Source organism: Haliotis rufescens, unplaced genomic scaffold, assembly GCF_023055435.1.
Source record: "Haliotis rufescens isolate VD_foot unplaced genomic scaffold, xgHalRufe1.0.p SCAF_21, whole genome shotgun sequence".
NCBI lineage: Eukaryota > Metazoa > Mollusca > Gastropoda > Lepetellida > Haliotidae > Haliotis > Haliotis rufescens.
Genome location: NW_025963902.1, coordinates 11,403,427 through 11,691,784, shown reverse-complemented (window position 1 = coordinate 11,691,784; position 288,358 = coordinate 11,403,427). Strand labels below are relative to the sequence as shown.

The 288,358-nt window shown below is 39.1% G+C and overlaps 3 protein-coding genes across 17 annotated transcripts in view; 2 read left to right on the top strand and 1 right to left on the bottom strand.

The window, feature by feature from the left end:
• The window catches only part of LOC124145761 (RIMS-binding protein 2-like), a 322,306-nt gene extending 160,399 nt beyond the window's left edge, over window positions 1-161,907 (top strand). For 4 of the 12 annotated variants that reach the window (XM_048401246.1, XM_046515675.2, XM_046515674.2 and 1 more), the window contains 28 exons: window positions 9,361-9,480; window positions 23,375-23,458; window positions 24,460-24,549; window positions 103,027-103,149; window positions 110,036-110,140; window positions 110,526-110,576; window positions 111,253-111,493; window positions 115,031-115,117; window positions 121,341-121,499; window positions 124,474-124,514; window positions 125,979-126,161; window positions 127,155-127,230; window positions 128,630-128,767; window positions 130,082-130,165; window positions 131,214-131,407; window positions 132,788-132,866; window positions 134,044-134,205; window positions 134,808-134,939; window positions 135,634-135,810; window positions 136,562-136,758; window positions 139,174-139,281; window positions 140,083-140,256; window positions 141,306-141,450; window positions 144,472-145,001; window positions 148,677-148,848; window positions 149,968-150,113; window positions 151,095-151,331; window positions 158,197-161,907. In XM_048401246.1, the coding sequence (XP_048257203.1) occupies window positions 9,361-9,480; window positions 23,375-23,458; window positions 24,460-24,549; window positions 103,027-103,149; window positions 110,036-110,140; window positions 110,526-110,576; window positions 111,253-111,493; window positions 115,031-115,117; window positions 121,341-121,499; window positions 124,474-124,514; window positions 125,979-126,161; window positions 127,155-127,230; window positions 128,630-128,767; window positions 130,082-130,165; window positions 131,214-131,407; window positions 132,788-132,866; window positions 134,044-134,205; window positions 134,808-134,939; window positions 135,634-135,810; window positions 136,562-136,758; window positions 139,174-139,281; window positions 140,083-140,256; window positions 141,306-141,450; window positions 144,472-145,001; window positions 148,677-148,848; window positions 149,968-150,113; window positions 151,095-151,331; window positions 158,197-158,373 (4,212 nt within the window). In that variant the 3' untranslated portion in view covers window positions 158,374-161,907. Of the gene's footprint in view, window positions 1-9,360; window positions 9,481-23,374; window positions 23,459-24,459; window positions 24,550-103,026; window positions 103,150-110,035; window positions 110,141-110,525; window positions 110,577-111,252; window positions 111,494-115,030; window positions 115,118-121,340; window positions 121,500-124,473; window positions 124,515-125,978; window positions 126,162-127,154; window positions 127,231-128,629; window positions 128,768-130,081; window positions 130,166-131,213; window positions 131,408-132,787; window positions 132,867-134,043; window positions 134,206-134,807; window positions 134,940-135,633; window positions 135,811-136,561; window positions 136,759-139,173; window positions 139,282-140,082; window positions 140,257-141,305; window positions 141,451-144,471; window positions 145,002-148,676; window positions 148,849-149,967; window positions 150,114-151,094; window positions 151,332-153,239; window positions 153,294-158,196 lie in introns of all 12 variants that reach the window. The other 8 variants (XM_046515667.2, XM_046515665.2, XM_046515671.2 and 5 more) reach the window with 8 other exon arrangements.
• A 5,493-nt stretch (window positions 161,908-167,400) lies between these two features.
• Window positions 167,401-203,317, bottom strand: LOC124145759 (EF-hand calcium-binding domain-containing protein 5-like). Its single transcript, XM_046515663.2, has 21 exons — window positions 203,196-203,317; window positions 201,352-202,062; window positions 196,966-197,122; window positions 195,472-195,609; window positions 194,586-194,741; window positions 192,220-192,319; window positions 191,287-191,457; window positions 189,767-190,267; window positions 188,214-188,354; window positions 185,661-185,854; window positions 184,943-185,099; window positions 184,153-184,298; window positions 182,950-183,078; window positions 182,113-182,285; window positions 179,401-179,494; window positions 178,599-178,733; window positions 177,709-177,962; window positions 172,583-172,833; window positions 171,226-171,452; window positions 169,022-169,118; window positions 167,401-168,576 (listed from the first exon to the last, which is right to left on the bottom strand). The coding sequence occupies exons 2-21, from the start codon at window positions 202,026-202,028 to the stop codon at window positions 168,413-168,415; spliced, it is 4,062 nt and encodes a 1,353-aa protein (XP_046371619.2). The 5' UTR covers window positions 202,029-202,062; window positions 203,196-203,317; the 3' UTR covers window positions 167,401-168,412.
• Window positions 203,318-203,348: 31 nt separating this feature from the next.
• On the top strand, window positions 203,349-284,888 carry LOC124145758. Of its 4 annotated transcripts, XM_048401242.1 has the most exons (18): window positions 203,349-203,537; window positions 216,008-216,063; window positions 260,433-260,507; window positions 265,511-265,602; window positions 269,456-269,520; window positions 270,232-270,416; window positions 270,928-270,999; window positions 271,564-271,701; window positions 273,423-273,482; window positions 273,977-274,064; window positions 274,464-274,639; window positions 275,335-275,481; window positions 276,618-276,678; window positions 277,336-277,475; window positions 278,796-278,971; window positions 280,462-281,677; window positions 282,578-282,945; window positions 283,498-284,888. In XM_048401242.1, exons 1-18 carry the CDS (start codon window positions 203,484-203,486, stop codon window positions 284,763-284,765), a joined length of 4,437 nt encoding a protein of 1,478 aa, XP_048257199.1. In that variant the 5' UTR covers window positions 203,349-203,483; the 3' UTR covers window positions 284,766-284,888. The 4 variants fall into 4 exon arrangements, with proteins under 4 accessions (XP_048257199.1, XP_048257200.1, XP_048257201.1 ...); XM_048401243.1 differs by lacking the exon at window positions 260,433-260,507; XM_048401244.1 differs by lacking the exons at window positions 203,349-203,537; window positions 216,008-216,063; window positions 260,433-260,507 and adding an exon at window positions 231,566-234,177.
• Window positions 284,889-288,358: the final 3,470 nt, after the last annotated feature.

The following is a 288,358-nucleotide window of genomic DNA, read 5'->3' as shown; positions in this document are numbered from 1 at the left end:
GGAAGCTTCAAGATTCTTACATGTTTCCGTGGGCCGAGCAATTTACTGTGATTGTTGTGACCAGTTGTTAGGGGAACCTACAATCATGAAAGATTTGAGAATAATCCTTAGTGGCATCTTGCCACTCTAAAGGTTGGGCTTTTGGTACTTGGTAGATATTCCCACAGTTTGGATGTCAAAGAATATGTCAAGGATTACGTTTTCTTTGAACTGGCAGTTGTTGTTTTTGGGATATTGTGTAAAATAAATAAATAAATAAATAAATAAATAAATTGTCTTTGAACTGGCAGGTGTTTTTTTAGGATATTGTGTAAAATAAATAAATAAATAAATAAATAAATAAATAAATAAATAAATAAATAAATAAATAAATAAATAAATAAATAAATAAATAAATAAATAAATAAATAAATTTTGCTTCTCTACCCACTGCCATGAAACAAAATACAAATGAATCTTTCAGATAACAATCATCACTCAGTCCCAGAACCTTTTCAGTCATTTTCAATGTAACCTCAGTGTTTCAACTATTTGTTAACAATATGAGCATTTTGGAACAAAGTTAATTGTTTGGAGTTTTATCACAATATAAGCATTATGTTTTTATTTATTATTTTGAAATAGAAACTATTGGTCTGACAGGTGATATTTGTTGTCAAGGAAGTAAAAGTATGCTTGCTGTAAGTGTGTAATTGGTTACCATGGTAACAGTTTCTGTTTGTTATTTGTTATTCATGAAAGTGTAATCAGTATCAAAGGGAGAATTATATTTTCACGATTCTGACAAAATATTTTTATTTTCTGGGATGTCAAGCTTTTGTACTACCTATATCATACAGGTTGTTTTGTATTTTCCGATGTCTGTATAAAAAAAACATGACTTAATCTTTCTTATTGTGGAGTTGGACTTTAGATTAAAGAAAAGCCACAGCAATAACAGAATAATCAATAATATCTTATATTTTGTCTGGTAAATAAAGCAGGTTTAATATTAGTTCTAATAATTTAGTTTAATAGAAGACTTATCTAAGCCTGCTTCGACTGTGTAGCTTTGTAGAAAAAAACTTTGTTGATGTGGTGGTGAAAGTAAACATCGGATGAAAAACAGGTTGTTTTCTCATATTCTAAATTTCCCAGGAAAGTGCAAGTCAGTGCTTTTCAATTTTACTTCACAGGAAAAGTCTCCTCTAAATTTAGAGTTAACTTGTTTTTTTCTAAAGCTAATCTCACATTAAACGGCAGACATGCTTTTGGAAAAAGGTGATTCAGCAAGTGAAGCGTTTAACTAAACTTTTGTGTTTTGTTCCTTTTCCTTAAGTACGATGACTTAACTTGATTGATGGCAACTGACAAGTTATATTACCTCTTCAAGGGGAATGACTGGAGTCACACCTTTTCTTTAGCCAATCGGACGATTTGGGATGGAGTTGGGAAAATCATCCAAGATGGCATTAATCATGAGGACCTTACATTCAGTGACGAAAGCACTTCAAATGCCCCTGTTCTATTGATTGGCGCAGTGTCAATATCGGAGATGTCTGTCAGGGCAATCAAAATTGAAATCGAGCACCTGTCGTAAATTTCAAGTGATCTGAAGATTTACAAATGTGGACTGTTTTATTTTATAACCAAACCATGTGACCATAGTTTATGAGGAAGACAAAGAATTTGGGGATGAAATTGACTTAAAGAGCTGCTATCAAGGATCTGTTGAAACTGTTATTTATTACCCTAGAAAAATGATATTATACTATTTAATGCCAAAATGGGAAAACGATTAACTTGAAATGACCTTGAGAAATGAAAAGGATGCTGTACTAACTGGCTAGAGAAACCTGAAGAAAATGGATTTTTTTCAGTTTAGAGTGTTGGCAAAATCATTCATTCAAAAACTTATAAATAAAAAATAACATGGCATGTTAAGGTTATTCCAGTGCTTTGAACCTAAAAGACTTTAGAAATCGGTAACATTCAAAACATTTGGTTCTTGCACTGAAGAATTACAGAGAAAAGCCTTCTTTAGTTAATTCAAACATTTGCCTGGTGCCTTGTTTGCCTTCTTTTCATGTTAAGTTACAGTTTCCCAGAACTGACAGATTATGAGTTATTAAGTCTAAACTCTTTCATTCCAGGCGTTGAACCGATATACAAAGGCAGATTACAAATTCTAATCACACCAGGTCCTGGTTTACTTGATCTGTTTCATCACGATAACGTTTTCCTTTCTTGACATGGTCGATACTGAGGACATACAACTGATTATCCTTTCAGAGTTTATAATTGGTACAAATTCTCCAATATAAATAAAATGATATCATGTAACAGAGCTAATATATATTATTGAAAACCAGATTTTAATAAGCAAATCTTTCTAAAACAGTTGATATTGAGGCAAGGATGTTTATTTGGTTGTGATATTTAGGACCAGTGTATGGAGTATAAAAACATGGAACATCAATGCCAGAAAATAACCAGTCTTGATTATCCACCGATACAAATTCCATTGGGCATAAAAGGCAAAAAAAGAGTGAAAAATATATGAATGGATCACTGAAAATCAGAAATGACACAGGTGTTAAAAAATCTAAAGTCTAAAATGAAAATATTTTTTTCATGTTCGGTAAGATGTAAATAAGTCGAAAAAGGTATTCACGACTAATATAATTAAACCAAGATATTTAAAATGCTGTCCGAGTCTGTACATAAATCTGCCATATTTTCAACGGAGGATTTATTTTTGGAATATACCTAACTAACCTGATAATACAGAGGTATAAATCGATGAACGCAAAAATCTAAATTTAGATACATGCTTTAACCTTATGTTCATGAATTTGAAGTTATGATTCAAAGTCTTGAGTAATTTGTAAGTCTAGCCATTTCTAGGACTCCATGTTAACCCCTAACTGTGGACTTGAGAAGTAGAGAGAATACTGCCCTTTGATCACAGCTAAGTTGCGAGTTGGGGAGCAATTGGAGTTTGAATTGAGATGTGAATTATTTAGTGTCAGGCTTTGCTGATTGTTGCTATAAAATCACAAAAGTGGGAGACTTATTACGGATGAAGGGGCACAATTGATGAACATCAAATTTGAAATCCCATAACGACAGCATTTACATTGGAAACCACTTTAAAGTTTGTTGAGCGTCTGAAATTTTCACCAAAATTTGTATCCTGTAATATTGTTTGTGTCCGGAATGGGGGCATTATGAGAAATAATGTCAGGAATTTTTTGAATTTTTTTGTTAAGGCCACAACAATATATTTTCCTTTTGGGGAATATTTTTGGTCGGTATACAAGCGACATAGAATTAATATGCTTGTATGCTTACTCAAATAATGATCTTACATAAATAACTTTTTATATCATCTATAACCTACGTCAAATATTTGAGTAATAATTATAATAATAAGAAATAATTTTGAGACCGGGCTTTTCAGATTCCAGAACATTGATGGTTGTTCCTTTTCATTGTGATTTTTGATTGAGGTCATGGGGTTAGGGGACAGTGAGGTAGCCTAGTGGTTAAAGGATCATGTTGAGGGCCCGGGTTTGATTCCCACATGGGTACAATGTGTGCAGCCCATTTCTGGTGCCCCCCCTCCTCCTTGATATTGAGGAATATTGCTAAAGGTGGCGTAAAACTATACTCACTCTTTGGGACATAATTAGATCCAATATGGCATCTTAACAAGGATAAAATTTTCAGGGTCGTATACTTGTTTTAAAAACATGAAATGTAAATATTAAATGTTAACTTTCCATTAATAAAACCAGTATAGGAACTCGCTCACTGATTTTAATCAATATTTGAGATGGTAATTAAAGTCTAGTTTGTAATTCAAGAACTAGCTTCGAATACCAGCCTAATCGGTGAAACTGCTGTGCTTTGATGTAGAACTGATTAAAATAAGTTTTCTTAACTCATCCTTTTGATCTCAGTGGAGACAGTGAACTCAATCAGAATAATTGTTACATTTTTGTTTCATAAGAAATATAAACCAAGTATTAATAATTAGTCATGTTCTCTTACAGTATTCTGACGAAAATTCCAAATGTGGAAACCATTTGTACAGGTCTATAAAACATGTTCAACGCGTGGCGCTGATGTCATAGCCTTTTGAAGGTGTTAATAAGCTTGGAACAACATTCATAGACCGATGGTAAGAAAATAGACCCTGTTCATTCTGCTGTGAAAGTTTACCGTGTCGTGTCGACAGACATGGAAGCCCCACTCCTTGCCAGAAGACAAGGAATCAGTGACCGTGTAAGGCACGAGACTTGAGTCTGTACTTCAGGGAGTCAGCTCGTCGATTCTCACCTTTAATACAGAAGATTGATTTCACACCAGCATGCAGGGCGGGAGACTCGCGCGGCATTGATTCGGGTTGTTGTCATATCTTGGCACGGCGATAAGGAAACGAGGGTCGTTGTCCAGAACATTTCTTCGTTGATGTGGGCTTCAAAGAAGTTTTTGCTGAGGGAGACAGCAACTCGTTAGAAATGAAGAACGTGAACTACTTTGACGTTTTACTGCACGATTCCAAGTTCAGGGATGGGAATGGATTTTGTATCGTGACTAAATTATTGTTTTGAGATCTGAAAAGTGGATTTTACGTTAACTCGCCAGGATGATGCGACTACTCCAGGTATATGGTTATTGTTATTATTTTTTACCTTCTGAATATGATGATGTTAGTGTGGACATTTAATGTGACATTTCATTGTTGTGTTGGATCACTGTATATTGTGAGAATCACAGAGCAGGTTATACATCAGGGCCCCATTCCACAAATGATCTTAGCACTAAGACAATGGAAGATGTTTTGTGGAACGGTGCCCTGGTGCTTGAGAATATCTGTGCTTATGTCACTGACCAATGCATAGTTTTGCCATCCAGTTGACATGAATTATTTCAGGGATGAACCAAGGAACCTTGACATAGATTTACAACAGTCTTAGCGCTAAGATGCTTTGTGGAATGTTTATACTGACAAGTTGTGGTTACTTCTATATATGTGATGATAATCCCACATTGTGTTTAGGCCACGCATTTTTTATGTTTCGTTTCACGCCCCCACCCCCCCACTGAAAAGCAGCTGGGAAATAAATAAATTAAACATAAAAACATTATTTTTTAACTCCGGTGGTAACATAGACCCTCAATATAAAATGTTGTACATAAATTCCATGTCTACATCACTATCAGTGATTCAAGTGGCCAGCTGCTGGTTTCACTCCTCAGCAGACCGATTACATGTAAATAAGGTAAATAAATGATTGACGTTGCTATTTATTTTTATTTCGACTGACTATGTGAGTAAAAGCTGGAATTAATCTGTGAAACACTAAATTTATAAAGTATGGCCTAATTGATAAATGTGATATTTGTTTCAATGAATTGTTTGATGTTTGAGCATGTATGGGTTACTTCCCTTCTGTAGGGGCGGTCGGATAGCCTTGTGGTTAAGGCGTTCGCTCGTCACGCCAAAGCCCCAGGTTTGATTCCCGAAATGGGTACAATGTGTGAAGCCCATTTCTGGTGTCCCCCGCCGTGATATTGCTGAAATGTTGCTAAAAGCTGAGTAAAACCAAACTCACTCACTCCCTTCTGTAATCAACATTGCACAATGATTTGTCTGTGAGTGAGTGAGTTGAGTGTAACGCCGCTTTGAACAGTATTCCAGTTACATCACAGCGTACCACCCTCAATCACGGGTATGGTACTGACAAACCTATAAACATAATGGGGGCAACTGTGATGGGGTATCATTGGTTCCTGGTGTACCCAAGGGACAATACTCTGCAAAGCAAATGACAGCTCCTTACATGACAGGGCCACCCATGCCCCCAGAATTCCACTGTCCTCTTCTTATAAGGGGTCTTGCATTCTTGATGTGATATTTCTTCATCACTACTAATGCTACTACAATATATCAGCACGTATTTTCATACTTACTTTTAGAACAGTGATAATAGTTTTTTTACATCGAATCTTGTAACCCCTCAGCAGTTCTGCGTCAGACTATGTTCCCAGTGCCATAAGCTTCTGGGGTCATATTACATGGTGAGGTCATATTGCATGGAGAGGGTCATATTACAGGGTAAAGGTCATATTACAGGAACAGGGTCATATTACATGGAGAAGGTCATATTACATTGGGAGGTCATATTGCATGGTGAGGGTCATATTACATGGAGAGGGCCGTATTAGATGAAGAGGGTCATATTGCATGGTGAGGGTCATATTACATGGAGAGGTCATATTACATGGAGAGGTCATATTACATGGAGAGGTCATATTACAGGGAGAGGTCATATTACATGGAGAGGTCATATTACAGGGAGAGGGTCATATGGCATGGTGAGGGTCATATTACATGGAGAGGTCATATTACAGGGAGAGGGTCATATTGCATGGTGAGGGTCATAAACCATGGAGAGGGTCATGGTCATGCTGCTGTTACTTATAAGTGACCTTCACCTATGGCACCCTTGTGGGAATCAAACCCCGCCTTTGTCGTGAGTGAGAACGCTTTTACCAGTCGGCTGTGCCACCATCCTTGGGTCATATTACAAAATACACCATTATATGCTGATGGTCATGAAAATAAATGGTCATGTTACGTTATGATATTGAAAATGGAAATATAATATATAACTATAAGACAAAAAAACAACTGAGGAAGGGTTAAGAACATTTAACAACTGGGAGGTTTTCCTTTTTTAGTTAAACAAAACAAACAAACCATACTCCACCAAAGCATCGTTGCCTACCCACCCTCCTCATCCCACATCCTATTGCCCTCAGTGTAATCTGAAGCGTGAATGCATAACTAAATACTATTGATCACAGACAGGTAACGGACAGATGTCTACATGCATTCGCCAATCCCTTTCTGCTGATGGCTTCAGAAAATCCTCCCGCTTGCTCACATTGATTCTTCGACAGTATGCTGTGAATATTATTTTTTCATCTCTAATGTTGCCTTGTCCAAGTCCATCATGGATGAAATGCCATTTGCGATTGATTTCTTCTCCGATATCGACATTATTTCTGAAAGGAAACTCACCTGTTAAAAGAGGCCTACAAGTGTGATTGATCATGATTTCATGCACAAAATATTCCGATTTTGTTTGATGAATGTGTCAGCTTCAGCAATTTGGAAAGCTGAAAATGATTATTTACATTTTCAGAAAGGAATCACTTTAGTAAATTACCCCATTTAAAATATTTAGTGGGGGGGCCAGACATAAAACTCCTTCTTGAATTGATGTTAATTCATCTGATGTGAATATTGTGATCTTAATTCTGTTGCACAGTGAAAGTAATATGAAAATTGTTTTGTACTTAAAGAGGGAAGTTTTAAAAGTTCAACCTATGTTACCAGGGAAACTGAAAAACATTGGAGTAGATTCTGGAAATTCCTGGTCAGAAATGCTCCCTTGTGTTAGTCATAAGATGCGGCTTAACGTACCAGTGGTCGGATTTGGTTGTTTGGTGTCGTCATTCCCGGGAGTGTTGGTTGTTGTAGTATCTTGGTCTTCAGCAGCCTATGATTGTCTATAATTCAGTTAAAAAAAGATTTGATCCAAACTCACACACTCTTCAAAATAGTGGACTTTCTTGGGTAATCTTGCTATCAAGACCCTATGAAGATCTTGGTAGGTCTTCAGGAACCCATGCTTGCAGTAAAAGGTGACTATGCTTGTTGTAAGAGGCGATTAACTGCTGACTTGGTTGATGCATGTCATTGATCCCAATTGCTTGGATCGATGCTCATGATATCAATCACTTGATTGTCTGGTCCAGACTCGATTATTTACAGACCACCACCATATAGCTGGAATATTGCTGAGTGAGGCATTAAACAACAAGCAAAAAGAACAACCCACTTATAAGTTGTCTTAAGGGGAATAGTACAAGACAGACTAAGAAAGAATTTGAAGGTCAAAGGTTATGTTAAAGGTCATGGGGATTAATATATAAATTTCACAGACACATAATACTACATAATCTCCAGCACTGTAAAGATCTGTCTTTTTCTGGACAAATCTTATGAGTTAGGTATTTATAGAGACAGAAATCATCTCTCATATTTTTATTATTGGACATATCAATCTTGTCCTGTTAACTGGTATTTTATTCTCATTATGTTCATGCTTCCTATATCACAAAAAGTGATGAATTGTCAGTACCCTGACGCAGAAGTATGTTTATTGATAACTAAAAACTAATAACGATAATTATTTGGATACGGACATTGTGGCCTTCAGACAGGCCTTCAGACATTTGTTGTTTGGTATGTAATGAGATATTAAAGAAAGTCATTCTCAAAAGTTCATCTTTTTCAACTGCTATTGAGATAGAACATCTCCAAATGGGGAAGGAAAATAACCAGATATTTCACAATATCCTGTGTAAAGAGCTCAAAAGATTGCTGGACAGAATTCAAATTTGACATTTTGTATTGGTTTGAAGCTTCGGTGAAAAAGAAGATGAAAAGCAGCAGTGTCCATGTTCATCAAAGACCAATACACTTTTTGTCTTCAAAGATAGTCTTCAGCAACCCATGCTTGTTGTTAAAGGCTGCTGTGCTTGTCGTAAGAGGCGACTAATGGGATCGGTTGGTCAGGCTCGCTGACTTGGTTGATGCATGTCATTGTATCCCAATTGCTTAGATGCCCATGAAGATCCGGGGTAGAATAGGTCTTCAGCAACCCATGCTTGCCGTAAAAGGCGACTATGCTTGTCGTAAAAGGCGACTAACGGGATCAGGAGGTCAGGCTCGCTGACATGGTTGATACATCTTATCGATCCCAATTGCGTGGATCGATACTCATGTTGTCAATCACTGGATTGTCTGGTACAGACTCGATTACTAACAGACCGCCGTCATAAAGATGGAATATTGCTGAGTGTGGCGTTAAACAACAAGAAAACAAACAAACAGATTGATGCTAATGATGTCAATCACTAGATTGTCTGGTCCAGACTCTGCTATTTACAGACCTCCATCATTTAGCTGGAATCTTGTTGAGTGTGGCTTTAAACAACAAACAAATCATATCAAACTTTGTTGTGACCTTGAAGCTTATGTTACAGCTATGATCATTGGTAGGTGCTTTGTTTGTATGGTCCTCCTAGGGGCGGTCGGGTAGCCTTGTGGTTAAAGCTTTCGCTCATCACGCCGAAGACCCGGGTTCGATTCCCGACATGGGTACAATGTGTGAAGCCCATTTCTGGTGTCCCCCGCCATGAGATTGCTGGAATATTGCTAAAAGCGGCGTAAAACCATACTCACTAACTCACTCACTCATTGTATGGTCCTCATGAGTGTCCTCGTTGATATTGCAGGTGGTGCAACAAGGTGACCCCGAGAGATCTCGCCATGTGAAGGACCTCGAGGTCAGTAATCAGGAACTTCAGCAGGAGGTCCATGAGCTAGAGAAGTCAGTCCAGAGAACCAAGCATTTGGTAAGTGTCACATTGTGTGATTGCATATATAGATAACCATTAAAAATATACATTTCAGAGAGGCAAATATTTGCATAAAGTTCAAACAACAAGATGTCATTTGCACACATGTGCAACCTCTAGGGTCAACTATCACAAGACCTGTGATGATCCAGGTTAGAATAGGCCTTCAGCAACCCATAATGAAAGGCGACAATGCTTGTCGTAAGAGGTGACTAATGGGATCGGGTGGTCAGGCTTGGTTGATGCATGCCATCATATCCCAATCAGTGCTCATGATATCAATCACTGGATTGTCTGGTCCAGACTCTAATTATTTACAAACCCCCTGGAATATTGCTGAGTGTGGTGTTAAACAACAAACAAACACCTATCACAAGAGGGTGTGGGGCTGTCAATTTTCATAATGAGCTTTAAATTGAGATGACACCGTAACTCCCCTTTATTATACCAGACTCATCGGTTCTTGCATGATTTGTCTCATGTAGGATTTGGGGCGGTCAGGTAGCCTAGTGCACATGGTTAAAGCACTCACTCACTCACTCACTCACTCACTCACTCACTCACCCACCCACCCACCCACTCACCCACCCACTCACTCACTCACTCACTCACTCACTCACGTAGGATTCATACATGTTCTTTTACTTTTGATGATGCTAGACTTCACATGATGCCGAACTTTATTTGGACATTTACTTCACCATGGACTTTTTCTCAATCTTTAAACTTTAGCATGCCACATCTTATATACACTCTACAAAGACAAATGTCTCTCCAGAACAGGGCGGTCGCCTAGTGGTTAAAGCGTTCACTCGTCACACCGAAGACCCGGGTTCTATTCCCGACATGGGTTCAATGTGTGAAGCCCATTTGTGGTGTTCCCCGCCGTGATATTGCTGGAATAGTGCTAAAAGAGGCGTAAAACCATACTCACTCACTCTCCAGAACAATGATTCATTCATACACAGATAAAATGCCAAACTCAATATAATGCCATGACAAATTTTGGCACTTTTAACAGGGGGAGGTGGGTCAGAGGTTTTTGACCCTCCCACAATGCTTGTCATACTTTTTTTACCCTCCCCGTGTCGATATATATTTCTTCTTGATCCCTCCCTCAATAGACAAAGTACACATCACCATATATATTTTATTATAAAATGTCCATAAGGATATGACCCTCCCCAAATATATGTTTCATTATCCCTGACCTCAAAGTGGTAGGGGATGTAGGAATGGATGCTGTCTGTCCTTTCTGTCCGTCCATCCGTCATGTTTCGTTTCCAGAGTAGAACTCAAAAACCATGAGAGATATCTTATTCAAACTTGGCACAAGGATAGGTCTAGTGGTGAACTGGTGCCTTTCCATAGTTTGGGATTTTTGCAAAAATTATTTTTCCAGTTTCCATAGCAACGACTTTGACTGGAAATGGTGGTAGTGCTTGTGTCTGGGGCAGATCTTTGATAACCGTACAATATTTCTTGCCTTGCACACAACCCGACATGTCATATTGGCAGGGGATATGGGGACCTTAGGGACTGACAAATTGTTTGGGTGACCCTCTCCTGTTGATTGCTGATTCCCTCTGACACCCCCCACACCGCCTCTTCCCCTTATAGAGGGCACAGGTGGCCCAGTTGAAGGTGCCGCAATTCCCTGTGCAGAGTTGCGTCCCTTGGGCACACCAGAAACCTATGATTGTGGTTTCGAATCCCGGTTTGCCCCGATTGTGTTTCTACGTTAGTCAGCACCATATCCGTGCTCGTGGGTTTCACCGAAGCGGTAAACGTCTGAGACCTGCATCACTTCGGGCTTACCTCCCACATAAAGCTGACACACCCCGTGATATAACTGTAATACTGTCCAAAGCAGCGTTAAACCCAACTCACTCACTCTTCCCCTTATAATAAGTGAACTGTCCTTAAAGAGGTTGGAGATTTTGCAACAGGAAGAAGTTAATTATAAAACATATATGGAACATACATAAGACTTGGACTTTGGAAACAAAAAACGATTCCTCAGGGACTTTGTTGTGTCTTTGACACAGAGACCAATTTCTCAGGGACTTTGTTGTGTCTTTGACACAGAGACCGATTCCTCAGGGACTTTGTTGTGTCTTAAGGAACTGCATCCATTAGGCTTAATCACCACAGCCTTAGCAAACCCATGAATGAATACCGGTGGAAACTCTCTCGCCATCAGGGTCAATACAAAGGCAGTTTGTTACACGTTATTGACTAGCAGCGACGGTTATTACATAATTAAGATATTATGCTTGACGACGTAAATTAGCTTTACGGTCACTGAGCAACAACAATGGATGCGATCAGCAGGGTTATCATTGCCTTGTTTATGGTTTATTTGGTAAAGCAACGGCCATGTTTGTCTTATGCCATACTGTATTAAATCTGGTTTAGCACAGAATGATTGCAAGTCAGTATGACGACAATTTGAGCATGTACTATTTGTCTGATGACATCTTTTCAACATGATGGTATTATCATGATGTAATATTTATACTAAGTTTTCCTATAATAATTAGATCCACATCAAGTGCTTTTATGAGTTATCATGGTGTAATATTTATACATCATTTCATATAATTATAGTTTAGCAAGTAATGCTTATCATCAGGTAAAATCCATATATAAAATATCAGTAGTTTCAGTTATAGCTTTTTAGATAGATGCTAGCCTAAGGTAACGAGAACACATCTCTTAGACACACTATTCAATAAGACAAAAGTTATGTCTACATAGTTTAATAGATTTAAAGCTTTTAGATAAATACTAGCCTAAGGTATCAAGATCCCATCTCCCAGACATAATATCCAATAAAACAAAAGATATGTCTACATTGTCTTATAGATTGCCTTGAACTAGTTTTGTTTAAGTAAATCTGTCATCACCTATATTAGAATAACATTCAGCAATTACTTCAATTTAGACTCATTAAGCATTAGGATTAGCCCCCATACATTTATTGTTTGTGTGAAGACATGTTACAAGTTTGATGGTACTTTGAGCATGTACTATTCGTCTGATAACATCTTATCAATATGAAGGTATTTCGAGCATGTACTATTTGTGTGAAGACATGTTACAAGTTTGATGGTACTTTGAGCATGTACTATTCGTCTGATGACATCTTATCAATATGAAGGTATTTCGAGCATGTACTATTTGTGTGAAGACATGTTACAAGTTTGATGGTACTTTGAGCATGTACTATTCGTCTGATGACATCTTATCAATATGAAGGTATTTCCAGCATGTACTATTTGTGTGAAGACATGTTACAAGTTTGATGGTACTTTGAGCATGTACTAATTGTCTGATGACATCTTATCAAAATGAAGGTAGTTCCAGCATGTACTATTTGTGTGAAGACATGTTATAAGTATGATGGTACTTTGAGCATGTACTAATTGTCTGATGACATCTTATCAAAATGAAGGTATTTCCAGCATGTACTATTTGTGTGAAGACATGTTATAAGTATGATGGTACTTTGAGCATGTACTAATTGTCTGATGACATCTTATCAAAATGAAGGTATTTCCAGCATGTACTATTTGTGTGAAGACATGTTATAAGTATGATGGTACTTTGAGCATGTACTAATTGTCTGATGACATCTTATCAAAATGAAGGTATTTCCAGCATGTACTATTTGTGTGAAGACATGTTATAAGTATGATGGTACTTTGAGCATGTACTAATTGTCTGATGACATCTTATCAAAATGAAGGTATTTCCAGCATGTACTATTTGTGTGAAGACATGTTATAAGTATGATGGTACTTTGAGCATGTACTAATTGTCTGATGACATCTTATCAAAATGAAGGTATTTCCAGCATGTACTATTTGTGTGAAGACATGTTATAAGTATGATGGTACTTTGAGCATGTACTAATTGTCTGATGACATCTTATCAAAATGAAGGTATTTCCAGCATGTACTATTTGTGTGAAGACATGTTATAAGTATGATGGTACTTTGAGCATGTACTAATTGTCTGATGACATCTTATCAAAATGAAGGTATTTCCAGCATGTACTATTTGTGTGAAGACATGTTATAAGTATGATGGTACTTTGAGCATGTACTAATTGTCTGATGACATCTTATCAAAATGAAGGTATTTCCAGCATGTACTATTTGTGTGAAGACATGTTATAAGTATGATGGTTACTTTGAGCATGTACTAATTGTCTGATGACATCTTATCAAAATGAAGGTATTTCGAGCATGTACTATTTGTGTGAAGACATGTTATAAGTATGATGGTACTTTGAGTATGTACTAATTGTCTGATGACATCTTATCAAAATGAAGGTATTTCCAGCATGTACTATTTGTGTGAAGACATGTTATAAGTATGATGGTACTTTGAGCATGTACTAATTGTCTGATGACATCTTATCAAAATGAAGGTATTTCCAGCATGTACTATTTGTGTGAAGACATGTTATAAGTATGATGGTACTTTGAGCATGTACTAATTGTCTGATAACATGACATCAGTGTGAAGGTGTTTCAAGTTGTGCTCTGTATGTGAAGACAGTTATCAGTTTGAAGCTACTTCACGCATGTTTGTGTGATGAAACTACATCGTTTCATGAAGTTTTCCCTGGAATCCACAGCAAGGGCGGGTAACTCTAAATCATAACTAACCTTAAGTCTTTGACATGTACGAACATGAATTATATCAGGCAATTTAAAATATTATTAAATACAATTCATATATATGTATATACGTCACGATATAAATTCTTTGAAATTTAACCAAGCAGCTTAATATTAATGAAAAACATGCTGAAAAGCGAAAATGACTGCGAAAAATATTCCATGACCTGTTAGCACCATTTTCCAAGAGGAGGGTCAATTTCATCAACGAGACAGCCTTGCATCTTCGGTCCATTTCCGAAACTAACAAGGCATGGATAAACTACGTCAATTGCCATGCAATTTCGTACAGTTACGTAAGTGGGGGATTAAGCCACAGTTAGAAGGCAATCAACCAGAAACAGGCATCAACTAGCGTGAAGTAAACAAAACCGGTTCTATTACCAATACCTTTTATTCCGTTGCTAATTGGGATGAGATAAGGGTGATTTATACATCTAATGCCTGAATTAATGAAGGATTGAAATTGATGAAAGGTAGCGATAATTGAATGGCTACAGAACAGATTACACTTGGCAACAGGACGAAGCTACAGAAGATGGAATGTGCTGGCAACCCTTACTGTTGAAGACATTCCCTTTGTTGGTTTAACCTTTGGGATTTTGTAGGATGGAAAGAGTCTGATGTGGCAGACGTTGTTGAAAAGAATGGTAACTGGTTCGGGATCACCAAGTGAATCTGTTTGATATTTAGATGGAATGTTTTCATTTGCAATAATGTCGTCTTTTGCCACAAGAAAATGACCTTTAAGATGTCTGTAACTTTTCTACTGTTTTTCTTTTGTGTGTCAAGTTTTGTCGTTTTATTTAAATGTGGTTTGTGGAAATGATTGTGTATGACTCTTGCGATATAATTTCAAAGACTGTCGGATGACTCATGCTTAATAGTTGTTCGTTTAGGTTGCAACATTCAAGGCCCTTAGTGTAGCTTTCATGGTAGGCATGTGGAGGACATTTCCAAATTTGATACATCAGTGACAAGAATGAAGTCCAAAGCAATTTCGTATTTTGAACCATGTTCCCATGTCTTTTACAGGTCAACATTTGACTTGCCTTTGCATGTGTTTGTGATGGGTACACTGGTAGGGCAGGGTAGGCTCACCTTTTCGCGAACATCTAGTATCATCACTGTTTGATAGTGATCGTACGCATGCTCATGATATGGTCGGAATTGTACAATCGGCTCTGCTTTCAGCAGAGATTTATGATGATTATGGGATTTGTTCTGTCACTTTTTTTTATTGTAAATTCAAATTAGGTTTCTCGTGAGTATTTGCATTAGTCATCAAAAACACTGTGGATGGATTAGAGCTTGACATGATGGGATTATTCTTTAATATTAATGTAATCTATAATGAAATATTTTTTGTCAAAAAGTTCAGAGTATCAGGGATGTAAGAGATTGTTTCCAAACCTTTGATTCATATGTCAATTTAATTTTCCAGTTTCTTTAAAGCAGAACAAATGGTCAAGAATCAAGAGACAAAAACATGACATTTTTTATCCCCCTGCTTACGGATCAAAGAAATGTCATGTTCGTTACCCATAACACTGACACCAGGCTTTAATCTTTAATGGCATTGAGTAGTAAACTTCAAGATCTTGTCAAGCTTCGTTTGAAAGCAATGAATAGAGAACAGATTGGTGCCTTGGTTTTGGGTTCTGTTAGTGTTTTGTGTCCTGTTCTTCAGGAGTGGTGAGGTGAAATTGGGTTTAACGTCACGTCCAAGATTATTGCACTTACATAGCGACGTGCATGCATGTGTGTTTGTGGCTGCTTGTACTAGTCCCGGCTGATGCCGATTTGTAGTGCTAGCTCACTGAGATACCATGCCGCAGTTTAACATGAATACCCCACTCAGACACAGTATACTGACTCAGAACCGACCAGTTTTAGCCCCTTAATGCCGAGTGCCAGACAGGGTAATAACAAGTACCATCTTTAACGTCTTTTGGTATGATGCGGCTGGGGATCGAACCCCGGACCTTCCGCTCTCCAGGCGGACGCTCCACCACTAGACCACGGTGGCAGTCTCTGCAGGAGTGAGTGAGTGAGTGGGTTCAATACCATGAGGGTTCTAAGTCAACTTACTCTCAAACAGTCAACTACATGGGGATGGGCAGTGGCAATAATTGACCTGGCTGAAGTGAGGCAAAATAGGTTCTATGTCACATTCAAGATTATTCCACTTACATAACGACTTGCATGTGCAATGCCTTTTGGTATGACACAGCCAAGGATTGAACCATTGACCTTGTGCAGATTAATGCTCATGCTGTCGACCTCTGGTTTCTCTGGTCCTGAGAGATGATTGTGAGAAAACTGATCAATATCATTCACTCACTTTGGGCAGTAAAATATAAGTACTGAAAAACCGTACTTCAATGAATTGTTTATTAAAAAAAGGAACTTTTATTAGGTCATTTTTTAGGTTGCTGTGAGATATGGTCTTATGAAAAATTAATAAGCAGATTTTTATTGAAAATACTGCACAGGGAACACGACCAAAAGATTTAAAGAAATTACAAGAAGCTGATTTGATTTTAGAGAGAAAAAATCTTTTTAAATCCACATGGGAAATCATGAAGACCGCATGGCGAAAGTACATCATGCTAAATTACGGCTGCAGTCATTAGGCGTATATTTCCCACCGACTGAACCAGCCATGTACTGAAGCTCCTTCCACGCTGATGTATATTTCATGCTGTAGATAACATGTTGAGTGGATATCTTGAGATGCCATGACTACCCATTACATACCGTCAGGAATTGGAGATTTGAGACCCGCTACAGGAACTGAGGCCAATTACTGGTATTGATGTTTAGTGCAGTTCACTCATGATCAAAATTAGCTGCAGTAATTTTTGCCAAATCAGCAAAAAATAGTTTGGTATGTATGTGGTGGTATTGGTGATGGTATGGGATAGGGATGTATCATTAATGATATGTTGTATCATTCAGTAATCATTGTACAATTATGATCAAGTTCTATCCCAGAATGTTTTTGCTGAATCAGCTCATGTTTGGTGTGCTGTCTGGATAAAGACCTGTTGATAGGGATGTGTCTTTTAGAAGTGAAGTTTGTCTTGTAGGCATCATTGTTGTGTACAGTTCTAATTAAATTAACTCAATTAATTTTCCTGAACAATCAGCTTAACATATTTCGTGATATTTCTGTTTTATATTATCTTATCATAACCGTGTTGGTTGGTTAGTTTTATGCCGCACTCAGCAATATTCCAGTTATATGACGGCAGTCTGTAAATAATTGAGTCTGGACCAGTTAATCCAGTGATTGATATCATGAGCATCGATCCACACAATTGGGATCAATGACATGTTTTAACCAAGTCAAGCGAGCCTGACCACCCGATCTCGTTAGTCGTCTCTTACGACAAACACAGTTGCCTTTTACGGCAAGCATGGGTTGCTGAAGACCTATTCTACCCCGGATCGTCATGGGTCCGATGATGCGGCTTAAAGCAACACTCACTCACTCACTCACTCACTCACTCACTCACTCACTTTCCTTTTACTTGTAGGGGGTGGGGTGCACAGGAGCTTGTTTGAACCAATGGCAAACTATTTGCATAAGATGCTCTCTGACATTCATGGCTAGAAAAGGAGTCAGTAAGACTGATTGTGGAATAATCCGCTTTGTAACATGGCTGGACCATGATGATATCATTGTCTTGTTGTCACAAATAGGCGTGAAAACAATATTCACTCACTCACTCACTCACTCACTCACTCACTCACTCACTCACTCACTCACTCACTCACTCACTCACTCACTCACTCACTCACTCTAGTCAACACAGACAACCCCCCTTTTTGGAAGTATGATTGTAAATGATTGAGACTCGTGGTAGCCAGTTAGGCCTAAGGATTGGAACTGTTCATATTTGTCAACTACCAACACAAACTGTTTATTAAAGGGCATGTCCCTTAGCTGCTGGCTACCACTTGTCTTGGGTTTAAAGGGGCGGTCGGGTAGCCTAGTGGTTAAAGCGTTCGCTCATCACACCAATGACCCGGGTTCGATTCCCCACATGTGTGAAGCCCATTTGAGGTGTCCCCCACCATGATATTGCTGGAATATTGCTAAAAGTGGCGTAAAACCTCACTCACTCACTCACTCACTCACTCACTCACTCACTCACTCACTCACTCACTCACTCACTCACTCACTCACTCACTCACTCACTCTTGGGTTTGAATCCCATTTTCTGCCCAATCAAGATCCTTGGTCTGTCCCCATGTGCAACAAATTGGTATGCCTACGAGTGCATCATGTAGGTTTTTCTCCCCTCACCCGAACAACACAATTTGATATTGGTAAAATGCTTCCGCAAGTGGCTATTAAACTCAAGTAACTATCTGAGACACTGTCTGTCCCGCGTAGAGGTGCCTGGCTCATATCACAACTGTCTCTATCCTTGCTGATGAACCTGATTATGTAAGGCTTTGTCTGCATGTGGAAATGTAATCAATGTAAGCTTGATTCTTGGTATCGTCGAGATCAATGATTCCTGTGAGCAGACGTGCGTCTGTAAACGAAGGGCCCACATTCACAAAGCAGTCTTAGCACAATTTTGATTACTTTCATGCTTTAACATGTGCTTCCAATAGTCTTGGCGTTATGATCGCTTTGTGCAGGTGGGCCAAGGATGGTACCGGTATTTTAGGAAAATCTGCTTTCCTGTTGTGCTCAGATTACTTCCCTCTTCAATAACCCTGTTTGTCATAAGAGGCAACTAACGGAATCGGGTGGTCAGGCTTGCTGACTTGGTTGATGCATGTCATCATATCCCAATTGTGTAGATCGATGCTCATGATGTCAATCACTGGATTATCTGGTCCAGACTTGATTATTTACAAACCGCCGTCATATAGCTGGAATATTGCTGGAGTGCGGCATTAAACAACAAACAAACAAATTTAAGCCGCATCAGCAATGGTCACTCCTTTTTGGGTTTTTTTATGGCAAAGTGTTCATTGGTAGATTAACAATTGACTTTGATGAAAGGACAGATAGATCCAGACCACCATTACAAGGTCAGAAAGGGCAGACAACTTATTGTAGTTTAATCTGGGCAAGTGTTTTTTTAAATTATTGTAAACTCACCCAGTACAAACACATAATTTGACATGAGGTCAGAATGTTTTAGTTTAATCAACCCAACACATTGATGTACATTAATCTTTTATTAGAGATGCACTTTGTGTGTTTGTCATCATAGCATGTTTTTTAGTGAATCAACATCCAAAGAATAGATGTAATGATTATTTAATACTCAAATCCACAGCCCAGATTCACAAGCTTTGCCAACAATGCCTTCAAAATCAATGTAGTAGGTGTTACAGGACATTTGACCCTTGTGAAATTTGAAACCTACATGGCCATGCAATGATGTCGTATTTGAACATTTATTTGTCAAATGAGTTTATAAAACAATAAGCAGAAGAAATAATATCTAAAACTAGTCATCAAATAATATATAAACCTCATCATCAATTATTCCAGAATGATTAAAATATTTGAACAGGTTTGAAAACGGTACATTATTTCACAGGGAACAAAAATAGGTTTGTACTCATTGTTGGCTTGATTGACACAGGCTAACTACACCAAGCTAAAATCCTGTGACAGAACAATGCATGTCAGTTGGCTATAAACAAACTTGCTGCTTGTCAGAGAAGAGGCAGGGTAGAAGATGTGTTTGGCTGACTTGATATAAACTTAAGGGTGTGCGCTCAATAGTCACGATGCTCGGGGTAATAGATTTCCGGCACACTGTTTGCAATGCACAAACAAAGGTAAAAACATAGACATTGTATATGTCAGTGTTTACACTGCTCAAGCAAATTAGAGATTGCCAAGGTTACATATACATTTCGATATTTACTGATATTGACATAGGGTCTTGAAATAGTTCTTTTGAAATTTCTCACGTCAATAATTGGGAAACATGGAGAGAAATAAATGAAATAGAAATTTAATTTGCCATAGTTAATGTGTCATATTACATCTAGCCTTCAGTCATGACAGGTGCTTCATTGTGGAATACTTGGACAAACATTCATAGCGTGATAATTGACTGTTTGTGTCACTTGTTCCCATGGAGATATTGGTAATTTTCACATTTTCATATTTTCCAAAAATTGATTATTTTTATAACCGCTTTACAAACTAGGTTTTTGAAGAACAAAAATTATAAATTTTCATGTATGAGAATTCCTAAAATTCCATCAATTCATAATTTTTTTTTTTTTGGGGGGGGGGTGATGTGATGTGTACAGGCCAGACAAAACCACATGACATGACCTCTTCTGAAAGCCCTCAAAATATACAGGAATACTGTGCAGAGGGAGGGTAATCATCAGAGGGAAGAGCAAAAAGAGGCCCAGGAGAGGTTATGTAATGTGTTCAGGACAGACAAAAGCCATTTAACATTACCTCACTTGAAGCCAGAAGTATACAGACAAGGCCCGGTAGAGGTTATGTAATGTGTCCAGGACAGACAAAAAACACATTTTGTTTGGTTATTGTGTGACAGTGGTGGTATAAAATGTTGCCCATGCTGTCAATCATTGGTTTGCCTGGTCTAGACTCAATTGACCCTTGAATATGTGGGTTAGAATAGGTCTTTTACAATCCATGCTAGTCGTAGGAGTTGACTAACGTGATCCGGTGGTCAGGCTCGCTGACTTGGATGATGCATGTCATTGTATCCCAATTGCGTAGATCGATGCTCATGATGTCATTCACAGGATTGCCTGGTCCAGACTCGATTCGATTATGGACTGAATGCCGTCATATAGATGGACTACTGTGGCATTTGAACGATGTTCACTCATACTAGTTGTGTCACTTTGCCGTAGCTCCAATAATAATAATAATAATAATCAAAATAATCAACCCACCAACTCATCCGCTAACAAGTGAAGAAGTGTTGTTGCGACCATGACCTGTGTCACCTATGCTTTGGTCCCACATTAAGCTGGTGTGAAAATCTTTTGAATGTGTTTCCAAACAGATTTTATCAACAGATTGGCCAAAAAGAAGGAATATTTGTTGACAATATTTGCCATTTTGATCAGTAAACAATCATCCGAAACAACCTCCATTCCTGATCGGTCAGTAGTGATAGCAGGGCCTCCTGGTCTGAGAGTATCCCATTCATGGCCACGCACAGACACATACAAGTCTGTGTCCGAACATAGAGGGATGTGACCGACAATATATTGATGTAGTGATTCATCAGGCTTTTGACAAGGTGACCTCCAGCCACAGGAATAGATGGTATATCATATTGTCTTCCTTAATTTTAGGACCCGTTGTTGTGTTTGATTTGTGTTTATTTGTGAGAGATTTCTTCATGTCTTGTTGGGTAAATGCCTCCATGATCGTGGGAGCTATTTGTGGTGCAGAGTTGCATCCCTTAGCCATGCCAGGACCTGCTGGTGAGAGGTTTGAATCACAAATTTTTGCCAAGTCTGTTGACCTTGGTGTGTGAGCACCATAACTCGTAGGTTTCACCCAAGTCATAACCATCTATATAATCTTGAGCTTTACCCACACGAAGCAACTGGACTTTGTATTTGTGCGTAAAAGTGATTCAAGGCCAGTGGTCGTGTTGTCATTGCCATTTATTTTTCTCCAACATTGTCTGCGTGAAGTATCTTGCAGTACCATACTTTTCTTCACCATGCATATTTGTGTGTGATAGATTTTCTCATTGTGTCGGCCTGTGCACTTAAATTTGCAACAGATCAGCTGATATTCAATGCATGTTTCGCTATAACCCTTTCTTGAGACTGCTGCGAGTACCATGTAAACTGTGGCCGGTCGGGTAGCCTCGTGGTTAAAGCGTTCGCTCGTCATGCCGAAGACCCGGGCTCGATTCCCGACATGGGTACAATGTGTGAAGCCCATTTCTGGTGTCCCCCGCCGTGATATTGCTGGAATATTGCTAAAAGCGACGTAAAACCATACTCACTCACTACTCACCATGTAAACTGTAGTTACTCTTTTTATGTGTATTGTGGTGGACACGTAAAAAATCATCATCATCATCATCATCATCATTATCATCATTTTCTTCTTTCAATGTGGATAACTGGAAACCGTTCGTGATCACCTTGATTTTTAAAAATACTATAATTTAATTGCTCAATCAGAGGTGTACACATTTATTCTGAGCAAAATCCACACCCTAAAGCATGAATAAATCACTACATTATAACCCCAAGCAATAGATCAGTGTGAACTCAAAATCAAGTTAAATTGTTGGGGGTATTTAGACATGAGATAATCAAACCAACATTTCACAAAATCACATCTTTTCTGATTTCGAGTTAAAAGTTGATTTTGCATTTTCATAGTGTCTCTACCAGTGAAGATCTGGGGTAGAATAGGTCTTCAGCAACCCATGCTTTTTGTAAGAGGCAACTAACGGGATTGGGTGGTCAGAAGGCAACTAACGGGATTGGGTGGTCAGGCTCGCTGACTTGGTTGATGCATGTCATAGTATCCCAATTGCATTGATCAATGCTCATGATGTCAATCACTGGATTGTCTGGTCCAGACTCAATTATGTACAGACCTCTGTCATAAAGCTGGAATATTGCTGAGTGCGGCGTTAAACATCGAACAAACAAACTAACAAATTATTGTGTCTCCGTGTTGTTCGACATTGACTAAATAGCGTGTTTATTAGTCGTGGGAAAATACACCGGTGCATTGCCGGACTGCAATGATTTACTTCTCGATACAAGTATCAATCACTATCGCACACTAAGTAAAAAGTATCGATATTTACCTTAAATGTATTCTATAATAATTGTTACACAAAACACTAATTACTAGTGAAAATTAGTAGTGACAACGTTAATAATTTCACTGTTTGTCATCAGTGTGCCAGGTATTTTGGCCATCCTGTCTCTGAACAAGATGGCTTATGCACCACTGATAAGAGCACATGCCAAATCGTGATTCGTATTTGATCGTGAGCAAGGTATCGTGATGAATATCGGATCGTGATACGTATCGTATCGCACAGTTGGTGTATCATCCCAGCCGTAATGTTTATCTCCTGATTGTAACAGTCAATGTTATCTTGACATGCTCAGCTATGAACACACAGCATGTGGTAAATGTGATGATATTCTTTAAAGAAAACCTTCTTTTTTTACAGGATGCTGACCTGAAACAGAAAGCGGAACAATGTGATATTTTAAAGGCTAGCATAGGAAAACAGAGAGAGCATAATCAAGAATTAGTAAGTACATCAACTTTGTTATTTTCTCACCTTCACTAACCTGAGGGGTAATCTTATTTAAAAAACAAGTTTTATTTTCTGGACTTCACTCAGATAGTTCTAGGTCATTTATAATCCGCCATTCCACCCATGTGAATGCTCATGGGACCCGTGAAGATCTGGGGTAGAATAGGTCTTTAGCAACCCATGCTTGTCGTAAAAGGTGACTATGCTTGTCGTAAGAGGCGACTGATGGGATCAGGTGGTCAGGCTAACACTGACTTGGTTGATGCATGTCATTGTATCTCAATTGCCTGGATCGATGCTCATGATGTCAATCACTGGATTGTCTGGTCCAGAGTCGATTATTTACAGGCCGCCGTCATATTGCTGGAATTTTGCTGAGTGCGGCGTTAAACAATAAACAATCAAACAAACAAATGTTTGGTGTTTATGGTGTGTAGAATCTGATCCTTCTTTTCAAAGGACACCGGGTGGTCCAGTAGGCTAAGGTGACACATTAATGATTATGTTTCTTGGTTTGTCAGCACCATACCTGTGCTCATTGGTTTGACCAAAGTCTGGGGTGGTGGGATAGCCAATTGGTTAAAGCGTTTGCTCGTCATACCCAAGACCCAGGTTCGATTCCCTTCATGGGTACAATGTGTGAAGCCCATTTCTGGTGTCCCTTGCCATGATATTTCTGGAATATTGCTAAAAGCGGCGTAAAACCATACTCACTCACTCACTCACTCACTCACTCACTCACTCACTCACTCACTCACTCACTCACTCACTCACTCACTCACCCACTCAAATCTTTTTGATGAGTCAGCAGAAAGCCATATTGGGATTTCCCGGATCACTGTCGGATATGCAATTCTTGGGATTTGTATTAATAATAGAATCCAAATAAGAAAACTAACCAAAAGATTTGCTCTTGCTCTTGAAAAAGCCGAACCTTTCTGGTTTTGTTTGAAGACAGAACAGAACAGAAACTCTTATGACATTTTAATTTGCAGGAAACAGACCTCAAGACTTCAGAGGCCAGAAATACTCAACTGACGTTTGAAGTAGCCGACCTCCACCACAGATTGAAAGACTACGACAAGGTAAGGCAAATTGTGCTGGGTGTCAGGGCATCTAGGCCTTTTTGTTAGTATTGATCACAAACCGAGAGCGGGTTTGATGTAATCATTTTATGAGGGCTTCATTGAATATGATAATACGTCCATTTACAATGTACCAGATCAGATGCCCCTAGTCAGTGTGCTCTTGAAGTACATTCTCAGCTCCCTGGGGATTATACAACCCAAGCTGCCTTTTACACACAAAATCCTACCAGGTAAAAAGAGGCATAGTTTGAACAAAGTCACTTGCCTAGGGAAATACGTGTAACATGAAGTTCCTGGGTAGAGTAGGTCTTCAGCAACCCATAGTTGCTGTAGCAGGTGTCTATGCTTGTCGTAAGAGGCGACTAATGGCATCGGGTGGTCAGGCTCGCTGACTTGGTTGATGCATGTCATCGTATCCTAATTGCAAGGATCGATGCTCATGATGTCAATCACTAGACTTTCTGGTCCTGACTCAATTATTTACATGCCGTCATCATAGGGCTGGAATATTGCTGAGTGCGACATTAAACAAACAAACAAACAAACATAGTAGCCTATGATTCAGTGTGGGGCAGGACCAACGCCCTAGAAACACTTGGGATGCTGAACATCCATCTCCATGGCAACCAATGTTGCTTCACTTCACGTGATGTTTTCCCATGTACACTGTGTATATGGGCACATGTTGCCATAATATCCATTGAATGCAAGGTCTTACGAGATTAGATTGTGTCGTGTTCCTTGCTATTTTAGTTATCTTATTACCGAAATATTTTTTCAGGATAGACACATACCGTATTTCCTCTATTAGAAAGTGGATTTCCAATACACACCGGTCACTCTTTGACACCAATCATTTGCAGTATCAAAAAAATAGAAACCTGGCCTCTATTAGACGCGGGGTCTCTGATACTGCTAAATGTTGGTGATTAATGGCGACCGTTTCCTGAAAATGTATTGTTTGTGGCACCGAAGTCTTGGGAATCGGTAAGGTAGTGAGCTGCTACAGTGCTTTTTTTAAACAGAATAGACGCCAGGCCTCAAATACACGTAGAGTCCACGCCTGTCCTTCTTATAGAGGAAATACGGTATTCCCTTTTCAAAGAATTATTTAGCAAAGAGCATTATGCACGTTTTGACCATTGGTTGGTGATTTGGGGCTTTCGTGTTAATTTGCTGATTTGGTTGCTAAGTATAAAACTGTATATTTTTTAATCGGGCACATTTACAGAATTACAAATAGGTGTCAATAGTTCAATACCAATCTTAACAGCTTTTGGCAAGTTTGTAAACGAAGGTTATTTACTTTATGTGCCTTGAGGACGTTTGTTCAATCAGATTGTAATTGAAGCTTTATCTGAAAATCTTGCAGCCTGCCTGAGTAAGGTTGGGATACGAAAACATGTTTTCTTTAGTATCAAGGCTGCTAACGGACCGAAATAGAAATGGTTTGACGTTGATTTGGTTCTGCTGCATATTTCCCAGACATGTTTGTTATGTATCAACTCTCACATTGCTCACTCAGCATTGTCCCCCACCTCAGCATTCATGAGATTTGATTTCCATTTCAAGGGGAGAGAACTCTATCTGGTAGGTTATGCACCCGGGTGAATGGGTATCAAATGTATTTCTTTATATACCAAATATTACCTATATTTTATATCTATCATAATATATGCTTCTCATATTATTCTCTTCCTGGCTTTTAACATACAATATTTCTGTGTGATTTGTATACAGATTATATACATTTTCTTTGAGCTTTTATCTCAAAGGGACTTTTTTATTTTTACTTTAATGTTCTAAATGGAATATGGATAATTTCTCTTTCAGCAAAATAACATTTTGATAAATTATTTTAGATTTTTATTTAAAATTTCAATCACACAAGGGCATGTACAAAGCAATAGATAAGGTTAAGCTGGTTTGACTGGTGCAATAATTCACAATGAATATCTGTAGTAACACTTCAGTATTTTAACCATATCATTGCATCCATTGTGTCCATGTGTGGATTCAAACCCAGTTTCAAGTGAGCCACAATCCACTGGGCTATATCATGCCACTTGAAGAAACACCATTTGAATTATCAGGATTATTTGTCTAAGGTCATACAATTTGTGGAGAGTTGCTTCCCTTAGCCATGCCAGGATCCAAGTGGCTAGAACTCAGATTCTCACTGAATATAATCTTTGCGTTGGCACTCATGTGGACACTTGAGTTTCAGTAGGTTAGGTGTGTCGTAACAGGCGATCTACTTGGACCTGGTTGTCACTGCTTTCCTATTGTTGTCTGCAGTGTTATGTGTTAATGATCGGATAATCTGTCTGTGAAATTAATATTGTTGACATATTTATTAATATAAGAAATAGCTTCAGTACTTTTTGTGATTATTGGGTAATAAATGTAAAAACTAGTGTGCCATGTGGATTTACAATGTGCAAACTGATTTTTACATTTATTCCTCCATAAATACCAATTTACTGAAGTCATATCCAAAGAACATCAGTTCGATGCCAACCCTATAAAGACTCTATCCTTACCAAACATTAAGCGCCAAAAATGTACCATGAGTGTTGCTATGTACATGGCTCCTTGTTTATATAACCATGTTTTAAACCTTCAACCCCTATTTTATCTTACGTGGTTCCACAATATTTGTGTGACATATTTAATGTGTTTCGGTTGATGGAGTAGTTTAGAAAAAGATTCCTGCAAGTCATTATGAACATGGTTATTTGCCTTAATTTTTTTTGGCAGATTTTTTGTGTTCTACGCACCTAAGCATTGAGAATGGCAGAAGATTGCGCAGCCAGGTTAACTTTCATGACAACGTGTTTTGCACACATGGCAAAAGAATTACAAAAGATCGTGCTCGCAGAACTTGCATGAGAGTAGGTTACGATATAAGTTGCAGCAGAATCACGATGGGTAGATGGGGTTTTATGCGTCCCGCGTTAGTTCTGTACCATGAGTCAGAGACGAGTGGTATAAAATTCAAGCCTCGCATAAAACCCCATGTATCCCGATTGATCCTGCTACAACGAATGTATCTAACCGACATGTTTTAATGTGACATTGTGAAAGAATTAAAACAAAAAATTAATAGAAAACAGCTGTTTGTTTGAATGGAGGTTAGCTTGTGATATGTCACATGACTTTCATTGACTCAGAAAAACATGCTGCTTTTTGCTTTGATGCTGGGTATAAAGAATTTACTCTGTCTCTCAGAAATCCACGTGCAGCCTGTCTTGCTTGTGATGGGGTATAAGGGATTTATTCACCTGCTGAGAAATTTGTTCTCCCCTCGATGGTGGGATACATTGCATTTGATCAAGATCACGTGACCAATCAGATATCATCTGACTTGGAGGTATGATAACTGGCTGTACAACATGTTTAGTACACATGGCAAAGAATTACAAAAGATTGTGCTCGCAGTGGGTAACCTTGCATGACAGTAGGTTACAGCAGCACCCATGGCATCATGTTTAGATTACTCAAGGAGAACAATCTACTGTGTGTTCCGTTTTAAATTTTATTTCCACCAACTGATCAATGAGCACAAATTCTCTTCTGGCCTGAATCTGGCCTGAGTGAGTGAGTGAGTTGGGTTTAACGCCACTTTTAACAGTATTCCAGTTATATCACAGCGTGTCAGCTAAATGTGGGAGGAAAGCCCGAAGTAATGCAGGCCTTAGACGTTTACCACTTCGGTGAAACCCACGAGCACGGGTATGGTGCTGACAAACCTAGAAACATGATCGGGGTGAAGTGGGATTCGAACCCACAATCATAGGTTTCTGGCGTGTCCAAGGGATGCACAGCGAACTGCGGCGCCTTAGAAGACTGGCCACCCGTGCCCCCGAATCTGGCCTGAAGTAGCCAGCAGGTCTTGATAGTATAGTGGTCCACTTTCCTTGATCACCTTGAACATATAACAGACAAGACAGGGGCAGTGTGTTTGTATTTTATGGTTTTATTATAGTTGATGCTTTGACGTTTCATTTGGACTCGCATACTCATACAATATTGTTGTTGTCATGTTGAATAACATATGCTACTAAAAACAAGTTAAGGAAAACATGATTCTTTCATATTGTTATAGTTAATTTCTTACACCATGTTTTCTGATAATAAATAGAATTATGAAAGATAAGTGTGATCCTCATAGCCTTTTTTATTTTTATTTATTTATGTATATAATTTACCACTGAGAAAAAAATAATAATTTCATAAAAAAGTATCTATACACATTGAAAGCCCTTAGAAGATGTATGGTTTTTTTATCACAATTAACATACATTTTGTACAGACTGATCACAGCGCCCAGCACCACTTGTTTTCCAATGATACAGGAAGCATGAAGAAATTACTGAGAGTTCATGAGGATTAAGATGAAGCGTACATAAAATCTGCAATGAGATGACTGAAGAAATAGTATTCAAAGGGTTTCAGGATATCCAGCTGTTTCAGACATGGTCGTAACTTGACTTAGCAAATGTGGTGTGTTATATTTGGTAAACCCTCAAAAGGGAGGGGTTGTAAGGGTTGGAGTGAGAGGAGCAATTAGCCAGTAATTAAGTTACCGGTTCCAAGTAATTCCATAGAAATATAATTCAATCTGGCACGGAAGTTCGGTAATGCCGTAATGCTCCCACTAAGTCTAGTCTTTTTGTCTAGACTGGATCTTTAAGCGCCCTCTTTCAGTTTTGAGAAAGCTGACCTTCATTAATGCCCACCACTTAGCTAGATGTATGCTCAGTGATGCTGTGTGGCAGTTATTTGTTTATTCATATTTTTAAAGGGTGATCAAGAAAAAAGATGGAAGGATTAAAATATTTTTCAAAAAATTCTTTTACCATGTTTGCTTAAGAAAAAACATATACTTATTTAATGCCATATGAAAGGGTTATCTGAAAAAAGGATGAAAATAATTTTGCTTTTTTTGTTTTACGATGTTTGCATAAAGAAAAAAACTAATATTTTTTTCATGCCATATGGTATTCATTCTGAATTGGGCTGTTGGGTGGTGTATTGGTAAAAGCAATCGCTAATCATGCTTAAAGCCTGGGCTTAATTCCCCACATGGGTATAAAATGTTAAGTCCATTTCTGGTGTCCCCATGATAATGCTGGAATATGGCTTAAAACAAAACTCACTCACTCACTCTGCTAGGATGCATACAAACTCTCGTGTAATTGACAAACTCCTCATCATTAAAACCCTTTCCTTTCAACAAGTACATAAGATGCTTTTAATGAGAGTTTGTTATGCTAGGAAGTGTGTGACATTAAACCAAATAGGGTTAACTATAAATCAGGTTGGACAGATACACTTTAAAGACCTCACAAAAGCCGTCAATCTAATTAAGCTGTGCATGTCTTGTCAGAAATTAGGTTTGTGTCATAAATGTGATTTGTTTAGATGTAAATTTGATTAGGATCCCTTACGGAACGAAATCTATTCGATCATCCTGGACATCGAGATCATTACAGATGTGACCTATCCTCGCTCCAGTTTTTTATTGTTTTGTATAAAAAAAATGATGTTTATAGTACCTTAATAATGTTTGGGTAGAAATGTCAAAGAAAATAATTTTTAAACTCAGAAACAGCATTATGTAATACATGGGATTTTGAAGGCAATTTGGTGTGATAAGGCCTCCGGGGGGAGCCATTTAATATGTTAGGGTTTGTTGGGGTTTTTTGTGGGGGGGGGGATTTATTTTTTTGAGAATATATTTCAACCACTGCATCAAGATATATAATGTATTGATTTTGCGCAATATATATGACGACATGCAGCATTTTCAGCAAACAACTTTTGTGCATACAACTTGATGCAAAATTATTATTTCTCAGTAGATGATATCACGAAGTTAATACATCTTTGCAAAGTCAATAGACACATGTAGTTAATATATATGTTGTTGACACATGTAGATATCAATAATTTCACATATGTAGATGATATCAACAATTTCACATGTGTAGATGATATCAACAATTTGACATATGTTCAGTAAACTTCGGTTATAACAAACTCAAAGGGACCACTAATTTTAGTTCGCAATAACTGTGGTTCGTTATAAGCATATATACAGCATATATACACCAAATTGTTGGGACTGAAAAATAATTTTGTTATATTGGTCAGTTCGTTATAAGCGTGTTCGTTATAAACATAGTTGACTGTAGATATCAATATGTTGACACATGAAGACAATATCAATATGTTGACAATCACGGTAGTTAAACAAAATGTTTTGAATGCCCTGTAAACCTAAAGTACGCTACTTCCCACAGTTTATCCCAGATATTTGAAAATATACATGTTTCTTCTTCTACGAAAGATGTTTTCTAATAATAAATAGTGCTCAGTAGCCATTTTTCCTTTGTAGTCAGTTGTAGTGTTCCTTGTAGTGCTGACAAGAACTTATCCACCCTTCATTTCTTCCTCATTAAGAGCAAGTGAGGATCGTCTCTGATGGAGAGATACCTTGAAATCCTCTTGAAAAAAGTCTTGGAGTCTTTGATGCTGATACATGGTCAACTGGCATGTATGTAGTTCTGTGATGCCATCCTTGTTGGTTAGCGGCAGAAGAAGGTATAATGAGGGACCATTTATTTAATAATTCTTGAGGTTGGGGGCTGGATTTCTATCAGAGACTGAATGGTTTTGGGTCCTGGTTTCAAGACATTCAATTTGTTTCTCTTAAAGGAAAAGCCGAACATTCAGTTATTTTTAACGCTTTTTTTTTACATCTAGGATGCCTTGCAACAAGTGTGTTTTTTTTCGGGAAAACCTCAGGCAAAATTATTTGTTTTCAAGTATTTACTGGAACAAATTAGTTTGTCAATACTACCCTAGGCCCCCCCCCCGCCCACCCACCCCTAGAATACCCAGTCCCTAGTTGGACATGGGTTGGAGGGAGTTGGAGGATGCGCCCGTGGAACATTATTAGAGTGATTGAGTATGGTTTTACGCCGCTGTTAGCAATATTCCAGCAATATCACGGCGGGGGACACCAGAAATGGGCTTCACATTGTACCCATGTCAGGAATCGAACCTGGGTCTTCGGCGAGGCGATCATTATTAGAAGAAATACAGTAATTATTCCATCACCTTCTGCAATATCTGGAAGCGAATAATTAATCTTGACCAAGAAATATGATATATTTCATGAAGAATGAGTTTTAATTTCACTAAGATGATAAAATATGTAAATGTTTTGAACAAACTAAAAACCCGTAAATATTTTTAATTAAGTATTGCAAAGTGATTAAGAAGAAGTCAAGGTGATATGTTGGTACTTAAGTATTTAAACTGATTACTTAAATATATGTGTAACGTCTCAATTATCATTTAAGACAGATTCCATTGGCCGTAAAAGGCAAAATAGTGGTGAAAATAATATGCATAGATCACTGAAAATCAGTCATGACACCAGGTGTTCATTAAAAAGTTTGGTTGGTTGGTTTGTCTTTTAATGCCGCACTCAGCAATATTACAGCTATATGACGGCGGTCTGTAAATAATCCAGTCTGGACCAGACAGTCCACTGATTGACATCATGAGCATCAATCCACGCAATTGGGATTGTAACGTGCATCAACCAAGTCAGCGAGCCTGACCACCCGATCCCGTTAGTCGCCTTTAACGACAAGCATAGTTGCCTTTTAGGGCAAGCATGGGTTGCTGAAGACCTATTCTACCCCGGATCTTCACGGGTCGTACGATGACATGCATCAACCGAGTCACTGAGCCTGACCACCTAATCCCGTTAGTCGCCTTTTATGACAAGCATAGTCGCCCTTTACGGCAAGCATTGGTTGCTGAAGACCTATTCTATCCCGGAATCTCATGAAAAAGTAAGCAATGTTTGGTATGGAACTCTGCTGTACATCTTGTTCCTTGAAACCCTTTATTTTAAGATTTTTATGAAGAAAATTAACCCTCAAATCAATCCAAGCAATGTTTTGGCTTCTTTTTTTTGATTTCCATCTCTCATCATAATGAAAGTTAAGGGCAGATCCAAGACTTTTAAAAGGGAGGGGCCATGATATAATCCTCTCTCAGTGGGAAGGGTTCTCTACAATATACTACATTTGGTCGTAAAGGGAAGGGTCGGAAATATCAAAATCCTGGTGGACATACATTGTCTACATTTGGACCACCCTGGACTCCCCTCTGGATCTGCCAATGACAGTAAAACAAATACACGCCTATCTCTGGCCTAAACATAATTGTCTGACCACAAGAAACTCATTTAGCCTCCAACCAGCAGTGCCTACCTCCCATCCCTGATTGAGTGTGTGGTATTTTCAACTTGTATTATCAATATCTGTTCAGTAATGTATTTTTAAAATATATTAAGGAACTATTTTGGTCTGTGCCAAGATTCTATTAATTTCGAAAGAAGGTTATGTCTAATACATCAACAAGATGAATCATGGCAGATTCTGTTGCAAGGACATTGGAATCAGTATTCCGATATCCACAAAATGGCATCTGCAATGGCGGTTGCAAGTCTACTTGAGGGCAAGAGCTGAAATAAGTATTTGACTTGATTTTTCTAACTGTTCTCTACATCTGGCCTGCTCTAACAAAGCGATGGTAATAAGTTGATTAGTCAGTGCTAATGACAACCTCGCTCCTTGATAAAACTCTCTCTAGCCAGGCTTTCCTTTTAACGATGGAGTTGCATGAGACACTGCCATCATGGCCTCCTCGAGGAGTTTAACTCTTCCTCAAGGGTCAAAGACCACAGGAAATGATGGAATAAATACCTCTTCAGTTTCTGTCGGTTTCATTTTCGATGTTTCAAGAGTGTTAACTGTGAAGAAGTCGTTTGGCAACCTTTGACATTTTCGGGACAGAGATTAAGAATTTCCTGCTGTGAGGTATTCGTTTGGTTCAGAAAGTCGTTTTGAGATGAATGCACAGACTTGGTTTCATGACCAATTTGATTTTAGTATTTTTGAAACATGCATGGTTAATGTTTGGTTCTGATTGTGGCCATATTTTTTTCAAGACGTAACGAGGACATTCACCACTTTCTGCTTAAGGTCATGGCATTGGAAGAAATCTAAACTCCATGTTCAACGTGATGCGTTGTTTTCATTTTGACTTTGGGCATATGGAAATTAATTTTGCTGTAAAAAATGGAGGGAAGAAATGTTCAGAGTTAATATTTGCTACTGTTAATGATTTTGAAATATTCAGATACTTGTGTAGTGCTGTTTTTGAAAATTTGTATAACAATATTCTTTTATTCTTTGCACTTTGTGGATGGTATTTTTTCTCTGAATTTTGTTTGTTTTTTCTTGTCAGTTTGTTATTCAAGGAAACACAGAGAAAAAGAGCAAGCCTTTTTTTTCCATTAAATGAAACAGGAATTTAATCAAGAACACGACCATTGATTGAAATCCAGATCAAAAGTTCAATAAACTGTAACAAGAAATTTTACATGATATGAGATTCGGGAATCTATATCAATATTCGGATGGCAGAAAAGCACCAAATTTTCATATCCACGGCAATCTGTCGATGTGTTAAAATAACAAGTTCTCAACTTCAGCCTTATTATAGAAAACATGTCAAGTTGACAGATTTCATCTCAAATATAATTGTACATCAAAATACATGGACGTCTTTTGCTTGAGATATTAGATTTTTGACACTGGAAAGTTGTTGGTTGGCCGAAACAGGCTGACATGCATTTTGCACAAAGTGTATGCACTTGAATGCGGTTGTAACCATTCTTGCTCAACATTGCATCAAGAAGGTGCTGACGGAATAAGTCATGTTTCATTAAAGAACAATGTATGATAAGAGACCTTTTTGCTCACTCAGAATTGCCAAATTTGCAAATTGAGGAACTTTTTTATTGTTTTCAAATTTATTGGAAGATTTTTCTTTTTGAAATCTTGAAAGTTTTGAATCAAACACTGTGGTGAAATGTGTTAAGTTGCTTGATCTATTTACCCTTTAACGCAAACTGTTTAAGGGATATTCTAACTGAATATATTCTTTACTTTACTTTAAATCTACTCGTTTCAATTCCCTGTGTGGATTCTGGGTTAGAATTGGTCCCCATCAATGTATGCTTGTCATATGAGGTGACTTACTGGATCAGGGTGCCATTACAAAGCGATCTTAGTGCTAAGGTGATCGTAACTTGTATATCTTAACAGAAATATGACAGGCGTAATGCTACACTGTTTTGTACAACGGCACCCGGGTGGTCAGACTGAGGGACTTTGATGACTGCGTGTCATTGTGACAGCATGGATCGATGCTCATGATGTCAATCACTAGTTGCCTGGTCCAGACTCAATTATTTACAGGCTGGCATCATATAGATGGAATATTGCTGAGTGCAGCATTAAAATACACAAAGCAATTTTTTTTAAATCAGTTTCCAAAAATGTCACAAGTTTCCATTTGCCACGACCGCCTCCGTGGTCTTGTGGTAGAGCGTCCGCCCGGAGAGAGGAAGGTCTGGGGTTCGATCCTCGGCCGCGTCATACCAAAAGACGTTAAAAGATGGTACTTGTTGTTACCCTGTCTGGCGCTCGGCATTAAGGGGCTAAAACAAGGACTGGTCGGCTCGGAGTCAGTACACTGTGTCTGAGTGGGGTATTCATGTTAAACTGCGGCATGGTATCTCAGTGAGCTAGCACTATAAATCGGTATCAGTCCGGACTAGTACAAGCAGCCACACAAACACACACACATACATGCACATTGCTATATAAGTGCAATAATCTTGGACGCGACGTTAAACCCAATTTCACCTCACCTCACCTTCCATTTTTCACATGTCTGAGCTTTTGTCTGTGTATTTGCGCTGTTTTTTTATGTCTTCTTTCTCTCTTCTGTTTATTCACACCTAAATAGAATAATATTTCTTGAAAGAAAGTCATGAATGCTCTTGTGGAAGTTCTGTGTTAAAAAGTTTGAATGAATATATTTTTGTTTTTTTTGTGATTGTCTGGTGCTGATATTTCATCATTCATTGTTCAGATTTTGGAAATCATTGAAACTAAACAGCTTTCCGTTTTTCAATCATTGACAAAACTCTTCTAATGATATTCTGTGGAGCTCACTAGCTCCTGATACCTCACAAGTTGATGTCCCTCCCAGACGGGGCAAACTATTTATAGGCCATTGCAATGATTCCAGTGATCGCAATGAGAATTTAACGGACCTTGTGCCAGTTTTATTGCATGGTAATTGCTCGTCAACCTGTGGCTGTTTAATATGTATTCCCAACAATGCCCTAATGTCTGTTTTATACATCCACCTCCTGGCCAACAAAGTAAATAGATTTGATATCATTCGAAGGACTTAATGAGTTTGAAGAGCCTTGTGGGCATGGTGTTTGCTCTTCGTGCCTTGGTCCAGGTTTGGACCCCACATTGTAGACAATGCAGGGCGTTTACTTGGTGTTCCCTGCTGGTTTGTCTGTTGTTGTTTAATGCTACACTCAGAAATATTCCAGCTGTAGGATGGCGAGTGTAAATAATCGAGTCTGGACCAGACGATCCAGTCATTGACATCATGAACATAAATCCACGCAATTTGGATGTGATGACATGCACCAACCAAGTCAGCGAGCCTGACCACCCGATCCCGTTCATCGCCTCTTATGATAAGGATAGTCGCCTATTACGTCAAGCATGGGTTGCCAAAGACCTATTCTAACCAGGGTCTTCATGGGTCCCCTGCCTGGTGTCCTCTGAAGTCTGGATGTTTGCTGAGAGTAACATTAATAAGAACTATGCCTTGGCAGGCATGTAGATCTGTATAATGTGACTGCTTCCATGGTCTAGAGGATAGATTGTCTGTTCAGAGAGAAGAAGGTCCGGGGTTTGATGGCCGCGTCATACCAAAAACATTAAAAGATAGTACTTGTTCTTACCCTGTCTGGCGCTCGGCATAAAGGAGCTAGAACAAGGACTCAGGTTGGCTCGGAGTCAGTATGCTGTGTCTGAGTGGGGTATCCATGTTAAACTGCGGCATGGTATCTCAGTGGGTTAGCACTGTGAAACATTAATCAAGACAAGCATAGTCGCCTTTTACGTCAAGCATGGGTTGCCAAAGACCTATTCTAATCAGTATCTTCATGGGTCCCCTGCCTGGTGTCCCCTGAAGTCTGGATGTTTGCTGAGAGTAGTATTGATAAGAACTATGCCTTGGCAGGCAGGTAGATCTGTATGATGTGGCTGCTGCTGAAATATTAATCTAGACTAGTACAAACACGCATGCATGCACACATGCACGCACATGTGCATTCATGTCAGTCTATTACTGCAATGACCTTGACATTAATCCCCATTTCACGTCATGGGTGATTAATCCTAATCTTTTTATACAATTTCACATGTTTTGCCATTTACAATATCCAGAGCTTCTAAGAATGACTTCAACCTTATGCCACCCTAAATCCCTTGAGTTTATGCTAAAGAATACTTCACAACAACATAATTTCATCTGTCTATGACCAAACATCGGCACTGCAGCCGGCACTGATGGTGCAGTCTCAATCCGACTTTCCGATGTCTAAATTACCGAGATTAGTCGTGAACCCGGCTTATCTCAACAATCAACAAGCGTACATTCCATTTCACAAAGGAAGTCCCTATTTATCATGCTCAAGTCCAGTCAGGCCACTCCCTCACGTGGGAGGCGTAATTGAAGCAATGGCTGCTGCTGAAACTAAGTTTGAAAGCGGCTTTACGGAAGTGATGGCTGTTCCCTGATAATTGCCAGCATGCTACATATTTTATTCCAAGATTAATGATGCTCTTGCTTTCAAACTGAAACCCAAGATGCCCTTTGTATATATGTTTCCTACCTCGCGACTAACGTGATAGACACCCTTGCTGTTTCAACTTGTCAATGTGCGTAAAAAACCATCCTTTATATAGATTGTTTTGTAGCATTGGTGTTGCTGTCGGAGAAGAGGTTGTTGTGTGGAATTAGGTTTATGGTCGTACTCAAAATGATGACAGTGTTTTATGCGATCATTCTTGAGTTGTTGTTGTTGTCTGTAAAATTCTAGTGGTTAAACCGTTGTTCGCCATGCTGAAGGGTTGGGTTTGATTCCCCACATAAGTATAGTGTGGTTAATATTGCATTTTTGTTTACACTTGCAACTTGCAACATTTTTCATTGGCTTAGGGTACCTTTAACGTAATTGAAACAGGTTTGGGTAGTGGGCTGGTGATGATTTCTGTCTCTGTCGTCATCATCATTACCATCATCGTCATCGTCGTTATCATCGCAATCATCATCATCATCATCATCACTATCACCATCACCATCATCGCAACTATCATCATCACCACCATCATCATCATCATCATCATCATCATCACCTCTATAAACAACAATAACATAATTTAATTGTAACTTTGCATTGATTTGTTCTTATAACTGCGCCCAACTTTCTACAATCCTACAAAACCTTGATCAAGGAAATGTAAAAAAGTTTCTAACTAAACTTGACACGGGTTTCAAAACTACTGTGTAATAATCCCCAAGTCTGCTTTGCACAATCCAAAAATGATATCCTGTCATATTAACACAGGTCGTCCATATCACTGTAAAATAATTAGTATTCCTCAAAAGTCCAGTTTCAGGCTTTTCATAAACACTCTTTTGATAAGGATGTGGTTTTGTCCTCGGGGCATTTAGTTTCTGTCATACTTAAATGGTTTGGTAGAACGCTCCTGGCATTTTTTTCAACAGAATGCATCCTGTTGTTGACGGCCCTGATTATACCTTCATCACAAGTCCATGCATTTTGATGATCGGAATTGAGATTTTAGGCGGTGTCCATTTTTGTAACTTGGGAGAGATAATTCAAGCAACAAGGATAAATTACTTGCTTAATAAACTCTATGGCTTGTCGATGCATAGAAGATTGTGTTAAATCCACGAAAAAAGGTTTAAAGATGAGAATAATTATTGTTCAGAAATGGAACTCTGTTGCTTAGGAGTCTCTTGGAATTCATTTTGAAGCAGGTTATTGATTCCGGATGAGATCGGGATTGTAGGCTCGGGTTAAATGGTTTGATTTGGGTTGTAGTTGATTCAGAGACCCGGCACCAATAAAGGGTTTTGGAAAACCGATATGGGCATTGAAGTGGATAATAAGGGTTTGAAATTGATCCTGTAGGATTTGTCAAATTAAATTGGTTAATGCTGCTGTGTTTTTATGCAGATTGTGCGAGTGGCAGGTGTTCCCCCTAGGACAGGATGCGCTTTCCCTTTTTGAGAACACCTGGTGTCATCACGGATTTTCAGTGACCCATTCATATCATTTTTACAGCTATTTTGCCTTTTACGCCAAATTGATTCTGTTTCGGCGGATAATCGAGAATGATTATACTCAGGCGTTGAAGTTTTATATTTAAATGGATTTGAAGCTAAATTAGGTTCAGGAAACCAACTTACGGCGGTTTTGCACATGAGTACACTTGAGACAACTATTTTGCCTTTTTTAGCCAAACGGAACCCGTTTCGGCAGATAATTAAGACTGATGGTTCTCTGGCATTGATATTTTATATATACTTGCTTGCAAAACATGATCAGTATTTTAGTATAACAATAACAAAAATCAAATCCAAATATGTTGAATTTTGTTTCATTTGCCCAATGTTCTACCTTTGACAAATTGTAAACATCAACAAAATCTAACAAAATGTAACGATAACTTTTTATTTAATGTTGACAAATGCATTGTGAAGAAAGCATATAATCTTTGGCCTCTACAAATTCCTTATTCAAAAATATAAACTTTTGAATTACTAAATCAATGTAATATAGAAGAAAGAAGGAAGAAAATCAATTTTATTAATTTTATCACTTTGCACTAAAACAAGATTTGATACAAATGTGTTACATTTAACATACATATAAATGTAAAAATGCAAAGTCCAGTTTCTGAAAGCTAATTAGACACAATAGCGTCGTAATAATATACCATATATGGATTCACACCTGACAAAGGTGTATTGAAAAGTAACCAGAGACGTTTTGTTAGATGTTCTTTTAGATGTTAGAATTCTTTTTCATATTTATATTCTATCAAAGGCAGTGCAGTGGGCAAAAAAATGAAAATAAATTTGAATTATTTGATTTTTTTTTTTTAATTGTTAAGCTGACATATTATTGAAAGCAGTGTTAAACCGAACTGACTGATTAAGTGAAGGTTACCTAAACAGAGAGATAACTAGCTTCATACCTGAGTTCCTTGGGTCCAGTTACACCTCGTTACAGGTAGTTGTGTAAACAATCCAGTGATTGATCACTATACTCAGGGCTTGCAAACGACCTGACACACAATCAAAATGATTGCCAATTATTGAAAGCAATATGGATTTATCAGTCGAAAAATTGCTTATCACGTTAACCTTCATGCGTGTCTTTATGAGACATTATTTATTTTGTTTGTTTGTTTGTTGTTTAACACCAAACAAACTAAATAATGTCACATGAAGACATGCATGAAGATTAACATGATAAACAATTTTTCCACTGATGAATACATCAGAGGAAAGATATAATGTTATGGTTTACAGTAAATATAAATAAAAGCGAACAAAACTATTTCCAGAATGTAAAAAGTCTGCTGAAAGCTGAGTCCATTGTAAGATTCTGACTTTATCAAATAGTGATAAAAACAGGTGTTTGCGAAACGGTGAGCGTATCCTGCCCCATTGGTGGCACCTGTCACAAACACATGCAAAGGCAAGTCAATTGTTCTCTTGAATAGTACCAAACATGAAAACTGATATTAGATGTTAGAAATGATATCCTATATCGTAGCTAAGTGTTTTATATAAATTATAATATACTGTAAATCTTGAATTAACGCAAGCGTGAATTAAATGCAAAAAATGTGAGTGGTCTTTGTTCGCATTAATGAAACTTCGCATTTATGTCTCCAAAATGAAAATCAACAATCTGCACTCTTTGGATTACGGAAATACCAACTTGAATATATACACAAACACGGTTTATTTAGCAGCAGTTGTAACAAGTACCTAACAATGTCATTTAAAGAATAGGAATTACACAATGGGCATCCGGTGAGTTATCACTCCTAGGGTCAAGAGTTCTACCCACTCATGTCAAACTACGCGTCACTGACCACTCCAATCAGTGAACTGTTGCTTGTTCAATCATTTTTTTGCCTTTGAACTTCCTTAATGCCAGTCAACAGAATAGACATATAAACTGTGTGTTGTTTTAAGGGAAACCACTGTTTATTGTTATTACGAAAGTGCTTTACTCTGTGCTATTTGTGTTTGATTGGATGAAGGTAAGGATATGTAGCATTCGGCTGGGGATGGGGTGGGGGGAGTCGTACTGATTTTGAGTCACATTTTTGGCTAGGGGTCAGCCATCTTCCCGAGGCAAGTGAGTTAACTGACTATATAAGTCCAGTTTCCACCCTTGCCGAACTAGGCTGGTATTATGGAGTTAGATTTTGGCTGGACTAACGAGGCTATGCATAGTCCAATCAAAATCGCGTTACGAAATCGAAATCCGGTTCGTAGAGTGTCATGCAGATTTCCTTCGACTGCAGGATTTGCAAAGCATGTGCACCGCTAACTCGTTGTCAACAGATATTTTCTTAATCTTTTCATGTTTTTAATCAAGGTGCTCATGTGATTTGATGTATTTCGCGATGTAAGACTCGTTTTATCACAATATAGATCTTGATTATCGATCAGATCGTCCTGACTGGGCGCCACCGTTTTGTTTGAAACAAATGCAAGTGATACGAGAGGTTGAATCTGATTGGTCAATAGGAGAGGCTCAGAAGGGACATAACTCGTAATAGCCACTGGTGGCGCTACGATCGAGCCCAGGAATTCCAGCCTAGTTCGGCAAGAGTGGAAACTGGACTTTTAAAGTCTGTTAACTCTCTTGCCTCGGGAAGATGGGGGTCAGCAGTCGTATCAAATTGGGGACGCATTAACTTCCAGATTTACAGTATTTTATCTTGTATGTCTTCTTATCATTGATCATTTTAGAAGTGTCTCGTAACTCCATGTGGAGTTTCTCAGTTTTTATATCAAATATTGTATTTGAGGTGAGACTGGAATAAATTCTGTCTGTCTGTTTGTGAGGCTCTTCGAAGAAATCTGTATACCATAAAGTTAAAAACTTTTGCGCGGGTGGCCAAGTCATCTAAGGCACCGTGAATTGCTGTGCGAGAGTTGTGTCCCTTGGGCAGGCCAGAAACCTATGATTGTGGGTTCGAATCCCGGTTCGCCCAATTATGTTTCTAGGTTTGCACCATACCAGTGCTTGTGGGTTTCACCGAAGTGGTAAACATCTAAGACCTGCATCACTTAGTGCTTTCCTCCCACATTAAGCTGACACGTTGTGATATAACTGGAATAATGTCAAAAGCGGCATTAAGACCAAAAACTAGCTCACTCACTCACTTGTGTGGATGAACTACTTTGATAAGGAAACTATGTAAGACTAGCCATAACATCAGGCTTAGCACCGAAAGGACAAAGTGGCCTTTGACTGTTTGAGCATCTAACAGATGAAAGTCTTGGATTATCGGTGGTACCTAATTGAAAAAATGGCCTCATGGAATATATATCTGATACCTTCGGCCTTGTAGAGAAGCTCTTGCAAAGCAGAATGGATTCAAGATTGGGGCTATGAATCCCAAGTTTCTGTAGAAATATTTTGCACAGAAACAGCCAAGAGTGAATATAGTATCTTTGATGTTGAATTATAACTGAGAGGCTTCTTTCTAGAATTAGAAGGGATGAAGTTGCCACTTTCTGTTTTTACCAGCTGATATTCCATGTATTTGGAAATGTGTTTTGAGGGAAACTGTTAAAATACTAGTTTTTTTTATTTGTTTGTTGTTTAACGCCACACTGAGCAATATCCCAGCTATATGACGGCGGTCTGTAAATAATTGAGTCTAAACCTGACAATCTAGTGATTGACATCATGAGTATGAATCCACGCAATTGGGATATAATGACATGCATCAACCATGTCGACGAGCCTGACCACCCGATCCTGTTAGTCGCCTTTTACAACAAGCATAGTCACCTTTTACGGCAAGCATATTGCTGAAGACATATTCTGACACAGATCTTCAAGGGTCTAAAAAACTAGTGGTAGTGTGGTGTAGTGGATAGAACATTTGCCCAAAGAGTGGAAAGTCAGTGGTTTGTTAAACAAATGGTACTTGTTGTTACCCTGGCTGGCACATTAAAGGGATACCACAAGGAGTGGTCAGCTGGGAGTGAGCAGACTGTGTCTGAGTTAGGTATCCATTTTAAAACTTGGTATCACATGGTATCTCTGAGTTGGCTTGCACTATAGAGCTAGTTGAAGCAGACACACGTTAACATTAATACACGCACACACATACCTACACATGCTGAGACACACACACATGAACATAAATACACACTCAAATACACACACAAACACCACACACATTAACATTAATACACACTCAAATACACACACACCACACAACACATTAACATAACATAAATACACACACACACAAACATTAACTTAAATACACACACACAAAACACAAAAACACACACACACACACAAACACACACACACACACACACACAAACACACACACACACACACACACACACAACACTCCAACATTATAGTTGTGCAATAATCGAATGCAACATTCAGCCACATGTTACCTCACCATTAATTAACTGATCCATTTCACTGATGTTTTCTGTGCTGTAATCATTTTATGAAATAAGTTGGTGTCGATGTGTGGAGTGAGTTACTATGAGTAGAAGGAGAATTTACCCATGAATTTTACTTTTCAAACTTTAAAAAAAAAAAAAAATGTATTGTACAAAATGTTGTCCCACAGTGTTTTGTTTTAGGTTGTGTTTTTAGGAGCTTCAAAGTTATCGTTTGTATACAAGGACTATGTCCATCATAAAACTGTCAAAACTTCTTTGTCATTTTTGTTCAAAGAATTTGAACAGTTTGGTACAAAAGCATTGTTTGTTTCATATATGACATGTAGAGCTTATCAAATGGGTCTTTAAAGATAGAATTAATTTGACAGTTTGTTCCAAGATTTATGTTTTGGAGCAAAGTGTTCGTCTGTTTCAATGCCAGACCGTTTCATAATGTGTCTGTCATTGGGAGAAATGTACGAATGTCTATTTTGAGCCTGTGGATTTGTTATCTGACCTGGCTCTAATAATGACATGACTTACTCTGACAAGTCAACCTCTTAAAGGAATAGCCGTGGGCGGCATTCTCATAAGGATTTTGAAATTCTTTTTTAGAAAAAATGATGGAGCCTTTTGCAAAAAAAGGAAGTAATGAGATCATATTTTGAAAATTATGCAGTACGAAAATGAGCCCAAATTAATTTTGATAGCTTTGACGTAATGTGGATGTGAACATGTCATTAATGTGTATTGATTCAAATTCTTATTTTGGATATTTATGCACTTTTCCTTAATTGAAAGTTGGATGCATGCGATAAATCATGAGTGGAGGAGGTCGTAAAGCTTCATACGGATAGTGGTCACCTGGTATCAGGGGCTCGTACCACACAGCGACCTCAGCTGGATGACCTCCTTGCTTCTGTACTTTTCTGTTACATGGTCAGAGCACTGGACTACATGCTGCTTATGCTGCAGAGGACCAATCTCTCTTCTAGTTGAGACATTGTTGCAGTCTGTTGACCAAGCTCTCTTCTAGTTGATACATTGTTGCAGTGTGTTGTCCAAGCTCTCTTCTAGTTGATACATTGTTGCAGTGTATTGTCCAAGCTCTCTTCTAGTTGATACATTGTTGCAGTTTGTTGCCCAAGCTCTCTTCTAGTTGAGACATTGTTGCAGTGCCTTGTCCAATATCTCTTCTAGTTGATACATTGTTGCAGTCTGTCATCCAAGCTCTCATCTTGTTTATACATTGTTGCAGTCTGTTGTCCAAGTTCTCATCTTGTTGATACATTGTTGCAGTCTATTTTGCAAAAAGTTTGTTCCAGAAAATACAATAAATATGGTTTTTTGCCTCAGGTTGAAAGCTGTTTGGCTCCATTTTTCAGAGATTTGTGTGTTTTGCTTTATCATCTTTGGACCAACAAGATGATGATGGTGATAGGATGATATGGATGATGATGAGGAGGAGGAGAGGGAGGAGGATGGTGATGATGATGAGGCATTATCAGGATGATATGGATGATGATATGGATGATGATGATGTCAATGCTTCAAGATGACCACAACACCATGACGATAATTAAAGATTGTGATGTCCAACATGGGTTGAAGTTTCTTAAATGACAAGTTCACAGATGAGATATTGATTTCTAAGTACCTAGTTCTGAAGTAGTCGGACACGATTATTGCTTGCAGCATTTCCCATACACAGGGCCGACCCGGACTATCTCCATTTCCAAACCAGTGGCTGGTAGATACTAATTAAGACACATAACCATCAGTTACACTTGTGACATCGGTGGGGTAGTTCAAAGCAAGTCTGACCCTTTAACAAGTAGCCAGACTACACCCCAAGGGTCAGAAGTGACCCTTACGGTCAGACGTCACCCAGTGCATAAGAGGAGACGTTTTAACCCTACGATTATTTGTCATGAATATTACTTAAATTAAAGTCAGTGGTATGAAATATGTACCACACCATGATGGTATGAAATATGTACCGCTTTATGATGGTATGAAATATGTACTACACTATGATGGTATGAAATATGTACCACACTATGATGGTATCAAATATGTTCCGGACTTTGATGGTATCAAATACATACCACACAAAGATGGTATTTGTCATGAATATTACTCAAATTAAAGTCAATGGTATGAAATATGTACCACACTGTGATGGTATGAAATACATACCACACTATGATGGTATCAAATACATACCACACTTTGATGGTATGAAACACATACCACACTTTGATGGTATCAAATACATACCACACAATGATGCTATCAAATACATACCACACTTTGATGGTATGAAACACATGCCACACTATGATGGTATCAAATACATACCACACAGTGATGCTATCAAATACATACCACAATTGATGGTATCAAACACGTACCACAAAATGATGGTATGCAATACATACCACACTACATCAAATAGTCATCCTTTTATCTATCTGTGGTTGAACTAGATGGCCATGAAGGAGCTCTCATCTCATGCCTCCCCTAGACTGGGTAGCATCTGTAGCCAGTTTATTTGCGTTCACAGCACTAATTCATCAAATGATTACAATCTAGTATAATTGTCATAACACTTCTCTTTAAGTCCCAGAATACCTTGCTCCAAGCATGGACCAAAATGTCATATGGTCGAGTGGAACTTTCTGCAGAGAATTTATCTCAAGACATCAAAACGAACCAATATTGTCTGTGGTATTTTGTGTCATCCTTCATGGGTTCTTTTCAAGTACTTTGTGTGATGTGTGGCTAGTTGTCATGAAGATAGCATGTTTCCAATGGGCAGCCATTTTGCTTCAATGATTTCCAATTTTGTGCGTGATATCTTGTGACATGAAAAATTGGGGCGAAAGCCATAAATGACTTAGAGTATTATGATAGGAAGTTAATGTTAAGACGGACTTTTGTTAATTCATTTCCCATTATTCATGCCGAAGGTGTAGTGTGCCGAGGAAAACAATATGGTTACTATTTGAAGAGAATTTTGTAAAACATGATTTAATAGGAAATGGTCTGTTAACAAAGGAAAATTAATTGAATTTCTTATGATCTAACACATGGAGCATTCTTCACGATTGAGAGAATAATTATAAAATACTATTCTGGCATTTTTTTTCAATTCTCTGCAGCAATGGTCTTTCATGATTAACCCACTCAACCATTTGACAGGTTGGCAAACATTTTAGTCAGATTTATATAAATGTTCCATTGCTTTGACACAGTAATCGTTTTTATTTATAAAGTACTAGTCTTACAAACTTTCAAGTTGGCCTGTTTTTGTTTTTAAAACAAAACTTAATTGTTTTTATGGTGAAATCAATGATTGGAAGTGTGTTTGCATTATTCCAAGACAAAAGATTAAATTGGTATTAAACATGAACTGTAGGCAACGGTGACCAGATTCTATGAAATATTATAGAATAGTGACCTCAAAAACATCAAGTGTTGGCATTTGCTGATCTCAAATGTATGGAGTGTTGGCAAAGGGTGACCTCAAATATATGAAGTCTTGCCAAACGTTGACCTCAAATATATGTAGTCTTGACAAAGATAACCTGAAATAAATGAAGTCTTGACAAAGGGTGACCTCAAATATATGAAGTCTTGACAAAGGGTGACCTCAAATATATGAAGTCTTGACAAAGATAACCTCAAATATATGAAGTCTTGACAAAGGGTGACCTCAAATTATGAAATGTTGACAAAGGGTGACCTCAAATATATGAAGTCTTGACAAAGATAACCTCAAATATATGAAGTCTTGACAAAGATAACCTCAAATATATGAAGTCTTGACAAAGATAACGTCAAATATATGAAGTCTTGACAAAGATAACCTCAAATATATGAAGTCTTGACAAAGGGTGATCTCAAATATATGAAGTCTTGGCAAAGATAACCTCAAATATATGAAGTCTTGACAAAGGGTGACCTCAAATATATCAAGTGTCAGCAATGATGACCCCTTTTATATCAAGTGTTTGCCAAGGGTGACCTCAAATATATCAAATGTTGGCCACACTTTCAAGATGGTCTGTTTTTGTTTTCCAACAAACAGGTAGCTAGACTTAATGAAGATAAAACTGAACTAGCCATAAAAGGCTTTGTTTTGTTTGTTTGTTTGTTTGTTGTTTAATGCTGCACTCAGCAATATTCCAGCTATATGACAGCGGTCTGTAAATAATCAAGTCTGGCAATCCAGTGATTGATATCATGAGCATCGATCCACACAAATGGGATTGATGACATGCATCAACCAAGTCACCGAACCTGACCACCCGATCCCGCTTGTCGCCTCAGAATTAGCATAAGAGACATGCCACTTAATCGACAATCTGAATGAATAACTTCTTCTACAACCAAAAGCACAAATCTATATGTTGTTTATCTCTCCTCCATGGAAATAGAGTTCTTGTTATTTTAAAGCTTTGCGTTATGGGACATACTTTAAGAATGTGATATACTGGTCCCTGCATATTCTTCATGCAATAATTCTTTGAAACATCTTGTTGCCATGTCTTGCTACCCATCAAAGTGATGAATGCTGGTAATCGTGGCACTTTTATTGTGCATCTGACATGAACCCATTTGGAGTTAATACTCTCAATGTGGTGATCCATTCCGACATTGCAACACCTCCGCCTGCCTTCAGTGTGGAGAAAGATTCTGTGCTTGGAGATGGAAGCATGTGTTTTTAAAAGCCTGAAGTACCAAACGTTTGACACAAGTTTCACGCCACTGGCATTGTTCTGGAGTATTGATGTACAAGGAATGGTTTTGACAGATTGCTTGATTCAATAATCCTGTTGAGGGGCTCACAAAAAGCCGGCTCTTAATCAATGGCTTGTAATGGAAAACGTTCATTTCCGACTTCCTCGGTACTCCGTGCAAAGATCCATGAATTCTGACACATTACCAAGAGTCTGTGTACATAATCTTTGCTTGCAAAACATAATTGGCTTAAAGAATACGCCAGCCCTTTCCTTGGGGGTATTATTGCCAGTCACATGCTACGTTGGTTTCAATCTCTGCTGGGACAAAAATTTGAGGACGATTTGGGTCTTGTGTCGTGTAGGAGTGCCAATTCTCTTGTTATGCTTAAACTTCTTTATTACATGGTGCCTGGAAGGACGTATTTATGTAACTGAGACCTATTGACAATTAATTGTTTTATTGAAACGGTTTGTTGAAATTGAGATGGAAGCTTTTGATAAGTGGTACATTTAAGAAATAAAAGGCGATTTTAATGAACCATGGGTAAATTTGATATTGAGACTGTTATATGACTTCTCTTCAAGAAGTGTACAGACAGAATTCAACCATTAGCTTAATGTTTATTCATATTACGTTGGACCCGTGAATATCCAGGGTAGAATAGGTCTTCAGCAACCCATTCTTCTATGCTTGTCATAAGAGGTGACTAACGGGATCGGGTGGTCATGCTCGCTGACTTGGTTGATGCATGTCATCTTTTCCCAATTGCGTGGATTGATGCTCATGATGTCAATCACTGGATTGCCTGGTACAGACTTGATAATTTACAGACCGCCATCATGGAATATTGCAGAGTGTGGCGTTAAACAACAAACAAAACAAATCATATTATGTTAAGTTCAATTTATTTTAGTAGGTGATATTTTCTGAAGAAACAAATGTTAGAAGATGGATTTTTGTACCACCCTACCCCCAATAACTTTAAAAAATACATGCTAAAAAGGAGTTGTTCTTCTCATGAAAAAAACAGGAGATAAAAATCTCATCACGGCAGTTTGAAAACATGACCATATTTCTAGATTCGTAGTATCGTGGATGTCGATTTCCTCAGTGTCACAGGAATGGCTGATCTCGGACTGGCCTCAGTTTTGATCCTGATTGGTGTATCACCATGACAGTGCCCCAGGGTCCAATCAAATACCAATCTTGTTTAGCAAATATATCGAACCCGAACCATGTTGTTCCCGCCCAGCGGAAATGACGACACATTTGTAACACAAACTCTTGTTAATATTGTTCCGTGAAGCTGCTCTGGTTTATTAATGAACTCAAGCGAGAGATTACCTTTCCACCGACCGGGTTTCTCTTTCATCAGCCAGTGTGTTCTAAATTGCTGCATTTTGTGCGACCAAATGGCATTCACAAGTGGGCAATTTTTGCATGTCGTCCTATAGGCTTGGGGATGTGATATTGGAACTGCGGTTCCTGCGAGAGTGTTATTTGCTGGTCATAGATGTTTCTCTTGTACCTTTCAGTTGTTGATTTCACGAGAATGATGGACGTACACGTGTCATTATCACGCCTTGTGTCGTCCCATAATGCACTGATTTCATGTTAATTTTTGGAAAAGGAAGGAAGTTGTTTTAGAAACGGATTTTGTGGTAGATTGTGGTCAATATCGTCACTGTGGTATTTACAGTCAAATGTCATTATCATACATCATTTTGTCACAACTGGTTATGTTTTTCAAGACAAGGAAGCAGTTTTTATGAAGATATTTGCAGAGGTGGACCCAGGGGAGGGATTCAGGGGGTCTCGATCCCCCTTTTTGAAAAAAACAAATGTAGTTTGTTGTAGACAATTCCCTCCCCTTCCCTTTATTAATGCTTGATCCACTCTTGATTTGGGTATCAAGATGTTTGTTTGTTTATTTGTTTGTTTAACACCACACTCAACAATAGCCGAGCTATTTTGACAGAGGTCTGTAAATAAATTAGTCTGGACCAGACAATCCAGTGTTGACATCATGAGCATCGTTCCATGCAATTGGGATACAATGACATGCATCAACCAAGTAAGCAAGCCTGACCACCCGATCCCATTAGTCTTACGACAAGCATAGTCGCCTTTTACATCAAGCATGGGTTGCTGAAGACCTATTCTAATCCGAATCTTCACGGGTTTGGGTATCAAGAGAATAAGAAGTGTAAGCTGAAAAAATCAGAAAATTGGGTTGCAAAGATTAATTAATTCCACCCAAAACTTAGATTATAGGTCATGACATCATTTCAAGAAAACAGTACAATTCCAATACAAGTCCAGGTAACAAGAAGAATATAAGATGTCTAACACTGTAAAATATCCTATCAAAAGCAATGTTTTACATATTTTAATGTAAAATATGTTAGAAAACCACAGACCATCAATCAAAAAAGGTGAATTACGATTTGTGTGGTATGGCACAATGTGCTGGTAGTTCTCCAGGAACTGAAATACAAGACACAATCTATTCTTAGTTGGACCTTTATGGATCAACTGTTCATGAAATGACAATTTCATCTGATGGCTGAAATGTCAAACATCTTGCTGTCTGGTTGTTGTAGGTTGTTGAACCAGTTTCTCTATATTGAAAGTGTGTCTGTGAAAGCAAGTACAAAACTGTCAAATGAGGCCTGCTCCACTCTCATCTGATCCAAATCGTCCAACCTCAGCGTGTTACATGTACGGGGAATTACGAACCACCAAACTAATCAACACTCTAGCAGTATAATAGTAGATCTACCTGCTTTTATTTCAGTGTAGTGAGGAAGTGAATGTTGTTTTACGCCAAAATAATTGAATAATTTAGTCTGGTACAGACAAACCAGTGGTTGATATTATGAGCAATATCCTACAGTCGACTTGCTACGTCACCAAATTTGGTGAGTGAGAAACAGATATAGTGTGGTGTCAGGTCCTTATTTTTCTTGATAGATATGTAACAAACACATTGCACCAGTGCCATAATACGATGTCGAGAGATATCGTCACTCTACTGGATGTGAGTTGCATTCATTAATACAAGGATCATGAGCAAACCAGTGGTTGATATTATGAGCAACACCCCACAATCAACCACGTCCCCAAGCCACTCCACCCAACCCAATTTTTTCACCTTTTACGACAATGAATAATATAGGATGGGGAGTTGACTTAAAAAAATATAATTTGTTCCATAAAAAATTATATATCCTCAGATTTCTCATATACATCACAGGTTCACAGTGTTGAGGTGAATATTTTTCAAGTGAGCGAGAATGGTTTTACATTGTTTTAGCAATATTCCAGCAATACCACGGAGGGGGACACAAAAATGGGTTTCACACATTGTACCCAAGTTGGGGATCAAACCTATGTGTTGGCATGACGAGTGAATGCTTTGCCCGCTAGGCTACCCCACCCCTCTTTGGACTATCAATATGCTTATGCATGTTATCACTTAAAAAATTCACTGTTTACTTTCAGTAAAAAAAAATTATGATAAAAATGACTTTAATGTATGAAATACACTTTGAAATATTACGGAAAAAAACAACCCCCAAAATACCCATTAGCCTGAACTGCTGACAGAAAGTTCACCAAATATGGTTCAAACGAGAGAATTAAGTAAAAGGGTACCTTTTTTCCTAGACGTCTGCAAGACCACAAAGGTTATCTGTCAGAGCTTAGCCGTGTGTGCAGGATTTCACAAGATTATATTCCAATGCCGTAGCATCAAGAAATCTTGATGTACTTTTTTCCTGTGTGTTAAATATCTCATCTTTTCATATTTTGTATTTCAAAGAGATAACAGTCTTTGTAGCTATACAAGGTTCGTGCCAATTGTCCACTTTGACATCTGTTGACAAAGCTGCGTTGTCAAAATGTCCTTGAGGGTAATTTAAGGAATCACAGATAAGGCACACTGTGGCTTGCCTCGTTACATCAATTCATTGATCTTGACCAAGTGTTATTACTGAATTTCGTCTTTTTTTCGCATGTTAAATGTACTGTGTTTCCCATGGTCGTGGCGCAGTATAATTGCTGCCATGATGAAAATATCTTCCTCCTGGTGTGGTTTCTCAGAAACAATGCCAATTTGAGGCCACTCGTGCTGAAATCAGACATTACCCTGTTGGCCGTGTATTTTTGGTATAATTTTCTGCTGTGCTATAAAAAATTGTAATGGTTCAAAATAGCTTCGTAATTTTTCAATTTTGTTTCTGGTGATTCTTTCTATGAATTTCTATTTTGTTTATCCTGTATCGGTTTGAACTTCCTCAATCTTTATTTGATTTCAAACAAAAACATATTAAGGTTCAATATGTTACAACAACAAAAATTTGAAAACATGTTTTTTCCCTGGAATTTAATATTTACATATGTTTAGTGGAATTGGTTTTAACATTTTTTTTGTTATTGTGTGATTAAAGGCTATTTACAATCAGTAGCATGGTTATGTTTTAAGATTGTGATAATTGTGAAATAAATAATTCTCTATTTTTTTCAATGTGTATTTCCCACAAACAATTTCAGCTAATTAGCTGAAATTTCCTATCATCACGATTTATTTGATTGTCATCTCACTTTGTGTGATTCGTTCACCAAGTTTTGTGCCCAATCGATAAGGCGCCGTGATTCGCTGTGCAGAGTTGCATCCCTTGGGCACGCGGAAACCTATGTTTGTGGGTTCGAATCCCAGTTCGCCCTGATTATATTTCTAGGTTTGTCAGCACCATACCTATGCTCGTGGGTTTGCCGAAGTGGTAAACGTCTCAGACCTGCATCACTTCAGGCTTTCCCTCCACATTAAGCTGACACGCCACGATTATAAATAACAGTGATACTGTTAAAAGCAGGGTTAAACGCTACTCACTCACTCACTCGACATCTCAAACTGCACATGCAATGCCTGTTTCATTTCAACAATGTGTAGTTGGTTGTGTTTGCATGTTGGCTCCTTGTTAAATTATTTACGTCAAAGAAAGACGTAGAAAGCCTGATTTGTGGAAATGATACGAAGACTCTTCGTGCCCTCATATATTATCTTTAACAAATTTTCATTCTTTCTTCATAACATAAAGCAATATGTGTCTTGTCAGATACTTCCTGTCTGGGTTCAAACAACGACAGTGACGCTGACATCTGGTGTCGGCCATCTTGACATGTTTAATGACAACTAAGGAATCTCATTACATGTTATATATTATTCATAAACTCCTGAAACTAATCATGTTCTATGTTTGCAAGAAACTAATCTTTTGAATTGCAATTATTATTTCATATCTGTGCTTTGAAATAATCAAAAGGGAATTCCAGTTGAAATATTCAATTAACAACCTTGATTGTATTTTGTGGTAGGTCACAAAAAATTGTAGTGACTTTCCTCACTTCTTCGACATTTATGAACAAAGTATTCAGTTATGATGTAGTTGATTTACCTTTTACTTATGATGAATTATTGTTTGTAGTTTAATTTCAGGTGCTTTTATTATTGGTCCTGTATTTACTTAAAGATCTATTGTCGACATATTTTACGTTAAGATTTGTTATAAACTTGCCAATCTGTTAAAAGAACCTGCAATCAGAATCTATAATTAATGTTACCATCTGTTGTCAGCACACCCATGTCAGTATAACGTCTTTTATACACATACTTGCTACTGCTCATGATGTTGCTAGGGTCACTGGAAGCCAAGTAATCAGAGGTGCAAAAATGTTTATGCAGAGTTGCATTCCTTAGTTGTGCCAGAATCCAAAGATCTTTGATTCAAAACAGGATTTGTCTGACTTATGATCGAAATAATATGTCAGCAGCATGATCTTTGGTATGTCAGCACCATACCCATGTTCACGGGATTCGCCAAAATGGTGGATGTCTGACGTCTGCTGTTGATTCCACTTTCAATGTGCACACAGTGATGTTGCTAAAATATCGTGCAAAATCAAATGATGCACATATTTTCTTCAAGATCTATTATTGACATTCCCATATTTTCTTAAAATATATATCTCATTAAAGTTTTTTATTCTTTGTAACTACGTTTCAGAGCTACTTTTTACCCTTTAGTAAAATCTGATAGATTTTTTTATTTACCGTAAGATTTTCCATAATAGACAAATGTGTATTTACTTCAAGATTCTCCATAATAGACCAACAGTTACTTTAAGATTCTCCATAACAGACAAACATTTACTTTAAGATTCTCCATCAGAGATAAATGTGTATTTACTTTAAGATCTATTACGCATCATACCCGTCTTGCGTAGACAATGACTGTTGCTTGCTTCATATCGTCAATGGTGAATACATACCATATCCTGATATTTTTACAAATCCAAACATCGCCTAGATTCAGCATCAACTGTAGCCACTGGGAGTCTATGAGTGATGCGTGGAGATCCACCAGATATTAATCGGGAAGCGTTTGCCAAAGGACAAGGCAGAGAGTCAACAAATCTGGGGGCCGTTGTTTGACAGCTTCAGCATGGAGCACAGTCATCAGTGTCAGTTGCATGTAGATTTTAGGGAGAAATTGATTACTTTAATTGATGATCTTGAGTTTCTAGTTTTATTTCGATGAAATCACAACCCTGTGTATCGTACAAATTAGTGATGGTCTTTGTTGATGTAAGAGGCCGGAAGCCTAAGATCTGGCCGTGAATGATGTCAATCAATTTCCAAATGTGACTGCTTTGTGCAGTGAAGAAAAACTTAATTGCTATTGTTTATTTCAAACCTTGACATTTCTTAAGCTTGTCTAAAGTTTTACTTTTTTATAGTTTTGATTTCACAAGAGTAAGGTGAGAATTGCTTCTTTTACGGATTAAGATCCGTTTCATCCATTATTTCTTTTCCAATGGCTGTGATTGAGTAAATGATTTAAGGGCAGTTGGATCGGGCGGTTTTACTGATCAAGGGCATTATTTAAATGCCAGTCCTGGACTTTGTGTAAATTACTTTGTCAGTCATTAACACCAACCAAGTTCCGTCCCTCTTCCAAACCACATCTGAAGCCCCCTCACACACCCCCTCCAAACTACATCTCAACCACATCTCAACCTCCCTCACAACCCCCTCCAAGCCACATCTCAACCCCCTCGAAACTACATCCCAACCACATCTCAACCACGTATCAACCCCCTCACAACCCCCTCCTAACCACATCCCAACCACATTTCAACCCCCTCAACAACCCCCTCCTAACCACATCTCCACCCCCCTCCAAAGCACATCTGAAGCCCCTTCAAACCACATCCCAACTACATCTAAACACCATCTAAATCCCACACACTCCCCGAGTCAGATCTGAATTATTGAAGAAACTCTTGCATTAAGAAATGTTCAAGAAACAGTAACGGTTATTTATTGACCATGACAATCCCCGCAAAACCTTTAAGATCTTCATTTGACATTTTAGTTTGCGCAATCTCAAAGGACACTCATCCCACTGATATCACAGTGACCACAAACGCAGGGAAAGTTCAAACCAAATCTTGTTGATATACTCTAGCCTGACCTAATGCAGAAATGAACATCTGCTAATCAGAAATGTTGGGCGTGTTAATGCTGCAATTCACTCTCCCGCAGTAGTAATTACTGTGTCCCCAAAGGACTTAGAGCAGGTGACACAAATCAAGGGAGATAATAAAGTGCACTTGCTTTGAAAGGCAACCCACACAAGAGAAATGAGTGCCTCTCTGGTTTATTTACGTCGCAATAAGAGAGTTTCAAATTGGGGTTATTTTGATACTCCCATGCTTGAAATAGAACAAAGGGTAATATGTTTGACCTTACTGAAAAAACACTTTGTCATTTGGTAAAAAATTGTATGTATTGCTTTCTGTCATTGTGGAAATATGTTTTTATATTTTTATTCTTGGAGTAGTTTCATTGCCATTAAATAGCCAATTTTTTGTTCATCGGTCATCTGTAAGAAGCCTGTCTGAAAGATGTGTAGACAGTTACCTTTCACTATTCCACAGCAAAGATTACTGGTAGACACCACTGATCATATCCAAGCAGCTTGTTTCAGATTAGGGGCGGTCGGGTAGCCTAGTGGTTAAAGCGTTAGCTCGTCACGCCGAAGACCCGGGTTCAATTCCCAACATGGGTACAATGTGTGAAGCCCATTTCTGGTGTCCCCCGCCGTGATATTGCTGGTATATTGCTAAAAGCGGCGTAAAACCATACTCACTCACTCACTCACTCACTTGTTTCAGATTAGTGGCTATGTAAACTAACTAGATTTAGGGATATAACAACTAGTCCGTCCAGATTGTTACTAGCTGTGGACTAACGGACGAGTGGCCGTGTCTGTCTCTGATAATGACACAAACATTCACTCAGTGAAGGCAATAATTTCAAGGTTATCATGCATAAACATAAGACTGAAGCTGAATCAATACGACATTCAAGTTTCAAAAGTTGTACGGAAAACCCTTCTCCCTGACTGACTCCCCAATCATACACAATGTTTATTCACAGATTTGGGATAGTTTCTCGGATTTAAATCTTTCTGATGTGTTAATGGCTTCTTAGGAACCCATATAGTTTTCAATCCACAATTATTCATCTTTAAAATGGGCAATGTTTTGTGAAAGATTTCTGAACTAATCGAAGTCTTCAAAGGATACTTAGACTAAATGGAATGTGAATAAACATTCAAATCCAGAGTTAGGGCCCAGCTGTTGAATGTATGCCATCCCTGACTAAGGATTTTTCAAATTGGCTATCTTTGATTGCAAGTGTTCATAGTTGGGATGCTTTGAGTTTGAGCGGACAACTTTTGTATAATCCTGAGTAGGGGCTCCTGAGTAGTCTTGGAATAACTATGTGTGATTTTTGTAGATTTTTTTATTCATAGTTGGGGATAAGCATTAACTTCTCATCAGCCCTGAGTGATGATCTGAAAACAGCTTTTGTGTTACTTGAGAAGGGAAATGAGTACATTGTGGAACAATCGACAATTACATGGAAAGTAGATTTGTTGTACTGATTGAGGACCATAATTTTCTTGTTATATGCCCCAAATATGTATTAGCAGTTTGACATTTAGAATATTGGGTAGACAACTACTTTTGCTAGGGGATAGGATTAAGGGAAGGATTCCGGATTAGCCAATCTGGTGTGGTACTTGCAGCAAGCCCGTGAAAATCCAGGGTAGAATTGGTCTTCAGCAACCCGTGCTTGCCATAAAAGGCAACTATGCTTGTTGTAAGAGGCAACTAACGGGATTAGGTGATCAGGCTCGCTGACTTGGTTGATGCATGTCATCATATACCAGTTTCAGGGATCAATGCTCATGATTCCAATCACTGGATTATTTACAGACCGACGTCATATAGCTGGAATATTGCTGAGTACAGCGTTAAACAACAAACAAAACAAAACTTGCAGCAACTTTAATTCTTCCGCCAACAGAGTACAAGCATCATTGTCATTATTTACCTTTCTTGATTACATGCCAGTAGCAAATTAATTATCCGACCACAAACTTACAGTTGACTTGCGGCATTGTTTTGTGTGGATACATGTACTAATTTCCCCACAACTATTCTTGGGCCTTTGAAATACTACCCTATCTCCTGCAGTATTTTAATAAGCTTTTTACAAAGTAAATTATTAAAAAACTTTTTCATAACCTTTATTGGAAGAAATGTAATCCGTGCTCTTTATTAACTGTTATGTTTATTAAATACACATAGTCATAAGTACAAAAATAAATACAAATAATATGAAATATGTAAACTCTCAGTTTTATCAGATCGCAATGAAGGTCATTGTGTCTCAATATTAGGTTAATGTGTTTTCTCATGGTTGTCAAGTAATGTGTATGTGTTTGTCTGTGTTGGTGACATAAAAATCTATTTATTATTCTATTCTCCTTATTATCACCCGTGCATAAAATGGGGGGGGGGGATATACTCGATCCTTGTCTGTCTGTCTGTCTGTCCGTAATCATTTTGTTTCCAGAGCACAACTTGAATACCAGTTCAGTAGCTTTCAACAAAAATTGGCAGATTTATCAAACAGATCCTGAAGTGGTGCCTTTTGCTATTTATAGACTTTGGGCATATTTTTTTTAATTCCATGGAAACAATTTGGACTTAGTCTCAAAAACCGGGGCTCGAGGTAGGGCGAGGATGGGTAACTCGGGTACTCGGGTCGAGTGGGTACTGAGAAGGACCCGGGTACCCACAGGACTACCCAAACCCACAATCTGGTGTGGTTCTTGCAGCAAGCCCGTGAAGATCCAGGGTAGAATAGGTCTTCAGCAACCCGTGCTTGCCGTAAAAGGCGACTATGCTTGTCGTAAGAGGCAACTAACGGGATCAGGTGGTCAGGTTCGCTGACTTGGTTGAAGCATGTCATCATATCCCAATTGCGTGGAACTATGCTCATGATGTCAATCACTGGATTGTCAGGTCCAGACTGGATTATTTACAGACCGCCGTCATATAGCTGGAATATTGCTGAGTGTGGCGTAAAACAACAAACCAACCAAATCCTATCTTTTATAAACATTACATCTATTAACTGATAAGTATGAGAACATTTCTTTGTAATGTTATGTTGTTGGGATAATATTACTGGTACATGTTCAGTTACAAAGATGGTAACTATACACTATCTATTGTACCTTTTTCAGTCAAGTTTCAACAAAAGTAATGTAGTTCTTTATTTTCAGATGCACATTAATTTCTGTAATGACAACTGATAGAAAAGTTGTGAAGAAAATCCTTTTTTTCTGCTTAGATTATGAACTTTGTTATCTGATACATGATATTCATGTGTCTCCCAAATATACATATAAAGGAGGAACTGTTCTAAGGATTGTGAGTACCTAACCACTAGTTTACTAATTTGTAAATATATATATATATTTTTGAATCAATGTGGACACAATTTGATGAAGATGAGAAAAGTTTGAAGTCAGTTATGTAATATAATTGTAACTGGTACTACAAATGGTTTTGCATTGCAAATAACTTAATTGGAACATGACATGCAAGCTTACTGTTTCTCATTCCAACTCCTTTGTCTCAACAGATCATATTTGGTTTTCCTAAAAACTAATAATGATTATTATCAGTTGGAGACTGACAAGAGGGTTTTCAATAACCTGGTTTCCAAACTTGATTGTTCAAATATCGACCACAATAGTTATTAGGTGTAATTTAATAATAATCATTTTGCTGTTACGTTCAAAATAGCTGAAATCTTTATCAGCTGAATTATGAAGAATGCTTCCTGGCAGAAGTAGAAGCTTCAGAATTACAGTTTTTCGTGACCCAGGAAAGTTAATTGCATGGATTTAATGTGGAGTGTGTTTTTGATTTAGTTTTATTTGTGAGTAAACATTGAGTATAGAAGTTGCATGGGTTAAATGTTGTTTGGTATGTTACTCTTTTGTATGCTGCTGTTTCAGATACAGTTCATCTGATCATTGCATCAAAATTCTTTGAAGTTATATTTATTGGGTATTTTTTAACCGAGTCACTGGTAGATTGGTAAAAAAGATTTGTAATCTCAGATTGTTATTTCCGGCTCAGTAACGAGAAAATACACAATGTAATCTTAATTTCTGCATATATGACAATGCCTAGCAGAACAGAAAAACAATTTAAATGGTAAAGCATCATGTTTTGAGATATTATATCTCAAATTTCACATTTTTATTGACTGAGTTTGAGCTCTATTTGCTGAAAGGATACGATTTAGTTCTTTAGTCCACAAATGATGCTGACTGATACTCTTACCCTTTCAAGTCGTGTATACACTAATAAAAAACAATAACGCTGCTGTCAGTTTAGCTGCAGCTCTTTTTTTATGTCCCTGTGTTATGATATCCGTTTTCTCGTTCTGCGATACTACATTTACTGCTGCCTTGCACTTGGAGAAGAACGCGGAACACAAGTCAAACCAGTCAAGATTATGGTTCGTAATATGCAAATTTTGAATCTGAAAAGTAAAAGCTGATCCATATTTCAATACTTTAATGTTGGAGTGTTGTTTCTTTTAAAACCTGCATCAACTAGGCTCTCCCGAGGCAGGGGAGCTAACTGACTATAAAAGTCGAGTTTCCACCCTTGCTGAACTAGGCCGGAATTCCGAAGTTACGTTTTGACTGGACGAACGAGTTTATGCATAGTCCAATCAAAATCACTTAAAGAAATAGACATCTGGTTCGTAAGCAACATGTATTTCAACGTGCAGATTTTGGTGAGTTGTGGAATCCAATTGGTCAGTAGAAGGGAGATAACTCATGGTGGCGCATCAATCGGGCCCAAAAATTCCAGCTTAGTTCAGCAAGGGTGGGAACTGAATTTTTATAGTCAGTTAACTCCCTTGCCTAGTGAAGATGCAAGATGACACGCTGGGATAAGATTAAAATACGGAAATATGAAATGGTGTTAAACCCAACTCACTCACACACCCATCTTTTGGCGTAAATTTGCATTGCAGTTTGTCAAAATAGATACAGGTGTGACGATGTTGGCTACAAAACTCATTCAATCTCTTCATTTAGGAGATAAACAGACTGTTTTCAATCTAGAGCTAGGTTACCTGTAGATTTAACCATGCTAAACTGAATTTGGAACTGAACGGGCAGCATGAGGTTTTAAATGTTAAATTTAGTGCAGTTAAATCTCCAGGTAACACAGTATGTTTATCTCCATTCAACCATAACTAAATAAAACACAAACTCTTTGATGTTAGCAGTTACATTGAGTAAAGCGGCACGGGTTGTGTCCAGTGGTTTGAGTAAGTTGTCGATCTGAATTATGACGTCATTTCGCTTATTGTGAAGCAAAAGATATGACATCACAATCGTATATCGAGAAGCGCCAAATTCTAAGCTCTCTGTTGTCCCCAAAACTTAAAATACTTTCTCCTTGAAGATTTCTTTCGTGTTTTCTGCTCGAAGTGTATTTCCACACATCCTTTGAATATTGTAGTAACTGCAACTTTGCATTTTGTAACCTGTAATTGTAGATATAATTATTTAGATATGCCTACCGATAATGACTGAAAAGAGTACTATTCTATGAATATTAGCTTCCGTGTTAATGTGGACGTCAAACCAGGTGTTTTAATCAGTGGGGGTTTATTGTGATGTAATAACCTCGGATTGACTCATCAGAAACGAGCAATTTCCAAATTAATGGTAGAATCACCAATAGTTCTATTAAAAACAGTTCATGCCATCTTTGTTCCAACTAAGCAGGGAAGCTTCTGTGTTTGTCACTCTGTTTCTTTCCACCTAGTTTCCTGTCAAATGCTTATCTTCCGAATCACATGACACATCCGTCATGTAGCGGTGATCGCTGTGTATACATACTGGTTTAGTCGACTTTGCCCTTAAATGTCATTGTGTCACGTTCTCAAATGTCAACAATATTTGTATCTTCAAAAAGAGAAGACACTTGCATAACAATGTGTGTCATTGTAGGAACATTACACACTCATGAAACCAACATGATGCTAACCTGAAACTAATGACATTGAGATGACTCCAATAGTTATGAAACGTCCCTCTGAAATTAATGCATTTGAATTCTCTGTAAAGTAATCCCATTTTGTTTTAATCTCAATTATAAGATCAATTACAAAGGAATCCTAAAAGGAATTTTCGATTTTCAGTTACGAAAGAATGTTGACAGTACATATGAAAAGAGACACACATTTACTGCTCAAGATAGAATTGGGGCTGGATAGGAAAAAGGGTCTTGTCACAAGATGTTAAGTCTGTTCTGGCTAAAAATGTTTTATTGTGCTTTTATTCTCCAGAAAAGCCATTGTATTTCCAGATTTACCTTTGTACATCTATTCAAACAATCTTGCCATGTCCATTGGAAAGAGATCAATAAGAGAAAGCTATTACCATTTCAAGTTTTTGTAAAACCCATGGTTATCTCAGGTAATCTATATGAGGCTTTGTGAAAAGCTAGTGATCTTTAAATATTCCAGATAACTCCCACCTGCTGATACTTACAGAATTAACCCTTTGGCACCTGAGTCACATTCTTTCTTCATTCGTTGCAGGTAAACCAAAGAAAGGAATGAAAAATAGGAATGAGAGAAATGAAAATAAAATGTGGAAACAATTTAGACTTTAATATGGTGGAGTGTAAAAGTCGGAATCATAAAATGGACCTCCTTTCAGCAAAGATTTCTTGAGATTATGGAAAGAGTTTGATTGGTTTTATTTAAATGTTGTGTGTGGTTTGAGTTCAAAGTCTGTCATGTTGGTTTTTTTACTTTTCATCCCATTAGTTTGAGAGGGATGATTGACTGAAGGTGTTTGTGGATGTGTTAATTACTTCTGTACATCTTTTGCAAAGTGGATTGGTTGGCCAGAATGTCTTTTACAAACAATGAACATACAGATCGATATGGATGTAGAATCATTGTGAAAGCAGTGAAGTCTTATTGGCATGGACCTGCTCGTCAGGAAAACCTGCCTTCCAGACAACTTCTTTGGTTACAACTTTATATAAAGTAAAGGGACTTTACTGAGAATCATTGTGAAAGCAGTGAAGTCTAATTGGCATGGACCTGCTCATCAGGAAAACCTGCCTTCGAGACAACTACTTTGGTTACAACTTTATTTAAAGTAAAAGGATATTACTGAGTAATATGTCAGCAGGTCCTGCACAATCTTACTGAACTTCTCTCTCCTTACCATCTTCCTGAGGCAAGGGAGTTTACTGACTGTAAAAGTCCAGTTTCCACCCTTGCCAAACTAGGCTGGAATTAGTGAGTTATATTTTGGCTGGACTCACGAGTCTATGCATACTCCAATCAATATCTTGTAATAAAGTCAACATTCAGTTCATAAACTGCTGTGCAGATTTCCGTCAATTACAGGATGTGAAAAGTATGTGTACCGTCAACTCAGTGTCAACAAATATTTTCAAAATATTTTCATGTTTTTTATCGAGGTCCTCACGTGTTTTGATGCCCATTTTATTACAATATAGATCATGATTATCGATCGGATTGTTTTCACTAGACGTCACGATTTTATTTGAAGCAAATGCAAGTGATATGAAGAGGTGGAATCTGATTGGTCAATAGGAGGGACGTAGGAGGGACATAACTCGTAATAGCCACTGGTGGCGCTACAATCAATCCCAGAAATTCCGGCCTAGTTCAGCAAGCGTGGAAACTGGATATTTAAAGTCAGTTAACCCCCTTGCCTCGGGAAGATGTCTCCTTGCAAACCTCTCTTCAGCCTCAGATCTGAAAACCAGAACCTTTTGTCTGTCCCAAGCTGAAACAGTTTGGTCAAAGATATTTCACTGTTTCTGTGCTCACATTGTGGACCAGGGCCCCGTTCCACAAAGTGATCTTAGCGCTAAGTCGATCGTAACTCCCATTCTTTAACATTGACTTACTACAATCGTAGCGCTAAGATCGCTTTGTGGAACGGGGCCCAGACTACCAACTCGCTTAAGGCATGCAGGGCGGTCGGGTAGCCTAGTGGTTTAAGCGTTCACTTAAGGCATGCTCCATCCCTGGACTCCTTTAGATCCATGCTAGAAATCATCTATTCCAGCTGTCTTACTCTTTTTAGTTTCAACAGTGTCTCATCAGTCCATTATAAGTCACCATCTGTCCATTCTTCTATTGTATATGGACCGCCTCTGAGGTCTAGTTGTAGAGCGTCCGCCCAGAGAGCTAAAGGTCCGGGGTTTGATCCCCGTCCGCATCATATCTAAAGACGTTAAAAGATTGTAATTATTACCCTGTCTGGCGCTTGGCATAAAGGGTCTAAAACAAATACTGATCGGCTCGGAGTCAGTAAACTGTGTCTGAGTGGGGTATTCATGTTAAACTGCAGCATGGTATCTCAGAGAGCTAGCACTATAAATCGGCATCAGTCTGGACTAGTACAAGCAGCTACACACACAAATTCATGTACATCGCTCTATAAGAGCAATAATCTTGGATGCAACGTTAAACCGTATTTCACTTCACCTATTGTATGTAATTTTTATACATTTGTACATTGTAGCACTTTGAGCATGCTTCAATGGATGAACTACAGTGCATTACAAATATCCATTTTTTGGAATTATTATTACCTGTTATTAATAATCTGGACTAATTCTCCATGAACAACAGTCTTGATTTACAAGGATTCACTATATCTTGTCTAGAAGTATTGATTGTCTTGAAATATTGCCCTCCAGTCATGATACCAGGAATCTTTAGTACCTGAAATTCCCTTTTGGATATGATTAGAAATATTCTCTGGGGTTTCGGGGCGGTCGGGTAGCCTAGTGGTTTAAGCGTACGCACGTCACGCCGAAGACCCGGGTTCGATTCCCGACATGGGTACAATGTGTGAAGCCTATTTCTGGTGTCCCCCGCCGTGATATTGCTGGAATAATGCTAAAAGCGGCGTAAAATCAAACTCACTCACTCACTCACTCACTCACTCACTCACTCACTCACTCACTCACTCACTCACTCACTCACTCACTCACTCACTCACTCACTCACTCTCTGGGGTTTCAACAAAGTAGAAAAAGTGTCTCCCACCCTGTGCTGAATGTGGTGTTTAACAACAAACAAACAACCCAATATCATTTGGGCTATCTTGCAGACGAAACGGATCACATTAGCTGAAGTTAATTTCAAAGTTACCTAAAACTCAATAAAGACACACTCAAACTATGATTAAAACATAATTCCTGTCAAAGGTAATCATGGATTATTATATTCATTTAACGAGTCACGATTTCAGTACATTATTTAAATAATCATCAATTTGCCACAGAATTATGTTCCTCAATACTTTAAGTAGCGGAAGGGTTAAAGTCAATAATCTCTACAACATGCGTTCAGTTAATGTTCTAAATCAGAAGTCATGTCCCTTTCTTAACATTAGAGAGAAAGTGAGTTTCATGTTACGCTTCGAAGCAAGTCATTATATCAGGCTTTTGAAGGGTTTACAAAAACAAACATGTTGTTCTATCATAACTGGAAACATGAAGAAATATGTATTTACAAGTTGATATTAAGAATTTCAGAATTTGATAATAAAACTTTGCTATTTTCTTGTTTGAAAAAAAAATCCCAAGTTTAAGAATCGGAGGAATTGTGACCACAAAATGTAGAATAATTCTCTGGTGTTTAAAGTAATAAGAAGACCTCACTATCGATATGTTTTATTTTAATCTGTCTGGGATTTTCGATAAAGGGTAATATATTTAACCGAGAAATAGAACACTGTTATGAAATCAGCCCCATGGAGCATCTGATTGGACAGTGCCAGCTTGAAATATTTGTTTTCTTTTCTGTTTTCATTACATGTTGATAAAAAGGCAACACTCTCATTTGTGAGACTCGCACATGTCACAAGCATGTGCTCTCAACTCTCTCAATCCCATAGTTCGGTGTCAGGAACGTGCTCTCTACTCTCTCAATCCCATAGTTCTGTGTCACAAACATGCTCTCTACTCTCTCAATCCCATAGTTCTGTGTCAGGAACGTGCTCTCTACTCTCTCAATTCCATAGTTCTGTGTCACAAACATGCTCTCTACTCTCTCAATCCCATAGTTCTGTGTCACAAACATGCTCTCTACTCTCTCAATCCCATAGTTCTGTGTCAGGAACATGCTCTCTACTCTCTCAATCCCAAAGTTCTGTGTCACAAACATGCTCTCAACTCTCTCAATCCCATAGTTCTGTGTCACAAACATATGCTCTCTACTCTCTCAATCCCATAGTTCTGTGTCACAAACATGCTCTAAACTCTCTCAATCCCATAGTTCTGTGTCACAAACATATGCTCTCTACTCTCTCAATCCCATAGTTCTGTGTCACAAACATGCTCTCAACTCTCTCAATCCCATAGTTCTGTGTCACAAACATATGCTCTCTACTCTCTCAATCCCAAAGTTCTGTGTCACAAACATATGCTCTCTACTCTCTCAATCCCATAGTTCTGTGTCACAAACATATGCTCTCTACTCTCTCAATCCCATAGTTCTGTGTCACAAACATATGCTCTCTACTCTCTCAATCCCAAAGTTCTGTGTCACAAACATGCTCTCTACTCTCTCAATCCCATAGTTCTGTGTCACAAACATGCTCTCTACTCTCTCAATCCCAAAGTTCTGTGTCACAAACATATGCTCTCTACTCTCTCAATCCCATAGTTCTGTGTCACAAACATATGCTCTCTACTCTCTCAATCCCATAGTTCTGTGTCACAAACATGCTCTCTACTCTCAATCCCATAGTTCTGTGTCACAAACATGCTCTCTACTCTCTCAATCCCAAAGTTCTGTGTCACAAACATATGCTCTCTACTCTCTCAATCCCATAGTTCTGTGTCAACAACATATGCTCTCTACTCTCTCAATCCCATAGTTCTGTGTCACAAACATGCTCTCAACTCTCTCAATCCCATAGTTCTTAGGTTCTATAGGGTAGAGTTCGTTTCCAGAGCATAACTCAAAACCAATTCACTACTTTCTAACAAAACTTTGCATGTTTACCAGACACATACTGAACTGGTGCCTTTTCCTATTTAGAAATTTTAGAAATTTGTATTTGTTATGTTTCCATGACAACAAGTTGGACTTCGGTTCTTTAAGGGTGGTGTTCATTTCAGGAGCGTAACTCAAAAAACGTTAAATGCTTTCTTACAAAACTTTGCAAGTCTACCATGCACATACTGAACTGGTGCCTTTTGACATTTAGCACTTTTATCAATTTGTATTGGTTTTTGTTTCCATGACAAGAAGTTGGATTTAAGTTTTAATATAGGGTGGGTTCACTTGTGGAGTATAACTAATAAACTGTTAAATATTTCCTTGCCAAACATTGCATGTCTGTATATAAAGCACATACTCAACTGGTGCCATTTGATGTTAAGGAGTTTTAGAAATGTTTTTTCTAGAATTTCCATTGCAGCTATTTTGACATGGGCTAAGAGAAATATTGTGTTAGTTACCTGGTTTGGGACCATAACGTGTTAAAATGGGCGGGGGATATAGATGACTTTGTTGACTATACACTTGTTTAATTCTTTGAAATAAGAACCTTGAACATTTTATCTAAACCAGAGTACAGAAAACTACAGTCATAACAAACTCAAATAGACCACTAGTTTATCTATACAGCAAGTGGCAAGGACCATAAATTAAGTTTGTAATTTCCATCAGTTCGTTATAACCGTGTTCTCTAAACACGTATTTTACTGTAGTTTGTTTTTGTTGAAAATGTCATTCACATGTTTTTAGAAGTTTGATAAACACATGCCATTGTCAGAACACTTTCAGGAACAATCTGACCATATCTTGGAAATACCAGATGCTTCCATTGCACATGTGTTCATTTCATACCAAGGAATATCATATTCGGTTAATGGCGCCATTGTGCTTTTCAGTTTGTCCATGTCTTTTTGTTCCTTTAAGAATAACTTTGTTTCAAAGAGAACACAGGCTACAAGAAAACCAGCAGTCTAGGATCTGCCTATCCAGACATATCAAAATGTCTCTTTAGGACGTAGATTAAAGGACGTTGGGCTGAGATATAGCTGGATAATGCACCTGTGCCTTACAGCATGAGAACACAAACCTTTATTGTAACAACTGACGATGTAGTCATTACTGGAGCTTTTAGCAAACAAATTTCTTTCATTCGTCAATTTTAAGGATTTCAGACTTTTTCTGACTTCAAGCATGAGCTACTGCGGACCTTTTCTTCCCTGCCATAATTGAAGTTTGTTTGTTTGTTGTTTAACGCCGCACTCAGCAATATTCCAGCTATATGACGGCGATCTGTAAATAATCAAGTCTGGACCAGACAGTCCAGTGAATGACATCATGAGCATCGATCCACGCAATTGGGATCGATGACCTGCATCAACCAAGTCAGCGAGCCTTACCATCCGATCCCGTTAGTCGCCTCTTATGACAAGCATGGTCACCTTTTAAGGCAAGCATGGGTTGCCAAAGACCTATTCTACCCCGGATCTTCACGGGTCCATAATTGAAGAAAGGTGGGAAGGAGTAAATCCGGTTCTTGTTTCACGCCTTGCACCGCTTTCATATTTACCAAAATTTACAAAAATGATAGACATGTATCTTGTTTTACACATTTTATTGACCTTATCGGAGCAGGGGTAATCCAGTCATCTAAGGCGCCATAATTCACTTTGCAGAGTTGTGTCCCTTGGGCAGGATTGACAACTATGGTCATGGTGTCCAATCCCAGTTTGTACCTATTGTGCAGAGTTGCGTCCCTTGGGCACTCAGAAACCATACCCGTGTTGAGGATTTCAACAAAATGGTAAACGTCTGAGACCTGCATCAATTCTGGCTTGCCTCCCACATGAAGTTGACACGGCGTGATGTAACTGAAATACTGTTAAAGTGGCATTAAAGTCGACTCTCTGACTCACGATTGCCATTGTCTTACCTGATACAGTGGGCAGAAAATAGCAATGTGTATCAAATGGCTGTGCTTGTCAAACAGAATTCTCTTCAAAAGTGTTTCATTTATTCTAGTAAATGTGAGAGTTGACTAATTAGCCTCACACAGAAAGAATTGCCTAATACTGAAATGTCTAGTGGACATTGTATGTGTCCTATCCGCATAAACTTCAGTCAAGTGAGCAAATTGTTTCGCTGTAATTTGTCCATAAAATTACCGTGGTGTGTCACCTTTGGAAGATGGACAAGCTTGAAGAACATTCAGTGATCATTTTGGTAATTAAGGTTGTTAAGTAGACTCATATTGAACATTAAAGTTTTTCCCATTTTGAACTAAAATGATTCATTGTGTTGTTTCTTGTAATAAACATTTCAACAGTTTTAATATCTTTCGTTCCATTTTTGAAAGTGGTTAAGCAGGGATATTACAGACTTAATGGCCAATATTTCAGCGAAATGATATTTTTATGTGTTAATTTTCAAGGTCAAAAGGAAAAAATTCAATGTCAGTAAAGGAAGATTTTAACATACCTGTTACTATTCTGTTGATGAAAGTTATTTATGAATTTAGTCATTGATGCATTGAATCATTAAATCATTAAATCAATGACACATCATTGAGTTGTTTGGCTGCTGGTGCTTATTGGAAGATATTCTATAGTTCTGAGCAGTTACGTTGAAAAAAGAGCCATTAAAAGATTTGGACTGTTTCAGAGGAAAATTAATTGAATGCAGTGAAACGGAGAAAAGCTTTTGTATGTTTCAGTGTTAAGATATTAGAAGGAAAAATGTGAATTGATTTATTATTTATGATTCATTACGTGGCACCAGACAGCATCCCTTATACTTTGGATGCAAACAAAGATACATTGATTCAGAGGCATTGTAAGGGACTGGTTATTACTTAAAGGGGAGGGGCTGGTGAGATTAAAGGGGTCGAGCATGAATAAATGACACATGTCTATTTTTTCAAATAGAAAAAGGGGCGGTCAGGTAGCCTAGTGGTTAAAGCGTTCGCTCGTCACGCCGAAGACCCGGGTTTGATTCCCGACATGGGTACAATGTGTGAAGCCCATTTCTGGTGTCCCCCTCTGTGATATTGCTGGAATATTGCTAAAAGCGGTGTTAAACCATACTCACTCACTCACACAAATAGAAAAAAATTTAAATGGAACATTTTGGGGGGACTGGTCATTTATTAATGGGGGGAAAAAGTGTATATCGGGGTGGGGAGGAAGGCAATGAAATAATGTTACATAAAATGGGGGATGTCAGCAAAATAGGATACAGCTTTAAAACCAATTTCACTGCCCCCTTATAAATGACTAGTCCCTGTTGTGAAAACATATGCCATGTTTTTTTATGTTTTTATTGGGTGATGAATCACAGTAGGAATATACCCTAAGATAAGGAGTTTGTTCACCTTTTCATGATATCTTTGAGTGTAAAGTTTCTGTATATTTTCATTATGTTCTAGTTTCAAAACACTGCTCGCTGTTTATTGGATCAATTTTGCTTTTACTTGACTGACTTTCCGATTTTCAGAATAGCAGATGTATATGAATATCTTGTGAATATCATGTATCGAGAACTTCATATTGCTTCGAATGATGTATATGTAGAGTATCTCGAACCTTGTGGAACCGTGTTGTATCTTGGAGATATTCAAGATGAGGGGTGAACATCCAGACAGATCAAGTAGCAGTTGGTTGGTTGGCGTGTTGTTTAACGCTGCACTCAGCAATATTCCAGCTATATGACGTAAATAATCAAGTCTGGACCAGACAATCCAGTGATTAATATCATGAGCATCGATCCACGCAATTGAGATCGATGACATGCATCAACCAAGTCAGCGAGCCTGACCACCCGATCCCGTTAGTCGCCTTTTACGACAAGCAGAGTCGCCTTTTACGGCAAGCATGGGTTGCTGAAGACCTATTCTGGCCCGGATCTTCAGGGGTCTCAAGTAGCAGTATTATTGATAAATAACAATATTGTTGCATTCGCAAGAAAGTAAGAATACAACATTTGTAGGTATTTCACTGTCAATCATTAAAAACAGTTCAAGTCTTTGAATGGCTTTTAGAAGTGATACACATAAGGAAGAGAAGGTATGGATGTCAGTTTCTGTATCATGATAAAACACAAATACTGATCCGACGTAATAAGCGCCTAGGGCGCTCTCAAAATTTGAAATAGGGGGCTCTTATTAGAATAAAATTTTGGAGAAAAAAAACCAGAGTTGAAAGATTGTAAATTTCGTGGTTTATGCTAACAGCCTGAAATGATACAAAATAAAAGTCTGTGTGTATTATACACGACAGATATATTTATCCAGAATTTAATTGCCCATAATTAAGGGTGCATATAACACACGAGTGCGTATTATACACGAATAAATAATTCTTGTGTACATTGATCAATCGGAAGGGGTGCTAATTGGGATTGTTCACTAGCCAATATATTAGCAAATATCGCCGTGGGCGCTTATTAGAGCGGGACGCTTATTACGTTGAATACGGTACACGAAACAGCGGCAATCATCTGTTGGCCTTCCTTGTTAGTTTCCACCTTTTGCTATCTTATTACTTTTGTTGTTCTTACATGTACATATATATGTTCTCTGCGTCATAGCATTCATTCACCTGATGAAGGAGTAAGCCTATACTCCGAAAGGTGTTCCTCATAATAAAGAAGTTGACATCCATAAATTCTCTTCCTTATTAATAACAGTTGTTGCAAAAAATGAATATGTATATATGCCTGTTTAGGCGTCCCTGCAATCACTATATGTAGTCTGTCCACTCACAAAAACAACAAAGTGTCACTCTTGCCTCAAGCTTGTTAGTTCACAGCTGGGATAATGTGAGAGGCATCATGCGGCCTTTATCCCTTATGACTTTAATTTGTACTGCAACCAGGAAGTGTTGCCATGTCTTTCCCCACAATTATTAATTTGCAAATAAAGATTACCGTTACAATTGGAAAAAAGATTAAAAAAGATTAATTGAACAATTTGTTCAAATTGCGCTGTACTTTTATATTGATGTTAGATTTGTTAAGAAAGGTACCAGATATATTTCCGCTTCTCAAAACCGTTCATATACCAAATGCCAACTTCAACATAAAGGTACAAAATTCTATAGTAAAGTTTGGAGGCTAAGGTTTGATGTAGCGCTGTGTATATTTGTCTCGAATTCGAGATAAGTGGGTTAATTAATATGTATTGGAGAATAGGTTCGAGATATCGGTACATTCTACATAATCAGGGTATGAAACTCCCAAAAATTTCAGCCAGACCACAGGACTGGCTAGCTGAAATACTTGCCAGCCCTGACCAAAACCTGCCTGCCCACTATAATCATATGTTTCTCAGGATAAGCTAACGGGGTTTCTTTTTGGTTACATTTTATCATTCATCTTTACATGTGAATTAACGATTATCATCGGGAAATATTTAGAATATTGTCACATATGAAATATAACCCGACCGTTGGGCAGGGGGATTTGAAAATCTGGCAGCCCGAGTTGAAATCAACCCGTCTTGGACGGTCGGGCAGGCAGGTATTTCGAACACTGACATAATGGTGTTCGAGATATCGAGGTTCGACTGTATTTTTGTTTATATGAGGACAGCTGATTCATTTGTTTAAAGGACATGTGATTGACGAGACCAGTCAGGCCTGTAATCCCATAGTTAAATGACAATGTACAACGCCTATTGCATCATTGATTTCACGGTGTCAAGACAGCTGAACAAAATGTGATGACCTCATCACAAGTATGTTTTCTATCAGAACCATTGATTTGTTGCATATTATGTCATAAGCTCACCGGTCAACATGAACAGTTCGAACCAGCAGGTGTCCATTTCTTTGTTCCAACCCTTGACTGGTGAAATTAACATGGCCCTTGTGTTCTAGATATCAGTGTTGTTGACTGTCGGGGATACATTTCAAGAGATTTGTTTTAGAAACTAACAAAGATGGAGTTATGGAGCTGTGAGATTGATGCTTTCTTTAAGGTGAAACTTATCTTTTTAACGAAGCTTTTTTATCTCCAATAGTTGTCAGTGTGGTTCTGGTAAAGGCTGATCTCCTTGCCTCGGCTTGTCGATTTCATCGGTTGATGTCTATTTCATGATTTGACTTGATTATTAGCAGCTCAGACACCTTAGACATGTGATCTATTTCAGTATGAGCGGTGTATATGTCAGCAGGTTTAATGGTTGTAAATTTGAACAAGAGAACCTCGGATGCTGACACTACTGCTACATTGTGTAACAGAACTTGACTCTCATGCTTTGCCAGACTCAAATGTTAACATATCTGAGTATCCAAACTTTAAAATTATGATCATCCGCATACAGAATATGTGATGAGGAGGATGACAAATAGAGTAAGATATAGGGATGTATTGCTGAAATAGATTCAAGAACTATTGTTGTGGGACTGTTATTAAGTCTGTTATAGACCACCCACTCGTATACCTTTATCAAATGATCATTTCACAAGGTGAAATCTATTGCTAGAATGCCAATGACATATCTTGAAATATATAGATTACATTTGTAAGGTTTTCAAGCTATTTCTGTTTAATAGATTTTCATACATCATTACATGTTATACTTCCCAGTCTGTCTGGGAGGCTGCCTAATTAGAGACCCCTCTACGAGGGACGCGCCCTGAAGGAACGTTTGACCTCGATGGGCCTCTATTAATCAACTGGAAATTAAATCCATGCGGTGAACGATTTGACAATGTAACGAAAACTCTGATAGTTCTAACAGGTTTCGGAAGGGTTGAATTTAAAGTGAGTAATCATCCATATACTTATCACTTCCTGATACAACCGCCCTCTCCTTCCTCATCTTGTTAGCTTGTATATTCCTGCATTATTTATTACAAATTAGATGTCTTTATTGATTTCCAGATTTATCAGATATATGTTAAAATGTCAATATACTTCAAAGTTACGCTGTTAAACTCGGGAAATTTGAAAAAACAATGTGACCAGCAAGCGCCGTCTCAAGAAACAGCGCTCTGTGTGATTTGTTGTGGTTGTTGAAATTACGATTTATTACATGATTGGTTTGATTGAACACCCACACACACATATCTCTTTGTGTTTATCAGATGATCTCCAAAGAGATATAAGTAGATTATTCTGGGTTTATTTTTGGAGATTGAAACAGCAAATGGAATTAATCTTCACAGAATGTCAGAGAGTAAATGAAAGTAGCCAGCTGAAGTTGCATGCAAGACATGACACTAAATGACTGTTTGTCGTTATGGTGACAAGTACTATTTTCCTGAAAGAAAATTATTATATTACTGATGCAGATGAAAAATATCCACACCCAAACTACATCAATTTTAGATGTAAATGAGTGCTATTTATGTCATGTCCTATCATATGTTGCTATATTAGCATTCTCCCTTGTAGATTCCATATCTGACGGATTCTGAAGATTATTAAGCCTGACACCCTCTGACAATTTATCACGTGGGGATTTAATTTTTTTTCTATTGTTCTATCTTAGTATTTTACTGTTGGTAGGACATCCTTAAAAGTGTCCATCTGTGAAGATCCAGGTTAGAATTGTCTTCAGAAACGCATCCTTGTCGTAACAGGATCGGGTGGTCAGGTTTGCTGACTTGGATGATGCATGTCATTTGCATAGATTGTTGCTCATAATGTCATTCACTGGATGGTCAGGTCCTGACTTGATTATTTACAGACCACCATCATATGGCTAGAATTATTGCCAAGTGTGGTGTTAAACAACAAATAAACTAAAAACCCTTTTTCATATTCTGCCTCTTCTGAAATCTGTAGAAGAAGATGCATTGGCATTGTCTAATTGGACACAGACTAATCTCTTGAAATGTTTTCCTTCAATTAAAAATGTGATTCTGATAAGGATAGTTTTCATGGTAAATAAATAGATCAGTATATATAAGCTCTCATTTCTTTGGTTCTGTGTCATTCATTTATGATTTCGTAAATAAGCATAGTTTGATAAAAAACATCATTTCTTTGCAAGGGTAGTTGACCAATTTTTTTGGTTTTTTCTTTATATGGTAATAAGGATAGTTTGCAAGTGTATAATCTATTCTTTACTTAGTAAACAGGGAAAGCTAACAAGTATAAATATTCTTTACTTAGTAACAAAGGATAGTTTTCAAGTTTATCCTCTTTTGTTTACTAAGTAAAGAAGGATAGCTAACAAGTATAAATATTCTTTACTTAGTAACAAAGGATAGTTTTCAAGTATATCCTCTTTTGATTAAGTAAAGAAGGATAGCTAACAAGTATATATTTTCTTTACTTAGTAACGAAGGATAGTTTTCAAGTATATCCTATTTTGTTTACTAAGTAAAGAAGGATAACTAACAAGTATGATATATTTTCATTCTGATATGCCAGGAAATTAGTTCTATATTGTAAAAGCTTTCACCTCTTTGTAATACTAACTTTAAGAATATATTTTATAAATCATTTGAAATGACTCATCATCATCATTTATTATCAGCTCATCAGAGACATGTCATTTCTTGAAATGTACACCACACTGAATGTTCAAGTGATCAGTGATAACACATTTACACTAACATTATGGTCAGGTATCCTTTGAATACACTATCCAAGGTAATCATTGTTTAAACTTCCATGTGTCCATGGCCATGTTAATTCCTGACAGCCAGTGACAGATATGATACAAACAGTATTGGAACTGTACATCGTGTCGAGGACCTCCTCACTGTCACAAGCATTGCTGATATTGGAGAGTATTTAAGTAGCACAGCCAGCCTTCACGCAGTCCTCATGCCGCGTGGAATCATTACTACGAGACAAGCAGTTTCGAGAGGCCAGTTTGTCACGATCAGTGGGCATCGAAGGTGTCTCACTGGTTCACCGTAAGAAATCAATGCCGAGGAGGATGCTGCACAAACATTTATTTAAAGTCGTGAAAAATTGGCTTTGTTAAATTTTTGTGTCGTAATTTGTGTCCCCTGCTTGTCACCACTCATCACCAATGTTGACAAACGAACGTTCATTTCGTTCCGAGCCTGTCCATAGCGAAATTGACGCACCTGCAATTTCAGGGAAACTCGTCACTGGAGAGTGTGGTTATACCGTATACAAATTATGCCCAAGTTTATGATGGGCTGTCATGATGAAGCGTACAGATGGAAGCATCACTAGAGTGGGGAGGGGTCTCTTTAATGTGGACTGGTCAGGCATGGATACCGACCACGGCTGTGGATTTCTGTACCTCGTATTAAGACGACGGATTGCAATGGATGCTCCCTAGTGACGGCAGGTGTGGAGAGTGTATTGGAGTGTGATATGACCCTGGTTCCTATGGAGGTGGGGCGCCATCTGTTCATACTGCATCTACACGTTGAAGTTCTCAAGATCATAAATGTTGTATGGTGCCAGTTCCGGGCCTTCAGATGTAAGGTAAATAAAAACGGATCATTGTGCTTGATATATCCCTGCAATATATCCTGTATATCCATGCAATATATCCTGTATATCTCTGCAATATATCCTCCACACTCGATGCCAGTAGTTTCTTTATGGGAATTCTTTAATAGATATATAAGGATATCAGACAGTATGAGAACAATTTTGACATGGCGTATAAGGAGATATGAGAATATTTTTTTTTGTGTGTGGTTTATTATTTCTTTGCTCAATAAAAAAGGATGGTTTTCATGGTAAGTAAGGAAACCTGAGTATATTAGTTGTAATTTTGTGCTTGTTATAGCATTCCTTAACATGGTCAATAAGGAAAGTTTGAATAAAAAAGATTCTTTGCAATGATATTTTAAATATATATGTATTTCATTTTTTCTTTCTTACCTAATATATAAGGATAGTTTCTTTTTAGATATTTTCTTTACATGGTAAATAATGCTCTTTCCAAAGTTTACCATCCTTTCTTTACAAGGGAAATAAGGATAGTTTACAAGTATATCATCTTTTTTTGCAAAGTAAATAAAAATAGTTACAACAAACTTTAAGAATTTCTTCATGTGTTACATTTTGGAGAGTTAATAGTTCTTTTCAAGGTAAATAGTGTAGTTTACAAACCTATATTCCCTTAACATGGTAAATAAAGATAGTTTACAAGTATACAATTTTTCTACAAAAAATTATATACTGATGGTTGGCACCAAAATTCAGGTCGGTAGGTTAAAAAAAATGTATTCTAATTTCAAATAAGTTGTTATAATTTCCTCTCATGATTTTTTGTATTTTTGTGTGTTGTGGAGTTTTTAAGATAATTTAATTAACAGGTATGAATTATAGTATTTTTCTATTTATGTTGACAGTGATATTAAATGAGTTTGGTTCCTTTACGTATTTCCGACCGTGGAATAAAAATATCCAGTATTTTTTCACATTTCAAGTTTTCTTAGAGGATTCAAAAACCAAGTTTAAAAAAGTCTGGCCCTAAATGATTACTTTTTTTATGATGATTACGTAATACTGTTAACATGATGATGACATTAATAATGGCAGGTAGAATCATTCATGTGAATGACAGTGATTGTCTAAGATAATGATAATTATTTATGAAATAAATGATCATCTTAGATAACTTGCTCTTTGACATGATAAATGATCAACGTACGTCATTATAAACTATTTGACACATGCTACATTAATATGTCACATGGTTAATAATTATTTGATGTGATGAATGATTATCTTCCATGATAAGTCATTATTTTACGTGATAAATTATTATTTTACATGACCAATAATTAATTTACATGATGAACTATTACTATGCATGCTGGGGCATTATTTTACTTGATGAACTATTCAGGGCGTTCGGGTAGCCTCGTGGTTAAAGCATTAGCCTGTCACGCCAAAGACCCGGGTTTGATTCCCGACATGGGTACAATGTGTGAAGCCCATTTCTGGTGTCCCCCGCCGTGATAATGCTGGAATATTGCTAAAAGTGGCGTAAAACCGTACTCACTCCCCGATGAACTATTCCTGTGAGACCCGTGAAGATCCAGGTTGGGACTGGTCTTCAGGAACCCATCCAAAAGGAAATGCCCACCATGGTATACCATGTTCACCAAGGTTTACCATGGAATACCATGGTATTACAATGGTATACCATGCTAAACCATGCTAAACCGTGGTCACTTTTATTTCCTGCCATGGTGTACCATGGTCAACAGAAACCATGGTAGACCATGGTCATTGAAGATTTTACCATGGTAGACCATGGTCATCTTAGATAAATCCATGGTAGACCATGGTCATCTTTAACAAAACTATGGTAGACCTTGGTCATCTAAGACATTGCAATGGTAGACCATGGTCATCTTAGATAAATCCATGGTAGACCATGGTCATCTAAGACATTGCAATGGTAGACCATGGTCATCTAAGACATTGCAATGGTAGACCATGGTCATCTAAGACATTGCAATGGTAGACCATGGTCATCTTAGATAAATCCATGGTAGACCATGGTCATTGAAGATTTTACCATGGTAGACCACGGTCACCTCAAACAAAACCATGGTAGGCCATGGTCATCTTTAGAAGACATAGCCATGGTAAACAATGGTTACTTCAAACTGTGAATTAAAAAAATATGAAAATTTACCTCCTGTTTCATAATTTTGAATTTCATTTATGAATAACAAATAATGGTAACATCAAATGAACAGTAATACTATTGTATCAGTAGCATTGGTTACTACTTGTCGTAAGAGACGGCTAACCGGGTCGGTTGGTCAGGCTTGCTGACTTGGTGGATGCATGTCATCATATCCCATTTGCGTGGATCGATGTTCATGATGTCAATCACTAAATCGTCTGATCCAGTACTATTTTCAGACTGTTGTCATTTAGCTGGAATATTGCTGAGTGCAACATTAAACAACAGACAAATAAACAAAAACTATACATGCATTGTTTAACATGATAGCTCATGAAATGTCACCAGATAGAATTTTACGAGGTAATATATGGAGCGTAAAGAGTGTCAGATTTTTCAAGAAATTTGTTTTTAAGTTTGGTGCTTCAATCAAAGGCTGCTAGACTGATATGATGCTGACAACAAGTTACAGAACACCCACAATTGGAAGGCTGTGTTGCAATACCCATCAGGCATGACAGATGAACTGTAGTCAAATGAAGTCATCAGGTGTTCTTTAACATTTTCAGTGGTATATTTTCTGATGGAAGCGGGGGCACGGGTGGCCCAGTCGTCTAAGGTGCCGCGATTCGCTAATTGCATTAAACCCAACTCACTCACTCACTCCGATGGCAGCCATAGGTACCTTCTTCAGAGTGCTTTGACCCGTGAAGATTCTGGGGTAGAATAGGTCTTCAGCAACCCATGCTTGTCGTAAAAGGCGACTAACGGGATCGGGTGGTCAGGCTCACTGACTTGGTTGATGCATGTCATCGATCCCAATTGCGTGGATCGATGCTCATGATATTAATCACTGGATTGTCTGGTCCAGACTCGATTATTTACAAACTGCCGTCATATAGCTGGAATATTGCTGAGTGCGGCGTCAAACAACAAACCAACCAACCAATCAGAGTGCTCTTCCACTACAGTTCTAACTGACCCACATATCAGTCTGTTCCTCATCATCCAAAGGGTCAGTTTGGCGTTCCACAGAGCTCTGCCTGATGTATAGACATCAGAGTCATCCCTCAAGAAAGTAGACACCAGGGGCAATTATTTTCCCAGTAGATGTAGATGTATCGTGTCATGATGTGCAGGAAGTACTTGGTGTCGCCAATAACTGCATCATAAGCTTATCAGTGTTTGTGAAAAAAGGAAGCTATTAGGACCTTGGGAAATCGCTGCCTTTGACAATTATGGTAACTATAATATTAATAAAAAGAAGAGAAGAAATATGATGATAGGTTCCATTGGCCTATAAAGAGTTATGATATGAGACATGATATGATATGATTACATACGACGATATATTATATGATATGATATGATGAGATACGATGATATATATGATATAATATGATATGTTATGATATATGAGATACGACGATATATGATATGATATGATATGATATTTGATGAGATACGATGAAATATGACGATATGTGATTATATTATATTATATTATATTATATTATATTATATTATATTATATTATATTATATTATATTATATTATATTATATTATATTATATTATATTATATTATATTCCAGATGATATGATATGCTAGATGATATGATATGCCAGATGATGTGCTATATGATGATAACATTACAATGAAATAATTAAATACAATAACCCTCACACATGATAATGAAAAAAACACACATGCAGTCACACATGTTGAGGTGAGGTGAGGTGAAATGGCTTTCACTCATGCCACAGTTATAGTGCAAGCCCCCTGAGACACCATGCCATGGTATAACATGGACACCTCATCCACTGACATTATACTGACAGGGAGTCAGCCAGTTCATCCTTTTCCCCTTAATGCTGAAAGGCCAGGGTAACAACAAGTACCATCTTTGAACATTATCAGGGCTACTTCTTTCCCTTTATCCAGTGAGTGAGTGAGTAAGGTTTAGCAATATTCCAGATATATCACGGCAGGGGAAACCAAAAATGAACTTCACACATTGTACCAATGGCAGGAATCGAACCCAGATCTTTGGCGTGACGCCTCAGCAAACGCTTTAACCACTGGGCTACCCCACCGCCCCTGAATACTGAGTGAGTGCATTGAGTTAACATTTACATCTTGTTATGTTTACCCAGGGTAGGATACCCATGGAGATCTGGATTAGAATTAGGATTAGGTCTTCAGCAACCCATGCTTGGCGTAAAAGGTGACTGTGCTTGTCGTAAGAGGCAATCAGGTGGTCAGGCTCGCTGACTTGGTTAATGCATGTGATCATGTCCCAATTGCATGGATTGTGACGATCGTCTTGACTGGGCGCCGCCGTTTTGTTTGAAGAAAATGCAAGTGATACGAGAGGTGGAATCTGATTGGTCCATAGGAGAGGCGTAGAAGGGACATAACTTGTAATAGCCACTTGCGGCGCTACGATCGAGCCCAGGGATTCCAGCATAGTTTGGGTGGAAACTGGACTTTTATGGTCAGTTAACGCACTTGCCTCGAGAAGAAGTTGTTAGGGTGACGTCTCTATTGTTGACAATAACAATCTTTGTCAGTTATTCAAAAATGTACCAAAATATCGTGAGCAGCATATCAAAGCTTATTCCAAATTTGGGCTAAAAGGGAAGAGGAACCTGTTGAATATCTTTCAGAGTTGGTTTCGTGGTTGGTAGAATGCACAAGCTGTGTTTGTGTGCATGTGTGTTTGTGTGCATGCGTGCGTGCGTGCCAGTCCGGATCGATGCCGATTTATAGATACCATGCCGCAGTTAAACATGATCGAACCCCGACCCCTCCGCTCTCCGGACGGACTCTCTACCACTAGACCATGGAGGCGGTCTCTACATCTTCAGAGGTTCAGAACAATTTGTCAAAAATAAAAGCAAATGTCATCTGAAGTTAATTACAAAAACAGGATGTGACATGCTTGACTTTCTCATTGAAATTTAGGGATAGGACATTCAGGCTAGACGTAGGCATCCCCATGGATACCAGTTGTGCTGCCCTTCTTGTTTCTTTATGCATGGTTGTCAGAATCTCGGCTCGAATTGGCAAATTAAAAGCAAGAAATTTGGCCAAGAAGATAAACTTAAGCTTCAGGATTATTGATGATAATCATTCAATAATTGTCAATTAACCAATTCCCTTCCATTGATTTACCCACCTGAGCTAGAAATAAAAGAGATATGCATAAAGATACAGGGTAATAAAAAATCCCACAAGACTGTACGGGAAGAAGGATGACTTCCACTTTCCATTAGTCAGCTTTACCTACTTACTGAGCAGTATTCCAGCAGAAAAGGTGAGTGAGTGAGTGAGTTGGGTTTAACGCCGCTTTTAACAGTATTCCAGTAAAATCGCGGCGTGTCAGCTTAATGTGGGAGGAAAGCCCGAAGTGATGCAGGTCTCAGACGTTTACCACTTCGGTGAAACCCAGGAAACCGGGATTCGAACCCACAATCATAGGTTTCTGGCGTGCCCAAGGGACGCAACTCTGTTGCAGCGCCTAAGACGACTGGGCCACCCGTGCCCCCCCTCCCCCAGCAGCTCCAGCCTTTGATGTCGACATTTCACAATGTTTGCAGTACAGTTGAGTATGCTCTTAATACAGTGAGTTCAAACAGCATCCTACCACTCTTCCTCAAAAGTTGTTTGACCAAGGTTACAACATTGAATGACCTTATTAAAGTTTTAAAAAAGTTTTATGATGGACATGTGGAGGACATTTCCAAACTGTCCGTGACAAAAATTATGTCTGATGTGATTCTTTATTTTGACTTGTATCATATGTTCAAGTGGGTTTTTTTCAGGTGAACAATTGATTTGCCTTTGCATGTCTTTGTGATGGAAACCACTGTGGCCAGATACACTATCCTTTTCGCAAACACCTTGTATCATCACTATTTTGACAGTGATAGTGATTCATAAACATGTATTATGTTTCTAGGTTTGTCAGCACAATACCCGTGCTCGTGGGTTTCACCAAAGTGGTAAACGTCTGAGACCTGCATCACTTCGGGCTTTCCTCCTACATTAAGCTGACACGCTGTGATATAACTGGAATATTGTTAAAAGCTGCGTTAAACCCAACTCACTCACTCACTCATAAACATGTGCTCATGATATTGTCAGAATCCTACAATGGACTCTGCCTTTGCAGATATTTCTGATAGCATTTATGGAAAGGGTTTTATTCACTATTCTCCTATTAATGAGTTATTGCGGCTAATGACATACCATCTAATTACACTACCGGAAATGGTTTCTTTGCATGTCGTCCTGGTATTATCTGCACATCAGGATGTTTTACACTGACAAGCAGCTGATTATTATCCAAAAAACATTTGCAGTTGTATCATTTTTGTGTGAAGTTCCCATTTTTTAGCATTAAACCCTATAGATTCTCCTGACTTTTTATGAATCCAACCACTCGGATTTCATGTTTGAAGGTGTTTAATTATATGCCAGTTTGAGCGATTCACAATATGTTGAGGAACATTGTTGCCCAGTTTTTACAAAGGGTGTTACAATTCACGAATGTATTGATGTACCGTATTCGACGTAATAAGCGCCCCGCTCTAATAAGCGCCCACGGCGATATTTGCTAATATATTGGCTAGTAAACAATCCCAATCAGCACCCCTTCCGATTGATCAATGTACACAAGACTTATTTATTCGTGTATAATACGCACTCGTGTGTTATATCACCCTTAAATATGGGCAATTAAATTCTTGAAAAATATATCTGTCGTATGTAAACACTTCATAAACCACGAAATTTACGATCTTTCAACTCAAAATGATATTCTAATAAGCGCCCCCTACTCTAATTTTGAGAGCGCCCTGGGCGCTTATTACGTTGAATACGGTATATCAAATTTACCTCCGATGATACAATACATAGGAACACCTAACCATGTACCTCCTCTATATCTCCACGGCTCTGGTCTTAATAAGGCTCAACAAATATACTTACAATGAAAAGTGGACAGACAAATTTTCAATATGCGAAAAACTGCTTGAAAATTTATCAATCTGAAACAAGTTTATGACAATATTTACATGTTTTTTTACCCGACCTGTAAATGGGGAAAGTTGTGACTTTAAGTCGTTAACGTTAGTCCTTCTTTGTATTTTGGATCATTTGTGAAAGGGCTTTTGGGGTTTTCTAGTTAAAAGGGCTTAATTTTTTTATACATACAAAATCTAAAGATAAAGCTAACAAATATTTTATCAGTATTAAGCTATTTGTGACTCAGCAGTTTTCAATTTTATTTGTTTGTCCTGTCATGACGAAAGTTGTCACTAAGTGATTGGCATATTAAGTGGTTATATTTATGGTTTCAGCATGGGAGATTGTTTTGATCCTATTTCATTGATATTTTTTGTCAAAGAAATTAATATATTTTTTAAGAGAGTCGCAAACATGATAATAAGGTTATCTAGAGATTTCAATTTTAATTTCAAAACACTTGTGTTTATACGGACATCACATTTATTTGTCACATGGGGACATAGTTGTATGGTGGATGGATTTGTGCTCATTAAAATTATGCGTGTGGCACGTGCTCCTGTGTACACTGCACATGTCACAATCACGCGAAGTTGAGCAAGGCTGCTTGCAGAGAGCAGTTGGTGTTCATTAGCTTGTCTCCTGAGAGTTGCTAGGGCTTCCTTCCTGCCTTACACTGAAGCACATGTAGCACACGTGGTGTCTCCTTAGACAAGTGTCTTTGTTCGAAATATGCCTGTTTACCCAGCAGTGAATGGGTACCTGGTGGGATGAGATGGTAATTTTACTATAAACCTTCAGCACCTCACAGGCAGCTTGGGTTGTATACTCATTGTTAATTATTGTCATTGGTTTCTCTGTACCATAGTTTGTGGGTTTCAACAGGAAAAAAGTCTACAACCTGACTCTCATCAGGCTTTCTGCACACATATATTAAACTGAGATGCCATGATGCCACTGAGATGCCATTCAAAGCTGAACTGAACCAAACACAAGTCACTTACTTCCAGGAGGGGGCAGTCGGGTAGCCTAGTGGGTAAAGCGTTCACTCGTCACGCCAAAGAACCGGGTTCGACTCCCGACATGGGTACAATGTGTGAAGACCATTTCTGGTTCCCCCGCTGTGATATTGCTGGAATATTGCTAAAAGCGGCGTCAAACCATACTCACTCACTCACTTTCTTCGAGGATCACCGTTTTATTAAATTTTGAAAAAGTGGATTTAAAAAAAAAAAAAAATTGACTAAATTCTGCTAGTTTTTTTAAATTTAAGGCCAGGTAAAGGTAATATAAGGCTAGATAAAGGCTCTCCCCCTTTGAAGCTATTACAAACTGGACATAATAAGAAAGGAACAGGATTTTAGTCTGTCTCCAATACGCTGGAAAATATATTAAAAAATGAATCCAACTCAAGTCTAGAATGATTAAGCAAGTCATGATTGCCACAGCTCTTGGGATTAAATTCAGCTGCTGAGATTAAGCGTGTTCTGGGCGCCATTTGAATTTTACTTCCTATATAATTTTTAAATAAGATAACTTTATTTCTGAGACTAAATGTTAATCTAGGGATTCTGTGTTTGAAGGAATAATGCTTGTGTTCTTCAGAATGTTTTTTCAATAAGCATAACGGTTTATTGTTGACTGCTCTCGCGCCCTCGCTAGTTTGCCTTCTGACTGCAGAGTCAAACAAACCTCATTATGTCATGGCTCCCAACTTGTAAAGTAAAAGTGACAAAGTAAAGACCCTCTGAAGTGAGGGTTTCAACATCAATTCTGCAAACATGTCTGTTCCTACCATTGTTGCGGTGATTCTGCTTTTAGTAGAGATTTCTTTTGATTATGGAAATGTTTTTTGTCGCTCTTTATTTACAGTTTTGGACTTTTGTTGCTTCTGATTCTGTTCGACACTATTAGATTTAAACCCAGCCTTGATATGATGCTGAACAATAATATTGCATTGATTCTTTGAACTTGGGAAAATTGGTAAAAAATATGGACTTTAGTTTTGTGAGAGGAATTCAAAGATCTGTAATGTAAGGATGCTTGGGAGTTGTGTGAGTGGGTTGCATTTAACTCTGGTCTTTAACGAGACAAACTAAGAAAATATATAATGTATACCCATGTCAATAAATACAACCGTATTGATAATCCTTTATGGTATACGGTTGGACTTTTTTTAAGCTTGGTTTATGAATTTGCTGACATTGTAATGTGGAAAAATAAATAAATGAAAAGGAGGTTGTTTTTTTTTCAAAGATCAGAAAAAGGTTAGATATTTAAATAGCAACTAATGTACTGTCACTATCAACATAATTAATTCAAAATACTATAATTACGATCTCACAAAATAAAACACTTTTTTGGGGGGGGGGGGGATCCTACCTACTTAACCTTTTGAGTGACATTAATTTTCACATTGATGAGTGAGTGAGTTGGGTTTAACGCCGCTTTTAACAGTATTCCAATAAAATCACGGCGTGTCAGCTTAATGTGGGAGGAAAGCCCAAAATGATGCAGGTCTCAGACGTTTACCACTTTGGTGAAACCCACGAGCACGGGTTTAGTGCTGACAAACCTAGAAACATAATCGGGGCGAACAGGGAATCAAGCCCACAATCATAGGTTTCTGGCGTGCCTTAAGGGACACAACTCTGCACAGCGAATCCCAGCGCCTTAGACAACTGGGCCCCCCGTGCTCCCTGAATATCAATATCAATATCAATATCAATATCAAGTAGTACGAGATGTTCCGTGATGGTTAACCTTCTGGCAGCACACAGGCAGCTTGGGTTGTATACTTCCCAGGAAGCTGAGAATGAAAATCAAGAGCACAGAGATCGTTAGCTGGGGTAGTTATAATGCAACACTTCGATCAGACATTGAGTATGGAGTTAGGCTAGGTTAGTCAGGTGGACTATTATTATAAACTGGAATTCGTTTTAAATATCTTTTTCACAATTTTCAATGCATACACCCACCACCTTACCACCCAAACCAAAAAAACCAAAACCTGTCTGTCCTTAGTACCTAGAGCTACCAATACATACATAATAAGGACAAAGTGGTTGTTGCTAGAAATCTGCCATCTTTGGGACCCGCGAAGATCCGGGGTAGAAATAGGTCTTCAGCAACCCATGCTTGACGTAAAAGACGACTATGCTTGTCGTAAGAGGCGACTAACAGGATCAGGTGGTCAGTTTCACTGACTTGGTTGATGTATGTCATCATATCCCATTTGCGTAGATCCATGCTCATGATATCAATCACTGGATTGTCTGGTATAGACCCGATTATTTACAGACCTCTGTCATGTAGCTGGAATATTGCTGAGTGCGACATTATACAACAAACAAAGAAAAACTATGCAAGGTCATTAATTAACATGACAGCTCATGAAAAGTCTAGTCACCTGATAAAGTAATTATATTACAACAGATACTGGCTCTTTCGTATTATAATGAATTTTACGACATAATATATGGAGTGCAGAAAGTGCCAAATTTTTCAGGAAACTTGTTAAAATTTGGTGCTTCATTCAAAGGCTGCTTGACCGATATGCTGAAGCCATCTTTAGAAAATATGACATGTACATGAAAATACATCAAGCACAGAAAGTGACTCAGCTGTTGGGGTGATATCTATTACTGTCACTCAAATTCTGAACTGGTTAAAAATACCCCCCTACTTCTGAGGCAGGCTTGATATACCTGGATTCTTTAATGACAAAATGATAACTATTACTGGCGGTGTTGGATCACTGACGAAGATACGGATGTGACGAGGACACTCAAGCCACTTATTTCTTCTGCATCTTCTCAAATAGCTGCACTGGCTGACAGAACGGAGGATGTGCTTGTAGGCGGGTGTATTCCCGGACTCTGTGTTGTGCTGGTAGTGTCTCGTTCAGAAATACTAGGTAACTGGTGCTGGTCGTAGCAATGGCATAACATATCTAATTGTCTGGAAACTGATCTGTTTGTTGGTTTGGGAGATGTTTTCAATCATCTTAGAGCTTGTTTGTGTACTCACTTAAATGTTATTGAGTATATTTGGGGATTTATGATTACTTGTTTATCTGGGGATATTAACATGTTATTCAATTTTATTATTTATATTTTTGGACTAAATTTGATAAAAATATTTTATTTCTTTTAAAACTAATTTGCCAGGTAGGTCCATCTATTAGCCCCTTCCATTTGTGTGTACCTGACACGGCCCAATCTGTCTGATGGTGGCTGAAAATGAAGCAAGCAAAAAATTGTTGTTCAGTGATGACGGGTTTGATACGGGTATCATAGTTGTGAATTGGACCGGGGTAGAATAGGTCTTCAGCACCCAATGCTTGCTGTAAAAGGCGACTATGCTTGCTGTAAAAGGCGACTGAAGGGATTGGGTGGTCAGGCTCGCTGACTTGGTTGATGCGTGGGTCGATGCTCATGATGTCAATCACTGGATTGTCTGGTCCAGATGGTTCGTCAACGTTGTGTATATGGTTCTGCCATTGCTGAAATATCGCATCAACCTTCCTTAGTTCACAAATCCCTTGTTCGATACACAATTAAATAATTAGCCGAGTATACTTCTGTTGTCCAGTACTTTAGCCCATGAGAAGAATTGCTGACTAGGCAAGTCTGAATTATTAAAATGTGTACCTTTTTCTGGTACACTTCGAGCCCTTGGGAACATCTTTTAGTCTTGTTGAAGAATGGAGATTTTGATTCTCCTCGAGCATGAATTATTAATCTCATCTCTTTGATGAATCAAACAAGAACAATTGATTACACAAGTTCCGAACATCAAAAGAAGACGACACACGTAATTACACCTTTCGTTAAGCTGATGAAAAAAGGCCAGTTTTTTTTCGAATGGATTTTGTATTTTTAAAGGTCAAACCTTACTGCCGGTCTTTTTGAATTCTTTTGATACGGAAAAAGCTGTATGGGAATATCAAGGTATTTACCAAGCTAGATGGCCTCTTTTTAACTCATCCATGTCAAAAGAATGTTGACTAAATTTGGTTTCTGTTTGTTTAGGATCTTCATGGTTATTTACTTGGTTAATAGAAAGGTTTTTTATTCAGGCTTATATTAATTATTTTAAAAATAGAAGTGTAGTAAACATTCAAGGAATCGATAAAAAGAAATTTCAATAATTGTAAGAAATATCTCCTAATAGCAGAGTCCAATGTACGATTTCGACTATATCATAAGCATGCGTTTGTGAATCACTATCAACTAAACCAGCAATGTAAAAGTTTCTAGCTTTATACCAGCCAAGTGAAGGGTTTCTAACTCGATACCAGCGATGAGGAGGGTTTCTAGTTTTATACCAGCTAAGAGGAGGGTTTCTAGGTTTATGCCAGTAAAGAGGAGGGTTTCTAGTTTTATACCAGCGAAGAGGAGGGTTTCTTGTTTTATACCAGCTAAGAGGAGGGTTTCTAGTTTTATACCAGCGATGAGGAGGGTTTCTAGTTTTATACCAGCTAAGAGGAGGGTTTCTAGTTTTATGCCAGTAAAGAGGAGGGTTTCTAGTTTTACACCAGCGATGAGGAGGGTTTCTAGTTTTATACCAGCGAAGAGGAGGGTTTCTAGTTTTATACCAGCGAAGAGGAGGGTTTCTAAATTTATACCAGTTAAGAGGAGGGTTTCTAGTTTTATACCAGCAAAGAGGAGTTCTAGTTTTATACCAGCGAAGAGGAGGGTTTCTAACTTTATACCAGCTAAGAGGAGGGTTTCTAGTTTTATACCAGCGAAGAGGAGGGTATCTAGTTTTATACCAGCGAAGAGGAGGGTATCTAGTTTTATACCAGCGAAGAGGAGGGTTTCTAGCTTTATACCAGCGAAGAGGAGGGTTTCTAGTTTGATGCCAGTGAAGAGGTTTCTACCTATATTATGTTACTAACAACCACAATACCTGAAGAAAACCTTAAGTAAATGTCCTTTTGAAAACCAATATGAAGATCCCATTTAAGTCAGTAAAAGTACAAGAAAAACAGCATCAGTTGTCCGAGTTTACCTGATAATTGTAGGTCACTGCCTGCCTTGCTGTTTGCTACAGGCAGTGTCTCTGTGAGCCTGTGAAAAGCTCTTCAGAGCTTGTAGACTGAAAAAAACATTTGACATAATTAAGAACAATGCCAGTGACATTTGAAAGAAGAATCATTTCTCAATTTCTTGGAACTACACACCTTGTTTATTGGTTTGTTAAACCACACAGATAGGTTATTGTCTCGCCAATCTCTAATAGTTTCACAATAGTATCAGGGTTGTATAAAATGTGTAATGACATTTTGTCTATTTGTGTGCAATGAATCTCAAGGCATCGTCTGGCTCAGTACCTTAAGTGCACCTTGCATTATAATAATGTTTTAGAAGAAACCTATCTTTGAGTCACAACTGTGACATGAGATTGGTAACTGGATCACGTAATTATGAATCCTGGATATCATGATTGCTTGTTGTATGTGGATCACATGACTCTTTCCATATTCGTAAATATAAAACGTCCATGCCAGAGGATTATCATGGAACTGTTCTGGGTGAACAATACCTTCCAAATGACGTGCTGGTTTTCTTGGGGAATTAGTCAGCAAAGAGCCAGAGTCACAGGAGACTAATCACAATTTTATTTACAAGAACAATTAACAATTTACAATATCTTAGAAAATAACTGAGGGTGCCACAGAGAGTCGGTACACACTCTGGGCTGTGGGAGAGAGGTCTGCTTGGTAAGAGAGTCAAACCCCTTCTCTGCTAAAACCTGGCTACAGTATGTATTTAACAAAAATTTGAACAATAAAAAGGAATAGGATTGGTTGATACACGATTGGTTGTGCCCTATGCTAAAGGGATGGCTAGACAGAGGGGAATACTAAAAAACGTCAATGCCAGAGGATAACCAGTTTGAATTATCCGCTGAAACGTAAGAAATCTCTGCCAAGAGCAGCGTCCATTTTACGATTCCGACACTATTATGAGCATGTGTTGATGAATCATGCACCATTTGAAAGGTCTAATCCTACTGTTTCTGCATATGAAAGTTCTATTTATCAAATTACTTGAATAATGCTCAATAAATAATAAAAAATAAATAACCGCAGGCCGTAAGGGCCTTCTGAAATTTAAACTGTCAGCCAAAAAATCTGTCGGGGCTATGGACCAATGTCTATTTTGAACACTGCTCTCCTGTCACAATCTTCATATCAGTCTGCTTGTATTTACAAATATTAACCGTATACATCAGGTCATTTTAAACATCCGGGATGCTGCAATAAGTGTGCCCCACTCTGCAGGACTGGTCTTCAGATCAGATTAGGATCATGGATGCTGAAGTTCCTGGAAGTTAATGAAGTTATCCCACAATGGTGGGGGGTTCACTGTTGTGGTAAATACATTACCTCAGCAGATTATGTTGGTGCTGATGACGTTTCCGAGTATATGCTCATTCCTTCAGGTGAATGAAGAGTAAGCATATACTCTGAAACCTTGTGTTCCTCTATAAAGAAGTTGACATCCGTATATTGTCTCTCTGATAGATGATGGTGAGGTGGATGTGGATTGGATGAAATATGAATCATTTTTTACATGTTTGTTACGAACTGAATGAACATCAAAGAGTTTTACTGTGAAGAATCATCAGATAACTGACTATAAGGGCTGCAGGACATTGTCATTTCCAGGTAGACTATATTTTTGATGACTTAAGGACAGGTCTCTTCATGTTTTCTTTGTTTGTTTAACGCCACTCAGCAATATTCCAGCTATATGGCAGTGGTCTGTAAATAATCGAGTCTGGACCAGAAAATCCAGTGATTGACAACATGAGCATCAATCCACACAATTGGGATGCAATGACATGCATCAACCAAGTCAGCGAGCCTGACCACCCGATCCCGTTAGTCGCCTCTTACGACAAGCATAGTCACCTTTAATGGCAAGCATGGTTTGCTGAAGACCTATTCTACCCCGGATCTTCACATGTCTCTCCATGTATTTATGACTGCTACATATATGACCGAGTTTTATACCTTAAACATACATCACTACACAAGTGTTCTTGCAGCTTCACCCCTTAGTGTCTACATTTTACAACTTTTGAGGATATCTAGCCTAAATATTGGAGAGCGTCATGCAACTCTTCCTAAACAATTGTCTGATCATGGCTACAAAATTCAAGAACTCAGTAAAGCTTTTGAAAAAGTTATACGGTCGAAGATAATAACTTGAAGACAATTTCCAAATATGACATATCAGTAACAAAATGCAACTCCATATGTTCCCTTGGTGTTTTTTAGATGAATACTTGTCTTGCCTTTGCATGTGTTTGTGATGCATGACAATTTTTTTGCAAGTGGTATCACTATATGATTGTTTTCTTATGATTATGGAAATGGTTTTGTCGCTATTTTGTCAGACGTCAATTCAGCTGTTATTGTTGTAACACTGATTGGTCCCTTCCGTCCACAAGTTTGTACACTGCAATCCAAATCGGTGCTAATACTAATATATTTCCCATGTATGGTGCAGCCAATTTGATCATCAGCTTCAAGTAATTGGATCATCTGCATATGAGCCACATGAAGGAGATGTTAATTTCGTTAGAGAAAAGGGATGAGATCTCCCCCTTCCTGAGACGTCTTGATAAGACAGATGGTCATTAGCCTTATGTATTTACCCATATTTATTACCCCCGAGCTTTCCCTCTCCCTCTACCGGACAAGCCGAAATTGACATGGATGAGCTACAGCTCAGGCAAATCATCAGCTCATGTGAGGTTTATTTTGACAAGATTCATTTCCTGTTTCATAATCTTCTCTGAACTATGGAGTTATAATATGATGTTATGAAAATGATATTTGATCATATGAAGTGCTTAGTTTAAGATGGTGTTAGTAAACATTAACCTGTGAAGATCTGGGTTAGGGTCGGTCTTCAGCAACCCATGCTTGCCGTAAAAGATGACTTTGCTTGTAAGAGGCAACAAACGGGATCTTATAGTCAGGTTCGCTGACTTGGTTGATGCAACCCAATTGGATGGATTGATGCTCACTATATCGATCACTGGATTTTCTATTCTAGACTCAGTTATTTACAGGCTGCCGTCATATGGCTGAAAGATTGCTGAGTGCAGGGTTAAACATTAAACAAAAACAAGCTGTAAAGCATAACTCGCGTTTTATTTGTTCTGTATCGTGTGTCTTCCTTAGTCATACACTTAAAATTGTGTTTCATTTCGATCAATGCCAAAAATATGGATGATAATAAAAAATATTAATAACAATAACATTGGTACCTCCCAATCTGTTGACTGACATTGGGAGAATAACCGTGTTTGCTGCCTGGAATACAGCCCTTCTGACAATCTGGTTAAAACCAAAGGCTGCAGTGTTGGGGAGCCTTCTCCGAAAAGTTCTCGTAGGGATTGACCAAAAGGCAGCGCTTCCTGGTAGAAGTCCCACTCGCTGTCTGGGCCGCGTGTAGAGGGGGCAAGGGCCCTGAGCTGATGATAAGCCAGGATAACCCAAACCCTCTTTCCTTATTTTTTATTTTAATCTGTACATCATAATAATAATAATTATTATTTTTTATGTTTGCTGCTTCCCTTAACTAGTTATAAAAGTGTAAGGCCTAAAGAGGGGCTAGGATTGGGCCAAGGTTTAGGCCTGTCCATCCTATTAAGTTAGACTGAAGTCATTCGGAAATAAATAAATTGCAGGTGCTTCCATGAAATGTGATTCATGTATCTTTAAAATAAAGTTACATAAATAATTTTTAATTCCCTCTAATTTTCTTTGGTACTGAAGCGGTGACTCACAAGAATGATATGTCAAGACAATTAAATGAGAGCTACCTAAATTATACAACAATGAGATCAAGCATTTTCTTGATCATATTTCAACATGACATTCTTCTCAGTTTATTTATGCTTGTTAAGAACCATCATGACTAATGCATCCGAACCCAAAATAGAACGTGTATTTTGCTACCAATCTTGGAAGCCCTTGGGTGTATGGAGGCAGTACTTGGTTAATGTAATAGACGAGGAATATGAAGCATACAGATGCTCATTTCATGACATTACACTGTCATGATTGATAATTCGAAAGATATTAGGCGTAAAATGTATCTTGGTTGACATGCACTGAGCTCATTGATAAAACGCCATTGCTTGAATCTGTTCTGAATTTGGGAGAAGTCAGTAGCTCTTTAAAAAGGAGTGTACTAAAAAAGTAATATTTCTTAAATTTATGTCACTGTGACCTTTCCAATCAACTTGTCCATTTCTTTGTGAAGGATATCACTTATTATTCTTGTCAGAGAGGCTGACTTTTTTCTTGTTTAACTGTTTTTCTGATCAATTGTTTTTGCCTTTGCATGTGTTTGTGACAATAGGAACCAGTGGGGCAAATACGCTCAGCCTCTCATGAACACCTGGTATCATCACTATTTGATAAGGATTCATAAACACATGCTTATGATAATGTTTACTTCAATGTTTCGGAGTATGTGCTTACTCTTTCATCGGGTGAACGAAGGAGTAAGTACTCTGAAACGTTGTGTTCCTCACAATAAAGAAATTGACATCCATCAATTCTCTTCCTTATCTACAATTCTGTTTCATTTTCATGTTTCCATCTCCTGTGTGATTTCATTTCTAATGCAGACAGCCTCCGTGGTCTAGTGGTAGAGCGTCCGCCCAGAGAGCGGAAGGTCCGGAGTTCGATCTCCGGCCGCGTCATACCAAAAGACGTTAAAAGATGGTACTTGTTGTTACCCTGTCTGACGCTCGGCATTAAGGGGCTAACACAAGGACTGGTCGGCTCAGAGTCAGTATACTGTGTCTGAGTGGGGTATTCATGTTAAACTGCGGCATGGTATCTCAGTGGGCTAGCACTATAAATCGGCATCAGTCCGGTCTAGTACAAGCAGCCACATACACACACATACACGTGCATGCACATCGCTATATAAGTGCAATAATCTTGGACGCGATGTTAAACCCCATTTCACCTCACCTCACCTCACCTCATTTCTAATGCTGACTCCACAAAGTATTATTCAATTTCCATTGCTACAGATTTAAACATGAAACTGCCTACTGCAACTTAAAAAAAACTTAGCGGAACAATGACATAATTATGTCATGTTGATATTGCAAAGCTTGCTATTACGTGTAGAAATTTGCTTCCATTTTCATATCATTTTATCATTTGCCCAATAAAACTCTTTGTTTCCATCACAAAAGTTTCCTAATAACAATTTAATAAATGAACTTGCGATGAGGAAATTTAGCACAGTTTCTCACTGCTTTCAAAAAAAAATATTCTAATATCACCTGCAAAAACTGATATTGTACATGTTGAAAGTAAAACATGCATGTTTCATTGTCCTTTTTAGATGAGATGTAAATATCACGATGTTTCGAAACTGACATGAAGTTTACATTTCTCATCATGGCTTCAGCGGATTCCAAAACTATCAATCATTCTGAGTGAGATCAATTGCTTGGACTGCCAACCCACATGTTTTCCTAGATTTTATGTTTGTTAATTTCGTCCTGACCTGCAAGAACTCTTCCACGTGCTGTTGAAATAGACGATCAGTTTGGTTTCAATAACAAAGTTTGTGGAGATGATGCGATTATTTATCATAGATCAAAATTTCATATTACATATTTCCCATTTTTTTAGAGGTTGTGAAAACAAATTTCTGATTGGTTGTTAGGTGTTTGAGTATTTCCCATTGAAATTTGCTCCAAGACAATGAGGTCTGCAAGTGTTTGATATATGAAATGTGCTGCACTTTGTGCGTGATGTATCACACGTCCGCAGACAAGAATCTTCACTTGAAGGATGCAAGCAATTTGCAGAATGTTGAACATTATCTCAGCTTTTTTATTTTTGACATTTGATGAATTTCAGAAAGAATGTCTTGAGTGATGCAATTCAAGATTCTTACACCCATTCATGATTCATATTCTATTTTGAAGCTTGATCAGTTTACGTCAGTGTTGGTTGATTTGATTTAAACATTTATTCACAAGAGGTGAACGGGATTGGGGCAAAGTTCTTCTAACTTAGATTGCACTCTCCCTGGTATTTATAAATTTCAAAATTCAATATTTATATTTTTACCGTCCACAGGAGATATTGCTTGTGTGAGATCAAGCTCTAAGGAGATATCGCTACAATGAACTGCATCGTAATCCTTTGCAGACCATTTTGGCGTCATCGGTTACCATGACGTCATAATCACATGGCATCGTTAATATCTCTGGTACTGCTGGTCAGCTGTGCTTCTTACACTGAAGGATCTGGTTATTAGTGTTTACAAGCTGAAAAAATGTTAGAGACTGATTTTTTAGGAAAAAGAGAATAGATATTAAATACTGTAAATGTTGGAATAAACGCGGTCGTGAGTTAAATGTGAAAAATGTGAGTGGACTTTGTTCGCATTAATGAAACTTCACATTTACCAGAATGTCTCCAAAGTTACTATCAACAATAAGACGGCCTCCCTGCACACTTTGGATAGCAGAAATATTAATTTGAATATAAACACAAACACGTTTTCTTTAGCAGCTGTTGTAACAAGTACATGTCATTCAAAGAATAGGAATTACATAATAGGTATCCGGAGAGTTATCACTGCTGGGGCCAAGAGTTCTACCCTCTCGTGTCAAACTAGGCATCACTGACCACTCCAATCAGTGAACTGTTATTGGTTCAATCATTTTTTTGCCTTTGAACTTCCTTATTGCCAGTCAACAGAATAAACATATAAACTGTGTGTTGTTTTTAGGAAAACACTGTTTATTGTTTTTTACGGAAGTGCTCTACTCAGTGCTAATAAGAGGTACTATTTGTGATTGATTGGATTAATTTAAGGTTGGATTAAGGTAAGGATGTATCGTTCCACTGGGGATGGATGAGGTGGGGGGAGTCGCATCGATATTGAGTTGCATTTTTGGCTCGGGGTCAGCAGTCGTATTAATTTGGAGATGAATTTATTTCAAGATTTGCAGTATCTCAACACAAGATGATATGGCAATTAAGCCTCAGTTTTATACTTTTATTGACTTGTGTTGATATGTTTGACAACAAAGCATGCTCGGGGGAGATTAATTTTCACGTTGATGACCAGATAACAGTTCAGGTTGCTCTTGATGTCATAACTGTCTCCTCAACAATCGAACCTGAGAAGATCCGGGGTAGAATAGGTCTTCAGCAACCCATGCTTGCCGTAAAAGGCGACTATGCTTGTCGTAAGAGGCAACTAACGGGGTCGGGTGGTCAGGCTCGCTGACTTGGCTGATGTATGTCATCGATCCTAATTGCGTGGATCGATGCGCATGATGTCAATCAGTGGATTGTCTGGTCCAGACTCGATTATTTACAGACCGCTGTCATATAGCTGGAATATTGCTGAGTGCGGCGTTAAACAACAAACCAAACCAAAAGTACAGATGCTCTTATTACAGATGCTTCAAGGTAGAGCAACACTCATTCACCATGGCATCGAAGAAACAATCTGGAATCTTGATAACGAGATCTGACACAGACATAATGACCTAGTTGGGTTGTGTAACGCTGCTATGGGTTGACAAGGACAGTTCTAGGTATTCTTCCAAGAGCTGTAACACAACCGCTATCTTGTATGGGAGGGGACTATGGTATGTTCTGGGGCAGTGTCAGACACTTGTACAGGGTTAGGATAACATGTCACCTTATTCCATCCATCCTCGTCACAGTCACCTCACACTGATATCTATACATCATAAGGACTTTCTTTTCGTTTGTTTACAGATTTTTACAAAACAAATTTATTTAATATGAAATTGTGGTGGCACACGGTCCTATGCTCACCGCACAGATCACAAATCAGGTGAAGTTAAGCAACGTCGGTCTCAGAGTGAGTGAGTGAGTTGGGTTTAACACCACTTTTAACAGTATTCCAATTATATCTCGGCGTGTCAGCTTAATGTGGGAGGAAAGTCCCAAGTGATGCAGGTCTCAGACGTTTACCACTTCGGTGAAACCCACGAGCACGGGTACGGTGCTGACAAACCTAGAAACATAATTGGGGCGAACCGGCATTCGATCCCACAATCATAGGTTTCTGGCGCGCCAAAGGGAATCGCGGTGCCTTAGACGACTGGGCCACCCGTGCCCCCACATATTTTTGAGAAGTGTTTCAAGTACATCATAGCAATTCAGCGTAATTGTTTTTTATTTGGCACTAGCCCGAACTAATGCTGGTTTTATAGTGCTAGCCCACTGAGATACCATGTGGAGTTTCGGTTATCATGGATAACCTACTCAGACAGTATACTGACTCCGAGCCGACCAGTCCTTGTTTGGCCCCTTAATGCTGAGTGAAAGGCAGGGTAACAACAAGTACCATCTTTTAACACTGTTTGGTATGACGCAGCCAGGGATTGAACAACTGACTCTTCAGACAGATGGACTATGCTATAGATCGTTTGAATCAGTGTGAATCTACGAGTGTAATTGTGGGGGTTCAATATGGTGTTTTGGGGAGAAATATATCTTCAATACTGAAGTCAATTGCAGCATTGATCGTAGAGAAATCTTTCCCAAGGATATTTGTCAAGGTCAGATAGCGAAGTTTGCATCATGAAAACACAAAGAACGTCTTTGAAACTTTCATGAGTGTAGTAGGGAGCACAGGTGGCGTCTAAGGCGCCGTGATTCGCTGTGCAGAGTTCATCCATTTGGTCACGCCAGAAACCAATGATTGTGGGATTGAATCCTGGTTCGCCCCGATTATGTTTCTAGGTTTGTCAGCACCACACCCGTGCTTGTGGGTTTCACCGAAGTCACCGAAGTGGTCAACGTCTGAGACCTGCATCACTTTGGGTTTTTCTCCCACATTAAGCTGACAAGCCGTGATATAACTGGAATAATGTTAAAAGTGGCGTTAAACCCAACTCATTCACTTTCTCACTCATGAATGTACTAGATATAAAAATAGAGTTAATTATTATTATTTCATCCTTTATAGTTCAGAATTGGCAAATTTATGCAAAGTATGCACACCAGTACTTAAATTAAGAAGTAAAGCATAGTCACCTCTTACGTCAAGGATGGTTCACTTAAGACCAATTCTAACCAAATCTTCACGGGTGTTCTTCATCAACTGATGCTTGTCGCGACTAACGAGATTGGGTGGTCAGAGATTGGCTTGGTTGATAATGACAATCATTCGACTGACTGTTCAAGCCTTGAATATTTACAGACAGCTGTCATACAACTGGAATACTGCTGAGTTCAGCATTAAACAACAAACAAACAAAATAGTTTTTGGTAATGGTTATAAATTCACAAATAACAAGATTTTTTAAAATTTATTAATTGTTGGAAATTAACACTGACTGAAAAGGTATCTGTGTGTGCTTGTGCAGAATATGAAATGTGCATGAAAATTTAGGTGTATTTTTCACATGGAAAGATGCCCACTTGTAATAACAGCTGATGATCAAGTAATCAAATATCGTCAATTTCGAAATACAAATTTCACATCCTGACAGCAATCATTAACGTACTGATTAAGGAAACATGCCAACATTGATCAGAAATTATACATCTATATGTGATGAAAATGTGAGAGACGAGGTCTGATTTGCCATGAATCTTTCCTCTCTTCTTTGGCAGGCAACCGCGTAATTGAACGGAAATTAGCTCGACATTGTCATTTGAATCGCCATTGCCTTGATAATAGGAAAATTGGACGACTGAGACCCTGTCAGCTGACCTGGGCATTGTCTTCCAGGGCTTGAGGACAGTGGTGTTGAACTACTGACCGTTTTAAGGTCACTCCTACGATCATTTTTCTGTCAGGATGGAAAGCCTGACGGATGTATAGTGTTAGGATCTAGGCTAAGGATGATTGAGCTTCTAAAACTGGAAACAATGGTAAACATGCAGGAAACATTCATTGAAAAGAATTAGTACTTAAGCTGTTTACCCTTTGACCTTTGGGTTGTAAATGTTAATTCATGGAAAGTGGTGATATGTGGAGACATCCTACAAACTTGATGATGTTTTCAGTGGTTTGGGGTTAGAAATGAATGGATAGTTTAGTTGTTTTGTTTTTTTGTAATTTGCAAACTGATGAAACACTGATGAAGGTTTGTTTGTTTTTTGGGGTGTTTTTTATTTATAACACCGCACTCAGCAATATTCCAGCTATATGACGGCGGTCTGTAAATAATCGAGTCTGGACCGGACAATCCAGTGATTGATATCATGAGCATCGATCCACGCAATTGGGATCGATGACATGCATCAACCAAGTCAGCGAGCCTAACATCCCGATCCCGTTAGTTGCCTTTTATGACAAGCATAGTCGCCTTTTACGGCAAGCATGGGTTGCTGAAGACCTATTCTTCCCCAGATCTTCATGGGTCACTGATGAAGGAAAAGATTAATAGAAACATTCTTGAAAGAGGTATTGAATAATACATAGCTTTCTACATGAAATGAATGTTATAATACTAATCCTCAGAATTACTTTATGGTCAGAATTTGCTCAGATGTGGGCAGATATTGTGGAGTTTCAAGTTACAAAATGACGTCCAATTTATAGGCTCTGTGCTGGTCGTTGTGCAGAGAGGGCTTGGTGTTGTCTATCTTGAAGACAGATAATGGAGATCATATTAGTTAACAAAAACCTCTTAGTAACCAAGTAATTAAGTCTTTAGTGTTAATTGAAACAAAACTGGAGCCATGTTCATGGTAATCAAATCATGATAAAAAGGTTAATAACAATCCTAACGATGATGATGAGGGTGGTGAGGATGAAGATGGTGATAAAGATGATGATGGCGATGATGATGATGATGATGATGATGATAAAGATGATGTCGATAAAGATGATGATGATGATGGCGATGATGATGATGATAATGATGATTATAAAGATGATGATAAAGATGATGATGATGATGGCGATGATGATGATGATAAAGATGACGGTGATGGTGATAATGATGGCGATGATGATGATGATGATAATGGTGATGATAATGGTGATGATGATGATGATGATAAAGATGATGTTGATGATGGCGATGATGATGATGATGATAAAGATGATGTTGATGATGGCGATGGTGATGATGATGATGATAATGGTGATGATGAGGAGGAGGAGGAGGATGGTGATGATAAGTGTGTCTTGATTCCCCCACAAAGGGTGGTCACACTACCAACCACAAGTTTCTACCATCAGCTCTCTTTGTGCTTGGCTTCACCAAACTGCCCACCTGGGCCATATTCCACCATACAATCAATGTACTTATATGAACACAGCAGCAGTACAGTCATACATGCTAAAATCACTTTGTAGATCAGGCCCTGGATATAGGAGGACATTGTTTTAAACCGCAGTTCAAGTTCATAGAATTCAGGTTTGCTAGCTGTCTACAACTTCTATCAATCTATAATCGACTCTGCTTTTGGCAGAGATTTCTTGTGGCCATGAAAATCGTTTTGTCGCTTTTATTCGCCTTTTCATTTATTAACGAAATCCTTATCTTCAGCCAGTGTTTTACATAATGTACGATGTAGGACTGATATGTCATTGTAAATGAAACAAACATGAAACACGCCCCAGGATGCTATTAGCACCCATTCCAGGAAAGATATTAACAACGTTTTGTTTTACGTGTCGGACAGCTGGTAATGGAATAGATTGCATCTCTTTCGTTGAAAGTAATGTTTTGGATGGTTCGTCTCGATGGAGACAAGAATATTTAACGTCCAAGTTGCCATACAACCCACAGCTTGCAAGAAATGTTTGTGGTGATAATGAGAATTTATTAGGGAAGCAGATTTCCTGAGCAGTGTTTAGATAGTTTAATGTCAGGCCATGTTGGTGCACAGCATTAGCTGTTTCAATATGGAATTCTATATTCCTTAGTTTTACATTTCATCAGCTGCGTGTCGATATTAATTGGACAGGATTCAGTTCTTTAAGTTCATTGTTTCTCAGATAGACTTCTTATAGTTTCAGGGGCGGTTGGGTAGCCTTGTGGTTAAAGCGTGTACTTGTCACGCCGAAGACCCGGGTTCGATTCCCGACATAGGTACAATGTGTGAAGCCCATTTCTGGTGTCCCCTGCCGTGATATTGCTGGAATATTTTTAAAAGTGGCGTAAAACCATACTCACTCACAGTGAAAAATATCAAACAAAAGCATAAAACTCTATGTTTGATGAAGTATTGATTGATTATGAAATCCCTCTCGGTGTCACCTCATATTTCAAGGTGTATCTGTCACTCAACTTCAGCGATGACAATATTACTTTGAACTTCTACTGCATGTGCATGACATTTATACTAATCTGAATGTGAAGATTGGGACAAGGGGTTATTTCCTTTGAAGATTTTGCCATTTTGGTAAAAATCCATTCTCATTAAAATAGTTCCTGGTTGGTGTGCATAACCTTTCTTGATGCATGTCTGGTGATCAAGGGTGGCCTCATGGATATAAAAAGATCTATATTGTAATTAATGATCTAAATATACAGTACATATATTTAGAAAATTAATTACAATATCATTCTTTTAACATCTATGCAGTTACTTGGAGCCATGTTTCTCTCTGGAATCGGCCAATACCAATATATGTTATCCCAGAGTCTCAAAAAGGAATGATTCTATTTCAATTGTTAGAATACCATGTATTCATGTCCTTGTATAGGGATACTTTCTATAATGCCATCTCAAGGTATTGCTGGATTTCAATATAAAGCCCTTGTAGAGATCTGGGTTAGAATGTCGAAAAAGGTGACTAAATGGATGGGGTGGTCAGGCTCACTTACTGGTTGATGTGTGTCATCGTATCCCAATTGCATAGATCGATGCTCATGATGTCAATCACTGGATAATCTGGTCCAGACTTGATTATTTATTGACTGATGTTGCCTCACCTCCTCAAGATTAAATGATCTAAATGCTTCTGAATCTGCATTCCTGAGATATTGAGTGGAAGTTTACGATTGTCCCTTCTGAACTCCCTAGGGAGAGTCCGACGGTTACTGCTTTATCTTGATATATCTTTATAACCTTTATTCGTCACAGATCCCTTCACCTGGGAATCAACCGAGACAAACTATTTGAAGTATATTTTTTCAAGATAAATCGGTGAGCGTCCCAATTGGCGCCAGCATAGGTAGATCTCTAAGGGGATTTGTAATGATTTGTTGAAAATGGGTTGCAAGATTCCATGATGCTATACCATTCCTTTCGTAATCCCCATCTGATGAGCGTTAAGGGAATGCTCGTCCGTGGAAGATGTACATTGAGCGTGGATTTATGCACTCGCTATTATTTGTCCGTTAACACACGGGACAATCTGTCATCAATGAGGACAAGATTTTCTTCAGTGACTTGTACAATACATGGAGCCTTGTTACTTAGATACTCTGGAACCGTCGGTGGTACCATTTTTCATCAGTTAGAGTCTGGGTCCTTATTCATAATTATGACCTATCCCATAGTTGGGACCAGCCTTTTTTATTCTGGAGGGGGTGGCGTGGATGGGGTGGGGTGGCCTCGTCAGCTCATCATGACAAAGACCCGGGTTCGAGTTCAACTTGGGTACAATCACACGTTGAGCCTCTGTGATATTTCAGATATATGGGCGTGAATCTGTACTGACTCTCACTCCAAATTGGGCCTGGGGTGTTTGGGTCACTGCTTCGAAAAACAATTTTTTTTCTTTGAAAGGAAGAGCCGAACATATGAAGATGAAGATTACGTTCTGTTTAAAAATTGTCATCCTTTGAGAAAATGAATTGTCTCCTCTTGCGTTTGCAGGTCAACGAGGAATGCAGCACACTACGTCTTTCACTTGCGGAAGTCCAGCAGGAACGAGAGGTAGCCAAGGAGGACGTCTCTACGTTGCAGTACAAGGTTGATAGCTTGGAGATACTTGTCAGGGTATGTATCATCACGACATCTCCGTGCAGTGTCTGTTCGTGTTTTGTGTTGTCAAGTATGTCATGGCGACCTGCATATTTTGACCCATCAGAGTTTGTTTGTTGTTAATCGCCCCACTCAGCAATATTCCAGCTATATGACAGCGGTCTGTAAATAATCAAGTCTGGACCAGACAATCCAGTGATTGACATCATGAGCATCGAACCACTCATTTGGGATCGATGACATGCATCAATCAAGTCAGCGAGCCTGACCACCCGATCCCGTCAGTCGCCTCTTACGACAAGCATAGTTGCCTTTTACGGCAGGCATGGGTTGCTGAAGACCTATTCTACCCCGGATCTTCACGGTTTTGACCCACCAGAAGAAAAAGGACCTTATGGGTGCTAGGATACAATTGTGCTGTGACGTCATAAAGACTTTGATGTCAACTTACTTCATTGCAGATCGCCATGTGTGCGGACAGTAAAAAAAGAAAATCTTATTCTTCTCTCGTTAGTTTGTAGTGTAATAAAAACATTATTTCAAACACTTTCAGCATACAGTCCACTTTCAATTCATCAGACATTATGTGTAAAAAGTGCAATTATTACATAAACAGTTATAAGTCGGAAAATAAGTCCAAATGGTATACATATGAATTGAACCTTGTGAATTGTATGATTGTGTTCCGAAAATACTGTACTATTAATTTATAATGAAAAGTCACAATGTGATTTTTCACCCATAAGGCCCCTTATCTCAGGGTTGGTCACAAATAATGAGACCCGTGAAGATCCGGGGTAGAATAGGTCTCCAGCAACCCATGCTTGCCGTAAAAGGTGACTATGCTTGTCGTAAAAGGCGACTAGCGGACTCGTGTGGTCAGGCTCCCTGACTTGGTTGATGCATGTCATTGATCCCAATTGTGTGGATCGATGCTCATGATATTAATCACTGGATTGTCTGGTCCAGACTCAATTATTTACAGACCGCCATCATTTAGCTGGAATATTGCTGAGTGTGGCGTTACACAGCCAACAAACCAACCAACACAAATAATGATATAAGACTGGTAAGACAAACCAGTGGTTGGTATAACGATCAGTGTCCATAGCAGATGGTATAGTCAACCAAGTCACAATTTGATCCAATTTAGTCACTTCTTACAGCATGTAATAGAATGCTGGGCTTCCTGGAAGTAAGTGAGTAAGGTTTAAATTCGCTTTTAACAGTATTACAGTCATGTCACGGCGTGTCAGCTTAATGTGGGAGGAAAGCCCGAAGTGATGCAGGTCTCAGACGTTTACCACTTCGGTGAAACCCACGAGGACGGGTATGGTGGTGACAAACCTAGAAACATAAATGAGGCGAACCAGGATTCGAACCCACAATCATAGGTTTCTGGTGACTCCAAGGGACACAACTCTGCACAGCGAACTGCGGCGCCATAGACGACTGGGCCACCAGTGCCCCCCTTATTTTTAAAAAAACAACATGTGCATCCCTGTGTTTGATTGCAATGTAGCTGGATGAGGCATTAAACAACAAACAAACCTGACAGAAAAGGGATGCCGAGGTCTGAGGATTCAGAGAGGGATTATCTTGTGGAGTTGGTACAGACATAGAGTCACAATGCTCCCATCTCCGTCTGTGTGATGCACAGTGATTAGGAGCTGTTGCTGATAGATGACGAATGAGCATGTAGCTGATTTATTAACAAGACAGTGATGTAACGCGTGAAACTGACCCCAAACCCACACATATTTACGACCCGTCGTGGTGAAGGATTCACTCTATTAGCGGCTTTCGGGAGAAATGTGTGTTCATTTATGTTGGTATGTAAAGTTTACATCAAGTTGGGTTTTTTTTGTGGATGGGGTTGAAGGCTCATTCAGTCGTCTTTAGCAGTACATGCGTCATCTGACTTTGTACTGAGTGAGTGAGTGATTTGGGGTTAAATGTCGTTGGGATTCCAGGTTAAATGGTCCCCAGCATCATGTGAATCTTGTATATCAATCAAAAAGTTTATGATTACACAGAAACAATGCCCCAGTTTAACCAAAGTTTGCCTCCATGGTCTCGTTCCATGTTAAAAGATGGTAGATGTTGGCCTGCCTAGCGCATGGCTCAAACAAGGACTGGCTGACTCAGAGTCATTACAACATGTCTGAGTGGGGTGTACACAGCAGAGATACACACTAACACACTAAAACACACACACTGACACTAACACACACCCTCTCACTCAAACACACACACTCACTCACACACACACACACACACACACACACACACACACACACACACACACACTCACTCACTCACTCACTCACTCACTCACTCACTCACTCACTCACTCACTCACTCACTCACTCACTCACTCACTCACTCACTCACTCACTCACTCACTCACTCACTCACTCACACACACACACAATATAACAATTACGATTTAAAAGTACAATAATCTTGAATGCGACATTTGACCCAAGTTCACCTCACCAGTTCAAGCGAAGGCACTTCTACCATCTGGACCCAAATATCAGAAAGCCAGCATATTGCAGAACCCGATCCCTCTGTAGGGTTACCCTGCTGCATTAGAACATGACCCCACCTGCAGCCAGTGGTCAGCCAGTGTCCAGCATGTCTGTCTTGTGGCCACTTAATGCTCTTCAGTCAACACAACTACTCGTTCTTATCATTAATCCAAGGCAGAGTACAGACACCAGTTACAGTGTCCTGCACGCCTGTCTTGTGGCCACTTAGTGCTCTTCAGTCAACACAAGTACTGGTTCTTGTCATTAATCCAAGGCAGAGTACAGACACCAGTTACAGTGTCTGCATGATTGCCATCTGTTTCCCACCATGCTGGAGCAGGAACACTTGCTGCCTGTAAAGGTCACTCTTCTCTAACCCAAGGACAATCTGAGTTGGCTCGGGGACAACAGTCTACTGGATCACTCCTGTTTAACGGCAGTTGTTACATGAAAGGAATGGTAATGGTTTTCTGTTAATTAGAGTCGGAGAACCATTCTCACTTGGAGTGCTCTTCCACCTGATTCTGTTGGAGGGTCATTAGCTTGCTGCTGTCGTGTTTTGCATCAGCATTATGTCAGTGCCGGATTAGCAGAGATGTTAGGAGTGGTGTTGGGTAGCCTGGCGGTTAATGTGTTGGCTTGTCATGCCAAGGACTGAGGTTCCTAACAGCATAGAATGAGTGAAACCCATATGCTTGGTAATGCAGGCAGTTAACAAGGAGTAAGGGGCCACCTTAGCGGAGAGAGTAAGGGACCAACTTAGCGGAGATAGTAAGGGACCACCTTAGCGGATAGAGTAAGGGGCCATCATAGCGGAGAGAGTAAGGGACCACCTTAGCGGAGAGAGTAAGGGGCCATCATAGCGGAGAGAGTAAGGGACCACCATAGCAGATAGAGTAAGGGACCACCATAGCGGAGAGAGTAAGGGGCCACCTTAGCGGAGAGAGTAAGGGACCACCTTTGAGGAGAGAGTAAGGGAATACCTTAGCGGAGAGAGTAAGGGGCCACCATAGGGGAGAGAGTAAGGGGCCACCTTAGCGGAGAGAGTAAGGGACCACCTTTGAGGAGAGAGTAAGGGAACACCTTAGCGGAGAGAGTAAGGGGCCACCTTTGCGGAGAGAGTAAGGGGCTACCATAGGGGAGAGAGTAAGGGACCACCATAGCAGAGAGAGTAAGGGACCACCTTAGCGGAGAAAGTAAGGGGCCACCTTAGCGGAGAGAGTAAGGGACCACCATAGCAGAGAGAGTAAGGGACCACCTTAGCGGAGAGAGTAAGGGACCACCTTTGAGGAGAGAGTAAGGGAATACCTTAGCGGAGAGAGTAAGGGGCCACCATAGGGGAGAGAGTAAGGGGCCACCTTAGCGGAGAGAGTAAGGGACCATCATAGCAGAGAGAGTAAGGGACCACCATAGCAGAGAGAGTAAGGGGCCACCTTAGCGAAGAAAGTAAGGGACCATCATAGCAGAGAGAGTAAGGGACTACCTTAGCGGAGAAAGTAAGGGGCCACCTTAGCAGAGAAAGTAAGGGACCACCTTAGCGGAGAAAGTAAGGGACCACCTAAGCAGAGAGAGTAAGGGACCACCTTAGCAGAGAAAGTAAGGGACCATCATAGCAGAGAGAGTAAGGGACTACCTTAGCGGAGAAAGTAAGGGGCCACCTTAGCAGAGAAAGTAAGGGACCACCTTAGCGGAGAAAATAAGGGACCACCTTAGTGGAGAGAGTAAGGGACCACCATAGCAGAGAGAGTAAGGGACCACCTTAGTGTAGCAAGTAAGGGGCCACATTATTCGGGGTGGGGGGGCCTGGGATTTTGTATTGAGATTAGATGTTTATTTACCACAAAACCAGATGTTTCATATTTAAGACTATGAGTCTGAATCTTTTAGAAGAAAAACACCTTGCAACAATGCAATTTTTGTGGCATGATTTTTTTTTTCAAAAGTCTGAGGCATTATATTTTTTTTTTCAAGAATTTTCAGGGACAATTTATTTTGTTTGTTTGATAAAATCCCGGTCCCCTCCACAATATCAAATGCTTGGTCCCTAAGGGATCACATTAGCAGGAAAAGTAAGGGATCACATAAACAAAGAAAGTAAAGAACCAAATTAACAGAGAGAGTAAGGACCACATTAACAGAGAGAGTAAGGACCACATAAACAAAGAAAGTAAAGAATCAAATTAACAGAGAGAGTAAGGACCACATTAACAGAGAAAGTCAAGAACCACATTGATAGAGTAAGGACCACATTAACAGAGAAAGTAAAGTACCACATTAACAGAGAAAGTCAAGAACCACATTGAAAGAGTAAGGACAACATTAACAGAGAAAGTCAAGAACCACATTGATAGAGTAAGGACCACATTAACAGAGAAAGCCAAGGACCACATTGATAGAGTAAGGACCACATTAACAGAGAAAGCCAAGGACCACATTGATAGAGTAAGGACCACATTAACAGAGAAAGCCAAGGACCACATTGATAGAGTAAGGACCACATTAACAGAGAAAGTCAAGGACCACATTGATAGAGTAAGGACCACATTAACAGAGAAAGTCAAGGACCACATTGATAGAGTAAGGACCACATTAACAGAGAAAGTCAAGGACCACATTGATAGAGTAAGGACCACATTAACAGAGAAAGCCAAGGACCACATTGATAGAGTAAGGACCACATTAACAGAGAAAGTCAAGGACCACATTGATAGAGTAAGGACCACATTAACAGAGAAAGTCAAGGACCACATTGATAGAGTAAGGACCACATTAACAGAGAAAGTCAAGGACCACATTGATAGAGTAAGGACCACATTAACAGAGAAAGCCAAGGACCACATTGATAGAGTAAGGACCACATTAACAGAGAAAGCCAAGGACCACATTGATAGAGTAAGGACCACATTAACAGAGAAAGTCAAGGACCACATTGATAGAGTAAGGACCACATTAACAGAGAAAGTCAAGGACCACATTGATAGAGTAAGGACCACATTAACAGAGAAAGTCAAGGACCACATTGATAGAGTAAGGACCACATTAACAGAGAAAGCCAAGGACCACATTGATAGAGTAAGGACCACATTAACAGAGAAAGTCAAGGACCACATTGATAGAGTAAGGACCACATTAACAGAGAAAGTCAAGGACCACATTGATAGAGTAAGGACCACATTAACAGAGAAAGTCAAGGACCACATTGATAGAGTAAGGACCACATTAACAGAGAAAGTCAAGGACCACATTGATAGAGTAAGGACCACATTAACAGAGAAAGTCAAGGACCACATTGATAGAGTAAGGACCACATTAACAGAGAAAGCCAAGGACCACATTGATAGAGTAAGGACCACATTAACAGAGAAAGCCAAGGACCCCCATTGATAGAGTAAGGACCACATTAACAGAGAAAGCCAAGGACCACATTGATAGAGTAAGGACCACATTAACAGAGAAAGTCAAGGACCACATTGATAGAGTAAGGACCACATTAACAGAGAAAGTCAAGGACCACATTGATAGAGTAAGGACAACATTAACAGAGAAAGCCAAGGACCACATTGATAGAGTAAGGACCACATTAACAGAGAAAGTCAAGGACCACATTGATAGAGTAAGGACCACATTAACAGAGAAATACTAGATCAAAGAGGCTGGAATCTCAAAGCCTTCTGTCATCCTGTATGGGCCCTGAGTGAGGACATTACAAGTAGAGGTTATCAAGACAATCATGTGACTATCATGGCAATGAAGAGGAGGTTAATATCAGCACTGACAGCAGTACCGTAGTTGATGTAATAAATCCCAGGACACAAAGGAGCCAAGGGTGAGTGCTCACCAAAGGCTCAAACAACCTCACTATCTTATCTCCTTATTCAGCAGAAATAAATTCACTGATTATCTCCCCTAACTTTGCAGGAACGCAATCTCACTGACTTACCTCCCCTTACTTTACAGGAACACAATCTCACTGACTTACCTCCCTCCCCTTACACTACAGGAACACAACCTCACTTACTTATCTCCCCTTAACAGGAACACAATCTCACTGACATATCTCCAATTACTTTACAGGAACACAATCTCACTGACTTACCTCCCCTTACTTTACAGGAACACAATCTCACCGACTTATCTCCCCTTAACAGGAACACAATCTCACTTACTTATCTCCCCTTAACAGGAACACAATCTCACTGACTTATCTCCCCTTAACAGGAACACAATCTCACCAACTTATCTCCCCTTAACAGGAACACAATCTCACTGACTTATCTCCCCTTAACAGGAACACAATCTCACTGATTTATCTCCCCTTTACTTAACAGGCACACAATCTCACTGACTTATCTCCCCTTGTGTTACAGGATCTCCAGCTATCATCAGAGCAGCTTCACCAGTTGGACAATGACTATCAGGAAGCACTCCGAAAACTTGAGCACAAACAGAGTGAGATTGACCGGCTGCATGAGGTAGGGAAAAATCAGCATCCCAAACACTATTTGTGGGCTGAAACCCATTTTGTCCAAAATGGCTTCAAAAATGGGATAGCATGATCACAAGTAGGGCTGGGACAGGTAAATCAGGTACTCGGTTTGGGTGGGTACTGAGTAGGACCCGTGGTTAGTCACGTGATAGCAGGAGGAAACACCTAAACCCTACTTTCTTCAAAAATAGAATAAAATCATTCTCATTATCAATAGTACTAAATTAAAAACAAAATGCAATTTGGAAGTTTTCCAATATATATTTAAGTAAATAACTAAAATAAGTTTGAGGTGCCACAGTTCACTTTGCAGAGTTGTGCCCCTTGAGTGTACCAGGATTTCATCACCCATTGACTTATTTCTGTTACAGTCACAGGAAGAGGCAAAAATAGAACACGAGACAGCAGTGAGGGAACTCCAGGTGAGCCATTGTCTTTTGTTCCAGGTATTTCTGAAACTACATCCCAGGTAACTTGATGATGGGTGGGTCAGGGTGTGTGGAGGTCGACCACATGCAATTTGTTAACCAACCAGAATTGAGACAATTGTTTTGGGATATTCATTCATTCATTCATTTTTCTATTCTTATTGTCTATGCCTTCATTCAGTCATTGCTATTGTCTGTTCATTCATTGGGGGAGGTTGGGTAGCTTAGTGGTTAAAGCATTTGCTCGTCACCGCCGAAGACCCGGGTTCGATTCCCGACATTGCTACAATGTGTGAAGCCTATTGCTGGTGCCCCCAGCCGTGATATTGCTGAAATATTGCTAAAAGCTTCGTAAAACCACACTCACTCACTCACTCACTCACTCACTCACTCACTCACTCACTCACTCACTCACTCACTCTTCATTCAGTCATTCATTCATTGCTATTGTCTATTCTTTCATTCATCCATTCATTCGTTCTTCATTCATTCGTTCTTTCATTTGTTCGTAATATATATCATAAAATCTAATTTATCATAAAAAATGAATTGATATTCAATGACATGATTAACAACCTGGGACTGCTTTTGGGGCCATTAGAGCCCACTTATAGCTTAAAACTCACTTGGACTTTAACATTTTTGCAACAACCAATCAACTATTTTTCAGATAAGAATACAAGACCTAGAACGTCAGTGCCAGGTGCATGAACACCGACAAGCTGACTTGAAGTCCGAACTTACAGCAATTAAACATGAAGCTCTGCATCACAGAGCTCTAACCACTTCCACAGAAATACAGACCGAGAGAACGCAACATATATCTACTGGTACTGATGCTCTCCCCTTGTTGCCTAGCAACAGTTATAATCGAAGATCTTCCTCCAATCAAAATGGTCACTCAGTAGAGGGTTTGTGGTGTTTTTCAGCATTTTCTCTATCGTTACATATTCTCCAGGCAAGGTGGCACCTTTGGTGATCCGGTGCCATTTCTATAGAATTTGGTGCATGAATCTTTTAAGGTTTTGGTATGTTTAGTAACAAGGTGCGATTTATACACAATGTTTAATGCAAGAAATTTTACCAGGTTTAATGAAAAGTTCTAACTTATGATCAAATACCCAGGAAATGTTACTGAAATACCTGGTCATTCATTCAAATAAACTCCTTGCCTATGCCAGAAGTAGGTAAATAACAAGATCCACGTTAAGCGAAACTATATTGTCGCCTTGCCTGCGGAAGATGTGGTGTAAGGCTTTTATTCCCTGAACCTGATGATTCTCTGTGTTACATGATGGCCTCCGTGGAGAGCCGAAGGTATGGGGTTCGATCCCTGGCCACGTCATACCAAAAGACGTTAAAAGATGGAACTTGTTGTTACCCTGTCTGGCGATCGGTATTAAAGGGATAAAACAAGGACTGGTCAGCTCGGAGTCAGTATACTGTGTCTTAGTGGGGTATTTATGTTAAACTGGGGCATGGTATCTCAGTGGGCTAGCACTATAAAATCGGCATTAGTCTGGACTAGTACAAGCGGACACACACACACACATGCATGCACATCGCTATATAAGTGCAATAATCTTTGACGTGATGTTAAACCTCATTTCACCTCACCTCACCTGTAATACATGACCAAGGCCCACTTGCACAAAGCGATCTTAGCACGAAGATGATAGTAAGTCCCATACTTTAACATAGGCTCACAATAGTCGTATCGCTAAGATCGCTTTGTGCAAGTGGGACCTAAAGGTCACTTGGAATATTGGTGTATTCTGAAAGAAGCAGGTGAATGTACATGTATAACACGTGAAGAAAAGTAGTGATTTCCAAAAATATACAATACAAGTTGAATATCACTATTTTTGTCCAGTGTTAGAATAGTTATGAAGTAAGCTTTGCTTGAAATTAGACCAAACTGATCCTGAAATATAAACAAACTTATTATACTAATATTATATTAGTTTTATTATACTAATTAGAACCATCTTTAACACAGAAGGAAAAATAGTGATTTCCTAAAATTTACAAGATATACAAACATGTATATCACCAGTTTTCCTCCTATGTATAAAGTAAAGTTTGTCTTGAAAAATGATCATCAAACATAACAAACCTAATTATACTAATAGGTTTAATTAGAACCATCTTTAACACAGAAGGAAAATCAGTAATTTCTTAAAAAATACAAGATATACAAACAGTTTTCCTCCTATGTATAAAGCAAAGTTTTCTTGAAAAATGAGCATCAAATATAACAAATGTGATTAGTTCCTTTTATGGCATTTGTACAGGAAAGTTTGAATATTAAGGAACATATTCTGTTTTCTCATAAAAAACAACAGCTTGCCATCAAAAGCTACGACATTAACCTAGTGAAGAAAGATATTTTGACATTTGTTGGTTAGTTAAACTCATGGTACAATGGCATTTGGATCTACAGCTTCGCTGTTCAAATTAATATTGGTTAAGATTTTCTGTAAGCAATTTGAACATTAAAAGGTCACTGTTTGGTATAACTTACCGTTATCTTTGACTGTCAGACAACCATGGCACATCAAAATATACTCAGACTGGATTTTTGAAATTTATCTTATTAATTTGTCATTACAATAGAATAATGAAATATACTAATTGGATGGACACCCCAATGCATTATCTTTAAAAAAAGCCAATTTATTTTCAGAAAGGATGTGTGTGTTAAATTTTATTGTAACCAAGGTGATTAATTTTTTATTTGATTCTTTGATTAAGCTGAAAGCACAAATGCCTGTATTCATCTGAATCTGATTGATTTATACAGGAGATAAACAGAATTTGCTTTATGACTTATTGAGTTTTGTTTAGAGGTAGACGATGTCAACTTGAGGTTTCAAATGCTAAAATGCGTCTGCATGTAGATTTTACATTGTATTTACATAACATTTGAGACTTAGAACATTTTTTAATACTTGCAAAGTATTCAAATTCACAGTGAAATATTTCCAGGGTTTGCAATACCATTTTACAACAAGCTTGTACTTTGATATGGTTTATTCAATTATTGATTTACATTTATAGGAAACATTTATTTTGAAACACTCCGTCATTACCTGCTAATTACTGTACATCAACCCGTGAAGATCAGGTGTAGAACATGTCTTCAGCGACCCAGGCTTGTCCCCCATGAAGATCCGGGGTAGAACATGTCTTCAGCGACCCAGGCTTGCTGTAAGAGGCGACTATGCTTGTCGTAAGAGGTGACTAACGGGATTGGGTGGTCAGGCTCGCTGACTTGGTTGATGCGTGTCATCATATCCCAATTGCATAGATCGATGCTCATGATGTCAATCACTGGATAATCTGGTCCAGACTCGATTATTTATTGACTGATGTTGCCTCACCTCCTCAAGATTAAATTATCTAAATGCTTCTGCATCTGCATTCCTGAGATATTGAGTGGAAGTTTAAGATTGTGCCTTCTGAACTCCCTGGGGAGAGTCCGACTGTTACTGCTTTATCTTGATTTATCATTATAACCTTTATTCATCACAAATCCCTTCACCCTTCACACTTTACAGCCGTCATATAGCTGGAATATTGCTGTGTACAGCATTAAACAATAAACAAACAAAAACAAACTAGTAGTACATCAATAACAGAAGTGTGGGGTTCTCTACAAGACATTTAGCTTCTCAAATTTTATTGTCAGCCTATAGCTGTTTCTATGAAATAAATCATTTATAAACAGATATAACTGTTATGGCCTGAGAATTGTAATATTAAAGTATTGCTCTTTAATTCATCTTGTCGCTGAGGCAATTGGTTTCTTTTAGGTCACTGAATATAAATTACATGCTTATCTAATTCACAACTACTTCTTCATTAGAGATAGTATTTCATGTCTAAATTATTGCCTTGTTAGGTGAGGTGAAATGGGGTTTAGCATCGCATTCAAGATTACTGCGATAATATATAGGTGTGTGCTGGCTCAGTGAGATACCATGCCACAGTTAAACGTGAATACCCCACTCAGACACAGTATCCTCAAAGCTGACCAGTCCTTGTTTCATCCCCTTAATTCCGAGCACCAGGCAGGGAAACATCAAGTTCCATTTTATAAAGTCTTTTGGTATGACGCTACTGGGGATTGAACAACCGACCTTCTGCTCTCTTGGCACACACTGTATCAACCTGACCACTTGTTAATAAATGCTTATCTGCATCAACTCACACATATTAGAGCTCAATATATATTAGATTGTAATGCTTTATAATGTTCATGTATACCAAGAGAATTTTACTTTTCAAAAGTCATGAATATTTTTGGAAAATTTTGTCGGCCATCTTGATTCAGGGTAAAAATGTGAAGAGTAAGTAATCAATTTGCCGTCGCCATGATCAAATTTTCTGTCTTTTTTTGTGTTAGTTTAGAATTCCTTTTATCATCTTTCTAAAACTTTATCTAGATCCCGTGGTCTCCTCCCATTTCTCCCTCAGTGAGTCAACTGTAGGTTATATTCCAACCTCCGAATCCAGCAAGTCTCTTGATACAGGTGAGGGGATTTCTTTATGAATTTTGTAGTTATTTATTATGATATGATTATAACATTTTCAAACTTTTTCTTACAGGCATATATGTTTATTACAGAAACTGTGTAGTTTGTTATGGCTTCACTTATCACTGGCAAATGTGTGAGTCATTTTCTGATATCATGATGAAATTTGGTATGTGAAAGAAATTGCATCTATTTTTGGCAACATGGTGGGTGTCTTACATAAGGAACATTTGGTGATCATTTGTGTCATATTCATGTGAACACTTCGATGGTGGAGTGTCATAATAGGCGTCCTGCATCCAAGAACTGACTTAATTGAGGATTGGATGGTAACAATGTCTGTTGATTATTGTTTTGGTTTGCTTTGTCACCCTGATATAGTTGAAAAAGTGCTGAGTGTTGCGTAAAACAACGTTCACGCAATCAAAATGACTAATATATTGTCATGTGATTGGCCTAGTTGTGAAAGCGTTTGCTCGTCACACCTAAATACTAGGATTGATTCCCTGGGCACAGTGTGTGAAGCTGGTTTCTTGGTGCTCTCGGCCATGATGTGGCTGGAATATGGCTGACTCAGCAGAATACCAAACTCACCTGTATATACTACTTGTGTCAGGTGCCTACACTTTTAAGCATAACTTTTCAAATGCTGTAAAACTGTTGAGACTTTTTGATGACAAGTTATTGTTGAGCACTTGCAAAATACAGTGTTGCATCCAGATGGCATAAAATCAGTTTCAACATGGATAAGGAAATCTCACTCAAAACGTTTATTTCAAGGGGAGATAACTCCTGCATCTATTTTATTCAGTACTCATTAAATTATCATTTATGGATTAAATTCTTATTTTGAAGTTTAATGGGTTTCCAATGATTTGATTGGTTTATTTGCCGATCACATGGCCCGTTCATTTTTCAACAAACTTAAAAAAATGACGTTTACAAAGTTTAAATTTCACTTTTCAACTTTCCAAAATTGAGCTGAGTCAGAAACAGGGGACTCAGCACGAATTTTCTTTCTTCTTCTGACGAAGATGTAGAGATTTAATATTTGGATCGTCTGTATGTCAAAATTGCTAAGGTACTGAAGTTCTTGACCCCTATGTATTATTTAAAGTTTTAAAATTTGCTAAGTATGAAGTAACTAGGACAGTTGCCTGTTGTTGTGACCTATACAGGGTCACAATAGGTCCCTGGGTAGCAAGCTGTGCTTGTAAGAGGCGACTAAATGCATCTCAGTAACATGGTTCATTGTATGACCTCATTCCCCCATAATATCAATCACTGGCTTGTCTGGTCTAGACGCTTATTTACAGGCCGCTGTTACATAGCTGGAATATTGCTAAGTGCAGTATTAAATAATGAACAAAAATTTTTTTTTAGAAAAAAGACTCGCTACAAACAAGCTTATTGTAGTTGAATATCCCAGTTGAACCATTAAAATATTTTTTGATAAAATGGTCAACTGTTATGCCAGCCGAAACATTCACCAAATTTGAATACAATTTTAAAAATATTAATAAATGCTTAATTAATCCCTACATAATTTCAGGCCATTAGAGATAAGGGGACAGAAAATGACCTCTGTGATTGAAAATACCTTTTTTCACCTTACCAACAATATCTTTTAAAAAATGACTTTAAAATTTAATTTTTTAGTCATTTATAAATTTTTCTAAATAATGAAACTATGCCGTATCTGGGTGCAACTTGAAGATGATACTGTTACACATCTTGCATTGCTTTTAAGCACTGTTTGTTAAATTACTGTTTTTAACCATTATTTTCTTCACAATAAGCAACGTTACACAATAATGCACTTGTAAAATAAATAAACAATGCAATATTTTTGTTCATCTGACACTGAGAGACTAGATATTATTGAAACCGTTAGTTTCTCTGTTGGATCAGCTTTTGGCTTAAGCTTCTAGACAGCTTTATGCATCTTATTATGTTCAGTGAACACATCTTTAAACCATATTATTTGATATTCTATATAACCAGCTCATTGAGTGACATTTTGAATTGTAAGAAAAAACAAACTTTCCATGGCAATGTCATTTAAAAAAGTTATCAAGTTTGCACTTTTCTTTCTCTTCATAATAATACTTGTCATTTACCAAAAAGTGAATGTAAAAGAAATATTAAAAATTAATTTGTTTGAGCAATCTGTTTAAAGAGAGAGTGTATTTTGGTTCATTAGAAAATTCTCATTTCCGTGTTGGAATCTATAATGGTAATTTCCAAGAGTTGTCAGACCTTTACACCTGTTTTCAAGTTTCCCCACAAATGTAACTCTTAAATGTGCTGTAAAAGTACCTCAAATAAGTCTTAAAATAACATCTTTATGTGATAGATCTATTCAGAGGAAGATAGTAATCGGTAGTCGTTTGATTGCATGTGACGTCAGTAAAAACCCGCTTCTGTTTCCTGTAGTAATCACTCGTTACGAAGCTATCACCCAAGAGGAATCCATTTTGGTGTGTCGTAAACAAGACCACGCCATCGTGAGGATGTTGATCTCGGACGAGGATGTCCATGGTTCATCTTGTGGCAGTGAAACATGCAACCTTTTCCATTACCGAAGCTCATAAAAAACATCGGAGACCATGACAGATTATTATTAGAAATTGTAAAGGTTTCTGATTTATAAAGCCTCATTAACTTGGCTTCAAGATGGGCTTTCTCGGAGGACCTGGGTCTAAAAAAATGTAGGATAATTTTGTAGGATAAATAACATTAATTAGTAACAAACTTCTTCATTTCATGATTATGGGCCATAAACCTGATAAATGATTTTCACTAATATGATGTATTAATTGGCAAATAGATAGTTTTAATAACTAAAAGACTTTTGGCTCAAAATATACACGAGTATGATCATGTCTTCATTTTGGTATCAGGTTTACAAATGGGTGTTTCTTTTTTTGTAATTCTTTGATTATCAAAACATAACAAATATTGAATTAATTATAATTCAATGTTGAATTTAAAATTTAAATTGTTATTTAAAAAATTAATTTGAAAATTTAAATTAAACTTTCAGTACTTTTACTATATTGCTTTTATATAAATGTTTATTATAACAAAGGATTTTGTACAAGAATTTCAAATTCTTTGAATAATCCATAGATTTGAGGTACTTTTGCAATATGTCTGAGAAAGTTTTCTATTAGTGATCAATAGAGATGTAACACACTTTAGCCAAAGTTCATATTAATGTCATTAGAGGACAAAGAATCTAAACCTATAGAAAGAGCGTTCAATATGCCAGAAGGCCAGTGTTCCTGGAAGCTTTGACCAATGTTCTGACATTTAAGGTACCAAGGAACTTCCATTGTTTAATGGAATAACTGATCACTAGATTTGGAGATAGACGCAACTTTGAATAGATGTGACACAATTTATTTTGTGATCAGCTTCTTAGTTTCCCGTTGGACTGATGAGAAAAATTATCTCATTTATTGTAGTTACATGTTGCCATGGTGACACGGTAATCCAGACCAAAGGAGACATTATAGGAGGCCTCCTGGATTATGAGTGTAGCTTCTGTTTGAGGATAGATTAAATAAAAGTTTATAGGCAGTTTAATTTAAATATATAAAAATTTCAGTTACATTCCTAATCTATCATGTAATAGAATACTTGATCTTCACATATGATAGAAGTTTATACTTCAAAGAAACTAGTTTAATTTGATTCTTTTGTGTGCATTTAAGTAGATACCTGTTTTGAGAAAAGTATTTTAGTTGATTCCTTTAAAACAAAACATTAACTGTTATCGAGGTATATATATTTGGTGTTTAAGTACATATAAGACCTCAAGGCTTTATGGGGCGGTCGGTTAGCCTAGTGGTTAAAGCATTCGCTCGTCACGCCGAAGACCCGGGTTCGATTCCCAACATGGGTACTATGTGTGAAGCCCATTTCTGGTGTCCCCCGCCGTGATATTGCTGGAATATTGCTAAAAGCGGCGTAAAACCATACTCACTCACTCACTCACTCACTCAAGGCTTTATGGTGTTGTATGAACAGAGGAACTCAAGCCCTTGTGCGCATGTCATTACAAATATAAGGTATTCTCAATATGCATGCTTATGTTCTTAATACTTCTTTAATCTCAAAATGCATGTTTGATCTTATTTGATCTTAAAGTCTATCTTTGATCTGAAGTGCTCCACTAATCAATATTCATATATCATTCCGCCATTATCTCAAACTTCAGGGGCAGTGGGTTAGCTTAGTGGTTAAAGTGTTCGCCCATCATGCATAAGACCCAGGTTTGATTTCACACATGGATACATGATGTGAAGGTGTTTCTGGTGTCCCCCGACATGGTATTGCTGGAATATTGCTCAAAATATGACATCAGGACAACTCTTGAACATTTGTTTGAAATTACAGCCTTTCTGTTTTATGTCATTACATGATATTATGTGAGATCCCAGTTAATCAAAGCCTATTGTGATCATTAACATCATTATTTTAGTAAATTAAAATTTAAATGACAAATTGATTGAATACTGTACTCAGAACCACTTATTTTTTTTTATTTTTTTTTTATTTATTTTTTTTGTGAACGCCTCCGTGGTCTAGTGGTAGAGCGTCCACCCGAGAGCGGAAGGTCCTGGGTTCGATCCCCGGCCGCCTCATGACAAAAGACGTTACAAGATAGTACTTGGTGTTACCCTGTTTGGCGCTTGGCATTAAGGGGCTAAAACAAGGACCGGTCGGCTCTCAGTCAGTATACTGTGTCTGCGTAGGGTATTCATGTTAAACTGCGGCATGGTATCTCAGTGAGCTCGCACTATAAATCGGCATCAGTCCGGACTAGTACAAGCAGCCACACAAACACACACATGTACATGCACGTCGCTATATAAGTGCAATAATCTTGGACGCGACGTTAAACCCAATTTCACCTCACCACCTATTTTTTTTTGTGAAATTTGTTTGAGTGGCGGTGTAACTGGCAGGCCAGGACATGCTTCCCCTCTTTGCGAACATCTGGTGTCATCACTGATTTTCAGTGAGTGAGTGAGTTGGGTTTAACGCCACTTTAAACATTTTTCCAGTTTTATCACGGCGTGTCAGCTTAATGTGGGAGGAAAACCCGAAGTGATGCAGGTCTCAGACGTTTACCACTTCTGTGAAACCCACGAGCACGGGTATGGTGCTGACAAACCTAGAAACGTAATCAGGGCGAACTGGGATTCGAACCAACAATCATAGGTTTCTGACGTGCCCAAGGGACGCAACTCTGCACAGCAAATCGCGGCGCCTTAGACGACTGGGCCACCCATGCCCCTGATTTTCACCACTATATTACCTTTAATGGAATCTGTTTCGACGGATGATCGAGATTGTTTATTCCCTGTCATTGCTGTTATACATATATACAGGTAATCAGTTAAAATACTTAAGTGTTACTTAATCACTAAATCAATTAAAAATAAGTATTGATTTTAGTTTGTTCAAAACATTTTGGTGAAGCTCAAATTAAATATTTGATCTTCTCCATGAAATTAGAACACAGCAGCTTCTTCATGAAATATTTCATGACGTTTCTAGATGAAGTTTCAATTCAAAGTTTAAAGATTATTTGTTCGCTTCCAGATATTGCTGATGGTGATGGAGGAATAATTGCTGTATTTCCTCTAATAATGATCCTGGAGTATATTGCGGAATTTAAATTGTGTAGGCTTCAAAATCAAATACTGTGGTTCCAATAACCAAATTCACATAATCACTTTGCCACTGATCCTTGTGTTCTGAGTGATATACAGTTCAAGAAGATTGACATGAAATGTTTGTATTTCAGCCCGGTTTTCATTATTAAATGAATGCATGTTCAAAATTGTATATTCCCATTGACCATAATTTCATAAAATCAGATGATTAGGAACCACATGATTTATTTTTTCACCCTATGTAAACATTAATGCAGTTTTTTAGTCGGATTCCTTAATAATTTTGGCTATCTTTTTGTCTGATGCTTTAGTATCGATAGTCATTTATATTCTGTTTTTTATTAAGAAAGCTCAAGCCACTTGCTTGATGGTTCTCTGTGGTAGTGTTAAACAACCATTTATTTTGAAATGGATTGAAAACCTTGCCAAATGGAATAAAGATTTGCTACAAATTGAGGGGCTCAAATTAGAGGAGATACGGTAGGCACAATTTGCTTTTACGTTTTTCTACAATAATTACTCCCTATTAGGTTTCGCAGAGGAGGAATTGGAAGATGATCTCAGTAGCAACAATAAGTCCTCCCCAAACAAAAGCGATTGTGAGGACCCTGAACTGAATGAAATCTCCAAAAAACTTAAAGAACTTGCCGCCTCAGATTCGGATGATGACAATCAAAAATCTCTAGAAGGTGATTGGTTGCCATTCCTGGTGCTTTTTGTAGTGGTCTGCATGTCATCACCAATTATTCTTGTCTCCCTTTACTTTTGTCTTGATTTCCTGTTTGTGTTTTTTCCTTCATCTATGTAGTTTGTGACACGTACACTTGAACAGGTATATACTGAACAATAAAAAAAAAGTAACAAATTTTTCAGTACGTAAATAAACATGTATACCAGATGGCTGGTTTGATCTTACAAAATCCCAAGACCAACATACATATCATTCATTTGTATTTTTTGCGAACTTACATATAAATAAAATTTGAATTAGACAAAATGTTACGAATTAGAGTTCACAATATTCAAAGTATACAAGATATATTTTCAGTTTGGTCAATTTTTAATCAGAAAAATATTTCAAAATGGATTTAGCATCATACAAAGTATTGAAGATATATTTGTATAGACACAATTTATGGATAACATGAAATAACTTCTTTATTTTACTGTAATAGAGATGTTTCGGATCAGATCCGTAGACCGTTGTCAAGCAAGACTGACATGCAGTCATTTAAATTTGACTTCCGTCAACTTCGAGGAAATACCAATCAAACAATGGAATTAACAGTATTCAAACTATTCAAGATGTATTTGCATTTTTGTCAATTTGTAATTAGAAAAAATAATTCAAAATGGACTGGACAGTATTTAATGTATGCAAGAAATACTTGTTGTATTTTGTTTCAGTACACTAAGGCAGTGAAAAAAACACTAGATAGAAGTTTTGGTTAAAAATAAATTAAAATAGTTGTACTGAAAGTATCATCTTGCTACATTTGTCAGCATGAATATAATAAATATTGAATCTCACAAAGAGACCACAGGGTTCAGACGCCTTTGCTTCATTGTATTACTGGTCGAAGTACTCCACTAAGTGGGGCGGTCGGGTAGCCTCGTGGTTAAAGCGTTAGCTCATCACGCCGAAGACTCTGGTTCGATTCCCGACATGGGTACAATGTGTGAAGCCCATTTCTGGTGTCGCCTGCCTGATATTGCTGGAATATTGCTAAATGCGGCGTAAAACCACACTCAATCACTCACTCACTCAACTAAGTGTACCAGTCAGCCCAGCTGTAAGATGGGTACCCGGAAGTATGTAAAATCTTGTTTTAATAAGTGTGTGTAGAGTTCCTTAGTTTGGGAAAACTTGCATTCAAACTTTAAACTGATTTCAATATGCGACTGCTTCCATCTGTCATTTGTGCTGACAAATTGCTGTATGTTGTATTGATATTAATATATCGTTATTATCATTGTTATTTCACAGTTCGACCCAGAACACCTGGGTTAGAATAGGTCTTCAGCAACCCATGCTTGCTGTAAAAGGCGACTATGCTTATCGTAAAAGGTGACTGACGGGATCGGGTGATCAGGCCCTTTGACTTGGTTGATGCATGTCTTCATATCCCAGTTGCGTAGATCGAAGCACGTCCAGATTTGATTATTTACAGACCGCCATCATATAGCTGGAATATTGCTGTGTGCAACATTAAACAACAAACAAACAAACAAATATTTCACAGTTAGGATTTCTCTTGTATTCAAGCTACTGTGGCAGATCATTTCTATCATTGCCTGTGTTGCTATATGGCTGAGGTAGTTCTAAAGCAACATAATATTTTAACTCACTTACTTGTTTAATATCCATTGCAATGTACTAATTTGTGAAAAACTATTTACCTTAAAACTAAACTTATTTCTTCTTATGATATAACTAATTAGAAAGTGTTTAAAAACTCAAATAATCCTAGTTGTTTGTTTTTATCTTCTGATTATTTCCGATAGTTCTGTCGCTTCAAATGTTTCCGTACTTTTATTTCCGTCACTTTTCCACACTAATCTTTTTAGCAGTTTTCAATTTCCGTTTTAGATCATGCACTATTGACTTGCACGAGTTTCCCTTGAGAATCTAGTTATTGGTTGTCCATTTCAGTGATGATACTGACAGTTGATTGACATGCAATTTTGTGCATGTTTCCAGATTTTTCAAGTGCGTAATATGTTGTTCTAAATGCAATTTGTTGCCTCAACATTGTCGCAAACAAATATGTCTGCTTACAAGTGTTGCGAATTCTCCGTTCATTTGTGTGTATATGTCATATTCTTTGCTTTTTGTTGTTCGTTGAAACACATTGTTCATAATCAATTTTATTGTTGGTTTGAATTTTATCTGGTACATTTTTGCAAGACAAAATAGGAAATATTATATACTTATGTTAAAATCAGTTGTGTGGAAGTCATCATCATTAATGAATCACTTAAACCGCGGAAAAGTTCACCGTATTACTCCGAGAACATATCGAGTTAATTGTAGATTGACAGACATACATGTAAATTGCACCTATTTAGCGGGAGTCGACCAACACTAAATGCCAGATCTGACGAATGCCATTACACAGTTATGTGTTCTGACAGACTACGAACAAATTTTATTTGGATACCGTTTGGAGCCAATAGCCATCAAAATAAGGAAATTTGATGGAAATGTGTCCCATTCTTATTCTTATTGGATTATTCTGTGTCTGAAATCACTTTTTGTATGAAGGGTTAAGTGGACAATGGTTCTGATCTGACTGGAATGTTATGAGCAAATGTGCGAGATATGTCACTGAGTGATACTGACGTGTCAAGATCATGTACATTTCAGATTTCAATGGGGAATTGACATAAGTATTCTGTACCATGTTTGTGGGTGAATTAATACTTTGGTCAACTGATGGAGATGTGTGAAAACTGAACATTTATTTGGGGGGGGCATGTCAGCTGATTTTGAAATATGCTCCAGATTGAAATATACGAATTCCAGGATGGTGTCGATGCTGCAACAGTGATGATCCTTAGTGAAGATGTTGATGTGAAGATGCTGTGAATAATTCTACGTAACTGCTGAGGTTTTATTTTTTTAAGAAATCAAAATGTTGAGGTATTGTTGTTATATTCCAGAAAAAGAAGATTCGGGAATGGAAAGCAACCGAGGGTCAAAGGTCAGTTTGTATATCTCATGTTGCATGTGTTCTGTTATCAAGTTATGATTCAGTTTCATGTCTTCACAATGGTGTTATATATAGAGAATCTCACCCAAGTGTCTTTTGATATCAAATATATCAATGAGTGTTGATATATTTGATATCAAAAGACACAAGGGTGAGATTTTATTTATCATCCAACATTTTTCCTACTATTTCAGTTTGAAGACAGTAATAAGCAGTGTCTTAAGTGTAAAAAGTACTGCTAACAGCTTCAGTAGCAGAGCCATTAGTGATGTCATTTGATTATGATGTCATGGTCTGCAAAGCATTGTGATGCAATTTCATTGCAGAGATATCTACAATGTAGATATGGCTTGATCTCACCCTAGCGATATCTCCTGTGGGAGCCAGTTTTGAATGAATTTTTTTTATTCAGTTATATTTTACACACATATTTATGTTGTATTCGATGGAAAGGCTAAATATACTGGAAACAAAACATGAATTACAGAAATATGTCTGACAAAGGTTACGTATGCATTCAGTAATAGCTATGGACGCTTCATATCACCAAACCAAATGCGAAATGATTGTAAGTTATGTCAGGGATAAAAGACGTGTCCGAGGTTTTAGATGACACAGTAAAACTTGAGTTAAGCAGTGACCGAGGAGATAAAATTGAGGGCATTTTAGCGAGGTTTTACTAACCATGTCACTACTGCCTGAAAACAATGGTGAATATCTGTGATAGGTTTATAAGTGATAGGAAGATACCTCCAATACAATAGGCAAAAGTGTCAGTAGGGTTATAAGTGTCATTCAATGCAGAACCTGCAGTAATTGTCAAGATATAAACAGCAATTTCAAACAAGTGCCTGTTTTCCTGTATGTTCCTTTTTTTTCTTTCTGTCAGTATATTTTGGTTTTGAAAATTGTTCACTGAAATGGATGTGGTCAGGCAATAAACACTAACGTTTTTTATGCAAATTGTGGCGGGTGGCGGGTGTTAATGGTAGGGCAGGTATCCTTACTCTTTTCACAAGGACGGTCGGGTAGCCTAGTGGAGAAAACGTTTGCACGTCACGCCGAAGACCCAGGTTCGATTCCTGACATGGGTACAATGTGTGAAGCCCATTTGTGGTGTCCCCCGCTGTGATATTGCTGGAACATTGCTAAAAGAGGCGTAAAACCATACTCACTCACTCACACTTTCACGAACACCCGCATCATCACTGATTTTCAGTGATCCATTCATATAATTTTCGCCACTATTTTGCCTGTTACACCTGGTGGGATCTGCTTTTGCATGTGATCAAGACTTGTTAACATTTATAGTGAATTGACTTCTACAGGTTGTGTCTTACTGTGTCAGAACTGCTATTAACCCTGTTAATGGTGCTGTGGAAGAGTACAGTCGTAGAATAAGTGTTATGGGGTCGTTATTCATTGTATATACCAAGGTTTTTCTTTCTTCTCCAGAATCAAAATGAAATTGCCCTTAGTGAAAGTCGCATGTCCTCTCTGGCTAGGAAAGGCCCTATTCAAGTCTACTGTGCTAAATATTCCTATCGCCCCTATGAGCACTCCCCCAACGACAACCCAGATGCAGAGTTGCCGCTCAACGCTGGAGACTATGTCCTGGTGCTGGGAGAGATGGATGAGGTGAGTGACGTACACGTCTTGTAGGACAAGGTGTGTCATGTATAGCATAAAACACGCCTCCTCTGTTCGGGTTGAAAATGTAAAACCATGAACGAGGGGAAAGCACCAAGGGCTTTTCCGGAGCTCAAGGTTTTTACATTTTCAACCAAAACCGAGGAGGCGTGTTTTATCCAACTTATGAACCGTCTACATGCAAGAAATACCATAAAAAAATAAGAAAACATTGACATACCTTGTAGTGAAACAATACATTGTATAGCAGTATAAAATAAATTTGCTCAAAGCGTGCGAGAGAAAAAACATGTGCAGCATGGACTAGCTGGAGTCATGACATAATAAACTGAACAACTTCTCATCACCTGCCCCACTATCTCAGTGGGAAAACAGTGGGTTACAAAACGATATGCGAGGTTGCAGGTTCAATTCTCGTCTTTAAATTCTTATAGTAAAAAATTGTGACTTTTAACCAATCATCAAACCCAATTGTGTTCGCATCAAGAGGCATGTTTATAAAATGGTACTTGTAAAACCCGGGGATTACATTTGAAATGTATTCATCAGGTCCCAGGCATTCCACCAGAACACCCCAGGCATCGTTGATATTGTCTGCCTTGAAACTTTACCAACATTTTGAAAAACATTCTGTTTCTGTAGTGTGATGGTTTGGAAGTACAGGTCATATAGGACTATGTGCAGAATGTGAAGACCATTTCCAGTGTCCCCCGCCGTGATACTGCTGGAATATTGCTAAAAGCGGCGTAAAACCATACTCACTCACTCACTCACTATGTGCAGAACAGTGAAATGGAAGACAACTTTGAGTTACCTGCCCTTGTTTTAAAATCTGAAAAATGCACGTGTTATGCAGAGGCTAATCGTGATGCCTCCGGAGATGATAAACATTAATTTTGTAAATATCTAATCAAGTAATATCTTAATGAAGATTACTATTTATGTTTTGAACAAAAATTGATTATCCTTTTTATCTTCCAGGATGGCTTTTTTGAGGGTGAGCTAGTTGATGGACGACGGGGGCTGGTTCCGTCAAACTTCATAGAGAAGGTAGCAGGTAGGACGGAAACGTGTTTTTACTTTTTTTACATTTTTGAATATCAATCCTCATTTCTAGATGTAATAGTCTAGGGCTTAGAGCTTCATTTTGTTACTGGTTCTGGCAGTTATCAGGTACAATATACATCCACCTAGCGATGCCTGCTTCCGCATCTATGTAGAGGGATTGTTGAATGTTGATTATCTCACGTAGTAATCTTTATGAATCTGGATCTCTATATGCATGCATAGCAGCTTCATTCTCAGATAGATAAATATTGAATTGCTTATAATGTTAGGGTGGGATAGGTCAAGTTACACATTAGTGTGAAGCACTTTAGTCAAACATGCATGTTGGTAATTTCTTTGACTACAAAGGTAATGGAATCTGTTTTGATTTTTCAAGTTTAAAGAAGTCATCATGTTCATGTGTATATTTAATAGACATTTTAGGAAATATCTACCATATTGCTTCATTCCAAAATCTAAATAGAAAGTCTTTTTTATCATTTTTTTTATTACAATTTCTTCATATTCTTTTTGTAATATTTTGGAACTTTTATTCCCAACAAAATACCAACCAGTACAATCCAACACAATGTAATACAATCCAGTACCAACCCTATACAATCCAATACTAACCCTATATAATCCAGTACCAACCAAATACAATCCAATACCAACCAAGTACAATCCAATACCAACCTAATACAAAATAATACCAACCCAACCCAACCCAACACAATACCAAAACAATACCAATACAAACCAATAATGACCCAATACAGTACAATACCAACCCAATAAAATCCAATACCAACCCAATACGATACTTTGCCAATACAATACAACACCAACCAAAAACAATCCAATACCAACCCAATACAATCAAGTACCAACACAAAACAATCCAATACCAACCCAATATATACAATCCAACCCAATACAATCCAATACCAACCCAGTATATACAATCCAACACAATACAATCCAATACCAACCCAATATATACAATCCAACCCAATACAATCCAATACCAACCCAATATATACAATCCAACACAATACAATCCAATACCAACCCAATATATACAATCCAATACCAATACAATCCAATACCAACCCAATATATACAATCCAATACCAATACAATCCAATACCAACCCAACCCAATACAATACTAAACCTTTCTCCTTTCTCCTCTCCTCCCTATCTAGAACCAACTGTGAGAAATACACTTCCCAACATTTGCTAAGGATCAACATGGTCACCTCTAGTTAGAGGTGTGTTCCTTAACAAGTGTTGAGTAGTCTAGATAATGAATATGAAATCATCCAGGCAGTTGATGACATTTATAGTTTTGAACTCGTTTCAGCTTCATATCAGCTTCGCTGTTGCATGATTTATTTTGTCTCACAGAAGAAGATCTGTCGGACTTCCATGCAGCTATGGCTGTAGCTGGGCTCCCCACTGATGATAGTATCGCCTCCAATAGTCACCAGGACTTAGAGTTTAACAGTAGCGATGAGATTGATAAGCTACGTTCTGATCTTACAGGTACTAGTCCCAAAGAGATGCTCCACTGACGAGTCAGGAAAAATTAATTATGCCATTGTACATGATGAATAACATTAGTTTCACCATTGGTAATTTTGGTCATATACTGACCTACAAAAGAAATGCACTAATACTATTTTTAAAACAAAAACAAATGAAATTTGGAATGGAAAGGGGGAAAAAATAATTTTAATTTTCAGAAGAAATGTTTTATTCTAAGATACATTGTCTTTTTCACCACACAGTTGAGGAAAAAATGAAATATTTTCATAAAATTTGGTAAATTACATTTGGCTTAAGCAGGGTACAATTTATGTCACATCGGTAATATTTTAGCCAGATAGCGAGAATTTGTTTCAAGAAGGTTGAATGAACAATAGACCAATTAGAGCCACAGGAGATATATTTGATAGAATATCTGTAGTAATATTAGTTGTTTATATAACAGAAAATCTTGTCCTTTGGGTTAAGAAGTTATAAGGTTTGGTGCATTTCTTTTGAGGTTGAGTATGTTGTGAAAAACCCTGAGGCACAGAGGATGTCTGAAGTCTTCCTGAATATCCCTTTAATTTTTTATTTAATTATTATAATTCATAGATGCAAGCTTTTGCATGTGCTTTGAAGTTTGAAGATTAGCTCACCTGGTCTGTTGGGTGACCTAGAGTAGAGATTTAGATTTTAGACTTTTCACAAATGTTTAAAGGAAATGATCCTATGTATTTTTTATGCCTGAAGTGACAGTAACGTTTAATTACATGCTTTGCAAAATGGTGTGGTTCTCAATACCTGGCAACCTTCCCTGCGGATGTGGGAATTATTATATATTATAGTTTTATTTAACAGTTGTTTTTTTGTTTGAAGTTTATGAATCATCTTTGAACATTCTTAAATTTTATTTTAATGTAATTTTTTTTAAAGAATTTTTTTTTTTTGCAGGACAGGTAAAAAAACAACTGATTTCTATTACAATTTTCAAAAGGTTTTAAGATTTAGTGTTTCTTAAGTGAATTGTTTTTTAGAATAAAATGATTAAAAAAATGAAAAACATTTAATAACCCTGCTAATATATTACGTGATAGAAAGGAATAATCTAAATGAAACAATTATCTTCTAGTTTAAAATAAATATGTAAATTTTTGACTTTATGGTAGTATATGAATTAACAATTGCCTTTTGATAAAAGATTTAAAAAAATTAAAATGACCATTAATTCTTCATAAATGAAAAAAATTTGTTAGACATTTTGTATTTGCATAAATATTTTGCTGTTTTACATCTGTAAATTGTGTTGTGTATGTGCTAATTTCCTCCCAGAAGATGGGCGACGTCGCCTTGATGCCCATGGTGATCTCAGCAGCATGGACCATGTGGATGGAACAAGGAACGCAGGTAGTAAAGGTGAGCTTTGATGCGGCAGAGTCGGCTCAGTTTGTTGTCTGAGAACATGCATGATTATTGTTGTTGATATATTCTCCTAAAATGCAGTTTTGGCACTGTGAGTGAGTATGGTTTTTCGCCGCTTTTAGCAATATTCCAGCAATATCGTGGAAGGGACACCATAAATGGGCTTCACACATTGTACCCATGTGGGAATTGAACCCGGTTCTTTGGTGTGTGGAGCGAACGCTTTAACCACTAGGCTACCCCACTGCCCGAGAACATGCCTGGTAATACACAGCTGTTAAATATTTTCTGAGATTAAAAGCGGACATGACACTAGTGAGATGAACTTTGTTCTGTTTTATTATGTTTCTCTGTTTTTAGAGAAGAGTTGCATCCCTTTGTTGTGCTAGGATCTGGTGATAATGGGTTTTAATCCCATATTAATCCCAATTACTATGCTAATGGTTTGTCAATACCATGCTTTTTGTTTTCGAAAGTATCAGTCAGTGGTCTGCTAATATGCTGTGGTATAGCTGACAAAATGTTTAAGGGGGTGTTAGGCCAAAATTTGTTGTTTGTTGGTTGTAAAATGCTACACTCAGCAATATTATATCTGTCCCCGTGTTGTGGGTTTTCAGACGCTTAAGAAACATTCATAGTTTTCTTGGTAATCACATGAACAACCGTTAAACATCTCACTCACTTATAAAAGAAAACTTCATCTTATAAACAAGCCATCATCTGAGTATTTACAATGTCTGTGTGATGCCACACCCCTCGTTATAGCATAAAATCACGATAAACATGGCCGTCTGAAAATGTATGATGTCAGAAAACCTATGATCCAACAATATGACAGCGGTCTATAAATAATTGTCAGGACCAGACAATCCAGTGACTGACATCATGAGCATCAATCTATGCAATTAGGATATGATGACGTGTGTTAATCCAGTCAGAATATTTCATGAAATAATTTGCATACCTTTGCAGCTCAAGAAAATGTATAGGGCTTACGACATCTTGTGTACAATACCATAAGAATGAATCTTTCTGATTTTAGCGATGCCGTTTCCTCGGAACCTATCCATTGATCGTCAACTGACCAATAGCGTTCTGTTGAGCTGGAAACCACCAGAGCAGGCGTCCGGCCTAGAAGTCTCATCGTATCATATCTTCATTGACAAAGAATTCAAAACTTCCGTGCGAGGCAGCGAGAGAACGAAGGCACTAGTAGAAGGGGTTGATTCAAGAGATGTAAGTTGTCATTCCTGTGTATGTCACTCCAGCTTGAGATGCGGGGTAGAATAGGTCTTCAGCAACCCATGCTTGCTGTAAAAGGTGACTATGCTTGGCGTAAGAGGCGACTAACGGGATCAGGTGGTCAGACTCGTTGCATGTCATATCCCAATTGTCTGGATCGATGCTCATGATGTCAATCACTGGATTGTCAGGTCCAGACTCGATTATGTACAGACCGCCGTCATATAGCTGGAATATAGCTGAGTGCAGTGTTTAACAACAAACAACAACACTCCAGCTTTATAACTGTGTGAGAATCTACGTCGAAACGTTGCTATATGCAATAAACAAGACGTTGTTATCCATAAAGTTGTACGTTTTCTTATTTACTCACCAACTTCAGTCATACCTGTGTTGTTGTTTCAAAGTCATACCTCAATGAACCGAGAAAAATACACAGTCAATGCTTATAATTAAATTCAACACCGAAAACATACAATAGTTTAACCAAAAACAGTTGTTAATATCAAAGCATTAGAAAATGATGAGATTGATAAACATTCCAGGTGTAGGAATATATACTGTGGCGTGACATGAATCAGGTGATTGTATAATTTATGCACATATCTTGACACGTCTACAAAGTCGGTGGCCAATCAACGGAGAGTAGAATCAAACAAAGTTCATTGGACCTGTCAATAAAGGCAAGAGGCGACAGTCAGACTGTATCGAACCGGAAAAATATGTCCGGGAGAAGGCGGCTGTTTCAAATGACATGGTCAGTTGCCACCAGATTCGAACATTGATTCCCTGAGAACGGAAGGCACAGTTGGAAAAAAACTAGTTAGAAATGAAACCCGAAGACATGAAAGTTGTGGAACCGAGGCGAGCAGGAAAAAACAGTCGAGAGAGCCTGCACGTTTGCTGTTTCATTCCTTCTCGTCTTTCGGTCCCAATGGGTCGTATGGATAATGAATATGCATGGATTTCGCTGAAGGTCCTGTGCATGACGATACACGTGAGCAGAGAGGGAATTCCCTCCACTGTAATATTGTATCCCCAGACATTCCGCAGTGATAAAAGTAGTCCACTTGTTGGGCGTGGCTTAATTTTTTACATTCATTGGAAAATGAATGCAATAACACATGACCAATTCAGCTAATCAGAATGCAGGAATTTCAATGAACACAAGGAAAATTTAATTATTATCACGTGAACAATGATTTTCTGTGAAATTTGTTTTGTAGGATTTTAATTGGCCTATGAGTTTGTAACTGATACAGTAAATAATGACGGTGATGCTACGTATATGTGACAATGTGGCTGTGGTAATGACACAAAATGAATCTTTGATTACCATTGAGGAGATTACCAAGACAACAATTTTATTTCCAGATTCATCGGATCTCTGTGCGATGCCTGTCTAACAAAGGCCAGTCAGTAGATGCCCAATGTACAGTTCTAGTTGGCAAAGGTAAGCGGGACACAATGCACCTTGAAACACCATCTGGATCTGAAGTACTTGCTGATGATATGAAGTTTCTGCTGGTGATGTTAAGTACATGCTGGTAATGTTAAGTACATTTTGAGAGCATTCTGGTGATGTTAAGTACATTCTGCTGATGTTAAGTGCATTCCGGTGATGTCAAGTACATTCTGGTGATGTTCTGTATATTCTGCTGATGTTAAGTACATTCTGGGGATGTCAAGTACATTTTGCTGATGTTAAGTACAATCATGGGCATGTTAAGTACATTCTGCTGATGTTAAGTACATTCTGCTGATGTTAAGTACATTCTGGTGATGTCAAGTACATTCTTGTGATGTTAAGTACATTCTGCTGATGTCAAGTACATTCTGCTGATGTTAAGTACATTCTGGTGATGTTAAGTACAATCATGGGCATGTTAAGTACATTCTGCTGATGTTAAGTACATTCTGCTGATGTCAAGTACATTCTGCTGATGTCAAGTACATTCTGCTGATGTCAAGTACATTCTGCTGATGTCAAGTACATTCTGCTGATGTCAAGTACATTCTGCTGATGTTAAGTACATTCTGCTAATGTCAAGTGCATTCTGCTGATGTCAAGTGCATTCTGCTGATGTCAAGTACATTCTGCTGATGTCAAGTACATTCTGGTCATGATAGGTTAGGGGTGGAAAGAGTCCAGATTTAATACCACCTATTACCAGATTAGTATTAGGTCTCAAGAGTTTGGTAAAGATTGGGAACTGTTTTACTGGAGCCCAGGCAAAATCTATTTAGATACACCTATAAAATGATCTGATTATACTTACACTGAAGTTGACTGATACTCTATCTTTACTCAAACAGATAAAAGTCAGAAGGAATGCCTGCATAGTCAGAATGAAATGCGAACATGAGCGACTTGATGTGAAACCACAGTATTATTGTCATTAAACAGTATATCATGTGACTAACCACGGGTCCAGGTAGTCCTGTGGGTCCTACTCAGTACCCACCAGACCCAAGTACCCGATCACCCGTCCCAGCCCTGTGGTAGGAGATTGTTATGACCTGACATTGGGGATCAGTGGCGAAGTCTCGTCGGTTCCTACTTTCATAGTCTCTTACTAATCCTACAAGTACATACCGCTTGATAACTCAGTCAGTCATTTCCCCTGCAGATGCCACGCCGACACCCTCCGAGTTGAAGATATCTGACATCACTGCTAACTCTGCCACTGTTTCCTGGTTGCCTGGCAACAGCACCTACCAGCATTCCATAGCTGTGAACGGGAAGGAGGTCCGCGTCGTCAAACCCAGTGTTTGCAAACACACTCTTACAGGTATGTATGTCTGAAATAGTATATCCTCAGTAGATGGATCCGTGAAGATCAGAGTAGCAATAGGTCTTCAGCAGCCCATGCTTGCTATAGAAGGCGACTATGCTTGTCATAAAAGGTGACTAATGGAATCGGGTGGTCAGGCTCACTGACATGGTTGATGCATGTCATCGATCCCAATTGCGTAGATTGATGCTCATGATGTCAATCACTGAATTGTCTGGTTCAGACTCGATTATTTATAGACTGCCGTCATATAGCTGTAGTAATGCTGAGTGAGGTATTAAACAACAAACAAACCTTAGTAGATGAGACAAGCCCTGGACAAAACAAAATGGCCTCTTGCCAGGGCTGGCCCCTAATCGACAGGATGCTGGAACATGATCTGTTCTGACAGTAATGTTTCTTATCCTCTTGCCAGGGCTGGGGGCGGTCGGGTAGCCTAGTGGAGAAAACGTTTGCTCGTCACGCCGAAGACCTGGGTTCGATTCCCGACATGGGTACAATGTGTGAAGCCCATTTCTGGTGTCCCCCGCCGTGATATTGCTGGAATATTGCTAAAAGCGGCGTAAAACCATACTCAATCACTCACTCACTCTTGCCAGGGCTGGCCCCTAATGCAGTACACAAGGTGACGGTTCAAGCCAAGAGTCTGACAGCGACGTACGAGGATGAGAAGAATCAAAAGAGAAAGGAGATGCTATCAGCCAGCACTGAGTTTAAAACAGTAGCTGGAGGTGAGTTACACATGCTGACCTATAATTAGCCCATTCCTTCTTCAAAAGGTTTATTTCTACATCAGAGTAATGCCCCTCAGTTGTTTTCAGGGGATGTGGAGTGGCGTAGTGGTTAAAGCATTTACTCTTCACACTGCAGACTGGGTTTGATTCCCCACATAGGTACAATGTGTGAAACCCTTTGTTCCCTGCCGTGATATTGCTGAAATATTTCTTAAAGCAGTGTAAAACCATACTCCCTCACTCAATTTTCAGACTTTATTAATGTTTGCTATTACTATTATTGTTTTTACAAAGTTCCCTTTTTCATGTCCATGGCTAAACACACTTAAGCCAAGAATAAATAAATACGGCTGCTATAGAGCGTTTAATGTTGTGTGGTGGTAGTTCCAAATGTTAATATACTCTAACCACACTAATGTCTGCATAGCTTGTCATGTATGTAGATCACTTGATTGTCTGGTTTGTTTACAGGCCGCTGTCGCATGGCAGGAGTACTGCTGTGTGGCATCAGTCAACAAGTAGGGCAGGACACGCGTACCCTTTTCGCGAACACCTGGTGTCATCCCCGACTTTCAGTGATCCATTCATATCATTTTCACCACTATTTTCCTTTTATGCCCAATGGAATCTGTTTCCATGGATAATCCAGACTGGTTATTCTCTGGCATTGACGTTCTATATTTACCCCCAGGGCTTCCGGACCCACCCCTCAATGTTCAAGTGGAGGCGGGGCCCCAGGAAGGCACCCTGCTCCTAACATGGCTGCCAGTCACCATCAACACATCAGGGTTCTCAAACGGTGCCGTTGTCACGGGATACGTGGTGTACGCAGATGGGCACAGAGCTAAGGAGGCCAAGGGACCAACAAGTAAGTTCTCTCGAAGTTTCCAAGGCTGTGGTATGTTGGTATGTTGGTATGAGTGAGTGAGTGAGTGGGTTTAACGCCACTTTTAACAGTATTCCAGTTATATCGCGGCGTGTCAGCTTAATGTGGGAGGAAAGCCCGTTTTACCACTTCGATGAAACCCACGAGTACGGGTATGGTGCTGACAAACCTAGAAATATAATCGGGGCATACCTGGATTCGAACCCACAATCATAGGTTTCTTGCTTGCCCAAGGGACGCAACTCTGCACAGCAAATCGCGGCGCCTTAGACGACTGGGCCACCCATGCCCCCTTATGTTGGTATGAAGCCATGCTAGATCCTTATATGGCTGCTCTACTTGTCTGGTGACTTTGTTGATGCATGTACAAATTGTGTAGATCAAAGCTCATGTTGTTAGTCAGTGGATTATCTGGTCTTCAGCAACCCATGCTTGCAGTAAAAAGCGACTATGCTCGTCGTAAGAGGCGACTAATGGGATTGGGTGGTCAGGCTAACTGACTTGGTTGATGCATGTAATCGTATCCCAACTGCGTGGATCAATGCTCATGACATCAATCACTGGATTGCCTGGTCCAGATTTGATTATTTACAGACAACTGTCATATAGCTATAATATTTCTGAGTACAGCGTTTCACAACAAACAAACAAACATTAGTTGCACATCGATTATACTTCTGAATTCCATGCACCCAAAGGTCCAGATCCTCAAGGTCCGATTTATCATTGCCAGATGACCACATTGTGCTGGGTGCTGAAGATTTCCAGGGCTTTATACCAAAACAACTGACTGTACGAACTTTGACCGTTGATCGGAAAGAGTCCGCAGACTCTAGTGTTGTTCGCCTTCCTCATAATTTAATCAAAGAGGTCACCGCCAGAGCTGCCAAAACTGTTGCCAGCGAAGTTATGTCAAGGTCATCCCACAGGGTAAGCTACAAGGAGAAGCATGCAGCTGACGATTGTGTCGTGTCATCATGGATATGACATTTCGTCATCATGATGTGGGCAGTGTTAATTCTGTTCTCTGTCATGTTATATAATTCAAGGACTTTCATTTGTATTTTTTATGCAAGATCCTGTTGAACTTTTTGTACTAGTTTAACAATCCTGGATAAGTTTGAATTATAAAATATTTTTTCAAGTTATGGAAAGCATGAATATTTTAGAAGATTATTTTTTGCAAAGAATATTTTTCAACTTGTGTTTATCAACACCACAAATACTGCTTAGGCCAGACTTTCTTTTAAATTTGCATTACGAAACCACCAATTCTCTAAAAACTGAAACGTGAAAAAAAAAAAGTAGTGGCTTTTGTTATTCCGCCAACCTGAAATAAGTACAATGTTTAAAAAAATAAATTAAAACCTGTTGAAAATTTATCTTAAATAACTTAATAAAACCCAATGAATTATGATAAATCCTGAAATCATTTTGTTTTTTTCTGACCAACTGAGCTGACTTTTTTTCACGTAATGTCAATTGCCCCCACCCCCTAAAAAAAAAGGTCTGGCTTATGGGATTGTGCATGATACACATTAGGTAGCTGAATAAATTCGCACTTTTAGGAGTTTTGCCGTAAAATGGCAAATCTTCAAGCATGTTCCTTCTTTCAAATGCAAGGGCTATCTTTGAGTGTCAGAAATAAAAGTAATTTATAAATTTTGTTAACAGCATAGAAAAATGACCCCATATCACAGACGGTTCCATGTAAGTCTGTTTATTTTAAATCACAACTCAGAGAATTGAGACTTACTATCAACATCTGTTTTAGACATGTGTAAGTGAGGTCTAGGTTTTCAAATTTTATGTGTACTTAAAATAATAATATGTGTATTTAATAAATCGGGTAATTGGTAATCAGTGTCTTTTGGCAAAAACTATATTTTTTAGTTATGACAAATTTTAAATATGTCTTTCTGAGTTGTGATATATTATTTTATTTCTTTGTTCAAATATTTCAAACACCTTTGAATTCTTGCCCAAAACTTGACGATTGTTTGACCTTTGATTTTATATCATATTTCTTTCAGTGATGGTTCATGCCGAACACAATTTGTTGATATACACCACTCTTTAACTGATTGAATTATTTAATTTACAAAATGCTATTTTTCAGGCTTAACCCATATTATTATACCCACATTAGAGTGCTCGGCCAAGGGAGATACAGACTTTGTTGTCAATATCATATATATATATTACGGATAAAAATAATTTGGTCATTTCAACTTCTAGATTGGATCGTTTTAAGAAGGAAGTTTATTATAGATTTAAACATTTATAGCATCATAATTTGAATTCATTTAGAAGTTTCACATGGTTTTAGAGATAAGTAATTCTTTGTTTTTCTTTTAAGTAATTTTTATTGTTTATGTTTTAATATGTCTATGAGAATTGTATTCTGGATAAAATTGTTTAATCAAAACAATAAATATAAACAGTTGAATGAAAAAAATAATTTCAACACCAAATATTATTTTGTAAGTCTTTTTTTTTTTTAAATAAAAAGAGATAAGAATAAGATCTTTGGGAACAATGCAGTTTACCAGGCGCAGTTTGGTTAGTGCTTATTGGCGAATGTGGCTCTTGTTTCATAGATCTTGCGTGCCTCTTCGATCATTTGGGTTGGTTGTGTTAGGGTTAGGGTAGGTTACCCCCAACTCTGTCCTTAGCCCTTGGATCCCCTTTCCGATCAAATACCCCTTCATATCCTTAGGGTTAGGCACCACATGCCAATGAAACACCCCTTTACCATCCATAGAGTCAGGCACACCTTGCGAGGTAGGGTATGGGTTAAATGTTTCCTGTTAATGAATTAATCCATTGTAATTTGAAGAAACTCCATACAATTCAAATTTTGAGTTTCACAGCGAAAATGGCGACTGCACATGCACATAAAGGAAACAATCGGGTGCTGATGACTTGGTAAACAAGCACTAATTATTTGTGATAGCTCCTGTGGTAGGGTGTTGGCTGATTAGATTAACTCATTAGCCTAGCTGAGCTTCAAGCTGGAAGCGTGAACTCGATCATCCACAAGGCCCGAATTGAAATCCGAAAAAGTGTGCCCGGTAAAGTGCATTACTCCCAATCTTTTCAAGCAGTTGAACAAAATAATTTTCAATATTTCTTTTGAAATTTCAACATGTAGATCATTTGGTATTAATTTCTGTCTAATTTTATTGTGCGTTATACTTCAGTAGACAGGGAAAAGTTCTTATATATCAAATAACATTCCATCTGTTCAAACATGTTTTTGATATACCCTTGGCCTAGCACAGTAGATAACTGATGGTTTGGGGTCTCCTTGAATCTATATCCGCACGTTCTCCTTTTCTGAAGAGCTCCAAGTCCCCGACAGGAAATAGTGAGAATGCTGGGAATGATACTGATGAGGAGATTGAGGCTGCGTTTCGTGAAGCGCAGGAAGCTGGCGAGCAGCTGTCAATGGTGGGTTACGTGGGAGATCATTCTGACCAATCGAAAACAAGTATACATTCTCTGCTTCAAATTTGGAAAACTTTCAAAATTTCGTTAGTGCATGAGTCAGGTGTAATTTGCATTTAAATGAGTAACTGATCAGTTGATTTTGTTCTTACTCGAATTAGAAATCTAAAAAAAATGAAGTTTATTTAAAAAATAATTAAGTGTTATCTCACAATTGTATTTTGTTGTCATGGAAACTGAATCATAGTGCACATGGTGGAAGTGCAGTAAAATCATGGGTGATGGATGCCTTGTTGTCATGGTAACCACACAATAATAATCAAGCACGAATCCCTGTAACATGTTATGTGGTGTGAACTCGGATACTGCTCTCTCTCAGTCTAATTTCGGAATGGCTACGTATTGTCCTTGTCAATGTTGATGTCCATCGAGAGTCCAGAACAAGTGCCTCCATCTTTCCTCTCCTTAACCCTTGTCTAGTCATAGCCAGAATTAACCCTCTGTAAGTCAAGTATACACAATTTTAGTGTTAACCCAACTTGTAACTCTTAACCCCAAATTCTTTACCTATACTAACAATTCTATTTATATTTTTTCTTTGAAATTTGCTTATTTTATTTTTTAAATATTTTTTATGCATGACCTTGATATTTGATTTGCCAGCATGAAATTTATTTATTTATTTTTTTCACATTTGCATGCTGAGATCAATTCATTTGTGCATGGTCTGGGTTGGTTTGGCTTCACATTTATAATTTGAACGTTTTTATTGATTTATGTATTCAATAAATTTTATTAACGCAGAGTCCAGAAAATTCAAATTACGCGGACCCGTACATAGAAAGTAGCAGCTCAGAGCTCTCTGATATTCCTGAAGTGGAGGAGGAATTGATTGGTGCAGAGGAGACCAATCAGAATGCAGATGTCTCAGGACATTCCCTCTCATTGGTTGCTCCCTATACACAAGCAACCAATCAGGTTAGACTTCAGTCCAAGTTGATTGCCAAGTGGGAAGTTCAGGTTGAATTTAGAGTCTCGTGAACAGTTATCTCCCTTGTCTCATCACTTTATGCATGCCTTTCAAATTGTCAGCAAAACTATGTTTTTTTATGCAAATATTTGATTTCTTGAAGTGTTTCGTTTTGAATTTTTTCGAGTATAGTTTTAATTTTATAGAAAATATTAGTACTCTAAACTATAGCATCTATGCCTATCAGTTGTTGTATGTCCGAAAAATAATGATAATCATCATAATAATAACAATAATACAACCCTTAGTTCAGAACATCTTGTCTCAAGAGTTCTGGATTTGCTTCTACTTTTTTAAAGGGATTTTAGCTTTTGAATTTGGATTTGAATTCCAAACTTTTACCAATTATCACATTTTTAATATTTTAAAAATATCAAAATGGCCAAAATCTCTTTGAAAAAGGGAAAATATCTGAAGATCTTTTGAGACATTCCCAATAGCTATCCAGACCACCGCTAGAAGACATAAACTTTGCAAATAAAATATTAAAGAGGGGCTTATATAATCAATATAACAAATATATTTGCTTGCTCATCTAACATTGAAATTTTATATCATGGGGAACATTATTGGAATCAAAAAAATTCAAATTCTAACCAAAGCTCTGTACAGCTTTGGAAACAAGCTCCATTCAAAGTATTTTGTTGCTGAAGGGATATTTGTTAAAAATGACAACGTTTGAAAGTGTTTTTTAATAGTATTTAGAAAAAAATACTTTCAAATCCACTGTCAGATCTTTTCACACAAGATATTTGTCTTCTGAACATATTAAGCCTACCTATACTACTCAAAAGAAGTAAAGGAACACACTTCTTACATGTGACTATCGAGTTAATCTGTCATGGCATGAGTGCTTAGCTGTAGCCATTTGAAAGAATTGGATGTTCCTTAACTTCTTTTGAGTAGTATATGTTCATGGGACAGAAGAAAAATGTCATGTGATTTTTATGTATGGTAATAATAGATATTAATCATTTGCTTGAATGTAATGCCTTAGGCGGATGACAGAAAATCTCCGAAACCAGCACCAAGGAAGACCGGAGTGGTTGGATTGTCACCCAACAGTGATCCCTCATTTCAAAGAGAGGATACCCCTGGCAGTGATAAACTTCTGCCTCTGCAGCGGAAAATACCGGCTATAGGTAATCATATGAAAAATGGCTTTAGGTAATGAAGTTTTTACCAGGAAATCGACAGATTATAGGTAATGAAGTATTTACCGGGAAATATGCAAGTTATAAGCAATGATGTACTTACCAAGAAATATACCTATGAATACACAATGCCATTTAGAAAGTGGTCATATGTAGCAAATGTTATATTTGGGATAACACTTTCTTAGTAAAGTACAGATTCTCGTACTTTTTGGGGGTTGAGTCCCGTCCGGGATTCGAACCCACACCTGCCAGAGTGAGGCACCTAATCGCCAGCACACAAAGTCAGCGATCTAACCCACTCAGCCACCGAGGCTTCCACAAAATGAAAGTCTGACAACTGGTAGTCTAGATCACGTACTTTGAGTACCCCTCTGACAAGTGTAAATTATTACCAGGAATTTCTCCACTGTAGATCAGCACATACTTTATGACCAGGAATTTCTCCACTGTAGATCAGCACATACTTTATTACCAGGAATTTCGATCTGAAAAATACTATCATGAAAGTGTATCTCGTGGATAAGCCGACCCCTTTTTACAGAATCTTTTTTCTGGTCCTCAAAATTCGGCTTATCTGCGGACATATACGGTACACCAGGATATGACCAGTTATATACCAGCTATAAAGATATTCTGATACTTCCAGGAATACCCCAGCTGTAATTTATCAGTAAGTCTATACAGCTCATGAGATTTCTACCAGGAACGTTATTTATTATCTATAGGATATGAAAAATCTCTCTCTTATCTTAGAACCTCTATTTCTGTGAACTTAATGGACTACTTTTTAAAGGTCATTTGATTTATGATCGTTATTTGTTTGCTCATGTGCACATGCCCAAACACGTGTATGTAATATATTGATACGCCATAATGGTGTGAGTGCCTTGCAAGCATGGCCTTGTCATCTACAAGACGTCCTTTCTTTTTCTGTCAGTTAGTTTACATATTTCTTTTCTTAAAACATGCCGTCTGTGCTGGAAATTAAAATAAAATTGGATCCTTCAATTATTTTTTTGTATTTGAAAAAAAATATAGTCAGGAGGAGAACTATTACAAATTCTTTGTTTGCCATTTAGTATTTTTGTGAAATGTTACAATGTTCAAATTATATATTGTGGCATAAAAACTATTTGTGATTTGTTATGATATTTCCATAAGAGTGATAATCAGGCTTTAATCAGCTTTAAACTTGTTTTTCAATATTCCTGATTTTGGGGGCTTGCAGATCACGAGTTTTGCTTATTCCTATGTGATAACCAATAATTGGAAAATTCCTGGTAATGAAGTATGTGATGACCTATGATGGGAAAATTCCTGGTAATGAAGTATGTGATGACCAATAATGGGAAAAATTACTGGTGATTTATGTGATGACCTCTAATGGGAAAATTACTGGTAAAGTATGTGATGACCAATAATAGAGACATTCCTGGTAATAAAGTATGTGATGACCTATTGTGGAGACATTCCTGGTAATAAAGTATGTGATGACGTATTGTGGGGAAATTCCTGGCAATAAAGTATGTGATGACCTCTTGTGGGGAAATTCCTGGCAATAAAGTATGTGATGACCTATTGTGGAGACATTCGTGGCAATAAAGTATGTGATGACCTATTGTGGAGACATTCCTGGTAATAAAGTATGTGATGACCTATTGTGGAGAAATTCCTGGCAATAAAGTATGTGATGACCTATTGTGGAGAAATTCCTGGCAATAAAGTATGTGATGACCTATTGTGGAGACATTCCTGGTAATAAAGTATGTGATGACGTATTGTGGGGAAATTCCTGGCAATAAAGTATGTGATGACCTTTTGTGGGGAAATTCCTGGTAATAAAGTATGTGATGACCTATTGTGGGGAAATTCCTGGCAATAAAGTATGTGATGACCTCTTGTGGGGAAATTCCTGGCAATAAAGTATGTGATGACCTATTGTGGGGAAATTCCTGGTAATAAAGTATGTGATGACCTATTGTGGGGAAATTCCTGGCAATAAAGTATGTGATGACCTATTGTGGGGAAATTCCTGGCAATAAAGTATGTGATGACCTATTGTGGGGAAATTCCTGGTAATAAAGTATGTGATGACCTATTGTGGGGAAATTCCTGGCAATAAAGTATGTGATGACCTATTGTGGGAAAGTCCTGGCAATATATCACATTAGACAGGCAACCAATTAGATTTGCTGTTTTGCCTTGTTTCTTTGTCTGTGTGCCAAAAGGCAGGAAGCAAATAATTATTCTAATGCTTGAGCAGTTAATTTCCTAAAAGAAATCTTGAAAGATTTCACAAAATTTCAAACTCACATTTCTAAAGAAACATTAGGATAGGCTGTCATTAATAATTGCTATAAAGAAAATAAAGTTGTTAGAAATATGCCATTGGGTTTAAACAAAACGATCTCATTTTGGAGAGAGAAAGATTTTCCTTCTGTCATATCTACTGCTCAAAAGAAGTATAGATTGACTATAGTCATAGGAAATATACAGATGTTCTTTAACTTCTTTTGAGTAGTATATACGAGTCAGATATTGAATTGTTCATGTATTCATAGGGGTCCATTTTGACATGTGAATATTTGTGAAATATATCCTTAATTGTGTTCGTACTGTGTTCAGTATTGTCATATTGAGAAAAAATACAGACATGAAAGATAAAAGTCACATTATTCATTTGTGGTAGGTAAAATTTAAGAAAAGGAAAATTTAGATTTTCAAGTGGTTACTTATTGAGAAAAGATCACAGATGTTTTGAAAAAAAGAACGGAGTAAAAACCAAAAAAATCTCGCTTATTGTCAAGGTTGAATATTGGTTCCATATCTTGGATACCGGTAAGAGTCTTTGAATGAAAGAAGTACAAACAGTAAATTGTTCAAAATAATTATACATAATTGATCCAACAATAGTTTTACTTTTGCAAAATGTACAGGCTTATTGTTAGACAGGAAAATATGCTGGGTATTCTTATTGATAATAAAACAACAAATATTGGTCTTCAGAAATCACCCGTGATAGCAGTACCGAGAGGGGAACTTCATTTGAGGATGATTCTGAAAATCTTCCGAAGAGGAGCTCATCGTTTGAGCCGTCAGAGCAGCAGTCGGAGACTCCCCGGAACACCCCCCCTGTTGTATCAAGGAGGAGAGTGTCGCCAGGACAGAACTTCAACGCTGATTCAGACAAAAAGGATTTCCGGGATCGCAAAATGACCACACCTACTTCTGCGGACTTTGACAGATCACATGATCATGGATCACCAAGAGGTCAAACTCCGATCAAGTCGAGACGAATCAGTCCCCAAAGTCCCGGCTTCAGAGAAAACAGGAGTACTCCCAATGAAAATGGCCATGACCTTGACTTTGATGAGAATGGAGACGTGGACTCAATTTCAGGGGAGATAAATCCTCCCGTGGATGACAACACAATACGACTATTTATTGCCTTGTTTGATTATGATCCTCATGTGATGTCACCAAATATGGATGGTGCTGATGAAGAACTGCCCTTCCGTGAAGGTCAAATTATTAAGGTATGTTTTTTAGATTTATCCTCCAAAACTAGCTTCCAGAGATATCGCTTAGGTGAGGAGCATTCATGACTAACTCGTGTTATTCCGGGACAAGCCAAATAGCGACTCATGCCATTTTTACGACTGGGTTCCGTCTAAGTGGAAACCGGCGTAGCTAACAGAATTGTCAACTCGTTGCTTAATAATTCATGTTTATTTCCCACATATATCCTATATATTCCAGATGCTATTGAATACACATCAGGACTTACAGTATTATACAGTACATTTGAACACATTGAAATGAATCTTGGGTATATTTTTAAATGCAAGACATATGTAAAATCAAAAATTGTTCCTAAGGGATTCTTTGACCGAAGTAATTGAAGTCAAACGCACATTCTGATTGGTTCGTTACTCACATAACATTCATCGATAGGAGGACGAGTCTTCTTGCAGGTTACGGAAAGGGGGGATGAATGGGGCGAGGAGATATCGCTACAGTAAATTGCATCACAATGCTTTCAGATGACATCATCAGTTACCATGACGACACAATTAAAAAGACATCCCTTATCTCTCTGCCACTGAAGCTGTTCAGCTCTACTTTTTACACTCAAGGCACTGGTTGTTACTGTTTACAAACTGAAAAAGTTGGAAGTAAACGGGAAATAGTATCTCACCCTTGTGTCCTTTGCTATCAAGCTTATCAACAGTCGTGGATAAAAGTTAAAACTCCTCAGTGTTCTAATCTGTTCTTGACTTGTTTTGGTATATACTCATCGCCAAAAGAAATGCAAACCATAGAGGTGAGGTGAAATGGGGTTATCGTCATATCCAAGATTATTCCATTTATATTGCGGTATGCATGCACGCGCGTGTGTGTGTGTGTGTGTGTGTGTGTGTGTGTGTGTGGCTGTGGCTGTGGCTGCTTGTACTAGTCTGGACTGATGCCGATTTATAGTGCTAGCCCACTGAGATACCATGCCGCAGTTTAACATGAATACCCCACTAGACACAGTATACTGACTCCGAGCCGACCAGCCCTTGTTTTAGCCCCTTAATGCCAAGTGCCAGACATGGTAACAAAAAGTACCATCTTTTAACGTCTTCTGGTATGACGCGGCCGGGGATCAAACCCCGGACCTTCCGCTCTCCGGGCGGACGCCCTTGACCACGGAGGTGGTCTCAAACCATAGAAACATATAGAGAAGTAGGTACACTAAGAAGAGATGTTTCCAGTGTGTACCACTTAATGACAAAACTAACAATTAGTCAAGTGTTACCACGCTTCTCCTACAAGAGACAAATGGTGCATCTCACATCATGGATCTATAACATCACATATGATGCGTTCATGAGTGTCGGTTCACACAACATAACAGTATGTTCGTTTGTGCATCAAATCTCATATCTCTCGAATATGAGTAATTCTTCAAATATCGATCAACATATATGGTATTCACGTTTCTTTTGTCAGTGCGTATATTTGTTATCCAAGCATTATGGAAAAAGGAACCCAGATTATTGTCTGATGATAATTTATGAATATTTTCTGATTGGATACCCATGGGCATCTTCAAGCTAGACGACCTCAATGTTCTAGTGTGTCTGCCCAGAGAGCGGAAGGTCGGTGGTTCAATCGGGGTGTCGGGGAGCCTTGTGGTTAAAGCGTTTGCTCGCCACGCCGAAGACCTGGGTTCGATTCCCGACATGGGTACAAAGTGTAAAACCATTTCTGGTGTCCCCCATTGTGATATTGCTGGAATATTGTTAAAGGGGCGTAAAATCCAAACCCACTCACTCACTCACTTGGTGGTTCAATCCCTGGCCATGACCTAGAGATGTTAAAAGATGGTATTTGTTGTTACCCTGCCTGGTATTTCAAATACTCAAATATTTTGGCATTTTGTAAATTGCCTCAGTGAAGATTTCAGTCATTTTACACATTGAATGTAACATATATACCTTGCAAGAAAAGGATTTATGTGGGAATGTTACAAAAGCTGTGTGTCAATCATGGCTTACTCAATCCTGTATGTGGTTACATCTTCGAGACTATAAAATAAATTTTAAAGCAAAACAATTAATCAACCATTTGCCAGATTAGTTTCATTGGTCTTTTTATCCCCACACACCTGAGAGCAGGAACGAATAAATATATAATATCGCTTTTCAAATATCAGAAACATGTCTAAATCAATTTCTGCATTGCTGCGGTTTAATTTTTTTGCCAAGAAATGGTTTTCTTTCGCTTCAGGTGAAGTCTCTGCTGGTGTGAGTGGGAGAGAAACAGATAATTATTCAAAATGTCACTGTAATAATAGATGTTTAGATAAAACCATACAGACGTAATTAATTTTTCTTTGTTTTGGAAAAATGGCTAAAAAGGTGATGGGCAGCCTTAAAAACAATCAAACGTGTGGAGAGAAACAAATAATTATTCAAAATGTCACTGTAACTGTAGATATTTAGGTAAAAGGTTGCAGACATAATTAATTTTTGTTTAGTTTGGAAAAATGGCTAAAAAAGTAATGGGTAGCCTTAAAATCAGACACATGTGATGTAGTATTTTTTGCTCACTAGGACAGTGTTAGATATAATTTGTGACCTATCTTGTCTGTTAGTGAACTTTCTGATTGTGGCTTTTTGCTCCAGTTAGTTGACATGAAAACCGAAAAATTAAAAAATTGTCACTAAGTAGGAAAGTCATTTTTTATGAAATGAATGACGAGTGGGAGTTATTAACGTACAATGAAACACTGCAGGGAGAATAAAACCATGAGGGGCGCAGCCCTGAGTGGTTTATTCGTTTATGCTTCCTGCAGGTTTTTATTGTACGATAAACAATGACCACAAGTCATTTATTTCTTATATGAGATATCAACCTTTTGTACAGCCTTTTTAAGGATTTCAATAAACTGTACAGGCTTTAAAAACATTCACCCGTATTGAAATAATGATGACTCCCCGAATACAATCAGACCTCAGCAATGTCGGACTACTCCATTTTATGTAGAGGGGGGTTAAGTTTGATATTCTCACAACCGTCACGTCGCTTATCTGCACCTTTTCTCCCAATACTGATCATCATATCTCTCCTAATTTTGGGTACGATCGTTTAGCCATTGTGTTCATCTGTGCTGTCCAGCGACATCTATTTGGAACAACTCACTAGACACTTCCCTCTCAAATAACGTGTCGTCCAGTTTACGACGTCATCAAGTTGCGAGCGCATGTTCGAATCTCCAGAAATGACGTCATGATAGAACAATGTTTTATTGTGAAATAAACGTTTCGTTCTTCATTGTTCTTTGCAATTTACCTCGTAGCTCTCTTATATAACTGTGACACCAGCTGTCAACTCACATACAATGAAGATCCGTGTTAGAATTGGTCTCCAGCAACCCATGCTTGTAAAAGGCGACTAGCAGGATCGGGTGGTCAGGCTCGCTGACTTGGTTGATGCATGTCATCGTATCCCAATTGCGCGGATTGATGCTCATGATGTCAATAACTGGATTGTCTGATCCAGACTTGATTATTGCTGAGTGTTGCGTTAAACAACAAACAAACAAAACAAAAATCACATGCAATGTACCAGGTGACCTACAGAGCCATGGTGTTATTATTGAGGTATTTCAACTGCTTGGCCAAGAAATACCCAAATTCAATTTATGATTTTTATCAATATAGATATATGGTGAGAAGGATGCAGATGGTTTCTATCGGGGCGAGTGCAATGGCCACTTGGGTTATGTCCCTTGCAACATGGTGTCGGAAATCCATATAGACGATCCCGAACTTATTGACCAACTGCTCAAAGAGAGTCAAGGAAATCCAGTCAACAAGTCTCAGCTGCCACAAGGTGGGTATATACTTGGTCATAACTGTCACTGGTGTGTTGATTACCTATATTACAGGGCCCTGAAGGTCCGGGTAGAATATGGTTCCCAGGAATCACTACAGGAGACAAGGATTGGGTTGTGGGGATTTGACAATGTCACTACTGAAGATACCTTTAGATATTCATAAAAACCAGCACCAGGGCCCACTTGCACAAAGCGATCTTAGCACTACGACTATTGTAAGCCTATGTTAAAGTATGGGAGTTACGATCATCTTAGCACTAAGATCGCTTTGTGCAAGTGGGCCCTGGTGTCTGAAGATCTGGGATAGAATAGGTCTTCAGCCATCCATGCTTGTCTGCCTGCATGAAGATCCGGGATAGAATAGGTCTTCAGCCATCCATGCTTGTCTCCCTCCATGAAGATCCGGGATAGAATAGGTCTTCAGCCATCCATGCTTGTCTCCCTGCATGAAGATCCGGGTTAGAATAGGTCTTCAGCCAACCATGCTTGTCTCCCTCCATGAAGATCCGGGATAGAATAGGTCTTCAGCCATCCATGCTTGTCTCCCTGCATGAAGATCCGGGTTAGAATAGGTCTTCAGCCAACCATGCTTGTCTCCCTCCATGAAGATCCGGGATAGAATAGGTCTTCAGCCATCCATGCTTGTCTCCCTGCATGAAGATCTGGGTTAGAATAGGTCTTCAGCCATCCATGCTTGTCTCCCTGCATGAAGATCTGGGTTAGAATAGGTCTTCAGCAACCATGCTTGTCTCCCTGCATGAAGATCCGGGTTAGAATTGGTCTTCAGCAACCATGCTTGTCTCCCTCCATGAAGATCTGGGTTAGAATAGGTCTTCAGCAACCCATGCTTGTCTCCCTGCATGAAGATCTGGGTTAGAATAGGTCTTCAGCAATCCATGCTTGTCTCCCTCCATGAAGATCTGGGTTAGAATTGGTTTTCAGCCACCCATGCGTGTCTCCCTGCATGAAGATCTGGGTTAAAATAGGTCTTCAGCCATCTATGCTTGTGATAAGAGGCAACTGACGGGTTTGGGTGGTCAGGCTCCCTGTGAATATTGAAAAACAAAGATGATCAGTCCATTTCCACTCCCTCATTTCCACTGTTGTTTTGTCAGACAAAGATTATCATCCAAAGATAGAGACGTCAAGTCACCGGACACTTAACGGCCTTCCTCCGATCCTCCCGGACGAAGTCGGCAGGAGGATGATAGCCGTGTACGACTACGACCCCCAGGAGTTATCACCTAATGTGGATTCAGAGGTAGCGTAGCCATAGAGAGGGATTCATATATAACCCAGTAACAACATTATTATTATCATCATCATTATTATTATCATTATTATTGTTGTTGTTGTTGTTGTTATTATTGTACGACCCAGAATATGTAGAGGGCTTCATGGAAAATGATAAATACAAAATTCTTTGGAATGGGCCCATTTACAGCCTCATACGTATCCAGGCCAACAAACCTGATCTTGTTCTTTTGATAGATCCAATGAAATCATTTATGTCATTGAATTTTTTCTGTCCCCTTTGACACTAATGTGATTGACAAGATTGAGGAAACAAATGGCAAATATGCGGACCTCGCTTTCAAAATGTCACGCTTGCATCCCAAGTACCAAGTTGCCCGACACCCCATTGTTCTCGGTGCCTTAGGTTTGGTACCTCCCAATATGTTGACTGACATTGGGAGAGTACCCGGGTTTGCTACCAGGAATACAGCCCTTCTGACAATCTGGGTAATGCAGAAGGCTGCAGTGTTGGGGAGTCTTCACATTCTCCAAAATGTTCTTGCTGGGTTCGACTAGGCAGCGCTTCCTGGGAGAAGTCCCATTCGCTGTCTGGGCTGCGTGTAGAGGGGGCAAGGACCCTGAGCTGATGATGAGCCTAACCAGCCTGACTGTGCCAGGATCACCCAAACCCTCTTTGCTGCATTTATCTGAAAAATAATAATAATAATAATAATAACATTAATAATGATAATGATAATAACAACAATAATAATAATAATAATTATAATAATATAAATACCAACAACAATGGGCATTTATTGTGGGCCAAATCAACCATGTTTTGCATGCCCGTAGCACACAAAAAGTACCCATCAATAAATGCACTGCATGTTCATTTCCAAATTGTAAACACTGACAACTGTATTTCATCACAACATTTACCCAGGATACAAACACAAATTCCAACCTGGCTATTCATTCCTCTCTCCTGTGACTTTGTTTCCAGCTCGAGCTGACTTTCAAAGCCGGTGACATCATAACAGTGTATGGCGAAATGGACGAAGATGGGTTCTTTCGGGGCGAAATGAACACCCGTCGTGGATTTGTGCCGTCCAACTTCCTACAGGAGGCTACAGGACCACTCTCAGATGACGAGGCGCTGGAGAGTGCCAGCATGGTCTCTCCGTCTAGGTCAGGCGAGAGTATTAGCGCGCTGTCTCGGAATTCAGACGGAATTGCAAATGTAGGTGCCTCACTTGCAGACATGCATGTGGAAACCCCGTATGGATCTGACAGTGCTGGTAAAATGCTTGCTCGGTAGAAATGCACGTGTTTTCGTTTTTATTTGGGTGGCCATTCTACAGCTAATTTCTGTTGCAGTATTTCCTAATCTCTTTTGAGTTGGATTTGGTTGATTTTAAAAGCAGAGGGGATATTATTTTTTTTCAATTTTCAATTACCATTTTTCTAGAATCATTAATGTTTCTACACTGCTAAAAAAAAGTTAAGCACTGCCCGATTCTGTCATATTACTATTATTACTCTCATGCCGTGACACATAAACATTAGTAATATGAAAGAATTGGGTGATTCTTGACATTTTTTTATTAGTACAGTTGTATTAAATTTGTTCTTTTTCAATTATGAATGTTTGGAATTAGTATTTTTGATAAAAAATTGAAGAGAAAGTTGAAAAGTAGTATTAAAAGGTGTAATAACTACTACATGCATGTGTTTTTTTCATAGAAATATATATTTTTCAAATTAGAATTCTGTTTAAGTTAAATAAATTGCACACTCATAATGGTCTGTTCTACTTGTCACATCAGCACAGTCACACACTAATCATAAGATAAGGCAGTGTTCCGCTAAGACAAGTCACTTCTTGCACTGAGAAATAATGAGTGCCTAAAGCATGTAGACATTCATAAGATGTTATGCTAAGATCCCAAGTGGAACACGTCCCATCAGGAATCTCTAAGTTCTAAAACAGTCAGACTAAGCACACTTTTACATCATCTTATGATGACTGTAGAGCTATAGCAAGGCCTCTGTTCACAAAGTGATCGAAGAATCTCAGAACAACACCTCACCTCACCTCACCTCACCTCACCTCACCTCACCTCACAGTTGGACATAACTTAATGATCAAGAACAGAATATCAAACACCATTTCACCTCACCTCACATCACATCACATCACATCACATCACATCACATCACATCACATCACATCACATCACATCACATCACATCACATCACATCACATCACATCACATCACATCACATCACATCACCTTATAGACACTCCACAATAAGATCTTGCATTGTTGTCACACTAAGATGGATTCCCTGATCATCAAACCCATCTTAGCACAGAGTTATGGCTCAATATTCAAACAAAGTTTTTGTAAGAATGCATATTGCATTGTCGGGGACGACTTTCATTTCCCTTTCATCTGAATATAAACTTGGCCTGGTCGGAATCAAATCTGAAAACAATCTGCACTTTGTTAATAAAAGCGTCAAAACCCTTTCTGTATTCATAAGTAATCTGTGCTTAAAGCAGAGTTGATTGTACAATTCCGGCTAAATCGTGAGCGTTTGTTTATGAATCACTATCAAATAGACCCTAGTGTGAGCGTGTCCTGCCCAACTAATGGTACCTATCACAAACACACCCACAGGCAAGTCAATTATCCACCTGAAATACACAGGATACTTAAAAGTAGAAAAAATACAATACTTCAACTGCCCAACAAAATACGATCAACTTACACCTAGGGTTAATGTTATTATTTTTGATAAATATGACTTTGCTGCATGACTAGAAATAATAGGTAAAATAACTAAGATTTGTCTTTCTTTCAGTTATATATATATATCACTTTCCAGTAATATTTCTCCTGTAGGCACTGTAAAATATATTGCTATTCATTTCTAAATTGTTGGTTTATTTCTTATTCTTAGGTTGATTGACAATGCATTGAAGTTTGCAACTTTACAAACGGAAAATATCATGGATATATTGTTTCCTTTTAGCCAACGAAAGTTATATCTAATAATGCATGTCTAAGTTTTTGCTTTTATTCGTAATGTAAATGTTTCATATGCAATGCTAAATGGATTGATATTTCTCTGTTTGAACAGTTTTTGATCTCGAAAATTAGCAGTGCTTTAACCTCTAGGTTTGGGAAATTCTAGGTAAAAATCTGAATTTAGCTTGTGACTATGAAAAGCACTAGCACGGGTTTTCATATCTGAATATTGTACACTTGATATTCTTTTCACAGTTTTATATATTTCTTGAATTTTCTGAATTTTCAATTAGATTGAATGTATTCAAGTTATGTGTTTATTTTAAATTTACGTTTCAAGTAAGAGGAGATACAATTTTGATATGATATGCATGGCTGCATGTTTTTTATAGAAGTTTTATGAAGGATTGATTAGAGAGATTGGTATTAGATGCAATCACAAATATTATGGGGGAAATTGTTGACATGTTGATGGAAACAGATCTTTATGATTAAGATTAATAGTTTTCTCGCTTTACAAACTCAATTGTGATAATAAAATGACATTGTTACAAAATGAGCAACATCTCTCTCTCTCTCTCTCTCTCTCTCTGTGTAAAAAACTACATGTTGGAATCAATTTAAAGTAGATTAATAGGTTAGGTTTGTATTAATCAAAATATAATTATATCATTTCAAATAAGATTATACATTAGCACCGTAAACAATTACTGAAATAGTTATTAGGGTCAATGATATACAAATATTAGACCTTTAATTTTTTTTACTGGTTTACGGATAAGCCAGCCTTTTAATTTGACAAAAATGGGTAAAAAGTTGGTGTTATTTTATTAAACCTTATTCCATCAGCAATTAAAAAAACATTTGATACAAAAATAATCTTGTAACTAAACACTATTTGGAATGCATTTTTGGATACTTGAAGAAAGTAAGAATACCAAAATTAATGACTTTCAAGTTCTTATTTAAAGGTCAAGAACAGCTGATTTTTTATTTCCCTTCTTATTGAAATAAATACAAAGACGCCACAAGTCAGTTGTCATCTATTTTTTAACCCTTGTATTTTGACCAACAACCAAATGTTTTTGCATAAGATCCGTAAAACAAAATTTAATACATTTTGGTCTAATTTGCATTTCAAAATAGTAACATTTTAAAATTTGAGTGATGCATTTAGACCTAGAATTCACAGACTACATGCATGTAGATAGCTATTAAAGTGGTATCATCTTTATTGCATTCAAACATTTGTCTTGAAACTATATTTTGTCATTTTTTTTGAATTTTTGAATAAAAAATAAGTTCTCCACTGCTGCTGAAGTAAGTATAAGAAAATGTTTGCTGTGATGTGGCACTGCACTGTCTGTGTTCCTTGGCATGGTCTGTTTTGAGCACCAACATGTTCCCTCTCTTGTTTTGCATATAAATGAAGATAATGTATGGTTGTATTTTGAAGTGCCAGTGTCTAGGGCTCTTGCCTAATGTATCCACACAGATATCTGCATTGGGATATGTTTTGCAATTTATTGGGAGCTGATTGACACTGATTGTACATGCAGATTCTATTTTCTCATTACTAAAGTTAATATTACCTGGTACTCTGAAAGGTCAGTTGCCACCATTTTGTTGTCATGGATACAGGGGAGATAACAATTAATGTGAGAGAAAAATTCATTTCCAAATTTCTGCTGTTTTGTCAATCAATTTCAAAGGGAAATGTCATTTGTGAATGAGTTTTAGGTAAAATGATACAAATAGTAATGTAACTTGACAAGTTGTTAATGTAACAGAACAATATCATATTGCATATTGCAGTGTACTGGTCCTATATAACTATATAAAATATAGACAGAATAGGTCCCCAGTTCACTCAGACCCACCATTTCCTTCTTTGAAGTAGGGGGCACGGGTTGCCCAGTCGTCTAAGGTGCCGCAATTCGCTGTGCAGAGTTGCGTCCCTTGGGCACGCCAGAAACCTATGATTGTGGGTTCGAATCCCCGTTCGCCCTGATTATATTTCTAGGTTTGTCAGCACCATACCCGTGCTCGTGGGTTTCACCGAAGTGGTAAACGTCTGAGACCTGCATCACTTGGGGCTTTCCTCTCACATTAACCTGACACGCCGTGATATGACTGGAATACTGTTAAAAGCGGCTTTTAACACAACTCACTTACTCACTCTTTGAAGTAAGGAGCCACAGTGTTTTCAGGATATCCAATCCTATGATTTTAAATTCACTTTTTAGTTTGCAAAAATATTATTTCCAAAAATTACTGGAAAATAATAGAACAATCGTAAAAAAGAAAATGAAACTACTGGTCCCAATATGAGGGTCCAGTGTGGGTTTGGGGGATTTTTAAAGGGAAGTTGGGAGGGAGGTGGGTGACACTTAAATGTAGCCATCAAGTGCTGCTTATTCACAAAATATGACCTATTTTTAATATCCCTGGGTTTTTCTATCCTCTGGTGTCATATGCAGAAATAGAATTCCATTTTCGCATAGTTAGGTCATGTGTTAGTTTAGGTCTTCCAGGGGTGCTCAGGTAGCCTTAGTGGTTAAAGCGTGGTAAAAGCGTCACACCGAAGACCCGGGTTCGATTCCAGACATGGGTACAATGTGTGAAACTCATTTCTGGCGTAAAACCATACTCTCACTCATGAGGTTGTCATGCCTCAGGGTATCGCTCGATGGCCTCTTCACAGGTGGTTATCTATTTCCACTTATTCTTTGTAAACAGCAAAATAATTAACTGAAGGACTGATTGTTTTGGGCAACTGAATTATTTCTGTAATAATTTATCATGGGTAAACTTTTCTACAGGGATCCCTGGATTTTGTTTGAGTGTTTAAGTGTCAATTGCCCCACAAACTTCTTTCTACCAGTTCAGTCAACCCATCATTGTATGGAAGGCCTGACAAAATCAAGGATGGACATTGGCACTTCAAATTATGCATTTATTATTTAACAATGTATAATGCCTGTTTTGAGTTTGCGATCAAGTATGGATATGTAAGCATGGTTCAAAATCTATTCTAGATTGGATGTTTGGAGTAAACTCTTGTTCAACATTATTTTGACTTTGGGAATTCACTCCATGATATTAATCACTGGATTGTCTGGTCCAGACTCGATTATTTACAGACAGCTGTCATATAGCTGGAATATTGCTGAGTGTGGCGTTAAACAACAAACCAGCCAACAACCATGAATTGGTTGATGATATTTTGGTTAAGCTTAGCAATGATTAACTTACAAAAATGATGCCCTTTTTCTTGACCTTTGAGATACATAAATGTAAAATGCAAAAGCCAGAGAAGAACCGGTCTCAATTATCTGCTGAAACAGATTCTTCAGGGCGTATTAAGCAAAATTAAGGTGAAAATTTTATGAATGGGTCAATAAAAATCTGTGATGCCAGGTGTTTAAAAAAAGGGTAAGCATGTCCTGCCCTACTGGTAGAACCCGCCACTCACACAATCTGCATAAAAAAGTGTTTGTTGCCTTACACTGCACATCAGTACTCCTGCCGTGTGATGGCGGTCTGTAGACAAACCAGACAATCAAGTGATGGACCAGACAATCCTGTGAAGCACTTGAACCATGTCAATCATATCCATATTTATTTTATGATATATTTATGTGAATGAGTTGGTGAATTAAGGTTAACACCGCTTTGAACAGTATTTCAGTTATATCACGGTGTGTCATCTGTGTGGGAGGGCAGCCCAAGGTGACAACATTCATTGACATTTACCACTTTTGTGAAACCCATGAGCCCCAATCGCTTGCAAGCGATGTACTGTGATTCGCCTTAAAACGGGGCGCTAACTATCAGCTGTGTGCATTGGTCCCAGTTGCTGGCTGAGGTCGCTTCCTTCTCAAACCAAAATGGCGACGTAGTTTGACAGCGGAACAAGAAATTCTTGACTGGATCAACTCTGAAATGAGCAAAGGCAGCTAACACCCCAGTCCCCACCTCAGTCTGCTCCACATCTTCAAGGCGGTCGGGTAGCCTAGTGGTTAAAGCGTTCGCTCGTCATGCCGAAGACCAGGGTTCGATTCCCGACATGGGTACAATGTGTGAAGCCCCGCCGTGATATTGCTGGAATATTGCTAAAAGGGGCGTAAAACCATACTCAGTCAGTCAGTCCACATCTTCAAAGTACTTATAAATTTCGTCATCGAGCCTCTTCTATTACGTTCTTTATTAGGGCAAGGCAACCGAGCGGTAGTTGCACCACCATATTGGTAGCATGTACAAACCCTTCTAGCTGTTGCAGACCAAGGGATGAGCGATTAATTTGCTTACGACCCGTGAAGATCCGGGTTAGAATAGGTCTTCAGCAACCCATGCTTGCTGTAAAAGGCGACTATGCTTGTCGTAAGAGGCGACTAAAGTGATCGGGTGGTCAGTCTTGCTGACTTGGTTGATGCATGTCATTGATCCCAATTGCGTAGATCGATGCTCGTGATGTCAATCACTGGATTGTAAGGTCCAGACTTAATTATATACAGACAGCCGCCATATAGCTGGAATATTGCTGAGTGCTGCGTTAAACAAAAAACAAACAAACAAACAAAAATGTGCTTACTTTAAGCGATTCGTGGCTGGCAACGACCTCTGGTATTACGCTCGCAGAACAAGAATCATAACCAGGGTGAAACCAGCTTCAAACCCATGAGTTGTCACCCTAGCCCGCTGGGCCACCCTGCCCCCAGACAATTCAGTAGAATTGATCATAGAGTACATATGTCCTGAAATGTCCTTTTATTTCAGGTAAATTGTATTTTTCATCTGGTAGAAATAGAGTCAGGACTGTTAATTTATTACAATGAATTCATTGTCTTCTCAGATATGATTTACTGATTATGAAATGTTTGTAGTATTTATATGAATGTATTCCAATTATGAAATTATATATGTGTGAATATGATTTCAAGTATAATATTTTTTAACAAGACATCATGGATAATTATCATTTGTTTGTATACTATACAATAAATATGTACTTATTATATTTGAATATTTGATGAATTTTGTTTCAATAATTGTAACTGATGTTGCAGACAACACGCTTGGACCCCCCCTCACCCCGGAGCGAACATCTGAAACTGGATCATGTGATATCCCCGAGTCCTCGTGTTCCCCAATCCAACCAGCTTCAATCCGAAGAAGACAAACGCAAGAAAAAAGGAGGAATTTTGAATAAAGGAAAAAATATTTTCAAAAAACTAGCCAGATAACAGTGACACATGTGAGCTGTTACCACTATCTCACCCAAGTGCGACAAAAGACGTTATGATAACGATTTTGTATTTTCCTCAGACGAAAAGTATTCCCAAGATGCTGTTTGAAGGTGTTGAATGCAACCCGTTTGTCTCCTTGATCGAACACCAGGACCCTGAATCTGGAATAAACAGTCTACTCGTGAGCAATAGTGTCCATAGTTGCTCGATGATGATTATGATGATGATGATGACGATGATCCTGAAACTGCGCGGATATGATATCATATGTCGTGAAGTAGCTTAAAGCTTATAATAAAACAATTGATCAGATGGACACCCGTATGCCGTGAGCCTGTATTGATGTATCTGGACTTGTGCGATGCTTGAATTAAGTCATAATTTGCATATGCTCTAAATGTATATCAAAATGGCCATTCCAGCAAGTGATACTATTTATTTATGAAGCAGCACCCTAGTTACAGTCGTCATGGGAGAGAAAGGGTGATAAAACTAGGAAAGAGGAATGAATTCCTTTGCATTGCATAGACTCTAGTACCTGGTTGGGGAAAGAGTTCCTTGAGACAGATCAAGGTCCAGTCTTTCTTCCATCTACCCCTTTAAACCTCAGATCCAAAGATTCAAGAGATGTTGATACAATGTGCTATGGAGCCTGGTCAGAAGACTTTTTTCAGTGTTGAGAACTGAACAGTCAATATTTATAGGGATATCACTCTTCTAAGAGGAAATAACCCTTTGTCCAAGGGAGATCACTCTAACAAAGGGACATAACCATGCAGAATCCAAGGGAGATCACTTTAAGCAGGGGTCCTGAGGCCAAGAGGAGATACAACTAATGATTTGAAGAGGAATGTCCCAGATTTGCCACTAGTACTTGACCATTTAAGAGTGTTTGTTGTGGGCAATGTGACTGTGATAATCCTAATGTCTCATAATTTGATGGTTGTAGTTAGAAACAACTTGAGATAGCAGTAGGTAGATAGCAGTTAGGCATGGCTTTGTGAAGCCCTTTCATGACAACAGTCATCAGCTGTGCAGCCTTAGGAAATGATGTGCCAATGAGAAACATATATAAGAACATTTACATATATGTGGTATGCTGCGAACTCCAAGGATCATATTGGAATATTTTGGCACATCTTGCCCAATCAGTGTTAGGAGCTGATAATTTCAGCCAATCGTATTTGAAAGTGAAGATGAACCGATGACATGCTGAATATTTTGGCTCATCTCAGACATTCAGTGCAAGGAGCTGACAATTTCAGCCAATCGTATTTGAAAGTGAAGATGAACCAATGACATGCTGAATATTTTGGCTCATCTCAGACATTCAGTGCAAGGAGCTGACAATTTCAGCCAAGCGATGTGAAAGTGTAGATAAAACGGTGACAAGCGGATGTCAGATGAGAATGGAACATCTCATGCTGAGAGGATAATTAGTTTTTTATAAGGTATCACACTGCACTGTGATGTTATGGAAATAAGAAAACTAGTGGTTTGGATGTGTAGAGATTATGTGACATGTCAGACGATAAAATGGTAAAGTTCCAGTGATTTGGGATTGAATATAACATGATTATTGTGTTGTTTGCATGACTTCAGTGGCTGGTGATTTCACACAGTGGATACCTGTAGACAGTGATGCATTTTGTAACCTTGGTGTACATGCACTGACATATGCATGTATAATTATATCTATAAATATAGAACCTGTATTTATTTTGTGTGACTAGAACTCTTATTTATTGTTGACAAGTAGTGCAGACTGCAGAGTACTATGTTTCAGTAAGGATTCCGTATGTTATGTAGTGCTGGAACAATGCAAGGGTGTTGGGGTAGCCCAGTGGTTACAGCATTCACTCGTCACACTGAAGACCTGGGTTCGATTTCCCCTCGGGTAAAATGTGTGAGGCCATTTCAGGTGTCCCTGCTGTGATATTGCTGGATTATTGCTAAAAGCATCATTTTTTTATTCAGATACGACACATATGAAAGATTCCATAAAGGCAAGATAATTTTTTAAAATTCAAACTTCCTGACAGATCCTCAAAGAAAGGAAAGAAAAGTTTAAAAAAAAAATACATTTGTTTGCTAGACATACTAGATGTCCTACAAAAAGAATATGTGTAGTAGAAAATGTGGGAGAAATATATTGTATGTCTTAAAGCACCAATCAAAGTAAATATTCCATCTGTAACACCATTCCGTGGCCTCTCCTTCCCCGCCCAGAAAATAACATCAGGGTGCCGTTCCACGAAGCAATTTTAGCACTGCGATTATCGTAAGCCTGTGTTAAAGTATGGGAGTTGTGATCACCTTAGTTTTAAAACCGCTTTGTGGAACGGGACCCAGATGTTGATTTAGCACAACTATCATAAGCCTAATTCTAAAATATGGAAGATGCAATCATCTTATCTTTAAGATAAGAACAGGACCTTCAAGATCCCCGTTGCACAGAGAGATCTTTGTGCTACAACAATCGTAAGCCTTTGTTAAAGTATGGCTTACGATTTTTGTAGCACAAAGGTCACCTTATGCTAAGATATACTTGTTCCCTTGTGAGATTGTAGCTTCAATGGAATGTTTCAGCCTTATGTTATGTAAGCATGACTATCAGACTGTGTTAAGTACCTTATTTTCTTGAGTATAATACACACCCAAGTATAATGAGTAACCCCCTCTAGCGGATTCAGTATTTTGGCGAAAAAATTTTTTTGTATATTATGGGCAGAAAAAAGTTACACCATACCCCTTCAGTGAATTCCAGTAAAAAAACGGGTGATAAGAAACTTGGTCAGTACAAATTTGAAATTTGAGATAAAAAATCACCAGACATGTTGATTTACCATTTAAATTGTATTTTTTGTTCTGCTAGGCATTGTTTTACATTGGATTAAGATTACCTTGTGCATTTTCTCGTTAACTAAGCTGTACACACGTTTTCTTGGCATCTACCGGTCATTCAGTTAAGTCCAGATATACACTGAACACTTTTTATAACCAGACAGTGTAATTATGTGATTAATTTGTGTACTTCAGTATGGATTTGTTGACATTGTATTTCCGGTGTGACGTGCACAAGGTAATGTCTTTGCATTGGGGGAAAAAAAACATCAAAACTCATTATGGCGTGTATAATGCGCACCCCTTCCAACCAGCTGTATTTTTTGGAAAAAAAGTGTGCACTATACTCAAGAAAATACAGCACTAGTTTGAGACTGTGTTAAATTTCCTCCTTAACATGTTCCTCCTTAAAATGTGAAAATAGCTGCGGTCTTAATGGATGGATGAGCCTCAATTTGCCACCTGATCAGTATTTAATTTGTGTAGATTTAAATTTAAATGGCCAAGTTGTTTTTCCCTTCATTAGGATATGATAGGAAGGAAAGAGGTTCTTGTCATGTGGGGGGCGCGGGTGGCCCAGTCGTCTAAGGCGCCACGATTCGCTGTGCAGAGTTGCGCCCCTTGGGCAGAAACCAATGATTGTGGGTTCGAACCCCGGTTTTGCCCCGATTATGTTTCTAGGTTTGTCAGCACCATACCCATGCTCGTGGGTTTCACCCAAGTGGTAAAAGTCCAAGACCTGCATCACTTCGGGCTTTCCTCCCACATTAAGCTGACACGCCGCGATATAACTGGAATACTGTTAAAAGCGGCGTTAAACCCAACTCACTCACTTACTCACTCTTTTCATGTGTTTAGCAATAAAATAGGTGGAAAATCGCCATGATTGTTTTGTAGTACAGTGAAAAGATATAACTGCTGTTTTGTAATAAAGTAAAATAATGCTAATGTGTTTGTAATAAACATATTGCTAGAATTACTTTATGAAACTGATGACACTTGAGATTGCATGTTGATATTAAATATTAGGCCAAATTTGTCAGTTGCATGAAATATACATTAGATTGTCCTTGTCAGCTAGATATTGGTGCTCATTATATGGGATTGGAGAGTTTTGTGCATTTTTGTAATTTTATTGTTTAACCCTCTGTATCCATGCTTGCATAACGTTATTTGCAATGATTATTATATAATTACCGTAAATATTCTGTTTATAGGAACAAGACCTTTATTGGAGTTTCAGTCCTGTTAGATTGACTGACAATTTTAGACTTACACCGCGAGAAGTCATACATGTGGTTTATGCTACTGGAAACATCATCTTGTTTAAATTACATTATAAAACAAATATTAAGATTGCAAAGATTCATTCATGGGAATATATTGGAGAATTTCAGAACCAACTGGTTAGAAATTAATATGTTTGATTTGTTTCGGTATAGAAATTCATCATTTGCATTTTCATTATTGACATTACTGTATTCGACATAATAAGCACCCGGGGCGCTCTCAAAATTAGAAATAGGGGGTCTTATTAGAACATAATTTTGTTGATAAAAAAAACAGAGTTGGATGATTGTAAATTTCATAGTTTATGCTGACAGCCTGAAATGGTACAAAAGAAAAGTCTGTGTGTACATGTATTATACATGACAGATATATTTTCCAGAATTTAATTGCACATAATTAAGGGTGCATATAAGACATGAGTGTGCATTATACGCGAACAAATAAGTCTTGTGTACATTGATCAATCGGAAGGGGTGCTAATTGGGATTGTTCACTGCCAATATATTAGCAAATATGGCCGTGGGCGCTTATTAGAACGGGGCGCTTATTACGTCGAATACAGTATTCATTTTGTCTGTTGCTTCTGAAGGTGCATATTGAAAGATAATGATCCCGTGAAGTCAGTTTACACCAGGTTCTCTAGCCAGATTAATGATGCTCTTGATTTATGGGCACCTGTTGTCTGAAATTCAAATAGGCCAGTATACAAACATCAGGAATTTTATAACTCAATATCAGGAATTCATTTACATCAGGAATGTGTACATTTCTGTAAATGTACAGGTTTTAATAAATAAAGATCTTGAGAAATTTAATTCTGCTTAAGGAATATACAATACAAGTGTATATTAAAATGGTATACGATTGATGTTAAATGTCTTTCAGGCACTGAAGAGTTCTCAAGTCTGTTACTTTAATTGACTCAAATTTATTTAATTAAATTTGGTTGGGCCTTTTTGCGATTCTTGCTGATGGACTATCCCCCTGATATAACAGGCATTGAGTTTTGATGTATTGTATCGTATTGAGACCTTCCTACTGAAGTAAGTATCGTGACAAAGTATATATCATTGCTGTCAATAGGTTACAAACCGACATAGACTCTTCTGTTTGTAAACGGACCTTACGTTATATTTTGGCTGCTAAAATGGTAGCAGGTTGGCTTTGTAAACTTGAAAAACAAGAACGGTAATCAGTGCTGTGTCTCCTGGTTTCGCCGTTAAGAAGGGATTTGTTTCCGTGTAGACAGCTGTTCTAAGATATTACTCTTCGATCTCATCTGTATGCATTTGGTTATTCAGCATTATGGTAAACTCATAATCATATTTACAAAGTATACCAAAGTTTGAAGACATTTATCGAGTATGTTAAAACATGTAACTAAATGTACCGGTCATACATCAATGTAGTTCTGATGACAAAAACAAATTTCTGAAAATTATTAACATAAGAATCATTGCAGTTTGGACAAAAGGGCTTAAAATAGAAATATGTTTCTCGGGGACTGGTGTGACACTTTAAATCCTGTCTGTCTGCTGTCCGAATTTTTTTTTGTTAATTTCTTTTTTTTTCATTGCCAAACAATGTTTCAAATGTGCTGTGGGGGCACGGGTGGCCGAATCGTCTAAGGCACCGCGATTCGCTGTGCAGAGTTGAGTCCCTTGGCACGCCAGAAACCTATGATTGTGGGTTCGCCCCGATTATGTTTCTAGGTTTGTCAGCACCATACCTGTGCTCATGGGTTTCACCAAAGTGGTAAACGTCTGAGACCTGCATCACTTGGGGCTTTCCTCCCACATTAAGCTGACACGCCGCGATATGACTGGAATACTGTTAAAAGCGGCGTTAAACCTAACTCACTCACTCACTCACTCACTCAAATGCGCTGTGTCTTGTGAAACAAGTGGCCTTCAATTGAAGAGCCAGGTTCAATGGGTGCGAGTTGGGTTGATATTCTTGGTGGGAAAAATATAAAAAGTGTTCCATCCCTCATCACTGATGTAAGTAATAAAATATATTAAAAAATTCAAAAAATGTTCCCGAGAAACATTTTTCTCTTTTTAATGCAGCCTAATCTGATATTTGCAATAAGGCCACACCATTTTTTTACATTTACTGCTGAACGCATCTTATGTTTTGTAATATTAAAAAAAATTGCTTTTTTTTTTATTAGAAATTTGATTTTGGAATTTCTTTTCATTTTTATGAAACTTTTCAAGCATTCTTTTCAAGAAATTAGCCCCAAATTCACATAATTTTAAAGTTCTTGCATCTTTTTGTCATAATGACCAAGATTTCATAAAACAAGAAATAAAAGTGATCTGGTCTAACATATATAAAACAGCTCATTATGAAACTGACTTTTTAATTTGCTCCAGTAATAATTTGCTGATAGGAAAATGGCATTGTGGTGATACCATTATTTCAGGGTTAACAGGTTCAGTCAAAGCAAACAAATACAGTCGGTCATACCACTTACCTCATTATTTCTTTGTAGACATGTAGTCATAATTTCTTGTGATAATCAAATGAACAAGCTGTCGTTTCCTCCTGTTAGTGATGTCATTTGTGATACTGTTTTCCCAACAACTGATTGTACATAATGTAATATTACCCTAACAGCTGGTGACATCTGCTCAAGTGCTACTGGCCTTGTGGCTTATTGTATAGTATTGTTGCCTGTATTTCTAGATCTTTTGTGTATAACATGCCTTCTATGTCTGTAATGAGGGCACCTAGGTTTGTGGCTGACCAACTTTGTTATACAAACAAATGATTATTTTTCAAAATAAACAAAGATTGAAATCAGATTCCATATTTGATTCTGTTGTTGATTTGGCAGTTTTCAACTGTCTGGGTTGTTGTTTTACGTCACGTCATGATCACGATCGAATCAGGTGCTGTAGTGATTCCCTTAGCGGAATTTGTTACAGTCATGTAGGATTTTAAGTATTTAGAGAAGTTTCCAAGACAAACAATTCACTACTGCACCAAATAACTGCGTCAATGTCAATGGAATTTTCATTCTCAGCTCCTTGGGGAGTATACAACCAAAGCTTCCTGTAAGGCACTAAAAGGTAAACAGTCACTTTACTATCTCACCCTCCCAGGTACCCATACACGGCTGGGTGAGTCATATTACGAAGTCACATGCCCAAGGAGACAGCATCGGCCCGAGAGTGCCAAATTTAATATTTAGGAGGAAAAAATCCTCTTGGCGTTCCCGGGACCAGTAAGGACTCAGATACTGTTAACTGACATGGGATTTGGCATTACCGGTACCAGGCAAATAAAACGAGAACAAAGGAGTTCCGCTCCTTTTCGTTATCCTATTTATGCATTAAAGTTGAAAACTGTTTAAAATGTACGTATTCATATCAGTCCCCGTTAAGAGGTTCTGGGAAGTCTATGTTTAATTTTAAGTTTAAATTTATGAGAAGTTTAAAATTTACATATTGAATGGTGCTACTTCCATCTCAAATGGTTCAGCAGGATGAGTGGGCCACTTCTTCAACCTTGTATGCGGTACACCCGACGACAGCATCATTCTGATGCTTTTGTGACAAAATCTATACCCCCTATACAGTTGCTGTCCACCTCTCACGCTCCATTAAAGTCACTCTCACTTGCGCTTTTGCTTTGTTTGTTTAACGCCACACTCAGCAATATTCCAGCTATATGACGGCGGTCTGTAAAATAATCGAGTGATTGATATCATGAGCATCGATCCACGCAATTGGGATCGATGACATGCATCAACCAAGTCAGCGAGCCTGACTACCCGATCCCATTAGTCGCCACTTACAACAAGCATAGTCGTCTTTTATGGCAAGAATGGGTTGCTGAAAACCTATTCTACCCCGGATCTTCCAGGGTCTGCACATTTGCCATTTTGGTAGTATTATTGTTTTTTCTTTAAGTGGCACCTTCTGCCTTTCGCAATTTCGGCTGACCTGTCCCTCTTTCGGACTCCTGTGTGAGTCGGGTACACATATGTATTGCGACTTTTGTTATGTGGTATTATTGTAGAAGATAAGATTTATTTAGCATGCATTATTCAGTGTCATATCTTTAATAGTTTTTATCTTCATAAGCGCTTTATCTGTAAACACATCCGCATTATGAGTAGACTGTAAACAGACAATAACTCTGAACTTGTTTATATCATAAAGTGTATTTCTACTAATGTATGCCTTGTTTATATCCGACCGCCTCCGTGGTCTTAAGGTAGAGCGTCCGCCCGGAGAGCGGAAGGTCCTGGGTTCGATCCCCATCCGCGTCATACCAAGAGACGTTAAAAGATGGTACTTGTTGTTACCCTGTCTGGCGCTCGGCATTATGGGGCTAAAACAAGGACTGGTCGTCTCGGAGTCAGTATACTGTGTCTGAGTGGGGTATTCATGTTAAAATGCGGCATGGTATCTCAGTGTGCTAGCACTATAAATCGGCATCAGTCCGGACTAGTACAAGCAGCCACACACACACACATACACGCGCATGCACGTCGCTATATAAGTGCAATAATCTTGGACGCGATGTTAAACCCCATTTCACCTCACCTTGTTTATATCATTAAACGGTACGCATTCACGGTCCACTGCACTCACGGGTTTTCTGTCGATTTGGCACTCCTGGTACCAACAGCAGAATCTCTCAATTTATGAGTTTGGAACACCTGGGACTATCTGAAAATCAGATTTGGCGTTCCCGGCCGATAACCAAGGAGACGCCACATGGGCAGGGCCGAAGCCCTAGACACTCTCAGGAGTCACGCTGCCAAACACAATCACCCATCCGGGGACTCGCTGTCTTTAGCACAGATTTCTTATGAATATGGAAATTATTTTTGAGGTTCAAATTGCCATCAAACATAAAGTACACAAGACATTGTTCAAATTGAATGATTTATTACCACTAAAACACACCTACAATACACATAATAATAATACTTCTCATAATAAAGTTCACAATATTTACAACAGCCATCCTACATGTAGATTTATGTACATATCACAGTTACATACTCAGCAAGGAATGTACACAACAGCCACTAAATTAATACTGCAAATATATGTCAAATATACATTCAGTACATGAGAAAATTGAAAAATACGAGTACATGAAAATAATTTCTAAATATGGATAGGTTGTTCCAGGAATATTTCATCCATTTCAGCAGTTGGCTAATTGCAGACTCGCATGAGGGAAAGTTTGGTAAGGCAATGGATCAAACTGATCTGAAGGCAAGCTTTGGTCCCTGGAAGTTATTGATGTGATCCAGCTGCAGGAATATTGAATATTGAAAAATAAACAAAATTATACATAATGGTAAAAAATGTAACAGATTATTTCTTCTAAATTCTAGAACTTTTGATCTGAGCAACAACAATGATACAAAAATGATATCAAACAAATAATCAGTTCAGTTACCTTGTAGAATGGAACAAACAATTGTACAATGACAAGTTGATTGTGGTTAGCACAGCAGTGTATTTCACTGTGATAATGCTATGAAAAGTAGTTTCTCTGATAGTGTTATGGAAAGTAGTTTCTCTGATGATGTTATGGAAAGTAGTTTCTGCATTAGTATTATGGAAAGTAATTTCTCTGATAATGCTATGGAAAGTAGTTTCTGTGATAATGCTATGGGAAGTAGTTTCTGTGATAATTTTATGGAATGTAATTTCTGTGATAGTTTAATGGACAGTAATTTCTCTGATAGTGTTATGGAAAGTAGCTTCTGCATTAGTATTGTGGAAAGCAATTTCTGTGATAATTTTATGGACAGTAATTTCTCTGATAGTGTTATGGAAAGTAGCTTCTGCATTAGTATTGTGAAAAGTTATTTCTGTGATAATTTTATGGAAAGTAGTTTCTCTGATAGTGTTAAGGAAAGTAGTTTCTAGTCCTCAGCTGCGGAATCTGCCTCAGCAGGCACTGCATTCTCCATCTTGTTCTGTCTCATCTTGCGCGTATGTTCGATGAGAGACAGACAGACAAACACCCAGTTGTACAAGTGCTGTGCCGGCAGCGAACCATACTTGGCAACTTCACCATGAGGCACATCTGAAATATCCAAGGAAAACTGTCAGTTGGCGAAAAAGTGAAAAATAGGTCTGTTTATCACAGTCTGCCTGTCCTCTTAAAAACAGTAACGCCATTGTAAAACTCTAAAGAAATTATTTTTTTGGTGGTGCCCAATTCCAGTCTTTTGGGTGGACATATTTCCATGATTTTATCAACATTTCTTTTCATTTTTTTATATGTCTAGCACATGTGAAAAACATCTATTGGATGACAATCAGTCAATGTCCCAGAAAATGAACCGATCTGAAACCCAGAGGTGTATTGCTGCCATGTGTTAATATCAGACACTTTCACATTATAATATTAATAAGGGTAATAAATTATTAATTTAATTAAACTTTTTATGGGCAAGGTCCTTGTCTCCCCTTAAAGATTTAGAACTGGAAAGGTGTGTTATAAAGTGCTTTGGAGAATTTTCACATACCTCTGAGATAATGTTCGAACTTCTCCGAAGGCAGGAGGTCTTCCTGGGCAGTGGGATCGAAGTCGGCAATCTTCTGATTCAGGTCAGCATTGATAAACTGAAATGTACAGTTACAGTTATAAACTGCAGTGTAAACAGCCTTGACCTGTCAAACTAGTGGTCGATAGTGTGAGCATCAATCCATGTCGATAGTGTTCCAGGGCGTCGTTGAACTTAGCGCTACGACTGTCGCAAGTCCATGTTAAGGTATGGGAGTTACGATCACCTTAGCGCTAAGATTGCTTTGTACAACGGCACCCTGGACACAATCACACAAAGGGTCTGGTGGTTACATTGTCTACTACCATTTTCAATACTTTATTATGAGTGTGTGCATGTGTGCGCTCGTATTTGTGCATGTGGTCTGCTTGTACTAGTTCGGTCTAATGCCATCTTTTTGAGTACCCCGTGGCACACTTGGTAGAAAATACATTCCCGTTTGAGTAATCAGCAAATATACTCAGTGAGTGAGTGCGTTGTGTTAAACGCCGCTTTTAACAGTATTCCAGGCATATCACGGAGTGTCAGCTTAATGTGGGAGGAAAGCCCGAGGTGATGCAGGTCTTAGACGTTTACCACTTCGGTGAAACCCACGAGCACGGGTATGGTGCTGACAAACCTAGAAACATAATCGGGGCGAACCGGGATTTGAACCCACAATCATAGGTTTCTGGCGTGACCAAAGGACGCAACTCTGCACAGCGAATTGCAGCGCCTTAGACGACTGGGCCACCAATGCCCCCAAATATACTCACTGCCAAGAGAAACACAAACCATAGAGACATATAGAGAAGTATGTACGTTAAGGAGAGATGTTTCCAATGTGTACCACTTAATAAAGCTTTACCACAATGTCTTTATTCTTATCACAATATGCTGCAAGTGATTTCCAAACTTTACACGCTAATCCTGCAAGAGACAAATGGTGCATCTCGAGTCGTGGATCTATGATGTCAAACATGATTTTTGTTTGTTTGTTTGTTGTTTAACGCCGCACTCAGCAATATTCCAGCTATATGACAGCGGTCTGTAAATAATTGAGTATGGACCAGACAATCCAGTGATTGACATTATGAGCATCGATCCACGCAATTTGGATCAATGACATGCATCAACCAAGTCAGTGAGCCTGACCACCCAATTCCATTAGTTGACTCTTACGACATGCATAGTCGCCTTTTATGGCAAGCATGGATTGCTGGAGACCTATTCTACCCCGGATCTTCACAGGTCATGTCACACATGAAGCGTTCATGAGCATCAGTTCACACAACATACCAGTATGTTCTTTTGTGCATCGAACCAATCTAATATCTCTTGCATGTGAGTAATTCTTAATATGTGCCCAACCATGAAGATAAGGGGCCTTAATGGTTGAAAAATGACACTTTGGCTTTTCAATATATTTTAAAACTACAGCATATTTGGCATTTGTGACCAACACGTGTTCTTCGGGGATAATAGCGACTCATGCCCCTCTCATGGCCATTTTTGCGATCAGGTTCCGTCTTTGCACAAACGGGCATACCTAAAACAATTGTCAACTCGTTGCGTAACGGTTCACATATATTTCCCCATATATTATATATATTTCAGATGAAATTTAAAGCACATTGGGACATGCGGAATTATACAGTATTATTGAACACATTTAACTGTGTCTTGGGTATATTTTTAGATGCAAGACATATGTAAAACCAAAAAGTATTTCTGAGGGATTCTTTGATGAAGAACTTGAAATCATACGTGCATTCTGATTGGTTTGTCGTATTTTCGCACAAAACATTCATCGATAGGGGAATGAGTCTTCTGGCAGGTTATGGAAAGCGGCGAGTGGTGACGAATGCATTTTTGGAACACAAAAATACAATTCACAAGTTTAAAGTCATATTTATAACAGTCATATATGACATCACACATAGCGATCTTCACTGAAGTAAGTTGACGACAAATGTCTTTTCACGTCATAGCACAATTGTATCCTAGCACCCATAAGGCCCCTTTGCTTATAGTGGGTCACATATATTAACCAACGTGTATGGTATTCGCGTTTCTTTTGTCAGTGAGTACACATATGGACTACGTCAAACATTGTAACCAGTCAAACATTGTAACCGTTCATTGTAGCAATCGATGTAACCTTAAACTACAAAAAGCCTATTTACCCCCTTGACTCTGGTCCAGTCATCAAACTCCCCGGTCTCCACCTTCTCCAGGTAGAATATTGCAATGGTGGCCTTCAGAATATCCAGGATGATGGCCGGCGGCTCGTTGTAACTCTTCAGCTCGGCGTACGCCTGTGTGTCCAGCTTGGTCACGTTGTCCCTCAGCTCCATCAGCATCAGCCGATCAAACATGATGTCCATCCGTGCATTGTCATCCTTCTCAGCATCTACAAACAGGCAACAGGCCATCAGATTGGTTCCTTTTCTACAACATTAATCGATTGACATCCAAAAGATGTTTACATGTATATTAATGTTTATGGCCGGAGGTCAATTCTTACAAACATAGTATTTTTACTATGACATTAGATTACTAAACCACAACTTGTAGAAATTCTATAGACATCAGATTACTAAACCACTATTTGCAGAAATTCTACAGACATCAGATTACTAAACCACTGTTTGCAGAAATTCTGCAGAAGAATGTTTATACCCATCTCTCTATATTTTTATCAACCAGAATTTTGCAAACAGAAATTTAGGTACAGATATTTTGTTTTATCATCCAAATAGGCTTCCACATGAGGTTACGCTTGGATGAGATGAAGTGATATCTCCTAGCGCTGCAATGAATTGCATAAAAATGTTTTGCTGATGACACCATCAGATACCATGATGTCAAAATCAAATGACATCACTAATCTCTGCCAATGAAGCTGTTTACAAGCTAAAGAATGATTTTGGATGATAAATGGAATCTCCCCTTCATCTTGTTTTAGATAACTTTAAATATATAATATAAACTTTTATCGACTTGAGTTTATCTCAAGCAAACAACATGAGGGTGAGATTCTTTATTTATAAGTATACTGAGGATGACCTGAGATTTGCAATATACTGGGACTTCTCGTATTAAGGCCCACACCTAATTACACTCATGGGCCTAAAAACGGAAATAATTCTGTATTTAGGCCCATGGACATAAATTTGGATATTTATTTGGGAGTGATCTTCCTGAAATTAATAACTTACTCCTTTCAAAAGTTAATATGTGGCCATGCACTCCGCGAGGCAAATCCTAATGTGCATTCAACAGTAAGTCCGGTCCAAAGTTAAAATTCATGTTTTATATTTTCTTAGTTAAAACAACTTAACAGTTTCTGAATTTTTCAGCAAAGGGTGTCCCCTATTAAGGCAAGAAAGTGTTAGCTTCTGAAATTGAGCCCTGGGCTTAATTTCTGATAACATGTAATAAATGAGTAAGTTCTATTTTCTGTAATTAAGTCCGGGGCTTAAATATGGGTATTCCCATTTGAGGACAAACCAGAAAACTATAATTCTGTTGATGCCATACCTAGAATCCTCATGGACTCCTCGCCTGCAAACTCAGAAGCAATCTCTTTGTGGGCCATCTGCAGCAGTCTCAGCATCCTCAGCGCCTCCTTGTTCTCGTGGGCAGGGAGTTTCTTCATGGTGCCGATACTGATGTCGATGATGGCTACGGCTCGGCCCTGATCGTCTCGGAGGGGGAACGCCAGGTGACGCTCACCATAAGCATCAGCTGTCACTGACTCGGAGTTGTCCACAGACTTGAACAGATAGTCCCTGGAAGTAGACAAGAGGATTATTTAGTTCTAGACTTCCGACTTTGGGACCCATATTGATAAATTGTAGTTGCTTGAAAATGAACAATTAGGCCACACAAACGAATGGTCTTCTTTTACAGAGTTGTCTACCCTAGATATTTCTGCTATGATGTAAATAACTGGAATCATAGCCCAACCAACAAGTTGTTCTTTGTATGTGTATACATGCCATCATGTTACACTGACACACAATCAGGCAAGGTACACATGGTAGCCACTTGTGTGTGTGTTTGTTGTTTAATGTCGAACTCAGAAATATTCCAAACTCGCTCACTCACTCACGAACGAGACCCACCAAAATAGGTTTTTACTCACAAGACCCACCTAAACAGGTTATCAGTCACTTACAAGACCCATCTAAACAGGTTATCAGTCACGAGACCCACCTAAACAGGTTATCACTCACTTACAAGACCCACCTGAACAGGTTATCAGTCACGAGACCCACCTAAACAGGTTATCAGTCACGAGACCCACCTAAACAGGTTATCACTCACTTACAAGACCCACCTAAACAGGTTATCAGTCACGAGACCCATCTGAACAGGTTATCACTCACTTACAAGACCCACCTGAACAGGTTATCACTCACTTACAAGACCCACCTAAACAGGTTATCAGTCACTTACAAGACCCACCTAAACAGGTTATCAGTCACGAGACCCATCTAAACAGGTTATCACTCACTTACAAGACCCACCTGAACAGGTTATCAGTCACGAGACCCACCTGAACAGGTTATCAGTCACGAGACCCACCTAAACAGGTTATCACTCACTTACAAGACCCACCTAAACAGGTTATCACTCACTTACAAGACCCACCTAAACAGGTTATCACTCACTTACAAGACCCACCTAAACAGGTTATCAGTCACGAGACCCATCTAAACAGGTTATCACTCACTTACAAGACCCACCTAAACAGGTTATCACTCACTTACAAGACCCACCTAAACAGGTTATCAGTCACGAGACCCATCTAAACAGGTTATCACTCACTTACAAGACCCACCTAAACAGGTTATCAGTCACGAGACCCATCTAAACAGGTTATCACTCACTTACAAGACCCACCTAAACAGGTTATCACTCACTTACAAGACCCACCTAAACAGGTTATCACTCACTTACAAGACCCACCTAAACAGGTTATCAGTCACGAGACCCATCTAAACAGGTTATCACTCACTTACAAGACCCACCTAAACAGGTTATCAGTCACGAGACCCACCTAAACAGGTTATCAGTCACTTACAAGACCCACCTAAACAGGTTATCACTCACTTACAAGACCCACCTGAACAGGTTATCACTCACTTACAAGACCCACCTAAACAGGTTATCACTCACTTACAAGACCCACCTAAACAGGTTATCACTCACTTACAAGACCCACCTAAACAGGTTATCAGTCACTTACAAGACCCACCTGAACAGGTTATCACTCACTTACAAGACCCACCTAAACAGGTTATCACTCACTTACAAGACCCACCTAAACAGGTTATCAGTCACGAGACCCATCTAAACAGGTTATCACTCACTTACAAGACCCACCTAAACAGGTTATCACTCACTTACAAGACCCACCTGAACAGGTTATCAGTCACGAGACCCATCTAAACAGGTTATCACTCACTTACAAGACCCACCTAAACAGGTTATCAGTCACGAGACCCATCTAAACAGGTTATCACTCACTTACAAGACCCACCTGAACAGGTTATCAGTCACGAGACCCATCTAAACAGGTTATCACTCACTTACAAGACCCACCTAAACAGGTTATCACTCACTTACAAGACCCACCTGAACAGGTTATCAGTCACGAGACCCACCTAAACAGGTTATCACTCACTTACAAGACCCACCTGAACAGGTTATCAGTCACGAGACCCATCTGAACAGGTTATCACTCACTTACAAGACCCACCTGAACAGGTTATCAGTCACGAGACCCACCTAAACAGGTTATCACTCACTTACAAGACCCACCTGAACAGGTTATCACTCACTTACAAGACCCACCTAAACAGGTTATCACTCACTTACAAGACCCACCTAAACAGGTTATCACTCACTTACAAGACCCACCTAAACAGGTTATCACTCACTTACAAGACCCACCTAAACAGGTTATCACTCACTTACAAGACCCACCTAAACAGGTTATCACTCACTTACAAGACCCACCTGAACAGGTTATCACTCACTTACAAGACCCACCTAAACAGGTTATCACTCACTTACAAGACCCACCTGAACAGGTTATCAGTCACGAGACCCATCTAAACAGGTTATCACTCACTTACAAGACCCACCTGAACAGGTTATCACTCACTTACAAGACCCACCTAAACAGGTTATCACTCACTTACAAGACCCACCTAAACAGGTTATCACTCACTTACAAGACCCACCTAAACAGGTTATCACTCACTTACAAGACCCACCTAAACAGGTTATCAGTCACGAGACCCATCTGAACAGGTTATCACTCACTTACAAGACCCACCTAAACAGGTTATCACTCACTTACAAGACCCACCTGAACAGGTTATCAGTCACGAGACCCACCTAAACAGGTTATCACTCACTTACAAGACCCACCTAAACAGGTTATCACTCACTTACAAGACCCACCTAAACAGGTTATCAGTCACGAGACCCATCTGAACAGGTTATCACTCACTTACAAGACCCACCTAAACAGGTTATCACTCACTTACAAGACCCACCTGAACAGGTTATCAGTCACGAGACCCACCTAAACAGGTTATCACTCACTTACAAGACCCACCTAAACAGGTTATCACTCACTTACAAGACCCACCTGAACAGGTTATCAGTCACGAGACCCATCTAAACAGGTTATCACTCACTTACAAGACCCACCTAAACAGGTTATCACTCACTTACAAGACCCACCTGAACAGGTTATCAGTCACGAGACCCACCTAAACAGGTTATCACTCACTTACAAGACCCACCTGAACAGGTTATCAGTCACGAGACCCATCTGAACAGGTTATCACTCACTTACAAGACCCACCTGAACAGGTTATCAGTCACGAGACCCACCTAAACAGGTTATCACTCACTTACAAGACCCACCTGAACAGGTTATCACTCACTTACAAGACCCACCTAAACAGGTTATCACTCACTTACAAGACCCACCTAAACAGGTTATCACTCACTTACAAGACCCACCTAAACAGGTTATCACTCACTTACAAGACCCACCTAAACAGGTTATCACTCACTTACAAGACCCACCTAAACAGGTTATCACTCACTTACAAGACCCACCTGAACAGGTTATCACTCACTTACAAGACCCACCTAAACAGGTTATCACTCACTTACAAGACCCACCTAAACAGGTTATCACTCACTTACAAGACCCATCTAAACAGGTTATCACTCACTTACAAGACCCACCTGAACAGGTTATCACTCACTTACAAGACCCACCTAAACAGGTTATCACTCACTTACAAGACCCACCTAAACAGGTTATCACTCACTTACAAGACCCACCTAAACAGGTTATCAGTCACGAGACCCATCTGAACAGGTTATCACTCACTTACAAGACCCACCTGAACAGGTTATCAGTCACGAGACCCACCTAAACAGGTTATCACTCACTTACAAGACCCACCTAAACAGGTTATCACTCACTTACAAGACCCACCTAAACAGGTTATCAGTCACGAGACCCATCTGAACAGGTTATCACTCACTTACAAGACCCACCTGAACAGGTTATCAGTCACGAGACCCACCTAAACAGGTTATCACTCACTTACAAGACCCACCTAAACAGGTTATCACTCACTTACAAGACCCACCTAAACAGGTTATCAGTCACGAGACCCATCTAAACAGGTTATCACTCACTTACAAGACCCACCTAAACAGGTTATCACTCACTTACAAGACCCACCTAAACAGGTTATCAGTCACGAGACCCATCTAAACAGGTTATCACTCACTTACAAGACCCACCTAAACAGGTTATCACTCACTTACAAGACCCACCTGAACAGGTTATCAGTCACGAGACCCATCTAAACAGGTTATCACTCACTTACAAGACCCACCTAAACAGGTTATCACTCACTTACAAGACCCACCTGAACAGGTTATCAGTCACGAGACCCATCTAAACAGGTTATCACTCACTTACAAGACCCACCTAAACAGGTTATCACTCACTTACAAGACCCACCTAAACAGGTTATCAGTCACGAGACCCACCTAAACAGGTTATCACTCACTTACAAGACCCACCTGAACAGGTTATCAGTCACGAGACCCACCTAAACAGGTTATCACTCACTTACAAGACCCACCTAAACAGGTTATCACTCACTTACAAGACCCACCTAAACAGGTTATCAGTCACGAGACCCACCTAAACAGGTTATCACTCACTTACAAGACCCACCTGAACAGGTTATCAGTCACGAGACCCATCTAAACAGGTTATCAGTCACGAGACCCATCTGAACAGGTTATCACTCACTTACAAGACCCACCTGAACAGGTTATCAGTCACGAGACCCATCTAAACAGGTTATCACTCACTTACAAGACCCACCTAAACAGGTTATCACTCACTTACAAGACCCACCTAAACAGGTTATCACTCACTTACAAGACCCACCTAAACAGGTTATCACTCACTTACAAGACCCACCTAAACAGGTTATCAGTCACGAGACCCATCTAAACAGGTTATCACTCACTTACAAGACCCACCTGAACAGGTTATCAGTCACGAGACCCACCTGAACAAGTTATCCCTCACTCACGAGACCCACCTGAACAGGTTATCCTTCCTCTCCAGCCTGGCCGGGTTCTCTGGCTGCACAGGGTTGCCACGGTTGTCTGTCATCATCATCTTACGGAGCACGTAGTCCTGGCCCTTCCCGTCAGGCTCCACCATGTAGAAGACCACCTCCGTCACGTGCGGGCTGCGGCGCTGGATCCACGACACTGCGCTCTCCGTGATGCGCAACAGCTTCTTCCTCATGTCCACGTGGTGGTACGCAACACTGAACGCCTTCGCCACACCCTGCAATGTGAGGCAGTGTGGAAATCTTTAATTTAGAAAGCTCTACATGACACTGTTCAGTGTGTGTTGGTTCCAAAAGAAAACCTGCGTCTATTGTGATACATGTACTATTTACATGTAAACTACTTACAGAAAATAATCAATTCATTTAAGTCCTCATCTGAATAAAACGCATGTCTTTCAACTTCCAGATTAATAATGTTACTAATGAATGAAAAACACGGTAAAGAACCCAAAGACAACTGATTGTTTTGGTGTGTGTGTGTGTGTGTGTGTGTGTGTGTGTGTGTGTGTGTGTGTGTGTGTGTGTGTGTGTGTGTGTGTGTGTGTGTGTGTGTGTCTGTGTGTGTGTCTGTGTGTGTCTGTGTCTGTGTGTGTGTGTGTGTGTGTGTGTGTGTGTGTCTGTGTGACGCTCTACCACTAGACCACGGAGGCGGTCTGTTTGGTTATTAAGCAGACAGGGTTGAAAATCTAATGCTTTATTTATCATGAACCTAAGTTCAACAGAACATAATCAACTGGAATTACACAAACTCATCATTCTACATTTTACACGACACTTACAGGAAGCTCCATCTAACTATACACTGATAAGGAAGAACACTTATTCAAAACTTCAGTCTAAAATATACTGACCTGGAAGAACTGAATCTCGTGAGTAATGAAAATGGCCTTTGTGTGAGGATCGGAGAGTGTGTCAACGCCCATGACGCCAAACACACGCTTCCGCCTGTCCTTAAGTGGAATCACAATAAACGACCCCTCTCTTTCCTGAAACCATAAACATTCATTTACTCAATTGCAGGATACAAATTTGGAGCATTTGTGAGAGATATTTATAATTCCAACTCTCCTGTCTTGTTTCCTGAAACTCATCTATCTATATTTGCTCTATTTGTTAATGGACCGATGGAATTGTTGGAACTGCCTTTATTTTCCTTAGTCATGAAAGAACTTTTCTTCTAGTTTGTTTGTTGTTTAATGCAGCACTCAGCAATATTCCAGCTATATGATGGAGCTCAGCAAATAATCAAGTCTGGACCAGACAATCCAGTGATTGATGTCATGAACATCGATCCACGCAATTGGGATATGATGACATGCATCAGCCAAGTCAGTGAGCCTGACCACCCAATCCCTTTAGTTGCCTCTTAAGACAAGCATGGGTTGCTGAAGACCTATTCTATCCCACATCTTCACTGGTCTCATGAGCACTAATCTATGCAATTGGGATATGATGACATGCATCAACCAAGTCAGCAAATCTGACCACTCGATCCATTTTGTCGCCTCTTACGACAATCATGGGTTGCTGGGGATCTGTATTTTTACCCAGAATCCACAAAGGTTCACAACATTGACATATGAATCTAATAAATGAACACAATGTTCAGCAGACAAAAGATTAAAAAGAAACATTTGATAAAGGCACACTCACATCTCTGTGCCGATGGGTGTTCCAGAAATGGATATTCCCATGGTTGGCCACACGGGGGACGTGGATCGGCTTGCCAGACTCAACCGCAGCAAAACTGGAAACAAACAACTCTCTGTCAACAACATATTTGGATTGAGTGAAAACAACAACTGTCTGTCAAGAACATGTTAGGATTGAGTGAAAACAACAACTCTCTGTCAACAACATATCAGGACTGAGTGAAAACAACAACTCTCTGTCAACAATATATTAGGATTGAGTGAAAACAACAACTCTGTCAACAACATATCAGGACTAAGTCAAAACAACAACTCTCTGTCAACCACATATTAGGATTGAGTGAAATCAACAGCTCTCTGTCAACAACATGTTAGAATTGAGTGAAAACAACAACTCTCTGTCAACAACATATTAGAATTGAGTGAAAACAACGGCTCTCTATCAACAACATATTAGGATTGAGTGAAAACAACAACTCTGTCAACATATTAGGATTGAGTGAAAACAACAACTCTCTATCAACAACATATTAGAATTGAGTGAAAACAACAACTCTGTCAACATCATATTAGAATTGAGTGAAAACAACAACTGTCTGTCAACAACATATTAGGACTGAGTGAAAACAACAACTCTCTGTCAACAACATATTAGAATTGAGTGAAAACAACAACTCTGTCAACAACATATCAGGACTGAGTGAAAACAACAACTCTCTGTCAACAACATATTAGAATTGAGTGAAAACAACGGCTCTCTATCAACAACATATTAGGATTGAGTGAAAACAACAACTGTCTGTCAACAACATATCAGGACTGAGTGAAAACAACAACTCTCTGTCAACAACATATTAGAATTGAGTGAAAACAACAACTCTGTCAACATCATATTAGAATTGAGTGAAAACAACAACTGTCTGTCAACAACATATTAGGACTGAGTGAAAACAACAACTCTCTGTCAACAACATATTAGAATTGAGTGAAAACAACAACTCTGTCAACAACATATTAGAATTGAGTGAAAACAATGGCTCTCTGTCAACAACATATTAGAATTGAGTGAAAACAACAACTCTGTCAACAACATATTAGAATTGAGTGAATACAACAACTGTCTGTCAAGAACATGTTAGGATTGAGTGAAAACAACAACTCTCTGTCAACAACATATTAGAATTGAGTGAAAACGGCTCTCTATCAACAACATATTAGGAGTGAGTGAAAACAACAACTCCCTGTCAACAACATATTAGAATTGAGTGAAAATGGCTCTCTATCAACAACATATTAGGAGTGAGTGAAAACAACAACTCTCTGTCAACAACATATTAGAATTGAGTGAAAACAACAACTCTGTCAACATCATATCAGGACTGAGTGAAAACAACAACTCTCTGTCAACAACATATTAGGATTGAGTGAAAACAACAACTCTGTCAACATCATATCAGGACTGAGTGAAAACAACAACTCTCTGTCAACAACATATTAGAATTGAGTGAAAACAACAACTCTGTCAACAACATATTAGAATTGAGTGAAAACAACGGCTCTCTGTCAACAACATATTAGAATTGAGTGAAAACAACAACTCTGTCAACAACATATTAGAATTGAGTGAATACAACAACTGTCTGTCAAGAACATGTTAGGATTGAGTGAAAACAACAACTCTCTGTCAACAACATATTAGAATTGAGTGAAAACGGCTCTCTATCAACAACATATTAGGAGTGAGTGAAAACAACAACTCTCTGTCAACAACATATTAGAATTGAGTGAAAATGGCTCTCTATCAACAACATATTAGGAGTGAGTGAAAACAACAACTCTCTGTCAACAACAGATTAGAATTGAGTGAAAACAACAACTCTCTTATCAACAACATATTAGAATTGAGTGAAAACAACAGCTCTCTATCAACAACATATCAGGACTGAGTGAAAACAACAACTCTCTGTCAACAACATATTAGAATTGAGTGAAAACGGCTCTCTATCAAAACATATTAGGATTGAGTGAAAACAACAACTCTCCGTCAACAACATATCAGGATTGAGTGAAAACAACAACTCTCTGTCAACAACATATCAGGACTGAGTGAAATCAACAACTCTCTGTCAACAACATATTAGGACTGAGTGAAAACAACAACTCTCTGTCAACAACATATTAGGATTGAGTGAAAACAACAGCTCTCTATCAACAACATATTAGAATTGAGTGAAAACAACAACTCTCTGTCAACTACATAATAGGATTGAGTGAAAACAACAACACTCTGTCAACAACATAATAGGATTGAGTGAAAACAACAGCTCAACAACATCCTGAGCCTGCATCTAGGCACGAAGCAGCTACAACACAGTATACGCCGGGACATATTTCTACAAATACAGAGTTGAAAACTGTCCTTGGGATGTTTGATATCAACTGTGTTCTTTGGTTAACACACCACACAAGGTGTTTCAGTTGCAATTTCACATTACTATGTTCATCTAACTTAATAAATCCTGTATCAAGAACATAAACTTCTATTGTATGTCAATTTATTAGTGTCTGTAGCTTACCAGAAATCGGCTTCACACATTGTACGCATGTCGGGAATTGAACCCGGGTCTTCGGCATGACGAGCGAACGCTTTATCCACTAGGCTACCCGACCGCCCCAAATAGATGATGAAGATAAGTTACAACTGGATGTATACCTGATTCCCTTCATGTCCTTGTGGAGGACCTTGGTGAGGACATAGTCGGCGTCCTCTGGAGTCGAAGCGACATATCTCAGACACACATCCCCCCGTTCAGGGACCTGGACGTTACGTTCCAGCATAGCGATGTTGGCGCTGATACGTTTGTTGTTCCCATGAGCCTCAGCATCCTGTGAAAACATAATAACAGTAACAATAAGTCCATTATCATGCGGCAGTTTCCATTCACCAAGTGAATACTCATGGCGCTATGTTATCATTACCCAGGTTCCCTTCCACAAAGTGATCTTAGCGCTAAGATGGTTATAACTCCCATACTTTAACATAGACTTATACAATCGTAACTCTATGATCGCTTTTTGGAACGGGGACTAGGGCCCACTTGCACAAAGCAATCTTAGCGCTAAGATGATTATTACTCCTATACTTTATCATAGACTTACACAATCGTAACTCTATGATTGCTTTTTTGAACGGGGACTAGGGCCCACTTGCACAAAGCGATCTTAGCGCTAAGATGGTTATAACTCCCATACTTTAACATAGACTTATACAATCGTAGCTCTATGATCACTTTTTTGAATGGGGACCTGGGCCCACTTGCACAAAGCAATCTTAGCGCTAAGATGATTATAAGTCCCATACTTTAACATAGACTTACACAATCGTAGCTCTATGATCGCTTTTTTGAACAGGGACCTGGTCTTTGAATCAAGTTACACTCAGCTCCCTGTGGAGTATACAAACAAGACTACTTTCAAAATATCAGCCTCTGGGAAACTTAGTCATGAATGACTTTTGTAACTCCTACAAGAAAGTGCTGACAAAGCTGACCTTGAAGAGAGCTTGGAAGACAGCTCTGTACACGGGCTCCAGACTGGCTCCTGACGTCTCGGCAGCTGTTACGATTTGCTGGAGCCACTTCTTCCTGGCATCACCTCGGACACGGTCAGCGTACGACCTCTACAACAGCAAGGCCATTACGAGATAAGACCCCTGTGTCTGAATACAGAGGTTTTTAAAAATAGATTCCATATGTGTAGGATAAAAAATCTATGGGCTTTCATGAGCTTTAATTTCAAGGGTTAAAATCTCATAAAAAAATTGAGGGTTCTATCTTCCTAATAAACTGAAAGAAAAATCTGACACAAGTTCACATTTCAACACACTTTTCATGAATCTGAGAAAACGGACGTAAAATATCTCTTACTGGTGTACATGCATTTGAAAAATATAAGAGCATTGTGGTTTATCAGTGCCTCTGTAACCTAGTGGTACGCACCCTAGGCTACAGATACCAAGGTTACGATCCACTGAAATATATAAAGGATATTTCTCATTTGATTTTACATCATTTCCTTAGGTAGATTGTGTTCAAATGCAAATAAAATCTCTGGCAACTGACATTCTATAGAATATCTCTGGAACAGTGAGTGATTGAGTGAGTTGGGTTTAACGCCGCTTTTAACAGTATTGCAGTTATATCCCGGCATGTCAGCTTTATTCAATGAAAGCCCGAAGTGATGCAGGTCTCAGACGTTTATTTACCACTACGGGGAACCTACGAGCACGGGTATGGTGCTGACAAACCTAGAAACATAATCAGGGCGAACTGGGATTTGAACCCACAATCATAGGTTTCTGGTGTGCCCAAGGGACGCAACTCTGCACAGCGAATCGTGGCTCCTTAGTCGACTGTGCCACCCGCGCCCCCCCCCCCCCGGAACAGAGGGAATTTCTACATAACATCCCTGGGCTGGTAGTACTTTCTATAAAATATCTCTGACACAGTGGGATATTCTGGAGAAAGTCTCTACTGAGTGGTTATTCAATGAAATGAAAGCCCTTTAAAAACAATAGGATGCCATCACTAGAGGTTCTTTTCATTTCAAATCAAACATGATAGCAGTAACATTTTCATGACGGCATAAGTGATGGGTGATGCAGCATTGATGGGGTAAAAAATATATATAAATTCACATGCAGAACATTATACAAACATATATTTATGTTGATGTGCAGCCACTCATCCCTCACCTCGATGCTGCTGGCAAGGAACTCTACGAGATAATCAAAGGAGTCTCCTGGAATCTCATCCACCACCAGGTCAATGAACGTCCGGAACTCCCTCTTGCTCAGCCTCTGGTCATGGTACTTGGACTTCTTGCTCAGCTGGTCTTTGGCTGAAAACAGGAAGTGGTGTTATGGGATGGGCTGTTGGTGTCGGGTCATGGGACCCATTTGGACAAGGGCAGTGGCAGAAACTAACATTTTTAGTCCACTTGTCTTTATAATGATAACATATACAAAACCCTTAAAAAGGCAAATTTCTTCTAGCTCTTAGGATACCTAACTATTGAGCTGTTATGCAAGGACTACAGGACTAGCGCCAATTTCTAACGCTGGATAACGATAACTATCTGAATCAACCGCAATCTGAAGTATTTTTTACAAGAAGATCGCCATCTATGAACAACATAACTTTTCAGAGTACACACAGTGCTGTGACAACATTCAAACTGATGGAAGTCATGTGGACCAGACATCAAGCAGTCTCCGTCTTTAGCCACAAGTCCAAAGCTGTAGTCAAATTCAGTTGGTCAAGTAAGCTCAGCTGATAATACTCCACAATATAACCATAAATTCTAAAAAGGGATGCCAAGAGTAAAGTTTGGACAAGTAGACTCCAAAATGTTCAGTACAGACTGCATCCAGAAGGTCAAGGATGTCACCATGCAACCTTTACTTTCAGCCCTTGGACACCTCAAAATTATTAACGTGTCCCCTGGACTCACGCAAAGACAGATGGAGGAAAATCGGGGCTCACCTCTGCTGATGGCCTCAGCCTCCTGGCCATCCTTGTACTTCAGCATGACCATCTCCACCTCGTCCAGGTCCAGGTACCCGGAGCCGTCGTTGTCCCATCTCTCAAACAGGTTGTCCATCTGAACCTTGCGCTTCGATGAGAGGGCTTCCTTCCTCGCCTGATGAAACAATTGTCACATCTTTAATGTTTTCAATGCTCATTAAAATCAAACATATCAAACTCTCCACAGGAGGTTGGATGAGGTCAATCTACTTGCATCAGTTGCATCAGGTCAATCTAGTTGCTTCAGGTCAATCTAGTTGAAAGATGCCAATCAGATGTCAGCTTTATAAAAAGATTCAGCTTCATTTGTTTTCAAGCTAAGGACATTATGTTCCTTCCAAAAGATAACCAACACTGAACACAAATGTTTATTCGATTGTTCTCACTTTTGGGTGTAGATGCCATGGGGCTCAGAAAGGACACTATGTATAAAATATCCACAACAATAATTATTTCCCTTCGGAACTGCCCATTTATGTTCATTTTGTGACAGTTCATTTTTTCAAATATTTTTTTTATATATTTGAACATTGTTTATTAGCGACTGGTCATTTATGAAAGCTGCTAAACATGAAAACATGTTACATAAATGGGGTGTTGGGGGGTAGGGAGGGGTGAGGGGTGTGGGGGGGTGTGAGGGTAGGATGTTGGAGAAAATGAGCGAGCTATGTACAACCTTTAAAAGTCTTTCCAGCTTCTCATCCTCCGTTTCCTCGTAGCCTTCCTTGATGTATCTGAGCAGCGTCTCAAACAGCGCTCGCTTCGGCCTGTCTCCGATGAATGTCTCAGTTAAATGGACAAACTGAGACACGTTCAAAGTGTGCTCGTCAAATGCTGACATTTGTGACTGGAGACTGGTGACGGTTCCAGCTGGAAGTAGATAAAGACAACATGTATTTTTCACCTCAATGGCATGTTACAATGTTAAGTAATTTTGGAAAATGTTGATCAATGACAAACTGACGATCCTGTGATCTTTTTGGAAAATTGATCTGTCACTGACCTAAACAGCAATCCATATCACTAGCTATGAGTGACATCAGTCAAATGACACCTTGAAGAGAGTGAGTATTTGTTTTTATTAGGAGATAAACTGAATGCGTAGCATGAGGTTTCAAATGATTAATTTTGAGACTATCAATTCGGTCTAACAATAATCTAATTTTCAAACACAGTACATTTTTCTCCATTCTCCCATGACTGATTTAAAATCGAACTCCTTCATTTCACGTTATCTGGCATGGTATGAGAGGCGAATTGAACTCGTATGTGAAAGGGATGGTAGGTGTCTTTCGTTGTGTTTTCTTAACATGGTAACGTAAAAAATATATACGTCCAAAGAAGACAAACAACCACTTGTTCAATGCAACATTTTTGTATGTTGTAAATAAGAAACAGCTTGGTTCTATGAACCCTTCAAACACGACAGAAACCAGCTTTCTGTTTGGTGTGCCATAGTACTGTACCCCTGCCAACACTACATGGAATGGCCGGACCTACTTATTTTCTTGGAAGTAGTTGTTGACAGTTCCGCAACAATATGAAATTTGGAAAGTGGCGGACATGCCAGTTATTACATTTTGTGCATTTTACAAATTTACAGTTGTATAAGTGTGAAGTGAAGCAGTCATAAAATCAGATGCATTTTTCAATCCAAGTTGATTATGTCTAATTTTATTGCTAGTATTTCACGTAGTCATGGTAGAATGCTGCTTTGAACAGTATTCCTGTAATATCACGGTGTGTTAGTTTAATGTGGGAGGAAAGCCTGAAGTGATGCAGGTCTCAAACCTTTAGCACTTTGGTGAAACCCACGAGCACGGGTATGGTGCTGACAAACCTAGAAACATAATTGGGGCAAATTGGTATTCGAAGCCATGATCCTAGGTTTCTGGCATGGCCAAGGGAGACAACTCTACACAGCAAATTGCAGTGCCTTAGACTGGGCCACCCATTTCCCTTGGAAATATTTTAGTTAGGCGATGACATGTGGGAGGTAAACCTACATTGTAGCAGGTACCCTATATTTGATTTGAAACACAATCAGATCCTGGCATGGCAAAGGGACACAATTCTGCACAGCAAATTCGAGTCACCTCAGACCACTTGGTCCCAGTATTTTGTTTAATGCCGGACTCAGCAATATTCCAGCTGTATGATGGCGGCCTGTAAATACATGACTGGACCAGACCAGTGTTTGATATTATGAGCAACGATCCACGCCGTTGGGGTATATCACACCCAATCACTGAGCCTGACCGCCCAAACCATTAAGAAGCCTCTTATGACCAACACAGGCTGCTGCAGATCAATTCTAACAGGGCGTCCCTGGTATGATTGGTTGGTTGGTTTGTTGTTTAATGCCGCACTCAGCAATATTCCAGCTATATGTAAATAATCGAGTCTGGACAAGACAAGACAATCCAGTAATTAATATCATGAGCATCAATCCATGCAACTGGGATCGATGAAATGTATCAACCAAGTCAGTGAGCCTGACCACCCGATCCCGTTAGTCGCCTTTTACGACAAGCATAGTCGCCTTTTATGGCAAGCATGGGTTGCTGAAGACCTATTCTACCCCGGAATCTTCACGGGTCTGGTCCCTGGTATGAAGTACAATCTGTATCATGACTTCACAATCATACTCGAACTCCGGCGCAGTGGTGACTCAGCATAACACCACTGCCACAGGCTAATTTGCATATCACGTGACCGGACTTTTCTCTTGTTTGTAAACAAACGCGCTTTTTCAGAAATCAGTGTAGAACGGACTAATGCAAGTATTTGGGGTCGCTTAACATATTGTTTTGCATAATTATATAGATATGCTACTACAACTGTGACAGTGAGTAGCATGACAATAAATATTTATGCATGAAAGTGACCGTATCGGCAGCTCTCTGTTGGGCTTCGATGACAGCACGTGGAGCCTTACAACCAATGTAAACAAAGGATAACTACGCAAAAACAAATAGATTTTCACGTATTAGGATGCTTTCTTAATGAACCGTAACCATTCTTTGACGTTTGTTTATGAAAATGTGTTGACTTGTCAAACATGAAACTGATGAAAAGCATATTCAATATCTTGAATGGACTATGAAAGATGTGACGAATCTTCACATGGCGCTGGCCTGTGTCAGAGGTACTATGCTGGCTGGCGGCCGGCCGCATGGAACTCTGGGTAGGAGAGTGGATCATACTCTGTGTGTGAGAAGTACTCAACCTGTCTGGATCTCTCTGTCGAACTCTGTGCCCTGAGCGAAGGTGACACTGAGCCGACCAGTCTGGGTAGTTCCGGGTGGGTTCATATCATCATCGCTGGTCTTCAGGTCCAGCTTCAGGGATTTGTCATCCTCTTTGGGTTCTAGAAGAAATGAAAATGTTCTGTATTCAATATACTTAGAACAAAGGCAGCGTTTGAAACTGGCACTAGTCCTGTAGCCCTTGCCAAACTACCCAATAGTTAAGGTATCATAAGGACCTGTAGAAATGTGCCATTTTTAAGGGTTTTGCTATATATGTTATCCTTAGAATGACTAGTCGCCTAGAAATGTTAGTTTCTACCGCTGAAAGGGTGTGTAGAAATGACTTTTCTGTATTTGAAGTATAAATTAGCGTGTATTCATAATCAAGGGAGATAACTGGTCGTGCAGATAGGTCTTGTTTGTTTGTAGTTTAACGCGCACTCAGCAATATTCCAGCTATTCGACAGCTGTCTGCAAATAATCCTGTCAGGACATGACATCATGAGCGAAAAATCCTTTGGGAACACATCCAACCATAAGCTGTACTGAATATATTCAGTAAGATTATTGCTGACTTGTTTCGCCTAAATAAAACTTGTTTGTTCTCAGGCAAAGCCAAGTCAGTAAACTACTCACATTAAATTTTTAATGCCTGTGAAAACGAGGAGCTACCATCTGACCAGTGTTAAGCACACTTTTTCAAATTAAGCAAGGGCTGATCCAATCTCATTAAAATCAGATCTTTGTCCTCGCTTCCGCTAAACAAAGATCTGAGGACATCCCATTACGGGTCACGTCAGGCCGACCTTGCGCAAACTTTGACAGACCAATGGAATGACCAGTCAGAAGGCAGATTTCTCGTGCTTTACGGCACAAATTTCAAATTGGCGACTACGCTTCGAAACATAATTTGACAAATTCCCGATTACAAATTTGAAACCTGAACAAAAAAACATTCTGGAATGGCTAATAGATGGTCTAGATTGTAAGGATTCAGTCGTTAAACCTGTAACTATTGTTCGGAATACCCCGTGTAAAAAGAGATTGCATGACTAGAAATCACATTCACACTGTCACTTTCATAATCTGGTAAGCGACGCACTGATTGGTTGGATGAAAGGTCATTCTGATGTGACCCCTAAGCGGAAGTGAGAACTAATGTCTGATTTTAATGAGATTGGGGCTGATCCAGCAAGGGAGGGGTCCAAAATATAAAAATCTTCTCTCAGTCAATTTTACTGCCTACAACATACCACATTTTGTTTTACAAAGGGTTGGGGTCCGGACGCCCCACATACATCACCCGACCACCACCCTCCCTCGCCCCCCGTCCTCACCCCTTATGCAACCCAGACCTCCACCCCTGGATCCACCTACGTTCAGAAAAACAAACACAGGCTACCTACCTAAAACTTTTCAAGGTGATTGCCTGAGAACAATATAAATTTTGTAACCTCATTATTTTACTCCAGTTCTTTTGTTTTCACTTATATTTGAAAAATTACTGTATATAAAGATCCAAAACACTCACCAGCTTCATCCTGTTCCTTCTCGGGTAGACCCTGTGTTGCCTGCTCTTTCTCAGACACTTCCTGTGTCTCTGCCTCAGTCTGTGTTTGACCTGCCGTCTCCGCATCTGTTGGATTTCCTGTCCCCGACGTCTGCTCTTCCGTCTGCTTCTCCGTGGCAGACATGTTCTCCTCCCCTGACTCCTGTTGCGCCTCTTTTACTTCCTCCTTCTTTTCTTCTCCCTGTTCATCTTTTTCTTCATCAGCTTTTTCCTTCCCTTCTTCCTTCTGTTCATCACTTTCTGCCTTCTGTCCATCTTCTGCTTTTTCAGCTGCATCATCAGGTTTTGTTTCTTTAGCTTCCTTGTTTTCCTCTGTTCCTTCTTCCTTCTTCTCCAGCTGTTCTTCCTGTTTCTCATCCTTCTGTTCTTCTGTTTCTTCCTTCTTTGCTTCTCCCTCGGTTTCTTGCTGTGTTTCTTGGCTGTCATCTACTTTCTCAGCTGATTCAGGTTTCTGGCTATCTTCTGCAAAATATGATTATTTAATTATTTAACCGTTTAAATAACAACATTCCTAACAAATTTGTAGGTTGTCACATGTCTAACTTCTGGCTATTTATTATCTTTCGGAACCTTGGCAATATGATAATTTTCATAAACGTAATCCAAGATAAATATCTTCCATCCTATTGCCAAAAGTCTGGCTATGATATATGCACATTTATGACATCATGAGAAGGACATCTGCTATAAGACAGAGAAATCCTCTGCTCAGATTGACTGTGGATGCGCTGGTGTAAAGAGTGGTGCTAGACTGGTGTTGGACTGCTTTATGACTGGTTTAAGACAGCTGAAAAGAAGGTGGTTAGACTGCTGAGTGACGGCTGAAAAACTGCTGAAAGACTGTGGAGTGATGGCTTAAAATCTGCTGAAAGACTGTTAAAGAAGGTTGAAAAACTGCTGAAAGACTGTTAAAGATGGCTGAAAAGCTGCTGAAAGACTGTTAAAGATGGCTGAAAGACTGCTGAAAGACTGTGAAAAGATGGCTGAAAAGCTGCTGAAAGACTGTTAAAAGATGGCTGAAAGACTGCTGAAAGACTGTTAAAAGATGGCTGAAAAGCTGCTGAAAGACTGTTAAAGATGGCTGAAAGACTGCTGAAAGACTGTTAAAAGATGGCTGAAAGACTGCTGAAAGACTGTTAAAAGATGGCTGAAAAACTGCTGAAAGACTGTTAAAAGATGGCTGAAAGACTGCTGAAAGACTGTGAAAAGATGGCTGAAAAACTGCTGAAAGACTGTGAAAAGATGGCTGAAAAACTGCTGAAAGACTGTGAAAAGAGGGCTGAAAAACTGCTGAAAGACTGTTAAAAGAGAGCTGAAAAACTGCTGAAAGACAGTAAAAGATGGCTGAAAATCTGCTGAAAGACTGCTATAAGACAGCTAAGGGATTGCTGTTGTTGCAATATGCAGGCTTCACTCACCATCAACATAAGAACATACTTTGATCATGTAAATAACCTGTCAGAATATTTTACAGTTCTTACCATCGTCTTTCTGTTCCTGAGCTTCCCCCTGGCTGTCTTCTACCTTCTCTCCATCCCCTGCAGGCCTGGCTTCATCCTCCATCTCTTCTCTCTCCTCCGCATCATCCAGCATACCCAGGTCCTCGTCGTCACTCAGAGAGTCCTCCGTCTCATCAACCTCCACCACTGGCCCTGCCACGCAACATCAACAATTGTACATCTGACATTGTATCAAATATTAGCTGACAATATATGAGGTAAAAATCAGACACCAGACAGGCTGTTGCTTTTTATTTAGGCTACCTAACAATTTTACCCATGAGGGCAAAGATATCACTGAGCACTGATTGGCTAGTTTATGCAAATTGTTCCATAGTTTCACTGTTTGTAAATGAGTGTGTATGGTTCTATGCCGCTTTTAGCAATATTCCAGCAATATCCAGTGGGGTGCCCTGGAATGGGTTTCACACATTGTACCCGTGTCAGGAATCAAACCCGGGTCTTCGGCGTGACCGCATACCCTGATGGGTCTGATTTACGACTTCAAGAAGTTTCGCTCAGAAGTTTTTCACTGAGCAGCTACCCCACAAGTCAGATAATATTACACATTTTAGATTTGTTGTCTTTATCTTAAATATGTAAAATAACAAATTTATTGATCTGGGCCTTTTTGCCTATTTTCTCTCCTCCATCCAGCCATTTGGATCCTAAGAATCTGTTATACAAGAGTGAGTGAGTGAGTGAGTACGGTTTTACGCCGCTTTTAGCAATATTCCAGCAATATCACGGCGGGGGACACCAGAAATGGGCTTCACACATTGTACCCATGTTGGGCATCGAACCCGGGTCTTCGGCGTGACGAGCGAACGCTTTAACCACTAGGCTACCCGACCGCCCCCTGTTATACAAGAAAGCAAATTGGTCTGGCTTTGTTTCTGACACACATAAACTTACATCTCCTTGGGTTGCGGAGGCTGCGTCGGAGATCATCATTTGCTGCATCCCAAAAACTTTCAAACAGATCCAGAATACGGTGCCGGTCAAGTATGCCAATCTAATGAGGAGGAAATTTCAAACTATATATTGTGAGAAAGAACAATATGGAATACAAGAATGTGATGATGACAATAACAAAATTGATCCTACCATACGCAGTCAAAAGATAGCATGAAGGTTTTTTTGTCATAAACTTGATTTTGAATGTTAGAGATTAACGGATTCATAGATTCCAATACTATAAATTACATTATATCATGAATTAGATAGCACACTTTCCAATATATAACTGCAGAAATGAACTTAGACCATGATAGATCTAAATTATTACCCTGGTCAATGAATCAGGTCCTTGGGTAGTATACAACTGAAGCAGCCTGTCAGGCAGTTAACAGTTACATTACCATCTCATCCTACCGGGTACCCATTCAATGCTGCGTGAACAGAGGCACAGGAGCAAACCTTAGAACCCCACGACCCCTTAATTTGGAACACTGTCATGCAACAGAGTATACTGTTTCCAAGGGTCGGTGGTCACAAACAACTACCTTGTCAGCCAAGGTTCTGAACATTTCAATACATCAAGAATACAATTTCTTTGTTTGTTATTTAACACCGCACTCAGCAATATTCCAGCTATACGACGGTGGTCTGTAAAAAACCGAGTCTGGACCAGACAATCCAGTGATTGACATCATGAGCATCGATCCACACAATGGGGAATACAATGACATGCATCAACCAAGTCAGCGAGCCTGACCACCCAGTTCCATTAGTTGGCTTTTACAACAAGCATAGTCACCTTTTACTGCAAGCATGGGTTGCTGAAGATCTATTCTAACCCGGATCTTAATCTTATCACTGATCCTGATGCTGCTACTCCAGGTACTGTGATGCTTGGTGCCATGTACCCACATAAAACTTAATATTCCAGTCACATTACACCATCGCCGTGAAGATCCGGGGTAGAATAGGTCTTCAGCAACCCATGCTTGTCATAAAAGGCGACCCAATTGTCATCGATCCCAATTGCGTGGATTGATGTTAATGATGTAAATCACTGGATTGTCTGGTCCAGACTCGATTATTTACAGACCGCCGTCATATAGCTGGAATATTGCTGAGTGCGGCGTAAAACAACAAACAAACAAAAAACACAATACACTAAAATGACAAATAAAAGAAGTGTTTTCCCATCACCCTAAAAATATCATTTGTTACAAAAGCTGATATAGAATTAAAGGTGCCAGTATATTTTTATCCCAACCCCAAACCATGTTTTTGATAACAAAAATTCTATAAACCATTTAACGAAACATAGAAGTTGTGATTGCTTTGATGCGATTGCATCTCACTCATCAGTTCATTTGACCATCCTTTCATATGGCATCCTTTCAAAGTTAGGATTGTAACCCATGATCCGCAGATTCTGGCACAGCTAGGGGATGCAACTCTGTGTTCCCTATTGTGGACTAATGAGAACGGTGTACTATTGCACCATGTTTACAAAACTTCATGGATATTGTATTTCAAGGCATTGATTCACTATTTAATAAAAGTTTTGATTTTGTTATATTTGGTTCTGAGGTGAGGTGTAAGAAATGGGGTTTAATGTTGTGTTTCACATTATTGCAGTGTGCATGCATGCAGTGTGTGCGGTGCATGCTCGCATGCAGCCTTCTGAGATACCATGCTACAGTCTAAATATGGAACCCCCTCCGTGGTCTAATAGTAGAGCATCCGCCCGGAGAGCGGAAGGTCCTGGGTTCGATCCCCGGTCGCGTCATACCAAAAGACGTTAAAAGATGGTAATTTGTGTTACCCTGTCTGGCGCTCGGCATTAAGGGGCTAAAACAACGACTGGTCGGCTCGGAGTCAGTATACTGTGTCTGAGTGGGGTATTCATGTTAAACTGCGGTATGGTATCTCAGTGTGCTAGCACTATAAATCGGCATCAGTCTGGACTAGTACAAGCAGCCACGCAAACACACACACGTACATTCATGTCGCTATATAAGTGCAATAATCTTGGAAGCGACGTTAAACCCAATTTCACCTCACCTCTAAATATGGATATGGATATCCCACAAAGATCAGTATACTGACTCCGAGGCGACTAATCCTTGTTCATACCCTTAATGCTGAGCGCCAAACAGGGTAACAAAAAATACCATTTTTTAATGCTTTTGGTATGATGCAGCCAGGGGATCAAACCACAGGCCTTTCACTCTCTGAGCAGAAATTTCTGTCCACTCCACCACGGCGGGGGAATCATGAAAAGAGTGCTTTTAGACATGATGACAAATCCAAATCACTAAACTAACCCCACTATGATCGCACGCCAGGAAGAGATTTGTCAGAATAATCCGCCGAGCTTCTCTCGCTGTTGCTAGGTGATGTGCCTGTGCACACTTGGACATGTGGATCATAAATTGATCAAATATTTCCGTTGGCAGGGGATCGATATATGTTGACAAATACTGAAACGAAAAAATAAAAAACACTGAAAACATGCACCTGATTATGATCATCAACCAAATATAGAACTTCAAACAAATTAGTTTTTAGGTAACTAGTATCAACCTATATAAACATGATGTCAGGAAACAAACAATTTACAGTAAAATTATTATCTAAGGCTAAAAAAAAATAGTCTAAGTTCTCAGGCACCGCCTGCATTATCATAAAGTTTGCCGCATGTTTTGTTATTATAATAAAAAAATAACCAATAAATCCTTAAATATTCCAAGTCCAATTGTGTATCAGTATTCCAGTATTTTACTCATCAAGGAACACAGTATGTAGGGAGGCCCTTTCCCAGGCTGATTGTACACAACTGTTTATTTGGTTACACAATTGTTCATTAGGTTGCATTCTATTTTGAACAGCCAAAAACAAAAAATAAAAACAAAACACCAGCGGCCCCACTATGTTTTCAAAAGCCATTGCCTGAGAACCAATTTTTTATATTTTTTTAAGCCTAACATTAAATATCGCCACATGATCAAAGGGAGGTAATAATGTATTAAAACAACCAACTATAAATTGTCTCCCCTTGTCTTTACCGGCTCCCCAAGTAGCCATTTCATTATTTAATGTGATGTAACTGATTGTCAAAATCAAACCATAATATTAGCAACTTATCAAAGAGTAATGGTCATATATGCTTATTTCAGTTTTATAGAAATTATTAATAATTATTATTTCAACCTGATGAAATTCCTTCATGTTCAGCATGCGTCCGCTTTCATCAGTTGGCTCAATGGCAGCCCCAAACCTGGCAGCCTCTTTCAGGTCATCAGGGAATAGTTCTACCATTTCAGCAAAAGACCTGAGAGTGTTTTGAATCTGAAAAATAGAATAAAGCCAGAGCTCCAGATAAGCTGCGTATCTGCGTGAAATACGCATCAGAAATGCAGAAATACACAGTAAAATATAATCCAAGCGTATCAAATACGCAACGAACATTACAGATACGCTACAAAAATAAAACTTGTGCGTTTCATCAAAATACTGTGAAGTAACCCTGCGTATTCGATTAGCAAATCAGGAACTTATTTTGAAATTATAAAGGGGCATTCTGTCAACCTTGCCAAACTCCACGATGACAGTTACATCATGATCATTTGCCATCACACTTTCTTGTGGAAGTATCGTGGTATTTTTGAGTCCTATAAAGCTCTCGAACCCACACGACACCAGTTTGCAGGGAATAGATGAATAGTGTTTTTAAATATTTAACTTAAATACCCACATGTGTAAAAACTAGTGGGTAACAGAAATTTGAATGATCAGATATCAAAATATTTTACAAACTACGCAGACTATTTGGGATCATTTGAAATGCACAAATGAAACCAAACCTTTATGAACTTTTTTTGTTTCTTCCCAACCAGTTGTGTTAAAAGGCTGAAAGGTAGGTATGCCTTTCTTTTGTCATAAAATTCTTTCATTCATCTTTTTTTCAAATGATCAACAAATCACCCTAAAAAAACAGGTCCCCACATGCCCTTGCTAAAACATTTAACCAAGGCATCAAAATAAAGGGGCTTATAAGGCAAGATAAATAAATATGCCTTTTTCTCATGACTTTTTTCAAAACTAAGGATTCAGTTTTATTAATTTATTTCTTTTGTGGGTAAACGTATATTTGATTCTAATACACAAAGACATCTCTTTCAACCATGCCACAGTGTCTCAAAGTATGAAGCGACAGGCGAGACCACAGCTAAGTTTCCTTGCAAATCTGACAATTATGAATGGCAAAATTAGGAATTTAGTAAAAAAAATTGAGTTGAAAAAGCTGTTTCTAAACTATGCTAATATTTCAAAATATTATGGTCAGAGTCATAAGAGTGAATGAGTTGGGTTTAACATCGCTTTTAACAGTATTCCAGTTATATCACAGCATGTCAGCTTAATGTGGAAGGAAAGCCCGAAGTGATGCAGGTCTCAGACATTTACCACTTCAGTGAAACTCAAGAGCACGGGTATGGTGCCGACAAACCTAGAAGCATAATTGGGGCGAACCAGGATTCGAACCCACAATCATAGGTTTCTGGCGTGCCCAAGGGACGCAACTCTGCATAGTGAATTGTGGCACCGTAGACAACTGGGCCACCTGGCCCCCCAGGGGAATAAGAAACAAGTAAGGTATTTTACCAAGCCTAACAGGTCCTTCCTTACTGCCTGCCTGTCACCTACCAGTGCCAACTCTACTTTGCCATGAGAGCTGAGCATCCATTCAGTGAACTGTTTCAGAAGGCAGTCTTCTCTCCTCTGTTTCTCCTGAAGCCGTCGCATCTCCTTCAGTTCTCTTTCATCCCGCTTTCGCTTGGCCTCAGCCTTGATACGAGCTAATCTGTAAACGATAAAACAAATTCTAAACTAATATTTGACTACCACAAATCTCAGGCCTCAAAGTTTAAATTTTTATTAACTTGTCATTTGGCTACAAGTGTTTTTTTCCAGGTAGGCAGTGGTAAAATCATGAAGTCAAGCCAATAGTGTAGGTAGCCAAAAGCATTTGAAATTATCTTTCATCAAATTACTTTTATAATATTTACAAGTCATAGCACTAGTCTTGGAATTGTATATAAGTGGAAACTGTACTTGATTTTTGTTATTTGTGACTCAAACAATGATGCATTTTAGGTTACTAGACTATGTAGGTATATCCTTGCTTATCCAATGAGCATTGTCAACTGAAATAAAATACTAATTACATTAATATTTATGTACTTCGGTTCATTGTCGACTTTAGGAGGAATTATTCGCAAGTACAATTATTAGCAGACATGTTTTGTATGATCAGCTGTTATTTATTTTTGTGTCTACATACGTGTAGCAGTGAAATTTAGTTGCCACAAGATATTTTTCAAGGTAGTCATTTGGCTACCTATGAATTTTAGAAAGTAGACAAATTGAAATTAAGGTTGCATTAGGGACCGTTTTAGTCGCAACTTTGAGGCCTGACAATTCAGTTTCTTGTTTTATGACTGCAGGCAGGAGAGAAAAATTATTTTTTTTAAATTAACTTGATTATTTTGAGGTCAATTTCTATAAAACAACTCTTGAAGTAAACGTTGAACAAATTATCAAACAAAAAGTGGTTTAAAAAGTCATATTTGCATTCAAACATCTGAGGAAGCTCACCCCAAACTGTTACATCTATTCACTGATTAAAAATAGTTGATAAGATGCTAGCATTTGTCAAGAGAAAATAAGAGGGCTCTTAAGTTCTTTAAAAAATATATACACTTTAAGTTGTAGCAGGGTTTTATGCGTCCTGTGTTTTATACCACAAGCCAGACGGTTTTATGCGTCCCGTGTTAGGTTTTATACCACAAGCCAGACGGTTTTATGCGTCCCGTGTTAGGTTTTATACCACGAATCAGAGAGTTTTATGCGTCCCGCATTAGGTTTTATATCACAAGCTGGAGGGTTTTATGCGTCCCGCATTAGGTTTTATATCACGAGCTTGAGGCGAGTGGTATAAAACCAAGCGAGGGACCCATAAAACCCCATGTACCCGGAGTGATCCTGTTACGAGGAATTTATCTTACTGATATGTTTAAATGTGACATTGAAAAAGAATTAAAACAAATTCAAAATTGATAGAAAACAGCCATTGGATTGAGCTGGAGATCAACTTGTGCAATGTCACATGACTTTCATTGACTCAGAAAAAGCTTGTGTGTTTTTGCTTCGAAGCGGGGTATAAGGGATTTATTCTCCTGCTGAGAAATTTATTTCCCTCCCAAACAGGATACATAGTATTTTATCAAGATCATGTGTACCAATCAGATCTCATCATTCTGACATGGAGGTATGATAAATATATTTGTTTCACTTCCAAGCTCTCATCTTGGACATATGAAGAACATTTTTATCAGTTGTGCCTTCATCTCAAATAAGTGGGTGTTTCCATCATCGAGTGTTCACATATAATTTTGTGATGATAAATACTAGGGCTGTTAGATTCGCCCGCGTATTAGGTTAATCAAACCGCATACCTTCATGAATTGAATTCAAATATTTACCAAATAAAAAAATAAAAAAATTAAAGACTGCATCCATGAATATGCAGTCATGTGCATTTACATACCCTGTACCTAAAAATATCCATAAGAACTTATTATATGCATAGATTTCTTTAGAAAGACAACAATCTTATGGATTTAATTTGACAGTGATGTGGTCACTGGTCATTGTCGCATTTCAGTAGATACTAGTACCTGGATAAGTGCAGTAGATGAATGTCTAATTTAATAATAATTAACACTATCAACCAGGGGTCCGGAAACCGTCATATGCGCCGGACATGTCCGATTGGGAATCTCAAATGTCCGGTTTAAAATATTGCTTACCGGACATTTTAAAAAGTATTGTCCGGACATTCTTAAATTTTGACCGGACATGATCAACAGTTAGGACTGAGCAGTTTCTGTCTGCAGTTGCAACACAATTAAGATTATCTACACTGACAAGCTTTGTTTGTTTTGATTGCTGTAAATACATCGTACCTACATGATAGTCCAATCGGTCAATCACTGTAATAGGCAATAAACTGAGTTGACACTGATTAATTGAGGATTAATTACTGAGAACATCTTGTTAATTTGCGTAAAAGGTGTTTACAACTGTACATAAATACCTTGCATCATCGATGTACATCATTATCCTCACAATATTACGATACGTAACCTCAGACAAGAAGCGAAAACGTGACGACAGCCAGTCGACCGATGCAGATCAGTGGGCAGATCTGCCAAACCCCCAAAGTCTAGACGATCATTTTGTAAGTCGTGGCTAACAACTTTCACTTGGTTGACATACAATGAAGATTTGCAGATTTTATTGTTTTCAGTAGCTAGTCGTATATTGAATCTTGATTGACCGCCATTTTGCTTTCTCGGACGATCGATATCAATTTTTTTTATGGTCAATAATTAAGTACAAATGAAAAAAGTATTCAAATGACTATTGCTCTCAACGATATTTTAGTATTTGTGATTAAATTATCTGTCTTGTTTTTAAAAAATCTTTAGTTTAAAAAAAACTTTTCCCGTGAGGTCACGTGATAACCAAATATGGGATAATAGTCTCGATCCAAATGTTACAACGCGTACACTTGAGCAGACTCATGAATATAACTCATGAATATTAATTAGACCGTTTACTACGTTAACAGATCGTTATTATAACAGAAACAAACGTATGTTTTCCATGTATATCTAAAATGATATTATTTTCCGGTGAATTAAACAATTTAAATTGAAACAATTCATAATTCATCATGTTATGAATACGTAAACTTGTAATGTGTGTCAAAAGTCGTACTAAAATACGCTATTTGAAGGGGGCGTGGCCTAAATGCAAATGTCCGATTGGGATTTTAAATTTTCCGGACCCCTGCTGTCAACATGGTCAAACCATGTCAAATAATTTATTTTGTTATTGTTTCACTGAATATAATAAGTAACACATCAACTGCTGACTTGTTATTGTGTTCGTGAATAAATATTCATATTTATTACCCTATATTCGTGATATGTATCGTATTCGCCTCATAGTGTATTCGTTGCAGCCCTAAATAGTACCCTTTACCCATTCACTATCACAGCTGTCAAGTGACCATCTCTTGTATCATCAACTTAGCACAGAACTTCTCTTGTTCATGAGTGTAATTGATGGACGTTATTTTTAGCATTTGGTCATTAAAATCAGGCTCCAAGTGAAACTATGGAAGCGAATGGGTCCAGGGTATTATCATAACAGAATGGAGTGAGTGAGTGAGATTGGTTTTTAACAGTATTACAGTTATATAGCGGCGTGTCAGTTCAATGTGGGAGGAAAGCCCAAAGTGATGCAGATCTCGGACGTTTACCACTTCGGTGAAACCCACGAACACTAGTATGGTGCTGACAAACCTAGAAACATAATCGGGGTGAACCGGGATTCGAACCCACAATCATATGTTTCTGATGTGCCCAAGGGACGCAACTCCGCACAGAGGATCGCGGCGCCTTAGAAGACTGGGCCACCTGTGCCCCCATAACAGAATGGAATAACACTACACTTGATAATTGAGTATAGGTGGCTCCAATACAGAAAACAGTTTCAGTAAAATAATTCACAGTTCATATATTCATGCAACAGTTCTCCCTGAAATTATATAACCAAACCTAATGTGCAAATTTCAATTTTTAAATTTGAAAAAACATGTTTATAATTGTTTAAAAGCTTTACTACAAATTCCATCCAAAAACTGTCCTTCAATGGATACACATAGACATTAAAATATGAAGCTTTATAAAATAGTTTGTGATTTTAGTTCAGAAAAAGAGTAAAAAGGAGGACAAAAGGATTAAAGGATGTAACCATTAACTTGATATTCAAAAAAACATTTCTTCTTTCATTAGTTTTTTTCGTTTCTCCTGACCAAAATACTTTTAAAGAGACCTGTTCTTATTTCAACTTTTAAATCAACCATCAACCATATGTTTGGAAAAAGAAATCCATAGTGCAAGTAATAAAAAAAAGATGTAATTTATTTGTAAGTTATCGGGTCCTTATATTGAACTTCACCTGTTATCTTCCAAGTGGAAGAGCTGTTTACGTAATTCCTCTGCCACTTCACGCAAACCACGGACATACGGCGAGGCCTCTGCAAAGTTGCTGTACTTTGGATTGTTCCTCAACAGATACTGAGCTAGGAAGTTCAGAGGGTTGAAATTGGGATCCATTAATGCCACCTCTGACAACCCTCGCTTATCTGCCTCACACAGTAACTTCTCTACGCCCAGAATCAAAGTCGGAAAAACCTTGTCAACTAAATAAGCTCTCACTTCTACTGTGGCCTCGTTGTTTTGGAGCCATTCTTTGGCCAAAAGTTCTGTTGGTATTTTCCTTGCCAATTTTCTGGCATCTTCTTTGGCTGCTTGTAAATGTTCTTTTTTCTCGTTTCTTATCCCCACCAAACGTTTCATCATACTTTGTTCGTGTAGTCTTTTCCATCTTCTAACAGCACTGCGGACAATAGGTTTCATATAATCTGGAGTGGATGGTGTTTTCCTTGCACTTCCTGCACTTATAACTCTGAATGATCCTGCAGAACTTCTCTTCGATAACTGACCTGATGATACTCTAACCTCTGCCCTTGACCCAGCTGAAGGTGTCCTTGGCTCAGACAGGGTCACTCTTCCTGCACTTCCTGCACTCCCAACGCTCCCTACTGGAGTGGGACTACACGCTACTTCAGCCATCTTGACAGAGGCAAACTCTTATGTTGTGTTATATCTGGAATAAAAATAAACTACTTTTGAAAACATGTCACTGGAATCTTCATAAGTAACATCACAAATAAGATCAGCAAGCTTACTTTAAAAGTTTCCCCTAAACAAAAACAGTTCTTGTTTTGCCAGGGCAGAAAATATTTCGTACTTCATGTCCTTTTGTTCAGAGCAGTGTTTTTTATTTAATTTCAAATCTTTTTTACCAATTTTTAAGAGAAAATCTGAGAAATGTATGCTTCTTGGACATCAGAAATCTATCATCAGTTGTTGTTAACTTACTCACTTACCCACATGTACCGTATTTGACGTAATAAGCGCCCAGGGCACTCTCAAAATTAGAAATAGGGCTCTCTTATTAGAATATAATTTTGGTGAGAAAAAAACCCAGAGTTGAAAGATTGTAAATTTCGTTGTTTATGCGGACAGCCTGAAATGATACAAAATAAAAGTCGGTGCATATTATACACAACGGATATATTTTCCAGAATTTAATTGCCCATAATTAAGGGTGCATATAATGTATGCGTATTAGGAGGCCATACTTTTCACGTCCTGCTCATTTTGGGGGGCCTTTTTGCGCAAAAATGCCTCCTAACGGATTTCAGCATGCTAGCGCGTGCGCGCTTATATGTAAGCAAAGCTGTCTTTGGCAGCTTCCTTACAGGAAAAACCCGAAGTGGGGACCCAAATACTGCAGTTGACCCAATATAGAAATTGTGTCATGCCTAACATCAACTTCTCCAATAGATGGAGAACACTACCAATTTGAAAGTTGAAATGGACCACACCCCACAAGGATTTTATAATCAAAACATAAAATATGAAACACATAAGAGAAAAATAAGGTCCAACAAAAGAACAGCAATGTCCAGTGAATAGATTAATATCAGACTTGCAGCGACAAGGGCAATATTATTGTGTGAATTTCGTCTCCAACCGTTTACAGTCTAAAAAGATGTATTTCTGGACTATATAGATCTAACCTGTTTTCTAAATTATGTTGTTGACATTGACAACACTCAAAAAGTTTGCATTTTAGTTTGTCTTCACTTATTGATCAGCTCAGTAGCATTCAACAATTAAAAGCCAAAAGCCATACAAAACCCCTTTCATCGCAGCATCAGTGCATATACTTACAAGTATTATGTACACATTTCGACCGCTATCCATTAGTGAGCCACTGACACAGAGCACCGACCGCCATGTTTGTTGTCAACACGTTGCTAAGAGGAAGTAGTCTTCTACGCATGTGTGGAAATGGAACCGGAAAGCACCTGCGGAAGTGGGGTCAGAGTCTGCGCGGAATTACTTCCTTACTCGATAGGAGTGTGACTTGGTACGAATACTGTTGTGTCACATTTCTTAAACAAATGTGGAAGACACAAATACTTTTGAACTGTCGTATTTAATTGAATAAAGCCACCAATGGCTTTGGTGACAGTTCAACGATCTCCGAGCCCTAGCACCGATCCAGATTCGGTAAGTTTCATTTGCGATCTGTATGGGAGAACTGTCATCCAGATTCATTCAGTGCATTGTCAAACTTTCACACCTTCGGCTAGATTGTTTTTGTTTGCTTGTCAGTAAACACGTGGTAAATCATTACTATTAGCCGCCCTGGTGATGACATGCATGTCTCCAAAAGTAAATCTGCCACTTTGTTTTATTTAGCAAAGCCGCAATGTTTGTAAACAAGGGGCAGCTTATCAAATAGATCGACAGTCATTCTGATTAAAACACATCGAGCTCAAGGTATTGAATAGAACATAATAGTCATGGTAGATACCAGATTCAACATTTTGAATCACAGTACCTTTGTTAATTTTATGAATTGCTGTCTGCTATGAAAACCGTGTATCTAAACTTGTTCAGTTTATAGTCTCCAACAAAATATTGATCCGTAAATAATGTACAAATTGCTTGGCCAAAGGCGGTGTAGCTAGAGGGGGGATATTTGCCCCTCTTCCACAATAAATATGTTGAACTGTCGATACTGTATCGATACAAATTGATTTATATTTATTCCAAATCAATGTTTATATTGATTATGTTTGTTATTTATTATGATGAACAATGAGAAGAAAGAAAATTCCAATTTTGACATGTAAAGGCAATGGTCTAACTTTCCAACATCTGTATCTAAGTGATGTTATCCAATATATTCTGAGTCATGATGCCCCTTGTTGATAGTGCTGTCAACTCCAGGAACGTCACTCCTTATCAGTGTCAATTACTGGTCAAGTTCTGGGTTTTTGCTTCCATCCAGAAGAAAGTTTGATGAATATGTAAATGAATTACAACTTCAAAAGTCAAAGTTATATATATTCTTAATGGCATGTTTAATGCCCTATGTAAATTTCTATGTTTAACGTTGTTACTTTTAAAACCAAATATGTACTTCTCCCATAAAGTTCATTTATATTGATTATGTCTATATGTTGTGTTCTGTACTGACTATTTGGGAACAAATAAGATGCAAGAATATTTTTAGTTGTTGATGATCTTAATCTCTATACAACTCTCATTAGACCACAACTCTCCTACCAGTAACCAGTGCTAGGCTGGCGTTCTGAGTGGCAGTGTGTGAGGATGAGCTGAAGAGATGTTACTGACAACAGTCGTAAGAGGGGAGAAAGATAAACCATTTTCCGCAACCGTTCATGGTCTGCCTTTAATGGATCCGTCTAGTTCATTTTTAGCATTAAATTGCCGATTTGCATTGGTAATTTGAATACACAAATAGAATAATTAATCTTATTATTAATCGATATATATATATATATATTGTGATACTAAAATTTTCAATCGATCTGTTAACAAATGGATTGTGTAATACCTTCTTGTAAAAACAATCAATTACTAACAATCAATAACAAAACATTCAATCAACATGCCAAGCTTACCAACATGTAAAAACAATCAATTACCGTATTCGACGTAAGAAGCACCCTGGGCACTCTCAAAATTAGAAATAGGGGGCTAAAGAGTTGAAAGGTTGCATTTTTCGTAGTTTATGCTGACAGCCTGAAATGATACAAAAGAATTACGAATAAATAAGTCTTGTGTTCATTGATCAATCAGAAGGGGTGCTGATTTGGATTGTTCACTAGCCAATATATTAGCAAATATTGCCATGGTTGCATATTAGAGCGGGGCACTTATTACGTCGAATATGGTACTCCTCATAATTACTAGACAAACCAGCTTAGTAAACCTTGGTCTTCACTTGAAAGAATTGCAGCTTGCCATCTTGGTTCACATCTTCTTCTCCGTCAGTAGGCATTTTAAATACTTATATGTACAATTATAGGTTATAAAATGCAGATTTGTAGTAACTACAATATTCAATGTATGTCATAAAGCCTTTATGTAGTACTAAACCTTGCAAGAAACATTTCTTTGCCTACCTTATGTGTAATATAAGCATATTGGTTTAAAAAAATATATGTTTAAGCAAATACAGCACCATTATTTGTTTAGAGGCTGTAATCTGTGTTTCTGTAACTGAAATCATCAACTTATTCAAAACAATGGACTAAACCCATACGGCCTAACTCATTATCTTGGCTAACCCCATTGGGTTTGCGTTTAGGTTAATCATGGTAGTAAATATGCTACTAGTGATGTAAATGTCATAAATCTGTCAAGTTTATCAAGTGGTCATTGATCTAATGTAAGGGACTGAATGCCAATTTGAGCATTCAAGCGTAACAATGACTCATGCAAGTTTAGACCTAGATGATGCTTGGCTTGCTGCCATTAACCAAACAAAGAAATGCATTATGTTAATTGTGTTACAGTTACTGTACTTTTGTAGTAAACAAATGTAATTGTGTTGCCATTGTATAAAATGGACCGCAGTGTTTGAAATTTGAAAGTCAAGGGGTCCTTGTCATAGTCTGATGTTAACATATACAATTTGGGGGTCCTATTTTCAAATACTATGGGGGGTGGTGGGGTAGTCTAGTGGTTAAAGCATTCACTTGTCACGCTGAAGACCAGGGTTTGATTCCCCACGTGGGTATATGGGTTTCTGGTGTCCCACTGCCGGGATATTGCTGGAATATTGCTAAAAGCAGCATAAAACCATACTCACTTACTCAAATACTACAGCATCAGTACTAGTTTGACCTAATTATTTCTGAAACAGTGGAAAAAATCCAAAGAACTGCTCGTCCAAATCATTGAAAAAACAACGATTTGCAAAATAAAGCAAACAACATATACTAAAGAAGTATGTCACAGTCCCTGAACTATATCATTTTCCTATCTGCCCATCCCTTACTGTATTGCTATGACCCAAAATGAAGCGAGTCTAGATTTTCCACAGGTCTCAATCTCCCATCTCACAGAGGCTCCTTATCAATTTAAATGTAGCTGCTTGTTTCTATCAAAATTATATATTTTCAGATAATAAATTTTACTCTACTACCAGAGAAGCAATGAAGGAAATGCAAATATATGTTCATTTGGGCAAGTACCATATTCGACGTAATAAGCGCCCCACTCTAATAAGCGCCCACGGAGATATTTGCTAATATATTGGCGAGTGAACAATCACAATCAGCACTCTTCCGATTGATCAATGTACACAAGACTTATTTCTTCGTGTATAATACACACTCATGTGTTATATGCACCCTTAATTAAGGGCAATTAAATTCAGGAAAAATATATCTGTTGTGTATAATACACACAGTCTTTTCTTTTTGTATCATTTCAGGCTGTCAGCATAAAGCACAGAATTTGCGATCTTTCAATTTTTTTCACCAAAATTTTATGCTAATAAGACCCCTTATTTCTAATTTTGAGAGTGCCCTCGGCGCTTATTACGACAAATACGGTAAATGTTTCTTTAACATGCCCACATGGTTAATGATGCTCACATGGTTAATGATGCTTGTGTGCCAAATGCTAACGCTGTTAGATGTTCAGGCTTGTGACATGGATGATGAGACTTTCCACACCCCATACCTTGATTGTCATGATTTATGTATGAGAACAGTAACTATGATACAAGGGAGACCACCCACTGATCACAGTTGACCAATTCCATTTCCATCAAGTAGCACATTACTGTGTGGGGCTTGAGCCGAATGTGTGTTGTAATGAGTCATGCGACAAGCCCTTTCTGATAGATGTAAGTTGCTTACTAATTATTTATGGCGTATCTATATTTAATGATGAGAACATAATTATGGTCTTCACACTAACCATCCACGCTATCACCAAGGATGATCTTAGAAAAATTGTTTCTGATCATGGGATGTAGGGGGCCACGAGTGGCCCAGTCAGTTACGGTACTGTGCAGAGTTGCATCCCTTGGGCATGCCAGAAACCTATGATTGTGGGTTCGAATCCCGGTTCGCCCCGATTATGTTTCTAGGTTTGTCAGCACTAAACCTGTGCTCGTGGGTTTCACCGAAGTGGTAAACGTCTGAGACCTGCATCCATTTGGGCTTTCCTCCCACATTAAGCTTACATGCATTGATGTAACTGAAATTGTTCAAAACTGTGTTAAACCAAAGTCAGTAATTCACTCATTCAGTGTCGATTCAGTACTTGGCAACCCTGCAGAGATAATAAACAAATCACAGGGCAAGAGGAACAAACAGTTTCCAGTACTCCTGCTGATTGCTTATTGGCACTGACTGCTGGAGGCAATTAGCCAATCACTCGTACATTGCATCAGCTGTTGTATATTGACGTGTGTATATAGCAGTTTATGGCAGGCGTTGTGCAATAAGGTGTGGGCCTTGTTTTGTACATTACTGGATACAGAGTGTGGTATTTCTGTGACTTTCAGGAGTGAACTGTTATTGTGTGGTATTGCTGTGACTTTCAGGAGTGAACTGATATTGTGTGGTATTTCTGTGACTTTCAGGACTAAACTGATATTGTGTGGTATTTCTGTGACTCAGGACTGAACTGATATTGTGTGGTATTTCACTCTACTGGTATGTATCATGGTATTTTTGTACGGTATGTTTTGATGGTATCCACTGTACAGTGATTTTTTCCTGGAACAATGGCAATGGGACATTTTCATCATGCTATCGCTCTTTGGTTTTGTTTGTTGTCAGCAATATTCCAGCTAAATGACAGCAAACTGTAAACAATCGAGTATGGACCAGACAATCCAGTGATTGATATAATGAGCATCGATCCATGCATTTGGGATATGATGACATGCATCAACCAAGTCAGCAAGCCTGAGCACCCCATCTCATTAGTCGTGTCTTACGGCAAGCATGGGTTGGTGAAGACCAATTCTAACCCAGATCCTCTGGGGTGCACTCTTTAGTAGGACATTCTTCTAAATCATTACTGAATTTGAAAAGAAATAGTACATTTTGGATTTATTCTGCCAACATCCAGATACTTTTTGTCGGTGTTTACGAGGGGTGGGTGATATTTCTGCTGGCTTTTAAAACTTTGAACAAATAAAAAAACCGTAATAAAATTACTTTTTTTGTTCCATGCAACATACATGCAGTCACAATCTTCTCTTTTTGTTTTGAATATTCCTCTTGCTCGTGCATAGCTCATTTCGTCATCAACAGCATGCATATTCAGGATCATTAGGTTATTCAATCTTCTTTGACTCAGTCTATTACGACTGGCTGTGTGGATTCTGTTTTAAACGTTGAACCCAGGCTCTGCAGGTACGCTGCTCACTGGAATGGTGATCGCAATGGTAGCCAGTTGTGCAAAATCGGGGAATATGTCAGCATATTCGTTTATCAGGACCTGGCATGTGTTCGCAAACGTAACAGTGTCCAGGCCAGCTGCAGCTCGCTTGAATTGCTGGAAGTCTCTCTTGCAACCATTTCGATCGAGTACCGGTAGGTGTGCTGTGTCGTCATTATTGTATGGACCAATGACTGGGCTGAAGTGATACGAAGTATGTCAAGGGATTCCCCTCCGTGCGCGGTGAGGTCTTGAAAGTGCTTTCTGGTATCTTAAGGGATTCAGAACGATGTCCAGTGACCGCAAGACACTAAGACTTTCAGCAGGAAAATGATTGCGTATATGAATTGCGTAAATAAATCTTCAATAAAACCCACTCGTTTGGCTTGAAAGGAGATGACAAACTTCGGATCTGCGTACGTCAACTTGACACCACGAAACTCGTCATCGACAACATTTTCATTCAAATGTTTTTCATGTTTTCCAGTTTCATTCAATAAAGTTTGTAGGCATCCAATGGTTGACTCCACCATAGACTGTATCATAGCTAGGTTCAAGTTGTCCTTTTGAAAGACAAGTTTTTCCATGTACGGCAGAACATCAGACAATATGTACGTTGTCGCAACAAATGAAAACGTTTTCATTTTTTTTGCGGGATTCACCGCCACTGTGTTGCTACGCTGGGCTGCCTCTTCCTCAATTTCAATGACTAAAGCTGACCAATTCAATCTTGTAGAAGTAACAGCTCAAATCAGCGACAATCACCTTACAGCACAGGGCTGTTTGACACTGAAGAATTCTGTGCAGTCCAAAACTTTAGAAACTTCTTTAAGTCTGTCATACCATGTCGCAGAATACTGGTACAGTTTATCCGATCATTGATTGTTGTATGGTAATCCGATATGCACTTTGATAGGTTAGCTACATCCTGCGACACCAGGACAACACGATGTGCAATGCAGTGTACGTGCACTAAGCAAGGACAATCACTTGTTTTAAGTCTCACACCAACACCGATACTGATGCCGGTCATGACGCTTGCCCCGTCCGATCCCAAACCAATTATTTTGTTCACTGGCATAACCCTTTCCTCCTGATCTTTGCCGTTTTTATTTCTGCCGTTCCCCCATGAACGGTATAGTTTCCCAGAAATATTGTCTCTGCTTTGCCGCCATTTACCATATAAGCAAAATGATCAGGTTTTTTCCAACAGAATGTTGACAGTTTTGTCAATAATCAAACCGATATATTTGCTATCTGAAAGGTGTTTTTTTCAAATGTTCTATGGTCGATTCGGTAATTGCGCTTTCCATTTCTTCCATGCTGTCCCCATGGGTGTATAAAACCCCGATAATGACGAACAACCATTTCTTTTCTGCAGTTCAGTAAGACTTGAAAATTTGTCTGCGGCAATATTCCCTTTTGCCATATATAGCACAGTTCTCATCAACACGGTTAGGTTATCGTCCGTTTTTCCTTTAGCTACAGACATGTGGCCAGCCATGACTTTTTATTTGACATAATAAAAACAGCATCATGGTGACTGTTACTGTCTCTGTGCTCTTTTATAGCCGACTTTTGCATGTTAATGCATCCCTTGGTGAACCCATTCAGCTTCCCTGCTGCCTCACATATACGACAAAACATCATCTCTGTTTCTGACTCGTGCGTAACCATCTAAATTCATTCAACCGGTCATCGTGAAAGTTCCTGATTTTTATTGTTTTATCTTTTGTAGCAGTTTTGGCCTTTTTAATCCCGCCGTCACAATTAGTACTGTCACTGGATGACTTTTCTAATTCATCATTTGTACATTTACGGGGATTCTCAGGGTTGCCAGCGAAAAAACTTAAAAGCTTCGTCTGTTTTGATGACATATTACATAAACTCGGAGCACATGGTTTGAAATGACGTTCACTTTTGTTCGAGTCTCTACAAATATATATTTAACCTTGAAGCAAAGCGTAATGTTATTTCCTTGCGCCAAAAATAGATAACGGGGAAACCCTGCTGATAACAGACAAGCTGGCTTCGTTCGAAAAATATACTTTATTCAATATCGCCAATCTTTTGTTCAGCAGCAAAGATTTATCAGGTACTTTTTGTCGGTCCATAGGGATTGGCAGGCATAAGAATTACCGGTCCTAGCATAATGTTACTGGTTAAAAACCGGTAATTACCGGTAAACGGGAACACTGGTATTGGTTTACCCCAATTTAATGAATATTGCAGTTTTTACACATAATGTCTGATGAATTGAAAGTGAACTGTATGCTGAAAGTTTTTGAAATAATGTTTTTATTACACTACAAACTAACGAGAGAAGTATAGGATTTTCTTTTTTTACTGTCCGCACACATGGCGATCTGCAATGAAGTAAGTTGACATCAAAGTCTTTAGCACAATTGTATCCTAGCACCCATAAGGTCCTTTTTGTTCTGGTGGGTCAAAACCATGAAGATCCCGGGTAGAATTGGTCTTCAGCAACCCATGCTTGCCGTAAAAGGCGACTATGCTTGTCGTAAGAGGCGACAAACGGGATCGGGTGGTCAGGCTCGCTGACTTGGGTGATGCATGTCATCGATCCCAATTGCGTGGATCGATGCTCATGATGTCAATCACTGGATTGTCTGGTCCAGACTCGATTATTTTACAGACCGCCGTCATATAGCTGGAATAATGCTGAGTGCGGCGTTAAACAACAAACAAACAAAACTGAAAAAAGATAGACCCCGGTAAATCCTGTGAGATATTTCGGTATAAGACTTTATGTTTGTGGTATTTTCAAGTAGCCCTAACTTGTCTTACAGCAAAATTTTCAATCAATTTATATGTTATTGTATGGACTAATATTTCTGAGCTTACTACACGGAACAGACCCGTGAAGATCCGGGGTAGAATAGGTCTTCAGCAACCCATGCCTGCCGTATGCTTGTCGTAAGAGGCGACTAACGGGATCGGTAGGTCAGGCTCGCTGACTTGGTTGATGCATGTCATCGTATCTCAATTGCGTTGATCATGCTCGATGATTTACAGACCACTGTCATATAGAAGGAATATTGCTAAGTGTGGCGTTAAACAACAAACAAACAAACAAATTACAACGAACAGAATTTTACTGACCCCGTGCTTTGGACCAGTGGCTAAAGTCAGAGACTGTTGTTTTCAATCATCATTAAGTTTTTTTAAGCAAGCAGGGTCAGGCCTCAAAGTTGTATTTCTTTCCAGGTAGCCAGTGTTAAAATCAAGAAGTCAAGCCAATATTGTAGGTAGCCAAAAGCATTTGAAATTGTCTTTTATCAAATAACTGTTTTAATATGTACAAGTTATAGCACTCGTCTTCGAATTGTGTATTAGTGCAAACTGTACTTGATTTTTGTTACTCGTGACTCGAACAATGACACAGTTTATGTTACTGGATTATATAGGCATATCCTTGCTTATCCATTGAGCATTGTCAACTAAAATAAAGTACAAATTACATTAATATTTATGTATTTCAGTTCATTGTCGACTTTAGGAGGAATTATTTGCGAGTACAATTATAATAATATTAGCAGAAGTGTTTTCCAAGATCAGATGTTATTTATTTTTGTGTCTACAGATGTGTAGCAATAGAATTTAGTCGCCACAGAATATTTTTCAAGGTAATCATTTGGCTACCTCTGAATTTTAGACAGTAGACAAACTAAAATTTGGGTCGGACTGACGACCATTTTAGTCGCAACTTTGAGGCCTGAGTGTGAAGATCTGTGACGAATGATTTGGGTTGTTGTCGTATATTCTACCTGTCAACAGTAACTTAAAACGTCTCCTTAATTCAGGAGGAATAGACAGCGGCAAAGGTCACATTCCTCTCATTTTCCTGTGGGTAATAACTTAACACCACACCAGTAATCTCAGGGGGGGGGGGAGGACAAGACCTGGGTGATGCTGAGCTGGTGAAATGGGTCCGCCAGTCAATGTCAGGGCGATTCAGCAGTGGTTGGACTGCAGTGGGGTGTGTGTGTTTAGTATCTGTTTCAGGTGTGTAAGGGTATTGTGTTCATGTGGTAATACAAGCTGTCCCTGGGAGAACAGATCAAATGATGATGCTGATGAGCAAATAATGGGATTTGCATTGTCAATCAGTAAAAAGGTTGTGATTGTATATTACTATAGTCATGATAGACAGTAGGGTGAGGTGAGGTGAAATTGGGTTTAACGTCGCGTCCAAGATTATTGCACTTATATAGCGACGTGCATGCACGTGTATGTGTGTGTGTGGCTGCTTGTACTAGTCCGGACTGATGCCGATTTATAGTGCTAACTCACTGAGATACCATGCCGCAGTTTAACATGAATACCCCACTCAGACACAGTATACTCCAAGCCGACCAGTCCTTGTTTTAGCCCCTTAATGCCGAGCGCCAGACAGGGTAACAACAAGTACAATCTTTTAACGTATGACGCGGCCCGGTATCGAACCCTGGACCTTCCGCTCTCCGGGCGGACGCTCTACCACTAGACCACGGAGGCGGTCTATAGACAGTAGGGACAGACAAGAGAAGAAACATGTTAAGCAGTGCTTCAGATTGTCAGGGGCCCGCGGTCATTGTTCCCTGAACATGATGCTGAAATAAATAAAATTGTGCTGAATACGGGTCGGATGCCCCCCCCACCCACACACACACAAAAACCACTAAATTTTGTTGACTTGGACCTCACTTTTTACAGTTGAGAATAGGTCTTCAGCAACCCATGCTTGCCGTAAAAGGCGACTATTCTTGCCGTAAAAGGTGACTAAAGGGATCGGGTGCATGCTCACTGACATGGTTGATGCATGTCATCGTATCCCAATTGCATGGACCAATTCTCATGATTGTCTGGTCCAGACTTGATTATTTTACAGACCGCCATCATATAGCTGGAATATTGCTGAGTGCAGTGTTAAACAAATAAACAAACACAGTTAACTCAATCATGCCAATCTTTGACACATTTTGGTCAAAGGAAAATTAGAGCACGAGGCAGTCAAAGCAACCCTTTAGAGATAATGTAGATGGAAAGAAAACAATTTGTTTCAAAAGTGAAGATTTTGATAAAATTTGGAAAGGAACTTTGTTATCATCATTATCGTCATCAGCAGCAGCTGTCTTCCGCTGTCTTCCGAGCAGCCCCCACACGGCAGTCTTGTCCACCAGGTTCTCACAGGTGACAGGCAACGTTCAAGGGCAAGGCCACTTAAGAGCCTTGTGTGAGAAAAAAAAATATGAGTGTAAAATAGACAAGATTTTTCATTATTTGGTGATGCTAACTGACAAATTCCCCTGAAAAGCAAGGAGTGTGAAAGTAAATCCTGTCCAGATTGACAGAACTGTGGCAGTAACTTGTTATTTTCCCAGGTCCTTGACGATGGGGGGTGGGTGTGTGGGCAGCTAAGTGAGTGAGGGCGTGGTGGGTGAGAGGCAGGTGAGGGGTTATGGGTGAGTGAGTGAAGGGGTGGTGGATGGCTGACATGGGGCTGGAGTGGTGATGGTGGGTGGGTGTAAATGAGGGGGTAATGGGTAAGTGAGTGAAGGGGTGGTCGGGATGAGTAAAGCGGTGGTGGATGGGGGAAGGGGGGTGAGTGAGGGGTGAGTGAGGGGTTATGGGTGAGTGAGTGAAGGGGTGGTGGATGGCTGACATGGGGCTGGAGTGGTGATGGTGGGTGGGTGATGTGGTGTAAATGAGGGGGTAATGGGTAAGTGAGTGAAGGGGTGGTCAGGATGAGTAAAGCAGTGGTGGATGGGGGAAGGGGTGGTGGTGGGGGTGAGTTATGGGTGAGTGAGTGAAGGGGTGGTGGATGGCTGACATGGGGCGGGGGTGGTGATGGTGGGTGGGTGATGTGGTGTAAATGAGGGGGTAATGGGTAAGTGAGTGAAGGGGTGGTCGGGATGAGTGAAGGGGGGGGTGGATTGGGGGAAGGGGGTGTGAGTGAGTGGGTTTGGTTTTTTTGGGAGTTTGGGGTTGTCGTTTTTTTGTTTCCTTTGATGGGGTGGGTGGGATGGTGAGTTTTATGGGTTGGTAAGGGGGGTAATGGATTAGTGAGGGAAGGGATAGTGAAAAGTGGATGAGTGAGTGAATGAGGTGGTGGTAGGGGTGAATGAGGGGTTATGGTAACATTTAGACCCAGAAATAAAGATATCTTTTTTCATGTATTTAAAAATATATATATGTCTACAAAAAAATGTAAAATCCAAATGGAGCCCCAAACAATGCTAGACTTGAGTTGGATTTTTTTTTTATTCTCTTGGGCCTAGGAGACAGACTTAAGGAGTGGAGAGAGTTATGGGTGGGTTATAAGGAAGGCTGCAGAACCTACAGACACATGTTTGAAATTTGAGGGAGGTCAGACTACAAGACAACATAACTGCCAAAATATTAAGAAGCTTTAGTGTGGTTTTGTATGATAGACTGCTCTATGTTTGGAAAACAATGTCAAATATTTTGGGAAGGTCCTGTTGAATATGGTTGCTTGGTTGGTTTGTTGTTTAACTCCGCACTCAGCAATGTTCCAGCTATATGACGGCGGTCTGGAAATAATCGAGTCTGGACAAGACAATCCAGTGATTGATATCATGTGCATCGATCCACGCAATTGGGATCGATGACATGCATCAACCAAGTCAGCGAGCCTGACCACTCGATCCCGTTAGTCGCCTTTTACGACAAGCATAGTCACCTTTTACAGCAAGCATGGGTTGCTGAAGATCTATTCTACCCCAGAACCTTTTGAATATGACAGACATCTATTGTTGTGTATATGTTGCAACCCCTCTCTCCCTTCTTTGTGTTGATGTTCAGGATACATGATCGGGATGACTGTTGAGGGCTATTCACTATTGCAATACCATTGTCTTGTGAGAATGTGCTTAAATCAGTTCATTAGGAGGACTTGAAATTATACCAAACACAGCCAGTCAAAGGGAGATAACTCTTTGATGAATAATTTCTCCCAGAGCAGACCAAGGTGTGAAATCTTTTTACTCTTGATACTAAGATTGCCACAATGTAGTTGCAATTGGCCATATCCAGCTTGTCCACAGCTCATTTTGAACTTGTGTTTTTTGTAAAATAACAAGACATTTAAGAAATCAACTAGTCCGTCCAGATTTTCACTTGTCTCAGACAAGCGGACCAGTGGTCGTGTCTATGAATGCATACTGCTCTAAAAGGGCATGCCTGTCTTGGAAATTGGAAATTGAGTGTTCAACCCATTGTGTTTGGCTCTGTTTCAGGAAACCCCTGATGGTGAGGAAGGAGGAAGTGGGCGATCGCCTCTCCGGAATAGGAGGTAACATTAACACTTTATCTGTAGTTTCATCTTGTCGTCTGTGTCAATTTTCCTGTTGTGTCCGTGTTAACGTGGCAAAGACATCTACTGAAGAAGTCTCGTGAAGCTCTGTGATGTCAGGAAACAAAGATGCTGTCCTGACACACTACGAAAACGCATTGTGGAATTTGGGAAATAACTTTAAGCGAACTAAAAGAAACCAAAGAAATTGGCATGTGGTAGTGAGATCTGAAGGCATGCACCATTGCAATAATGGTGTCTGTGTTTGAATCCTCATTCACGTTTTCATACCTGGACATAACCTCCAGTCACTAGTTACTATCAAGAGTCAAAACCCATTCGGGTCAGAATAATTCTTCAGTAACCATGCTTGTCGTAAGAGGCGACTAACGGGATCGGGTGGTCAGGCTCACTGACTTGGTGTATACATGTCATTGTATCCCAATCACGTGAATCGATGCTCATGATGTCAATCACTGGATTGTGAGGTCAAGACTCGATGATTTACAGACCGCCGTAATACAGCTTGAATATTGCTGAGCATGGTGTAAACAACAACAAACAAACAAGAGTTATATCCACTATGCGTTTTCAAAGTGTTTCAGTATACGATGCTTACAATTATTACTTGCAATCATGGTAGTCAATGTCAGTCAAATATATTATACGTCTGCTGTCTCTCTGTGTTTCTTGTATATGTTCTTTTCTATATTTACATGCAGCTGTTTTTTTTCAGATACTCAAAATATTTTTCATGTAAATGTTCTTTTCATTTTTTTCTATCAATTCTGCATTCATGCATCACATGGATTCTCGTTGTCATTCACATATCAGTCATATCATAATCCCCATACAACCATCACTCATTCATTCCATCACTCATCCCATCGCTCATTCCATCACTCATCCCATCACTCATCCCATCGCTCATTCCATCACTCATCCCATCACTCATTCCATCGCTCATTCCATCACTCATCCCATCACTCATCCCATCACTCATCCCATCTCTCATCCCATCGCTCATCCCATCTCTCATCCCATCGCTCATCCCATCACTCATTCCATCACTCATCCCATCTCTCATCCCATCGCTCATCCCATCGCTCATCCCATCGCTCATTCCATCACTCATCCCATCACTCATCCCATCACTCATTCCATCTCTCATTCCATCGCTCATATCATCGCTCAGGTTGTGCATAGCAATCGTCAACACACATTTCAGTTGAAGAATCAGCTTCTGTATAGCCAGTTGAAAATATTCCCTGAACTGCAACACCCTGAGTTTTCTCAAAATATCTAGCCACTAGTTTGATGTAAAGAATAGCATCTACAGCGAAAGTACAGAGATAAACATGTAACATTGTGATATTGACATAATTGTAACGAATTTGCACTATAAGCTTGTCCTCTCCCCAAATTAGGGGGCACGGGTGGCCCAGTTGTCTAAGGCGCCGCGATTCACTGTGCAGAGTTGCGTCCCTTTGGGCACGCCAGAAACATATCATTGCGGGTTCGAATCCCGGTTTGCCCTGATTATGTTTCTAGGTTTGTCAGCACCATACCCGTGCTCATAGGTTTCACCAAAGTGGTAAATGTCTGAGACCTGCATCACTTTGGGCTTTCCTCCCACATTAATCTGACACGCCGCGACATAACTGGAATACACTTAAAAGCGGCGTTAAACCCAACTCACTCACTCACTCGCCCCAAATTATTTTGTCATTTCTTTTTAACAAATTCTTTACATGCCTAAAATATCGTGGAGAGCAAATGGTTAATGCACGGTTGACAGTAAGCATTCTACTGCAAGACTATACTGACCAATGAGAGTTTCAATACGTATTACTCAGTTATATAGATACAAGGGCTCTGATTGGTTGTCCTGTTGAAATATTCTCAAGTTATTCTATCGATCATTCTTTGGGGATGCAGGCAGGGAATGAATTGCATGCAAGTGATATTTACCTCGGAACTCAAAACACCACTTGTCATGCTTGTTGTTCTGAAAAACTGTGTTATTTTGTGTCACATGAGGAATTTGTGAATGTGTGGAGCTTTGAAAGTTTCAACATGGCAAGATACTGTAAGACAAATGATTGGGTTTCATGAAGATTTTTATCAAATGTCATTTTTTGTAATTTCAGCTTATTTTTTGTCGGTTGGTCTCAAAGTCATAAACCAACTAAAAAATAAGGGGCCTTACTCTTGAATCGTTCACATTAATGATTAATAGGCTGTGATTTTTCTAAACAATGGTATGAGGACATTTTCATAATTTTATGGGACATTCTTCTATTTCATTGCCAAACCGAAATCTTAAAAAAATAATCTGTATAGGACATTCTGGGTTACCAAGATGACAATGAGTCAATGTCCTGGAAAATGAACCCATCTGAAACCCTGATAGGTTTAGGGTCATTACAGTGTCTTTAGAGTGACATAATGTTTTTGAATGGATCAATATTTTCTCACAGATGAACCGCCATGCTTCATGAACTTAATGACTGTAATTTATTGCTGTAATTGATCCCTGTAAATCACAACAGCTGTTGACAGCAACACACAACATCTAAATATGCAATGTCGCCACCATTTCAACGCAGCCATGCTATTAACATACCAGGGGAATTAATCCGTCATGTCACATGGGCCGGTCATGTGATGCTCGTGGGGTCAAATGTCACATGTGGGGGTCAAGTGATGAGAGTGCATGTATCTTTAACCACATCGCTGTTTAGTGGGAGATATATAGTTTCAGTCTTACTGATGTGCTGTGTAGATATATGTATGTATGTCATCCCATTATGAAAAGGTATTTGAGGAATTCCGAGGCTGCTTATTTTTATAATTTATGTTTGTGTTCCGTTTTCTTATTTGTTTGAGATTGTTGGTGAGTGATCAAAATAAACTTTACCAGAATAACATGTTATACCCATGACATCATGGTTTTCCACCAACAAATCACTTATTTATTTTATGGGAAATTTTTTAAAGCTAAAATATGGAGTCTTTACATCTTCCCGAGGCAAGGACGTTAACTGACTTAAAAAGTCCAGTTTCCACCCTTGCTGAACGAGGCTGGAATTTCCAGGCTCAATCATAGCATCACCAGTGGCTTTGATGAGTTATGTCCCTTCCATGTCCCTCCTATTGACCAATCAGATTCCATCTCTCATATCACTTGCATTGATGATCTGACTGATAATCAAGATCTATATTGTAATAAAACAGGTCTTACCCCCCAATTTGCATATAAGCACTTGAGCACCTTGATTAAAAACGTTTGCAAAACGATTTGCAAAATATCTGTCGACGCCCAGTTGATAGTACACATGCTTTGCAAATCCTGCAGTCAACCAAAATCTGCACGTTGGGACCCATGTTGTATACCAATCGGATGTCTAGTTTGTTATGTCATTTTTGATTGGACTATGCATAGACTCGTTAATCCAGCCATAATGTAACTCCTTCAATCCAGCCCAGTTTTGCAAGGGTGGAAACTGGACTTTTACAGTCAGTTCACTCCCTTGACTCAGGAAGATGAGTCTTCTTCCATGGTCTAGTGGATAGAATGTCTCCCTGGGAAGAGGAAGGTCGGTGGTTCAATTCCGACCTTGTCATACCGAAAGATGTTTAAACATGATACTTGTTGTTACCCTGCCTGGCGCTTGGCATTGAGGGGATAAAACAAGGACTGGTCGACTTCACACCGTGTCTGAGTGGGGTATCCCTGTTGAACTGTGGCATGTTATCTCAATAGGCTAGCACTATGAAGCATTAGTCTGGACTAGCACAAGCAGCTATACAGATGTGCTAGACCTATTCTTTGATATTTGCTTTTGATTCGAGAAACGACTCCATTTAAATTGAAAAGGAGCCCCAGTAAGATGGGAGATTGTGGAAAATCTAGACTTGCTTCATTTAGGGCTATAGCATTACAGTAAGGGCTGGGCGGAAGGGAGTTGAAGGGACTGTTTTTTGGTTCAGGGATTGTGAGACAGACTAATACATGTGCATTCAAACAAGTGCAATAGCCTTGACCTTGAAGGTGACATTTAACCCCATTTCAGCTCACCCCAAGGATGAGGGAAGATATGTATGTGATGGAGAAAATGATGAACTTCATGAACTCGTTTGTTGAGATTCTGTTCTAAAATAGAAGTTCGCTCATCGTTAGAGATTTTCCTGATGTTTTTTTAAGGTATGTCCTCACAGCACAAAAGGTACTCTATCATGCATTATGTCATATGATAGGTTTGTCCTCGTGCCTCCCATGTCAACCATTGAAGAGCCTAGCACTCCATGACCTGCTAGAAGCCACCAAGTATGAAGCATATACTGACTCATTTAAACAGTTAAACTATATATGTCATGATGCTGCAAGTAACATTTGATGTAGACTTTTAACACTTGCAATAGACAAAGCTTCTTCATGGTTCAACCTCGTCAGAATGTTAAACTGACTTGCACGACACAGTCTGGACTTTAGACTAGCTTATTGTCCACGGAATACAGTTAGTTGTAAGCATGATAGCGTTGAATTCAATTACTTGTCTGTCAGTGTCAGACTGGGGTTGTTTGGCCTTTGTTTTAAAAAATGAAAATATTGTCTGGCTGCACTTGTATGACTTCTGACCCCTCACAGAATACTTCATGGATCAGTGTTTTTTTGTTTGTTTGTTGTTTAACGCCACACTCGGCAATATTCCTGCTATATGATGGCGGTCTGTAAATAACCGTGTGTGGATCAGACAATCCAGTGATTGACACCATGAGCATCGATCCACGCATGCATACGATGACATGCATCAACCATGTCAGCGAACCTGACCACCCAATCCCGTTAGTCGCCTCTTACGATAAGCACAGACACCTGGTACGGCAAGCAGGGTTGCTGAAGACCTATTCTAACCCGGATCTTCACGGGTCTAAAGTTGAGATGGATCACACCCCACAAGGATTTTATAATCAAAACGCAAAAGTTATATGAGAAAAATATGGTCCCACAAAAGAAAAGCAATGTCCAGTGAATAATCACTTGGTCTACAGCCATGAGTGTGTGAGTTGGGTTTAACGCCGCTTTTAACAGTATTACAGTTATATCGCGGCGTGTCAGCTTAATGTGGGAGGAAAGCCCGAAGTGATGCAGGTCTCAAACGTTTACCACTTCGATGAAACCCACGAGCACGGGTATGGTGCTGACAAACCTAGAAACATAATCGGGGCGAACCGGGATTCAAACCCACAATCATAAGTTTCTGGCGTGCCCAAGGGACGCAACTCTGCACAGTGAATCGCGGCGCTTTAGACAACTTGGCCACCGATGCCCCCTCTGCAGCCATGAATAGCTGCAAGATGGCTGATGCAGTGCTAAGCAATGTTAAGCAATAACCACACACACCCTTCTACACTGTTACACTCTAGCCACTGGCGCACCAGCATCTACGCCACATCAGTTAGATCACCCAATCAATACCGTAACACATTCAGACATAATTACAAACACTAATCCTTCTGTTCCAACCAGTAGAGAGATGAAACTAGCCTTGCTCCAAGGCTGTAATGAAAGATAAGTCCATGGATGTGCAGTAATCCTATCCTCCAAATAGGCAAGTCTAGACATGTGGACTCCAGTCTTTTATAGGGACAGCTTGTCCTTGTTATGTACATAATCTAGACATTATGATTTTAAACTAATAATTATTGGATAAGAGACCCGTCCAAGTCTAAGATGAAACATACATGCCCCAAGCAATCAGCTGACTGAAACGTACATGACTCAACAACCATGACAACTTGCAGCTCTCTTTACCTGATGTTAGACAGGACTGTTTTAGTACACTTAGACTTGCACAAGTCTCTAAGGCAATGATTATTAGTTCAAATCATAATTCTAGCTTTTATAAACAATATGAAACAAACTGATCCATAAAAGCATAGCATGTTTGAAAGTCTGCTTATCTAGACTTGCCTATTATAAGGATAAATTACCATACATCATGGACTTATTACTCAGTACAGCCTTGGAGCAAGGCTATAGTTCACTGTCAGTCACACATTTACAGACTACTTGTTACTTAATGCACTGCAATGCATTAGTACGCTGTAAGCACAATATGTGACTTGTCCCATACAGCAACATTGCTTCATGCACTACTAACTACTGGCTGTGTCACCAGACTAGAAGCAGTCTCTGTTGACAATACTAGGTTTTATAGTTTTATAGCATTTTCACCTTTGTCCTGGTGTTTTGTGAAACTCTCTTTTCATCTGGAGCATCATAGGCGACTAATGGGATTGGGTGGTCAGATTGGCTGCCCTTGGTTGATGCATGTCATCGTATCCCATTATTTACAGACTGCCGTCATATAGCTAATATATTGCAGAGAGCAGTGTTTGGATGTAGAACACATGAGGTAGGCAGAGTCTAGAGATAGAACACTTGAGGTAGGCAGAGTCTAGAGATAGAACACTTGAGATAGGCAGAGTCTAGAGATAGAACACTTGAGGTAGGCAGAGTCTAGAGATAGAAAACTTGAGGTAGGCAGTCTAGAGATAGAACACTTGAGGTAGGCAGAGTCTAGAGATAGAACACTTGAGACAGGCAGAGTCTAGAGATAGAACACTTGAGGTAGGCAGAGTCTAGAGATAGAACACTTGAGGTAGGCAGAGTCTAGAGATAAAAAACTTGAGGTAGGCAGAGTCTAGAGATAGAACACTTGAGACAGGCAGAGTCTAGAGATAGAACACTTGAGGTAGGGAGAGTCTAGAGATAGAACACTTGAGGTAGGCAGAGTCTAGAGATAGAACACTTGAGGTAGGCAGTCTAGAGGTAGAACACTTGAGGTAGGCAGAGTCTAGAGATAGAACACTTGAGGTAGGCAGTCTAGAGGTAGAACACTTGAGGTAGGCAGAGTCTAGAGATAGAACGATTGAGACAGGCAGAGTCTAGAGATAGAACACTTGAGGTAGGGAGAGTCTAGAGATAGAACACTTGAGGTAGGCAGTCTAGAGGTAGAACACTTGAGGTAGGCAGAGTCTAGAGATAGAACACTTGAGGTAGGCAGTCTAGAGGTAGAACACTTGAGGTAGGCAGAGTCTAGAGATAGAACACTTGAGACAGGCAGAGTCTAGAGATAGAACACTTGAGGTAGGGAGAGTCTAGAGATAGAACACTTGATGTAGGCAGAGTCTAGAGATAGAACACTTGAGGTAGGCAGTCTAGAGGTAGAACACTTGAGGTAGGCAGAGTCTAGAGATAGAACACTTGAGGTAGGCAGTCTAGAGATAGAACACTTGAGGTAGGCAGAGTCTAGAGATAGAAAACTTGTGGTAGGCAGTCTAGAGATAGAACACTTGAGGTAGGCAGAGTCTAGAGATAGAAAACTTGTGGTAGGCAGTCTAGAGATAGAACACTTGAGGTAGGCAGAGTCTAGAGATAGAACACTTGAGATAGGCAGAGTCTAGAGATAGAACACTTGAGGTAGGCAGAGTCTAGAGATAGAACACTTGAGGTAGGCAGAGTCTAGAGATAGAACACTTGAGGTAGGCAGAGTCTAGAGATAGAACACTTGAGGTAGGCAGAGTCTAGAGATAGAACACTTGAGGTAGGCAGAGTCTAGAGATAAAAAAACTTGTGGTAGGCAGTCTAGAGATAGAACACTTGAGGTAGGCAGAGTCTAGAGATAGAACACTTGAGGTAGGCAGAGTCTAGAGATAGAAAACTTGAGGTAGGCAGTCTAGAGATAGAACACTTGAGGTAGGCAGAGTCTAGAGATAGAACACTTGAGGTAGGCAGAGTCTAAAGATAGAACACTTGAGGTAGGCAGAGTCTAGAGATAGATAGAACACTTGAGACAGGCAGAGTCTAGAGATAGAACACTTGAGGTAGGCAGTCTAGAGATAGAACACTTGAGGTAGGCAGAGTCTAGAGATAGAACACTTGCGGTAGGCAGAGTCTAAAGATAGAACACTTGAGGTAGGCAGAGTCTAGAGATAGAACACTTAAGGTAGGGAGAGTCTAGAGATAGAACCCTTGAGGTAGGGAGAGTCTAGAGATAGAACACTTGAGGTAGGCAGAGTCTAGACATAGAACACTTGAGGTAGGCAGAGTCTAGACATAGAACACTTGTGGTAGGCAGTCTAGAGATAGAACACTTAAGGTAGGGAGAGTCTAAAGATAGAACACTTGAGGTAGGCAGAGTCTAGAGATAGAACACTTGAGGTAGGCAGAGTCTAGACATAGAACACTTGATGTAGGCACAGTCTAGAGATAGATAGAACTCTTTGTGATAAGGAGTTGTAAGGGAACAACAGTTTACAACCCATGCACTTTATCAAGCTTGTAGGCTCTTGTTCAACATAATCAGAAAACGCAGCAGGTAGACACACAGAAATAGACACAGGAAAACAAAGAAAAAATAACAACTGACATGATTTAACTCCGAGATAACGGTTCATGCCATACAAGATATACCGTATGCTTCACCGCTCCATGCCAACTGTCGGCACACAGCTACAATGATAAAGCCCAATAAAACAATTTTAAAAAACAAACTGTTCCGCTCTTCAAGATAACAATATTCAAACAGTACCTTGATAGTCATTCATTGTTATCTGTGTCATTCATTGCATGAATAGCCACACAGAAGATCTACGTACTTCTAGGATACAGCAATCAATAAGGAAACAGGCTGACAGGTGACTAGGAGCAGGTACGCCACGGTGAGACCTGGTATTCTTGCCCGATCCTGCTCCCATGTCATCTATGCAGCGAGGATAAACGAGGCCTGTTTATCCTCGTTTGTTAGCCGCTAACTTTATGTGGGGCTGTTTGTGCTAGCACTTTCCGTCGACGACTCGCCCATTCAATGTCAATAGCAATATTGACAACACTTGACTTGCTGGGACACAATACAGATTAATTTTAGTTTAGCTATCGGAAGGGAAAGCCAGTGGACCCATCGAAAACAAGATTTTCTCATAAATATTTATTCTAGACAGATTAATGTTGAAATCTGCTGTGTTTGCATTTAATTGCCGAAACTACTGACACAAAGTTATTTAGTTTGTTTTGTTTGTGGATTGGTTGTGAAAGAGTGAGAATGTGTGTGTGGAAATTGATGTTTGTATTTTGTATTTGGAAAACTGAACATGATTTTTCTCAAGTTTATTTTGCCCCCTGATTTTGGTTTTGTCTGTTAAATTAAGAACTGACTTGAATATTTAAAACCGATGTGCATCCTGTATAAATCTGCAATGGGGGTCCTTATCTACAATGTCCTTTGTGACCAGGGTGAAAATAGATGACCTATTCTCTTGTCATTAAGTTTGCAACAATATCTGAATATGACATAAAATTGCTTGAGCTGACCTATCAACTTTGAGTATCTCTGTGTGCAAATATGAAAAGGTCAAATTAATCTTTCAAACCTTATGAATGATATTTATGTAATTGAGGCCCTATTCACGCATTAAAATACCCGACAGCATGCATTGCCAGACCAACATTGAGTATCTGAAATGAAAATATTGTAAGAAAGAAACTGGTTGTTTAATGTGTCGAAAAGAGCCCAAAGAATATCTTCAAACCCTGAAGCAAACTTGCCATACCGTCATAGATTTGCACAGGTTTATTTGGGGGCACGGGTGGCCCAGTGGTCTAAGGCGCCACGATTCTCTGTGCAGAGTTGAGTCCCCTGGACACGCCAGAAACCTATGATTGTGGGTTCGAATCCCGGTTTACCCTGATTATGTTTCTAGGTTTGTCAGCACCATACCCGTGCTTGTGGGTTTCACCGAAGTGGTAAACGTCTGAGACCTGCATCACTTCGGGCTTTCCTCCCACATTAAGCTGACACGCCGTGATATAACTGGAATAATGTTAAAAGCGGCGTTAAACCCAACTCACTCACTCACTCACTCACTCACAGGTTTATTTTGTGTATGACAGACTAGCTCCAACCACAGCATACTAATATTGTGACGTGCATGCACATAAGTGTGTGTGGTACTAATCCAGATTAATGCTGATTGATAGTGCTAGCCCACTGAGATACGAGTTTTTAACAAGAATACCTCAATCAGAAACAGTATACCGACTGCTAGGCGACCAGTCCTTGTTTCAGCCCCTTAATGCAAACGTCAGGCAGGGAAATAACAAGTACCATCTTTTAACGACTTTTTGTATGATGTGCAGACGCCCTTCCATTAGACCACGGAGGCGCTCATGTGTGATGAGACAAGTACATGAAATATACAACGTTATTGACATGTACGACAATGAAATCAACGAGCATGGATAAACGCAGGTCTTCCACATGATCAGGAGGAACCATTATGAGTACTTATCCATGTTCCTATAACTCTGTCACCCTGTAATGGGCTGCCCAAGTCAGTCGGTTCACATCACTTCGAAAAGAGTGTTAAGTTGTCATGATTCATCACATGCTCCACTTTGAAGGGCAAGGTCAGCCATTGAGGTGTAGGCTGCAGCGAGCACTTGCTACACCCCACTTTGTTGATACTCATATATACATGCCCTGGTTGCATGACAAGTCACAGTACTTTAAAGCAACCTGCACATGCCTGTGTTTTGATAGGGATGTAGTCTGTATGTAACATCCTTCGTGCCCTTTGGCACACTTGAGAACAAAATTCATTACCTAATATCCCCCAGTCTGTCATACAGACCCTAAAAGAAATATCTCCAATAGAGCCCATGCAAGGCTATGATGTTTGGCAAGTCTAGATAACTGCAGTGAAAATGAAGAGTCTCTGGGCTCCTTTTTATTATATTTTTAAAACTATTATTTAATATTTTTATCGGTAAAATATGTTCATTTCAGAGACTAGATGTTATGCTTGTTGTAAGAGGCGACTAACGGGATTGGGTGGTCAGGCTCGCTGACTCGGTTGATGCATGTCATCGTATCCCAATTGCATACATTGATGCTCATGATGTCACTGGATTGTGAGGTCCAGACTCGATTATTTACAGACCGCCACGATATGACTAGAATATTGCTGAGTGCGGCGTTAAACAACAAATGAACAAACAAAACATCAGGATGACATGTTGTGATTAACTGGAATACTGTTCAAACTCACTGACTCACTTTTTGGCATGACTAGTCAATGCTTTAACAACTTTTTTTGTATGTTTGTTTGTTTGTTGTTTAATGCCACACTCAACAATATTCCAGCTATATGACGGTAGTCTGTAAATAATTAAGGTCTGGACCAGACAATCCAGTGATTGATATCATGAGTGAGAATCAATCCACACAATTGGGATACGATGACATGAATCAACTTTAACTACCAGACTATGTATGTGAATTATAAGCAAATGAATAGGGAGCTGAGTTGAACATTGCTTTGAAGAACTTAGTACCATGTTATTGGAGATAGCCCGAAGGCATAGTGGGAATTCTGGGTAAGAATACAGGGCCCCGTTCCACAAAGCGATCTTAGCCCTACGACCACCGTAGGCCTATGTTAAAGTATGGGAGTTACAATAGTCTTAGCGCTAAGATCGCTTTGTGGAACAGGGCCCAGGTCCCCAGAAACCTACGCTTGTCATAAGAGGTGACTAAATGGATCATCGGGTCAGATTCAGTGACTTGGTTGATTGCATGTTACTGTATCCCAAATTCGCTGATTGAGACTCCTGACTTCAATCACTGGATGTTTTGACAGACTGTTGATATTGCTGAGAGTGACATTGAAACAACAAACAAACAAGCAAAACTTGGACAGTAAACATTTCTGTGAACCCACAAAATCTGCCCTGATCACTGGTGCCCCGGAAGTTTAAACATACTACTCAATTGTTGAAAAGGATAATCAGCCATGAAAATATAAATATCCCCATTAAAAAGGGGAATAGTATTGTTCTAGGAAGAGTTTAGTAATTGGCAAAAGAAATTTTGCCTTCTCAGCTGTCACAGAATGTGAAAATCAGTGTTCCTGCTGGCTTTTAAAACTGCCAATCCTGTGGACTGTCAACTCCAAAAATTACCAATCCCCCCTAATTTTTGTTAGTCCCAACTTTCAATAAATATAAACGTATGAAAATTACCTGGTTTTAATTTCATCAACATCATGTTAAATGCAATGATGTCATCTCTGAAGTAACATAGTTAGATCTACACGTCATTCACACAAAGTTCAGTCACAATATTCTCTCTTATTGGTGAATATTTCGAGACAAAGTCGCTACAAATATTTAACCTCGAAGCAAGGCAAAATGTTATTTCCTTCCACTTAAAGTAGACAAGGGGAAACCCTGATGGTAACAGACAAGCTGACTTTATTCGGAAAAATTTAATATTGCTTATGTTTTGTTCAACAACCAAGATTTTTATAAGGTACTATATTTGCCGTCCACAGGGACTGGCAGTCACATGAATTACCGTCCAAGCCTAATTTGACTGGTAAAAAAACCTGATAATTACCGGTAAACTGGAACACTGAAAATCAAAACAAGAGAAGATAAAGCTGAGCACAAGTCTCGGGGGACGGTTGGTTTTGTCCGAAACGTGATAACCTTGATCACGCAATGAGAAATGGAGAAAGTTTGCAGTTTGATCATAACAGCAATTTCGCATATGCCCAAATTTAATTCAAAATCAGCTTACAATGTTTGCTTTTCTTTGCGGGGTTGTTTGTCTGTTAAGATATTGGAAAATTCACAAGATGCTTTCCTGCCTCTCTGGAGTGAGATAGGAAAGAAACATCTTCACAAATATTTTGTAGGAAGTGATGCCGCTCTTGGAAAAATCCCGCCATCTTACATGAAACTGCTAAAATGTATTTCTTCAGTGTCCCAGAATTAAGGAGCTGTGTTCAAGAATCTTTGGGCAAATTCTTACAATTTTCTCTTTGAATCATGTGAAAGTTAAGCAGCCTGCAGACTAAGAATTGCTACATTGTTTTTAGCTTGTGTGAAAAGTCACGATTGTTTTAAACCCAGGGAATTTTAAGACTGGCGTACAGTGCACTTGCTTCTAACTCCAAGGTTTTTATTTTTGTGGAAACATTTATCTTGTTAACACTGGTTAGGAAATCTCTTCATTCCTTTTAGCTATTTTTCTCAAGTGGAAGTACATGTTTACATAACAGGTAAATGTTTACGTCACAAGTCATGTAATAAACATGTCGCAGCACCTGATGAGCAATCGCAGGAGTGCAATTTGGTGCATTATAAATGTACTTCTCATTCTTATTCCCCTCCTTCTCTTCTTCTTCTTTTCTTTCTTCTCTTGCCTCTTCTTGCTTATTCCTCCTTTATTTTCTCTTCTTCTCATTAGTCATCTTCCTTTTATTTTCTCTCCTCTCTCCTGATCCTTTTACTTCTCCTTACTCATCTCCCTCTCCTCTTCTTCCTACTCATTCATCTTATTCTCCTCCTCCTCCTCCTCCTTCTCCTTCTTCTCCTCCCTCATCTGGGCGGTCGGGTAGCCTAGTGGTTAATGCGTTCCCTCGTCACGCCAAAGGCCCAGTTTCGAATCCTGACATGAGTACAACATGTGATATTGCTGGAATATTGCTAAAAGCGGCGTAAAACAATACTCACTCACTCCTCCATCTTCTCTTCTTATTCACCATCCTCTTATTATTCTCCAATTTCTTCTCCTTGTCGTCATCTCCTTTTCCTTTTTCTTATTCATCTACTTCTCACCCTTCATATTATTATTGCAGAGGTTGAATTCTCATTAAAATTTGCCATGAGCATTCACTTGAGTGGAATTTGGTTTGATATGAAAGGAATTATTATGATGATGATGATGATGATGATGATGATGATGAAATTTGCCATGAGCATTCACTTGAGTGGAATTTGGTTCGATATAAAGGGAATTATTATTATGATGATGAAATTTGCCATAAGCATTCACTTGAGTGGAATTTGGTTCGATATAAAGGGAATTATGAAGATGATGATTATGATTATGATTATTATTATGATTATTATTATTATTATTATTATTGCAGAGGTGAAATTTTGTTTTTAAGTTATTAGATGAAAATATGTGATAGGTTTAAATTTGAATTGTTTGCACAGGGATAATGCCTTTCAAGCTATAGGAGGTTGGCACTGCAGGCTTCGGAATTCCTATTATAGAGTGCCAATGGCATGGTTAAAATCACAATGGCACCATTGACATAAGTTCTCCGTGCCTGATGGGCACACTTAGAAATAACATTTTTTAACGAGTCTTTTCATTTCATGAAGCCAGAGATAAAAGTACTTGGCACAATTTAACTGAACAAATACATGGAACATGGCAATTTGAACACGCTTAGTGCATTTTGACTCACAGAATGAAGCCGAGGATTCAGACTTTGAAAAGAGTATTATTATTGAAAAGGATTGGCAAACTTTCTAAATTACAGCTGCCATCTCGCTGATGGTGAATTAACAGTCCCTAAGTGTGAAAATAAATCAAATGAATTCCACCTCTTGTTGGCAAACTTAAGTCCCAAAGGGCACATCTCAACATCTTTAGTGCCCTTTGGCACACTTGAGAACAAAATCATTACCTAATATCCCTTAGTCTGTCATACAGACCCTGAAACAAATATATCCAATACAGCCCATGCAAGTCTATAAAGTCAGTCAAAATTAGTTTATTTGTGTGTAGGCCTTTGGCCCATATACAAGAAAATGCAGTGTCAGCAATACAATGTGAAGCACATTACATAGATTTTACGACTTCATGTCTTTGTTTATACGCATAATATACATAATATTGCAGACGTTTTAATAACTCATAATATTATAATATCAGGCAAGTCTAGATTACAGCAGTATCAAAAAATGAAGAAAGTCTATGGGCTTCTTTTTATGATTTTTTATAACTATAATTTAACAACTGTTTTTTTTCTGTTAAATATGTTCATTTTAGAGACTAGATGTTAGTCTAAATGTCCTTGTTTAAGTTTGTGCAATAAAGAAGGGGCTAGGTAGGTTTATTGACCAGTTTTAATCAGTTAGTTGTTTCCAGTGTCATGGGGAGGACAAACAGATTACAAAAAGGTTGACAAATAAATAAATTGTATCAATAAAAATATATGAGTGGCATCATGGTTACTTAGATCATTGATCTTCGTATATTATTGATTTTATTTTAAGCACTTTAATCTGTCCAATTGCCACTTTTTGTTTGTGTTTGTTATTTGTCTTTGATTGTTAAATCGGACCCCAATTTTTTACTTCTTGATACAGTTATCGTTCACATTCGCACACTGAGTAAAGTATATTGATTCATACCTTAAATGTTTTCTTCAATATCTGTTTCACCAAACACACATTAGTAGTGGAAATTAGTTGTGAAAACGGAAATATTTTCATCCATTTCGCCATACTTGACACTGCCAACTGTAAATCGTCAGTGTGCCAGGTATTTGGCCATCCTGTCTATAAAAAAAGATGGCTTATGCACTGCAGATAAGACACATGCAAGTATAGTGATATGTATCAGACCGTGAAAAAGGTATCATGATGCGTATCAGATCGCACAGTTGTTGTATCATCCCATCCCTATTGAACTCTGTGTGATAACAAGATGATGTGGATGAGTGCTCATTCTTTTGACCACTGGTTTGGCTGGTCCAGGCTTGAACACATCACAGGCTGTGGCTATATTAGTCAAATTCATGTCAGTATTCATAATTTTATTCATAATCATAACAATGAGTATTATCATTTAGTTCGAGACCCGAACTTCAACCTTACACATTTGAAAATAAACACCTCCCGAGGCAAAGGCATGTTTCCTCACTCCTTTGTGAAATTAGCGTGCAAGGTCACATGACCTAGTACGCGGAAGGGGACGACTTGTCGGAGGAAACCTTGACAAATGTCATCGAGAGATAAACTTATCATCACAACAATATCACATATGTGAAGGCTTGAGCCGTAATCTAGGCCCCAACAGCTGTAGCCGAAAATGCTTACTCGTAGGTGAATCTGGTCATGCTTTTGTGAGGGCTGGGGCTGGCATGAACCTCACAGCTATGGATTGGGTAAATAGCACATTGACACTGGGTGTTAGTCGGGCAAAATAGAAATCACTGAAGCAGAGTAAGAGGTGTGGCTTCATTTACGACTGTGAAGTTGCCGAGTTAAGGTCCGCTCTTGAGTGTTGGACATACATCTGTTGGAATTGATATCGACAATTTCATATTCATTTATGGAGATTCCGATGGTATGTGCCTTCTGTGGGACGTAGATAAAGAGCTGTCAGTTTTAGAGGGACTTTTTGTGTTGGTGTCCGTGAATTTTGGAGGTATTTTCATTCAACATTGTTCAACTGGAGGTAGCCGTCAAGGCCTGTGGATATATACACTGTGTTGTAACAGAGGTGTTCGGTTTCATGTGTTGCTAATAACGGAATTGATGATAACTTGTGGATTTTATCAACTTTGTTTTGATTTCAGTGTTGTTTGAGCGAAACTGACATGGTTTGGGTGTGTGTTAGAATGTATTTTCTTCTTTGAAGAGGATTGTTGTTTTCTAATAGAAGTGGAAAAAAGGAGTTTACACTTGTCTATTTCATCAAGCTGTGTTGATTTCAAAGGATTTGAAACGTAATTGACATGTCATGATTTTGAGAGTTATTTTTTGAGCAGTGATAAAAATTTATTTTTGCTGTTTGAAGAGGGCTTGGGTTTTAATAGGGTCTTCTAAAGTGGAAGCGAATAATATAGAGTTTGACCTCTTCCTTAGGAATAGTTTCAAAACAGTGACATATGTTTGCGTGATATGTGTCAGTTGGTGATGACACGAGTCAGCTGTTAGGAAATTAACATCTTGCATGACTGTTCTCACTGGCAGTGATAGTTGTCATTAGTGCTGGAGGAGTTATGAAACAGAATTACACAAGTGGGGCGAGTGTGTTGGGTAATTAGTGCAAGTTTCCACCCTTTGCAATGCCATGTGTGTGTCCAACATGCTCATTAACGACTGTGACAACGAATATGAATTTTAACAGCGTTTTGGAGAGGAAATTTGAGATAAAGAAAAAATTAATTTGAATTCTGAAAATGAGCCGATGGCATGACTTTGCGTGGGTTTGGAGGCAGTTTTTTTCGTCACATTATGAAGTGTGTCACAGGAGTTCAACAACATTGAGAATGTGACGAAGCATTGTAGGTTAATAGAGTGCTGCTCTAGTGGAACTGTATCTTGACGGATGCAGGTACTAGACGAGAAGACGGATGACGACAGGGAAATGTTATCATGCACAGGGCTCCACCTCCCTGGGCCCAGCTGACAACATGGATCTTTGAACATCTGGAGTCACGAGCTGTTGAAGTGCTTGTGAAATTGACAACTGAAACAGATCATTTATGTCACTAATTGTTGAAAGCAGTGATGAAATTGACAACTGGAATTGATTATTTAGTGACTTGTTGTTCAGTGTGCTTATGAAATTGATGATTTAAGTGGATTGATTAAGTCACTAGCTGTTGAAGTACTGATGAAATTGACAACTGAAATGGATTATTGAAGTCACTAGCTGTTGGAAGTACTTGTGAAATTGACAACTGAAATGGATTATTTAAGTCCCTGACTGTTGAAGTGCTAGTGAAATTGACTACTGAAACGGATTATTGAAGTCACTAGCTGTTGGAAGTACTTGTGAAATTGACAACTGAAATGGATTGTTTAAGTGACTAGTTGTTCAGTGTGCTCATGAAATTGACAATTGGATTGTTTAAGTCACGAGTTGTTGAAAATAGCGATGAAATTGACAACTGCTTTATCTAAGCACAAGTTGTTGAAAGTTGTGATGAAATTGACAACTGGAATGGATAATCTGGGTCACTAATTGTTGAAAGTGGCAATGTAATTAATGATTTGAATGGATTACTCAAGGCACTAAATAACTTCTGTTGATTAACCGAAAATGGATCCCAAGAAAATATTATGAATCGGCAGCCAAAAGTTGATATTCGAATGAGGTGATGTCACGGCATGTATGACTCTTGGGTGTGTCGTGCCAGGTGAATTTGGAAATGTGAATGCTTTTTAATTGGATTTACCATGAAGAGATCTGGGCGTCGACGAAGCAGCATTGTGAACATTCACAAGGGAGAGTGAGTAGCCTTTGATCTTGTATATAAGTCCTAAAGCCAGTGTCCAATCAGGGGCCACGGCTGGCCCAGTTAGTTAAGGTGCTGCAATTGCTGTGCAGAGTTGCGTCCCTTAGAAACCTATGATTGTGGGTTTGAATCCCGGTTCGTTCATATTATGTTTCAAGGTTTGTCTGCACCATACCTTGCTTGTGGCTTTCACTGAAGTGGTAAATGTCCGAGACCTGCATCACTTCGGGCTTTCCTCCAAAATTAAGTTGACACGTTGTGATATAACTGGAATACTGTTAAACCTAGCTCACTCACTTATGGTCAATCACCATGCAGTAGTCTGTGTTGTGAAAAAACATATTTGATATTTTTGGAAGATGTTTGTTTTTAGGAACTTTTTTAGCTCACCTGACTGAAATTTGTCAGCTTTCACAATTAAAAAAATGCATAATTTGGCATAAGTGTAGTTGGTAGTGAGCCTGAAATCTATGTTCCGATTTTTGCAATGTTATGAATTTGACCTTGATTAAACCCAACTAATATACTCACTAATCCAAACTCAAAAGCTCCCTTTAAGATGAAATGTAGGGCTGACAAGGTGTGCAATTCATTTATCAATGTGTAAACAGGAAAAACTTGTCAGTTATTTGTTATTTCTGTTATTGTTATCTGTAAACTGTACTAATCAACAGCGTTAGAAACTAACAGTTTTCGTCCACTAGTCCTTATAATGATAACATATATCAAAACCCTTAAAAATGGCAATTTTCTACTAGTCCTTATGATACCTTTACCACTGGGCAGTTTGTCAAGGACTATTGGACTAGTGCCAATTTCTAACCCTGATCAATTGTGTTTTCTGTCCTTGAAAAGTCAAAATGGAACAATTGTTAAAATGCTACAAATCCATATTACTGAAAAATCATACAACATTTTATTGACATTTTATAGTTTAACCAGTGCAATTCAATATTTGTGTCAACCTTAATCTAGATAATCAGTGGTTTGGACATGTTTTCCTGACATGAAAATTAATTAATAAATAATTTGGTATCCAAAAAGGACGGAGGCAAGAAAATCCTCTTTGATTAGAATCTTCCCCACTCTCCTACCCTGAGAGTTCCTTGCGGTCAGACCCGTGAAGATCTGGGGTAGAATAGGTCTTCAGCAACCCATGCTTGCCGTAAAAGGCGACTATGCTTGTCTTAAGAGGTGACTAACAGGATCAGGTGGTCAGGCTCGCTGTCTTGGTTGATGCATGTCATTGATCCCAATTGCGTGGGTCAATGCTCATGATATTAATCACTGGATTGTCTGGTCGATTATTTACAGACCGCCGTCATATAGCTGGAGTATTGCTGAGTGCAGCGTTAAACAACAAAACCAACCAACCTTGCAGCCTACCTAGTACCTCTGTCACAGGCCAGGGAAATGTGATGATTCATCACATATTACACAGTCCGTTCAACATGTTACATATGTTATTTATCAGTTTCCTTTTGAAAAGTCTACTCATTTAGATTAACATGTCATGAAAGGTAACTTTCTTTGAGAAAATGGGGGCACGGGTGGCCCAGTCATCTAAGGCGCTGTGATTTGCTGTGCAGAGTTGCGTCCCTTGGACACGCCAGAAACCTATGATTGTGGGTTCGAATCCCGGTTCACCCTGATTATGTTTCTAGGTTTGTCAGTCTATACCCGTGCTTGTGGGTTTCATCGAAGTGGTAAACGTCTAAGACCTGCATCACTTCGGGCTTTCCTCCAAAATTAAGCTGACATGCTGTGATATGACTGGAATACTGTTAAAAGCGGCGTTAAAAACAACTCACTCGCTTTAAGAAAATTTAATATCCTAGAACTCGAAAAACTTTTCATTTGCGTATTTATCCTTTGTTTACATTGGTTGTACGGCTCCATGTGCTGTCATCGAGCCCTACGGAGAGCTAGCGATACGGTCACTTGATGTATAAAGATATATTGTCCTGCACCTCACTGTCACAGTTGTAGTAAGATATCTGTATAATTATGCACGATAATATGTAAAGCGCTTGCATAAGGCCTGTCTACTCTAATTTCAGAGTAAGCGTGGTTGTTTACAAACTAGAGTAAAGTCTGGTCACGTGATACACAAATTAGCCTGTGGCAATAATGCTAAGTCACCACTGTGCTGGAGTGTGAATCATCTCTATAATGCCTATGGATCTTGCACATGCAGCATGTGCAGAACGTGTCACCGTTCTAGTCAGTGTTAAAAAATAAGGATGAAAGTCGAGGGGTTGTAGTATGGATCCTTGTCATAATCCTCAGTGTTGAAAATAAAAAAATATTGGTGTCCCTTAGACTAACTAACATACAGTCCCCAAAATAAAGTTTCGTATGAGGGTAAATAATAATAATTGTATGAGAAACTATCTGGTATCAACATATTAAGGAACCATCAATGGGATTGGAATGGGGTGATTTAGACTAACATTTAGTCTCTGAAATGAACATATCGTACATAAAAAAACAGTTGTTCAGTTATCTTAATAAAAATATAATAAAAAGGAGCCCAGTGACTCTCTTCATTTTCAGATACTTTCCTGATACTGCAGTGATCTAGACTTGCCAAACATTATAGACTTGCATGGGCTGTATTTGATAAGACAGACTAGGGGTGATTGTTTTCTGAATTACTGTATTTGCTCTAAAGTGTCCTGGTTCTTATTCTCTGTCCAAGCTTCCAAAACCCTTGGGTTACAAAATGGATGCTCAATGGTGATTTAATAAGAGACCAGGCATTAATATTTCAACTACAGTGAAGCATAAGCTACAGACACTAATAAATCAAAATTAAATAGATTATTTCAAGATAGAGAACAAAACTCTAACATCTGGTACTTATTGGAGATCTGGCGCTTATTGTGTTGTACACTGCTTCCTACCAGGCGCTTATTGAAGCCGGCGCTTATTAGAGGGAATACAGTATATGCTTTTGTGCCTGTAATATGCCTGGTGCCTATGTTGCATATACTACTGAAAAAAAGTTAAGGACCACCAGATTTTTTCATGTTACTATAGTTAATCAGTCATGCCATCAGGTGCATGGTTCTTAACTTTTTTTCAGGTGTATAGATTAATAAACAATATCAGTAACCCCAAAGGACCTCAGAGACAACTTTCAATAACTGACACCTTTCCGAGTTTAGAGTGATCCTGAGGTCCATGAACATTGCAGGTGTTATGAAGTAATCTAAAAACAGGGGCGTAGGGTAGCCTTGTGGTTAAGGCGTTCACTCGTCACGCTGAAGACCCGGGTTTGATTCCCAATATGGGTACAATGTGTGAAGCCCATTTCTGGTGTGTGTGTGTGTGTGTCTCTCTCTCTCTCTCTGTCTCTCTCTCTCTGTGTCTCTCTCTCTGTCTCTCTCTCTCTCTCTGTCTCTGTCTCTCTCTCTCCTCCCCCCATCCCCCCCCAATCCCGTGATATTGCTATAACTTAGTATAAGCAGAGTAAAACCATACTCACTCACCTAATCTAAAAACTTTTTGAAATTACTTTTTTAAATTAGGCTTATTTGAACACAAAGCTCTGCCAAATTTACCATCTCAGGAATTTGCTCACTTGGCTTTGTGTTAGTGGTAATGGCAGGAACACTGTGGGGTGAGGAAGTTCATTACGAGAGGTCTGAAGTCCACAAATCAGGTTCACTTAAAACAGTGTTACATGCCTGCTTGTTTCAGCCATAAGGAAATTGTTTCGGATATTGTGCTGAAAAGGTCTGGTTGCATTGTTTAATTGAAATTAATATATCCTTTGCCACGTGATTGTAATTCCACGAACTGACTAAGTTTTTATCACCAGAATGACTAAAAAATCCTTGTTTCATTAATCCCATCAGTTATTTTTGTCAAGACTGTCACCTTGATGATTGTTTTGACCATTTCAGTTTTATGTGAAAAGGTTGTATTACCATTTTGTTTTGTTTTTAATATTCAAATTTAAATAGTGAAAAGAAAATATGCTGTGAAAATGATTTAAGGTTTGTGAGATCTGTGACACTCTTTTGTAGCAAAACAAGCACATTTACTGTCTAAGTAATATCTATTTAATTTGTATTTTGCAATCGACATTATTTAAACCAGGCAATTAGCACATCCAAGTATAACTCTTCAATGTTATAGTAATTTGGTCTTTGAGGTCAAAATTGCAGTAAGTGGCATAAAACCCTACTCCTATCGCTACATAGTTTATAGACCTGTGAAGATTCTTGTTAGAATTGATCTTCAGCAACCCTTGCTTACTAAAAGAGGTGACTAATGGGATCGGGTGGTCAGGCTCGTTAACGTGGTTTTCATGTTTAATTTCATTTTTAGACCTGCTGCTTTTCAGAAGGGACTATGACCCGTGAAACAGGGGGAAAAAAATGTATGGCCTTATGATAGCTCAGTGCCGACTGTGCAGACTGTGCAAGCATCTTCCATCGATCCTGGAATGGATGCTCGGTTTCAGGATATATGCCACAAGCATGATTTAGATGATGATATTCAATATTTATATGATAAATTCACATACACTTACATTTACTTAAAAAAAAGTTTTAATATTTTATGATGTGTTTGATATTTGTTATTTTAAAAAGGTCTGTGAGCATATTGATGTTGTCAAGATTGTATGTACATAAACACTGTAAATATTCTGTGTGTTTAGAAAAGAAGAAGTTGTTATTAAATGATCAATTTGTTTGCACATGAGAACAAAAATACTTCAGTTCTTGACATTTCTTTACTTGAAGACCTGTTCATATTGTATTTTCTCACCTCTGTATGTCATATGAAATATACGACTCGTCAAAAAATCTTTTACATGAACAAACAGGAAAAAACAAGAACAGTCAGCAACATTTGTTTAGAATAAGACGTATTTGACATGCAGGGGACACCGATATACGCATCTCCTAATCATGTGTAAACAGGAATTTAGTGTTGACAAATAGATTGACGGTTTTCGTCAACCACAGGGTCGTTCATTTCCGTGTTTGCCCTCAGCTCTGAAATAGCCGTCGTCATTAGCGACCCCTGTGATGAATCGAACAGGTACAGGAAGTTGAGAGCTGGAGATCATTGCTCGCTGTGGGAGATGATGTCAGCACTAACCTTGTGTGTGCCTCGGCATAAATACTCTGTGTATCGTGGTCATTGCAGGATAGCAAATAATTCTGCCTGACTTCTGTTGTTGTTTTAAAGAGTTTTGAAAGAAGAAAAAGTCCCCCAAATTGCTTGTGATATTATGTACCGTATGAGTCTCGTCTGTGTGAAAACCTTGTATTCATACCTGAACTTGGCTCTCAGCTCTCTTTATTTTAACTTTCGATTTTAATGTTATTATATGTACTTATAATTGTGAGTTTACTGGACAGAACAGAACTCGGCCTTCAGACTTCTGGTTCAACTTGCAGACTTTTTGTGTATGTCCATTTACAAAATGTTTTGTCAAAAAGCTTCAGTTGTAGGTGCAGAGCTTCAGATAAGCTTGTATTTGCATAAAATACTCCCCAAAGTTATTCAAAACCCAATTACTTTTAATGAACTTCCGTACAGAAATGCATGCATTAAATAGACAACTCAATTGTTTGAAAACAGCAAACGTAAATACCCAATGAAGCCTTTTCAGCATGCATACAATGGACCTAATTACCGAAACACAATTATGAGCTAATTTACTTTCCGAGTTAAGCCTATATTTAGAACCGTTATATACATCTAAAACATTATTTAATTTTTTTTAAATCTCAAAATGCTTAAGTAAGTAAGTAAGTAAGTAAGTAAGTAAGTAAGTAAGTAAGTAAGTAAGTAAGTAAGTAAGTAAGTAAACCACGGATATAATGAACTCAAAGGGACTACTAATTTTAGTTCGTTATAACCGTAGTTCGTTATAAGCATATATACAGCATAACTACAGCAAATAGTCGGGACCAAAAAAGTAAGTTTGTTATATCCGTCAGTTCGTTATAAGCATGTTCGCTATAACCGTAGTTTACTGTAAGTAAGTAAGTAAGTAAGTAAGTAAGTAAGTAAGTAAGTAAGTAAGTAAGTCTTTATTCTGTAAGTAAGTAAGTCTTTATTCTGTAAGTAAGTCTTTATTCTGTAAGTAAGTAAGTCTTTATTCTGTAAGTAAGTAAGTAAGTCTTTATTCTGTAAGTAAGTAAGTCTTTATTCTGTAAGTAAGTCTTTATTCTGTAAGTAAGTAAGTCTTTATTCTGTTAGTAAGTCTGCCTAAACATCACTACATGTGGTCATCATTCCATGGTGTTTGCCTGATATCCTTCCAGAAGTTACCTGCCGTAACAGGGGTAGATAAGCAACAAGTTTGTATGTCGCCAGCAGGGCTTGCTCCTTTTTACAGTTACTGGCCCTTCTCCAAACTAACTGGCCGACAACTAAACCGTGAACCTGAGATCAAGAAGCTCTGAACATTTTAGAACTCCTCACCCCTAAAACGCTTTCTCCTGCTCTCTCAGATTAAGTCTTGGCTCCCATTTGCCTTATTTCGTGGCAATTTATGAGCAAATAAAGATGTTGTTGTATACAATATTACAAAATGGCCACCGGTTGTCATTCTATTAAGATGATCGACATAATCTTTCTTTGAGTTAACCATTCACACGACCTCATCCCCCCCCTAAATATTTACTCAGCAGAAATACATGATTCACGAGCAGTGTCCAATTAAAAAAATTTAACATACACGGAGAAGGGGGAAGTTTTGACTAACCAGACTGGCCATCTATTTTACGTTTCAGCAAGCCTTTTGTAATTTTAACTGGCCACGGGCCCATGGGCCAGCAGTTAGTTGACCCCTGTATAAGGAAAATTCAGCAACTACAGCCTAATCTAGTGAGCACCATCCGATTTCCAGTCCGTGAAACATGACCTCGGTATTTACCTTCACACAATTTGGTCAGTGTCAGTCATACAGAAATCAATTACCTGACTCTGATTGGCAGGTGAGATATGTGACACGCAAAGGCATTGATTACCTACAGCAGGTAATGTACAGGTGTTCTCAGGTATACGCATACTCAGGTGCTCTCGAGATTTCCCGGGGCGGTCGGGTAGCCTAGTGGTTAAAGCGTTCGCTCGTCACTCCGAAGACCCGGGTTCGATTCCCGACATGGGTACATTGTGTGAAGCCCATTTCTGGTGTCCCCCGCCGTGATATTGCTGGAATATTGCTAAAAGCGGCGTAAAACCCCACTCACTCACTCAATTATTATGACAACATATAGCAAAACCCAGAAAGAAAGGCAAATTTCTACCAGCCCTTATGATACCGTAACTATTGGGCAGTTTGGCTAGGACTACAGGACTAGTGCCAATTTCTAATGCTGCTCTGTGATCTAGTGGATAGAGTGTCTGCCTGGAGGGTTCCATCCCACTGTGTCATACCATTAAAAGACATTACAAGAAGGAACTTGTTGTTACCCTGCCTGGCACTCTGCATTAAGTAATGCCCAGGTCAGGCAACTAATGATGCTTGTTGTAAGAGGTGACAAACAGGACCGGATGGTCAGACTCGCTGACTTGGTTGATGCATGTCATTGTATCCCAATTGCGTAGATCGATGCATATGATATCAATCACTGGATTGTCTGGCCTAGACTCGATTATTTACAGACCGCTGTCATACAGCTAGAATATTGCTGAGTTTAGCATTAACAACAAACAGTGTAAGTAAATGCGTCTACTAGCCACTACTAGCGTGTGTGGTTACTGAAGTGTTTCGGGCGTGCCTGCTCTCTACCTCCTATTTCCTGTGTAATACAATGCAGGAAACTTTCCTAAACATGGCAAAATTATCTCTCAGACCGGATTGTGCCTTATTGTGAAACACTGTCCAATGTGAAGTAGATGGGAGAAACTTGACTCAAGGGCCAGGGTTATTAACCCGGGAAGTAATTGCATGGTTTGAAGTGTCTCTTTCTCTTCCATCTGACAGGTGTTAAGTTCAGGGCAGTGTGTGCAACTTGCCAGTCTTGTTGTTGTAAAGGTGACATGTTGTTTCTGGAGATGATAAAAAAAATGTTGATTTATACTTGTGTGTTGAAGTTTGTCACACATTCTCACTATAACCTGTTGGTTGTTGGTGGGTGGGTTGGTGGGTTGGTTGATGGGTTGGTTGATGGGTTGGTGGGTTGGTTGGTTGGTTGGTTCATCCACAGATTTTGTAAAATCAACGAGAGGCACTTTATTATATTTATATGATTATTTTGTAAAGGTTTGAGGCATTCTAATTTGTTTAGATTCTACTATCATGACTATATTTAGGGGCCGTCGGGTAGCCAAATGGTTAAAGCGTTCGCTCATCACGCCGAAGACCCGGGTTCGATTCCCGACATGGGTAGAATGTGTGAAGCCCATTTGTGGTGTCACCCGACGCGATATTGCTTGAATATTGCTAAAAGCGGCGTACAACCTCACTCACTCACTCTACTATATTTAAGAGAATTTTGAAAGCTCTCTCCAGGCCCCCAAACAACAGAACACTTCAATCTTCAAAGAAAAACAGATAATGTTTTGTTAGGTACACATTTACCTTTCTATACTATTAAATGTCTTCATGCATGAACCATTACCTGTGGGTAACGTGCGGATCAGGCTTAGGTAATTATGTGTTGTCAAGCCTGATCATCGGTCATTGCTCATGCTGTCGATCACTGATATGCCTGCACCTGACTCTATTTACAAATGGGGGCACATCGTCTAAGGCGCCGCAATTCGCTATGCAGAGTTGTGCAGGCTTAGAACTAAACTGAAAGGCTTTACTAGCCCAGGTAAAGATAAAATGTCCTTGTAATATTAAGACAATGGGGAAATTAGGAAATTTGTTCTAGCCCGCAGGAATTTGTACTAGCCCAGGGCTGGTAGGCTACTGTTAATTTCCTACCCTGGTTGTGTCCCTTGGGCATGGCAGAAACCTATGCTTGCGGGTTTATATCCATACCCGTGCTCGTGGGTTTCACAAAAGTGATAAACACCAGGGACCTGCATCACTTTGGGCTTTCCTCCCTGGTGACATTAAGCTGACAGCCGTGATCTAACTGGAATACTGTTTGAAGCAGCATTAAACCAAACTCATTCACTCACTCACTATTTACAAACTACAGTGATATGCCTGTGATTACAGTGATTGCTGAGTACTGCATTAAACGGCATCGACTCACCTGTGGGTCATTTACCTGTAGAGCTCTGTGCATCAGGTATTTTGAAATGGAGGTAATCATAATGATTCATGCTTTTGATCGCCATGACAAATGATGTGACTTCCTCCGTCAGGCAGCAGTGAAGTGCAACAGACTTGATTACTGCCCAGTCAGGACGCCAGGCTCGTGTCTTAACGTACATTGATCTTGTCTGACAACTACATCAAGGTGGGCTCGGCTTCAGCCATGTCTGTTGTGTATGAGAATAGGGCTGGAAATTATTACATTAACTGAAGTCTGCTAGTCAGAGCCTCTATCGGGAAGGTCTGCTGACATTTCCTTGTGGACGGCCACTTTTACATGCCGACTCTGTACCTGGTCATTTTTGCAGGAAATGAAATTATGATTATGAACATGTCTACAGACAAGGTGTATTTTGGATAATAATAATAAGTATTAATACATGACACTTTTTCTTTTTTATTATGCATGTCTACTTCTTTTATTTGTACGATGGGGGCACAGGTGGCCCAGTCGTCTAAGGCGCTGCGATTCGCTGTGCTGAGTTGCGTCCCTTGGGCACGCCGGAAACCTATGATTGTGTGTTCAAAATCCAATTCATCCCGATTATGTTTCTAGGTTTGTCAGCATCATACCCATGCTCGTGGGTTTCACCGAAGGGGTAAACGTCTTAAGACCTGCATCACTTTGGGCTTTCCTCCCACAAGCTGACATGCCGCGATATAACTGCAATACTGTTAAAAGCAGCGTTAAACCTAACTCACTCACTCTGTGCGATGTTTCAGAGCTACTTCTTGCTCCTTCACCAAGCATTCACGTAATAAAGTAGCAAGAAGTAGCTCTGAAACGTCGTGTAAAGATATAAAGAAGTTGCTTTCCATACAAAAGTGTTGTGTATTCATGTTCTCCCAACTTCTAAATGCCTATCAAAGACGACAAATAATTAGTATAGTAAATAATATAGACCCGTTGGTCATTTAAAAAATACCAAAAAAAACTGTGTCACAGTTTCATTTAACATGTTAAATTGGCATGTTTTGAAATTAAATTATAGATAGTGACATGTTTGAACAAAGCTTGGGTTCCGTGTAATTTGACTGGTGTGAATACAATGTCTGCAATTGCAGGTTAATCCTATTAAGTGTGTCAATTAATCTTTTGTTTCAAGAAAAAAACACATCCCAGTGGTCAGTAAGCATCCATATGAACAACTTGTTTATTTTATCAAGTGTCAATAATCGCTCTTAACGACCCAAGCCCCAGATTACACAGCAGATAATTGCGTGGAATGTTACCTATGAATTTGACAATTAGCTAACGATGTTTGTGCAGTGGATTAATGAGTGATCACAGCAAGGTATTAGACAACATGATAATCCTTGGATTAGTTGTAGCTAACTACTGTACAAAAGATGTCAATTAAAACCCTTGTTTGTAGACAAGATTTCTATGTATATTGGGTCAAACAAGTTGCTTTTCATAAGTTAATTGTATTTAGGATGTTAAATTAGGCAGTAGCTGATATATATGAGTCAGTGTGCTGATGGTTGTGTTGTGAGCTAGCTGTGGTTATTGACTGGATGAAAGGGTGATTATATGTATGGTCGTAAATTACATGTTAATTTCATCCCATGAGCAAGATATGTAGCAATTACGTTGGATAGTACATTTCAGTTGAAATTTATGTTGACAAGGTTGCATCTTGTGAAACATTTAGATTTTCAGTTTTTATTGATTATTTGATTTAAGCTAATTAGGTATTTTTCTACCTTAGTTTTCGTTGTCAAGGATTCCAAAAGAGAATTGTACATTAGTATTATAGATTTTGTGTGACTTGCACCATACTGGTATTTGGGAAAATTGATGGGTTGTAGATTTCAATCATCGTAGGCTTAAATGGGAGAACATTAGCAGTAGGACCATCACAAGGGTTGTACATTTCATGCCTATTGCACCCTGCTGTTTATTTAGTGTCACTATCAGAAATGTACCGGACAGTCACGATGCGAGATCGAACATCGGTGTTGTGATTATGGATTCCTAATGTCCGTGAGTTTGGGAATTATGCGTCAACTTGGCCTCGCTTGCATGATCCAATGTGAGTCATCGTCTTAAGCCGCTCTGCAGGAGTCGACAAACACAGGCAGGCCTCAGCAGAATCACCTGTTAACACATGCCGATACGCGCAGCGGTTTGCTCATCGCCATCATCAAGGCCATTTTCATAATCGAGGAGGAAATGACCGACGCATCACCAATTGTTTTCTCGGATGAGCTTGTTTTCTGATTGCTCATTCGGAATCAGATTATTGAAGGTGACGAGCAGTGTCAGTTACGGAACATGCACAGTTGCTGTGAAGACCCAGCTAGGGGACATGACATTTACTCTTGTCATGGAATACACTTGTGAAATCTACAATAGCTCCTGTCAAACATCGGTAGACTGTAAGGCCAGCTTCTAAGTCAGGGTGTCTGTGGAATTACGAACTTCGGCTGAGAATGGCGCTGACTCATGGTGCATAATTGATGAATTTCACTGTGAAATCAGGCTTGACGATATGATGACACTGTGCAATTGATGATTAATTCCAATCATTGTCAGATGAATGAATTTTGAGTCTTTTGAAATGATTCAGCAGCTTTTACCTCAGACTAAGTGTAGACTGCAAATTACAAAGTCTATCTCATCAAATATTGCTGAATTGCCATTTTCTCAGATCAGGACTTGTGAGATATAATTTAATAACCTTTACTGTGTGTGATGAAATTGACAATGCTAGTCAAGAAATAGACAACATTTCAAGGAATAGAATGTCGAGTCAAGTGTGTCTTTTGTTGAATAAGATGCAGGCAGCACTGTGGTGAATTACAGACCTGACTCGTTTTGTGGAAGAAATTGGCAATTTGAATAGTGCAATAGACGTTACTTCACAGCTGGTAATGGACATCAAAGTCATTATTGGACGTTGACCTTCGGAAGGCTCTCATGGCCTGATTGATGACCGATCAATTACTGGGTTCTACAGCTCTGGACGAACGATTCTGTGCAATTCTCACAACTGAAGCCTGTTTCTATAGGCATGTAGAAATAGTTTGGAACTGAAATTACGAGATACACCATGACAAGAACGTGCAATCTGCCCAGTCACAGGTTCGTATTTTTAGCATTATGGATCAATATACAAATAGTGTCTTAGTCAGCTAGTTCCCCACAGAAGGGTACAGTTAGATTAGTAAGTTGGGCTTTCAGCAGGAATAATTTTTGTCTGAGTTCTGTTAAACAGCTGTTGCCATTATTATATGTTGATTGGGTTGAAGCAATTATTTTGGACCTTTAGTCATCGGGCTGATTTCATGATGAGGATCATCATATGTTACGATCATCTCACTTCAGACTGGGGGGAATAGTTGCGGGTCAAATGACCTGTGGAAATGATGGTGTCATCCCTATGGGATAGGCTTCTTTAACACAGGAGCAGAAGGCCAACATAGGTTAAAATGAGGCTGGTGAGGTTTTCACAACCTATTTGTTTTCAAGACATCCGGCGTGTCCAAGGACAAATTTATTTTGGGGGGGAAAGTTTGAGGACAAATCATCTTTCTTCATTTTTTTTCTGGAACAAATTTTTTTTCTCTTCTAAAAAAACCTTGACTATTTCATTATTTGTAAAATATTTTTGATAAATGTTATTATTAATTAAACAATATTTATGAATATGATCAATTAAAACATTTGGGTATACAGCTGTAGATATTTACAGCTTTGGCATTCAGCCCATAAGACTTCCTTTGAGTTTGTGTGGTAAAAATATCACTGAGCACTTAAAACTTGGCCATCCCGTTTTGCCAGCCATTTAACAGTGCGATCACAACTCTATCCAGATAATTTTCAGGTGTAACTTAAAACACAGTGTTAAGATAAAAGCCTTGCACCTGTAGGAAGGTATTTCAGTCCCAGCGTGAAGTATTTGCGTTCATTTCATGACAGGAAGCTGTCAGTATGTGTAGATTTGTTGACATGTTTGTCAAACAATGTGTGTATTTCATAATGACAACAAGGGTCAGCACACGCGCCCACCTGGCGAAGGTGGTGGGCGGCGATGTACTTTTTGTTTTGAAAGGAAACGAACATGCCGAAACTTAAAATTATTTTTGATTTTTTTCAAATATTATTCTTAATGAAAAGAATTAGTGCTATTGTTATGCAATAACTTTATGGTATCCCTTTTGTCTACTTGCTGCAAAGGAAAGATTTTTGTTTGCATTTTTGTTGTTTCTTAGTCAGTGGTCAGAATTAAGCTGAAAGGTCAAAGAGCCCTTGTCATGACCCCAATGTTAAAAGTTGAAGAATTGGGGGATCCTAGATTCAGATAATCTCTGTAGCTGCAAATGTCTAGCACCTGCCTTCAGTTTGAAAACTGATAGTATTTATTTATGGTAATCATGTCAATAGATAATTTAGCTTCAGGTTGAGCAAATTTTGGGCTCATTTTAAAAGTTATGAATGTAACAAGAAGGCTGTGCTTCGTGCATACATTGTGTATCGCGTTACATGATGATGATGATGATTTATTTATTTATTTATTTATTTATTTATTTATTTATTTATTTATTTATTTATTTATGGCCATATGAAACAGATCCCCTTTTTCGTCGATGTAGTGTCACACTTGTTGTTGTTACCAGAGAATGATTGAAGTCAGTTCACGCTTGTTGGGTGAGCGTTTAAAGGCTCGTCTCTAATTTCAATTAGCATGTTTGCTATGAGCGTCACCTGGGTTGAAATAAACGTGATATAAATGAGAATGGATTCCCTGTGAGGAAAGCACAAAACCAACGTCACGACTGTTTCATGATCTATTTAATTAGCGTGATCAGTAAGCGTAAGTAACACATGTCGTGTTTGACAGCGATGAAATTGACGAGCGGTGATCTATTTGGTCACTTCAAAGGGAACAGAATGTGATGTATGGCTGACCAAATTTATTAGGGGATAGGCCTATGAGAAACGACCTTTCTTTGTCCTGGTTGCGTTGAGCTCAAGTCATGGTAGGTAGACGTCATTGTGACAAATGAAATGTGTCAGTACCACCAGCTTCTGCTTGATAGTCATAGTATTTCATAACAGCAATGGCAGGTCCTCGTGCTTGCTTGTTAGTAGGTACTTGTTTCACACAGTACTTGTCTCGGTAGCACTGAATATAGGCATGAGACCACGGAACATAGACCCCTTTAGCTCGGAGGACCCCTTTAACTCTTATAAACCTTAAGGACCCCGTTTACTTAAAGCACCCCTTTAACACTCAAGAACCCTAGGGACCTCTTTAACTTGAAGGACCCCATTGACTCTAAGGATCCCTTGAACTCTAAAAAACCCTAAGGATCGAAAACCCCTAATTCGAAGGACTCCTTTAACTCTAAGAACCTCTTTAACTCTAAGGACCCCTTTAACTCTAAGGACCTCTTTAACTCTTAGAACTCATTTAACTCTAAGAACCCCTTTAACTCTAAGGACCCCTTTAACTCTAAGGACCTCTTTAACTCTAAGGACCTCTTTAACTCTAAGAACCCCTTTAACTCTAAGGACCCCTTTAACTCTAAGGACCCCTATAACTCTAAGGACCCCTATAACTCTAAGGACCCCTTTAACTCTAAGGACCCCTTTAACTCTAAAAAACCCTAAGGACCCCTTTAACTCTTAAGGACCCCTGTAACTGTAAAAACCCTTAACTCAGAGCAATCCAAGGTCTCCAAGGACCCCTTTAACTCCAAGAACCGACTCAAAGCAATAGCTTTAGAATCCTTAAATGTAAAAATGGATTTGTTTCTCAGTCTTAACCACAACAACAACAGAAAGTGATAAAGCAAACAAGCTGGGTCTCAGGGTCAACAACCAAACCTGTCGACAGTGTGTTTGTTGCGGATTGATTGCATCATTGGCCAAAACAGGGACAATGAGACTGAAATAAGGACAATCAGACTGAAACAGAGACAATGGGGCTGAAACAGAGACAATGGGGCTGAAACAGGGACAATGAGACTGAAACAGGGACAATGAGACTGAAATAAGGACAATCAGACTGAAACAGAGACAATGGGGCTGAAACAGGGACAATGAGACTGAAACAGGGACAATGAGACTGAAACAGGGACAATGAGACTGAAATAAGGACAATCAGACTGAAACAGAGACAATGGGGCTGAAACAGAGACAATGGGGCTGAAACAGGGACAATGGGGCTGAAACAGGGACAATGAGACTGAAACAGGGACAATGGAGCTGAAACCGGGACAATGGGGCTGAAACAGGGACAATGAGACTGAAACAGGGACAATGAGACTGAAACAGGGACAATGAGACTGAAACAGGGACAATGAGACTGAAACAGGAACAATGGGGCTGAAACAGGGACAATGGAGCTGAAACAGGGACAATGAGGCTGAAACAGGGACAATGAGACTGAAACAGGAACAATGGGGCTGAAACAGGGACAATGGAGCTGAAACAGGGACAATGAGACTGAAACAGGAACAATGGGGCTGAAACAGGAACAATGGGGCTGAAACAGGGACAATGAGACTGAAACAGGGACAATGAGACTGAAACAGGGACAATGAGACTGAAACAGGAACAATGGGGCTGAAACAGGAACAATGGGGCTGAAACAGGGACAATGAGACTGAAACAGGGACAATGGGGCTGAAACAGGGACAATGGGGCTGAGACCGGGACAATGAGACTGAAACAGGGACAATGAGACTGAAACAGGGACAATGGGGCTGAAACAGGGACAGTGAGACTGAAACAGGGACAATGGGGCTGAAACAGGGACAATGAGTCTGAAACAGGGACAATGGGGCTGAAACAGGAACAATGAGACTGAAACAGAGACAATGGGGCTGAAACAGGGACAATGGGGCTGAAACAGGGACAATGGGGCTGAAGGAGGGACAATGCGGCTGAAGGAGGGACAATGGGGCTGAAACAGGAACAATGAGACTGAAACAGGGACAATGAGGCTGAAACAGGGACAATGGCGCTGAAGGAGGAACAATGAGACTGAAACAGGGACAATGAGGCTGAAACAGGGACAATGGGGCTGAAACAGGGACAATGGCGCTGAAGGAGGGACAATGGGGCTGAAACAGGAACAATGAGACTGAAACAGGGACAATGGGGCTGAAACAGGGACAATGGGGCTGAAACAGGGACAATGGGGCTGAAACAGGGACAATGGGGCTGAAGGAGGGACAATGGGGCTGAAACAGGGACAATGGGGCTGAAGGAGGGACAATGGGGCTGAAACAGGGACAATGGGGCTGAGACCGGGACAATGGGGCTGAAACAGGGACAATGGGGCTGAGACCGGGACAATGAGGCTGAAACAGGGACAATGAGACTGAAACAGGGACAATGAGGCTGAAACAGGGACAATGAGACTGAAACAGGGACAATGGGGCTGAAGGAGGGACAATGAGACTGAAACAGGGACAATGAGGCTGAAACAGGGACAATGAGGCTGAAACAGGGACAATGAGACTGAAACAGGGACAATGGGGCTGAAGGAGGGACAATGAGACTGAAACAGGGACAATGAGGCTGAAACAGGGACAATGAGACTGAAACAGGGACAATGGGGCTGAAGGAGGGACAATGGGGCTGAAGGAGGGACAATGGGGCTGAAACAGGGACAATGAGACTGAAACAGGGACAATGGAGCTGAAACAGGGACAATCAGACTGAAACAGGGACAATGAGGCTGAAACAGGGACAATGGGGCTGAAGGAGGGACAATGAGACTGAAACAGGGACAATGAGGCTGAAACAGGGACAATGAGACTGAAACAGGGACAATGAGACTGAAACAGGGACAATGGGGCTGAAGGAGGGACAATGGGGCTAGGGGACGACTGATGCCAGATCAAGGAGATCTGTTCTTGTTAATGTCAGTGTTACGTGTCGTGTTGCCACACCCCATCTTTGTGTGAAAGGCTGTCTGTTGTTGTGGCAAAGTGGAGGTTGTCAGCGCCCAAAGAGGACATACTTCAATGGAGTTTTTCTTTCTGGTGTACAGTATGACTCAATATCATCGCGGTATCGATGTCTCGTAATCCACACCCCCTGTTAACCATTTACCCATGCAAAATCTAAGCACGAAATTTCATCACTTGATCGAATACAGGGCTCATTGCGGTATGTCACGGCTAGTCATAAGTATACACTGTAACTTCTTTATGATAGTTTCTGGAATGTTTTTGAAGTGGAATTACCCCTACCTCCATTTGAAATAGGTCAGAAAAGAACCCATTTCTTTGGACAAAGTCCCTTGACCCAACCTAGGCCGTATGCATCCAAAACAGGAAGTGATGTAACCACATAATCCACACACACGACAAATAGTGATACCAAGAAAATATAGAGTTGCCCGCCCTTGAGTCGCTAATGACAGGTTTACCATGGTAAAGAAAATCAGCATCAATCAGTCCTAGATGATGAGTCAAAGTTGAACAAATAACAAGAAACATTTTGCGTTTGTAAGCAGGCACCAATATGATCCATTATCAATTAACTAACTCGATAATATAGCGTAACATGCTACTATTGTTCAGACAGGCAGATTGTTTATTTAGGTGTCACCTAACGTTCAGCATTTAAAATATCCCGTTGTTAAAACTCATAGTGAAAGTACAAAGACCAGTCCTTTACAATGAGGTTTATAACATGGTTGGTCAGTTTAAAAGACGTCAAATATTTAAAAGATAAATTATTTTTAATTTTGTTACATTTAAGTAACATAAATTGTTTGGGCCACGTTTTATAACCAGTTAGATGAAGGAATGGTTTTCAGTTTTGGTCACAAAGTTTCTTATTTGATTTGTCATACGCTACGAGCTCCCGGGGCAGCTGGGTAGCCTAGTGGTTAAAGTGTTCACTCCTCACACCAAAGACCTGGGTTCGATTCCCTACATGGATACAATGTGCGAAGCCCATTTCTGGTGTCCCTTGCAGTGATATTGCTGGAATATTGCTAAAAGCAGCATAAAACCAATACAGATCTAGATCTAGCTGCGTAGATTGTATGATATATGGAGACAAAAAATCACCTGAACTGAATTGATTTGGAGTTTTTTGCATACAAATATGCTTGAAACTTTAAAAAGAAAACAATAGCATGACAGAACTGCGTAATAACCACATGACCTTTTCAGTCTGGGTATCTGTACTCCCTTACAGATCTTGATTTATTGATCAAATGTAGACATAACATATAGGATCTCTACTGCAGTGAATAATGCGCTAAGTGCCATGTCGTGCTATTGCAACTTAGACATATATATCACTGTCAGGAGCTTATGGCTTACTGTAGAAGAGATGTTTCACGTTGTCCAAGGGTAGAATGTACTTTGCCATATTAGCTATATGTACTCTTGGGACCCAAATTAGACAAACACTTAGTCTCTAAAAAATATAATTTTGATAGAAACAATCAACTTTATTTAAATTGAAAAGGAGCCCCAGTGAGATGCTTTAACATGTGAACAGCTAGACTTGCTTCACTTTGTGCTATAGCATTACTGTAAGGGCTGGGTGGAAGGGAAAATAATATGGTTTAGAGACTGGTACAGGCTAGGAGCTATGTTCTTTACGAATGGTCAGTTATTGTGTTGACAGGGATGTCATGGTTCTGAAAGGGCCTAAATAGTTTCATTTCTCATTATGATGCTTGGTTGTCAGGCAGATACAGGCAAAATACATGTCTCTCCATCTATGGCTGCTTGCTGCATCCAAAAGACTTCAACGGGTGGCCAGGCTCGGCGAAATGGTTGATTGTACGACAAAGATCATTACTCACAATATCGATCACTGGATTGTCTGGTCACTCAATTGGTTACAGGCTGCTGTCATATACTGGAATTATTTCTGAGTGAGGCATTAACGGGGTGAGAATCTTCCACGAATTTCCACAAATTTTAGTGACCACAAATTTGTTAAACACCCAAATTATTGACCATGCTCCATTGAAAAGAAGATGTGAAAAGGAAAATATCCATTCTCATCCCCACATTAAACAGCTTAAACAAATCTTGCATCAATGTTTTAGGAGAGGTATCAAACAAAGAAATTGATGCTTTGGCCTTTATTTTGTTCATTGGACTGTGTTTGGTGAGGCCTGGGAGTAGATAACAGTGACAACTTGTATTTGACATTTATGTCTCCAGTAATGCTGGTTATCAGGATCCAGTGTCTGAACGACTTCTGTGATAATGGTGGGTTCCCATTCTCTTGGTATGTGGTTTGGGAACGGGACACTGACAGCTGATAGTGTCATTATTGGTCCTGACCTGGAATGTGATGGAACTCCCATGTTTGGCAATAATAGGAAGAGCGTGGCATTTGCTGCATCATTTCAACCCTAGTGTATTGTTCATCGCTTCAGAAGCTGATTGGTCTCCATGGTGGATGAGACCATAGAGATCCGGGGTAGAATAGGTCTTCAGCAACCCATGCTTGTCCCCCATGAAGATCCGGGGTAGAATAGGTCTTCAGCCACCCATGCTTGTCCCCCATGAAGATACGGGGTAGAATAGGTCTTCAGCAACCCATGCTTGTCCCCCATGAAGAGGGTAAACATCTAAAACCTCACCTACTCACCCAGTGCACTGGAAATCCTGAGAAGAGAAGTTCTGTCCCTTCTTTGTAACGCTGGGTTCGAAATTGACTTTAGTCTGTTTGTCCAAAACAAGTAAAATTCAGGACTTTCCTTGTGGACTACCACTTTTACCATTAGGTAGATGGCAACTCTGTAACAGGACTTATCTGTAGGAGGACTGTTGACATTTCCTTGTGGACTACCACTTTTACCATCATATAGATGGCAACTCTGTAATAGGACTTATCTGTAGGAGGACTGTTGACATTTCCTTGTGGACTACCACTTTTACCATTAGGTAGATGGCAACTCTGTAACAGGACTAATCTGTAGGAGGACTATTGACATTTCCTTGTGGACTTACCACTTCACCATGAGGTGGATGGCCAAACTGTAGCAGGACTAGGGGCAAGGATGGCCCAGTCGTCTTAGGCACCCCAATTTCGCTGTGAGTTGTGTACCTTGGGCCAGAAACCTATGATTGTGGGTTTGAATCCCGGTTCCCCCCGGTGATGTTTCTTGGTTTGTCAGCACCATATTGGGTGGATTTCACCAAAGTGGAAACATAAAACCTGCATCCCATTCCTTGTCAACTACCACTCGTACCAATAGGTAGATGGCCACTATGTAGCAGTTAATTTTTGTAAACTAAAGTCTGTTTCTATATTACAACAGGATTTGAAGATATAAAGTGTTTTATATGAACATCTGCCAACATTAGTTCCCTTGCCATTACCAGACTTTACAAGATGGCAACATTGACTAATAAATCTATATAACTGGCATTTGGGAGTGCCATCAACAGAAGCTCCATCAGTAAATTGATCGGTGAAAGAACCTAAAGGAGATAATTGTGATGTCCAAATGTAAAATTGTCTCGTGTTTATTCGTCATAACATGCTGTAATTTCCGTCTAAGGAGCTAAATATAAAGATAAGGAGATAAGATTTGTAATCAGTATCACGTGTGTGATGATATGTAGCAGAAAGACAGATAACAAGCAGCTTAATCACCATGATAAGTTCCAGGAAGACAGATAACAAGATGCTTCATCACTATGTTACGACTGGCTACATCCATTAGACAATCTCATTAAAATCAGATCTTAGTTCTCGCTACCGCTAAACAAAGATCTGAGGACATCCCAGCAGGGGTCACGTCAGAACGACCTTTCATCCGACCAATCAGAGCGTCGCTTACCAGATCATTAAAGTGACAGTCAGAATGTGATTTCTAATCATGCTGCCCTCTGATTGTCTAATGTCGACTTCTTGTCAGTCATTCCGTTGGTTTATCAAAGTTCGCACAAGGTCGGTCTGACATGACCCGTAATGGAATGTCCTCAGATCTTTGTTTAGCGGTAGCAAGGACTAAGATCCATTTTTTTATGAGATTGAGTGGATAGAGCATCTTCACAGAAAGCGATCAATCCTCAGAGCCAGTATACTGTGTCTGAGTGGGGTATCCACGTTAAACTGTGGCATGGTATCTCAGTGAGCTAGCACTGTAAGACCGGTATAAGTCCATACTAGTACAAGCAGCCACACACACACACGCACCCATTTCACCTCAGAATGGACACTTCACCTGTTTTGGCATATTCCTTCATTTTGAGTGAAAATCACTTTCCATATACTGGATGAGCTGTATTATCTTTGTATATGACCAAACAAATCTCCATTGTGATATTTGAGGTTTGGCTTTGTTAGATTTCACCTTTTCTGTTCAAATTTTTCCAGAGTGCATTCAGTAACTATATTCAAGCCCTGTTTAATGTGGCAACATTTACGATAGGGTTTCTGTAATGCCTGATTCTTCTCAGAGAATATACAGAATCATTGAAATTTTCAGGAAGTAGACATTCCCAGAAATAGTGATCAGGTCAGGTTTATACACATTCTCTGAATGACATGTCACTATTGTGTTCTTTCTCAGTATATATTCTGTAAGTGAATCAGACATTGCACTTCCTTCCTGACAATGAAAGGGGCGGTCGGGTAGCCTAGTGGTTAAAGCGTTCGCTCGTCATGCCGAAGACCAGGGTTCGATTCCCGACATGGGTACAATGTGTGAAGCCCATTTCTGGTGTCCCCCGCCGTGATATTGCTGGAATATTGCTAAAAGCGGCATAAAACCATACTCACTCACTCACTGGATTATAAACAGTAATACAGATGTTTTGTCCTAGTACCCCTTGTCTGTGTAATCTCATTGATAGACTCTTTACCCTTTGTGAAGGAAGATGATCAGATCTGTTGAGCTATCTCTGTTGTTGACAGGGTGATTATAGACAATAACAGATTAACGGTCACACAAGGCTGCACATCTATGCAAGGTCCAGCCCCTGACTTTAGTTCTTTATTGCTCTTGCTCTTGTTGTTGGTTGAGTTTCCTGAGGCTCTGTGGGTAGTGTGCCAGCTTTTCGCACTGTTGTTGGGGTTTGATTCTCAACATGGATCCACAGGGTGAAACCGATTTGGGGTGAGATGACAAAAACATGATCTCTTTCTGCACGTTCTGGGTCCCTTTCCTTTTAATGGGATTTACTTTTGAACAAGCCTGGAATAATTATCTATGTATATTGTTCAAGATCTTTAAGATTGAGAAAAGATGTGATGGATTTTTTAAGATCCCAACAAAAAACACAAAGAGGTCCTCATCACGCCATGCTTGTGTTGAGGATTGCATCTGTGGATTAATGCTCATGCTATCAACCACTGGGTGACCTAACCCAGACAATCGACACAATTTTGAGCAGTCAGTTTCGTCTAAATGATCTGTTGATCTGAATATTTAGTAGATCTTAAAAATGATCTGTGTTCATACTTCAAAACATTTCATGATCACAGGACATAGTAACCATCAAGATGAACTTTCGAATGACCTCCGACAGACCCTTCCAGCATGTTTGTAATTACCAGGATTATTCGGCTGATATGTGCACCAGCTGTCATCCATCACCCCGGAGGAGGATCTTGACAGATGAAACTGACCTCGTCATGTGGTCAAATGGTCACCTCAGACCAGTAGCAAAATTGCCCCTCGTCACTGATATGAACATACACACACAAATATATATTGACCAACCTGTCGAGCCAGCTAGACATGGACTATGTATATCACTGAAAGGTAGATTGCGAATTTTGTATTTGATTTGTTTTTATCACAACACTTATTGATTATTATAGAAATATGGTCATATGGGGGTTTATCGATTGCAATATGTTGTCATATTAAAACTCTAGTAGAGGCAAACACTATGCACTGAAGGTCCTACAGTTGGCAGAAATGTGTGTTGAATTGATTCGTTGAACTAATTCAACGGGAGCATTTGCATCAGGTTGAACTGATATTTCTACTCTGATAAGAAGTATGATTCAAACAGGCGATGTCCCATTTATTTTGCTTGATCACTAAGTTTATTTTCAAACACAATCAAACAAGGATTTATTATTCAATTTAGTTGTGGCTGGCCCCTGGGGGTCGTGCAACCCCACCCCACCCCACCCCACACACCCCCATTTTTTGTGAGTGTATTTAGATGTTAGAAATTGGCACTAGTCCTGTAGTCCTTGCCAAACTGCCCAATAGTTAAGGTATCCCTTGGACTAGTAAATATTTGCCCTTTTTAAGGGTTTTGCTATATGTTGTCACTGTAAGGATTAGTGGACTAAATATTTTAGTTTCTACCGCTGTATTTGTATGTGGTTTTGTATGTGGTTAGTTTGTGTCGTAAAATCTGGTAGTGTTATTCTTCTAATGGATGAAAGATCCTTGATTTAAGCATGAGCAAGTGGGACAGTCGAGTGTGACGTAAGTCATACTATAACTTGCTCTGACACATAAGGCACCTGTTTTCAACACCCTGTAGCTTTTAACATCCATGAATTTTAATCAGCCTCAAGTTTAATCCTCATTCCCCATACCCTACAATAGCAATCTCAATTATTCACCATGTACCGGTACAACATTTAATAAACATTTTCAATATACGTAAAGAAATGAATGCCTAACCCTTCATAAATTTCACAACATGGGGGAAATTAACACAGCATGAAACATGTGAACAAAAACCTTTGAAAGTATAAATATGAAATCAGATCTAAAAGAATACAATATTTTTTAAATCTATGAATCTGGAAGAATGCAATAATATTACATCTACTGGCCATGACAGATTAACAATAGTAAAAAAAAAATTGGTGTCCTTTAACTTGTTTTGAATAGTATATTACAGACAACTCTCTCGCAGTGTGTCATTTCAACAACACGAAACACCTCCTTACAATTTAACGCCTCGTGAGCAACAGTGTCAGCCAAAAGTTCCCATTGTTGGCTGAAGCAACACTCGACTGAATACCATACCAGAGCTCCTCAACATTGCTTATATTGTACTCTAAAAGGCCTTACACTATGGAGCCCCTTCAGTACCTGCTGTATATACCTGCCTCTGTGTTTACCTGCCTACCTAATCAAATACAACCCTGTGGGGGACAAGACCGCCTTCGTGGTCTCGTGGTAGAGCGTCCGCCCCGAGAGTGGAAGGACTGGGTTCGATCCCCGGCCGTGTCATGCCGAAAGACGTTTTGCTTAGCATTTCAGGGCTAAAACATTAGGACTTTAGCTAAAGTCGGCTTGGAGTCGTATACTGTATCTGAGTGGGGTATTCATGTTAAACAGCAGCATAGTATCTCAGTGGGCTGGCACTATGATACTAGCATACATCTGGATTAGGAAAAGCAGCTACACACACATGGACGCGATGTTAAACCCTATTTCACCTCACCTCACCTCACCTGTGGGGACAATAGGACCTCAGCAACCTATGCTGGTCGTAAGAAGTGAGAAATTAAGTGACTTAAAAAATAGATGAAATAGAGTGTCCTCGTACTTAGACGGTGTGGATTGCTGCTCACAATAATTTTGATAATCCTCCAAACTATAATCATTTGATGATGATGATGATAATGATATTAAGATGGTGTGGATCGTTGCTCACAATAATATTGATAATCCTCAAATATATTCACATAGGATGATGATGATGATGATGATGATGACATATCAATATCTATTTGTCTTTGCAGTGTCCATGCATCTTAGATGAATAAACTCCCAAAAGAATTATCCACACAAAAATAGCCATTAAAACATTGATGTCTATCACTTCGTTATTTCAAACCATACTTGACTTGTGTTGAATTTTAAACTTAAAACAGCTCAGAATTGTAGATGGTTAAGTTGAGGATTCCTACAAGCTGACAGCTGTGGTTACTTAGGGTGTTGCATGTCCATGTTGTTCTGGTGGGAAATGACAGCTATGCACAACCAGCGTGCGACATGTGCACCGGAATGTGCATTGCTGAGTGTCTCCCACACAGAGTCCTCGTCACACTGGAGAAAAGCACATCGCGGCGCACTTGACATGTGCATAGCGCATCAAAAAGCTGAAACACCAAACCTTGTGAAATGAAGCGAGAGGTTGTCAGTCACGTTGTGTATTGCATCCTTCTTTCTATCCTTCCATTCCTTCCTTCATCCATCCTTTCTTTCTTTCCTTCATCTATTCAACCATTCATTGATTTATTCATCCATCCATCCATCCATCCATCCATCCATCCATCAGCTTTAGAAATTGGCACTAGTCCTATAGTCCTTACCAAACTGCCCAATAGTAAAGGTATCCTAAGGACTAGTAGAAATTGGCCCATTTTAGGGCTTTTGCTCTGTGTTATCATTATAAGGACTAGTGGACAAAAACTGTTTCTAACCCTGTTCATTCATTCATTCATTCATCCATTCATTCATTCATTCATTCATTCATTCACCCATGGATAAAGTGTCTTCACCTCATTTAACTGTTCTGTCAATTACTTGAAATTCATTGGCAAGCATGAATATGATGAATGAAATCCACACGTTTCCATTTTAGGTACTCATCTGTTAGTTTAACATTGTTAAAAATTCACAAGTTTGTGATGAATTTCATCAACCAATATTTATGTCAGTGTTAATTTTATCATCACATTTTGATTGTGATTGCTGTGATATAGCTGAAACAAGATTCCAAGTGGCATCAAACTCAACTCACTCACTCACTCACTCACAATGAAGTGGGTCGAGGATGGCCCAGACATCTAAAGCGCCTCAATTCCCTATGTGTAGAGTTGCATTCCTTGGGCAGGCCACAGACCTAAGATCATGGGTTCGAATCCCGGATTATGTTTCTAGGTTTGTCAGCACGATACCATGCTCGTGGGTTTCACCAAAGTGGTAGACGTCACTTGGGGCTTTCCTCCCACATTAAGCTGACACACCGTGATATAACTGGAATACTGTTTCATGCGGCTGTAAACTCACTCACTCACTCACCCACTCACTGACAGTGACGTAGTTATCAACTACTGTTTCAGATCCCACAAACAAAATGTACAAAGACTGCGAAAGTTATTCCATTCTGTTCGCTTTATCTCAAAGCTTCGTCCCTGGTGAGATTTTCGCCATATGCATGGAAATGTTTGCGTTTATAATCCTGATAACAATAACCCTGCCTCCCTTCTGTTCCTGCTTCTCATGTGTGACCTAACAACGTCTCCATCCTACTGTGTCCATGTCCGCATGTGTAGCGACAATCATCTTTTCCATCATTTGGGCAGTATAATTCAAGATTTAGGTATTAGAATTTAAGATTTTAGCAGTTGGTTAAAGGCTTGTTCCTAAAGGGTTTCATTTATAGTATGTCCAGTCTTGGATGGCCTCACGGGTAGGACTTAAGTGTTGCAATTCTCTGTGTAGAGTTGTGTCCCTTAGCTGTTCCAGGATGTGGTGACTAGGGGTTTGAATCCCAGTTATGATCCTCGGTCAGCATGGTCAGGACAGTGCCCATGTTCATATGTTGCACCAAAGGAGTAAGCATCCTTGCCAATCACTTTGGCCTTTCCCCTTACATCAATCAGACCCATGAAGATCCGGGGTAGAATAATAGGTCTTCGGCAACCCTTGCTTGCTGTAAAAGGCAACTATGCTTGTCGTAAGAGGCGACTAATGGGATCAGGTGGTCAGGCTCGCTGACTTGGTTAATGTACGTCATCGCATCCCAGTTGCGTAGACCGATGCTCATGATGTCAATCACTGGATTGTATGGTCCAGTATCGATTATTTACATATAGCTGGAATATTGCTGAAACAAATCCTCTTACATTCAAGCTGACATGTTCTTGTGTAACTAATACTGTTCAAAGCATAAATCCCAACTCACTCACTCAAGATATCTGATATGTGATTTACATTTATATCCAAGATAAATTTGATGTAACCATTTTTATTCAGTTGTAACACTAATACAATTCCTGCTTCAAGCCCCCAATTTCTGCTGCCTCTGATTGCTGTCAACAATGTATTATGTCATAGCAGTGTGATGATTCTGTTAGGCACAGGGTAGCCCAGCGGGTAAAGCATTGTCTCATGCAGATAAGCCAGGTTTGATTCTCTACATGGGTACAATCTGTACAAGCCTTTGCTCCATGTCCCTTGCTGTGAGATGGAGGGAATATTACTAAAAATTGCATCAAAAGCAACTTACTCTGACATATCCAATGCCAAAATAGGGATAGGCTGTTCAACATTCATAAATTTAAATTTAATTATTTTTTTCTAATTAACACTAAAGAATATGCACATGTACCTTTGTATGCTCTAACATGACATGCTGTAACTCCATACTAGCTGTGTTCTGACAGTGATGCTGCCATCTCTCTTGCCTCTGAGGTAGAATAGGATTTCTCTGGCCCATGAGCTTGAAGACAACCAATCCAAATCACTTCTGAAGGAGAGTTCAGTGTACATCTAAAGTCCAAGTTGTGGCCCCTTATGAGCGAGTCAGTGTTGTATTTGATAGATATCAAAAGACTTATGATTCATATTTTAACTGAGCATCATTATCTCCTCGGGTAGTCCCGTGTTCGAGTCCCGACATGGGTACAATGTCTGAAGCTCATTTCTGGTGTCCCCTGCCGTGATATTGATGGAATATTGCTAAAAGTGGCATAAAACCGTACTCACTCACTCACTTTATTTAGAACAGGAAGCACAAAGGGGAGTTAAGTACTGCTAATATCAGTGATTGTTTCAATGATAGGCAAACAATGTTTTATATGGACGTTCGTTTTAGCATTGTGTCATTAGAAGCAGACTCAAAATGGCACTTTGGTAGCGATTGGGTCCAGAGTATTTATTTTGATAGAATGGAGATGAATACACAACAGTTGAGGATGTTCTCAGCAGTCCTTCCTCCTCATTCACTTCCCCAATCTAAATACTTTATTCTTCTCAGCATCTTTTTGTTACCAAACTAACCCATGGGGATTTCATGTTAGGAATGGGCCTAGGAACCTATGCTGGTCGTAAGAGGCAACAACAGATCGGGTGGTCCCTTAGTCATTCGGTTGATGGACACCGTAAATAGTTCCTTACAATATCAATCACTGGATTGTCTGGTCCTGACTTGATTCTATACAGGCTTTGGTCATATAGCTGGAATATTGCTGAGTGTGTCGTTAAAACAGCAAACAATCAAGTATTCAAACAGATTTCTTTTAATTATTGGAAATTACATTTATTGAGAAATATTTCATTATTAAAAAGTATAACGTGTTACCTGTAACACTAAAGCAGGCTAGATAGTTCCTTACCTTTGTGTTCCTTCATATATCCATATGTAATGTATACTACTCAAAATAAGTTAAGGACCATGTGATTCTTTCATATTGCTATAGTTAATCTGTCATGGCATAACAGATTAACTATAGCAATATGAAATAATCAGTTGGTCCTTAACTTATTTTGAGTAGTATATAGAACTGACTATAATTATTAATTATTATCACATATGTTATTAAAGCTGATTAACATGTTAAAATATTTTACAATTATTTTTCTAATCTGGCACCACATATCATGATAATATTGATAACATGTGTAAGAATGATAATTATTATGATGATGGTAATAATCATAATTACTGTAAAAATAATGATATTTATGTAATTGATTCATAATTCTTCTATTAAAGAAATGTGAAATAATTCCCATGGTTAATTATAAGAATGTATTGTGTATAAAAACAGGTAAGGATTATGAATATATTTGGGGTTATTTTTATGTAATTGTGCGCTCAGTCTTCATAACAAAAAAATATATTATATTCACCTAAAAATATTCATGATCCCTAACTATTAGTGTATTATTCACATAAAATATTCAAGCTTTTGAACTAATTGACAACGTAAGAAAGATTGTCTAAGTACGAAAATGCAGCCATTTGTGTTTCGGTTCCTCTTGATCTATAAAGTGTTACACAAGTTGTAACTGAAAAAGATTTTAAAAAGAAAGATCAGCAAATAGTGTTCTTTTAGGATGCTTGTCAAAATGGCGATCTTTCAAGTCACAGCAGTGCAAAACATTTAAATAGCTTGCACAAGAATCATGTTACATTTTTCCAGCAAAACATATTGCTAAGACGGACAAGAATTGGCCTATAAAAACCCTACGTATTCAGCTGGTTTTGTCCAGGAAAACACAACACTAGGAGTTTACTCTGCGTGTCCGTTTCAATAGAAAACGACCTGGATTTTCAATGGGAGATTACGTGGGCTTGATAGGAAAACCCAAGTTAACACACCCGCCAGTGTTAGCTGAACCTCTAGCATGGAAGCCTGGACTTGTAATGGAAATTCAATGGCAGATTGCATGTGATGAAACGAAATGATTTGAAAGCATTTTCTCCATCTTTTGTCAGTCTCTCCAGCATTGGCTGATCTTCGAGACCTTGCTCCATCTGGCAGGTGGAATACATAGCCCTAGAAATATTATTTGAAAGGATAGTTTTGTTTGTAATGTAAAAGAACGCAGAGATTTTTCTTGGATTCTAAACCAACTACTCATCCAGGCTACTTGGAGTGAAATAATTATTTTGTTCAAATTTTGGAGTTTTGAAAAGTTCTTATTTCTTATGAACACACAATGCGATTTAGAAAGTGGACAAATGTAATAAATGTTAGATTTAGGATAAAACTCTATTAGTAAAGTACAGATTCTTGTACTTTTTTCTAGTCCTTAGTCTAGTCTAGTCTTGTTTCTTATTCGGGGGTGGGGCGGTCGGGTAGCCTAGTGGTTAAAGCGTTCGCTCACCACACCGACGACCTGGGTTCGATTCCCGACATGGGTACAATGTGTGAACCAATTTCTGGTGTCCCCCGCCGTGATATTGCTGGAATATTGCTAAAAGCGGCGTAAAACCTCACTCACTCACTCACTTATTCGGAGATAATTTCATGCAATAATGAGAAAGATATACCTTAAAGCCTCTTTCTCTTTATTGGGCCTGCTATCAGTGATATACAGTTACCCCTACAAAGCCGTAACATTAGTTATAACTTTGTTAACATGAATTTGGAACATTTAGATTTCAATTTGGGAACATTTACTAACATTTGCTTCAGACTTGGGGCTGACATTTAGCCCTTGAGCGGGTCCAGGGCCCACTTGCCCAAAACGATCTTAGCGCTAAGACTCTTGTAAGCCTATGTTAAAGTATGGTAGTTACAATTATCCTAGCGCTAAGACTCTTGTAAGCCTATGTTAAAGTATGGTAGTTACAATTATCTTAGCGCTAAGACTCTTGTAAGCCTATGTTAAAGTATGGTAGTTACAATTATCTTAGCGCTAAGACTCTTGTAAGCCTATGTTAAAGTATGGTAGGTACAATTATCTTAGCGCTAAGACTCTTGTAAGCCTATGTTAAAGTATGGTAGGTACAATTATCTTAGCGCTAAGATCGCTTTGTGCAAGTGGGTCCAGATGAACCCCTGAGAATGTGTTCAGTGACAAGACAAGTTTGTGACATGGAATGCAGTTTACATGGGGGAAGATGAACATGATTTGGGGGATTTTAATATTATGAATGTTTTACGCACAATTAATTAAGTCATGTTTAATAGGTCCATGGTTTAAAAGCTGCTTGGTCATCTTAATTTTCTTAAACTTTTGTTTGTGAAACATATTTTGTTTCTTGGATGCATTAACAAGCTAGCAGCATGTGGTTTGATTTGAAGACTTGTTTCTAATGGCGTGTTGAATTTTTTGGGTACAAATAACCTTTAAACTTCAGTTGAGCGTGTGTTTAAAGATATGATGATGATGATGATGAATTGAACATTTCTTTGTAGAGGCCTGTGGTCATTTGTAAAATAATGAATCAATATGTTTGTTATTAAGATTATGTTTAGATGATTGCAATCATTTGTCTAAAATGCTGTTATATAAATCCTTTTCTAAGCCACTTTTATTTTATAACTTTTTAAAATTAAATATATTTGATTTGTTTATTTCTTAATGAATCATTTCAGCATGTTCAGAAACTAAGAAAATGTTCTTAAGAGCTTGACACAAGATCCTTCTCCTGAATATAATTATACTATTTTGTGTTTTTCAGCTTGAGTGAGAGTTATTTCACTGTTCGAGGGGCAGCTCTCATCCTCCCACAAGGAGAAAGACCTCGGAGATCATCGAAAAAGAGCCATGGGGGTGAGACTGAAAAACTTTGACTCTGTGCATGTAACATGCATATAAATGTACTCTCATCCACTCAATAACGGGGACACGGGTGGCCCAATCGTCTAAGGCGCCGCGATTCGCTGTGCAGAGTTGCATCCCTTGGGCAAGCCAGAAACCTATGATTGTGGGTTCGAATCCCGGTTCGCCCCAAGTATGTTTCTAGGTTTGTCAGCACCATACCCATGCTCGTGGGTTTCACCGAAGTGGTAAACATCTGAGACCTGCATCACTTCGGGCTTTCCTCCTACATTCAGCTGACACGCTGTTTGGAATACTGTTAAAAGCAGCGTTAAACCAAACTCACTCACTCGTCCAGAGTGAATTAACAGCTGTGAAGACAATGTTGTCAACTGTTTTACGTAATAACCTGTAGAATATCTGTGACTTGGTGGATTTTGTGGCATTCTACCCTATGGCGTGAATCGTCCTTCACAATATCATAACTGCATTGTCTGGTCCAGATTATTTACAGACCGCTATCAAATTGCTTGAATTTTGTGTGCAGCATTAAACAACGAACAAACAAATCACTGTAACAGAGCATTAGATCACTCATTTTGTAAATAATTTATCTTTATGTAATGCTAAGTGGATTGCACTGAATGGAAGCATAAATGTTAGTTTCACCCCTATTCAAGGATGGTCTGAATATTTAACTAGCTCAGTCCAATTTCCCCATTTACCCTAGCCTTGCTCCAAGGCTGTACTGAAAGAAAAGTCCATGGATGTGTCGTCATCCTATCCTCCAAATAGGCAAGTCTAGACATGTAGACTCCAGTCTCTTATAGGGACAACTTGTTCTTATTATGTACATAATCTAGACGTTATGGTTTAAACTAACAATTATTGCCTTAGAGACTTGGCAAGTCTACAGTTACCCGGAAGAAGCCCGAGTTAGTGGAGGCAACAAGTCAGTTCACGTGACACCGCTTCCATAGCAAGCCTCCATCCATGCCCACACAGCCCCCAATGAGGCAAACAAGGAACTAGGGTTCTTTTTCCTGAATGAAGACGCCATCGAACATGTCTCTGTATTGACGAGGGGCACAGTTCATATTTGTGGTCCGGTCAGGTCACCCATTTTCTACATTACAACACTGGACTTTGTTTTCAAGATAGAAAGTCTCTTTCTCACAAATAGTCTATGTTTGAGGTTCTTGTTGACCAAGTTCATGAACTTTGGTCTCTTTTGGGGATACGACTTCATGAGGTCAGTTGAGGTAATAGTTCGACTTTCAATTTTGTATTGCTTTTATGAAGTAATGGATTTCTTAAAGAAAAGTTACTTTGTCTGTGTGCTTGTTTAATGCAGCACTCAGCAGTATTCCAGCAATATTATGGTGGTCTGTAAATAATCTTGACCAGACAAACCAGTGATTGATATTAGGAGCAACGTCCCACGCTGTCAGGGTACAATATCTGGGATTCCCCAAAAGAGCAATGTAGTGATTATGATGATAGCAAATAAAAGCATACCGGTATGCCAAACTACATTCCAAGAAGGTATGCGCTTAATGCATACAATGATGATGAGTGAGTGAGTGAGTTGGGTTTAACGTTGCTTTTAACAGTACTCCAGTTATATCGTGGCGTGTCAGCTTAATGTGGGAGGAAAGCCCGAAGTGATGCAGGTCTAAGACGGTTACCACTTCGGTGAAACCCACAAGCACACAATGATGATGATGATGATGATGATGATGATGATTAGGGGAGACTATTATCACTATTGCGATTGTATTGCTATTTTCACTATTGCAATTGTAGCCCATACTGTTGAACCAACTTTAAGGCTTGATAATTATACCGTAATAGAAATAGAAATAAACAAAGTATTGCCAACACTGTCCACGCCAGCCATTTTCCTCCCTGTTGCTGCTCAAGGCAAGGGAAGTAACTCTTATCTGATGTTGTCATAATCCTAGCTAACCAACACACCAACCTTTGAAACTATCGATTGTTGTGCATACTATTGACAATACTATTGCAATTCTTAAATTCCTATCGAAATAGTACTATCGTAGGACAAACAATTGCAATACATCGATATTGTGATGTATCGTCACACTCCTAATGATGATGATGATGATGTTCTTGGTAATCAGTTCCTAGTTTACAATTTTCAATGACCTATCTTTTATAATTAACATTAGTTCCTACCATTGACCAGACTAATTTGTACAAATATAGAATATTTTCAAAGACTGTATACAACATTATCTACCCTGATCAGGCCAGATCCATCCTAGTTTAGACAGTGATTGCCCCTTTAACTCCTGTTCAAGTCAATTTGTCCCACAAAAGTCAACAGACTTGCTTTAAGGTTAACTCCTAGTAAACAGCTCTGGTCTAACTCCATGTCACACACCTAGCAAGCCCCTGTCATCGGACTGGGTGCAGACTGTCGACTTGACTGTAGAAACCTAGTGAGAGCTACACTGGTGTCGTGGGCCCTGTTTCACAGAGCGATCTTAGCCTACTTTAGAATAGACTTACGACTGTCATAGCCCTGGGCCCTGTTTCTCAAAGAGGTCTTAGTACTATGACTATCGTGACTGCTATACTTTAGGAATAGACTTGCGACTGTCATAGCCCTGGGACCTGTTTCTCAAAGAGATCTCAGTACTATGACTATCATGACTCAAAGTATAGCAGCTATACTTTAGCATAGACTTACGACTGTCACAGGACTACGACTATCGTGACTGCTATACTTTACCATAGACTTACGACTGTCATAGCCCTGGGCCCTGTTTCTCAAAGAGATCTTAGCACTATGACTATCGTGACTGCTATACTTTAGCATAAACTTATGACTGTCATAGACTGGGCCCTGTTTCTCAAAGAGATCACAGTGCTACGACTATCGTAACTGCTATACTTCAACATTGACTTAGGTTAGTTGTAAGGCTACAAATCGCTTTGTGAAATGGGGCCATGGTCTTAGACTTTCCTGCTCAGTCAGTTGTTTACTTTGCATGATAAGGATAATAACTGATTCACGTGACTACGTTCAACCTTGGATCGAGACCAAGAAACAAACTATCAGAAAGAATATACATTCACATGTCAACTGTGGCAGCTGCCAGGAAAGCTGTGGTTGATGTCACAAGCCTTTCTTTATCATCCAGAATAAAAGCAAATTGACAAGGAATCAAATGCTTTTTCTCTGTTGTGAGATAGGTTTTTTATACACCATGACAGTCCAACATGAGTTTCCTTAATTGCTGGACACATACATGCTCCACCTAATTGTACATTTCATTATGAGTCTTATTGTGAGAAATGATGCTGTTGATACACTGATCACGTAGAACTGTTTACATGTCTGGACTGAAAGACAGCCCTTTAGACGACTCTGAAAAAAAATCTCCTGCTGATGAAAACAAATAAGGCCTGAGTAGCTCTCCTTGCTCTAAGCCTAGTTCTTCACATGTATGTGTGACATTCTTGTTCATATGCTTTGTTTGACATGCATTTGGACTTATGTTGCGTGCATTAGATATTTGCAATGGGGATATTTTAATAGAAACCTCTCGTTGTTTCTAATACTAAGAATTTTCTGATGTCTGACCACATGCGATATCCATATATAGCTGACAACATACGTCTTTCTCAAGAGACAAAACATGGAATTCTTTTATGGAATTCTTCTTGAAAAAGTTGATGGAAGTATAATATTAGTTATAAAAAAATGTTACAGCTGTGTACATTTATAATTTAAAAGGTTTAATGATGAATTAAAGAAGCATACATGTTTCTTGGCCAGTAGAAGTAGATATCAGTCCACAGTTAAGTTTGTCTAATGTTTTAAATTTGATTCCAGGCGATATCCAGCACCACCTACAGTCTATGCTGTACCTGCTCAGACATGAAGATCGCATTAAAGTCGTAAGTATAGCATATGCAACACTTGACACTTCTCCTTTTAGGCAGCATTGTCAGTCATACATTGTCTTAGGTACCGCAGTTCTTTGTGCAGAGTTGTATTCATAGGGTGGTTTAAGGATCCACTGATCATGTTTGCAGCCTCTGAAATTGTGTGGTGTGGTGTGGTGTGGTGTGGTGTGGTGTGGTGTGGTGTGGTGTGGTGTGGTGTGGTGTGGTGTGGTGTGGTGTGGTGTGGTGTGGTGTGTGTGTTTGTGTTTGTGTGTGTGTTTGTGTGTGTGTTTGTGTGTGTGAGAGGAGAGAGAGAGCTAGCATTTCTTAACCCACCAGTTGCACCATCACAAACACATGCAAAGGCAAGTCAATTGTTCACATCATTTTGGCCACTGATGCATCAAGTTTGTAAATGTCCACCACAAGTCGACCATGAGACTAGTCCAGAGGACTAGTGTTAACCTTATTTCACAAGTCCTCAGAGTTTGTAGCCAAGTCCTGCTTGAACAAAACAAAGTATTTATTGTTTTTCTGTCAGTGTGATTCAGGACCAGTTTGTAGCAAAGTTGAAGAATTGAGAACTGGTTCAAATGCTACTAGTCAATGAGGACTACCATCATTGGTAGTCTCGGACTATCGTGAATTTTAAACACTGGGTTAACATAATTATAAGGGTCCCTATCGTGTTCAACATGTCCTTAAAATTGAATCATTGCCCAGGCGGTCAAGCTGGAGCCCTCTAGTATGGACGGCCATCAGCGCTACATGGCCTTAGTGTCCACTGTGGGGAGACAGGACACAGAGGAGTCCGTCGTCCTCGGCATCGACTATGTCAAGGACCTCTCCACCATCGGCCTTGTCCTCCCCATCTACAACGGCACGCAGATCAGACTCGATGGTGACGGGTGAGTTTCATGCTGAGATTTTATTGTCAGAGATATTCATGTTCTATATTCACGCTCTCAAAATTAGAAATAGGGGGGGATCTTATTAGAATATAATTTTGGTGAGAAAAAAAACAGTGGAAAAATCGTAAATTTTGTGGTTGGATTAGGAGTGTGTATTATACACTAATAAATAAGTCTTGTGAACATTGATCAATCGGAAGGGGTGCTAATTGGGATTGTTCTCTAGGCAATATATAAGCAAATATCGCTGTGGGCGCTTATTACCTTGAATACGGTATGTTTAAAAAGTATTCAGTATCTTTAAACCAATTTGTTGGAAGTATCCTATTCAATGTGGAATTTTCAGTTGAAAGACCCTCATAACGTCACAAGAGAGAAATATTTTGTACTCGGATTTAAGAAAATGGGGCTTAAGTGCATCATTTTTCAGAAGGCTTTTCCTGAAAACAGTTCATATTTTTTAACACACTATCCTAATGTTATGCCATTGCTTGTTTGTTTTATGCAGGGGCTTCAGTGTAAAGGTGTCGGCAGATGATCACAAGTTCCTGTTTAAGCCGGTGTCCGTACAAGCCATGTGGTGAGTGCTGGCAGAGTTATCTCCCTTTAGCCATCAGACGTGAATGATGATCATGACGAAAGGATCTGTGATGCTTGTTTCTCATGTATAATTTATACAAGTAATTTGTAGCCTGCTGTTGATATAGTAAATATCCAGTCTGTGTACTAAACTAAACTAAACTTTCTCGTGACAAATAGCTGCAAGATTGCTAATGCAGTGTTTACAGCGTTAGAAATTGGCACTAGTCCCACACTCCTTGCCCAACTTCCCAATAGTTAAGGTATCCTAAGGACTAGTAGAAATTTGCCATTTTTAAGGGTTTAGCTATATGTTTGAATTATAAGGACTAGTGGACTAAATATGTTTGTTTCAACCGCTGTGTTAAGCACTAATCACTCACTTATTCTACAAAACTTTATGTGCTATGTAATACTAGTCAACTTCCATAGTTGCTATGGTTACTGGTTAGAGTGTAAAAACAGTTATCCCGAGTAGTCCCGCCACTTGTTTGATGCACAGCTGTTGTATTTACGGATCGTACTGTTATATTTTTAATGTTGTTGTGTTGTTTGTGTTGTTCAGGTCCGCCCTGCAGAGTCTGCAGAAGGCCGTGAAGGTGGCCGAGGATGAGACCTACATCCCCAACGGTCTGACTCACACCTGGGTGCAGTACTACATGTCGCAGGTGGACAACTCCACACCAGGCCTTGTCAGCCAGTGGTAAGTGAAGGCGGCCTGACCTGGCTTCAGTTGTATGTCCATCTGTCATGGTGCGTCCGCTCCTCCTAGTGCAAGTTGTCAGTTGTATGTCCATCTGTCATGGTGCGTCCGCTCCTTCTAGTGCAAGTTATCAGTTGTACGTCCATCTGTCATGGTGCGTCCGCTCCTCCTAGTGCAAGTTGTCAGTTGTATGTCCATCTGTCATGGTGCGTCCGCTCCTTCTAGTGCAAGTTGTCATTGTACATCCATCTGTCATGGTGCGTCTGCTCCTTCTAGTGCAAGTTATCAGTTGTACGTCCATCTGTCATGGTGCGTCTGCTCCTTCTAGTGCGAATTGGGAGTTGTATGTGCATCTGTCTTAAGTGCGTCTGCTCCTCGCAATACGAGTTTTGTGTTTTACGTCTGTCTGTCATAAGTCGGCTGCTCCTTCTAGTGCGAATTGGGAGTTATATGTCCATCATAAGTGCGTCTGCTCCTTCTAGTCCGAGTTGTGCATTGTACGTCCATCTGTCATAAGTGCATCTGCTCCTTCTAGTCCCAGTTGTGCATTGTACGTCCATCTGTCATAAGTGCGTCTGCTCCTTCTAGTCCGAGTTGTTCATTGTACGTCCATCTGTCATAAGTGCATCTGCTCCTTCTAGTCCGAGTTGTGCATTGTACGTCCATCTGTCATAAGTGCATCTGCTCCTTCTAGTCCGAGTTGTTCATTGTACGTCCATCTGTCATAAGTGCGTCTGCTCCTTCTAGTCCGAGTTGTTCATTGTACGTCCATCTGTCATAAGTGCATCTGCTCCTTCTAGTGCTAGTTGCTGGTGCTAGTCTTTGACGTAGTAACTGACGGAAGGGATGAACCTGACACTTCAAGAGGACATCTAGCATGACACCAGGACAAGAATACTAGGATTTGTTGGGTTTTTGAAAATTTTGTGTGCCTTCTTTATAAACCTCCCTTTCTGGTAATAGCAAATATGAAAGTGTAAAAAACTTGATGGACTGTGATGGATCTTATCTGTGTTGTGTTGACTGTTTCAGGAATGTGATGGATCTTGTCTATGTTTTGTTGACTGTTTCAGGAATGTGATGGATCTTGTCTATGTTGTGTTGACTGTTCAGGAATGTCATGGATCTTGTCTATGTTGTGTTGACTGTTTCAGGAATGTGATGGATCTTGTCTATGTTGTGTTGACTGTTCAGGAATGTGATGGATCTTGTCTATGTTGTGTTGACTGTTCAGGAATGTGATGGATCTTGTCTATGTTGTGTTGACTGTTCAGGAATGTGATGGATCTTGTCTATGTTGTGTTGACTGTTCAGGAATGTGATGGATCTTGTCTATGTTGTGTTGACTGTTCAGGAATGTGATGGATCTTGTCTATGTTGTGTTGACTGTTTCAGGAATGTGATGGATCTTGTCTGTGTTGTGTTGACTGTTTCAGGACTGTGATGGATCTTATCTATGTTGTGTTGACTGTTTCAGGAATGTGATGGATCTTATCTATGTTGTGTTGACTGTTTCAGGAATGTGATGGATCTTGTCTATGTTGTGTTGACTGTTCAGGAATGTGATGGATCTTGTCTATGTTGTGTTGACTGTTCAGGAATGTGATGGATCTTGTCTATGTTGTGTTGACTGTTTCAGGAATGTGATGGATCTTGTCTGTGTTGTGTTGACTGTTTCAGGACTGTGATGGATCTTATCTATGTTGTGTTGACTGTTTCAGGAATGTGATGGAGGGAGTGGAGATTAACCTGTCTTGCCTGGTGCCAACTACAACTGCAGGGTGAGTGATGGAGCTGTACCCAAAAACAAAATCATCACTCGTATGGAATATTTCTCAGTGCGGCATCAAACAAAGAAACAGTCATCATTATGACAAGGACCCATTGACTTTTGGCCTAATTTGTTTTGGACACTCATACAGTTTGTGAAACCCTGCATGCCTTTTTAAATGATATTGCTGGATGTTTTCTGAAAGTTGAGTGTCGATACTGGGCAAGTGACTTCGTTCAAATGTGCCTCTGTTCACCCAGCAGGGAATCGGTACCCGATATTTAAGGTAGATGTAGAAACCTCCTAGCACCCCTAGGCTGCTTGGGTTGTATGATCCCCAGGGAGTTGAGAATGATAACAAGAATGCGAATGGATCCACTGGACGTGGAACGAATAAAACTGCATTTGAGCGGGTTCTAGTACCTTGATACCTGCAGTTAATAAATGTAATGAAAGTAATGATGATGATGATGTTGATGATGATGATGATGATGATGTTTCCAGTGAGGCATCCGAGATGAAGGCCAGGATAAGCAGGAGCCTGAGAGAAGTCATGATGAATGTTGACCTAGACGTCGCAACTTCCAGATCTGTGAGTTGCTTTCACATCAAACACATCAACTTTCCAAAGTGTGGCAACCGCCTCTGTGGTCTAGTGGCCCGGAGAGCAGCAAGTCCGGGGTTTGATCCCCGGCCGTGTCATATTAAAAGGCGTTCAACGATGGTGCTTGTTGTTACCCTGCCTGGCTTTGGGCATTAAGGGGCTAAAACAAGGACTGGCCAGCTCAGATTCAGTATACTGTGTCTGAGTTGGGTATTCTTGTTAGAACTGTGGCATGGTATCTCGGAAGTAAAGCTGTAAGTTGGTGACTGTGGCTTAAAACAGCAATTGTTTGATCACTTTTCATATCTGTTTCTCTATATTGATCTCAGTAGAAGTTGTATCTTTCATGATCATTCTTTCACATTGTTGGCGTTCCTAACCTTTCAGCTTCGTCAAGCAGTGGAGGAGGCAATAGGAGCAAAGGTCACCGGATTCCGGGAATATTTTGACTCTGAAATGATGAGGATCCTTGGACAGATGGACGCTCCATCACAGATCCTGGACTTCCTGTATCTGGGCACGGAATGGAACGCTTCCAACATCGATGAACTCAATGAGAATGGGTAAGAACTCGCTTTTGTTCCGTGTGGGATATAGTTCCACAATAGTACTGGACAAAGGACCGTGGGTCAAAAGTCGTACTGGCCCATTTCAAAACACAGGTTCTCACTCACCCAAATTGCATATAAATGTGTGCTAAGCAGTATGGCTGGGACGGGTAACTCGGGTACCCGGGTCGGGTGGGTACTGACTAGGACCTACGTACCCACAGGACTCCCCGGACACGTGGTTAGTCACATGATACTGTTTAATGATAAGAAATATCTAGAACTCTATGGTTACACTACAAGTCACTAATGTTCGCATTTCTTTCTGACAATGCACCCATTCTTTCTGACTGTGGTTGAATAAAGATAAAACTGAAGTCAACTTCAGTGTATGCATGACCAGATTGTTTGATACCTGTTTCTAAATATGTTCTTACGTTTTGCCAGGGCTATGGTAAAAAAAATCCCAATTGGACATTTTGTACCTATCTCTTGAGACCTACAGTCAGTACCCAGGTAGGGTCAGGTAATAGGGGTTTGGGTACCTGGGTAGTAAATTTAGACTCGTCCCAGCCCTACTAAGCTTGGTTGATGGCGTGTCCTTGTACCTCGATAGCGTGGATAGCTGCTCACTGATCATTGGATTGTCTGGTCCAGACTCAATCATTTACATCCACCATTATATAGCTAAAATATGTGCTTTTTTCCAGTGTGAAATACATTCTGAATGTGACGAGGGAAATCGACAACTTCTTCCCGGGGCAGCTCAAGTACATGAATATACGACTGTACGACGTAGAAGAATCACAACTGATGCCTCACTGGGAGAAAACCTACAGATTTATATCAAAAGCCAAGTAAGGACTTGCTGTTTGGATGAGGATATTCCTAATCTACGTTTGTGTATGATGTATGTTGTATGGCCTGTCTCGGTGCTTGGCAGAGACAGCAAACTCCACCCATGATGATAGGAGGATCTGAAGTATACTGTGTCTCACCTAATAACGTAGTTAGTCCTTCCTGCAGTCGGTAGAGTTCCTTGAGTTCCCAGGCAAAAAACATGATGATGGGGATGATGATGATGGTGATGATGATGATGATGATGGTGATGGGGCGATGATGATGATGATGATGATGATGGTGATGATGATGATGGTGATGGGGCGATGATGATGATGATGGTGATGATGATAATGATGGTGGTGATGATGACGAGGATGATGACGAGGATGATGAGGATGGGAATGATGATGAGGATGATGATGGGAATGATGATGGGGACGATGATGGGGACGACGGTGATGATGATGATGATGATGACGAGGATGATGATGATGGGAATGATGATGAGGACGATGATGGGAATGAGGATGATGAGGATGATGATGATGGGAATGATGATGGGGACGATGATGAGGACGATGATGGGGATGATGATGAGGACGATGATGATGAGGATGATGATGATGATTGGAATGATGATGGGGACGATGATGAGGACGATGATGATGATGACGATGATGATGATGGGAATGATGATGGGGACGATGATGAGGACGATGATGATGAGGATGATGATGGGGACGAAGATGAGGACGATGATGATGATGATGATGACGATGATGATGACGATGATGAGGAGGATGATGACGATGATGATGATGGGAATGATGATGGGGACGATGATGATGATGGGAATGATGATGGGGACGATGATGATGAGGACGATGATGATGATGATGATGGGAATGATGATGGGGACGATGATGATGATGGGAATGATGATGAGGACGATGATGATGATGAGGAGGATGATGGGAATGATGATGGGAATGATGGGGACGATGATGAGAATGATGATGAGGAGGAGGAGGAGGAGGAGGACGATGATGATGAGGATGATGGGAATGATGATGATGATGGGAATGATGATGATGATGATAATGGTGAAACCTGACAAATGAATGTGACATTTGATTTCAATTGTTTTCAGAAAAAATGGTTCCAAGGTGCTGGTTCACTGCAAGAGAGGAATCAGCCGATCAGCTTCAACTGTGAGTACACCTGCACTTCTGTCACTGCTGTCACACAGTTTGTTTGTTTGTTTGTTGTTTAACGCCGCACTCAGCAATATTCCAGCTATATGACGGCGGTCTGTAAATAATCCAGTCTGGACCAGACAAACCAGTGACTGACATCATGAGCATCGATCCACGCAATTGGGATTGATGACATGCATCAACCAAGTCAGCAAGCCTGACCACCCGATCCTGTCGGTCGCCTCTTACGACAAGCATAGTCGCCTTTTACAGCCAGCATGGGTTGCTGAAGACCTATTCTACCACGGATCTTCACAGGTCTGCTGTCATACAGAATGAATGAGACAAAGTTATCACCATTATAGTTTCACTAAATTTTGGGTCTGGTCGTCCTTAAGATAAGAAAACAAATAGGTCTGACCTTATGAGGCTGAAAACCACTTTGGATAAATTGGTTTGAAGACAAACTATTGAAGAATACTTGCTTCTTTTCATTTCAGTATGTCAAAACGGGTAATAAAACAGCAATAAATATACTCAGAATATCAATCACTGGATTATCTGGTCCAGACTGGATTATTTACATTTACATTTATTTGCTGTTATGTGGCTGACATTTTGTTGACTGTGTCATTAATCAACAAACAAACAAAATGTCATTTGTTATTCCAGGTGATAGCATATCTGATGAAGGAGAACAAATGGTCGTTGGATGATGCGTTTGAGTACGTCCATGAGCGGAGAAATGTTGTCCGCCCCAATGATGGCTTCATGGAACAGTTGAGGACATACGAAGGCATTTTGAGCGCAAGGTGAGTGGGACTAATTTCTGAAGCTCCCATCTTCAGTGCAGTTGGAGGGCAGCACAACTATTGAACAAACTACTGCTTAACTGTATAATCCTCGCATTTTGAGCGCAAGGTGAGTGGGACTGATTTCTTAAGCTCCAATCTTCAGTACAGTTGGAGGGCAGCACAACTATTGAACAAACTACTGCTTAACTGTATAATCCTGTGTAGTAGGTCAAGCTATAACAGATGCACATTAATGCCCTTTTTAAGTTGGTTTTCGAATTTTGTTCTGTTCTTAACATGACAGTGGTCAGAAAAAATAATTGCTGACCGCCTTTCTGGCCTAATGAAGGAGCATCTGCCCGGAGAGCGGAAGGCCAGGAGTTCGATCCCTGGCCCCATCATACCAAAAGATGTTAAAAGATGGTTCTTGTTGTTACGTTCTGTTCTTAACATGACAGTGGTCAGAAAAAATCATTGCTGACCGCCTTTCTGACCTAATGAAGGAGCATCTGCCGGAGAGCGGAAGGCCAGGAGTTCGATCCCTGGCCCCATCATACCAAAAGATGTTAAAAGATGGTTCTTGTTGTTACCCTGCCTGGCACTCAGCATTAAGGGTCTCAAACAAGGATGGGGCGGCTCGGAGTCAGTATACTATGTCTGAGTGGGGTATTCATGTTAAACTGCAGCATGGTATCCCAGTGGGCTAGCACTATAACTCGGTATCAGTCCGGACTAGTACAAGCAGCCACACACACACAAGCATGCACATTGCTATATAAGTGCAATAATCTTGGACGCGACGTTAAACCCTATTTCAGCTCAACTCACCATATGTTATATCTAATTGTGACATCGATTGATAAATAAACTATCCACAATACTATTGGTGTTTCTAAATTACTATCGATGTTTTACAATCATAGGGTAAACGGTAGCGTTACATTGATAGTTCGGTATTTCGCTGCTGTCCTATGGTGAATCCAACTTGCTTGGACGACTACTTCACTGGGCCTATTTCCCTGTTAATCAAGTTTGTTGGTATTTCCTAAACCTATTGACCCGTGAAGATTCCGGGGTAGAATAGGTCTTCCATAAAAGGCGACTATGCTTGTCGTAAAAGGCGACTAACGGGATCGGGTGGTCAGGCTCACTGACTTGGTTGATGCATGTCATCGATCCCAATTGAGTGGATCGATGCTCATGATATCAATCACTGGATTGGCTGGTCCAGACTCGATTATTTACAGACCACTGTCATATAGCTGGAATATTGCTGAGTGTGGCGTTAAACAACAAACCAACCAAACAAATCCTAAACCTGTTATTTCTTTCCACCAGCAATCAGAGACACATCTTTAAGTCCCAGTCGGCCGAGAATCTCGTTGACATAAAAGAAGAGGATGATCGTGCAAGTGAGGCTGTTTTTTTAGAAGGAGACGATCTCTACCGCCGAATGTTCGAGTCAGGATACAACCCCGCTTCTGAGGAAGAGGTGCTTCGATCATTGGGAAAAGGTAAGCAGGTCTTAGATCTCTGGAAAAACAGGGCGGTCGGGTAGCCTAGTGGTTAAAGCGTTCGCTCGTCACGCCGAAGACCCGGGTTCGATTCCCGACATGGGTACAATGTGTGAAGCCCATTTCTGGTGTCCCCCTCCGTGATATTGCTGGAATATTGCTAAAAGCGGCGTAAAACCATACTCACTCACTCACTCTGGAAAAACACGCCCACCATTTTCTGAGCAAGGCCTTGAGATGGTTCATAACAACAGTATGAGATCTCCCTGAGGTTAATTCCTAAAGTTTGGAGATAATTGTCTGGTGACTTGAACAAAGTAGGTTTACAGAAATGTTACTCTTAAAACATTGACATGAACTTGTATAATGACTATGTTGACAGAGTAGACATACCGTATTTGACGTAATAAGCGCCCCGCTCTAATAAGCGCCCAGGGCGATATTTGCTAAGACAGAGAAGACGTATATGCTCTGAAACACTCTCTGCTATCTGTGTGGAAGCAGCCATTACAAGAATCTTGAAATATGCCCTCTAACCCCAAATGTAGTAACGCTTATACTTTTGTTTATTTCTTTGGGAATGCTATCATAGTGAATTTTGAAAAGGTTTACAACTGACCAGATTTCTCAGATGAATTTAACTTTTGGTTTGTTTGATCAGATTTATTCAAGATTACAGACTAACAGAAAATCACCCAACTCCCCCCTTACATTTTTACTATACCAATGATAGTTGAAATGAAATAGAAATTCAAATTGATAAAGAAAGAAAATAATTAAGCTAGGGTAAGAGTATTCGGCGTCACGACAAACAACGGTCAGTCAGTCCGTTGTGACTTCAACTCCATGCATGGTCGTAGTCTGCCTAGCACAGTGGGGAGCTTTGACTAGTGGCAGCGATAGTATAGAGAGCTCCATGAACGGGGCTATCACTGTAAGGAGCTTTGACTAGTGGCAGCGATAGTATAGAGAGCTCCATGAACAGGGCTATCACTGTAAGAGCTTTGACTAGTGGCAGCGATAGTATAGAGAGCTCCATGAACGGGGCTATCACTGTGAGGAGCTTTGACTAGTGGCAGCGATAGTATAGAGAGCTCCATGAACGGGGCTATCACTGTGAGGAGCTTTGACTAGTGGCAGCAATAGTATAGAGAGCTCCATGAACGGGGCTATCACTGTAAGGAGCTTTGACTAGTGGCAGCGATAGTATAGAGAGCTCCATGAACGGGGCTATCACTGTAAGGAGCTTTGACTAGTGGCAGCGATAGTATAGAGAGCTCCATGAACGGGGCTATCACTGTAAGGAGCTTTGACTAGTGGCAGCGATAGTATAGAGAGCTCCACGAACGGGGCTATCGCTGTGAGGAGCTTTGACTAGTGGCAGCGATAGTATAGAGAGCTCCACGAACGGGGCTATCGCTGTGAGGAGCTTGGAGAAAATACTAGCACTTGTGAATATCTTCATGAAGCATTCATTCTAAATATTCCAGGTAGAGATCTTGAAGACGCAGACATGGTTCACATTGGAGCCGACCTAGAGACGGGATCCCGGAGCACTGACTCCCTGGAGGAGTCCTTGCCAGATATCCCATCACCCACCCCAGACCAGCAAGACGCTAGCTTCAAGAAGAAGAGTTCGACAAGGGGAGAATACTCATTTACCACACAGTATGATGAGGCTGTGGCTACCAGCGGCGAGGTAGCAGGCCTCGATATGATTCAGCAGGAGTACGCATCTGATGCGGAGGATGAGCCGACTCTTGTGTGTCCTGCAGGCAGATGTAGCCAGAATGCATCTCCAGTTATCAGTATTAGTGATTGTGGAGGAGGATTGGTTGAAGTGCAAGGAGATTTGCCTCATGTGTCTTCGCAATCAAGGTTGCGTCCTGACAATAGTTGGATTAAGCTGGAAGCGGAGGAAAACATGCCAGCCCAGGAAGAAGCTGTGTTTGGTGATAATTCTGTCAGTGGGTCTCCCCCCAAATTTGTGATTGGTGATGATGAATTCATGTCAGCACCAGTGCCTGAATCAAAAGATGAAGAAGATGTTAAGATGGGCTCTCCTGTTTTGACTACGGCGAAGCAGTCCGAGTCCAAAGGTGCTCGAGTTCGCAGTGCTTCCATGGGAGAAGGGAAGGACATTGAAGAGTGTGAGAAGTGTGAGGAAGATTTGACCAAACTGTCCATCAGGAATCGCGCTGCATCCTTGGGGAGTCGGAAGGCAGAAGAGGGTGCAGGGGTCCCTGATGACAAAGTTTCAGAATCCACTGCTTGCCAGGAGGGTGATAAAGTGATGATTGATAAAATGGGGCAGTTGGGAATTCGACAATACTATACCCGTGAACAAATACCCTGGTGTCCAGGCACGGTGAAGAAAATGAGGTCCGACTTCAGTAAAAATCTTCATAGCTCTGATGAGGAAAATGAATCTGGGCAGAAAGAATCAAAACGAGAAAGTCCCACCACGGATGACCCAGTCCTGGAGATGAACATTATGGAGGTGACTGGTCCACCCGAGATGAGACCAAAGGGAGATAACTCTGAACGCTTGACACAAAGCTGTGTAGAGTTACCTTCCCATGATGATGATGAGGCAGAATTTGCTGCACTGGATCTGAGGCGTCCCAAGTCTGTGTATGAGGAAGAAGATATCCAGCTCCCTCAAGGAATGGTCCGAATATTCAAGGATAGACTGGAAGCTAACAGGTAAATTAGAGACACGTACGTTTTGATGGCCTAATCAAATACTAGAGGCGTTTCAGTCAGACAACCGGACTGGCAACTTGGCAAAGTTACCAGCCCATATAACATGTTGCCAGTCCAGAATGTTGTAGACAAACAAACAAAACTAAGAAAAGGGTAAACAAGCATAGTGCTGATTAATGTTTGTTCTTCGAAAATAACAATAACCTGGTGGATTGTCATCGGAACTTTAACTCATGGAACTTTTGTTTCAGCAATAATGTTTTTAATGTTTACAATTAATTTACCTCTTAGGCTGAACTACCGTATTCGACGTAATAAGCACCCAGAGCGCTCTCTGAATTAGAAATAGGGGGCTCTTATTACAATATAATTTGGCGAGAGAAAAGAGTTGAAAGATTGTAAATTTCATGGTTTATACTGACAGCCTGAAATGATACAAAAGAAATGTCTGTGCGTATTATACATGACAAATATATTTTCCAAAATTTAATTGCCCATGATTTAGGGTGCATATAACACATGAGTGCATATTATACACGAATAAATGAGTCTTGTGTACATTGATCAATTGGAAAGGGTGCTAATTGGGATTGTTCACCAGCAAATATATTAGCAAATATGGCTGTGGGCGCTTATTTGAGCGGGGGGCTTATTTCGTCAAATACGGTAAGACTAGAATGCTGGAAATACCATAATAGCCTGACAATCGGGTGTGCAACTTTACAAAAGTGACCGTCCTTCAGTCTTGGAGTGTCGGACAGGCGGGTAGTTTATACACTGCTTAAAGGCTGACTGATGAGTACTGGGTGCTTTGCTATGTGTGACCATACCTTGACCACATGATCAGCCATCAGTTTGACTTGACCACCAGGATGTAGCCATAATATTTTTGGGTTGCAGAACATCTTCTGATGACTCCAAGTCATCGACAGAATCTCGTCCCATACAGCGGTCAGCAAGTCTCAAAGAGGAAAGAGAATCTTTAAAGTCCAAACGTTCCGAACGTCGAAAGACTTGCTCTCCAATAATGTCTCCCACTCAGACAGCTCCCTTCTGTGACGGAAACCTTGCCCCTGGAAACATGCTCCCAGAATACTGTCAAAGGGAGGAAACTCTACCTGAACAAGATGGCAGCAGTGCGCAGATGTCAGAATCTCAGTTTATTGAAGAAGGGGACGTCAGCGATAACGAGAAAAACATCACTGTGGTCAAATGTGGCAATGAAGAGGTGCCACTTGCAAAGGGTCTTGTGCAGAAACATAAACAAGGTTTGTAGTGTGTTTTTCGCTGAATTTGTGCACGCACACGCACACGCACACGCACGCACACACACACACACACACACTTCCTGTGTGTACTACTTTCGACATTGTTAACATTTATTAGTTGTCATAGTACGTAATTTAGTTGTTTTCACACTGTAATAACTTTAGAATGTCAGTTCACCAGTGGTTTGTGTAAAGTAACAAATGGTCCCTTGTCATGGGCCTCACCGACTAGTTGACTAGCAGACTAGTGTGTCTATGAGCATGAATATATAATCACATCAGTATCAGGTTCTGTCCTTGATAAGGGCGGTTGGGTAGCCTAGTGGTTAAAGCGTTTGCTCATCATGCCGAAGACCTGGGTTCGATTCCCAACAATGCGTGAAGCCCATTTCTGGTTTTCCCCGCCATGATATTGCTGGAATATTGCTAAAGGTGGCGTAAAATCAACTCACTCACTCACTCACTCACTCACCCACCCACCCACTCACTCACTCACTCACTCACTGACTGTCCTTGATATAAACTCACACAAGTGTTTTCCATCCATTCCAGATTTCGAGAACCGGAATGACACAGACTCAAGAAAAAGACTTTCCTCCGAGAGCAGCGTATCTTCCATGACATTAGAAGCCCATGACTCCCAGCATTCAACTAAAGATGACACGCCTGGACTGAAACCTCAAGGCCCAGACACTGACCAACCCTTGGCCAGACAGTCTGGACAGACCTCTGACCAGAGTAGCCCGACCTCTGACTTCATTCCATCCAATTCTGCCTGTGATCAAACAGAATACTCAAACAGTTCAGTTGTGTCGGAAAGACTTATCAGAACTGTCAGGGAGCAGACGTCAATTTTGGAGGGGAAGGAAACACTGGAACCGGAGATCCCGCCCGTTTCCCGTGTTTCAAAGAAAAGTAAAAAGGAAGACAAAAGCTCCATTGATCCTCAAATTCGTGCTAAAATGAGAGAAATGGGATCCGAGTTTCTCAACCAACCCCAGAAGGAACCTGAGGAAGAAGTTGTTCAGGATTTGACTTTGGTCAAGCAGGTTGTCCGGAATATCGAGAAGGACACGAAGGTGAAGAAACCTGAGAGGAAGATAATCATCATAGAGGAAGGGAAGAAGGGAGAAGCAGCTGGCAAAGGAGGAATTCAGCCTCTTTCTGAAAAAAGCAAATCCTTTGATGATAGTGGAAGCGTAGGTTTGAGGAGGACCCGGCAGTGGGTTAAAGATGGTGGTTCTGCCAGCTTTGAAAGTTCAGATATGATGGACAAAGATTTCAAAGAGAATCGACTTGGTTTGTGTCTGAACCTGGAGGAGCAGGCAGTCCGTTCTGAGGATGATGAGCATCACAATTCAAACGGGAACATTTCACCGAGGAGTGACTCAGAATTGTCAATTGTGCGTCACCTTGTTGGGCGTTTCGAGAACATTAAAAGCCCGACGTCAGACTCGACAGAGGGTTGTCGGTCGAATCGCAGCTCAGTTGGAGAGTTTGGTTTGTGTTTTGTGGACAGTAAGAAGAAGAAGGATGAGGAGGATAGTATGACTGGTGTTGAAATGAGATGGAAGCAGTCAGGATTTGAAACATCAAGACCAGTGCGGCCCAAATCAGCTGACCACATAGCTAAGCATGACCCAGGGTCACAGGTTAAAGTTCATAACCAAACAGAGGACTTGACATCATCTCATGAGCATTTGTTGGATTCAGGAAAAGATGAAAGGTCCGATGACGCACGTAAAGTTCGGCGGGTTCATGGACAAAGTAATCCTGTTACTCAACGACTGGGTGCAAGCCCTTTTTACAACACAATGTAAAATGTATCCATTTGCCTTGGCATGTCATAGTGCGTTAATTGATCAAAATATTTTGTAATAATTATTTATATGTCCTGTAGTATGGTCTTGGAAGGGATCATTTTGTTGATGCTTGAAACAAATCGTAATGGCCAAAAAGACACAGCCATGTTGTTAACTTTAATTGGTATAATTTTTTTGTTTCGACCAACAATGAAAAATTAGTTGTTTTTTATCAAGGTTAAATTCAATACTGTTAAGAAATATGGTCAAGGTCAAGGTGATTACAGATAAAATGAGTTTGACCATGTATCATTGAAGTAACTTGACAATCATTCTTTGCTATTGATCAAGATAGTAGGGTTAAAATAACAAACAGCTATCTGTCTCGTGCACCTATACCTCTCAAAACTATGTCTCCGAGGTCACATGACTCGCTTTCATATCGTCTCTTCAGCTATGGTGCCATTGCGATGGCAACAGATCTTTTTGAAAGAGAAGGGTCTTTTTTAACCCCCAATTTACTTTGAAAGTAACAAGTAGGCTTTAATTTTCAAATTGTGCTTTCAGTTTATCCTACTCAAAAGAAGTATAAGGACAACCCGGAATCCTTCATAACTATAGTTAATTAGTCATGCCATGACCGATTAACTATAGTCAAGAATGGGGTGTTCTTCAACTTCTTTTGAGTAGTATATATGATCTTTAACTCTAAGAAGCAACAAATATTATTGCTCTTATCTCTTTAAGACAACTAATCTGATTCCTCACTCAATGATTTTGTGTCAGTAATAATCAAACGTAAAGTATTGTGGTATCCGTTCTGTGATTATGGTCACACAAGAGTGTTACAATCAAAGGTTTAAGTTATTCATTGATACAAAGTGTATGTGAATGTCGATAAAATGTGTTTACAAAAACAAAACTTGATATCAGTGTGTGTGTTTTTTATGATGGTGAAAGCTTCAGTAGTGATGCAAAGTTTGGACCATCCTCAGGGTGTCAGGGTGTTTTATTATTACATTCCAATTAATATCCCTGAACCACTCCTATAAAACCACAAAACTAGTAATACAACTGATAAATAAGGAGTTTTTGGAATGGACGGACTTTGTCAAGTTTTTTTTTAATGCTCAGTTAGCTTACTGAAATGACAAGATATGTTGAAGGTATTTATTTATATGCCCATCTGGGCATGTGTAGAGTGTCCAGCAAGTATGGAGGCTATAATTTAGAAAGATGTCATCACTGACATTACATTTACGTAGTCAGTGTGCCACAACACTTTTTGAAAATATAACTTCAAATAAAATAAAATCCCTTTTATTAAGACATTTCCTTCCCATTGGTACTGTTTGGTCATTGTAATGATCGTTGATGACAAACTTGCAAAAAGTGCTACAACCTCTAAAGTTTGTGATACACCTTTGGTAGTTATTGTATTTTAAATATGGTATGATACATTTGGCAGTTAAAAGTAAGCTGTCTTTCTCTCTGTGTGCAGTTTGTCCTGATTATGTTATAAGTTTGTCAGCACCATACCCTTGCTAGTTGGTTTCACCAAAGTGGTGAACGTCTGAGACATGCATCACTTCAGGCTTTCCTCCCACATTAAGATGACACGCCTTGATATAACGGAAATATTGTTCAAAGAAGCATTAAAACCCAACTCACTCCCTGTGATAAAATCTAATTAGAAGCTGGGGGGGTCCATGACTGTTAATATGACACTATATCCCCCATCTTGGCTGTCAACCATGTTTTTTGCCTGTTCATTGTTAATGCTTGTCGTAAGAGGCGACTAACGGGAATCGGGTGGTCAGGCTCACTGACTTGGTTGATGCATGTCATCATATTCTGTGGATCGATGCTCATGATGTCAATTACTGGATCTGACTCGATTATTTACAGACCGCCATCATATAGCTGGAATATTGCTGTTAAACAAAAAACAAACAAACCATCAAACATTGTTAATGCTGCCCCCAGCAATACTGCAGCACACAATGGCCCCAGGGGTATTAATCGGAACATATCAAGAGTCTATCTCCTTGTCTGCTGAGGATGAGTTTGTAATTGGGTTGCAACTTACTGTGCTGTTTGTGATGTTAAAGTGCTTCTGTTATCCAATTAGGGCAAGCAATGCTGTACATGATACGTTTCAGTTCAATGACTTTGTTTATCTATCATTAAGATGTATTTTGTGCGTATTGAGGAAATTTAACAATTTAATTACTGATTTTAATCTAGGGTGTTGAACTAATAAAATGGGTAGAACATTGTTATATTGGTTTAGAGTAAGAAATTGTTGCTTTGCACAGAATTTGTAGAGACTGAATTACACTGACTTAAGTTTTTGTATTGGCCGTTTTGGAAAAAATTAGAATTTCGATTTGAAGTTTGAAGAAAATTGTCTAGGAATAATAATTAGTTGAACTGTAACAAGTGAAAAGGGTCAGATCCATCTTAGGGATTTAAATATATATACTACTCAGCGTTTGCTAAGGGCCAAAATAGTCATCTTTGGTTAAAGGTGGGGTCCTTCGAGAATGTCGAGTAGTTTACTTGATCTGGTTTTGGTCCATCAATGGTACTTGTGATCGATTAATGTCATAGTTCGCAATTAATGTCATACTATGAAATGTCCTGTGGCCATGCATCATTGGCTCTAGAGAACAGTTTTTAGCCAAAAAATGACAGTGTGATATTTGAGTCTTTACAAATCCTGAACATTTATGATACAAAAATATTTGTAACATCTTCATTGAAAGCTTCTGATGATGTATCAGTAGTGCTGTTAGTGGGTCCAGTTTGAACCTTGGCATGGTCAGCACGTTGTCCTGATGCCATCTTAAGTTTGGCAGGAAAACGTCGACTCAATTGGAAAATAAGTCAAAATATGACATATGTGATCATATTCTACTCAAAAGATGGTAAGGGTCATCCGATTCTTTCATATCACTATAGGCTATCTGTCATGGCATTACACACTAACTAAAGGAATGTGAAAGAATTTCTCGGTCCTTAACTTCTTTTGAGTAGAATATGAATTTTGCATGGAGCCTTATAGATATGAAACAGCTCAGGGGAGACATATTTTCGCACCACTATAAAAAAATGGCTAAATTCATAGAGATTTGGGCCCATATCCGGTGTCCCCCGCCATGATATTGCTGGAATATTGCTAAAAGCGGCGTAAAACCATACTCACTCACTCATAGAGATTTGGGTTGTCTTTAGTTGAACACAGGTTAGGGTCGAGGGAGGTTATGACTTAAGGGTAGCTCTAATAACTCTTTAGGAATCTACTTTCAAAATTTGTTACGCTAAGATACCATTCTCTTGCCACCGTGACTTATGATTGTGAAAGTAGGTGATAGCAGCGCCCTCGTTTCCTTGGCAAACTGAACATGGAGAATCTCACACAATGAAAGTGCAAATGAAGTATAGCGACATGTAATGAATGAGGTCAGCGTAACGTGAACACTAAGATCCCTTCTATATATGATCCTGATGCTGGCCCTGTTTGAGTATCAAGAATTATGAGGCCCTGGTTGAGTATCATGACGGACCTATATAACAAGTCCGTGGTATCATGTACTAGGAGGCTCTGT

Excerpts from the sequence above, each read along its gene's own strand:
- LOC124145759 (XM_046515663.2), bottom strand. The coding sequence starts at position 202,028 with ATGGCTGAAGTAGCGTGTAGTCCCACTCCAGTAGGGAGCGTTGGGAGT. Across the intron at positions 197,123-201,351 it reads TTCCACTTGGAAGATAACAG|ATTAGCTCGTATCAAGGCTG; the intron begins GTGAAGTTCAAT and ends TATCGTTTACAG. Across the intron at positions 191,458-192,219 it reads CCTCCGCAACCCAAGGAGAT|GGCCAGTGGTGGAGGTTGAT; the intron begins GTAAGTTTATGT and ends GTTGCGTGGCAG.
- LOC124145758 (XM_048401242.1), top strand. The coding sequence starts at position 203,484 with ATGGCTTTGGTGACAGTTCAACGATCTCCGAGCCCTAGCACCGATCCA. Across the intron at positions 216,064-260,432 it reads TCGCCTCTCCGGAATAGGAG|ATCCCACAAACAAAATGTAC; the intron begins GTAACATTAACA and ends CTACTGTTTCAG. Across the intron at positions 270,417-270,927 it reads ATCAGACTCGATGGTGACGG|GGGCTTCAGTGTAAAGGTGT; the intron begins GTGAGTTTCATG and ends TGTTTTATGCAG.